The sequence below is a fragment of the Nyctereutes procyonoides genome, unplaced genomic scaffold, assembly GCF_905146905.1.
Source record: "Nyctereutes procyonoides isolate TBG_1078 unplaced genomic scaffold, NYPRO_anot_genome, whole genome shotgun sequence".
Lineage (NCBI taxonomy): Eukaryota > Metazoa > Chordata > Mammalia > Carnivora > Canidae > Nyctereutes > Nyctereutes procyonoides.
Genome location: NW_026575051.1, coordinates 3,304,724 through 3,530,897, shown reverse-complemented (window position 1 = coordinate 3,530,897; position 226,174 = coordinate 3,304,724). Strand labels below are relative to the sequence as shown.

At 53.2% G+C, this 226,174-nt stretch overlaps 3 protein-coding genes across 7 annotated transcripts; 2 read left to right on the top strand and 1 right to left on the bottom strand.

The window, feature by feature from the left end:
* Positions 1 to 8,467: 8,467 nt before the first annotated feature.
* SMIM29 (small integral membrane protein 29) lies at positions 8,468 to 11,065 on the top strand. Of its 2 annotated transcripts, none has more exons than XM_055330268.1 (5): positions 8,468 to 8,564; positions 9,626 to 9,809; positions 10,008 to 10,033; positions 10,351 to 10,456; positions 10,610 to 11,065. In XM_055330268.1, exons 2-5 carry the CDS (start codon positions 9,699 to 9,701, stop codon positions 10,673 to 10,675), a joined length of 309 nt encoding a protein of 102 aa, XP_055186243.1. In that variant the 5' UTR covers positions 8,468 to 8,564; positions 9,626 to 9,698; the 3' UTR covers positions 10,676 to 11,065. The 2 variants fall into 2 exon arrangements, with proteins under 2 accessions (XP_055186243.1, XP_055186242.1); XM_055330267.1 differs by lacking the exon at positions 8,468 to 8,564 and adding an exon at positions 8,574 to 8,840.
* A 171-nt stretch (positions 11,066 to 11,236) lies between these two features.
* HMGA1 (high mobility group AT-hook 1) lies at positions 11,237 to 20,712 on the bottom strand. Of its 2 annotated transcripts, none has more exons than XM_055330671.1 (6): positions 20,576 to 20,712; positions 20,218 to 20,331; positions 16,466 to 16,644; positions 14,644 to 14,727; positions 14,012 to 14,062; positions 11,237 to 12,617 (listed from the first exon to the last, which is right to left on the bottom strand). In XM_055330671.1, the coding sequence occupies exons 3-6, from the start codon at positions 16,598 to 16,600 to the stop codon at positions 12,564 to 12,566; spliced, it is 324 nt and encodes a 107-aa protein (XP_055186646.1). In that variant the 5' UTR covers positions 16,601 to 16,644; positions 20,218 to 20,331; positions 20,576 to 20,712; the 3' UTR covers positions 11,237 to 12,563. The 2 variants fall into 2 exon arrangements, with proteins under 2 accessions (XP_055186646.1, XP_055186647.1); XM_055330672.1 differs by having other exon boundaries at positions 16,499 to 16,644.
* A 9,904-nt stretch (positions 20,713 to 30,616) lies between these two features.
* Positions 30,617 to 202,521, top strand: GRM4 (glutamate metabotropic receptor 4). Of its 3 annotated transcripts, XM_055329525.1 has the most exons (12): positions 30,617 to 30,635; positions 56,681 to 56,755; positions 98,153 to 99,047; positions 142,305 to 142,521; positions 168,864 to 168,999; positions 171,811 to 171,965; positions 174,099 to 174,239; positions 184,777 to 184,977; positions 185,190 to 185,326; positions 187,989 to 188,924; positions 195,215 to 195,461; positions 201,572 to 202,521. In XM_055329525.1, the coding sequence occupies exons 3-12, from the start codon at positions 98,529 to 98,531 to the stop codon at positions 201,619 to 201,621; spliced, it is 2,739 nt and encodes a 912-aa protein (XP_055185500.1). In that variant the 5' UTR covers positions 30,617 to 30,635; positions 56,681 to 56,755; positions 98,153 to 98,528; the 3' UTR covers positions 201,622 to 202,521. The 3 variants fall into 3 exon arrangements, with proteins under 3 accessions (XP_055185500.1, XP_055185502.1, XP_055185501.1); XM_055329527.1 differs by lacking the exon at positions 98,153 to 99,047; XM_055329526.1 differs by lacking the exons at positions 30,617 to 30,635; positions 56,681 to 56,755 and adding an exon at positions 88,268 to 88,396 and having other exon boundaries at positions 98,161 to 99,047.
* Positions 202,522 to 226,174: the final 23,653 nt, after the last annotated feature.

The window sequence follows — 226,174 nt, the reverse complement described above, 5'->3', positions numbered from 1 at the left end:
ACTAGATGATAACTCAAAGCCACATACAGAAATAAAGATCACTGGTAAAGGTAACTACATGGTAAATATTTAAAGCTAATATTATTGTATTTTTGGTATGTAAATCCTCCTTTTTGTTTCTTACATAATTTATAAGACAGATGCATAAAACAATAATCATAAATCTTTTTTAAAAAGATATTTTTATTTATTTATTCATGATAGAGAGAGAGAGAGAGAGAGAGAGAGAGAGAGAGAGGCAGAGACACAGGCAGAGGGAGAAGCAGGCTCCATGCACCGGGAGCCCGACGTGGGACTCCATCCCGGGTCTCCAGGATCGAGCCCTGGGCCAAAGGCAGGCACTAAACCGCTGAGCCATCCAGGGATCCCCCAATAATCATAAATCTATGTTCACATGTACACAATACATAAAGATGAATTTGTAACATTAACAACATAAATGGGGTGTGGAATTGGATAGGAGGCATTAATGTATGCTATTAAAGCTAAGATGGCATCAATTCAACCTAAACGGTTATAAATTTATTTATTCCTAAGTGCACCTAGGTAATTTGTGTCTTTCCATGTGTTCTCTATTTCACCTAAGTTATTGAATTTATTGGCATGAAGTTGTCCCTAATATCTCTTTATTATTCCTTAATTATCTGTAAAAATCTGTTGTGATATCACCTCTCTCATTACTGATATTGGTGATTTGTATTTTTTTTTCCTGATCATTCTGGTTTGAGGTGTATCTATTTTGTTGATTTTTAAAAGAGATTTTATTTATTTACATGAGAGAGAGAGAGAAAACAAGGGGTGGGGAGGGCAGAAGGAGAAAGAGAGAGAGAGAAGCAGACTCCCTGCTGAGCAGGAAGTCCCATGCAGGGCTTGATCCCAGGACCTGGAGATCATGACCTGAGCTGAAGGCAGACACTTAACTCACTGAGCCTCCCCAGGGGCCCTATTTTGTTGATCTTAAGCAGCTTTTGGTTTTATTGATTTTTCTTTATTTTTCTGTTTTCTCTTTCAAAGATTTTTGCATCGGGGCACCTGAGTGGCTCAGTGGTTGAGCATCTGCCTTTGCCTCAGGGTGTGATCCTGGGGTCCTGGGATCGAGTCCCACACCGGGCTTCTCACCGGGAGCCTGCTTCTCCCTCTGCTTGTGTCTCTGCCTCTCTCTGTGTGTCTCTCATGAATCAATAATTTTTTTAAATCTTTAAAAATGTTTTAAACAAAAATCAAAGATTTCTGCATTGATCTTTGTTCTTTTCTTCCGCATCTTTTGGTTTCAGATGGAAGCTGACGTCATTAACATGAGATTTTTTTTTAAGGCATTTAGCGCCATAAATCTCTCTAATACAAGTGCCTCCACAGATTCTATGTTGTGTTTTCATTTTCATTCAGTTCCAAATATGTTCTAATTATTTTTTAAAATACTTTAAATTTTTTTAAATTTTTATATTTTTTAAATGATTTTATTTATTTATTCATGAGAGACACAGAGGCAGAGACAGGAGAAGCAGGCTCCATGAAAGGAGCCTGATATGGGACTCCATGCCGGGACTCTGGAATCATGCCCTGGGCAGAAGGCAGCCACTCAAACACAGAGTTACCCAGGCGTCCCATAAAATATTTTTAAAATATTATTTTTAAGTAATCTCTGCACCAAACACGGTGCTCAAACTTACAACCCTGAGATCAAGAGTCACACACCTACCGACTGAGGAGCCAGGCACCCCCTGAATGAATATTAATGATTTTCCAAACATTTTGAGGATTTTCCAAGGATCTTTCTGTTTTGTTTTGTTTTTTTCTTTCTTTTTTTTTAAAGAGAGAGAGAGAGTGAGAGTGATGAGGGCTGCAGAGGGGCAGAGAGAGAGTCTTAAACAGCCTCCATGTTCAGTGCAAACCCAACACAGGGTTCGGTCTCATGGCCCTGAGATCATGACCTGAGCCAAAAATCAAGAGTTGAACACTTAACTGACTGAGCCACCCAGGTGTCCCTGATTGCTAATATAATTCTACTGTGATCAGAGAACATACTTTGTATGACTTGAATCCCTTTTAATTTATTGAGATTTATTTTATGGCCCAGAATATAATGTCTTGGTAAATGTTCTGTGTATCAAGTTGGTTGATAGTGCTGTTCAAGTCTACTATATCCTGGCTTAGTGTTTGTCTACTTGTTTTATCAATTACTAAAAGAGTATTGTTGAAATCTCTGACTTGTGACCACTCTTTCTTGTAGTTCTATCTGTTTTGGTGACATATTGTTTGAAGGTCTCTTACTGGGCACCTGAACATTTAGAATTATTATGTCTTCAATTAATTAACCCCTTTGTCATTACAAATTGAACTTCTTTATCCTTGGCAATATTCTCTGCCCTGAAATCAACTTTGTGCTATATTATTATAGCCCTCCCAGCCTTCTTTTGACTAGCAAAAGCTATTTTTTCCATCTTTTTGTTTTTACCCTATTTGAGTCTTTATACTCAAAGTACATTTCTCATGGGCAGCACATAATTGGATCTTGCTTTTTTATCCACTCTGACAATCTCTGCCTTTTAATTAGGCTGTTTAGACAATTCACCTTTAATGTGATGAGTGATATACAGTTGACTCCTGAACAGCATTAGTTTGAACTGTGCAGATTTTTAAAAATAAATATAGTACTGTAAATGTATTTTCTCTTCCTTATGATTTTCTTAATATTTTCTTTACTCTATTTACTTTATTGTAAGAATATAATATAGGGACGCCTGGCTGGCTTAGTTGGTAAAGCAGGCAACTCTTGATTTGGGGGGTCATGAGTTTGAGCCCCACACTGGGCATAAAGAAACTTTCAAAAAAAGAATACAGTATATAATACATATACAAAAAATGTGTTAATCAACTGTTTATGTTATTGGTAAGGTTTCTGGTCAACAGCAGGCTATTAGTAGTTCAGTTCTGGGGGAGTCAAAAATTCTACATAGATATTTGGCTGCTCCTAATTGCCAGGCTGTTTAAGGATCAAGGGTAGTTAGGTTTCAGTTTATCATCCTACTTGTTTTCTAGTTGTCTCATCTGTTTTTTGCTCCCCGTTTCCTCTTTTTCTGTTTTCGTTTGGATTACTTCAGTATTTTTTATTCCATCTTCTCTCCTTTGCTGCCTTATTAGCTATAACTGTGTTGTTTTATTAGTTGCTTTAAGGTTTACAGTATACATCTTTAACTTACCACAGTTCGTCTTTAACTACTATTATAAAATCTCATATATATCTGAATTTTTTTTTCAAGATTTTATTTATTAACTTATTTGAGAGGAGTAGAGGAACAAGCAGGCTCCCCCCTGGCCACAGACCCCAACATGGGGCTTGATCCCACAACCCTGAGATCATGACCTAAGCGGAAATCAAGAGTCTGATGCTTAACCACCTGAGCCACCCAAGCACCCCAGAATCTTACAATATATTTCCATTTCCTGTCCAGCCTTTATGCTATTGATTGGACATTTTACTTTTACATGTTTTACTTTTACATATGTTAACTTGAATCCTTTTCTTTAAAAAAAAAAAAAGAATTTATTTATTTATTTATTCATAGAGGCAGAGAGAGAGAGAGAGAGAGACATAGAGACATAGGCAGAGGGAGAAGCAGGCTCCATGCAGGGAGCCCACTGTGGGACTCGATCCCGGGTCGGCAGGATCACATCCTGGGCTGCAGGCGCCGCCAAACCGCTGCGCCACCGGGGCTGCCCAACTTGAATCCTTTTCAATTTGAGACTTTTTTACGGCCCCAAATATGGTCTGTTTTGTTAAATGTTCTCGGGGCACAAACCCTACAGTACATTATCTTTTTTTTTTTTTTTAAGATTTTATTTATTTATCCATAGAGACACAGAGACACAGAGAGAGAGAGAGAGGCAGAGGCACAGGCAGAGGGAGAAGCAGGCTCCATGCGGGGAGCCCGACGTGGGACTCGATCCCTGGTCCCCAGGATCAAACCCCGGGCTGCAGGCGGCGCTAAACCTCTGCGCCACCGGGGCTGCCCACATTATCATTTTTTAAACACAATTATCTTTTTTAAAGACTTAAGTGGGGATCCCTGAGTGGCGCAGCGGTTTGGCGCCTGCCTTTGGCCCAGGGCGTGATCCTGGAGACCCGGGATCGAATCCCAAATCGGGCTCCTGGTGCATGGAGCCTGCTTCTCCCTCTGCCTGTGTCTCTGCCTCTCTCTCTCTCTCTGTGTGTGACTATCATAAATAAATAAAAATTAAAAATTAAAAAAAAAAGACTTAAGTGATAAGAGAAAAAGATGATATACTCAAGTAATTACCATTGCCAGAGCTCTCCATTCCTTTGGGAAGGTTCACATTCTTACATTTTCTTTTTGCCTGAAGAATTTCCTTTAACCTTTTTTGAAGTGCAGGTCTGCTAGTGATGAATTCTCTAAGTTTTTATATATCTGAAGATATCTTTATTTTACCTTTGTTTTTGAAAGATATTTTTATGAAGTTTTAATTTGAATTCCAGTATAGTTAACACACAGTGTTATATTAGTCTCATGTATACCACATAGTGATTCAACAGTTCTATACATTACTCAGTGCTCAACACAACAAATCACTTCTCAATCCCCATCACCTGTTTCACCCATCCCCCTGCCCACCTCCCCTCTGGTCACCATCAGTTTGTTCTCTAGAGTTAAGAGTCTATTTCTTGGTTTCTCTCTCTCTCTCTCTCTCTCTCTTTTTCCCTTTGCTCACAATTTTTCTGTTTCTTACATTCCACATGAGTGAAATATTATATTTGTCTTTCTCTGACTTACTTTGCTTAGCATTATACTAGTTCCATCCACATTGTTGAAAATGGCAAGATTTTATTCTTTTTTGTGGCTGAAAAATACTCCATTGTATATTTATACCATATCTTCTTTATCCATTCATCTATCCACAGACCCCTGGATAGATGGTCTATCTATAGGTTCTTCCATAATTTGGCTATTGTATATTTTTGAAAGATATTTTTGCCTAATGTTCTACATTGGGAGGTTTCCTTTTGATGTTTTAAAGATATTGCTTAACTGTCTTCTTACGTGAATTATTTTGGGTGGAACTCTAATGTCATACTTTGTTTCTCTGTATATTACATCTTTTAAGATTTTCTCTTTATTACTCATTTTAAGCAATTTGACTATAATATGCCTTTGTATAGTTTTCTTCATGTTTCTTGTGCTTGGGGTTTACTGTGTTTCCTGGATCTGTGGGTTTATAATCTTCATTTCTTTTGGAAAGCTTTCAGTCATTAGTTCTTCAAATATTTTTGTCACCTCACCCTCTCTTCTTCTGGGCCTCTCTACTTACTCATCTATTAGGCCACTTGAAATTGAATCCCACAATTCACTGATGCTCTTGTAATTTTATTATAGATTCTTTTTTCTCTTTTTCATTTTGGATGATTTCTATTCTAATGCCTTCATGTACACGTATCTTTTTTTCTGTAATCTAATCTGCCACTAATCTCATTTGGTGTATTTTTCATCTTGGACATTGAAGTTTTCCTTTAAGATTTTTTTTACATTTATTCATTCATGAGAGACACAGAGAGAGAGAGTGAGGCAGAGACACAGGCAGAGAGAGACAAGCAGGCTCCCCACAGGGAGCCCGATATGGGACTCGGTGCCGGGACTCCAGGATCACGCCCTGGGCCCAAGGCAGACGCTCAACCACTGAGACACTCAGTTGTCCCAGACATTGAAGTTTTCATGTTTAGAAAGTCAATTTGGAGGGACGCCTGGGTGGCTCAGTGCTTGGGCATCTGCCTTTGGCTCAGGGCGTGATCCTGGAGTCCTGGGATCAAGTCCTGCATCAGGCTCCCCTGCAGGGAGCCTGCTTCTCCCTCTGCCTGTGTCTCTGCCTCTCTAACACTCCGTGTCTCTCATGAATAAACAAAACCTGAAAAAAAGAAAGAAAGAAAGAAAAAGAAAGAAAGAAAGAAAAACTCAATTTGGGACTTTTAAATATCCTTCTTGTCTCTCCTTAACTTGTTAAGCATAAGGAATATAGTTATAACTGTTTTAGTGTTCTCCTTAGGTCTAACATCTTTCAGTTCTGGGTCAGTTTCAGTTGATTATAGATTGTGTTTTCCTGCCTCTTTGCATGTCTATTTATGAATCGATTTTTTTAGTGGATGCAACACATTAGGAATGTTACCTTACTGGGGGCTGGATAGCTGCATTCCTATACATCTTCTTGAGCTTTGTTCCGGAATGAATTTACATTACTTGTCAACAATTTGATCTTCTCAAGTGTTGCTTTTATGATTTGTTAGATAAGTGCAGAGCAGCAGGGGGATGCAAGGATGAGTAAGGCATTAGTGAAAGGGGATACATAAGCCCACGCACTAACCATAGAAACATGGGTGAGGGCACAGTTCAAACTTTATCAGGGTGGCATGGTACAACCTCAGCTCTGCCCTATCTCTCCCTTTCCTTCATGCAACAGCATGATGAGAACAAGGAGGGCTGGAGTATTCCCTGGCCAGGCTTGGGGGGTGCCCTCTTGGGGTTTGAAGCCTTATCACAGGAACAAACCAGGGTTCAAATACAGACATGGAGCAGCCACTGGCACAAAGCTGACCAGGAAGAGGGACCCACCTGTCCTTCCATTCTGCTTCACCCTTGCTGATCACAAGGGCCTTGGGAAGTCATCACACTGCTCAGGGCTTCAGCTTACTCATTTGTAAATTGGGGTTTACTGAGTGACGCTGAGACCCCAGTCCTTTCTACACACTGGCTTAGCCAGTTGACCTCTAAGCCCACCCCTAGAGGGCCCTCAAGATATGTGGTCAGAAACTGTGGGGATGAGGACAGAGGTCATGTGTGTTGGCAGCCAGGGGGTTCTAAAACCCGTCTTTTGATCCTAACCTCTTGCAAGGTGAGGCAGGCCCTGCCTGGGGATGTGGCCTCCTCCCTCTGCCCTCAGCTCTGATAGAAGCCTACGATGAGTGGTCTTCTTACTCTTCAGACTCAAAAGCCGGAGAACACCAAGGAATCCACCTGGAGCCTCCAGACCCAAGCATTTCTGTCATTCCTTTCCCCTTATCTCTGATTTCCTACCAGTCAGATGATGGTGTCTGAAGGCAAGAGGCCAGAGTTCCCAACTGCCCTCTGGTTCTAGACTGGGTCATCTCTGCATCAGACTTGCCCTGATCAACCTTCTTTGGAAAGGCCTGAGGAAACAGGCCAGACCAGACCAAATGGCTCAACCATGTCCGTGCCACTGGCTGTCTCTGGCAAGAATAAGGGGATCCAGGTAATCCCTTCATCTCCAGTAGCATCCAAGGACCCTGGAGGGCCTCAGCCTGGCTCAGCTCCCACAACTTTTATGTGGCTTTCATCCACTGCCAGCTGGAGTTTTCCTAACCGTGTGTGGATTGGGAAGAGAGGTGGGAAGGTCTAGTACAAAGCTACACACGTACTTGAGGTAACATACGAGTGTAAGAAACAAGAGAGATGGGAAGCCTGGGTGGCTCAGCGGTTAAGTGTCTGTCTTCGGCTGAGGTCGTGATCCTGGGGTCCCAGGCTCGAGTTCCGCATGGGGCTCCCTGTGTGGAGCCTGCTTCTCCCTCTGCTGTGTCTCTGCCCGTCTCTAATGAATAAATAAATAACATCTTAAAAAAAAAAAAAGAAAGAAAGAAACAAGAGAGATCCCTTGTATCCTTTGCCTAGCTTCCTTTGCACAACTATAGCAGGATATCACAACCAGGGTGCTGACATTGGTAAAAATCCATCAATCCATCTCCAGTGTGTGGCATTAATGATCGCGCCAGTCAAGCTTACGAATTTACCCACTTCTCAGGTTGCTGGTGACCCCGGGCGGGGGGGGGGGGGCTGCACCCGCTGTTGCACGTGCGCCGTCAAGACCGACGGGGGTTAGCGGGGGATCTAACAGGGCACGGTATGTGCCAGACTGCTCATCCAGGGCATCGTGTGACCCTCACAAGGGCCTGTGTTGCAGACGTTAGGACCCAGGCGCAGAAAAGGCTGGAGGCCAAGTGCGGGCCAGGTCCCACGGCGAACCCGGGCTGCCTGTTCCATGTGCCTCGGAGCACAGCGCAGAGGGCACCCTGGGCACCAGGAACACTCGCGGAGTCCTTGCGGGCCCCGGGCGGCGGAGAGCAGCCCGCGCCTGACCTAAGCTCCGGGAGCCGCTCGGCGGGACACCTGGGCTGCACCCAGAAGGATGAGGAAGCCGGACGCAGGGACCACGGCCGCCTCCGCGGCCGCGCTCGCCGGGCTCCGCCCCGGGGGACGCCGGGAAGCCGCCCCAGCCCCGCCCCCACCCGCGCGCTCTCCTCCCCCCGCTGCGCAGCGCTCCGCTGCCCCCTGCCGCCGGGGGGTGGGCCCTGCAGCCCGGGCCCTCGCCTCCGGATTGGCCGCTCCAGAAGCCTCCGGGCCGTCCGCCTCCCGCCACCGGATTGGCTGCGTCCCGGCGCTGAGGCCCCGCCCGTTTCCCCGGGTCCTTTGATCACGCGCCTGCCGGCTCTTCCGGGGCCTGGGAGCACGGCGAGGGCGTTCCTGTCCGGGCTGCAGCGGCGGGAGGTAAGGCACGATCGGGTGGGCCGGGCTGCGGAGCGCCGGCGCGGGGCCGCGTCCCGGGGGGCCGGGTTCCGGGAGGTCCGGGCCCTCAGCGCAACCCCCAAACCTCCCTCCCTCGGCCGCGCCGCCCAGCGCCGTGGGAACGACCCCCCACTCGCCGATGCTGGTCCGCATCCTCGGAGCGGCCCGACACCCGCCCCACCTCGGCATGTCCCCTCGACCATGGGACGGTGTGCATGCGACTGTGCAAGCTCGCTGCCCCCACGGACACCGGGACAGGTAGTTCATACCTTGCGGTCCAGTGGAGACCCAGGCGAAGCGGGGTCGGGGACCTTGGGGTCTGCGTGAGGAGCAATGGACCATCTCCTTGCATCTCTCGACGGGAACTGACCCTCTCACCTCCGCCTGGCAGCCCAGGCTAAGAGGGGAGGGACCTGGGCGGAGCCCCGGGTGGGGACCAGAGGGAGGTGACATCACCTCGCAGATACAGTCCAGCCCTGCCCACCCGTGTCCACCCTGGCACGAGACCAGTAGGGGAGAGGCTGTCCCGGCTGTATGTCTGCACCAGCCCGGCCTAGGGAGGGCCTATTGCCTAAGGTGTGGGGATTGGGCGAGACTGAGGCAGGCTCCTCCAGATGCTCCTGCCTCACCCCCGCGGCCCCCCAGTGCAGGACCCTCCTGTTTTTTGTCAGATCTCTCCTTTTGCTCCAGTGGATAGGTGCTGGCGGCCCAGTGTCCGGAGGGGTTGCTACAGAAGCCCGGATCGCGTATCTAAGCTTTTCTTGGTTCAGATGTGCAGATGTCTGGCCAGCACCTGACTGGGGCCTCACCCTGATTTGGGGGGATAGGGGCTGGGCAGGACTCTGGGCCTCCCCTTGGTGTCTTCTACATTCAGGGTATCCAGTGAGTCACTCGCTGTAAGGTTAAACCCAGCACACTGACTTGGAGGATACCTCGTCCCAGTGCCCAACCCAAGTTTTGATACATCACCAGCTCCTGGGGAGGGATCCAGAGCTTGGCGGTCACCCTGGGTGAAATTGATAACCTCCCTTCCTCCTCCCCAGGGAGCCCAGTGGAGGCGCCCTCCCGAGGCTCAACTGCCCATGCTGACTACCCAGCCCTCCGGCTGCCGAGGTCATGAGTAACACTACAGTGCCCAATGCCCCTCAGGCCAACAGTGACTCCATGGTGGGCTACGTGCTGGGGCCTTTCTTCCTCATCACCCTGGTCGGGGTGGTGGTGGCTGTGGTAAGGAGTCCCCTCATAGGCACATAAACACCCACACCTCTGCTGAGGCAGGAAGGGGGCGGGGCTGGTCCAGCCTGCACACATGGTCTCAGCTGTCCTGCTCTTACGCAAGTGGAGGGGTACAGGTGGGTGTCTCACTTGTGGGCTGTGCTCACTTGTGGGCTCAGCAGCCTCCGCAGCTGTGTGTCTCTGTTACAGGTAATGTATGTCCAGAAGAAAAAGCGGTGAGTGTCTCTGCCCCTAATGTTACCTCCCCTGCATTCTGCTTACACTTCTTCCTGTAGGATCAGGTTCTCTACATACAGTTAAGATGCCCCTCGGCTATCCTTACACAAGCCTGAAATTCCCCGCACCCCATTGTTAGGATTTCCTGCCCACCCTGGGCTTACCCACACGAGAGGCCCCTTATAAAATTGGGCTCCCATTCTTAGAATCCTAGTGTGCCCCTGAAGGCACCCACTGGAGGTCCCACTGCGTTGGGGAGTAGACACAGGGCTGTCAGGTGTTTGAAGGGGCTGAGCTCCCCTCCCCTGCTCCCCAGAGTGGACCGGCTTCGCCATCACCTGCTCCCCATGTACAGCTACGACCCTGCTGAGGAGCTACATGAGGCTGAGCAGGAGCTACTGTCTGATGTGGGGGACCCCAAGGTGAGCACTCTGGGGCTCCGGGAATTAGCAGAGGTCCAGCTGCTGCGTTCCCGTCCATACTCCCCTCCCCTACATGGGCCGGGCTAGTGGGGCATCCCCATGGTTGTGCTGAGGCCCAGGAACTCCACCCCATGGCCCCATCTCTCCCCACAGGTGGTCCATGGCTGGCAGAGTGGCTACCAGCACAAGCGGATGCCCTTACTGGATGTCAAGACCTAGCCAGACCCCTCTCCCTGCTCTCCAGAACCATGGGGTCTGGGGCGTGCCCTGGGCCTGCAGTCTGCTGCCTCCCTGTCTGCTAGCACTCACCCAGCTCCCCCTGCGGGGAACTGTGTCTCTCCTTCCATCCCCAGCGGCACCTCACTCCCCTACCCTCCACAGGGCCCTCAGCCCTGTGTGACAGGGTGCAAGCCTACCACCCGCTCCCCCTAATAGAAAAGGTTTTCCAGCTGGGGTGGAAGGGCGGTTAGACCCTGTCAGACCGTGTCCCGGGGCACCACCTTTCTCGAGCCCTCCCCCACCTGGCTTTGGACGGGTTTCCACAGTGACAGGGCCTAATGTATAGTATTCAGTATATATATTTTGTAAATAAAATGTTTTGTGGTTAGAGGTATTTTTTTTTTTTTTCAAGAAAGGCTTAAATTACCTTCCCTGGAGCTTCTTTTCCCCTCTCCTGAGCTGAACAGAGAGCCCTTGGGTAAGCCACCCCCTCAACTAGATCTTTGGCTTCCACACACCTTTCACACCTAACCCCAGGTGCCCACCAGAGGAAGACTCCAGTCCAGAAAAGGATATTTTTTTTATTCAAGTAACTGCAAATAGGAAACCAGATGGGGGGGCCCCAGGCTGGGACAAATAATGACTACCTCCTCCCCAGCAGAACAGGGGGAGAAGGTGGCCCCTACACCCTTGACGGTCTATAAAGGCCCCCCCCCTCACTCTGCTGCAGCATCCTAGGGGCAGAGCCCCACCTTCCCTGGGACTGGGGTAATCGGTAACCCAGCCTGCTCTGCCCTGGGGCCCTTCCCCTAAGAGTCTCGGAGGAGGGGATGTGGGCAGGACAGGAGGAGGCAATGAGGATGAACATTTGGCGCTGGTCACAGCAGCAATGACAGATGTCTAAGAATGGAAACATTGAACAAAAACAACACAACTGTCCAGAGGTAGTTTGTGAACAGAGGAAAAGATGGAACCAGAACCTTGGGGGGTGGGGAGGAGCAGAAGGGTGGGAGTGGGCAAGGCTAGCTCCTTGTTATCAGTGCCCCATGTAAGGAAAGGGGATACTGAGGCCGAGGGGGAAGCGCATGGGGTTGGGCAGGCACTCTAGCCCACCTCAGGTGGCTGCCACAGGGAACGTGGACCTCCTGAGCCTCACCTGGATAAAGGGGGGGAATGCATTTCCCTCACTGCAACAGATTCCAGGAAGGATGGTGGGCTGGAGCCCATTTAGAGAGTAGGGGGGCTCAAACTCCTCCTGCCTTCCTTCCTGTGCCCAAAGGGGGCTGTCTGACCCAGAGCAGGGACCAGGCAAAGTGGGAAGGAAGAGAAGTGGGTGTGAACCGCACCTAGTGAAACACAGGTCAGTCGGGGGGCGTCTTGGGGCCGAGTGCCCCTCCCTACCGGCCATACCTGCTGCTGCCAGTGCTGTGGAGTGGGGCAGATCAGAATGAGATGGGCGCGTGGGCCCCTTTTAAGGCCAGGGGAGCCCTCCCAGGCCCCTTAGTGGGTAGCCAGAGGAAGAATGGGGAAGCAGAAGGGACCCCTCACCCAAAGCCAAGAGCCTGGTCAGCAATGTCCCCACCACTGAGCAGGAGGATGCGGCAGGGGCAGGGCATACAGTGCAGTGGGAAGTCAATCTTATCTGAAGGGCAAGTGTGCGTGTGGGTGGAGGGGTCACTGGAAACCAAGACCAAAGGAGACGGCTCCCCACTCGGGCCTTGGGGCCCCGCAGCGGCTGGTGTGCTGTGTAGTGTGGTGGTGAAGGCGCAGGGGGGTGGGGGGGAGGCGTGGGTCTGGGGGAAGGGGCGGGGGCGGTGGGAGCGGAGCGGAGCTGTCCAGTCCCAGAAGGAAACTGCCCCTCGGTGAAGGAGCAGGCGGCACGGCGCGGTCACTGCTCCTCTTCGGAGGACTCCTGCGAGATGCCCTCTTCTTCCTCCTTCTCCTGTGAGGTGGACAGGGCAGTCAGTGGGAGGGCCAGGCCTGCCCCCCCCAACCTGGGGGAAGGGGGCAGGCACAGGCCAGGATCGCTCCCACCCCTCCCCGGGCTCCCTGGCTCTCCAGAAGGGGGATGAGTCAAGGCTGAGTGTGTGAGTGACTCAGCAACCTCCACGGCCCAGTTTCATTCATAAAAAAGGAAGAATTTAGAGGGAGGGAAAAAAAAAAAAACCCACACACATGGTGCTCTTGCACCAGGCCAGGCCCCCTTGGCCCCCGGGCCTGTGGTGGACATGGGGGGACCCACAGAGCCCCGTGTGGCACTGAGCTGCAGCCCGAGGAAGTGAGTGGCTCTCTGTAGGAAGGGAAGGGAGAGGTGGCCAGAAAGAGGAAGCGGGAAGGGGCGGCTGCGGGGTGTGCTGGGTGCAGTGCCGGGGAACCAGGTGGCCTTGGCCCGCAGAGGCAGCTGATGGGCCATGGACTGACCCCGGGCCAGGGCGGGGAGGAAGGGGAAGTGTGTGCCGCCGGGGCTCACTCACTGGGCGGGAATGTCGGGACACCACATGGGCCTGCGGCCCCCGTGCCAGGCACAAACTCCAAAACAACTTGTTTCCTGTTACTCACTCCTGGGGCTGGGCCAGCACCCCCTAACTCCCCTCCTCACCCTGGTGGTGGCTCAGCTCGAGGAATGAAGGCCTTGAGATCAGATTGGGGGGTGGGGTAGGTAGGAAAAGGCCAGAAAGAGCAGGCTGGGGTTGCCGTAACTTCAGTATAGGCCCTAGAAGCAGCCTCCTGGACTCCGCCTACCTTCTTTCATTAACAGGTGTTGGGGGGCGGGGCTTAGAAACGGATGGTGGGTCCCAGTTGAGGTGCTGAGTGGGATCACCTCTCTGCTCCCACAGAGCACTACCCACCTGCCCCAGGACTGAGCTCCTTTGCTGCTTCTTCCTTCGCTACCCAAGAGCATGGGGAGGACAGACCTCACCCTATGCTCATAGTCTCCTTTCCTCATTTCTGTAATGGGGCCCAGGGGTGGGAGACTAGATGGCCTCCAAGTTCCCCCTAGAAATGGAGTCTGTTCTAGGAGTAGAGGAAAGAGAAGTAGCCCCAACCCCCCCCCACCAGGGCAGGGCAGGGGTCAGAGTCTGGTTTGTCCTCAGGACCCTTCACTTCTCAGGGACACAGCCCTTTAAAAGCCGTGGGCTGGGTGCCAGGACCCTGGGCCACACGCACATCCTCTCCCTCTCCCGGCCTGGGTAAAAGAATGATGATGTCCCACTAGGATTCCTGGCTCAGGTTGGGCAGAGCCCTCTTCCCAGGCAGAGCACACAGGACTAATCTGTCACCCATTCTTAAACACCCTCCCAGGAAATAAGAAACCGCCACCATCCCTTCACCTACCAGTTTTTTGGGTCTGCCCCTCGGTTTCCTCCCTGGAGTTGTGGTAGTTTTCTAGATGGTCAGAGAAAAAGATCCACTAAGTTGAAAAACATCCCTACCACTGCTCACTGGATGCCCAGTGCACCACCAGGATGGGGAAGGGCCGAACCACCTACCTCTGCTCAGGGCAGCCTGGGACTCCCTCAGCCTGCGGGCCCACCCGAAGCCAGCTGGTGATGACTGGCTAGCCACACTGCACCCCCCCCCAATATACACACACGCCCCCCACTCCCTCCTCCACCCATGACTCAGAGGATATGAGTCGTGTCTCAGAAAAAATAAAATCAAAAACAAAACAACGTCTCTGAGAGACTGATGCCACTGTAAATCTGGCCTTCCCTGCTTGGCCCCATTTCTCTGGGGATCCAGGGGACCCCGGAATGGAAGGGAACGTGGTCAGCCTAGGGAGTGATGGAACTACCCCTTCACTCTTCCCCATTCGCCTTTCTCCAGACAAGGAGAGCTATGGGGCTTCTAACTGGATTTCCCCATCGTCCAGTGCAGGCCTGAGTGCCCACCAGTGAGGAGTCAGTCATTGCCCTGCTGTCCCGTTAGCCAAGACCCACTGCCACCCGTGCCTCCTTCATCCTTACCCGGGTCTTGGCAGCACCCTTGTTTTTGCTCCCCTTTGGTCGGCCCCGAGGTCTCTTAGGTGTTGGCACTTCACTGGGTTCCTTCTGCAAAGGCAGGTGGAATAATCGGACACAGATGACATCTGCCCCACCCCTTTCGAGACACAGCTCTCCCCTCCACCCCAAGTCAGCCAGCCATCACCCTGACCCAGAAATCCACAGGCACCACAGCAGGCAAGCCCTCCAGACCCAGGTTCTCGCTCTATTTTGCAAAGCCCCTCCCGTGCTTCCCTGTGACAACAAAATGACAAGAAACCAGAAAAGGGAAAGGAGTCATAGGGCAGAAAAACCCCATCCGGCAGCTCTGCCACCAATGGGCCCTAAGCTCTCAGGCAAGACCCAGAATGCTTGGGACTCAGTCTCCTCAACTGCAAATGGTGAGAAGACTTCCCTCACAGAGCATCAGAGCCTCATGGAAGGGTGCGGAAGTGTCCCCCACTGGGCTAATACCACGCCCCAGCCCCTGGGGGGATGCAGAAAAGGATAAACACCCCCCCCACCAGAGGGAGCCTCCAGCCACTACCTGCAAACCAAACTCCCTCCAGGCTTTGTCCCAGGGAGGGAAATCAGGCCCGGATGTCAGAGACCAAGAGATCCCTGCCGTAGTCGCCGGTGAAATTTACTAAGCCTGACTAAGCCCGATGGAATAAAAAGCTGCTGCATAATGCACAGAAGCTGGGCAGTAAAGGCAGGTCAGCTACGGTTTCGGGGTAGCTGCCCACAGGCTGTTTGGAACTATGGTCCAGTAACCCGAAACACCCCCCCACCACCACCACCACGCAGACACCCGGCTGCAGACCCCAGCTACCTGGCAAGAGGTGGAGGCCGAGGGAACGAGACAAAAAGACCAACTCCCTCCACACTGTGGGCCGTGCCAGGGGCAGCTGAAGCCCACCACTCTGACTTCTCAGGGTTCACGTCTCCCCGCAGTCAGTACCTCCCGTGCTCTCCATCCTACAGGTAGGAGAAGCCTGAGGCCCACGGAGCAAAGAGCAAGGGTTGACCTGGACCCCTGGCCTCTGGCCCTCGCCCCTGCAGCCCCTCCGAGAGAATCCAAGATCTCCACCAAGTGACAGGTGCTCCCCCAACAGCCTCACCGGCCATGCTCCCTAGGGTGCCCCAAGGGGCCAGGCTGGCCTTCTAACCCTGTGGAACCTCAGTGGCGGCCAGCACCAGGGTTCCCAGAGTCCCACTCCTATGACAACTTCCCCACATTTTCTGTTCTCGGGCTTCCGTTTCCTTTTACAGAGCCAGAGTAGTGCCTGGGCCCAGGGCCGCTTGAAGCCAGGCCTGTGGACAGGTGCAGCCCACAAGCTTTGTTACAGGTCTGGGATAAGGAAGTACGGAGTTGACAGTTAAGTATTTAGTAACTTTTATGGCTAATGGACAGACTAGTATGTGCAGCGAGCCTAAGGATTAGAAACACAGGACTTAGACGTATATGTAAACTCCTCTTTACTGTGTTTTTGTAAACGTGCTGGTCTATCCACAGCAGCCTGGACATAAAGGGTGGGTAGTTTACCAGGATGTGAGCATGAGGTCACTTCTGGCTTGGATTATCTGGCATGGGCTCAGCGGTCACTCAAATTTCTCAGCCCCCACTTCTCTCCTGGGGTCTCAGGAGCTGACCAGTGTTGGCATATGTGGGGTGCATGTTTGGAGTGAGCGCACACGGACATGCAGCATGGATTCTGCAGCCCTCTACTCCAGCTGTCACTTGCTCAGACACGTGGCACCTCCCTAACCCAAAGGGGGTAAACCAAGCAAAGGTTTGGACACCCACCTGACTCCCTACCAGCGCCGTCCCGGGACTCACCGGAGGCTGCTTGCGCGGCCGGCCCCGCCCTCGCTTCTCAGTGCCGTCCTTTTCCTGCTTGGAGGCCAAAGGCTGGCTGGACTTCGAGCTCGATTCGCTCATCTTCCCTTCTCTCTGGAGCAGGTGGAGGAGCGACGGCTGGGATGCTAGGGAGCAGGAGAAGTTGTTTTAAACACGACATCTTGCTTCAGCCACCTCCTACCTCCTTCACCACTTCCACCCTCCAAATGCACTCACTGTAGGACCCTGCCTACTCCTAGGGCTACCCAGGATTCCTGACCTCCTGAGGATGGGGTGAGGGGGAATCCCTGGGTGGCTCAGTGGTTTAGCGCCACCTTCAGCCCAGGGTGTGATCCTGGAGTCCTGGGATCAGGTCCTGCATCAGGCTCCCTGCATGGAGCCTGCTTCTCCCTCTGCCTATGGTCCCTGCCTCTCGCTGTGTCTCTCATGAATAAATAAATAAAATCTTAAAAAAAAAAAATAAAGCCTTAAAAAAAAAAAAAAAAAGGATGGGGAGTTGGGGGGGTGTCCACCCAGCCCCGGCAGGCTGCTACAGGGTGGGGCTGGGCCGTTGGCCCTAATCAGCTCCTTATCTCCTGCTCAGAAGGGTGCTTTGTTGTCCTGCCACCCCCACGGGGCCCAGGCCCAAGAGGCACAGCCAAGCTCAGATGTATTTCTGCAGGTGAGGCCACCTAGACGGAGGTGTAGGGGTGTAGGTTGGGGGGTCCTCACACTGCCCAGGGTTCCTCTGTCTAGCCAGCTGCCCTTTCTCTTAGAGAAAAGCAAGCCTGAATGGCTCACAGGCAACAGGGGAGGAAAGGGAAGCAGAATCAATCAGCCCCAGACAGCCAGGGCCATCAGTACCCCCCCACCTGGCCAACAGAGTTGCCTATCTGCCCCGGCCCAAGCCTCAGGACCAACTGCGACACTCCACATCAATCACCTGGCCAGGGGTGGTGCCCACCCCACCACTTAGGTCTCCTCTCCGCTCTCCCTGGGCTAGAGCCTTGGGGATTCAAGGCTGGGAACAATTTGGGAAGGGGGAAGATGGCCAAAATTGTAGTAGGGGAGGAAAACCCAAAGCCCTTTCCCCTTGTCCCCACCCCACCCACCTGGAGTCAAATAAAATCTTCCCCTTTGATGCCTGCTTTCAGGAGGGGCAGAATTTCTCCACTGAGATGGATCCTTCTAGCAGATGCTGGCTGCCCTCCCTCCCTCCCACCCCCCCCCCAGCCCTAGCAGAGCTGGTCCTCAAAGCTTCTTTTCTAGCATTTTCCCTCTTCTTAGAGGCCGTTTTGGGTTTAATCAGCCCCACTAATTTTGAGTTTACATAAAACCTCCCACTGCAAGGAGCACCTGCACCCCGGATTAGGGAGGCTCTTCCAGAGGCTTAAAACACAGTGAGGGTCCTCCCCTCCCCCATCCCATTTCCCCTTTTGTCTTTCCAGTTGCAGAGACAGGAGACCCGGGAGACCTAGGACTCTGTACCTCCCTGGTAACAGATCCCTGGTTGCCCTTGGGAAAGGGCGGGCCCACGCAGCTACACTTCCAAAAGACCTCCATCTGTAAAATGGGGTAATGGGAAGACCTCTACCCCAACTCCCTCTCCAAACTGATGCCAAAGATTAAACCAGATCATAGTTAAATGATCATAGTCAAGATCATAGTTAAATGCGTCAACATAAAGTCCTCACTCCAATCAAAATGAGAACTAGAATATTAGAAAATGACTTTTCTTTCCCCTATTTCAGATTTTCAGAACACATTTCCAATTTTAACTTAGCCAAGAGAAAGTTTTTTGCAAACTTGTGATTTTTGGAGGGCTTGAGGCCCCCATCCTCAAGCATCACGATTCTCCAGACGGTGAGACTTTGTCTGGTAATTATTCTATTTTATAATATTTCAGACTTGAAGACCCTTTTAAACAAGGTGGTTGGTGATTTATCCTGCTCCGTCATTAGTGGCTTGGCCTGCTCTGTAATTACAGGCAGTGATTAGAATCTTATATTACACCACAGGTTCCCCTTCAAGCTAAACATCAAAATTAATCAGTCTAAATGAGCGCTGACCTCACATGAGGTCTGCAGAAGGCCCCCTCACGGAGGGGGTTCCAGTTGGGCCAAGCCAGCGCCTAATCCCAGAAAGCCTGGGCCCAGCATGCCTGGGAATCCTGGTGGGTCTCCGGGAAAGTTCCTGCATCATCTGGAGATCCCCACCACCACCTCATACTCCTGGGGACCCCTTTAATCCACTCTCCAACTCCCTCCCCTTCCAGGCCTCCAGAAACTGAATGAAGGCCTGAAGCCCTCTCTCGTGAGACCAACAAATGCTTGTCTCTTCTTCCACCTGTTTCTGAATATCAGAAGCCTGGCTGGCGAAGCCATGTTTAGGGCCCAACCTGAATCCTTCTGTATGTAATGAGCCTTTTTGGGCCTCAAGCTTGCCCCTCCACACACCGTGCATGCAATGGGTCTTCCACAAATGCACACGAGTCTACGAGCACAACCCTAGGAAATCATCATGGGGCTCCCTTGCTTTCCGGAAAAAAAGTAGCCCAGAGAGGCCTGAGGAGTTGCCCAAGGTCACACAGCAAGTCGGTGAGCGAAAGAGAGGTTGTTACCGGCGACCCCTCTAGCCCGGGACTTTCTTTCCTTACCCTCCTGGAGACTGAGTAAAGTCTCTGTCGCCCCCTGCTCCAGACCCGGCCCCAGAGTGACTCTGCAAGTGTCTGGGCCGGGCCGTTGCAGGTCAGCCAACGAAACTAGGGGCCCGAGCGCGCGGGGGGAGGGGCACGGCTGCTCTCGCAGGCGCGGGAAACTGGTGCACCCCGACCGCATGCACCGCCACGCGGGTGCACCCGGCCCCACTTCCTGCCAGAGGGGGCACCCAAGCCCGCCTTGGGGCAGGAAACCTGGCGCGCGCGGGCGCGGGGTAGAGGAAGAAAGCCACCTCCCTCCGCGCCCTCCCCGCAAAATAAAGCTCCAGGAAAAAAAAAAAAATTGAAACGGGGAGTCAGAGGGACTAGTTCCAACAGAGCCCTGCAAAGCAGAGAAACCTGTTTGTGGGGGCGGAGGGCAGGCCCGGCCCCGGGGGCTGAAGAGGCGCGGGCCGGGCCAGAGGTGGGGTCGGGGTGAAGCCCCAAACCCAGGGCCGCGCGGTTCGGCCTCCTCTGCGTAGGGGGGGGCACCAGGAGGAAGGCCGAGCGCGAGCAGAGCTGAATTGCGGGGCTCCCGCCCATCCCCCTCACTTCTAGAACTTCCCCGGGCTGCGGGGGGCGCCCGGCCCCCCACTCGCCCGCCTCGCCGCAGCCCGCTCCTCTCCCCACCCCCCACAGCCCGGGCCCCGGCTCGGGCTCGGGCTCCAGCGGGAGCGGCGGCCGCGCGAGGTGCACCGGGCTCCGCCGGGTGCACAACTCGCGCTCGCCGCAGCCGCGCGCCCCCTCCCCCACCGCGCGCCTTTCCCGGGTCCCCGCCCCCCGCAGGGCACCCGCGGCGCGGGGGAAGGGGTGCGGGCGCCCTCCCCGCGCCGCGGGGCCCCGCCGCCCGCCCCCGCGCCGCGCGGCCCTCCCCCGCCGCCGGCTCGCGCAGCCCCGGCCTGGGAATAAAGCCGGAGGCGCGCGCTGCAGCCCCGGGCGGCTCGCAGGAGGGGCGGCGTGCGGGCGGGGGCGCGGGCGCCCCCCTCCTCCTCCGCCGCCGCCGCGGGCCCCGGGGACGACTCACCGCGAGCTCGGCCGCCGGCCTGCGGTGCGCGCTCCGGGCTGCCGGGAGCGACGGTGCTGGGCGCTGAGGACCGGCCTGGCTCCGCCGCCGCCGCCGCTGGTCGCAAATGCGGATCTGAAACCGGGAGAGAGAGCAGAGGCGCTCAGAGACCGCCGCCGCCGCGTGCTCGCCGCCCAGGCCCCCGCGGGGTATTTATCTGTCACATTCAGGCGGGGGGACAAAAATATCCGCCCTCCCCCGAAGGATGGCGAGGGGCAGGAAGCTAGGCACGGCCCGTGCGCGGCCTCAATAAATAAATAATTTAATTAAATGATAGATATATAAAAAAAAGAAGCCACCGGAGGGGCCGCGAACTCACGCCTTCTTGGAGCCGCGCCAGCGCCAGAAATAGCCCGGGCTCGGAGTCCCAATTAGAGGAGCGCAGCCCCGGCTCAGGGGAGCTTAAAAAGAGCGACCCAGGGGCAGGGGGGACGGGCCCGCCCGCGCCAGCCGTGTCACCGTGGGGGGCGGGGCCATGCAAATGAGCCCGGGGATTTAAAAGGGCGGCCGCCCGCCAGCCGCCGCCGCCGCGCGGGTGGGTGCTGACGACGGGGAGGGGTGCGCGGGAGGCCTGGGCTGGGAACCCGAGGCCACGATCCCCTCTACTGTCCCGGGCCGGGAGCCCGGGGAGGGTGCATAGAGTGGGAACGCCAAGGGGCTTTTCGCGGGGGGAGAGGGCAGGGCGTCCTCACAGCCTGGAACGGGGCGGGGGGGGGGCGGTCCTGGGAGGATCACCTCCAGGGACCTTCCGGGCGCGTGGGCCCGGCGCCCGCGGGGCGCGCTGGGTGTGGGCGGGCGTTAGTGCCCGCGGGATCCGCGCGGGCGGGCGGGGGCGGGGAGGAACGCGCCCGGGAGAATTCCGCGGCCTACCCGCCGCCCCAGCGCCCAGATTCGCGGCTCGCAGATTCCCCTGGGCGGACAGGTGTCAGCATGTGCATTTCAGTGCCAACCTGCGTGCGGCTGACTGGTGAAATACAAGTCTTGTGAAATCCAAACGTGAAACTTGCGAAACCCCGAGTTCTCGCTTATTAATGGCCGCGAGTGAGCCGTCCTCCAGGTGCAGCCTCCAAGCGAAGCCAACGATTGGCTCGCTTGCAGGTAAACCCGAGGGTGGGCTCGTCCCGCTAGGGGACTCGCACGGTGTCCTGGAGATACGCCTACCCACTGGGTGCCCTAGCCTTCTCCGCTGCGAAGGAAAACGAGAAAGCGTGAGCCCACGGTCGCCTGGAAGCACTTTGAGGGCAGGGACTGGGTCGACGCGAGCCGTCCCCGCCACGCCTGGCCCGCCCGGCGCCACGGAGACTTGTTGCACGAACGAGGAGGAAGCCAAAGTCGAAAGATGGCGGGGAGGGCGGTGGGAGAAGAAAGGGCGCTGTCGAGAGCGGCGCGCCCTGCAGGCCGGGCCCGGGCCTCCCCGGGCGCACCTCCCGCCTCTGGTCCCCGCGGCTGCCCTCCACACCTCCCGTGATGCAGGGAAATGCAATGCGGCCCAGTGACACACGGCTGTGACTCATGTTTTTCTTTGCTCCCCTCCTTCCTCCCCGGCCGGCCGAGGCCCCAGCCCAGCCCCCTCCTCAGGGGGCGAGCCGGCGATGGAGGGGGCCGCCAGGAAAACCCTGCGCCCGGAGTGGAGGCGGGGTGGGGAGCCGGAGGGGCCGGGCCTCCTACTTTCAGGAATGTTTCAGGAATGTTTCCGGTGGGGGTGGGGAGCAGCGCGGGATGGGCCCAGCCCCCACCCGGGGCGGCGGGCCGGCGGGCCGGCGCTCGGGGCCGGGGGCAGCACGTGCTCGGCCGGGTGGGGGCGGGAGCGCCCGGGCGGGAAGGCGCCCGGGCCGCGGGCGCGGGTTCAGCCAGGAGGGCGCGCGGGCCTGGGGCCGGCCAGGGCTCGGGGTGGGCCCGGAGGCCGCCCTGCGCGCGCCGGCTCCCCGCCCCGCGCCCAGGTGAAACGGAGTTCCTGCGAAGTGCCCGGGCCGCCCCTGGAGGGGAAAGGAAGTCACGGGAGGGAGAGGAGGAGGGTGGAGGGGAAGGCCTGGGAGAGGCTGGGGGAGGGGCGGCCTGCCCCTTTGTTTGGAGCCGGGGGTGGGGGCGGGGCGGGGTGGAAGGCGCGCGGCTCCCTCCATCTTTGTGCCCTGCGTGCGGAGCGCGCGCTTAGTAGGCCGCGACTGGGGTCTGCTGGACGCCTGGAGGTAGCTCGAGAAGCTCTGCGGCGTTGAGTGGAAGAACGAGCCTTCAGTTCTGGCCCCACTACCGTCAGGGCACGGTTCCCCGCCGGCGACGCGGGCCCCGGGCCGGGCCCGGGGGTGGCCCTCGCAGAAGCGCGCGCGCCCCTAGACGCCGGGGCGCCAGGCCGAGCTCCCGGGCCCACGGGACGCAGCTTACCTGGGGCAGCCCTGCCTTCCGCGCATGGCCGGTGTCCTGCGGCCTTCCCTGAGGGACCTGGGGAAGGGAGAGGGACTTCTGCCTCCGGGGACTGTGGGAAAACTTGGCCAACTTTTTGGCCCACTTCTAACTAGCCGACTTGATCTTTTTTTCCTACCCTTATTTTTCCCCTCGCCCTGATTTTCTCACCGACTTGGTTTTTTACCTTGTCCTGCGGGTATTCTTGTCAGCCACCTCAAACCCTCCCTGGAAGGAGGCGGGTATAAATACACTTGGGGGCAAATACGATAGCTTGCTCCTCTTTAGGATTCCCCTCGCCCCTGTAATCCACGGAACTACCCACTGACCTCCATGCCTTCTGGACTAAAGATGCCCTGAATTCCCTTCCTTTTCTGTCCTTCCTTTTTCAGTAAGTATTAAGCAGAAGGGTGAGTGGTCGTTAGAAAAAGATAAATAAGATATGGTTCTTGCTCCAGCAAGTTTCCTATTTAGAGGAATCAGAACCAAGAACACACCAGAGAAAGCTGAGGAGCAACCCAGGAGATGCCAAGAGGCCAAGTGCACTCATTGATTCAGTCAATATTTATTGAAAGCCTACTAGGTACTAAGAGCTGATCCAAACTCTTGGGGTACAAGCAGTGAACAAAGTAAAATTCCCTGTGCTCTTGAAGCTTATGTCTAGGGAGTCAGGCCTTTAAACAGAGACTCATGCTACAGAGGGAGAGAAGATGGGAGCTCAGAATAGTCAGGGAAGTAAGTTGGCTGGAGGAGCTGGGCTGGAGTAGGCCTTGAGCTGGTCTTGATGGCATTTGGATAACTAGGGAATTATGAGGAGCAGCAAGAAAGAGCTATTCTAAGCCTGGGGCATCAACCTGGTTGGTCAAGGCCTGAGGAGTCCCAGGGGAATCCGTCATGTCAGAACTGGTCTTCCCTATAGGAAACATTTTCTTACTGTCAGAGTTGGGTTATGCAGTTTCCACAAGGACAACCAGCCAACTTCAGGAACCCAACAGGAATGTCCACGGAGTGAGGAGTTCCGATCAACTCTGTATTTCAGGACAGCTGCAGGTTAAGTTCATTTTCACCTGAGCTGTTGCAATTCCTCCTGATGGATGCTAGTTCTTCCCCTGCCTTGCCAAGTGGTGTAGCGGGAGACTGACACTCCCAGTCGAAGTTTGGAAATGCAGAGGTTGTAGTGGGTTGGGGTGTCTCTTAGCTTTCCCTGGGGATTCATGTCTCAGTACATCTCTCCAGTCAGCATATGCGCTTCTCAATACCTCTTCTGAGTCATCTACCACTAGCTCTTGGAAGAGTAGAGGGGAAGACCACTGTCAATGGTTCCATGTAATGTTTGGGTTAGTTGAGTTTTTCTAGAAGCCCAGGGGATGAGGTTTGATTAACATTGTATGTCCAGCCCAACATAAAAGGTAGTGGGAGGAGGCAGGAAGAAGAGAAACCAGAATAGTTTAACCTATTGCCCAAACTGGGATACTTTTTAAAGTAAACATTTTACTGATGAAAACTGTATGTGCAGAAAATGCACAACCCTGTATCAGCTCAATGCATTTTTGTAGAAGGAGCACCCTGTGTCACCAGCACCCAGATCCAGAAACCATCTCCAGCCCCACCATGTCACCACCATTGCCACTTCTAATAGCCTCCTGTACTTTCCCCCTTTGCATGCATCGCATGGATGGAATCATAGGTGATACACCCCTGGGTTTGTTCAACATTATATCTGAGTTTCACCTATGTGGTAGCATGCGGCTAATATTCTTCTTGCTGCATAGTTATATGGTGTGAATATGCCACAGTTTATGTATCTGTTCTGTTGAAGGGCATTTGGATGGACTCTGGTTTGGGTTATTACAAATAGTACTACTGTGGGTGTTCCAGAATATGTCTTTGTGATTAGATGTGCAAATTTCTGCTAAGTAGTGCCTAGGAAAGGAATTCTTGGATTGTAGGATAGGTTTGTCCAGCTATTACAAGCAAGTAGGTCACTTAAGAGTAAAAGGGGGGACTTAGCGGTAGTTTTGACCAGACAGCATAAAACTGGGATTGATCCCCGGCTGTATCAACCAGGATTGACCCACGCATGTCACATATAGGGGGGCCCTGGTGTACAGTGTTTGACCACTCCTGGAGAGTCACCCAGCTACTAGTACATCTGGTCATCTGGCAGGATCAGGTCTCCAGGCCCTGCTGACCACAAGCTCTGCTGCCAGGAGGCCTGGCAGGCCTAGAATGGGAGGAGAGCCTCTTCTGCTTCCAACTTTCGAGGGAAAATCTCTTCAACGAATTGGAAGGCCCAGGAGACAGGCACCCCCGTGCCCTGAGCCAACTACCCATGCTGCATGGCTGCAGGGCACCATGGACTTTGTCAGCTTTCTTCAAGGCTGAAACCCAGGTAAGCCCCACTCCTCAGCAGCCTCAGAAAAAAAATGAGGAAAAGGAGTTTATAAGCATGGACTAAATGCAAATGTGTTCTCAGATCCTTCAACACTCCTACCAGATCAGTGATGCTGTTGCCGCCATTATATAGGTGCTAAAACTGAGGCTCAGGAAGATTAAACAGCTTGACATTCTGCTTCTATGCCCAGGCTGGGTGGCGTTGCTGCCTTCTCCCAGCCTGGCCAGATGGGTCTCTCTAGGCACCAAGAGAGGCATAAGGGATGTGGCCTTGAACCAGGTAGCTACATTCCCTGTCTTTAAGTGATGTACTTTGGGTGGGATGGGGGGCAGACAAGTACATGGCAAATATACTTTGAACAGTGTGGTACCTGCTGGAATGGGGGCCCGAGGAAGCACAAGGCAGGGGCCCAGTGTGTGGGTGGAGCATCACAGGAAGGCCTGGGAGTGGGCAGGTGAGGCAGCAGGGCATCTGATGTGGGGATGGGCTCCAGGCTGTGACACACATGGGAGCTGGACTCAGCACCATTCCCCACACAGTTTAGGATGTGAATTAGATCCCACCAAAGAAAGAGGAAAATTTGAAGGAAGCAGGGAGAGGGAAATACCACTGTGTGGGCTGTGGAGACTTGGGCTTTTCTGTAGCACATATAACATCCAGTTACCAGCTTTATGGGGATCAAGAGGCAGGTATGGGGGGAAGGGCAGAAGGGCCTCCTATTCCTGGATGGCAGCTCAGCTACTCAGATGGGAGGGCCTCTTGATTCCCACCCCCATCAGAGCAGAGGGAGGCAGTTCAGTTGTGTTTTCCCAGGAGGCCCACCCTAGAGCTGGCTCCTCCAGTTCTTCCAAAGGTTTTAAGAGCACCTAATTCCTGGTATTAAATCTCTTTCCACCTAAAACATAAGGCATGTCCCACCTCTGTTCAGAATCCTTCATAGATTCTCATCTCACAGGGTAAAAATGAAGTCTTCACCCAAACCCCATAGCTCAGCAATCTCCCCACCCCTAACCCCATCACCTACCTGCCATTCTACTTCAGCTGCACCAGCTTCCTCCATGGTCCCCACACCTGCCAGGTGAGAGCTCACCTCAGGGCCTTTGTTGCACTTGCCATTCCCTCTGCTTGACTTGCTATTCCTATAAATATTCTCAGGGCTCACCCTGTCACCACCTTCAGGTCTCTGTTCAATATTACTGTCCATGCTATGTAAAATTGCACATTTGCCCTGCAATTCTTCATCTACTTTACCACGCTTCTCCCCCCATAACACTTATCAGTTGCTAAGGTACTATATAACTAACTTTGTACTTAATTGTAATCAGTAAAAGTGGTACATTTGTTTCCTGTCCAACAGTGTCCATTGGAAGGCCAGAGGATTTGATGTGTGGTATTGACAGGGGGATTCCCAGGGTCTCACACAGTGTTCAAATCTAAAACAACTGTTGAATGAAGAATGTTTAGCAGAAGTGATTTCCGTTATCACAAAGGCCAACCCACAGGGCATTGGGTTGGGCAAAGCCCATCTGTCCCCAAACCTCAAGGCAGACAAAAGGGTGAGGAACCCAGCATATCATCATGGGAGTCACAAGATGGCCTAGCCCAAGATGCGGCTTCTACACTCTACAGAAACACCTGCTTTCTGTCTATGTTAAAATCACTGTACCATTGTCATCTGCAGACTCATTTCTAGCAGGCACTACTTCTAGATCTTACAGTTTGCCAGCAATCAGGGGAAATTTTTTCCCTTTGGTCTCAGGTTTAGTCATCAGGAGCTGGCCGCCACCTGGCAACCATCTTGGCCCTTTGGCCAGAGTGGACCAGCCGGGTTGCTTTGCTTATTGGTGGCTGGGCAGTGGTGGCAGCTCTCCAGAGCGTGCTTTGAGTGAGTGTAAGATTTAAGCTTTGCACAGAACAGGTGTCCCTTTGCTCTAAGGAACTACCTGACAATGTCCAGTGCAACAGGCTCTGCAGGTACAATGCCCAGAACAGGAACGGCTGAAAATACACACACTTGAAAGCTACATAGTCTGTGAAAGCCCCATCCTTGCGAGCAAGTGGAAGGGAGTGTTAGGGCCTGGGACCCTGTTCTCTGGGGGCTGAAGTGTAATTCTGGAGTCCGGCTTGAGGCACTAGGCTGGGTTTCTCCCCAGACCACACGCCCTCTGGGGTTGGATGTCCAGTCAGTTCAATAACCAGCTCTAGTTCTTGGGGACTCAAGTCCTGTAGCTTTATTTTTATTCTTTAAGATTTTATTTATTCACGAGACACTGAAAGAGGCAGAGACACAAGCAGAGGGAGGAGAAGCAGGCTCCAAGCAAGGAGCCCGATATGAGACTCTATCCCTGATCAGCCCCTGAGCCAGAGGTAGCTCAACCTGCGAGCCACCCAGGCCTCCCAAGTCCTGTAGCTTTAGCCACCTGCTCCCACCTCCCTCACACTCTTTTGGGAACATGCCCCAAGCGTTCAGAATCTCCTGTGGTCTTTAACTTGTTTCTCTTGCTCTCTTCCCTAAGTGCTGGGTCTGAGGAAGGGGAATAGTGACCCCTGAAGCCTTCAAGAGTGACTATCCTTCACAAGTGGGGAGGCTCCCTCCTACCCACTTGTCTGGGGTGGGGTGGGGCCCGGCTGGGTCCTTCTGCCTCTGCAGCGGACGGCTGCTCCACTTGGGGTGTCTCCTGGGTTCCCCAGTGCTCTGTCCGCTCCAGGCCACCCTGCACCTTTCTTGGGGCTGAGAGCGTGGCTCTGGGGTCTCCATGCCGGGGATGGGCTGGAGGGCGTGCTGCCTGCAGCCTGCCGGAGCCCAGTAGAGCCCAGTAGCACGTGGGATGCCTAGGCTGGGCTCAAGGCCTTGGGCCGGCCGGAGTCTGCTGATAGAAAGGAGAGCAGGGTGGAGGTCGAAGGGCGGGGGCCCCGGTTGAGGAGGAGGTGGGCTGGGGGTGAGGGGAGGAGCCAACACCAGGCCAGGGATTTGTCGGAATCCTCCAGGGCTTTGTTTTGTTCTTCTCCCCACCCGCGAGCCTCGCACCAGGGCCTAAGGGGGCCTTGGCGCTCAGCAGAAGTTTGGTGAATGGATGGATGAATGAGAGCCAAAAGGGCTGGGGGAGGGGCGGAGGAAGTGGGTAGCTGGGGGAGGGGAGAGAAGCGGGCTGGGGGAGGGGAGGTCGCCACTGGCGGGAGGGCGGAGGAGGAGGAGGGAGGCAGGCGGAGCAGGGCGAGCCTGCTGGTCTGGAATCTGGCTAGGAGATGGCGGCGGGGACGGGCCTGGCCGGCTCCCCTGCCCACCACTCTGGCTTAGACCTCGTTACCCCCTACTCACCCAGCCTCCCCGCCTCCCTCCCACCCCACGAGTCCTAGGGTCGTAGGTCCAACTAGGCCCAGCTCTTCACTGCCAATTGAGTGGCGCCCTTCTTTGTCTTCTTACTTTCTTACTTTCTAGGAACCTAGCCACTAGGGCGTCGGTGGTCCCCCAGGACCAGAGTAGCTGAATGGCCCTGGTGGGCAGTGTTAGTCTGATGGTAAGTAAACCTAGGTTTGGACTCCCCCCTCCCCTTTCCCCACTCTGAGGTCTGGGTGACAGGAAATACAGAGACTGGGATCTGGGCCACCTTGCAGAGTCTGGGATGGATCTCTAGGGGTAGAGGAGTGAGCCAGTGGGCAGAGAAAATCCAAGGGCTTGCCCCACTGGCAGCTGCCAGAGACCCCTGCCGGAAGCAGTGGAGCTCCACGTGGGCAGTGCCAGGCAGGAGCTGCTGACAGCCAGGTTTCTGGGTCACCATCCAGGGTGCCCTGCCAATTCTTGGGCTTTGGGGGTGGGGTGAGGGGTGGGGGCCAGCTGCATCCGAAGCCCAGACCCGGCTGCCTTCTTTGTCTGGGCCACTTCTGGGCCTGCTCCCATCCCCCACTTCCAGCCTTGCTGGGGCCTCCTCCTGAGCCATGGAGGCCCCCAGGAAGGGGCTAATTGTTGATCCTGGAACTTCCCTTGGGCTTGTAGTTCTGCTGGCCTATCTACCTTGAAGGTAGAGCGGATAAAGGTGATCAAGAACCCCTGCCATGGCAACCCCTAGGCTTGGGGTCCTCTCTCCTCAATCCCTGCTCCTGGGCTCTGCTCTCAGCAACTCTGCATCTCTTTTTCTGGCAGTTCTGCCCTTGGTGGGAGGAGGTTTGGGGAGCAGGATGTCTTTCGCGGGCAGAAATTCTTCTATGAGTTCTCAAAAAGGGATTTCACCTTCCCAGTATGATGAAGTTGGCACCTGGTACCCCCACCTACCTTGGCATTGGCCTGGGTCCAGCTTAAGCTGTGGCTTGGTCTCCAGAAATCTACAATACTTTTTCTCAGGAGCTCTTAAGTATCCATCCTACAGTGAGAGCAAGGTCTAAAGAGGGTATCTTGCTGTAGCAAGGGGTAGGAATAGATACAAGGTGGAGGAACGGGCCGGGTGGGCAGCTAGGCCGCCTTTTGGCGGCCATTAAGTGTTGGGGGTGGAGGGATGTGACTGAGATTGGGAGCCTGTGAGCTGACGGCTAATACAGACAGCTGGAGGGGTGGGGATCAGAATAACATTTAATGAGTGCTCATTACTCTCATCCACAGGGGAGGATTGGTCTCTCCATTTTGTAGATGAGGAAATTGGGGTTTAGCGAGGTCAGGTGACTGGGATTCAGTCTATCTCCAGGTCTCAAGTGCTCTGAATCCTGCCCTGCCCCAACTCTGCCCCGCCCCTTACCCTGCGCTACTTTTATTTTTTTATTTTTTATTTATTTTTTATTTTTTAAAGATTTATCTATTTATTTTTATTTATGATAGACACAGAGAGAGAAAGAGAAAGAAGCAGAGACACAGGAGGAGGGAGAAGCAGGCTCCATGTCTGGAGCCCGACGTGGGATTCGATCCCGGGACTCCAGGATCGTGCCCTGGGCCAAAGGCAGGCGCCAAACCGCCGAGCCACCCAGGGATCTCCCCTGCGCTACTTTTTTATTCCATAGCCCTTACCTCACATCTAGACTGTGCTACCCATTACTGTAGCCACCACACACAGGTAGCAACTGAGCACCTGAAATGTGGTGAGTCTGAATTGAGATGTGCTGGAAATGTGAAGTACTTTGGATTTCCCAGACTATCAACACACACACACACACACACACACACACACACACACACTCAAAGAAATACTAAGTTTTTATATATTGATTTTGTGTTGATATGATAATATTTGGGCATATTGGCTTAAATGAAGTATATTTTCAAAGTTTATTTCATTTACTTCTTTTTTTACCAAATGCCTCGCCTTCTATTTCCATGGACAGTGTTGATCTAGATTCTTTGCTTATTATTTATTGTCTGCCCCCAATATCTGCTCACGGAGGGTGGGAGTCAACATATTTTGTTCATGGCCTCTTTGGTCCTATCCTAAGTTTTTAAGGTCTGGCACTGGATTTTATTGTAGGTGTTCAATAAAAAATTTGTTTAATTTAATCCAGCCAACCTGATTCCTGGCCAGTCTGAGAGGGTTGGGCAGAGAGCCTGAGGGAGGATCCTTCATCCCCAGGGCCCATCTTCTCCTGCCACACAGCGGGGCCCCACGAGGTAAGCCGGCCGACCTGGAAGGGGTCCTTCCTGACACCCTGCCTGCACCGGGTACGGGGACGAGTGTGAGGTCTGGCTGCTGCTGAGCAGTGCTGGCCCGGCCTCTGGGAAGCTGGAGGGACTGCCCGCCGGAGGCGCAGGGAACAGACGGTGCGCGGCCCGGGGCCCTGGCGTGGGGGCGGGGGCGGGGGTGGGGTGGGAGACAGCGCCCGGCACCCACCCGCTGGGACCCCGGCCGCGCACCCGGGGGGGGGGGCGGGGACGCGCGTGTTGTTGTCTGCGGGTAGGGTGTTGGGGGTGTGCCCGGCTCGGCTCACACAAGGTCACTGTGTCAGAGGAACGGCCGAACACTTTCTCTTTCCCTGTGATTCGATTGCGGCTCCGAAAGCCCCTTCCGTAGGGACTTCCCTCCGCGCCTGACTCACGCTGCCTCATGCGTGTGACTCAGGCCGGGCGCCGCGCCAGCCCGCTGTCCCCGCCCCCGGGCCCTGCCGCCGAGCCGCAGGGGCGGGGCGTGCGGGCACCCGGTGCTCGCGGCGGGGCCGGGGGACGGAGCGGCCCCGGGGACAGCCAGGCGAGAGCGCAGAGGAGCTGGGGGGTGCGGAAGGCCCGCCGTGTGGGAGAGAAAGGCCGAGAGGAATGCCGAGACCGAACGCCGGGGCCCAGAAGCTGACACTGGGAGGAGAGAGAGAGAAAGCGGAGAAGGATACGAGACCCAGGAGGGGAGAGCCAAAGCCTTCACGCAGGCCAAGGCAGACGAGCGAGAGGAAGGGACAAGTGACCAGTGGGAGGCAGGGAGGAGAGGAGGGAGGCAGGGGGCCTGGGCGCTGCCGCCGCCCTGCATGCTGCTGGCGCCGCGGGCGGGGACCCGGGACCTAGGACCTAGGACCTAGGACGCGGGACGGTGCCTCTGAGCCTGCTGTCTTCTCCCACCCCACCTCACCTACTCTGTAACGGCGGGCAAGTTTCTTCCTGTCTCGGGCCTCAGTCTGGTCATCTGCAAGATGGGAGGTGTGGTGGACAGTAACACATCCCCCTGTGCTTGTTTTCCCCCTGCATCCCCGCCCTTACCTCCCCATCCATCCCTGCCCTGACTGGCTCTGTGCCCGGGCCCCCTTGCCAGCTGGCTCCCTGTCGGGCAGCACCCACTCAAAGGGCATCTGAGGGAAGGAGAAGTCGGCATACCCCTGCCCTGGCCCCAGCCCTGCTTTGGCCCCTGGTCTGGCTAGGCTGTGTCCTTCCATGAATCCCCTTGCATCTTCAAGCTCCCGGTTCGTCTGCCCCTTGCCCTTTCAGCCCTGGGAGTCACAATGACTTCCTGCCATTGCTGGTGCGGGTGCTACCCCCGACTCCCCCACCACACTGTTCCTCTTCCCTCCACCAGTGCCCTTCCATTAAAGCCTCTTGAAGCCCTTGGGTTGTGTTCCATGTCCTGCTAGGCTGCAGGGTGTGCCCTGAATGGGGCAGCACAGTGCTCGGCTCCCAGGGAATTAGCGGTTTTGCCATCCTGCTCCCTCCTTCCAAGAGTAGGGGTGGGCAGACATGAATAACAGTAATAATAGGAATAGCTAAGATGTACTAATACTTTCAAAGTGCCAGACACAGTTCTGATATGCTCTTTTTAACTCATGTAATCCTTATAACAACCCCCTAAGTGGTGCTGTTTTTCCTACCACTTTACCATTGCAGTAATGCAGGCACAGAGAGGCTGAATAACTTTCCCAAGGCCGCAGGGCAGAGCTGGGTTGGAACATGGTCAGTCTGGCTCCAGAACCAACACTCTAAAACCTCTCTTGTGTACCTTGGTGAGGGGCCAACAGGGGGAAAACACCTGCATTCTGGGCAGAAGGGATAGTATGGGCAGAGCCTTGGAGGGAAGGAGCTTTTGTAGTGGGTTTCAGAAATAACCAGCCATGCTGTAGTGCTGAGTACAGGGTAGGAAAAGGAAGCCACAGAATTTGACAATGGAGTAAATGGGAGCTAATATTGGGGTGCCTACCTATAGCTGGGCCATGGGCTTTTTTCCAAAAGTAATAGGGAGCCATAGAAGGTTTTTAGCAGGGGTGGGACAAGTTGGCATTTTAGAAGGGATTACTTTAAAATGCAAGGGAAATACTGTCTTTCTCCTATCAAATGGCAAAATGCTTTAAAATGATAATTCCCAGTGCTGGCAACGTTTCAGCACGCTGAGTGCTCTCACATGTAGCTGTTGGGAATGAGTTAGTTGGACCTTTTTGGAAAGCAGCTGAGCCATGTGTAGTACTTAAGGAGGGCCCAGCCCTTGACCTGCTAATCCCATTTCTAGGAATCCTTTCTCACAGAGAAGAGGTCAGAGATTTATGTCCCAGAATCAAATTCATTCCATCACTAATAATTATAGTAATAGTAATAAAAGAAAACAATGTGAATGTGCAACAGGAGGGAATTGCTAACATAAAGAGGGAAGAATCATGGAATGTTTTTTTTTTTAAAGATTTATTTATTTATTTATTTATTTATTTATTTATTTATGAGAGAGAGAGAGAGAGAGAGGCAGAGACACAAGAGGAAGGAGAAGCAGGCTCCATGCCGGGAGCCAGATGCAGGACTCGATCCCGGGACTCCAGGATCACGCCCTGGGCCAAAGGCAGGCGCCAAACCGCTGAGCCACTCAGGGATCCCCCATGGAATTTTTTATAGCAATATATTTTTTCAAAGAGAGTAAATGCCATCAGAAGTGCTCAGGATTTCTAGAACTCGAGGCACCTGGCCAGCTCAGTCACAAGAGCATGTGACTCTTTTTTTTTTTTTTAATATTTTATTTACTTATTTATGAGAAGACACAGAGAGAGGAGCAGAGACACAGGCAGAGGGAGAAGCAGGCTCCATGCAGGGAGCCTGACGTGGGACTCGAGCCCGGGTTTCCAGGATCACAGCCTGGGCTGCAGGTGGCACTAAACCACTGAGCCACCAGGGCTGCCCAAGCATATGACTCTTGATCTCAGGGTTGTGAATTTGAGCCCCACACTGGGTGTAGAGATTATTTAAAAATAAAATAAAATATTTTTTAAAATAAAATTTTATAAAATATTTTTTTTTTTTAAGATTTGTGAGACAGAAAGAACATGAGCACAGCAGGGTGAGGCAGTAGGCAGAGGGAGAGGGAGCAGCAGGCTCCTCACTGAGCAGAGAGCCGGATGCGGGGCCCCATCCCAGGACCCCAGGATCATGACCTGAGCCAAAGGCAGATGCTTAACCAGCTGCCTTCAGCTCAGGTGCTCCAGGCACCCCCAAAATAAAATATTTTTTAAAGAAAGTTTTCTAGAACTCTTACAAGTAGTAACTGAGTTCATTATGGCTGCAAGGCAAGATTAACACACAAAAATCAATCCTATTTCTTTATGCTTTCAGTCAACGCTTGAAAACAAATTAAAAAGGCAATACTATTATAATATTTCCAAAAAGAAAGAAGGAGAAAAAAGAAACACTTGGGTATAAATCTAACATACACAGGTTGTCTATGCTGAAAACTCCAAAAGGGTGATAAAAGAAACCAAGATCTAAATAAACAAAGGAGGGAATCCCTGGGTGGCTCAGCGGTTTGGCGCCTGCCTTCGGCCCAGGGCGCAATCCTGGAGTCCCAGAATCCAGTCCCACGTCGGGCTCCCTGCATGGAGCCTGCTTCTCCCTCTGCCTGTGTCTCTGCCTCTCTCTCTCCCTCTCTGTGCCTCTCATGAATTAAAAACAAACAAACAAAAAATCTTAAAAAAATTTAAAAACAGTAAGAAAGGGGATCCCTGGGTGGCGCAGCAGTTTGGCGCCTGTCTTTGGCCCAGGGCGCGATCCTGGAGACCCGGGATCGAATCCCACGTCGGGCTCCTGGTGCATGGAGCCTGCTTCTCCCTCTGCCTGTCTCTGCCTCTCTCTCTCTCTCTGTGACTATCATAAATAAATAAATAAATAAATAAATAAATAAATAAATAATCTAAAAAAAAACAGTAAGAAAAATGATGAATTTTAAATGAGCAAAAGAGCTAAACAGACACTTCAAGAGGATTTACAGATGGCAAATAAGCACATGCAGAGATGCTCCACATCATTAGCCACTGGCTAAGTGCAAATTAAAACTGCCATGACCCAGCAATCCCACTCCTGGATATTTACCTTAGAGAAATGAAAACTTACATTCACACAAACAGCTGTACAAGAATGTTGGTAGCAGCTTTGTTCAGAATCACCCAAAGCTGGAAGCAACCCAACCCAAACTGGGGGAGTGGGTAAATGAACTGTGGTTCATTTATGTAATACTATTCAGCAGTAAAAATGAACAAAACCTTTCCTTCTTTCCTTCCTTCCTTCCTTCCTTCCTTCCTTCCTTCCTTCCTTCCTTCCTTCCTTCCTTCCTTCCTCCCTTCCTTCTTCCATAACCAACATACAATATCATTCAGTATCAGGTGTACATCATAGTGATTCAGTATTTTTATATATTATGAAATGATCGCCCTGATAAGTCTAGTTACTATCAACATACAAAATTATTATCATTGGACTATATTCCCTATGTTGTACATTATATCCCCATGACTTATTTATTTTATAACTGGAAGTTTGTACCTCTTAAACTCCTCCACCTACTTTGTCCATCCTCCCACCCCTCCCCAGTCAGGTAAGCAACAATTTGTTTCTTGTAACTGTTTTTTGTTCATCTGTTTTGTTTTTTTAGATTCCATATATAAGTGAAATCACATAGGATTTGTTTTTCTCTAAGTATTATCACGCCATGTTGCCACAAATGGCAAGATCTCCTTTTTATGGCTGAGTAATCCATTGCGTGTATGTGTGTGTGTGTGTGTGTGTGTGTGTATACATACATACATACAACATCTTTATCCACTCATTTATTGATGGACACAGGTTGCTTCCATATCTTGGTGATTGTAAGTAAAGCTTAAGTGAATATAGGGTGCATACTTCAAGTTGATATTTTCATTTTCATTTTTTGAGGAACTTCTACACTGTTTTCCATAGTGACTGCACCAATTTACGTTCCCAAGAACAGCACACAACATCCTCACCAACACTTGTAACTTATTGTCTTTGTGATGACAGCCAATCTGACAGGTAGGGGTGAGATCTCAGTTTTTTGTGTTGTTTTTTTTTTAATTTTATTTATTCATGAGAGACAGAGAGAGAGAGAGAGAGAGAGAGACGTAGAGACACAGGAGGAGGGAGAAGCAGGCTCCATGCCGGGAGCCCGTTGTGGGACTCGATCCGGGACTCTAGGATCTAGTATCAAGCCCTGGGCTGAAGGCAGGCACTAAGCCATTGACGCACCCAGGGATCCCCTCAGTTTGGTTTTGATTTGCATTTCCCTGATGATGAGTGATGAGCATTTCTTCTGGTTCCTGTTGGTCATCTGTATGTCTTCTCTAGAAAAAAATGTCTAGCTAGGGCTCCTGAGTGGCTCAGTGATTGAGTGCCTGCCTTTGGCTCAGGTCATGATCCTGGGGTCCTGAGATCAAGTTCCACATCAGGCTCCCTGCGAGGAGCCTGCTTCTCCCTCTGCCTATATCTCTGCCTCTCTCTCTCTCTGTCTCTCATGAATAAATAAATAAAATCTTTAAAAAGAAAAAAGAAGGCAGCCCAAGGTGGCTCAGCGATTTAGCGCCGCCTTGAGTGCAGGGCGTGATCCTGGAGACCAGGGATTGAGTCCGGTGTCCGGCTCCCTGCATGGAGCCTGCTTCTCCCTCTGCCTGTGTCTCTGCCTCTCTCTCTCTGCATCTCTCATGAATAAATAAATAAAATCTTTAAAAAAAAAAAAAGAAAAAAGAAAGAAGAAAGGAAAGTGTCTAGCCATGCCTCCTGCCCATTTTAAATTGTTTTTTTAAATATTAAGTTGTATGAGTTCTTAATGTATTTTGAATATTAACCTCTTATTGAATGTATGATTTGCAAATATCTTCTCCCATTCAGTAGGTTGCCTTTTCAATTTTTTTGAAAGATTTTATTTATTTATTCATTCATGATAGGTATAGCCCTATGCGGGACTCGATCCTGGGACTCCAGGATCATGCCCTGGGCCAAAGGCAGGCGCCAAACCGCTGAGCCACCCAGGGATCCCTGCCTTTTCATTTTGTTGATGATTTCCTTTACTGTGAAAAAGCTTTTCATTTTAATGTGATCCCATTTGTTTATTTTAGCTTTAGTTGTCCTTACCTGAGGAGACTGGTAAAAAAAAAAAAAAAAAAAAATTGCTAAAATCAATGTCAGATTGCTTACTGCCTATGTTTTCATCTAGGATTTTTATGATTTGGGGTCTTACATTCAAGTCTTAGTCCATTTGAGTTTATTTTTATTTCATTTTGTTTTTTTAGAAAGAGCAAGTGAGAGCATGAGCACAGGAGGGGAACGGACAGAGAGAGAGAATGTTAAGCAGGCTCCACACCCAGTGCAGAGCCCAACACTGGGCTCAGTTTCATTCATGATCCTGAGATCATGACTGGAGCCCAAAGCAAAAGTTAGTCGCTTAAATGGCTGAGCCACCCAGGAGCCCCTAAGATTTTATTTTTTAGTAATCTACACCCAATGTGGGGCCCGAACTCACAAACCTAAGATCGAGAGTCACACATTCCACTGACTGAGCCAGCTGGGCACCGTTCCCCTCTTTTATTTTCCTTAATAAGTGTGGTTAGGGGTTTATTAATTTTGTCTGTCTTTTCCAAAAACCAGCTTTTAGTTTCATTGATCTCTCTTTTTGTAAAGTTTTTATTTATTTGAGAGAGAGTTGAGAGAATGGGGGAGGGGCAGAGGGAGAGGGAGAGAGAGAAACTCAAGCAGACTCTGTGCTGAGCTTGAAGCCCAATGCAAGGCTGGATCTCAAAACCCTGAGATCATGACCTGAGCCGAAACCATGAGTCAGGCACTTAACTGAACCACCCAGATACCCTTCACTGATCTTTTCTATTGTGTGTGTGCATGTCATTCTTTTGTTTTGTTTGTTTTTTCTTTTTGCTTTTGTCTCCATTTCATTTATTTCTGCTCTGGTCTTTATTATTAATTTGGGGCTTTGTTTGTTCTTTTTTTAGGTGTAAAGTTAGATTGTTTGAGAATTTTATTTTTTGAGGTAGTCCTGAATTGCTATGAACTTCCCTCTCAAAACTGCTTTTGCTGCATTTTGGAAAGTTGTTTCCATTTTTATTTGTCTCCAGGTATTTTTAAATTTCTTCTTCGATTTCTTAGTTGACCCATTGGTTGTTTAGTGGCATGTTTTTTTAGTCTTAGTGTATATGTGGTTTTTTCCCAGTTTTCTTGTAACTGGTTCTAGTTTCATAGCCTTGTGGTTGGAAAAGATACTTAATATAATTTTCATCTACTTGAATTTCCTGAGACTTGTTTGTGGCCTAATGTGTCCTGGAGAAGGTTCCATGTGCACTTGAGAAGAATATGTATTCTGTTGCTTTTGATGGAAGTTCTATATAAATCTATCAAGTCCATCTGGTCTAATGTGTCTTTTAAAGCCAATATTTCCTTATTGATTTTCTGTCTGATGATCTATTCATTGATGTAAGTGGAGTGTTAACGTCCTCTACTATTATTGTATTACTGTCTATTTCTCCCTTTATGTCTGTAAAGATTGGCTTCATATATTTAAGTGCCTCCTAAGGAACAAACTCTTTTTTTTTTTTAAGATTTTATTTATTTATTCATGAGAGACACAGAGAGAGAGAGAGAGGCAGAGACACAGACAGAGGAAGAATCAGGCTCCACACAGGGAGCCCGATGCGGGACTTGATCCCGGGGCCTCCAGGATCATGCCCCGGGCTGAAAGCAGGCACCAAACCACTGAGCCATCCAGGGATCCCCAAGGAACAAACTCTTGCTACACATAATGTGACTGCAAAAAGCCAGTCTCAAAGGATACATGCTCTATGGTTCAATGTCTGTGGCATTCTAGAAGATACAAAACCATGGTGCTGAGAATAGAGCAGTGGTTCCCAGGGCTTAGGGGTGGGGGGAGAAGGCATACCTACAAGGGGAGGGCAGGAGGGACTCATGTGAGGGGCACCTGGGTGGCTCAGTCAGTTAAGCATCTGACTCTTGGTTTTAGCTCAGGTCATGATCTCAGGGTTGTGAGATTGAGACCTGAATTGGGTTCCATGCTGGGCATGGAGCCTGCTTAAGATTCTCTTTCTCCCTCTCCCTCTGCCCCTTCTCCCTCTCCTGTCTCTCTCTCCCTCCCTCCCTCCCTCCCTCTTTTTCTTTTTTTCTCTCTCTCCCTCTCTTAATTTTTTTTTAAGAGGGAATTACTTGGAGATGATGGAACTGTTTTGAATACTGATTGTGGTGGTTACACATGCCTATACATATAACATTCATAGAACTGCACACCACTAAACCAAAAGAGGTTACTATGAGTGTATGATGGTTTAAAAAGCTATCTGTGGGGGTGCCTGTGTGGCTCAGCAGTTGGGCACCTGCCTTAGCTCTGGCTGTGATCCCAGGATCTGGAATCAGGTCCCACATTGGGCTCCCTGTATGGAGCCTGCTTCTCCCTCTGCCTGTGTCTCTGCCTCTCTCTCTCAATCTGTGTCTTTCATGAATAAATTAATAAATCTTTTTAAAAAAATAATAAAAAAAATAAAAAGCTATCTGTGACCAGTTGGGTAACTATGCAATAAAGCAACTGGAGTACAATGTTAGTGGGAGGATCTATGGGGTGGGTATGAGTGGTCACTGAACAATTCTTTTAGCTTTACTATCTGCTTGAAAATTCTCATAATAAATCTTGGAAAGGACCATATCCAGAATGATCCTAAGTTAGGGGATTGAAGGCATCATATCAACATATTAACAGTGGGGCTCTCTCTGAAGGGATAAAATTGGAGGTCATTAAAACTGTCGTTTTAGGGACATCTGGGTGGCTCAGTGGTTGAGTATCCATCTTTGGCTCAGGGCATGATCCTGGGGTTCAGGGATCGAGTTCCACATTGGGCTCCCTATGAGGAGCCTCCTTCTCCCTCTGCCTATGTCTCTGCCTCTTCCTCTGTCTCTCATGAATAAATAAATAAAATATTTAAAAAATAAAATAAAAAATAGTTGATTTAAAAATTTTCGTTTTATATATTTCTGTATTTTCTATAATGAGCACCTGTTATTTTATTTAGAGAGGGTATTGGCTATATTTGATTTCAAATGCCCCCTCCCCCATTTTTATGTACAATCTATGCTTCTTGCAAGGTTCAAATGGTATAGAGATAGGTAACCCCACATAGAAAGTCTCTCATACTCAGTCCCAACACTATTAACATTCTGTGTATACCTTAAAGGATAACTCTTAAATTCATGTTCATTTCTTTCAGATTATGTCACCTTTTAAAAAAGAAGCAGCTTAGGTTGCCTGGGTGGCTGAGTGGTTGAGCATCTGCCTTTGGCTCAGGGTGTGATCCCAGGTCTGGGGTTCCAGTCGAGTCCCACGTTGGGCTCCCTGCAGGGAGCCTGCTTCTCCCTCTATTTCCCTGCCACTTTCTCTGTGTCTCTCCTGAACAAATAAATAAAATCTAAAAAAAAAAAAGGCAGTTCAAATCTATTCCATTTTTGTTTCCCATGTCTATCCTCTAGCAATAATAGTTTTATATTTATAAGGAAAAAAAAAAACAGGCTCTATTCTATAGGTTTGAGGCACAGAGCCTGAGGTACAAAGGAGGTGTGATCATTTTTCCTGATTCCAAGAACTCAGCCAGGAAGTTTGCCTCCTTCAAACATGGGGCCAGGATTCTTTGTTATTTTTAAAGATATAACTATAAATATTTTCTTTCAATTTCCTTTGTAACTTAGGTCAAAACTAGAATGCTCTTTTGTTGTATGTTTATGTGTTTCACTGCCCCAATTATAAAATAATACCTGCTGAGAAAACTGAGGACAGAGTGGAGAGGGACCACAGTTCAGGAGTCTGCTTCTGGCACAGCCACCAACTCTCTTGACCCGTCTCCGGGCCTCAGCTTTCTATACTATATTATTTTTATAATGAAGGACAAAACCCAGAAGTAATAATAAAACCCTTTACGGGGCAGCGGCAGTGGAGGGTGCTGCAAAGACTGCTGGTTGTCCTATATGCCTGCTCTCACCTTCTTCCTAAGTACAAAATTTCTGTATTTTTAGCTGAGCACATGATGAACCTCAAAATAGACTGTTTCCTTTCCTCCCTTGATAGATATGGTCAGTGGAAAATAAAAATGTTTTTAAAGGGAAGGGATTTGTTTTTCCAGTTCCACCTTTCTAATGTCTAGAATGTGGACATGATGGCTGGAGCACTAGCAGCTATTTTAGACTGTGAGGAAACTTTGGGAATGAAATCCATGTGCTGCTGATCATCAGATAGAAGGCATCCTGGGTTTGGGACGCCTGGGTGGCATAGCAGTTGAGTGTCTGCCTTTGGCTCAGGGCGTGATCCTGGAGTCCCAGGATGGAGTCCCACATCGGGCTCCCTGCATGGAGCCTCCTTCTCCCTCTGCCTATGTCTCTGCCTCTCTGTGTGTCTCTTATGAATAAATCGATGACATCTTTTTTTTTAAATTTATTTACGATAGTCATACAGAGAGAGAGAGAGGCAGAGACACAGGCAGAGGGAGAAGCAGGCTCCATGCACCGGGAGCCCGATATGGGACTCGATCCCGGGTCTCCAGGATCGCGCCCTGGGCCAAAGGCAGGCGCCAAACCGCTGCGCCACCCAGGGATCCCTAAATAGATGAAATCTTAAAAAAAAAGAAAGAACCTGAGTTCTTGGCTCCATGGTATGCCATGCTAACTCTGGACTATCTGCCTTTGGACTTCTTGACTGTGAAAGGGAAATACAGTTTTGTTTAGTTGTAATCTGCTGGTGTTTTGAGATTTTTTTTTTTTAAATAATCTGAAAAAAAAAAGAAAAAAATAATCTGAATTTTTTATTTATTTTTTATTTTTTTATTTTTTATGATAGTCACACAGAGAGAGAGAGAGAGAGAGGCAGAGACATAGGCAGAGGGAGAAGCAGGCTCCATGCACCGGGAGCCTGACGTGGGATTCGATCCCGGGTCTCCAGGATCGCGCCCTGGGCCAAAGGCAGGCGCCAAACTGCTGCACCACCCAGGGATCCCTGGTGTTTCGAGATTTTTAAAAAATTAAAAATTCAGTGAAAATACAGTGTAATACTAGTTTCAGGTACATAAATAATGATTCAACACTTCCATACAACACCTGATGCTCATCACAAGTGTCCTCCTTAATGCTCTTCACATATTTCATCCACCTATTTCACCACCTTCCCTCTAGTAACCATCAGTTTCTCTGTAGTTTAGAGTTTGTTTCTTAATTTGTCCTCTATTTTTCTTCTTTCTCATTTTATTTCTTACATTCCACACATGAAATCATGAGGTATTTGTCTTTCTCTGACTTATCTCACTTAGCTCTCTAGCTATTATACTAGATATTATACTCTCTAGCTCCATCTATGCTGTTGCCAATGACAAGATTTCATTCTTTTTTATGGCTGAGTAATATTCCATTGTATATATGTCACATCTTTATCCATTCATCAATCAATGGAAACTTGAGCTGTTTCATTAAGTTGGCTATTGTAGATAATGCTGCTATAAATATAGAAGTTTATGTATTTCTTTGAATTTGTGTTTTGCATTCTTTGGGTAAATATCTAGTGGTGTGATTGTTGGATCACAAGGTAGTCCTATTTTTAACTTTTTGAGGAGCCTCCACACTGTTTTCCACAGTGCTGTGCCAGTTTGCATTCCCATCTACAGTGTAAGAGGGTTCTCCTTTTTCCATATCCTCACCAATACCTGTTGTTTCCTGTGTTGTTGAGTTTAGCCATTCTGACAGGTGTGAGGTGATAGCTCATTGTAGTTTTGATTTGTATTTCCCTGATGGTAAGTGATGAACATCTTTTCATGTCTGCTGGCCATCTGTATGTCTTCTTAGGAAAATGCCTGTCTTCTGCCCATTTTTTACTTGGATTTTTCATTTTTGGGGTATTGAGTTTTATAAGTTCTTTATACAGTATTTTGGGATTTTGTTATTTGCAGCCTTATACAAGACAGGAGAATCAGTGAAGAGACTGTTTCAATAATTGAAGGGAGAGTCAGTGAGGGCCTGAGCCATGGTGGAAAGTGGATTAAGAGATATTTGAAAGGGGCAGCCTGGATGGCTCAGCGATTTAGCGCCACCTTTGGCCCAGGGTGTGGTCCTAGAGCCCTGGGATCAAGTCCCGCATCGGGCTCCCTGCATGGAGCCTGCTTCTCTCTCTGCCTGTGTCTCTGCCTCTCTCTGTGTGTCTCTCATGAATAATAAATAAAATCTTTAAAAAAAGAGAGAGGTATTTGAGATATGCTACGTGCCCACACCTGAAGGACCTTAATGGTGGTTGCTGATTGCATTGAGTTTAGCAGAAAGGTCTGAGCTGGAGAAACCATATGCCCAGAGAGGTAAAGTTGCCCATGGTCCCACAGCCAGGAGGGGCGGGACCCCAACTGGAGTGTGCATTAGTTACCCCAACTGGAGTGTGCATAGTGAGTGGGAGTCAGGAGTCTGGAAGTGGCTTATCTGAGTAATGCTAGCTGGGGTCTGCGATGAGATTGTAGTTATGACGTTGGCCAGGACTGCAGTCATCTGAAGGTTTGATGGAGGCTGGAGGAGCTCTTTCCAGGATGATTCATTCACATGGCTGCTGCCCTATGCGGAGGGTGTGCCCTGTGTTGAAGGGTTTATGTCAGTAAAGACTGATGCCTCTTCCAGGAGTGGAGGGGAGAGACAGTGTAGCATAGTAGTGGCCTGTGACATATTCCAGCAAGGGTGGCTAGTTACGGGGAATGTTGTCTGTAAGGCATGTGGCCCAAACGTTAGCTCCTGCTGGGGATGGGGTCAGAGAGTCTGAGATTCAAGTCCCAGCTTTGCCACTTGGTGGTTGTGGTGCTTCTGTCTCTCAGCCAAATGGGATGCTCACATCCATCTTATAGGGTTGGCATGAGGATTTATTTATTTATTTTTATGAATTTTAATTTTATTTATTTATTCCTGAGAGACACACAGAGACAGTAAAGACACAGGCAGAAGGAGAAGCAGGCTCCTCGCAGGAAGCCTGATGTGGGACTCGATCCAAGGACCCTGGGATCAGGACCTGAGCCAAAGGCAGCCACTCAACCGCTGAGCCACCCACCCAGGCGTCCCGGCATGAGGATTTATTTATTTTTTTAAGATTTTATTTATTTATTCATAGAGATGCAGAGAGAGAGAGAGAGAGAGAGAGAGAGAGGCAGAGACACAGGCAGAGGGAGAAGCAGGCTCCACGCAGGGAGCCCGACGTGGGACTCCATCCTGGGTCTCCAGGATCACACCCCTGGCTGCAGGTGGCGCTAAACCGCTGCGCCACCGGGGGTGCCCACAGCCTGAGGATTTAAAGAGGAAATACGTGGCTCAGTTGGAGTGTCTAACTCTTAATCTAGGGGTCATGAGTTGGAGCCCCACGTTGGGCATAGAGATTACTTAAAAAGAAAATAAAGGAAATATATGTAGAACATCTAAGCTGATGCCTTGCACATCACAATTGCCCAAATAAAGCTTTATAGGCATACCTTGTTTTATTGTGCTTTGCTTTACTGCACTTCAAAGACATTGCATTTTGTACAAAGTAAAGCCTTGTTGCAGCAACCCTACATTAAGGAAGTCTGTTGGGATAATTTTTCCAACATTTGCTCACTTGGTCTGTCTTTCTTTCTTTCTTTCTTTCTTTCTTTCTTTCTTTCTTTCCTTCTTTCTTTCTTTCTTTTTTTAAAGATTTTATTTATTCATGAGAGACACAGAGAGAGGCAGAGACACAGGCAGAGGGAGAAGCAGGCTCCCTGTGGGGAGCCCGATGTGGGGCTCGATCTCAGGACCCTGGGATCACGACCTGAGCTGAAGGCCTCAACCACTGAGCCACCCAGGCATCCGTCTCTTGGTGTTTCTGTGTCACATTTTGGTAATTCTCATAATATTTCAAACTTTCTTTTTTTTTTCAAACTTTTAAATTAGGATTATATTTGTTATTCATTATTATATCTGTGATCAGTGATTTCAACTCACTTTCACTGAAAGCTCAGATGATGGTTAGCATATTTTAGCAATACAGTATTTTGTTTTTAAAGTAATCTCTACACCCAGTGTGAGGTTTGAACTCATGACCTCGAGATCAAGAATCACATGCTGTACTGACTGAACCAGCCTGGCGATAAAGTTTTTTTAAATTATTATAAATTTTTTTTAAATTAACTGCGATAAAGTTTTTTTTAAATTATCATATGTACATTGTTGTCTCAGATGAAATGCTACTGAACACTTAATAGACCTCAGTATAGTGTAAACATAACTTTTATATCACCAGGAAACCAAAAGATTCACTTGACTTGCTTTACTGCAGTGGTCTGGAACCGAACCCACAATATCTCTAGACGTGCCTGTATGAGGTTAATTTCCCGGCTCCAGCTCTCCAGGGGCTTCCCCCAGCTGTAGCGCCAAGGACATCCAAAGCTTCTTCCATGTAACCTTGCCCCTGAGTCTTACGGGCCTTGCTCAGGGGCCAGCCCCCCTCTTCCCGCACCCCCCCCCCCACAGGTCCGCCCCATGCCCGCCCCCCTCGCCTCCATTCTCTCTTCCTGGAACCTAATCTGGTGGGCTCTCCCAGAGGGGGCTGCCTTCCTCCGGGCCTCTCGAGCATGCCCCCCCCCACCCCCCGCCTGCTCCTGGGGCCTGGCATCGTGCTAGGCTTGGCCTAGGGGGGTGAGTGGGAAGATCCACACTGAAACAGGTTTGGGGGAAGGTGGTGGCTAACTGCTGAGTTGGAGGGCCTCCTGGGATAGCAGGAAGGTAACCCCCGCTGAGATGGCAAGCAGCGGGGTTGGGGGTGGTGGTGGGATGTGGCTCTGGAGCAGCTGCCTGGAGGAAGCCAGCCTGATCTGAGAGGTAAATGATAATCCCCTGCCGCCTCCAGATGTCAAGCCAGCAGTGAGTAGTCCTGTGTCTTTTATCTGCACACTTCAGGTGCTCAATAATTGCTTTTGAGCTTAATGGGGAGGAGGGTCGCTTGAGGATGTGAGGAGTGATAAAATCCCTGCTTTCCCCCCAAGCGTGCCCCACCAGTTTGCTCAAGGTGCTTGAAACCCCACCCCACTCCCCCAGCTAGATTCATGTTTGGCTTAAAAGCCTGTGTCCCCAGAAAGCTCCCTTTGAAATGTTCAGATCTGCACCCAGCATGTTCCGTGGGTGGTAACAGAGCAGCCCATTAGTCCCGGCGAACCCATCTGACAAACCGTCTGTCACCCACAGCCCCAAGCCACACTGAAATTGCCGAGTGTGTCACCCAGCTACGCTCCTCCTTGGGGTCCCCTCCACCGACCCCCAGTAGCCCCATGGCGGTCTGAACTCCCCTCTGAACTGCCCTGTCCCCACTGTTGGGCAGCAGGGCCCCACTGGGGCTTCTGGTGGTGACCACCGTGAGGCAGAAGAAGCTCCCCTTGGGACCTGGAGGGGAAATGGCCTCCTGCTCCTTCCCACTCCCACAGGTACTACCCCGGTGGAAGTGCAAGTGCGGGCGTCCCTCCCTGGAGCTTCAGGGGACGTAGGAGCAGTGTGCCGGGGTGGAGTGAGGTGGCACCAAACAACCCTAGACCCCAGAGCTGGAAGGGGCCCCAACAAGCCAGTTGGTTTGGTTTTCTGCTGGTAGGCCAGGGACTATTTAATCTCCAGTTTGGGAGGAGGAAAACCCCTCACTGAGCTGTCTCACCTCATCCCTCTGGTAAGTGGAGCACTGTCCCTCATGGAGAAGTACTTCCCACCTTGGCTTTTGTACTGGGCGGCCTCCCGACACTTCTAGGAGGGAGGCACGCTGCCCAGGAGCAGGATTCAGGATGCCTCCAGCTGACTCCTGACTGAGATGGCTTCAACAATGAGGACATTTCTGCTTCCTTGTAACAAGATGGCGAGAGGTGAGTGGCTCCGGTGCTGGTTGAGTGACTCTCCAGCCTCGGCCACTACTGAGGCTATTCTCAACCTTCAACTCTGCCATTGCCAGGGAGTCAGCCGTGTTTTTTATGGTCATAAGAGGGCTGCCTGATGTCAAGTGTCATGTCCAGACGTCAACAACATACCGTGAAAGAAGAGAGCCCTCCTGGAAGCTGCTGACAATTCATCTTCATATCTCAGGGCCGTAATTACACTACTGCTCATTCAAAACCCAGTATTTTTTTTTTAAGATTTTATTTATTTATTCATGAGACACACACACACACACACACACACACACACAGAGGCAGAGACACAGGCCCAGGGAGAAGCAGGCTCCATGCAGGGAGCCTGATGTGGGACTCCATCCTGGGCCTCCAGGATCAGGCTCTGGGCTGAAGGCAAAGCTAAACTGCTGAGCCACCTGGGCTGCCCTCAAAATCCAGTATTACTGCAATGCTGGGAAATCATTATTTCTCGGTAGGTCCCTCAAGTTTCTGCACATCTCTCAAAGAAGTTCATAAAGCAAACAGCCTTAGAAGATAGTGTTTTCCTCCAGGTCAAAGGGCAAATTCGTTAAGATTCTGTTTTAAAAGATTCAGGTTCCCTAAACTCAGGGTTCCCCTCCTGTAACACAACTCACTGTAGTCACATGACCACCCCTTACTGCAAAGGAGGCTAGGAAATGTAGTCTTTAGCCATCCGAAATTTCCATTTCTTTTTTTTTTTTAATTTTTATTTATTTATGATAGTCACAGAGAGAGAGAGAGAGAGAGAGAGAGAGGCAGAGACACAGGCAGAGGGAGAAGCAGGCTCCATGCACCGGGAGCCCGACGTGGGATTCGATCCCGGGTCTCCAGGATCGCGCCCTGGGCCAAAGACAGGCGCCAAACTGCTGCACCACCCAGGAATCCCCGAAATTTCCATTTCTATGGAAGAACAGAGAATGGATATTGGGGCCATCGGCAGTCTCTGCCATGGTCTCTCTAATAAAACTGTGGTTCTGTTAGGGAATCAGGAGGAATGGTGTTGGAGAGGCAACCAGAGCAGCTATACAGTAGGGTTGGTGCCTTGACCCCATTTTACAGATGAAGAATTGAGTTCTAGGAAGAGAGGTGTCGAGGCGGGTCTGCTGACCCCTGACCTGCTGTCTTCTCATCATTTTCCTGCCTCTGCATCAATATAGGTCAGGGAAGGCCATGGCAGGGAAGGCCTTCTCTTCCTCCTGTAAACACTGAATTCAGGTCACCTGGGTGGCACAGTGGTTGAGTGTCTGCCTTTGGCTCAGGTTGTGATCCTGGGGTTTGGGATCAAGCCCCACATCATCGGGCTCCCTGCATGGAGCCTGCTTCTCCCTCTGCCTATGTTTCTGCCTCTCTGTGTCTCTCATGAACAAATAAATAAAATCTTAAAAAAAAAAAAAAAAACGAACAAAACCAAAAAACGTTCAATAGCTCACTATTGCTTTTAGGAAAAAGACCAAGCTTCTCTTGATGGCGCGGCAGACATGTGCCCTTCCCCCATCATCCATTCTTTCCTTCTTTAGAAAGAGCACCCCCTGTTAGTGGCAGGGCACAAGGCCATTTAAATAAAGACTCCATTTCCCCAGCCTCCCTTGTAGCTAGGTTGGGCCAAATGGTTAAATCCTAACTGACTGGATGCAGGCAGGTGTTGGGTTCTTCTGTGTGTGGGGGAGTAGGTGGGTTTCCTTTGCCCCTTCCTCTTTCCTGATGACTAGAATGCATGCATGAGGGGCGCCTGGGTGGCTCAGCGGTTGAGCGCCTGCCTTTGGGATCTGGGGATCAAGGCTCACATCAGGCTCCTCCGGGGGAGCCTGCTTCTCCCTCTACCTGTGTCTCTGCCTCTCTCTGTGTCTCTCATGAATAAATAAATAAAATATTTTTAAAAATAGAAAAATAATTAGGAAAAACCTTAAACATAAGGATAAGTTTGGTAGAGACTTATGTAAAAATCCATTTCACCATAAATTCCAGAAATTACGCTTCTATCCACATGTAGTTCCTCAGAGTCGATTCTAGCAGCTTTCAGGTATCTTCCCAGTTGGTAATTTTTAAACAAATAAGAACTCCAAATGGTCACGCAGAGGTATGCTCCCAATGTTTATTTCAAATTGCCTGTTTAAATGAAGGACAGTACAACAGGGATTCAGATTCAAGACACAACATTCCTCTGAAGTGAGCGTGAACAATTCTGCATCCACATGACCACGGATAGCTGGTGGGAGTGGCTCAATGACTGGGAATTTTCACAATTAACTTCTAAGCAGAATACAATGGTTTTTAAAGGATAAGCAATACAAATGTACTAATTTGAAATTTACACGTATATTACTAAAAATTAACAGGAACGGAAACAATTGTTGAGGTCTTAAACCAACAGAATAATTTTTTGGGAGGGAGGATGCTGTTTAGAGTTGCTGGTATGTGGTGTTAATAAGCAGCAGACCAACTTTTAGTGGGTTCTTATTGTTTTAAAATTTGTTCCTGATGACACCCCCTCTTGTTGCCTGCATCTGGGCAGACGCCCCCACCCCCCACCCTCGGGGTGCCCTCGGCAGTACTGATCTTCCATTTCCCTTGTAGGCACTTACCTCAATTACAAGTGCATCCTTGTCTTGACTCCTTTGTCACCGGGTCCCCCCTAGCTTATCAGCTCTGCCTCCGTGCGGACACTTTCCTGCTCATGGCTGTGCCCCATGCCCCTGCACAGTACTTGGCACCCACTAGGGCTTCACTAAGCATCTGGGGAACGAATGTAGGTGAAGAACCTGGTGCCGAGTATAGAGTCAAAAAGGGTAGCTCCACTCTTTTCGGTGTCTTGTTTTTTTTATCTATTATTTTATTTTTTAAAAAATATTTTATTTATTTATTCATGAGAGACACACAGAGAGAAGCAGGCTCCCTGAGGGGAGCCCGATGTGGGACTCGATCCCAGGACTCCAGGAACACACCCTGAGCCGAAGACAGACACTCAACTGCTGAGCCACCCAGGCGCCCCTCATGTTTAGAGGCTGAAGGGTTACAAATGTTTGAATGCCACCACATTCAGCATCGGGAAAATGCTGCCTGAATTTTGAAGCCTGAGTTTTATTTTGCCCAGAGGGTCATTCCTGGAGGGTTGCAGTCACATCTCATTTAACTCTGGATTCCCTTGAACCCCAGCAGAGGGCCTGGCATAAAATAGGAGTCCATGAATATCCAATAAGCAGAGTTTGTTTATTTATTTATTCATTTATTTAAGTAATCTCCACAGCCAACGTGGAGCTCAAACTCACAGCTCCGAAATAAAAAGTCACACGCTCCTCCTGCTGAGCCAGCCAGGTGCCCTCCCATAAGCTGACTTTGCTGAACACTTGCCCTACACCAGGAATATTCTTTCATGGATATGGTTTCTTTTAAAAAAATAATTAATTAATTTTTAACTTTTTAATATTCATGGGTATGGTTTCTAAAAGTTACAACCTCCCAAGGTGGGTATGAGCCCTCTCATTTTACAGATGAGGACAGTGAGACCCAGAGAGGTTAGATGACTTGCCCAAGATCACACAGCCAGTAAATGCAGAGGGAGCTTTATTCCAGGTCTGCATGGGCTCCAAAGCCCGGGTTCTTTCCAGGCCTTGTGATTACGTTCCCTACAGGGCCTGTGGGCCTCCATGAAAGAGACTGGGTGGGGGTGGGAGCCTGGCCTTGGGACCCAGCTTCCTCAGGCTGTAGGAGCCTGGGCTTCGGGGTCTGACATGCGCTGTGTGCATGGGATGACTGACCCAGCACAGTGGTCAGCACCCTTGCCCGGCGAGGTGGCAGGTGCAGATGTGAGCTCCGCCAGCCAGAGCTGTGCAGCCTGGGAAGCGGATGGTCTCCTAGGGTGGGGGGGCAGGGTCAGCGCTAGCAGCAGCGCGGCAGAGCCTGGAAACACTAGGCTGGCCAGAGCCAGGCGCAGCAGAGCTGGGCGCAGGCGGTGCCCAGCCACAAGGTCTCCTACTCCCGTGCTCTCCCTTTACGATGCAGGAGGAGCAAGGCTCCCGCAAGGGCTCCCGCAGGGAAGGTGGGCTGCACACCTGACGCGGCACCTCCAGGGTGTCGCTGGTGCAGTCCAGCCTCCAGGTGGCCCTGGACCGAAGCGGTCCCTAAGCTCCTTGCACGACGACGTCCCGGCGGCCGCTCGGCTTCCCCCTTCCCCTCCCCAGCCCGCCGGGCTGCTCGGTGAACTAGGGCCCGGGGGCGGGCGGCGGGCGGAGGGGCCGGGCCCGCGGGAGAGAGGAGGAGCGAGGAGCCTGGATGCTGGGTTTGGGCGCCTCCCGCGGTTTCCTGGCGCCACCTCGTGGCCGTACTCGGCGTTGCCGCGCCTGCTCTCGGGCTGCGGGCGCGGGGCGCTCGGCTTGGGTTGGGCGGAGGTGAGCTCTAGGGCGGTGACCTTGCGACGACCCCCGCCGCCCCCGCCTCTCTTCCTGTCCTTCGAGGTAAAAGCGAGGCTCCGAGGGCCCCCGAGACCTGTGGCGGTCCAGCCCCAGGAGGAGAAAAACACCCCAGTACCCACATCATGGCTCTCTTGATCATAAATCGAATCCCGGGACGCCCGGGTAGCTCATGGGCTCCTGCCTGCGGCTCGGGTCCTGATCCCGGCTCGGGGATCCAGTCCTGAGCCCCCCCCCCCCCGCATCGGGCTCCCTGCGAGGAGCCTGCTTCTCCCTCTGCCTGGGTCTCTGCCTCTCTCTCATAGTCTGTGTCTCTCATGAATAAGTAACTAAATTTAGGGCAGCCCGGGTGGCTCAGCGGCCTTCCCCCCGGGCCTGATCCTGGGGACCCGGGACCGAGCCCCACGTCGGGCTCCCTGCATGGAGCCTGCTTCTCCCTCCGCCTGCGTCTCTCTCTGTGTCATCAAGAATAGATGAATAACATCTTTAAAATAAATAAATAATGACCGAGGGGAGATGTGGAGAGCTGGGGTCACAGCCCAGGACGGCTCCCGGTGTGGCCCGGAAATGGAGCCCAGCCGCCGGGGCCAGCCCTGCTCACCTGGGGGCTTCCAGCTTCAGGGCAGCTCGGCCGGGCAGTCGAGGGCAGCAAGGGCAGCGGTGCCGGACCCTGGGCCCCGCAGGACTCTCACCGGCAGTGGCCAGGGCAGTCCAGGGATGACCCTCGGGAGCACTTGTCCCCCTGCAGGCCTGCCCTAATGGCCCCCCGGGGTCCGGGGCTCAGTGGGCTAGCTCAGCCGGCTGGCTCGGCTCCTTGCAACCTCCGGCCTCAAACGTTGCAGTTTAGGTGCACTCACTTGTATTCCTTTGCTTCTCTGACTTCATGACTTCTGGGCACACTCTTCTCTCCACTCTATTTTCTTCCTCAATCAAAAGAAAATCTTAGGAAATTTTATAAGGCAGGACTTGCGTATAAATGAATGAAAAGGGTAGTCAAGGGATCCCTGGGTGGCGCAGTGGTTTGGCGCCTGCCTTTGGCCCAGGGCGCGATCCTGGAGACCCGGGATCGAATCCCACGTCGGGCTCCCGGTGCATGGAGCCTGCTTCTCCCTCTGCCTGTGTCTCTGCCTCTCTCTCTCTCTCTGTATGACTATTGTAAATAAATAAAAAAAAAAATATATAAAAAAAAAAAGGGTAGTCAATGAACACACTGGGTGGAAGCCGCAGAAGGGCTGTCTTTTGCTGTTGGGTGAAGGCTGCCAGGGGTCATCTGAACAGAGCCTCTGGTCCCAGGCTGCCTTCAGCTTTCCAGAGAGGGGACTGACTGGAGCCCCCTCTGGAGAAGTCTGTAAAGTTATGAGTAAGTCCTGAAAACTTGGTGCTCCCTGCAGCTCTATGGCGAGGCCTGTGCCTGGGGGTCCAGCAGGACTTTACAGGGGGGAGCAGGTTCCTCAGAATTTCTGCTTCTCAGTTATCAGCTGTCAAAGCATGAGGGTCCCCAGCAGACAGAGGTGGCCGGACCTGGGGGGCGCAAGAGGAACCTCATCAACAAATGATCGAGAGCGGATAGGAGCTTGGCCAGGCTGCCCTTTCCCGTACAACATCTTTCTCTTTCTCTTTCTTTCTTTCTTTCTTTCTTTCTTTCTTTCTTTCTTTCTTTCTTTTCTTTCTTTCCTTACTCACTTGACAGAGCACAAGCACGGAGAGCAGCAGGCAGAGGGAGAGAGAGAAGTAGGCTCCCCACTGAGCAGGGAGCCTGATGTGGGGCTGGATCCCAGGACCCTGGGATCATGACCTGAGCCGAAGGCAGATGCCCAACTGACTAAGCCACACATGTGCCCCCGTACATCCCATTTTTTATAATCAGCCCTCATTATTTTATCTAGGGGAGTATAGACTATATTTTATTTATTTTAACAGACAGGGCAGCCCAGGTGGCTCAGTGGTTTAGTGCTGCCTTCAGCCCAGGGCGTGATCCTGGGGACCCGGGATCGAGTCCTACATCAGGCTCCCTGAATGCACTCTGCTTCTCCCTCTGCCTGTGTCTCTGCCTCTCTCTCTCTCTGTGTCTCTCATGAATAAGTAAATAAAATCTATTTTAAAAGACAGCATGGTCTGGCTGCCCCCTCTGCCTGATTCTTGGCAGGGACCCTAGGCTCTCCCTTTTCTATCCCTTCCTGGTGTTCCCCTCTGCTGTGGTTGATGCCCCTCCCCTGTAACCCATGGTGTACCCCTTCCTATTGATGGAACACATCCTCTAACTTTCTGAGAAGGGCTTGTGGGAGAGAACCCTTTCAAGACATGGCAGGTCCCTGAATGTCCTTGGTTTGTCCTCACATTTGATTGCTACTCTCTGCCTGGCTTAGGTGTCTGGGTGGGAAATCACTTTTCTTCAGGATGTTGAAGGGCTGATCCATTGGTTTCTTGTTTCTTTTTTTCTAAATGTTCTGGAGCTGGAGGCACTCTTTTTAAAAAAAAAAATTATTTATTTGAGAGAGTGTGTGAAAGCGAGAGAGATCACAGAGGGAGAGGGAGAAGCAGACACCCCCCTGAGCAGGGAGCCCAATGTGGGGCTTGATCCCAGGACCCTGAGATCATGGGGCTCGATCCCAGGACCCTGAGATCACGACCTGACCTGAAGGCAGACACTTAACTATCTAAGCCACCCAGGCTCCCCTGGCATCTTGTTTCGAAGGTTGAGCAGTTGGGAGCCGTTCTCAGTCCTGACCTTTTTTAGGAAAGTGACCTATTTTTCCTCTTCGAAAGCTTGTAGAATATCCCTGTCTGAAATTTCACGATCATGGGCTCTGGTGAGGGTCTATTTTTGTCCATTGTATTGACACCTGACAGGCCATTTTAGTTTGGAAACTCATATCCTTCACTTCAGAGAAATGTTCTCTCCGCCCCCCCCCCACAAAGATTTTATTTTTAAGCAATCCTTACACCCAATATGGGGCTTGAACTCACGATCCTGAGACCAAGAGTCACATGCTCCACGGACTGGGCTAGCCAGGCACCCCTGGAAAAATGCTCTTGAGTGCTTGTCTTTTTAAAAGAAAAAATTTACAAAAATTTTACAAACAACTTTTTTTCCTTTTAATATTTTATTTATTTATTTGACAGAGAGAGAGCACAAGCAGGGTGAGAGGCAGAGGCAGAGAGAGAAGCAGGCTCCCCACTGAGCAAGGAGCCCAATGCGGGACTCTATCCCAGGACCCTGGGATCATGACCTGAGCTGAAAGCAGATGCTTAACTGACTGAGCCCCACAGGCGCCCTACAAACAGCTTATTGAAATATAACTCACATCCCATACAGTTCACCTATTTAAAGTATACAATTTGGGATGCCTGGGTGGCTCAGTGGTTGAGCGTCTGCCTTTGGCTCAGGTTGTGATCCTGGTCCCGGGATCGAGTCCCACATCGGGCTCCCCGCAGGGAGCTTGCTTCTCCCTCTGTCTGTGTCTCTGCCTCTCTCTCTCTCTGTGTCTCTCATAAATAAATAAATAAAATATTTTTAAAAAAGGATGCAAAAAAAAGTATACAATTCAATGGCTTTTAGTATAGTCAGAATTGTGTACTGACCACCACATTTTATTTTATTTTATTTTATTTTATTTTATTTTATTTTATTTTATTTTAAGATTTTATTTATTTACTCATGAGAAACAGAGAGGCAGAGACACAGGCAGAGGGAGAAGCAGGCTCCCTGCAGGGAGCCTGATGTGGGACTTGATCCCCAGTCTCCAGGATCACACCCCAGGCTGCAGGCGGCGCTAAACCGCTGAGCCACCCGGGCTGCCCCGACCAGCACATTTTAGAACATATTCATTAGTCCAAAACAGATGCATACACTGCACCCCTTCTTTAGCTGCCACTTCACCCCTCCACCCTCGGCAGCCACTCGTCTACTTTCTGTTTCTATAGATTTGCTTCTCCTGGACATTTCACATAAACGGGACCATACACTATAGAGTGTTTGTGTCTGGCTTCTTTCGCTGGGCATGGATTCAAGGTGGCATGCTGGTATTAATTTCTTTTGATGGCTGAATTATATTCCATTATAAGGATAGACGATGTTTGGGGCACCTGGGTGGCTCAGATGGTTGAGCGTCTGCCTTTGGCTCAGGTCATGATCCCGGGGTCCTGGGATCCAGCCCAACATGGAGCTTCCTGCTCAGTGGGAAGTCTGCTTCTCCCTCTCCGTCTGCCCCTCTCTTTGGTCAGGTTCTCTCTCTCGATGTCTCTTTATCTCAAATTAATAAATAAAATCTTTAAAAAAAAGGATAAACCATGTTTTATTTACTCATTCATCAGCTGATGGACATTTGAGTTGTTTCCACATTTTTGCTATTATGATTGAACAATTTCCATCCTTCTGCTTTTTGTTTTGTCTGCTCTCTGCTCCACACTTCCTGCAATTTGGGTGCTGGCTTTCCTGAACCATCCTCCCTCTGAGCAGGAGGAGATAAGAGTTGGAGAGGCAGAGAGAAGGGGCAGCCTGTCCTCCACCGTTTGACAAAGATGTGTGTTTGCCATGAGTGGACTCAGGAGTCTCACAGAAGCCTCTACGGGCAAGGGGAGTCTGGCAGCATGGGGGCCTGGGACTGGAAGAGGCCAGCCTGTGTCGGGCACCAGGGCACCAGGAAATGCGGAGACTCCCAGCAGCACCCCTGAAGAAAGATCGCCTGCCCCAGGACAGAGTCATGTCTTCTGGGACATGGCAGTCTTGGCATGCCATGACTGCACCCCTTGGGAGAAAGGGCTTGTCCCTTCACAACCCCCCAACCCCCCCCACCCCCGTCCTGTTCAGGTGGTTTGGGGGATGGTTGCTTGCTGATTGTTGAGCTGCCCCTCCAGGGAAGGAGATACTTGCTAGGTTCCCCTTTTCGTGGGGCATCCTTCCCAGGTCCTGGGAGCCCTTTTCTTGCCTGGCTTGGGGTGGGGGCTAGTGGTGGCGGGTGGGGGCCACCAAAAGGGAGAAGCCACAACACTCCCACTCTGCTTGGGAGCCCTGCCCGTGGTCCTGTCACTGAGGGTCCTGGGGAGCTGGTGGCAATGATGGCAGCAGGCCTGTTTGCCCCGGGAGCAGCTTTAGAACAAAGGAGCATGCAGCTCCCAGTTTTCCCAGTTTTGCAGCTTTAGCAGCTCCACGGCAACAGGAAAGTCCCTCTCGGAATCCTAGCCCTGTAGCTGGGCTCCTCACCTTCCAACATATAGGTGTAGGTAAGTGTCTGGGATCTTGCCTGAGATTCTGCATGTCTAACAAGTTCCCAGGTGAGACCCGTGCTGCTGGTCCTTGGACCACACTCTGAGAAGCCAAGATCTCCGAGGGGAGGTGTGGGGCATTCTTGGAAGAGTGGAATTACCTCAGTCCCTAGATTAGTAGTGGCTTACACAAGACAGAATTGCTTTCTCTCAAATGTCAGTGAGACAGAGGGGGGCTTTTTAGGGTTGGTAGACCAGCTGCACAAATGTCAGGGACCCGGGTTCCTTCCCTCCTATTGTTTTATCACCCCTGACATGAAGTCAAGGGACTTGCCCAGGGTCACTTAGCCAAGGTGTGAAAGAACTGTTGTTTGAACCCAGATCTTCTGGCTTTAAACCCTAGGGTCCCTGCTCAGCCTGTGTGATGAGGAGTGATGGTCAGCCAACCGGGATGTGCGTCTACTAGGAGATCATGGTGGTGAGTGGGGAGGTTCAATGCAGGGGCAGGTGATGGGGCCAGGTGGTGCCAGCAAGGCCTATGGTCAGGTGCGCGTGGTGAGTCCTGGGATGGTGTGTGGGGGGGGTGGTAGTCCGAGAAACTGGGATTTCTGGGCAGGGACAGAAATGGTGACCTCTCGCTGTCGTGCTCCTGTTCTGCCTAGCGTCACGATGGGATTGTAGTACCCTTTCTTTGTACTTTGCTTATTTATTTCTAAAGATTTTATTTATTTACTTGAGAGAAAGAGAGAGCAAGGAGGAGGGGCAGAGGGAGAGGGAGAAGCAGTCTCCCCACTGAGCAGGGAACCCGACAAGGAGCTCCATCCCAGGACCCTGGGATCATGACCTGAGTCGAAAGCAGATGGCCAACTGACTGAGCCACCCCAGTGCCTCTTATTCTGTTTTTATTTATTTTATTTTTAAAGATTCTATTTATTTATCCATGAGAGACACAGAGAGAGAGGTAGAGACACAGGCAGAGGGAGAAGCAGGCTCCCCGCAGGGTGGGACTCGATCCCGGGAGCCCAGGATCATGCCCTGAGCCAAAGGCAGACACTCAACCACTGAGCCACCCAGCCATCCCCTTTATTTTGTTTTTATTTTATTTTATTATTTTATTTTGTTTTTAATTACAAATTTTGAAATATTTGAAACATACAGAAAAATATAGAAAATGAATAACAAATGCCTATCACTCTCTAATGAGACTATTTGAAATGTTTTGGCTCTTTTCCCCAGGATATATATGTGTGTGTATATATATATATATATATATATATATTTTAAAGATTTTATTTATTTATTTATTCATGGAAGACACAGAGAGAGAGAGAGGCAGAGACACAGGCAGAGGGAGAGGCAGGCTCCATGCAGGGAGCCTGATGTGGGACTCGATCCCGGGTCTCCAGGATCATGCCCTGGGCGGAAGGCGGCGCCAAACCACTGAGCAACCCGGGCTGCCCTATTTTTTTTTTTTTTTTTGAAAAGAAAAAATGTCATGGAAAAAAACTAAAAGCCCACCCTTGACCTCCCTCTTTCTCCCCTCCTTGAAGTATTCTTTCATTCACAAACATGCTTGGCAACTTACCAAATAAGTATATATCCATAACAAAATTGTTTTGTGTTCTAAAATTCTGCATAAATGGTATCATAACATTACATATCATTTTGCAAATTACTTTAGCTCAACATTATAGTTCTGAGATCTATCAGTGCTGAAGTATGTAACTCGAATCCATTCATTGTACTCTCTCTGTGTCTTTTATCTTATGATGACCACAATTTATCTACCTTCCTGCTAAGAATAGTTGCTGGTAATAGTTCATGATTATAATCAACGTCACAGAGAACCTTCTTGAACATGTCTCCGTGGATATGCAAAGAAGAGTTTCTCTGCCATTGTCATCCGGAAGTAGAAATTTTGGGTCATAATGTTTATGCATCTTCAGCTTTACTAAGAATTATCAAACTGTTCTCCAAAGTGGTAGCACTGATTTGCGCTCCTACAGCTAACTATAATTTCTGTTTCTCTGCATGCTCCATGAGGTGTATTAGTCTTCGCCAATCTGTTGGGTATGGTATTTTATTCTAGTTTTAATTTGCATTTCCTTAATTACTAGTTAGACTCAACAACTTCTCATGTGGATTGGCCATTGGCAGTTCCTTTCTTTGAAAGGCCTGATGAGGGGATCCCTGGGTGGCTCAGCGGTTTGGTGCCTGCCTTTGGCCCAGGGCGCAATCCTGGAGTCCCGGGATCGAGTCCCACGTGGGGCTCCCTGCATGGAGCCTGCTTCTCCCTCTGCCTGTGTCTCTGCCTCTCTTGCTCTCTATGTCTATCATGAATGAATGAATGAAAGAATGAATGAATAAATAAATAAATAAATAAATAAATAAATAAATAAATAAAATCTTTAAAAAAAAATGAAAGGCCTGATTAGATCTTTTGCCTATTTTTCTTTTAGGCCATTTATGTTTTTCTTACTGATATGTAGGTGTTCTGGGTGTGTTTTGTTGGTTATGCTGATTGCAAACCCTGTTACAGTCTTCTTTTCATCTGATCCTGGACAGGGACTGAGGACTGGTGCTGGGATGGATTAGTGATGTCTGCTACAGGTGTAGGGGAGGAAGCTAGAAGGGTTTTGGGTTAAGGTTACAGTGTGGAGGCCCAGTTGTTAGAGAAGGGCCATCGAGGAAACTCCATTGCAGGCACAAAGCTCAGTAATGAGGCCAGAGCAGGTCTGTCTAGTCAAGTCAGGCCAGCAGGCGAGGCCCTGGTCACCAAGTCGAACCTCTAAATATTTCTGGGAGACCTCTGAGGAGCTCATGGCTAGAATTTCTCTAGCCCCTTAAAACTTCACTCATTGAGTTGAGTGTAGGATACATGTAGCTTTCAGCAAGGGATACCTGGGGAGGAGTCACAACAGACATACTGTTGTATTTGTGGAAGGGATATTGTTGAGGATGCTTTCACTACATCACATGGTGTTCTCCCAAAGAGGACCAGGGAAGAACTCTCTCTCCATGTGAGTAGAGGAATGGACAGCTTTCTTCTGAATAACTATGTGGTATTTATGTTTTGGATCCGATGATGTTATTGCTTCCCCCTTTGCCCTGGCCACCAGGAAACTCAGAGCCCAATCCAGAAACCCGTGGAATAACAGGGTACCAGATTAAGGCCACTTTATCCCAATTTTGCCTCTTATTTGATTTAACAAATCTTGTCTTGCATGTATTTTTTTTTGGTTACCTAGAATCCTTTTGGGATGAGATGGGGTAAAAATAAATAATATTCCCCTCACTCTGCCACTGCTCTACCTGTCTTGGGATAGAAGGAGGCCAAAGACTTGGAATGGGGCTGGAGCCAGGAACAGATGATGGGTGGGCCACTGTGTGGCCTCAGAGAGAGAGAGGGGACAGGCTATTAGACAGAGGTGGGAACTGTTTCCAAAACACCTAGGCCTGAAGCGTCACATTTCTTTATTTTTCAAAATAAACTTAAAATTGACTCCCTGCCGGGTTGGCAGGACAACAGGGGGAATTGATTGGTATTGATTCTCTATCCCCATTATATTGGCTCACATAAGAATCTGAGATTCCCCTGGTCCCAGGAAAACATGAGAGGGGCCTGGTCCTTGCCCTTGCCCTTGTCGTTGTCCTGCTGCTGTGGGACCTGGTTCTTGACCATGTCCGGCCCTACTTCTCTGAGAGCCGCTGCTTGCAGTGCCCTGGCCTGTCCTACTCTTGAGTTCCACAACACACACACCCTTTGTTCTGGACAAGGGATGTTTGTATATGGAACAGTCTTGGAAGATGGAGATAACAGCTATCTGCAGAGCAGAGGGTAGGTTTACTGTCCCATATAATAATATAATAATGTCTTCTTAAAGGTTGGGCAGATTTTCTTGTAGTTTCTTTAATAAGGCTTGAGTTCATTGAGCTCCTCAGCTGTGATGCAGACCCTCTGTGTACCGGCACATACCTGGCCTTCATGCCACCCCATGGGATTTGTGAGGCAAGAGGAACAACGCAAACATGAAACTCAGGATGCCCGCTGTGCTTTAAGCAATAAAGCCCTAAAAGAAGAAGTAGTAAAGTCCTTTGTCTCTGACCCACGAGTCCCCTGTCTTCTGCGAGTACCCATGAAACTGTGGCAGACTAACTTGTTAGCTTGCAAGTAAGGCAAAACCTCAGACTTAAAAAATTTTTTTAAATTTATTTGACGTGGAGAGACAGAGGGAGAGCACAAGCAGGGGGTGTGGCAGGGAAAGAGAGAGGGAGAAGCAGGCTCCCCACTGAGCAGAGAGCCCAAAGCAGGGCTTGATCCCAGGACCCTGAGATCATGACCCAAGCCAAAGGCAGATGTTTAACTGACTAAGGCACCCATGTGCCCCTCCTTTTAAAGAAGATTTTATTTATTTATTTATTTATTTATTTATTTATTTATTTGGGGGAGAGAAAGAGAGCTGAGTGTGAGGAGGAGCAGAGGCAGAGGGAGAGAGATAAGCAGAGTCTGCACTGAGCGTGGAGACTGACATGGGCCTCATTTCATGACCCTGAGATCATGACCTGAGCCAAAACCAAGAGTAGATTGCTCAACTGATTATGCCAACCACCCAGGTGTCCCCTTTCTAGCATCTTTTGACCACACTCCCCAAATGTGGAGACATCTGCTTGATCACGGAAGAAGGTAGAACCATGAGTCTTTCTCCCACCTAGAGCACAGGCTGTGACCAGGCTCCACCTCTCAGACACTTGTGAGGAGCTGTGAGTGGGGCAATAGGGTGGGGGGGCCAAACCACCACCAATAGTGGTTTCCTTCTCAGTGAAGACGGTGGTGAGCTGGGCTCGGGCTCTCTGGAACATGGTTGTAAGTGGCTGAGGTTCTCATGCTCCACCCCAGGGCCAGCGGAGTGACCTTGGGTACCTCACCTGAGCTGATCCAGACTCTACCTCCCCCACCCGGGGTCCACAGGTGTCCACATTTCCTTCATCCTTTCCTCCCACTGCTGGGCAGGGGGCTTCCTATTTGGTGTATTCCTCATTGTTTATTTGTGACTTCTCCCTTTTTCTCTCAGTCAGTGTCACCAGAGGTTTGCCAATTTAATTGGTCGTTTCACAGCACCAATTTTCGACCTCATTGATTTTCTCTCTTACATTGTTTGCTATTAATTTCTTTTCTTTTTTTTGTATATTTTTATTGGAGTTTGATTTGCCAACATATAGCATAACACGCAGTGCTCATCCCGTCAAGTGCCCCCCTCAGTGCCTGTTACCCAGTCACCCCATCCCCCTGCCCACCTCCCTTCCACTACCCCTTGTTCATTTTATCTATTAATTTCTGCTCTTATCTTTGTCATTTTCTGACTGCTGCTGTTTTTGAATTTATGTGGTTGTTCTTTCTCTAACTTGGACAGTTAACATGTTATTTTCAGACTTTCCTCTTTTTTAAGCTTTTAATGTGATATGTTTCCCTCTACTCATTGTTTCCATTGTAGCCACCAAGTTTTGGTGTATTTTCATTAATGTTTATTGTAAAATATTTTAAAATTACTTTTAATTCTTTGACACATACATGTTATTCTTGAGTATTTTTCTAAAAACTTTTTATCATGGAAAAAATATATATAAAAGAGAAGAGAATACGTAATGAGTCCCTAGGTACTTACAGCCAGGTCCAATTATGAACATATGGCCAGTGTATTTTCATCTATATGCCCATGTGCTCTCCTAACTCAAACCTAGTTTATTTTGAGAGTGTGTTTTAAATGTACAGAAACTTTGTATTTACCCTTTTTGTTGATGCCTGATGACATAATTACATTGTGGTCAGAGACTAGTCTCCATGATACTGAATTGTTATTATTTTTTGAGACTTGCTCTGATTAGCATGTGACTGTTTTGTGTGAGTAGTCTAACATTTTTTCGTCGTGCAGGCTTGTTTACATGTCCGTTAGATTGAGTTTGTTAATTCTGTCATTCAAATCTATATCTTTGCTGGATTTTTTTTCTTCCTGATTTGTTACTAATCGGAAAAGGTTTATTGAAATGTTCTGTTAAGATGGTGGATTCTTTACTTGTCTCATGGTTCTGTCCATTTTTGGCCTTTTATATTCAACTGTTATCTAATTAGGCATTAAATGGGTCACCTGGACGGCTCAATGGTTGAGCATCTGCCTTTGGCACAGGTTGTGATCCCAGGGTCCTGAGATCGAGTCCTGCATCAGGCTTCCTGCAGGGAGCCAGTTTCTCCCTCTGCCTTTGTCTCTGCCTCTCTCTGTGTCTCTCGTGAATAAACAAATAAAATCTTAAAAAAATAGGCATTTAACGTTATATTTTTTAACCAGTTTGACTTTTGTCATTATATAATGACTTTCTGTATCCCTGATAATGCTTTTTATCTTAAAACTGGTTTTGTCTGGGGGCAGCCCCGGTGGTGCAGCGGTTTAGCGCCGCCTGCAGCTCAGGGTGTGATCCTGGGGACCTGGGATCGAGTCCCGCATCAGGCTTCTTGCATGGAGCCTGCTTATCCCTCTGCCTGTGTCTCTGCCTCTCTCTTTCTCTCTCTCTCTTTGTGTTTCTCATGAATAAATAAATCTTAAAAAAAAACTGGTCTTGTCTGATATTAATAAAGGTATGCTAAGTTTTTGGTGGTGGGAGGATGTTAATATTTGCCTACTATATCTTTTCCATCTCTTTACTTTCAAACTTTCTTTGTCTTATGTCTTGGATATGTCTTTTGTAAACAATATGTAGCAGGATTTAAAAAATCCATATGTAGCTTAAGAGGATGTACCATTGAGCGATATATTAATATCCTTCTTGAATAATGCAAGAAAGACCTCAGAATCCTTGGATGCTGGTTATACTCTCCTGCCTGACTTATTTTTGTTCTGCATTTTAGGTCTATCCTTTTTGGTTTGCACCTTTAAATTCTACCTTATTTTATATAATAGGATTTGTTTGTTTTTTTCTCACATGGTCATCATTTGGTTCACTTACTGTTTCCTTATGCCTTTCAGTCTCATCTTCTGGAATTATATTCCTTTCTCCTGAAGTATGTCCTTTAGTGTATGTCTGATAGTGGTTTGAACTCCCAGTTGTGTTTTGTTTGGAATTTTTTAAGATCTTATTTATTAATGAGAGACACAGGGAGAGAGAGGGGGAGAGAGAGAGAGAGGCAGAGACACAGGCAGAGGGAGAAGCAGGCTCCATGCAGGGAGCCCGACGTAGCACTCGATCCTGGGTCTCCAGGATCACGCCCTGGGCTGAAAGCGGTGCTAAACTGCTGAGCTACCCGGGCTGCCCTGTTTGGAACTTTTGAACAATTATATAAAATATAACAGATGTACACAAAGGTGCATAAGACAAAAGTGGACAGAATAATTATAAACTGAACACTAGATTCCCAATATGTTCCTTTTTAAATCATGACTCAGTAACTGTTCTTTTATGTTAATCATACCCTTGTTTTTCTTTTTAGTTTCACATATTATATATATATATGTTTAAAGATTTTATTTTACATGAGAGTTTTATTTACTCATGAGAGACACAGAGACACAGGCAGAGGGAGAAGCAGGCTCCCTGCAGAGAGCCTGATGTGGGACTTGATCCCAGGACTCCGGGATCATGCCCTGAGCCAAAGGAAGATGCTCAACCACTGAGCCACCCAGGCATCCCAGTTTCACCTATATATAATCTGACATAACAGAGGTTAGTTTTGCTTATTTCGGACTTTATGCAGGTGAACCATATTGCACGTGTTCTTGTGTGTTTCCTTCTCTTAGCATAAACGCTTGTAAAGTTCATTTAGGTTGTTGCATATAAGTACGATTCACTCACTTTTATTGCTATATCATATTTTATCATATTGATATGTCATAACTTATTTATCTAGTCCCCTGATGATGGGTGTGTGGATTGCTAGTACAAGCAAGGCTGCTATGAGCACTTTTAGTACATCTCCTCTGTGTATGAGTGTATATGCGTGTGTGTGCGTGCATGTACACATGCCTGTATGTGTGCAAGCATTTCTCAAGTCCAGTGTAATTTACCCAAGAGTGGAATTACTGGCATGTAGGTTAGGCATTTTTTCAGTTTCACTAGATAATGTCCTAGATTACACTCATTTACACTCGGGCACCCACTTACATTCCCACCACATCCTTGACAACTCTTGAGCTTGTCAGATTATAAAGCTCTCCCTGTTTTTGTTTATATGTAAATGATTTTATTTAATCCTGGTTCTTCTTTTCGATTTTTATTTATTTACTTAAGTAATCTAAACACCCAACATGAGCTTGAACTCTTGACCCAGAGATCAAGAGGGTCACATGCTCTACTGACTGAGCCAGCTAGGTGCCCCTCATCCTGGTTCTTGAAAGGTGATTTTCCAAGGCACATAATTCTAATCTGACATTTATTTGCCCTTAATATTTTACTGATATTATTCCACTGTCCCTGGCATCTGTTGTGACTCTCAAGTCTAGGTGGATCTGTCTCTTTTTTTCTGGTTCTTTTAAGATCTCTTTGTCTTTGGTGTTCTATAGCTTTACAATGAGGCAGCTAGGCGTTGGTTTCTCTTTATTTGGTTGGTTGGACTGTATGCTTTCTTAGTGGCTTTATGTTATCTATCACTTCTGGAGCCTGCGAAGTCATTATGTCTTTAAGTATTTCATTTCCTCCTTTTCTCTATTCTCCTTTTCTGATATTGTAGTAAATATATGTTAGATTTTCTTACTCTATCCTCCACATCTCTTAAAATATTTTTTTAATTTTTTTGAAAAGATTTTATTTACTCATGAGAGAGAGAGAGAGGCAGAGACACAGACAAAGGGATAAGCAGGCCCCATGCAGGGAGCCTGATGCGGGACTGGATCCTGGGACTCCAGGATCACGCCCTAAACTGCTGAGCCACCCAGGGATCCCCTTTTTTTAATTTTTAAAAGATTTTATTTATTTATTCATGAGAGGCACAGAGAGAGGGAGAGACACAGACAGAGGGAGAAGCAGACTTCCTGCAGACTTGATCCTGGGACTCCAGGGATCATGCCCTGAGCTGAAGGCAGATGCTCAACCGCTGAGCCACCCAGGCGTCCCTTAAAATCTCTTTTTAAAAATATTTTATTTAGGGATGCCTGAGTGGCTCAGTGGTTGAGCATCTGCCTTCAGCCCAGGGCGTGATCCCAGAGTCCCGGGATCGAGTCCCACATCAGGCTTCCTGCATGGAGCCTGCTTCTCCCTCTGCCTGTGTCTCTGTCTCTTTCTGTGTGTGTCTCTCATGAATAAATAAATAAAATCTTCAAAAAAATATTTTATTTATTTTGAGAGAGAGAGGGAGAGAAAGTATGCCCACATAAGCAGGGGGAGGGGCAGAGGCAGGGAGAGAGAGAGAGAATCCCAAGCAGACTCCATGCTGAGTGTGGAGACCAACTTGGGGCTGGATCCCACCTAAGACCACCACTGAGCCAAAACCAAGAGTCAGAAGCCCAACCAACTGAGCCACCTAGGTGCCCCTTAATATCACTCTCTCTTTCTTTTCTTTTTTTGAAGTTCAGAACTTTTTGTTTTAAAGATTTATTTTTATGAATTAATTACTAATTATTTTATGGCGGAGAGCATGTGCATGCAGGGCGAGGGGCAGAGTGAGAGGGGGAGGGATGAGCAGACTGTGTTAATCATGGAGCCCAGAGTGAGGCTCCATCTCACAACTCTGAGACCGTGACCTGAGGCTGAAGTCAAGAGCCAGATGCTCAACTGACTGAGCCACCCAAGCACCCTAAAATCCCTTTTAAACTCTTAATTTTCTTCCCTCTCTGTGTTGTTTGCCAGATGATTTCTTTGGATGTGGTTTCAGCTCATTGATTCTTTCTTTGGCTGTCTCTAATATCTAAGTAAGGTTTTAAATTTTTGTTTATTATTTTTAAAGGTTTTATTTATTTATTTGACAGAGAGAGAGCACAAGGAAGAAGAGCGGCAGGCAGAGGGAGAGGGAGAAGAAGCAGGCTCCCCACTGAGCAGGGAGCCCAATGCGGGGCTCAATCCCAGCACACTGGGATCATGACCTGAGCCAAAGGCAGGTGCTTAAGTGACTAGGTCATCCAGGTATCCCTTCAGCAAAGTTTTTAATTTGAACCATTATTTCATTTTTTGAAGTTCTATCTTAAAATCCATCTGTTGATTCCTAATTTTTTTTTGTTGTTGAATGGCTTCTTCATGACTGCATCTTTTATTTATTTATGAAAATTTAAAAATATTTTACTTTGTTTTAAAATATTTTATTTATTTATTTGAAAGAGAGAGAGAGAGAGTACATGCCAGGGGAGAGTCAGAGGGACAAACAGACTCCCTGCTGAGTGCAGAGTGGGATGTGGGGCTCAATCCAGGACCCTGAGATCATGACCTAAGCCCCTCCGATGCTTAACCACCTGAGCCACTCAGGTGCCGCAATAGATTTTATTTTTCAGTGGTCTCTACACCCAGTGTGGGGCTCGAACCCACAACCCTGAGATCAAGAGTAGCATGCTCCAGGGCAGCCCCGGTGGTGCAGCGGTTTAGCGCTGCCTGCAGCCCAGGGCCTGATCCTGGAGACCTGGGATCGAGTCCCACATTGGGCTCCCTGCATGGAGCCTGCTTCTCCCTCTGCCTGTGTCTCTGCCTCTCTCTCTAGCTGTGTCTCTATGAATAAATAAATAAAATCTTAAAAAAAAAAAAAGAGTAGCACACTCTAGCAACTGAGCCAGCTGGGTGCCCTGCATCTTTTATTTCTTTTAAGTCTTTCATAAATGTATGTTCTATATTTTGTATCTGAAAATCCTTCCACCTTTGTTCTTAGGGATCTAAACCTGCAACTCATTGTTTCTGCTGACTCACAGACATGGTCACTTGCTTCCTTGTGTTCCTGTCATCTTTGTGAGTTTATTGTTGGTTTAAAATTGGTAGGAATCCTGTGGGTCTCAGTTGAGGATTGGGGGAGCAGTCCTACAGATAGCGTTTGTTTTTCTACTTCCGCTGGTACCAGAAAGCACCATGATATGGGGTTACTTCATCTTGCCTTGAATGAGGGACCCCAACACTCCCCTTCCCTGTTTTGGGCTTGGCTCAAGGGTCAGTTTCCCAGGAAAAGAAGGAAATCTATCTGGCTGCCTGCCTGCTGCCCCAGCCCCTGCCAGGTCCAATCCCTTGTCCAGAAGGCGGTATGCTCAGGGACATCCCTTATCTCTTGTCAGATTGGCTATATTTCAAATAAATATGTTTCTCAGAGTTTAGTTGTTCTCCTCAGCCCGGATGCTATAATTCCAGAAACAGAAGACTCTTTATATTCTCTAATAACTTCCTTTCTATGCAAACCATCCTGCATGGGTTCTGTTGCTTGCACTGAAGGCCAGATATTAAGAATGATTTCCCCCTGGTGGTATAAAGTGGTCATCTAATCCTTTTGTCTGCAAGAACAGCCCCTTCTCCTAGAGAACTTCTGGTTTCTCCCCCAGCCCAGTCACATGACTGGCAATTACAGAGCTCCATCCTTCAGACTGCAGGTTGGGTCATGAAACCCAAGATGTCCAATTAGAGCCCTGCCCTGGGGAATTCTGAATTTGAGTGGGAAGAGGCGCTTCTTCCACTTGGGAGCATCAGAAGGGTGGGAGCTCAGTGAGGCAGCAGTCTTACTTCCGACCCATGGGGAGAATGCCTGCAGAGCATGGAGCCAAGGTGCTGAGAGACCAAAGAAGATGCAAGAGAGGGTGGGGATTGCAGGAGTCCCGAGCTATCTGTGGTCTGATCACGTGCGCCTGCACATCCTCCCGTGCTGCTCAGCTTCTCTGCCTTTTACTGTCTAACCTCTTACACGGTGAGATGATAGATGGTTATTATTTTGTTTTCTGCCTCCTTGTATTTTATTTTATTTTTTTTAAAGATTTTATTTATTTATTCATGACAGACAGAGAGAGAGAGAGGCAGAGACACAGGCAGAGGGAGAAGCAGGCTCCATGCAGGGAGCCTGACGTGGGACCGGATCCCGGGTCTCTAGGATCACACCCCATGCTGAAGGGGGCGCTAAACCGCTGAGCCACCGGGGCTGCCCTGCCTCCTTGTATTTTAAAAATGTTTTGCCATCTAGATATTTAAAAAAATAAAACAAATGTATTATTTAAAAATCCTGCATTCACTTTTTTGGTGAAGCAAATAACCTCACCTTAATTGATTTTTAAAAATATTTTATTTATTTATTTGAGAGAAAGAGAGAAAGCATGAATGGGCACAGGGGCAGAGGGAGGGAGCAGACCCCCCACTGAGCAGGGAGCCCGATGTGGGGGGCCTCCATCCCAGGACCCTGAAATCATGACCTGAGCCTAAGGCAGATGCTTAACCACTGAGCCACCCAGGTTCATTGGTTTTTGTGAAATGAAATCTCCACATGTTGGATTTGGCAAAAGCAGGGACCCGGTGAGTGGGGTGAGGAGTCTTGCGTCCGCTCTGGTAACCGTGAGGGAAACATGTACCTTCCCCAAGAAAAGCAGCCTGGCCTTGTTGTGCAAAATGTCTGTGGTGGCTCTGATGGACGACGGGGCAGTGGCTCTGGAGTCCCCACACGGGTACCATCCTCTGCCTCTGCCTCACTGTCCTGTGATGTTTCAGGGGCTGCCTCAGCATCCAGCACTCACCTGGCAAGAAATGGTTTGAAGAAGTGACTCAAGCCAGGCCTCAGATTTAGAGTCAGGCATCCCATATCCTTCTTGGACTGGTCCTGATACCAGCAAGCTGTGTGGTCTCAGGCGAGTCTCAGTTTCCTCTTCTGTGAAATGGGCTCCGTGCAGGGTTGTAAGGATTAGACAGGCCCCAATTGTAAGGACAGGTATCAGTAGCCATCTGTGCACATTTGCAATGGCCCGGACACCCAGTCCTCAAACCTGACTTTTGCACTGTGAGGTGTCCCAGCTGCCAACACTCACTGAGCTCACTTGAGCACAAAGTCAAGATGCAATGTGTGGTCTTGGTGGTGGAGAAGGAAAGGTCAAATGGCAGGTGCTGGCCAGCTGTGAAAAACAATGCTGGAAGACCCTGTTCCTGCTGTTACTTAGGAACCAAAGCTGGGACAAAGAGGCATTTGGATTCACATTCTGGAGAAAGAAGACTCTGCCCAGGCAGCAGACTTGCCCCTCCAGGGGCTGCTGGAAAGCGGCTGAACTTGTTCTGCTTCAGCCTACAGTTCTGGTACCAGCAGGGATGCTGTAGTAACAGAGCCAGGGAACTGGGGAGCTACTGAACTTCCCTGGGCCTCAGATGCCCTGTCCGCGAAATGGTGCCCACCTTGTAGAGTTGCTGAGGACTAACAGGCAGTACATGTAAAAGAACAGTGACCAGGACCTAGGAAGCCGTATATATCTGCTATTTTTATTATTTATTATTATTACTATTATCCCAACCCTTACCTGCCCCCCAACTCCCACCTGGGTCTGTATGGGCAAGAGCCTAGGAAGTCCAAGAAATCACATGAATCAAGGGTATAGGGGGGAGGGCCAGCCATGAAGATGAATGCCAGAGATTCCTCTCAATGGGCGGGGTGCCCGTGGGGAGTGGAGACTGGCATCTCATTCTCTGGCTGGACATCTGCTTTCTCAGTGGCCCAGCTGATCCTCCTCATGCCCACCTGAGCAGTGGACAGGGACATCCGCAGGCAGGAATAGGATGAGGGAGTCTCCCCTGGACCCCGAGTAGACCCTGTGGGAGTGCTAGGGCCATTTTGTTTGTCGTACCCTAGGAGGGCTGGCCATGGGCAGAGGACCCTCAGCAGCAGCAGTGGTGGGATGGGCCCCAGGGGGCGGAGGCGTGCACAGGGCACTGAACAGACCCAGCCAGGCCTCTGCCACCCACATGCATCCTACGAGAGGCACTGCTCTGGACACCAGCCACAGGGAAGGGAGACATTGACACCCCAAGGAGGAGATAATGCCAGGGGGCAGGGAAACACAGAGCTCCTCCCCATCTTTTTTCTCTTTCCCCCATAGCCTCCCCCTACCCCACCATGAGGGCAGAGGGAGCGTCTGATTAGCTGAGAGGTGGAGTTTAAGTTGGCACTAGATGGGACTGGGCTTTTTTGTATCTGAAAATCACCAGGAAGCCACAGGACCTGCCACGATGGTGGGAAGGTATGGGAGGGGAGGCTGAAGCTTGGATCTGGGGGGAAACTGTGATAGAGCCCCACAGAGTTGAGCGCCTTGGGATCTAGTGGCCAGAGCTGCCTCGCCAAGAGCACCCATTCTGTGCCCCCAAGTGCCCAGCTCAGCTAGAGGCCCTAGGTGAGGAGTGGCCCCAGAGTGAGGCTGAGCCCCTGTCCTTGCTGGGCTCTGGGTGGCAACTGCTAATGTCATCAAGGGAGCTCTAGGCTGGCAATCCTTGCCCCACTGGAAGTCGTATCCTGGGGGGGGGGGCAGAGGGAGGCGCTCTCCCTTCTGCCCTCCCATTCTCTCTCTGGGGGTCATGCCCAGGAGAGGGGGAGCTCACAGCCAAGGTCCTTGGAGCCCAGAGGAGCAAACCCTTGGACTCAGTGTGGAAGAGGGAGGCTGGCCAGGGCAGAAACACAGGTGGCGGTTCCCGGGGGAGTTCTGAGCCCAGGCCTGGCCGGGGGCACATGATCGAGAGGCAGCAGGGTGGTTCCCCTTACCGCTTTCGTTAGGCCTTTTCACCTAAGCCCCCAGCGTGCGGAGTGAGTGAGGGTGGACCTTTCTCAGGAGCTGTGTACACCTGATGGAAAATGTCCCTGAAGACCATCTTCCTGAGCCCGTCTCCTCCCTTGTAAATGGGGCAAATGAAGTGTGCGGGATAGTGAAATAGCCCGCAGTGCCTGGGACACGGTAGATGCTCAGTAAGTTATTCTACTTCCTTCCTTCACACCTGCCAGGGTCCTAGCACCCTTATAAGGAAGGAATTGATAGGAGAAAGGACGGGGATTGAAATGGCCAAAAGGGGTGTGGGCGCGCCCTCTGCTGGTCACTAGTGATCAGAGGCCGAGCTCGAAGCTGCCAAGGTGAGAGAGGGGCAGGGAAACCCATCAGGACTCCAGGGCCCCGTGTGGGGCCCCCTGAGGACAGTGCTGTTCCATCCACTGTCCTGAGAACTCTCCTGGGGAGGAGGGAGCAGCTTCTGTCCCTGTAGGGACAGGTATCAGTAGCCACATGTGCACATTTGCAATGGCCTGGACACCCAGCCCCAAATCTGACCTTTGCACTGTGAGGTCTCCCGGCTGCACTCACTGCAGGTGTGGGTGGAGGAAGGGGAGGCGGGAGGTGAGAGAGGAGGCTCCACACGGGTCTGGAATGCCCATCAAACAGGCTTCTCCAAGGTCTGGAAGCCTCCTCCAAATGCCTGGGCAGCTCCCATTCACCCCCTTGCCTCCCGACCCCCCCACCCCACCCTGGGCCCCAAGCCTGGTGCTTCTCCTCTGGGTGCCCAAGATATCCTGCGTTTACCCTGCACCGTGGATAATGTCTGCTCAGAATCTCCCCTGTTATGAAGATCCCTTCTGTAACATAGACAGCAGCCACGTTCTTATAGGACTCAAACCCCTGGCCACAGGTGGCTGGTTCTGGAGGAGGCACCTGGTCTGGATTGGTCCTGTCATATCACCTTAACCCTGGCCAAAGCTAGCTGGATCCAGGAGAATAGAATAAATCCCTTCCCTGTGGATTTTTTGAAACTAGAATCCAGGGAGCAGTGGTCGAGCCCCTTTTCATGTGGGAAGCAGTAAGAAGTTAGACTCAGAAGCTCGTGGAGTCCATGTGGGTAGAACATCCATGGCCATGGCTTCCCTCATCTCCAGCTAATAGCTTCCTGATTTTCTTTCTTTTTTTTTTCTTTTTTAAGAATTTATTTATTTATTCATGAGAGACACATACACACCCACAGAGGCAGAGACACAGGCAGAGGGAGAAGCAGGATCCATGCAGGGAGCCCGACATGGGACTCAATCCCGGGTCTCCAGGATCAGGCCCTGGGCTGAAGGCAGGTGCTAAACTGCTGAGCCACCCGGGCTGCCCTAAATAAAATATTTTTAAAAAATAAAGATTTTATTTGTTTATTCATGAGAGACATATACAGAGAGAGGAAGAGGCAGAGGGAGAAGCAGGCTCTCTGTGGACTCAATCCCAGGACTCTGAGATCATGACCTGAGCCAAAAGCAAAGTTTAGCAGCTTAGCCACCCAGGCGCCCCCAAACCTCGTAAATTTAAGGTCAACACAGTAATATTACCTAAAACACAGTCTCTATTTAAAGTTTGTCCCAGTAATGTCCTTTATAACTCTTTTCTAAAAATCCAGGAACCAATCAAAGGTATGTAGTGCACTGAGTTGTCATGACTCTGCCGTGTCCTAGAATGCACCCCGTGTCTTTTGTCTTTCACGATGTTGCCGATTTTGAAAAATCCAGGGGTCTCTGCACAGTATCTTCCAATCCATATTTATCCAGTGGTCTCCTCATGAACAGATTCAGGTGAAAATATTCCTGGCAAGAATGCTACCTGGAGGGCACGGCACGCTCCCTGCACCACACTTGGGGCGCCCACATCAGTTTCTCTCTTCTTCCCTGGGAAGGCTGAGCTGCCTCTGGTTAGGGTGGGGCCCACCATTTTCTCCCAGTAAATGGGAGAAATTTATTAAGATTTACCCCAGAGACAGCCATTCCATGTCAACATTTCTAAGTATTTGATATGCCCCTTCAATGTGTAGATTTTGTTGTGTATTTCTAGAAAGTTCCTTCTTTTGGGGGGTGAGGGAGCTCTACTTTGGTTTGATATTAGTTCTTTTCAACCGTTTGGTTTTTCTTTTTTGGGCACTCCAGTGGTTTGCATGATGTATTCTTTTTGTATATCTTCTTTTTTTTAATTTTTTTAATTTTAATTTTTATTTTTTAATTTTTTTTTTAATGATAGTCGCACACAGAGAAAGAGAGAGAGAGAGGCAGAGACACAGGCAGAGGGAGAAGCAGGCTCCATGCATCGGGAGCCCAATGTGGGATTCGATCCCAGGTCTCCAGGATCGCGCCCTGGGCCAAAGGCAGGCGCCAAACCGCTGCCTCACCCAGGGATCCCTCTTTGTATATCTTCTTCAGCCATCTCTTTCTCTCTGATACTTGTTTTTTTAACTTTGTTATTGATTTTTTAAAGCTTCATCTACTTATTTAAGGGGTGGAGGGGCAGAGGGAGAGGGAGACAGAGAATCCTAAGCCGACTGTGCTGAGTACAGAGCCCAATGTGGGACTCGACCCATCACCCTGAGATCATGGCCTGAGCCAAGATCAGAAGTCAGACGCTCAACTGATGGAGCCACCCAGGTGCCCCTACATTGTTATTGATTTTACTTTTGTTTTCTTGGTTCTTTTAATTCCTTCTTTGATATGAATGCCTCTTATTATATTTTCAGTTCAATTTAATTTCTCTTAAGTATCTTGCCTTTTAATCATCACTTCTGAGAAGACTTCAACTTTCTTTTTTCACTTTCTTGATTTTTGTTAACTCTTATTTCTGCTTCTAATTTTTTGGCCCATTTCTGCTGGATGTTCCAAAATTTCTGATTTAAAGTGTTTTTTGGGGTGTCTGGGTAGCTCAGTTGGTTGAGCATCTGTCTTGGGCTTAGGTCATGATCCCAGGTTCTGGGATGGAGCCTTGCGTCCCGCTCCCTGCTCCTCTCCCCCTCTGCCTGCTGCTCCCCCTGCTGGTGCTCTCTCTCTCTCTCTCTCTCTCTCTCTCTCAAATAAATAAATAAATAAAATCTTTTAAAAAATGTCTTTCATCTCAGCAAATGGTTGTTTAAGAATATTTAGTCCAGGGTTACCTGGGTGGTTCAGTGGCTGAGCATAGGCCTTAAGCTGAGGTCGTGATCCCAGGGTCCTGGGACCGAGTCCCACATCGGGCTCCTGCAGGGAGCCTGTTTCTCCCTCTGCCTGTGTCTCTGCCTCTCTCATGAATAAATAAATAAAATTCTTTTTTTTTAAAAAAAAAAAAAAAGAATATTTAGTCCAGGTTGAGATGTTGTGTCAGAATTGTCCTCTGCCTGGTGTTATTTTTCTGGAGGAGACTTCTCATCAGATGAAATATTTTTCTTTTTAAAAAAAAAAAATTATGCAGGGGCACCTGGTTGGCTTCGTCGATGGAGTGTGCGACTCTTGATCTCAGGGTCATGAGTTTGAGCCCCATGTTGGTTGTAGAGATTACTAAAATAAGTAAATAAACTTTAAAAGTTATTGAAGTATAGTTGACACAAAATGTTCTACTAGTGTTAGGTGTATGACAGTGATGTGACAATTCTACACATTCCTCAATGCTCACCATGGTAAGTGTAGTCACCATCTGTCACCACACAACATTACTCCTGTAGCACTGGCTGTATTCCTTCTGCTGTACTTTTCATCTCCGTGACTTATCTATTTTATAAGTAGAAGTTTCAGCTGAAATGTTTTGATTCTCATTTTTTTTTTTTTTTACAGAGTGGATTTGTATAGACGTCTTCTTTTCTCTGTTCTTCCAGAGGTAGCTTCTGTTTATTTTGTTTGTTTTGTTTGTTGTTTTTTAAAAAGATTTTATTTATTTATTTATTTATTCATGAGAGACACACACAGAGAGAGAGGCAGAGACACAGGCAGAGGGAGAAGCAGGATCCCTGCAGGAGCCCGATGTGAGACCTGATCCCAGGACTGCAGGATCACACCCTGATCAAAGGCAAATGCTCAATGGCTGAGCCACCCAGGCGTCCCACTTCTGTTTATTTTGACCAGCAATACTAGGCATTGGCAGATCAGGTGAGAAGTTTGGGTGACTTACTTTGTTTCTTAGTTCAGGAGCACTGTCTTCTGTTGCAAGAGTGAAGTGACATTTTGGGCAAACCGATGACACCTTTTTGGGGGTGGGGAGACTGATGCCTTTAATTTACTGGATCTTCTCGTTTCTGTAAACTTAATCCCTTACTTCACCGCCAGTTTATGTGTTTCCCTCTGTTCACCAGGAAGCCTCCCAGAGCCACCACCCTCCCCAGTCGTCCCTGTCACCCAGAACTGGTGCCTTTTTAAGACAGCTACTCCAGCTGCACACATTAAAAAAAAAAAAACACCTTCCTTCCTTAAAAAAGATTTTATTTTTAAGTAATCTCTATACCCAACGTGGGGCTCAAACTCACAACCCTGAGATCAAGAGTCTCATGCTCCTCCGACTGAGCCAGCTGGGTGCCCCCAAAACACCTTGCTTTCAATTCTGGCAGCAGCCAGCGCTCTGATCTACTGGGCATCAGACCTCTTCGCAGTATTTTCCCATCAGGGCAGGGTTCACTCTCTCTCAGGATCATTTTATTTGCATCCCCATCCAGGCTCTTGCTGCCTTCTTTTTCTTTTGCACGGAGTCTCCACTTGACCTTCTCTACTTGGTGGGGTCCAGGGCTTGCTCTGCTGCTTTCTTTCTGTACTTAGCTATAGACTGAAGTTCGCAGCACTCTGATTCCTGGTAATGCTGAGGGTAGGGGGCCTGGGTGCCTTTATCACTCTCCTTGTTCTTCTGCATGGCTTTGGGGGGATATGTGCAGGGATCTGGATTTAGGCTGCTGTTGTTATCCTAAGGCGGCCTGAAACCCAGCCTGGGTACTTTTACAGAACTGGCAGTGACCACTGGCAAGTTACACATGAGTTATCAAGTCAGTCCCCATTATTTTATTTTTGTTTAAGTTGGCCAGAGTTGTCCTATTGCTGGCAACCAAAGAATCCTAGCTTTGACACCAAGTTTCCGGCCACCCTGGATGGAGCTGGGTTGCAGGGAGAGGCAGATGGGAGCTGGGGAGAGAGGTGGAGGAGCTCTGGAGCCCTGATTTTAAGTGATCCTGAGGCCCAGGGGGCATTTCTGGGAACCGGGCAGCTTCATAATTCTGTGTATTTTTTTAAACTTTTACTGAAGTAAAACACACTTTCACAGAGTGAACACACCCGTGCCATTAACATCCAGACGAAGGAGAGAACCTAGAAGTCCCCAGAAGTCCCCTCATGCCCCTTTCGATCACTACCCCCTCAAAGATTACCAGTACTCTGACTTCTCTCACCATAGGTTATTTATTCTGTTTTTATACTTAGCATGAATGGAATCACACAGTATGTATACTTGGGTCTGGCTTCTTTCTGCTCAATATTATGACAGTGGGTTTCACCCACGCTGTTGAGTAGACTTGGCATCTATTTTGAGGATTCATCCAGTGCCCCTGGAACCACTCCCTTTGTCTAACAAGCAGAGCTGTGGCTCAGAGCCCTGGAGCTCCATGGGCCCTCATGGGTGAAACACATGCACCTCTCCACCCTTGGGCCCTTTGCTGTTTCCACTTCCAAATTTGGAAAGAGCTCTTTTCCAAGAGTGCTCACCTGCCCTGATCTCCAGTCTGTCCCCTCAGAATGCAGTCCTCGGGGCCCCTGGGAGGACCTGGGTATTGGCACAGGCATGACACAGGGGGTTCCATACCAGCTCTCTGTTAAGCTCTGCGGGGATGGGGACCACTCCAAGTGCCTTTCAGGACCGTGGTGAAGATAACCGGCTACCCCCGACAGAGCTTGTCAATGCTATCGGTGATGCCTGACACTGAGGCCGTAGACATGTTTGGACTGTGCATCACCTGAGATGACCACACAGGGGCTGATTTAATTGGTCTGGGATGTGCCTGGACATTGAGAGTTTTATTTTTTTTTAAAGACTTTATTTATTTATTCATGAGAGACACAGAGAGAGGCAGAGACACACACACACACAGAGGCAGAGACACAGGCAGAGGGAGAAGCAGGCTCCACGCAGGGAGCCTGATGTGGGACTCGATCCCAGGATTCCAGGATCATGCCCTGGGCCGAAGGCATCGCTAAGCCGCTGAGCCACCGGGGCTGCCCACATTGAGAGTTTTAAAAGCTCCCAGGTGACTCCAGTGGTCAGTAAGGCTGCCAACCACGGGCCTGGCACATAGTGGGAGTGCAGCAAATGTTGACTTTGGGCAGAGAGAGAGGTGAGGCTGGTTTGGGAGGCTGGAGTATGCAACCTCCTGGGGCTGACGCCCCCCTCGCTCCCCTTTCATGCCTCCTCATCGCACTCCGCCCCGCCCTTTACACTGCCTTCTGCCCACCTAGGAATCCAGGACATCCCCTCACCTACCGCCTCCTGCCCCGGGTCGGCCCGGCTCCCCCTGGACTTGGCGGGGCGTCGGAAGAGGCCCCCTCCCTCCCTGCCGTCAGAGCAGGTGAGCTGGGCTGCGCACGAATCCGAGGGGGCGGCGGCCCAGCTGGGAAGCAGCCTTGAAATAGACCCCTCGCCGCCCCCGCTGCCTTGTCCGGGAATCTGTTCAGGTGAAAAACAGGCCTCTCCATCGGGGCGTCGCACCGGGCGTCGGAGGGAGGAGGCGCCCAGCGCGCCGCGCCGCGCAGCCGGGGCCTCGGTCCAGCCCAGGTCCCGCAGACCCGCCGGGGGCCGGGCCGGCGCTGCAGTGAGGGCGCTCGGCCACCGGGAGGCGCTGCTGTCCGCACTGGGGCGCCTTCGCGGCGACTGGGGCTCCGGGCCGGGCCTGGGAGAGGGGAGGGAAGGCCCGCGGCGCCGCTCTCCGAAGGGGAGGCTCTTCGCGCCCCTTCCCGATCTGGAGCGCCCTGAGATGTGGTCTCCCTGAAATTCTGGGGTGGAAGGGGGCTGAATGGGCCCTGCCCGAGGAGGCTGGGGCGCACCCCTTCCTGCAGGAGCCGGCAGAGGAGCGGGGCCACCAGCCCTGCGCTCCTGGTTTTCCTTCTGTCCGTTTCCCACTGGCTTCCTGAATTCTGAACTTTGGGACGGGGTTGGTGGTGGAGGTCAGGACCATCTGTCCATCTAACCGTTTGTCTGTGTGTCCATGCACCTGTCTATTCAGGACCCTGGTGCTCACAGGCTGTACACCCACCAGGCACAGGAAGTAGAGGGGCAAGAGATGATCCTTCCCCATGGGGGATGTAGACCACTGGACTGAAAGCTCGGGAATTCTCCACTGGGGTAGTGGTTAAGCTGGGGCTTGGAGGTGGGCGGCCCGGGGTGGGGGGTTGTTGGTGTCTCGGGTGGAGAAGAGAAGGTGATCCACCATGTAGGTGAGACGGAGAAGGAGGGCCCAGGGTCCCACTTGGGCTGGAGGCTGCAGGGGAGGGAGGAGCAGCGGGAGGCCTGGTGCCAGCAGCTCTACTATCTCTGGGGCCGGTCATCAGAGCAACCTTGCAAAGGGAGCTGTGTCAGCCCCTCTTTATTAGTGAGGAGACTGAGGCTGGAGAGGTCAAGTGACCTCCTGTGGCCCCACAGTGACACAGTGAGTGTCGTGGCTGGGGCTGAGAGCAGGTGTATTAGGCTCAGGCGGAAGAAGAGCCTGGCCTTTAACCACAGAGTTCCTTAATCGGAGCCGCCCCAAGGTCAGCCGGTGTCAGTTTACACCCTGATGCCCGCCTGCCAGAAACAGAGGGTGTCTTTCATGCCCCTGCTTCTACTTTTGCACCTCTGAAGCTCCCCCTACTCTTGGGAGAGGGTCTGCCGTCAGCCCCCACCTCTGCAGTGTGTGGGAAAAGCCTTTGCCCCTGGAGAGGTGAGTTAGGCTCTGCCAGCAGGTGGGGAACGCTTGGTGGGACCAAGCCAATGCGTCGGGGTGCCCACTCCTCCTGTGACCCCCAGGGACTGGGGCCAGGGACGCCTTGGGTCCAGAGGTCAGGCTGAATTCTGTGGTGAAGCTGACGTGAAGCACTGGCCTGGTGGCTCCCCTTTTCTGCGCCTCAGTTGCTCAGGTGTACAGGCCCAAAGGGGTGGTAAAGGCCCCTGAGGCGGTGAGGGCTAGGGGAGGCCCAGGTGAGGGGATGTTTGGGTGGGACTTCGTGCATGGGGTGGGAGGGTTGGGAGGGCTGGGAGCCCTGGGTCTCCCATTCCCGCGCCCAGCCCAGCTGAGAGGCCCCTCCTTCCCACCTAGCCATCTCCCACCTTGCTCCTGCGCAATCCTCGAGTCTTCAGTTGTGGGGGGTCTCACACCCCACTCCAGCTGGTTGGAGTTCTATTAATATTTCAGTTTGATGAATTAAAGATTCTTTCTACCCTCCTTCTGATGTCCCAGGAGGGAATTAAAAGCGCATCCAATCCAATCAAATGCCATTAAAATGCAGCCCACGAAGGGAGGAGCTGATGGGTGTGGGCTTTTCATTCCCAGCACTGCTTTGTCCTCTTGGAGGGGGGGAGTCCTGTGTGATGGGTTGGTCTTTGTGAGGCAGGTTCAAGAGGCAAGAGAAAATGGGTGAAGGAGGAGGGCAAAGGGTGTTTGCAGGAATGCGGCTGCCTTAGCAAGGAATCGGATCCTGCATGTGGCTCAGATTTCTAGGATAACTGAGGGTGTGGGGTGAGGAGAGGCCGTGGGGTTGTGACCCCAGCCCTGTGATCTGACTATGACTGCCCCCCCCCCCCATGGGACAGTGGACGCTTTCCGGGTCAGCTCCACCTCCCTGGCGCTGGCTCCAGGGCTGAGTTAGAGACCTCAGCAGTGAGGACAAGAATCTTGGAGACAGCACGAATGCAGAGAGATACATCCGAGGCTCTGATAGTGGGAGGTCTTGGGGGTCATTTCCAGCTTTCTGTCCTGTTAGCTGTCTGGGTCCCCCTTCAGAGGGAGCAAATGCTGGGGCTCCCTTCTAGCACTGTCTGGGGGGTTCCTAAGGAGGACCAAGGCTGGCGTGTGTTGGGGGGGCAGCAGGGATTGACAAAGGGGCTTGCTGGCAATTTCTAGCCCAGCTGTCAATCGGTCGGCCAGGCTGTGTGGCCTGTGCCTCTTCCCAAGGGCCTGGGGCCCATTTGGAGGACAACCTAAGGCTCTAATCGCAGTGCCTCACAGAGCCCCAGCAGCATCACAATCCACATTTGGCAGGAGGGACACTGAAGCTCCAAGTAGGGGAGTGGCATGGGACTGGATTAGAGCAGCGGTGCTGGGGTCTGTCTGCCCCTGGGCTGCCCATGGAGTGTGTGATTGAGACTGGAGAGATGTGTTGGGGGGCAGACCTGGAAAAAGGCCCTGTGGGTGGGGTGCAGCCGAGAGAACACATGCCTTTTCCAGCCTGGGCCTGTCCCCCTCCCACCATGGCCAGCTGGACTGTGTCCCCTCCTGTGCCTGTCACCTGGCTGCTCCCCCTGGCACCCAGAGCCCTGCCACTCAGCCCAAGGAGCAGGCTGGCCACAAGGCCTGGCAGGCGGGAGGGGTTTTTAAATGTTAATTGTATTTTGACATCCCGGCCTGTGACATCCATCCTAATGACATTTGGCTTGCAGCTGACAGCCCCCGGACATGTGGAGAGAGAGGGATGATAAGTAGTTTTAAATTGCAATGTGGCAAAGAGGCTGGAAAATCCTGAGTCTTAAGAAAAAAAGAGAGGGAGGGTTGCTGGAGAGAGGAGGAGGAGGTGAAAGTGGAAACTAGGGAGGAGAAGGAGGATGCTTAGGGACCGGGGTGGGGTGGGGTGGTGGTGGTGGTGGTGTCAGCCCTTCATCTGTTTAACAAGCGAACATGCACCTACTGCATGCTCTGCACTGGCTCAGCTGTGGAGGATGCAAAGTCCAGTTGGGCCATGCGCCCCACTGCCCTGTGTATGGGGCCAGAGTCTCTCAGCTCCTCTGTCAGAGTCTAAGTGACACTAGTCCCTGACCTCCCTTCCTGGCCACCCTTGAGCTTGAGACAGCACGGATGCTTCCCCTCCTTTACCTTTCTCCTCTCCTCCCTCTTTTGCCCTAAAGGTGGGGGAAAGTGAGGCTGAGGAAGGGAAGGGGAAGCATCATCTTTCAGGCCTCAGAGCTGAGGGGCAGAGGGAAGCAGCTAAAATTGACCTTAGACCATTTCTCTCCTTCCATCCGCCCCACCCACCACGCTTCCCCTGCCCACCCACCAGATGAACTTCCTCTCCTTCCCAGCTGGCTTCATCACCACACAGGCAGGGAGGGTCCCCCAGCATCTTACCTGTACCCCCGTTCTTGTGGGGTGCTCCTGCAGCCTCTGTTAACCTCTGTCCAGCAAGATGCTGCTGAATGTCCCCTGAATCCTTGCATATCTCGTCTGGCTTTTGCCTCTGGTCCCATGCACTTGGGTTTAGCAGAGCTGTATTCAGAATTTGCTCTTTTTTGCTCTCTATTCTGTTGGGTCCCCTCTCTCCCTTCACAAGGCAGGTGGCAGGTGGGAGGGCCTAGGTGTGACCATGCTGTGTAACCTGGAGAGTCCTTGGTCCCAATTGGATCATTCCAGGGGAGCAGACCCTTGTCAGAAACCTCAGTTAGATTTTTTTGGAATTTAGAAGAAAATATGGCACAAATATTATCTGTTGTACAATACCCCAGGAGGCCTTGGAGCAGTATTCCCCAAAGGAATATGCTGGCTCCTATGCCTGCGGTGAAGCAGAGTGATCTCCCACCAAGGGAACCAGACGTGGCAATGACTCGCTCTCACATCAGCTTTTGCAGCCAGAGGAGTTTGTGGAATACTTATGGACCAACTTGTGGCTTTCAGAGCATTCTGGACTTTGGAATTGTGAAAAGGGGATCATAGCTTTAGCCAGTTCACGACTCCTAAGAAAGTCCCAGAGCTCATTGAAGTGGAATGTCCTGGAGGTTGGACCCACACTGGCCTAAGGGAAGAGTAGATCCTCAGGTCCCTCTTCTGCTAACCCTCGGCAGTGTCAGGAGGGGGTCGCTCACACCTTGTCCTGGGTGGGGGAATTTCAGAGTCCCCATGCCCATGCCCCTGAGACTCAGTATCTCCGTGGGGCAAAGGAGAGGGGCTGGTGTGACCCCAGGAGGCAGAAGAGGACTGATTGGCCTCAGGATTCTTAACCCTAGGGTCCCGCCTCTGACACCTGCTCTCAGCCAAGTGCCAGCAGAGTAATTTAGGCCCGTCTCAGAGAGCCTGGAACCACTGCCTTCCCTAGCAGTTAGCTCTTCACCCTGGAAATGTCCTGCTGGGGGACAGTTATTGTTTAAAGGAACTCCTCCATCAGAGGCATTTTCATCTAATGACCTGGTTTAGGGGAAACCAAAATTGAAGCCCATCAGACGTGGAGGTTGAGACGGTGGTCAGGTCAACTGGACAAGGAACCATTTATTAGGTGTTCTAGGCCTGCCAGGCTCTCCTCTGGCCCTGGCCACTTTCAAGTCCACTCTGATTTATTTCAACAAATTCTAAACTTCACGATTTTCAAAGGCAATCAATCACCCTTTCCTATTTGGCATCCTTTGAAATGAGGAAGTCAGAGGAGTAACTTGGATGTGAGTTGCCAACACAGTGGGTGGGAAGGGGCAGGGAAGTTTTTCCCCCATAACAGGGAGGTCAGAATCAGAGCCCAAAGGAAGTCTCTGCTGCAGCATAAGGGAGTTAGGTCAGACTTCGGGAAGAATTTCCAGGTCACAACGACATGAAGCACAGGAGTATTATTATTTTCTCTAGGACTACCTGTCTCTTTTTCTCCTCCTCACCAAGCCCCTACTCCCAATGCTGAGATGGTGTCTCCTTTTCTCTGGGGAAGTCTGTGCCCATGGGATTGGTGGATTAGAACAACCAGCGTGCTCACTCCCCCAATACCGCCCCCCCCACCCCCCCTCATGTCAAGCAGGTCAGCCTTTTAAAAAGATTTCCGAGTGAGACGCAACCCTGAATCCCAGCATGCTTAGAGAAACACCAGCCCGGCCCCTCATCTCACTGGTAAGGAAACCAATGCTCAGAGAGGCTGGGCAACCTCCCCCAGGTCACACAGTCTTACACCGAGGACCTAGCCTCTTGCTTCCAGTCCTGGGCCCTCTCCCCCCACCTCAGCCCCTAACAGTCAGGGTACAGCTTGCTGAACGGGGCATCTGGGAATTCAGGCCTTTGTGTCCCACCTGGCCCTGGGCACCAGGACCCTTGTTCCCTGACCCCTTGAGGTCACTTCTGATCACTCTTCCCCTATAGAGGTGGCGCTGTATCTCCCTTGTTTCCACATCATGCCCAGGTCAGGGACACCAACTGAAGTTCCTTGAGGTGTATGCGTGTATCTGTGTGTGCGCGTGTGTGTTTATGTGTGTCTGAGGGTCTCCGCAGGTGTATGCCTATTTGAATATCTGTATATATGTGTGTGTACCTGTGTGTGTGTGTCTGAGGGTCTCTGAGGGTGTGTGCCTGTCTGTATATATGTGTGTTTCCATGTGGGTCTGGGTCTGAGGGTCTCCGTGGGTGTGTGGCTGTTTGTATATATATATATGTGTGTGTCTGTATATCTGAATGTGTCTCTATGTGTGTATGTCTGTCTCCATGACAAGTCAGGTCAGCCAAAGCCAGCAGGTAGGAGAAGGAGGGTGGCCCAGCTAGACCAAGCTGGGGCTCACCAGTGAGAGTGGGGGTCTGAGTGCTCTGGGGGGGTGGAGGGGACGGAGGCCCCGGAGTGGCCGGGGACGGCTGCCCAGAACGAGGCTTCAGGCTGGGCATCTTCAAACTGGACAAGTGCACACTCTCAGCTATCTGCCAGCCAACAGCGTTTCTTTTTTTAACCCCTGAAAAATAGAGCCTGCCCAGCCTTCTGCGACACAGCTGGTGGGGGGCGGGGGTGAGATAATTATGGTCAGAGTGAAGGCAACACCCAGGGCAGGGGATGGCAAAAAAGGCTGTGTTAGTTTGCCTTCTCCATAAACCATGGCCCATGTATTTTCAGCTTTATTGATTAATGAACTGATTTATCAATTAATTCAATACAAGGATATTGAGGACGATACCCCGTGTTAAAAATGTGGCTCCCACTTGCTGGCACCTGAACACAGGACTGGGCGCTCTGCACACATTATCTCATTCCTTTCTCACGACGGCCTGGCCAGTAGGACCCAGGTACCGCCAGCTCTTAGGGTAACTTTCCATGAATTAGATGAAGGACCCCCCCCCCTTTAGTCAGATGCAGTCTCAAGATAGGACGAGTCACTTGCCAAGCCCAAGGCAAGTTGATTGGAGCCTCCCAGCATTCCCTGAACGGTGGCTTCTTGCCCACCAGCAGCTTCTCTGAGGTCAGCATCGTGGTCCTTGTTCTACATACCGGTTAGGGAAACTGAGGGACCCTGAGCAGGGGGACCCAGGCAGGCTGTTCCCAGGGAGCAGGCCTCTTCAGGAGTGACTGGAGTGTCCTGCAAGCCCAGAGCTGTGCACATGAGGCTGCGTAGAGCCAATGGATGGCAGGAGCTTTCGTGGCCTTAGCTTACATCTCTGTAAAATGCTCCAGGCTGAGGTGTGCATGGCCATGGGGTGCGCTCCTCAAGGGCAGGATAGTGTTCAGTCATTCGTGGATTCCCAGGACTGGGAATGGAATAGGATCTCCTCCAGTGTTGATTGCATTTCAAAAGGTATGAATGAATTCATGCTCTAGGTCCTTCCATCAGAGACTTTGGTCTGACTGGATAAACGAGACATGTATTTGGGGCCATTAATGTGTCAGCAAAGAGAGTTCATGCTTTGCCAACATTTATTCTTTCACCAAACATTCATTGAGTTCACACTATGGGCCAGGCATAGTGCCAAGCACCGGATGAACCATGGTAAACCAGTTGCGGTCCCAGCCTGGCATAGTCTGGAATTCTGGACCAGTTGGGGGTGCCCGGGTGGGTCTCTGGGAAGGGGCAGGGGTGGTGGATATGAGGCATGGAGGGAGAAAGATCAGTTGAGTAGGGGGGAGGGTCATTTCTGCTGTCCCCAGACTCCCCAGACATTCCCTTGACCTATAAGGGTGCTATCTATGGAAATTAGGGGAGGGGCTGTAAGGGGGGGCTGAGGCCCCCCACCCCATGGGCAGAGGCACATTTAAGCCCACGGTGGCACCCTGCAGATCAGCCAGGAGCACTGAGGGACCGAGGGGGAGGGAGGCCATTGCCAGCCATTCTCCCCCCAGCTCCCTGGCACTGTGCTGAGCACCCTCCCCGGACAAGGACAGTCACACGTCACAGCTCTAATTGAAGCCACTTCTGCAGTCTGGGACGAGATGCTCTTGCAATCCTAAGAGGGCTGCATGGCTCCCTCCCTCTCTTCTTCCTCTGCCTGGCTGTAAGGCCCGCCCTCTCCTGGGATTTTTCACAGCACCCCCCAGGGAAGGAAGAGAGCTGGGGCTCCAGCTTCTCCCCAACAGGGATTCTTTCCCTGGCTTGTGTTAGCCTGGCGGCCAGGCCACCTGTTACACTTTGCAAACCAAGGTTGATGGGAGACCTGCTGCCTGTGGACCAGGGCTTGGAGGTTCCCCTGGCCTAGTGGGGTTCTGGGGAGGAGGGGGGCCTCAGAGGAAAGCCTCCCCCCAACAGGCTGAGACTAAGGACAGGTGGAATTGCCTCTCTGGGCCTCAGTTTCCCCCCCTCCGTGGTATGCTCCAACCAGGAGCGGTGGGGCGTGCAAATGAACATGCCACATGGGGGCACACGCCACGTGCATGCGGATGTGTGAGAAGAGGCCCTGCGGGTGGGAGTTCTCGTGACGCACAGGGGTGGGGAGGAGCGCAACCCCTTTGCATCGCTGTGCTTTGCTGTACTTCTCCGGGTGTGTGTCGGAGGCTGTGTTCGCTGACCCTCGACCGTTGGAGTCAGGAGGGTCCCCCCCACGCGTCCTCGGGTCGCCGGGCTGACCCGCGGGGGCGGGGCGGGGCAAGGAAGGGGGCTCCCAGGGGAGGGCGCCGCTGGGGCGTGGCGGGAGGGGGAAACCGCGGGGCGGGTGTGGCGAGGCGGAGGGGCGCTTGGCCCGCCCGGCCTTCCGGCGGTGGAGGTGCGGGGTCGGGGCGGGCGCCCAGGTGCTCTCTCTTTAAAAGGCCGGCGGAGGCGCCGCGCGCTCGGTCCGCACTCGCAGCGCAAACTTGCCGGGCCCGGCTCGCGCCTCCTCGAGGGCGGCGGCGGCGGCGGCGGCGGCGGCGGCGGGCGCGGGGGCTGAGCGGCTGCGGTCCCCTCGCCCCCTCGTGCTCCGGCGCCCCCGCCCCCGCCCCCTCCCGCAGCCTCCCGTCTGCGCGTCTTCCGCGCTCTCCCCGTCTCTCGCTCGCTCTCCAGCGCGCTCTCTCGCTCGCTCTCATTTTTTCTTGCTGCTGCCGCCGCGGCCGCCGCTGCCGCTGCCGCTGCCGCTGCCGCTGCCGCGGCGCCGCCGGGCGCCCCCATCTCGGCCGGCTGCGCTCGCAGGTCGGCTGCCGCTGCACTCCGCCGCCCGGAGCCCCGGCCGGACCCTGCTGCCCGGAGCCGCCTCGCCCGCTCCCTTCGGCTTGGACGCCGGGCTCCGCGGGGCCGGAGCAGGGCTGGCCGCCGCTCCCTTGCTCTTGCCGGAGCAGCAGCAGAACGCCGCGCGCTTGGAGGCGGCTCCGGCCGGGCGGCCGCCGGCTCATCCCCGCTGCGTCCGGGACTCCGGGCGGCTCGCGCCCGGCTCGGTCCGCAGCGTCAGCGCTGTCCGCCGCGGCCCGGGCTCTGGGCAGCGCGAGCAGCCAGCCGCCGCCGCCGCCGCCGCCGCCGCCGCCTCTCTGCGCCCCCGGGCAGGCGGGAGCGCAACCGACCCCTCGCCGCGGCTCAGACCTCGGCGGCGCGCGGTGAGTTGTGGCCCGCGGGGAACCGGCGGAGGGGACCGTGCCCTCCGGCCTCTGGGGCGTGGGCTGCGGCGGGGACTCGGGGTTCGGGGAGGCGGCCTCTGAGAGCGCCCGCGCTCGGGCTGCCCGGAGGAGGGCCGGCGGACCGGAGCCCTCGGGGCCGGAGGGCGCGGGACCCAGGCTGGAGGGGCCCCCTTCGGGGCTAGGGCAGGCTCTCCGAACGCCCGCGAGGGAGGGAACGGGGCAGCGGCTTGCTTATTTATTTATTATTTATTTATTTATTATTTATTTATTTTCCGGGCCTGGGGGAAAGTGTCTCTGTGTAGTGGGGCTTAGGTCAGGTTCTGCCGAATGGGGGTCGTGGCAGCTCTCAGGTGGGGGCGGGGGCATTAGCGCGCCCCCTCTGCGGAGGGGCGGGCAGGCGGGGGCGCGGGGCGTCATCTGCACCCGTTCCCCGCGGTCCCCCGGCGGCAGCGCGGGCAGCGCCAGCCTCGCGCGCCTCGGCTCCTTTCCCTCGCACCGCGTCCCGCTACCCTGGTCGCCCCAGCGGCACCTCCGCCGCTGGCCGAGCCCGGCACCCGCTGGCTCGCGGCCGCTGCGGGTTGGGACTGCGCCCCAGGGCCTGGGGGCTCCCCGCGGCCCCGGGACTTCAGGGTCAGGGGCTCCTCCGATACTCTGCACCGACCCTCTCCGGGACCCTGGTGAACCCGAGGCTCTGTGGGGCCGCCGGGCGGGGGGCCAGGCCGTGCGTGCGCGCGCGTGTCTGTGTGTGCGCGCGCGTGTGTGTGCTGGGGGGTCCCCTCCGGGGTCGGGCTTCCCCGGCGCCCGGGAACTGGCGGCGCCCCCTCCCCCGCGGGGGCGGGGCTGCGAGGTGGAGGCCCGGCCTGGGAGAGGCGCCCCCGCACCGGGGCGGTCTGAAGCTGTTTGTGCAGAATTGGGGCGGCAGTGGCGGCGGCGGGGAGTCCTGAGGCCCAGCGTACGAGCGCCCCCTGCCCCCGGGCCACGAGTGACACCCCCTCCTTAGAGTTAAGTCCGTTTTGGAGGAGGCTCCGCGCTTCCTTACCCTCTCTCGGCGCCGTGCCTGCCCCTGCGTGCGGGAGAGCCGCTTTGCGGACTGAGCTGGGCTTGCCTAGTGGTGCCCGAATCCACGTGTCAGTGGGAGCCGTGGTTAGTCTGTCTGACCCTCTGTCGTCTGTCGGAAAGCTCTCGGTGATGGGGGAGGGTGTGTGTGTGTGTGTGTGTGTTCCCGTCATCGTCCTCCATTCTGGGCCACTGTGGGGCCTCAGGGTAGGCGGCGGGGCCAGTGCTCTAGAGTCTCCACGCTGGACACCCCCTTCCCACAGCCTGCTACTCAGCCTCACGTCCCTGGGGCCAGCTCATGGTGGAAATAAAGAATGTTCTAAATTCCATCTCCCTACTCCCCCAGGGTGCGCGCTGGGTCTGCCCCACTTTCCCCTCTGAGATCCACTTGGGATGTGGGCCTGGGTTTCTGCGTCTGCTGGTTGAACTCTTCAGAAGCCAGTGCCTGGGTGGTGGGAGCACTTCAGTCAAGAGGTGAGGACCCTAGGGAGCCTTTCGGGGTGACCTTTCCTGAGGTGGCAGAGAGAGTTCCCACAGGTGTGTCTGGGGGCTCTTGGGTGTGGTCCCCTCTCCTGGGCAGGCTCTGGGAGCTAGTGGTGAGGGCCCCTGAAGAGGACCTGTCTGCAGTGCAGCGGGCGCTCAGAGCTCTGTCCCTTTCCCTGGGCCCCACAGAGGACCACTGGAGGGCCTCTTTGGCCCTTACTCAGAGTCCTGTCCCTGACATGGGGTTGGGGGCCTTTGGGGTTGGTACCCTTGAGACTCTGCTTAGCCTTGGATGAGCATGCCTGCCCACTTAGGTATTGGATGACCACTGTCTTCCCCTTCCTCCAACCTCTGTCTGTTAGCCATAAACTTTCCCTCACCTGTCAATGCCTTCAACCTCTCAGAGACAAAAATACCAAAAAGTTATTACCCGCCTCCCCCCCGCCAGGCAGCAGTCAGTGCAAGGGCTACCTTTCCCTGGGATGTTTGCATTTGCGAGAGGCCCAAAGAGGAGATGGCAATGCTCAACCCAAAAGGATGCTCTACTGGTGGTAAATGAGAGATGTATGGGATGGTGGTAGGGCAGGCTGCAGGGCACAGAGAAGGAGTCCTGAGCTGGCAGAGGGGGAAGGGGGGGCGGGAGCACGTCAGGAGTTGAGCTGTTTTCTTGGCCTTAGTGGCCTAGTGTAGGCCGCACCTGTCTTCCTCCCTCATCCCTCCTCCCCCAGCCTGCGTCTGGGCCTCTTCATTCTGTTAGAGGCGTGACGTCCCCAAGAGGAGCGCCTGGCACAGTGGCAGACAGGCAGCTCAAGGTAGGTGAGAGCATCAGTGAGCGAGCCAGCCAGTAAGTGAGCAGCTAGCATGCTACCTGCTACCAGGAAGGGGAGGGAGCAGAAAAGCTCTATGGGGGGGTCCCCTGGCCCAGCTTCCAGGATGCTGGGCCACACCTCAACCCACCCTGCTGCAGGGGGATAGCTGGCAGGAAAAGATGGGATCAGGACCCACGGGTTTCTGAGCTTTATAATTACAGCCAACAGACATCCTCTCCCCTAGACAAGTCTGGAGCTTGCAGCCCCTAATTACCACCCACCCCAAGACATCTGCCCACCCCGTTGTCCTCCTCTGCTTGGCCGGCTGAGAACCTAACTTTGCAGTGGGCAGGCCCCACTGGCAGCCTGGGCAGCTGGGCCCGCTAGCTGTTGGCTGGGAGGTTATCTCACTTCTGCAGAGTGGAAGCTGCCTTTGCTACCCGGAGAAGGCGTGGGGGAAGCCGGCATCTGGGCTCTGGTCCTGCTTGCTGGGGCTGGCAGAGGAGTGGCCAGCTAGCTGGGCTGACCCGAGGCAGGAGACCTAGGGGCTTGCCTTGGTGGGTAGCTGGCCTGGGGCCAAGGACACTGGCTTTCCATTGCTCCCACCTAGCCTGGTGCTGACTCCTGGAAAGAGCAAGGAGGGCTTGTTTTCGTGTCAACTCTGCCCCAGTTAGCAGGGGACTATCAAAAATTAATTTAGAGATTTCACTGCCTTTGACCCTTGCAGAGTGCAGACTGTCTTTTCCTGGCTCCTGGGAACTCTGCTTCTTTCCTGGCTGTGGACTGGCTCTGGCCTCCCTTGTCTTCTTGCCCTGCCTTTCTCCCAGTGTCACCCTGCTGCTTCTCAGTGCTACCCCAGCCACATAGCTCTGCATTCCAGACAAGCTTCCTCCTCCCTGCCAGTCCTGCAGTCAAGCTGGGGGGGGGGGGGCTTCTGCCTCTGCTCCCCCCTGTCCCCCCTCCCCCTTTCCCTGCCTGAACTCACTCCTAAGAAGGAGGAGTAGCAGCAGAACTTGCTTGGAAAAGACAAGCTTACACCACAGCCCTGCCCACCTTCCTAGCCCGCAGGCCTGAGCCAGCCTCTTCCAGCCTGTCCGTTGTTTCTCTTGGCTCCTTGGAAAAATGAGCACCACAAGGATAGTAAAAATCACCCCTTAAATTAAAGCTGATGACTCCCGTCGAAATGTTTTATTATCAACCTCACCTTTAGCAATGTCGTTGGCAGCAGTGAGGCATAAATATATGTGTACACATGTATATTAAATAAATCGGGGAATGCAGTGCATAATGACATTATCTGGACCCCATTCAATTAAAGGAGATATTATCTGTGGTAATTGGGAAATGCCAGCCCATGATGACAGCCCATGCCATTTCAGGCTGAGCCACGCTGACTAGCTAGCTGTAGTATCTGGTTAAGCCTCCCCATTCTGGAGAAAGCACTGGCTGCCCATTGGCTGTAATGCAGGGGGGTCCCAGGAGAGCCAGCTGGCTGCTAGTCCCAGGCTGGACCACCTGAATCAGGACCAGGAGGTTGGGTCCTGCCCTGTCCCCTATCCTCAGCCTTCCCACCTCTCTGCTCTTCAGGGTGACAGAAACTGGCCCCTGGACCTGTTTTCTGGTTGGGGCTGTGACTTCTAATGAAAATACCGTCATTGCTGTGGCTTACACCTTTATTGTTTCTAAAATCACTGGGTGATTTTTGATCTTTAGGAATAAAGATTGGGAACTTGATCTTAACTTTCTGGTGAGCCATTTACTTCACAGGTAGCACTGCCCCTTCCCTGTGCCTGGCTCCTGTGTGGCCTGGGGATGGGAGGGTCACCCCAACTGGTTGTGCTTATGGCTGTGTAAGATGGTAGAGTCTGGGCTTTGACTTGTGAAGCCCGTGGGCCCTCTCCTTCTGGGGCAGTGCAGGAGTAGGGGGAGCTCTGAGTTTAGGAGGTGTTTGGACAGGAAGAAGGAGGAGAGAGGAAGAAACAGTATTAGTCGGGAAGCTCACAGTAGCACCAGCTGCAAACAAAGATGCATGCCCACTTGGATTGTGCCAGAAGACTGGGAGGGGGGCGGGTTGGCAGTGGTGGTAGGTGGAGGCAGGACAAGTTGGGGTAGGAAGGAGAGGCCTGGAAGTCTACATGGAAGTGGGGGCTGGCAAATGGAGGAGATTTGCGCTCCCCCTCCGGGTGAGGGGGAAGGTCAGTGTCGGGCCCTTTCTGGGCTGATGAGATGGGCTTGCTTCGCCTTCAGCTGACCAGAGCTGCTGTGGCCTTAGCAGGTGGCATCTCTTTGAGTCTCAGGTTTCTCTTGCCATGAATCCTTGCCTGTCACTGCACTCAGAGCCCTCCAGTGGGCCCCCATTTCTCCATCAGCACAGGTCTTGTCTGATCTTGTACTCGATGCCCTCTCTGACCTCCTCTCCCCCCTCCCGTTCCCACTGCCCTCCGAGTACTCCAGCTTCCTTGCTAGTCCTTGAACAATCAATGCTAAACATGAGCTCAGGGACTTTTCCCTTGCTTCTCTCTACCTGGGACACTTTCGTGGCTCACACCTCTACTGTTTTTAGTTGCTTTCTCCTATGCCACCTCCTCAGAGAAGCCTGCCTTGATTATCTTTTTCTGAACAGACCCCAGGGTCTTGACCTCTCTCCTTACCTGCCTTAGTTTCTTCATAACCTCTGGACTCCCTGAAGTGCCACATATCTTTATGTAAGTATGTTTATTGCATCTCCTGGGCCACCCCCCAGGTTGGCCCCAAGAGGTGGGTGCTGCTGTCTGTGTCTGTTACTCCTAGCACATTTCCAGTGCCCAGAGCAGAGCCAGCACATATTCGATCGACACGGTGGTCAATAACTGAATGGTTATGGCAGAAAGGGTGTATTCTATGCCTGACCACACCAGGGACGTGTAAGGATTTGGTGCCAGGTCAGAGTTCTACTCTGCAGACTCAGAATGCTGCTTCAGACCTTGCCCTGGGCATCACCTTGGCTGCCTGCTGGCTCCGGGCAAAGACCTGCCTGTGTGTTGTTGCTTATTGAGAGTTTCTGAGCCTTGGGCTAGGCACAGGAGATGCAGAGATGAGTGTGGTCCACACAGGCCCTTAAAATCTTCCAGGCTCATCATTGCCAAATAACACACACAACACACACACACACACACACACACACACACACACACACACACACAGAAAGAGAGAGAGAGGGAGATGTGAATGTGCAAGAAGGAGGAAATAGAGCTAGGATCATCAGGGCAGGCTTCCTGGAGGAGGAAGGGTCTCAGTTGCTACCTGAAGGGTGAAAGTCACAGGGAGGAGGCTGGAGGGAATCCTAGATTGGAGGAACCACAATGGCCGATTTGAAATTTTCTCTAGTTTCTATGGGCATTGAGCTGAGGAATTACTTTCTCATCCCTCCTGTCCTCTATCATTTCTTCTTTCCTTCCACGTTTCTGCAGTGCCCACCACATGCCAAGCGAACCAGTCACTTTGGAATCAGGCTCTTTTGGTGAAACAGGGAGAGGATGGCCTATGAAGCAAGATCTGGGGATTTCTGTACCTGGGAGGGTTCCTGATACAGGCTGATGGGCTGGAGCTTCTTGGGGATGGGAAAAGAATGAGATCCACGGAGCCTGGACCCCCACTGTGCCCTCCTCCTTGCTCTTCAAACATGGCCTGCCACGGCCCTGGGGAGTGTCTGGGAGCAGGGCTGCTGTTTCTATTAATATTGACACTGATGACCTGGGAGAGAGGGTGGGAAGAGCCCAGAATTCTTCACTCACATCACATCATTCATTCCCTTCCACAAGCTCTGGTGGGGGATGCCAGGCAATGTGCCAGGCTGGGATGCAGAGATAGCAAGAGGAGTATGACACGGTCTCCTCAAGCTGTGGTCCCTGTGGGGAGAGGGTTGGGCTGTTGAGGTTGAGGGAGCTAATTAGCCATCCCCTTTCCCCATGGACCAGGGATCACAAGGGTAGGGATCAAACTATGGGCCTCGTTGCTGTGGGGTGCAGCGTCTTCTTGCTTGTTCCTTGGGTCTAGGCTATGTCCATTTGGGAGGAGACTGTCCAGCATAGCGCACCTCTGCTGGACCAGTGTGGGGCCCCCAGGGGGGCAGGAGGGAGGGGGCCTCAGAGGTGGCCTGCAGTCCAGCGTCTCAGGTCTGCGTGGGCACCTGTGGGCTTGGGGTGGTGTGGGAAGGAGGAGAAGGGCCCCGGTTCTCCCTCATGTTTCCTGCTGGGGAGCAGAGCCCCTCCTGTGGAACTGTGAGATGTGGGCAATGAGGTGTCTAAACAGCTCAGAGATTCAAAACAGACGCCACGCCCAGCTTTGCTGAGCACCTGGGCTGGGCCAGGCCACAGAGACAGAGGTGAATGGAGAGGACTGAAGTTGGGGAGGAAATGTGGAAAAGCTGAGGGGAGGGAGGAGGCCTGGCTTGAGGAAGGCAGAGGTTGAGAGGGGGTGCTGGGGCAGGGCAGGGGGAAGAGCCCAGAGCTTGAGTGGCCTTGCAGGGGCTGAAAGCCTCCTTGAGCAGCTCTGGGTGCCAAGTGCAGGGTCATTCCCTCTGACTCTGTCCCTTACTTTGGTGTTTGGGGAGAATTCTCTTTCCCTAGCTTTGGGAGAATAAAAAGCTGAGTGAGTTTAGTAAACATCGCAGTAGCTCTCTTTGGAGCCTCTTGTCGTTCCATTCAGTGGTTTGTGGTTCTTCCTGGCTCAAGCCCTGGTTGTGGAGGGAAGGATTTAGGTTAGATGTGAGGAAGCATGGGACTTGGAAGGGTCACTAAGGCAGGTTGGGGAGTTTCTCCCTGCAGGCCTGCAGATATCAGAGAGGCCCTCAGATTGTAGGGTGCCTGGGCTGGAGGGGGAGGAGGGCAGACTGCACCCTCCCCCCTTGGCTCTCCTTACATCCCCTCTCTGGAGGATGTTCTGAAAGATGCTGTTGTGTGTGGAGATGACCATGTGCTCTTTCCTTTGCTCCTTGTCCCTCCCTGCCTATCTGGAGCCAAAGATCTGACAGGGGGTGGAAGGGAAGGGAATAGACAGGTTGAGGAGAGAGGTGGGGAAGGAGGGGGAAGGGTAGAATAAGAGGCCCCCCACTCCCCACCCCTACCCCCCACCTCCAGCCCCCAAACGTCTGAAGTGTGAGCTTCCCTGGCTGTTTTAGAATTGAGGGGGTGGCCTGAGGACTCAACCTCCCCCCATCTGGCCCCTCTTCGCTAAGGTGGAGGCTGCCCGGTGGGGTATGGAAGGGTATGGAAGGATGGCCTTGGCTCCCCCTGCTGCCCCACCCCCAGCCTCTGCTCCTGGTGGCGCCTTTTACTCAGAGTATTTTTACTTTTCCCTTGTTCCTGTTACAGGATCAAAAGAAGGAGGGGAGGCTAAAAGAGGCGGTGGTTTGCCCAGCTCTTTGGAGATGTTCAGAAAAGGCAGACCCAGCAGACCAGGGATGGGGAAGACCAGGGATGGAGCGGGACTGCTGTGGGTGGGGGCAGGGCCGTTGGGGTGGAGGGAAGCCTGTGAGCGGTTAGGGGGCAGGGCCTGGGGCCTTGGGCTCTTGATTCTAATGCTGCAAGAATTTGCTTTTCTCCTCACTGAGGCCTCCTTCCACCATGTGGCCTCTGCTTCTCCCCATTGTGTGTGTGTGTGTGTGCCTGGTGTGTGGTGTGTTTGTGTCTGTGGTGTATGTGTGTGTGGTGTCTGTGGTGTGTAGTATGTATGTAGGGTGTGTGTGCATATGGCATGTGGTGTGTATTGGCATGTGCTGTGTTCATGTCTGGCACGTGCGTAATGTGTTTGTGTGTATGTGATATATGTATGTACAAGTGTGTATGTATGATATGTTTGTGTGGTATATATGTGTGTGGTGTGTGTGCATATGGTATATGTGGTATGTGCATGTTGTGTGATATGTTTGTGTCTACGTGATATATGTTATATGTGTGAGGTATGGGTGTATCTATGGTGTGTGTGTGGTGTATGCACGTGTGGTATGTGTATTCTGTGTGGTATGTTTGTATCTGTGTGGCATATGTGGTGTGTAGTATGTTTGTGTCTATGTGATATATGTGTGTGGTGTGTGTGTATGGCATGTGTGTATGGTGTGTGGGTGTGTGGGTGTGTGTGTGGTATATGCATGTGCGATGTGTGTATGTGGTATGTGTTGTATAGTGTGTGCTATGTTTGTATCTGTGTGCTGTATGTTTGGTGTGTGTATAGTGTGTGCGTATGGTGTGTATGTGGTATGTGGTCTGTGTCTGTGGTATATGTGGTGTGTAGCATGTTTGTCTATGTGTTATATGTGTGGTGTGTGTGGTGTGTGGTACGTTTATATCTGTGCTGTGTGTATGGGGTGTGTGTGTGGTGTGGTACGTTCGTGTCTGTGTGCTGTGTGTGTACAGTGTGTGTTGTGTCTGTATGGTGTGTGCACATTGCTCCGCCTGGGGTGCGTGGGCTCCCAGGAAAAGCCCGTGTTGGGCCTTCACGAGGAATCTGGAGCCTGAGCTGGGCCGACTGCGAGGAGCTCCGGCCTTCCGCCAGCATCGGCCCCACTGCGGCCTCCTCACAAGGCCCATCTGAGGCCAAGACTCCCTCCATTTTTAAGCCAGGCCGCCCAGGCCCGGCCCGCAGGACGTTAGGAGAGGGCCGGCCAGCAGAGCGCGGGCTCCGGGGGCCTGCAGGCCGTGGGCCTGGGGTGGAGCTCACCTTCCTCCTCTGAGCCCGGGCGCTTAGACAGGCAGCCCGCTCCGGGGTGTGAGCGCCACCAGAGAACATGTACGCCCAGCACTTAGTGTGGTGGCCGGCACACAGCAGTGTTGTCATCGCTCCAGGGGCACCATGGCGTTTGGACAAGACAGTGTTTCATTGTGTGGGCTGTCCCACCCATGGGACACCGGCCGGGAGGGGACTCCTTCCGTGGCTGTGACAGCTGAAAGTGCCCTGCAGGGGCAGTCTTCCCCCCAGACCGCATCCTCATCCATCCCCTTCCGTCCTGGAGATCTGGGAAGGAGATCTCTCTAGGGGATGGCAGGGGCGGGGACCGCCGGTGTTCCTGTCTGAATGCTGGCATCAGTGGCAACTACCCCACAGCCCCTCACTCCTCGTGGCCACCCAGAAAGCCATCTGCTGAACTCACTCACAGGGAGGGGGAAGTGGGGATGACAGTTCCATTGAGGTGTAGCCCCCCTCCGGTTTTTTAGCAGCTCTTACTCTTCAGCCTTCCCCCAGGTACTGACACCACCCCACCCCACCCCACCCCCACCCCCACCCCCGCCCCGCCCCAGCACTAGGTCACTGGCTCCTGGCTTCAGGAGTGGCTGTGGGATTAGGAAGCTTTCCTGCAGGCTACCTCAGACCTCTCAGTGTGACTGGTGCTGGCTTTGAGTCTAGCCCCATCTTGATTTGCTTTGTGGCTTTGGGAGGGTTATGGGATTCCTCGGGGCTTCTGGTTCCCCTGTGGCATGGGCTGAAGGAGAATTAATAGCTGTGTTCTTGGCCTCTGAGGAGCTAAAGGGTGGGGGAACATTTTGATGAGGGGTCAGGTGTGTGAGGTGAGGGTTCAGAAGGCCCTAGGCAGGGAAGCTCAGGAATTGAGGCTGTACTCTCTTCTTCCTCTCCTTTTCCCAGAACTGGAGCAGTTGGGGCCTCTGTGTGGGGGAAGTCCAAGCAGGGGACAGGTGGCTCTGAGAGGCTTGCTTGGCCTGGATGCAGGGACTGCATCTCTAGGAAAACCTCCTAATCCAAACACAAGCCCTTCTTCTAAATGGCTAGGGAAACTGAGGCACAGAATGTGTGAGTGGCTTGAAAAACCCATTGTAATGGGAGCCTGGGTGTCAGCCCCCCAATCAAGACTCAGCTTCCAGTGCTTCTCCCTGTGGCCTTCTAAGTTGAGGGGAGGGAGGTTGCTAGTTTTGCGCGAGTGAGAGGCTGGGGCAAGGGAAGGAACCCCAGGGGAAATTAGCCCAAATTAGCAGTGAGAATGAGGAAGAGCTGGTGTTCTCTCCTCTACCCTTGCAGATAAATATTTAATCACAACAATAATAAGGACAATGATCATAATAATGTGCAATAGTTCAGGCCATAACCTGAGCCCCCCCTCTTAGAGGGAGGAAGTGGGGGAGAGAGAAAGAGCAGTGGAAAAATTGAGAGATAAAGACCATGAGAAAGATGGTGGGGGAGGGAGGCCAAGCAAATGAAAAGGAGGCCTACCTCCTTGAGCTTGGAGTCCCTGGGGTTACCGTCTGCCTGGGGTCTGGCTGAGGTAGAAATGTGAAATTTGCATTGCCCGATTGGATTTGGGATGAGGATTCTGAACTGGGACAGCCCCAGCTTCTTCCTGGTCTTCAGAGTGAGCAGCTCCCAGTCTGGTTTCTTCTGTAGGGGGCCTTGCTGGCTTCCTTATTCCTCAGTCCCCAAGGAACCTAATTGGCTCCAGAGCTGGGAAGCTGGGGTCCGCGTGGTGTTGTGCTTCTCACTGCCTGTGTGACTTGGACAAAATGCTCTTCTGCTCTGGGCCTCAGTTCCCTCATCTCTAAAATAGGGTTGGATCCTGTGGACCTGATTTCTTGCTGTTCCTTCATGTGGGTGAGTGTTGAGGAAGACCCTTCTTCCTCTCAAGTCAGTTCCAGGCTGTTCCTGGGGAGTGTGCACTCTGATCCCCTGGTTTCTGATGGCAGTGGGTCTAGGCCTAAGAAATCTTCAAACATGACCTAATTTCTGCCTCAGGCTCTCCCACTTGAACCAAAGTCGAGCAGCAGCTGGGAGAAAACCAAGTTCAGATTTGTGGAGCCTGTGGCGATAACCTCCAGCATCTCCTTCTCTCAGGCTCCTCATGAGAGATCAGAATAGCTAATGTCTTCTTTGGGCTTCTGTTTGATTCTCTCTCTCTCTCTCTCTCTCCCCCTCCCCCTCCCTCTCCCTCTCCCTCTCCCTCTCCCTCCCTTCTAAGGTTGGTAGGAGGAGAGCATTGAAGCTGTTTTCTCCTTGATGCCAAGATACGTCAAGCTAGGAGCACTCTCTTTTCACATTCATCCGTCAAGAACAGGCCCGCAGAACGTGAGGACCAAGACTAGAGCTTTGCTGCTCCCTAGCCACTCCCTGCTGCCTGTGGGAATGGCCCATGTCAGCAACTGAGCACTGCCTGAGTGGCGAGGAGCACCAGCATGGGTGACCCCATTGGCTGCCCTCAGCCACCCTGCTTCTGAAGCGGCCCTGGAGAGACTTGTGGGGGCTGCCCTGCCCATGCTCACCCAGGCTGTGGGGCCAGGGGCCTGCCAAGGCTAGGAGTGGGGCCTGCCCTTCATGGGTCTCTAGGGATTTCCGAGATGCCTGGGAAGACAGGCTGGGGCTGGTGGTGGGCCCGGCTGCCTCTTTGCCTGCTCCTTAGCCTTTATGGCCCCTGGGTGCCTTCCTCCCTGGGGAAACCCAAGGGCCACCCCCACATGAATTCCATCCGCATAGATGGGGACATAACACTGGGCGGCCTGTTCCCAGTGCACGGTCGGGGTTCAGAGGGCAAGGCCTGCGGAGAACTTAAGAAGGAGAAGGGCATCCATCGGCTGGAGGCCATGCTCTTTGCCCTGGATCGCATCAACAATGACCCGGACCTGCTGCCCAACATCACGCTGGGCGCCCGCATTTTGGACACCTGCTCGAGGGACACCCATGCCCTCGAGCAGTCCCTGACCTTTGTGCAGGCGCTCATCGAGAAGGATGGCACAGAGGTCCGCTGTGGCAGTGGCGGCCCCCCCATCATCACCAAACCAGAACGTGTGGTCGGTGTCATCGGTGCTTCAGGGAGCTCTGTCTCCATCATGGTGGCCAACATCCTTCGCCTCTTCAAGGTTAGTGTCTGGCCGGTTGGCCCCAGACGTGGTCTTCCGCCAACAACCCAGGGTGCCAGGCCTGGCTAGTTTCTTTCTCCTCTTCCCTCCTGGACTCTGAGGACTGTACCATCCCCCACAACAGTATCTGAGAATTTGGGGGCAGTCCTGTGGTGAGAGCTGAGGATCCGAGGAGTGTAGGTGTCAGGGAGGGAGCGGCTCCGGGGTGCTGGCCATGGTGCTGAAGCAGCACGGCCGCCCAGAGTTCCCTGATCAACTCCGCTCCTCTGTGGGGAATTCTGAACCGAGAGGGGAGAATGAAGTGCTGGTGAAACAGAAGGAAGGAGATAGGTGGACAGATGTGTAAAAAGACAGACAGATGGATATGTAGAAATACATGTAGTCAGAGAGAGAAACAGAGTCAAAGAAATAGAATGGAAATATGAATGTTGGAGATTGCCAAAGAGATAAAGCAAGACTTTTGTTTTTGACATTGTTTTCAAATAAATTGTAATTCCCTAGAAAGATATGCTTTTCTTGTAGTAGTTGAGAAAGCCCAGTGTGGCCCTCACACTTCACCCCAAGATTATGGTTATAAAATGTGTCTTGATATTTTGGATGGGGCAGTGGGCTACAGCACCTGCAGAAGGTGGATGAGGACAGGGAAAGGGCCTGGAAGGAGCAGGCGGTCTCTGTAGCTGTTGCTCTGGGCCCAGAACCAAGCTTCCCTTGCTCATTTGCTCATTTCCTTCCTCCTGCCCTTCTTCCTTACACACCTTTCTCCCTTTCGTCTGGAATCCTTCCCTGCCCCCTCCTTGCTACCTCCCTTCCTCTCTTCCTGGGGCAAGAGCTGCTGATTTGCAATTCAATTGGAGCCAAGTGCTTCGCTAAGCTGCTAAAACAACTGAAAGCTACCGGGTAGAGAGAAAAACATTACAAGCATTTTACCAATAATTATGAGCCGCTCTTCTTTGGAGCCTGCCTTCTTTGCTGTGTGTTTGTGTGTGCTTGTGTGCGTGTGTGTGTGTGTGTGTGTGTTGTGTAAGGGGTGGGGGGAGAGGGGGAGGGAGAGAGGGAAAATATGTGGGAGGAGGAGGAAGGAAAGCAACAGAGGAAGCCACTGGGTCCCTCCTTCATCCTGGTGTCAGGTTCCCAGCCTCTGGAGGTGGCCCCTTCCCTCCTCAGTCTCCAAAGTTAGACCCAGTGGGCTGAGAGAGGCTGTCTGGGCCCATGCAGAGTGGGAAGTGGTGAGGCTGGGACTCTCTCACCTAGACCTTTTCGAGAGCCCATTTGTCCAGTCCCACAGTACATCAGTGCTTTGGGAGCATTTTTAGGGGCCTGGGTTGAAGTGGAGGTGAATGGTGTAGAAGTCCACTAAGTTGGGCATGGGGTGGGAGTGGGAAAGAAATGAAGCTAGAGTTGTCCTGTTACAGCGTGGGGTGGGGGTTAGAACTTTGTGGGGTCATGTGCCTTGTGCTCCTTACCTATGGGCCTTCTTCCTGGGGTGTTGGTTTTACTTATAATCCAAATGGAAACAGTATCTTAATTTTTAAGCAGTTGGATGAATTATGAAGAATGCCAGATTAAGATGAACAGAAAACTTGAAGGAAACTTTGCCCTTGCAGTAGACAATCCAAACAGCCCCCAGGGGGCTGTGCTGCCAGAGATCATTCCTTACAGATGGTTTGGGAATGGGTAACCTGGTCCACTTCTCCCACCTGCACTGAGGAGTGGAGACCCAGAGGGGAGGAGAAAGCAGGGCTCAGCTGCCCAGGCCAGGTCCTGGCAACGGCTTAGATTAGCTGAGTCATTACTTCAGCCTGCCTGCCCCAGGCCTGAGAGGGAAGGCCACCTGGGGCCATCAGCAGAAAGGACAAGCCCCAGACTCCTTGTCAATCTGTCTGGGTGGGGCCTAGGTCCTTGGCCTTGGAGAAGAGGCCCAGACTATATACTTGGGGTTGTTGCAGTTTCCTTATTGGAGCTTTTTATTAAACACTTTTGGGGGCACCTGAGTGGCTCAAGTGGTTGAGCGTCTGCCTTCAGATAGGGGTGTGATCCTGGAGTCCCAGGATGGAGTCCCACATCAGACTCCCCGCATGGAGCCTGCTTCTCCCTCTGCCCGTGTCTCTGCCTCTCTCTCTCTGTTTCTCATGAATAAATAGAATCTTAAAAAAAAAAAAACACTTTTGGGGACTGTGGGTGTTTTAGAAGACAGTCTGATGGGACCCTTTTTTTTTTCTTTAAAGATTTTATTTATTTATTCATGAGAGACACACACACACAGAGAAAGAGAGGCAGAGACATAGAGGGAGAAGCAGGCTCCATGCAGGGAGCCCGATGTGAGACTGGATCCCAAGACTCTGGGATCACATCCTGAGCCAAAGGTGATGGGACCCTTGTGTCCATGACCTCAGTGAGTGCCTCCCTGCCATCTCCCAGAGATGAGCCAGTGCCCACTTTATGGAGAGATGGAGAGGCTAAAGGAGTGGAGAGGTGTCACTTGACACAGGGTAAAGGGTACAAGAATGGTATCTGTGAGTTCTTGGAAACATGGATATTTTGGAGTGAGGCATCAATGACTCCACTGGGAGTGCACTGTGACTTCCATGCTAATCTCTCTCTAGTTGGCACAAGGTCTCTGGTAGGGTGAGGGTGCCTGGAGCCAGGCCTCACCAGCCTAGGGGCTCACAGGTACTCCTTTTTTTCTGCCCATCTGGTTACCTATGAACATGGCTGAGGCCTCAGTTTTATCTGTGCCTTCTCAGATTGCCAAGAGATGAATGGGTTGGGGCAGGGGGTCAGGAGCCTCCCTTCTGCACAGAAAGTGAGATGGGATTGGGAGGTGGGGGCCTGGGGAGGAGAGAAGGAATGGGGGCAGGGGGGACATGTTGGAAAGGAGATTCAGGGCAGGGGAGATGGGGAGAGAGCCAGAGGGAGGCAGTCATCTGTGGTCTGCATTCCTTGGGTTCCTTTTAACAGTGTTAATGTTCCAGCCTGGCGACAAGAGGGCTCCTCAATAATTAAACTGATAGAAACGAGAGGCTGGGTGAGAAACTTAAAAGCCTTTTACAGAGGCAAAAAGGTTGAACTTTGCTGGGGTCGGTCAGGAGCAGAGGCCACTGCCTGGAGAGCATGAGGGAGGGGCGCCCAGGCCAGGAGAGCTGCAGTGTCAGGTGTCTGTTTCAAAGGGCATCACTGGAGATCCCTGGGTGGCGCAGCGGTTTGGCGCCTACCTTTGGCCCGGGGTGCGATCCTGGAGACCCCGGATCGAATCCCACATCGGGCTCCCAGTGCATGGAGCCTGCTTCTCCCTCTGCCTGTGTCTCTGCCTCTCTCTCTCTCTCTCTCTCTCTCTCTCTCTCTGTGTGACTATCATAAAAAAAAAATATTAAAAAAAATTAAAAAAAACTAAAAAATCAAAGGGCATCGCTGCAGCCCCAGCCCTGCTCTGCCAAGGCCAATAAGTGGGGCCTGCTGGGAACTTCTACCAGAGGCTGTGATTATAGCTCCCCTTCTTCTAAGAGGTGAGTTTCTTGTGCACAGCTCAGAGAGGAGCTCTGGGCTTGGGGGCACTAGAGGTGATTTCCTACGTGGAGAAAGCTAATGGGGTGCCTTTGGGGTCAGAGTATGAGCAAAACTCAAAACTAGTAGAGCTGGAAGGGGCCAACTCCCCATCGTACAGATGTGGAATCTAAGTCCTGATTAAGTGAGCTAGGCAGGGCCAGAAGTTAGGTCCTCAGCTCCCAGGCCTGACTCCTTCCAGAATGCCTGTCCAAATAAACTGGGTTGGAAGTGGGACCCAGGCTTTCATGGGGACCAGAAGCCCTGACTCTCAGAAGTCGTGGGTCTGACTTGATAGCTTATATCCCTTACTTCCTGTTCCCATCCTCTTTCTTCATCCTCATTTTGGCTCTCTCTTTGGGAACAGGGAATATTGATGGGTGTAAAGAGTACCTTTTGGAAGAGCTCCTAAAGCCCAAGGATGTGGCTGGTGCAATGCTATGTTGGGACAGCCCAGGTTCTGGAACCAGTTAGGCCTGGGTTTGAATCTTTCCACCAGAGTCCCCTCACCTCTATTCACCGTGTAGGTCATTTATACCATAGTGTGAATGAGCCAAGAAGATCTTTTCCTGAGAGCAGCCACTGTTGGGGGGAGAAAGAATATATCAGGTGACTTGGAAGAAAGCAGTTTTTAAATTCCAGACTTGTAAAGGCTAGAAGGATCCAGAAATCGTTCCATTGAGTCTCTCATTCATTTGCAGCAGACAGAAAAGCTGAGGCTTGAAGAGGGTGGTGTGTGTGGGGTTATCCAGCCTGGTGTTGAAGAATTTGGATGCTGGAGCCAGAGAGTCTTTGTCACCATGGCTAATTATTTTGCCTGTTTGTGCCTCTGCTTCCTCATTTTTTTAAAACAATTTTATTTATTTATTTATTCATGAGAGACACACAGAGAGAGGCAGAGACATAGGCAGAGGGAGAAGCAGGCTCCCTGTGGGGAGCCCGAAGTGGGACTTGATCCTGGGACCCCAGGATCACACCCTGAACTGAAGGCAGATACTCAACCACTGAGCCACCCAGGTGCCCCTCTGATTCCTCATTTGTAAAATGGGGATGAGAACATAGGCCTATCCTATGAGAACATATCCTCATAGGCCAGGTGAGATAATTAAGAGTTAATGTCCAGAGAAGGCCTAGCACGGTGCCTGGCACACAGTCAGCCCGCAGGAAATGTCACTGCACAGCTTGTGGGGCCTGAAATCAGCATGAGAGACTCCATTGATGTGGAAGAGGCTGGAGCGGGTGGGCAGTGACAGACGGTGACCTTTGAGGCTTGATCCTGGAGAGGCCCCACCATCTGCTGGGCCTCTCGTCTTCCTGCAGACCAAGCAGCCAACCTAACTTTAAGATAACAAGCTACTTAGGTCTCACCGTCAGACAATGGAGCATGGGAGGAAGGAGTGGGGTACAATGGAGGGAGGGCAGAAGGGGGCTGGGAGAAGAGGGGACACTGGTGAGTTGGGGAGAGGGTGGAGATGGGCAGGTGCCCCAACTTCCTAAGAAAGGCAGGACCGGGGGCGCTGGTGAGCCACATTAGGCCTTCTGTGCAACCCCCCCACCAGCCCTCCTGGCTGTGTGATACTCTGGACCCACATGGGGTTGTAAGTGCTGTAAAGGTTTGTGGCTTACTTCTGGAGAAAGCTGCCTGCCTGGTGCTTGGCTTGTTCTGCTCCTCAGTGCCTGACCCAGGACTCTGGGGGAAACTTTATGGCTTAGATAACACAAGATATTCTGTTGAGGATGTGGCTTTGTGTCTTCAAAGTGTTTTTACTGCACAACGAGGAGGAACTTTCAAGAAAGTCTATCCACCCTCCCACAGCTTGCCCACTCCCTTGAAGACAGCTTCATCCTTCCAGCACCAGGCCAAAAAATCTGGTGACAGTTTTGACCATCCTTTTTCTACTGTCAGCAAACCCTACAGGCTTTCCTCTTAGAATGTGCCCTAGACATGACACCCCTCACCCTTCCCACCCCTGGGGCCTCTCCCCAGACCACTGCAGAAACTTTCTCTTCTCTCTCCTTCCAAATGGGCCTCTCCACAGCCAAACCTTTGCTCAGTGGCCATAGTGAGCTTTCTAAAAGCCAGATCTCACTCCTATTAAACCTATCATTGCTTTTAGATTAAAATGCAAATTTCCAAACTCCTGCCTGTCTGAGAGGCTCTGTGCTACCAGGCACTCCGGCCACATCTTTTGTCTCTCCTGGGTGCTCTCCTTACACTCATAAGTTTTCCTTATGGTCCTTCATGACACTGTTTTCCCCACCATAGGGCCTTTGCATTTGCTGTCCCCTCTATATGGAATGTTCTCCCTTCACTCTGTGGGGCTAGGTACTTCTCATTCAACCTGAAGCTTAAATGGACTCCCTTCAGAGAAGCCCCCCTACCCCTCAATTATTCGGTCTTGTTTCCTCATCTTCCCTTTATGGTACTCATCGTGCACGTGGTTTCATGTGCACATTTCTTTGTTTTCCTCTTGGCTGTTGCCTTTCCCCTGTAGACCAGGGGTTAGCAGACTATAGCCCAAGAGCCAAATCTGGCCTGCTACCTGTTTTTGTATGACCCATGAGCTAAGAATAGTCTTGGTCTTTTAAGTGGTTGAAGGAAAAAAATCAAAGAATAATATGTCACGACACAGGAAACGCATGTGGGATTCAAATTTTGGTGCCCATAAATAAAGTTTTGTGGGTATATTCCAGGCCCACATTTATGTATAATCTAGGGCTACTCTTTTTTTTTTTTTTTTTAAAGTAATCTCTACTTTTAAGTAATCTCAACATGGGGCTGGAACTCACAACCCTGAGATCGAGAGTCACATGTTCTACCAACTGAGGCAGCCTGGTGTAGGGCTACACTTGAGCTCCTACCTGGGAAGTGAGATGAGTCAGAGGACATCAGCTGACCCTGCCAGCCTCTCAACAGCACCTGCAGGACCCCCAGTTGGTGCCAGGCCCATAGGCTCTCAGGAATCTTGGCTTACTCATGGAGAGTGAGGCATCTGTTGTCCCCATGTCCCCCCAGACTCTGTGCTATCAGCAGGGTCACCATGGTCTACAGAGTCCTGTATCAGCTCTTGGTTGTGGGCATGATTGTAGCCAGGCCCATCTTACCATTGGGTTAAACCAGTGCCCACCAGTGCCCACCACTTTGGTCATCCCAGGACCACCTGGATGTATCTCCAACCCCAAAACATCTCTGGTTCCTCCCTGACTTACGGAATTCCTTTCACCCGAATCTCTGTTTCCTGTTAGTGCATATCTAACCCTGTACCATTTGAGGCTGTTGTTAGAGATTTGTTTTAACAAAGCTTCCTCAATAAATATTTGAGGGTAAGTGAGGGACCCTCCAGGAGAGGTGTCTGAGGTGGAAAATCCCACATTTACAACAAAACACACATCCTGTGCCAGGGTTTTTCTTAATCTTCACAGCAAGCCCTGGTGTGTAATTGTTATTCCTTTTGTACAAATAGAAAACTGAGGCACAGAGAAGCTGAGCAATTTGCCCAAGGTCACACAGCATGTGTGGTGGAGCTGGAATACAAATGCAGGCTGTTTGGCCCAGAAGCTACCCAACTCGCCACTCTGCTCTCCTATCTCTTGGCCATCAGATAGACTTGGGTTTGAGACCTGGCCTGATACTCTGTGTGGCCTTTCTGAGTCTATTTGCTCAGGGGCATGATGGTATTTGCCTGGCAGAGGTGATAATGTGTGCAAAGCCCTGAGGAGGTGCTCAGGGGACACTGGTGTCACCAGAATAGTTTTGCCAGAGGTTAGTGTTTGTGAAGTGCTAGGCCGCATGAGGGGTGGGGAATGTGTGGAGGAGGTGTGGGAAGGGGGTCTTGCTGAGGGTGACTATCAGGGGTAGCACATAGGCCTTGCTTGACTGTGCCCCTCTTTCCCACAATCATCGGCTGTCCGTCTGTGCTGAGAGTCCGGGAAGGGGGGCCTCAAGACATAAGGGTCAGGCTGAAACCTGCGCCGAGGGGGGTGGGGGGACACGTGGCCCCAGGAAGCAGCTGCAGGCCCAGGCTCAGAGCCCCCCCCGACTACTCCTTTGCTAGTTCTCTCCATGCCCTCTGAGCTCTGTCCAAACCAGCTGGATGTTGTCCATGGTGGAGGGGTAGCCCCCGCAATACAGTCAGATGCTGGGGATCCAGAGGTAGCGGGAGGACGGGTGGGTAGGGCTGCCGGGGTAGAGGTTGTGTGGCTTCAGTGGTTCTCAAGCCTGGCTGCTCATCACAACCACCAGGGGAATTTACTAGAGCCATTTGAGTCCTCAGCCTCCAGGGGGCTGATGAGACGTGGAGGCCTAACCTGTGTTTGGACACCTGCGAGGGGGCTGGGTTGGCCCACCAGACCAGGTGCTCTGAGTGGGCCCGGGATTCCCCTTCCACCTGGCTTCCCCAGGGGGCACCCCACCCACCCTGCAGCCCTGGCAAGCCTGCTGCTTCCCAGGTGCCCCCTGTGCCTGCAGAGTCGCTCGGAATGCAGGAGGTTTGGGAGTGGAAGCCGGGATTCAGCCCTGGCGACTGGACTGGCAAACAGGTCTGTTATTGTGAAAGTAGAAGGAGGGAGTGGGGCCTCTGGGGGGACTTCCCAGAAATGCCCTTGAGGGAAGCCTGGTGGGCTCCTGGAGTCCAGGTAGGAGCTGACGGCCCCCGGGTGGGCAAGGGGTGTGACTTTGCGGTTGAGGTGGGACGGAGCCTGGGAGGCTTAAGTTCACTACTGCCAGCATCTGGCTCTCTCTCCTTGGCTGGACCTCGGCTTGTCCACCTATAATGATCAATTAATTCTCCACTGACTCATTTACTCACTCATTCATTCACTCACTCACTCTTTCGTTCACTGACTGCATACTGAGCGTCTCCTGTGCCCAGCCCTGCCAGCAGCAGTCTCCATCTGGCTGCACGCTGAAATCACCTGGGGAATTTGAAAAAAATCCTAGTACCTGAGCCCCACCCCAGGAATTCAGATTAATTGGTCTGAGATGGGACTCAGGTTCCCCGGTGAAACCCACGTGCACCCTAGGTGGAGGACTACTGCTTTAAGGAACCTTATAAGGCAGGAGACAAAACGGAGGAAGCCCTTGCCTTGCTGGGCTTCCACGTTTGAGGGGGAAGGCAGGCAGTGGACAGGTAAAGCATATAAATACTTAATGGAGAACAAAGCAGGGAAGTAACTAGAGAGGTGAGGGAGTGGGGGGCCAATTTCAATGGGATGGTTGGGGGTGGCTTTACTGAAAAGGGGACATTTGTGCATAGGCTTGGTAGAGTAAGAGGGGTTGCCCTATGGATATCTGGAGGTAGAGTGTTTAGGTAGAGGGAATAGCAAGTACAAAGGCCCTGGGGCACGGCTTTTCCTGGTTATTGACCTGGGAACCCAAGAGGAAGTACTGAGACAGCCCTGGGGGCAGGGAGAGGGGGACTACAGGGATTCCAAAACCCACATCCTGCTCCTTATTGCTGCACAGGGTGTTGTGGAAGGGGGGCTGGCAGGAGTCTGATGACCTTGGGCAATCACTGGGCCTCTCAGGACCTCAATTTTGTCACCTGTACAATAGGCAAGTGGTCCCTGCACAATTCTCCTGGAGCCACACAGGTGATGGGGGAGGAGCCATAAGGGCGGAGCCTGAGGGAGGATCCTATCCTGCTGGCCTCCTCCTACCCATGCTCCGCCCCCCGCCCCCCCCCAGCCGCTGTCCCTTTCCCACCCCCACCCCCCCCCAATCTGAGGAAGGAGAGCTGGAGACAGGAGCCAGGCAGGGCCAGCCAGACAGGGAGCCCCAAGAGGCAGTAGCATGTAGTGGTTAAGGTATTGGCTCCAGGGCCTGGTTTCAAACCCCTGCTCTGCCATTTACTACCTGGGGGGCACCTCTCTGTGCCTCAGTTTCCGTGTCTGTGAAATGCCAGAAACCCACCTCATAGGGCGCTGTGAAGACTGCACAAATGCATGGAGAGTGCTAGGGTAGCATCTAGCGTGTAGACTGTGGATGGCGGCTGAATGCCTGGTTGTAGTGAAACCCAGAGCACTCCCTGGCCTTGCAGGTAGCCACATGGTAGGTAGCCCAGAGCTTGGCCCCAGGTCACTCCACCTCTCTGGACCTTGCTCATCTCATCTGTGAAATGGGCAGACTCAAATGTACCTTTCAGGCCAAGGATGTGGAATAATGTAGTGAGGAGCTGGCGGTGGGGTGGGTGTACAGCCGGGCTCCATAATGTTGGTCCTCATCTCCCACTGACAGAGCATCCAAGGGGGGTTCAGGAGAGGGGATGTGGTCTGAGCCATGCAAGCTGGGGAGCTGGGCAGGTCGGTGGCTTTTGGCAGAGGGATGACTGGTGAGTGTACCTGAGTGTCCCCAGTGGGATGGTCCTGGGGCTATCCTGAACCTCACTATGAGGTCTGGGGATGCTGGGGTGATCACTGGCTCCCCACTCAGGGGAGAGCTGTGGGTCCTCTTCCACTGAGGCTTCCCATAGCTCAGGAATCTGTGTTCTGGGTCTGGCTCTGCTGCCAACTCACTGTGTGACCTTGGGTGGAAGGAGGGCATTGGATCAGGTGGGCTGACCCCACTCCTCTCCCCCGTGGCCTCTCCTGCAGAAGGAGCATTGAGTTTTACCTCCTAGGGGTCAGGTCACCATGGGATTGCCATGGCCCCCGTGGCCTTTCTGGTCGTCTCTCCAGTGGAGTCCAGCCTGCCTCAACCCTGCATGTTCTCTGAACTTGGGCCCTGCTTTCCAAACCTACCTCAGGGATTTCCCTGGTCAAGTGCTCCTCCTCAAGTGCCCCTCCTTTTTTTTTTTTTTTTTTTAAGATTTTATTTATTCATAAGAGACACAGAGATTGGCAGAGACACAGGCAGAGGGAGAAGCAGGCTCCCTGAAGGGAGCCCGATGCGGGACTTGATCCCAGGACCCCGAGGTCACGCCCTGAGCCAAAGGCAGATGCTCAACCACTGAGGCATCTAGGTGCCCCTCGAGTGCCCCTCTTGATGTCTGATGGACAGAGTCAGACTCCTTCAAACCCTGACTCAAAATCCAAGACTTCCCTGAGCCTTCGTGGGCTGCAGCGATCCTGGTACATGAGGTCCTTTGCATGGCTCTTGTAGGGCTCCCTGAGGTCCAGGGGCTTATTGAGGGCAGAATCGGGCCTGGACACCCCCGCCTTTAGGCCCCTTCCCCTCCACCCCAGTGCCAGGCCCTGTCAGTGCCAGGGAGTCCATCAGCCTTGGGACCAGGTGTGGAACCTGGTGAGGGAGTGGGCCCTGTGGAGGGGTGGGGCCCACACTGTCAGACCTGTTAAGCTCATGGTACCTCCCCTGCCCAGCCTTGAATGAGCTGTGTGCTTCTTGGTTTCCTCCCAACTTATTAAACTAGCATTTTTATGACCCAGACATATTGGAAATGAAAATAAGGCACATTCTGCTTTATATTCCAGTTGACCTTTACGCTTGCCACTTGCTCAGGGGCCTGGCCTGGGTGAGGGGATGAGATGCGGCCCCCAGCCTTCTGCCTTGGGGCTGCCATGGAGAGCGGTACCCCGGAGCTGTGATGGGGGGAGGGAGGGAAGCAGGGCCTCCCTTAGTCTCCAGTCCCTGCCTCATTCTGTGGGACCCTGTGGCTTTCTCTGCTTCCCTCATGTTCTACCCACATCTCTCCCTTTCCTTCCACCTTCTCTGGCTCTGCCTGGGCCTCTCTCTGGATCATGTGGTGGCCTCATCCACAGTTAAGGCCAAGAGGTAGGAGTGGCCAGCAGCTCACCTGAGGCTGGACAGGTGTGCCCCCGCCTCCCAGCCACTCTGGCCACCTGCCCGCCTTGATGATGGACATCCGTATCTCAGTACTGAGCGTCTCCTGGTGGGCACCAAACCCTTTGAGGCCCCCTTTCCCGACTCAGATCGTCGTCGTCGTTGTGTCGTGGTTGTCGTCATCCCCCCCCTTGCCGGTGGGATGACCGTGGGCTGGCTCTGCAGGCATCCCAGGGTGGTGGGGACACTTGGTCAGTTGCAGGGATGTGAAGCTGTTTCAGACAGGGCAAATCCTGGCTCTGCCACTCCTGGCTGTGTGACCTCGGGCAGGGAAGGTCACAGAACGTCTTTGAGCCTGTTTCTGGATCTATAAAATGGGTAGGACAGTTGTGAGCATGAATGGGACAAGGTAAAGTGACTGGCCTGGTGCCTAGCGTGTGGTAGGCCCTCAAGAAGCAGTAACTGTTGTGAAGTTTGTTCATGCATGAGAGGGAGGCTGGATTCTTCCCCCTGTCCCCCTATTTTATCCCCTCTCAGGCCTGAGTCCTCCCCACCCAGGCTTTAGTTTTTCCTGGGGTCCACGGAGAGGGGCCCCAGGATGACACAGGAGGTGTGAAGTGCAGGTGCAGGAAGGTAGAAGCAGGCCTGGCAGCCTGTTCTCTAGCCATCCCCAGGGGCCTAGGAGGAATTTAAAATTGTTAAGGCTGAAATATGCTGGAGGGAGGGAGGGAGCCCACTGAGCAGCACCCCCATGCTGGGCAGGAGCAGCCAGGGGCCCTGATGATCCTCTGGTGTCTCTGGCTAGGGCTGCGGAGTAGAGAGACAGCACTTAGCTCATTCTTCATCCCCTGTGGTCTGTGGTTTCAGGGGAGGCCCAGCAGCATTAACCTCGGTCAGGGCAGTGGGTGTCTGTGTTCAGTGCAGCTGCCTCCCTCCCTTGGAATTGGGGCCTGAGAGCTGTCAGGGAATCCAGTCCCATGTCTCCCCCTCTCCCCATCCCCGCCCCTGCACCATAGCGGCAGATAGAAAGCAAAGCTAGATCCTTAGGAAGGAATGTGGGCAAAGGACACTCCTCCCCTCAGGGGAGACCTTGAGGGTTAGGACATTTGGGGGCCCTGCCCCCAGGTGTGTGAGGGACATGGCTTCCAGGATCAGGTCTGTTCTGAGGGGAGATGGGGGAAGTGGGGAGCACACAGGATTCACAAAGGAGCCTTTTATCAAAGGTGAGTGGCATCATCCACACGGGCCTGGCAGGAAAGGGGTTCTCTCTCTCACAAGGCATCATGAATTTTATTACCCCCAAATTCCAAGCATATGGAGAATTAGAGAGCCTAATAAACTGCTCTGTACCCACCACCTGGCTTGGTCAAATACTGATGTTTTGCCCTAATAATATCAACATTTGTTTTCATTTTAAGAACGAAAATGTTGCAGATGTCATCAGAGGCTCCGTGTGTGCGTCCTTGCACCCTCCTCCGCTTCCTCCTCAGAGGCAGCCACTGCCCTGTCCTGTAGGGATTGTTTGTAATTCTTTCAGTTACTGTGCCCTTAAAAATAGTTTTGTTTTGCATGTTTTAAGCTTGCTAAAATTGGGATCTGGGTATCACGTTGCTCTTCAACCTTTCCTGTTCCTTTCCTTGGCCACATACTCCCCCCGCTGGAACAGCACCCTGTTCATTTACTTGTTCGTTGACTGGACACCTAGCAAGGTTGCTGATGATCTTCCTAGTTTTTTTTACCAAGGGTGCTGCACGACAATGCTGGCCACTGTGTCTTTGTGTTCTTGGGAGAGTTTCTTGTGGGTCGCACCCAGGAGTGGAATTGCAGACTCGTGGGGAATAAGCCTCCTGAACTTTCCCAGAGGCTGGCAGGTTGCTCTCTACGTTTTATGCAGGAATGCTGGTTTCCAAACCTGCCTCCACATTGGAACCTTCTGGTGCTGGTTAGAACACACGTTTTCACCAGGTGCCTGGGCCTACGCAGCCTTGCTAAGAGGACTCTCAGGGTGTGAAGTCTTGTTTCATCAAGCTCCCGGGTACCTTGTGGACTTGCATTTGGAGGTGCTTCCTCTGGGTCTGCTGCTCACTTGCTGTGCAACTTTGGGAGTGTTGCTGGATCTCTCTGAGCCTGGATGTCCTCATCTATAAAATGGGGATGAGGATAACTGAGGACTCAGGCTCTAGTGTTGTCCAGCGGGAGGTTGTATCTCCTCGACTCCATCTGTGATGTCAGGCTTGATTCATTGTTTTACACAACAAACGTGACAGATCTCTGCTTTATGCAGACCATGCCCCATGCTTCTGAAACTTGGGGTTGGGGTGAAGATACCTGACTCCAGAGTCAAATGGTCAGTAATTTCATGACAGTAAGATGAGTTTTTTTTTAAAGAAACATTTTTTTAAAAGATTGTATTTATTTATTGTGAGAGACACACACACAGAGAGAGAGAGAGGCAGAGACACATGCAGAAGGAGAAGCAGGCTCCATGCAGGGAGCCCGACATGGGACTCAATCCCCGGTCTCCAGGATCACACCCTGGGCTGAAGGTGGTGCTAAACCGCTGGGCCATTGGGCTGCCCAAGATGAGTGTTTTTAAAAAATTTTATTTATTTATTCATGAGAGACACACAAAGAGAGAGGCAGAGACACAGGCAGAGAGAGAAGCAGGATCCCTGTAGGGAGCCCAGTGTGGGACTTGATCCCAGGACCCCAGGATCACACCCTGAGCCCAAGGCAGACACTCAACCACTGAGCCACCCAGGTGTGACTTTAATGAGTGCTTTAATTGGGGTAGATGAGGTGCCCTTATTCAGCCTGGTGGGAGGTGTCAGGGAGGGCTTCCTGTAGGAGGACAACTAGCTCAATAGCCAGGATACAATTAGGTAGGTGGAGGTCTGTGCTGGGCAGCAGGGGAGGGCATTGCAGGCGGAGGGACCCAGGAGTCCAAAGCCCTGGTGGTGAGAGAGAGAGCCTGGTGCTGTGTGGGGGTCAGCTGTCTTGCTTCGGGTACTGCTGAGGCTTGGGGTGACAGTGGTTGCTCCTGACTAAGGCCTCAGGTTGCAGCTGGAAGGGGGTTTATGGGAAGCCTGAAGTGTGAGGAAATGTTAAGTGCCATCTAAGTACTTTGATTATTTTAAATTGCTTAAGTGGTTTCTAAGATGGTCCTAAGTATCCCGGGGACACAGACATAAAATCAATTAGGAAAGTGCAACAAACCCAACTGAGGGAGAGTAGCCCCCTCCCCTGCTTGTCCTCCCCCACGCTCACCTGGGCCTGGCTTCGGCCCTGGCCTGTCAGCCTGGACCAGGACCCCGTCCTCTCCCCTCCAGCATGAGGCCGGGGAGCCCCCAACTTCTGTGCTGGCCCCCCTGGCCTTGAGTCCTGGCTTCTCTCTCAAGCAGTTTGGGAGGTAGGGGGAGAGGACAGGATGAGTGGAGGGGTAGGAGGGTAGGCAGAGAGAGGGATTGTAGGTGGAGGAGCCTGAGAGGATCTCCCATGGAGATGCTTCTCTCTCCTGAACGTGCCTTTTATCCAGGGGCCCCAGACCTCCTAGGCCTGTAGTAGTATTTTTTAAGTGTGAAATACTTTCCCATGGGTATTCAAAGGTACTGAGGGACATACCCCAGCCCCACCATGGAGGCAGCCACTGCTTCCTTTCAAAGAGGGCATGAGTCTGGACTTGGGGCTGCCGTATGGCACACGTTGGGGGCACCATTCACCTAGTGTATCAGGGCAAGGTGTGTACACCTGTGTTCTCCTCCACTGTCTTCACATGACTGCAGCAGGGGTGACCTTGGGGACTGATCAGCGAGTAAGGACCTTGTCCTTTGCATGGCCACCAGTACTCCCTGCTTCCGGTCTCCTGGTGATGGACACTAGGTGGTTCCCCACCCTGTGCGTTTGTGAACAGAGTCATGATGGCTGCCTTTGTCATTGACTGCTTTGCACATCTCTGTGGGGTGAATTCCTAGGGAGTGCCGGGTCAGAGGGCCAGTGTATTTGTAATCTCATGGCCTCCTGCCAGCCCTGGGTGGGGCCTGGACTCCCTGGGGCCTGGTCTCCACCTCTGCTGCCAGCTGGGTGGGGCTGGGAGGAGGCCCCGTGGCTGGTGCTGCTGACCTGGCCTCTGCAGCCTTGTGTAGCAGATCATGGGGAGCAGGGACCTCAGTCCTTAGCTAAGGAGAGGCTCAGAGGAGTGAGTCTGTGTAGGGTGGGGGTGGAGGCAGCCCTAGGCCTCTCTGCAGGTCCGGGAAGGTGCTGAGAACTAGCAGGGGAGGGTGACCATTGCTGGCCTGGCTCGGCTGGCCATCTGTCCACCCATTCCCTCCACCCCCCATCATTCAGGTGTGATTACCCCTAGTGAAACCCTCAGTGCCCATACTCTGCTGTCTTTGTTTTTTTTTTTTAATTTTATTTATTATTTTTTTTATTTTTTAAATTTATTTATGATAGGCACACAGTGAGAGAGAGAGAGGCAGAGACACAGGCAGAGGGAGAAGCAGGCTCCATGCACCGGGAGCCCGACGTGGGATTTGATCCCGGATCTCCAGGATCGTGCCCCGGGCCAAAGGCAGGCGCTAAACCGCTGCGCCACCCAGGGATCCCTACTCTGCTGTCTTTGGACGCTGTGGCTGCCTTGTGTATCCCTGTAACAGACGCGGCTTGGAGGGGTGCGGCTCGGAGTGTATGACTCCGAGGGTGTGACTCCGAGGGGTGGTGACTCCTTGGGTCCCGCAGCAGCTCAGGGCTGGAGTTTGGCTGGTCCTTTGCCTTCCTGGCTCCCCAAGGAGTGCTTCTGGCCCAGGCCCGCACATTATGCTCATCCTCCGTCTGCACCTTGGTTTAGACACTGCTGTCTGCTGGAGGGCCCCCCTTCTGTTCTAACCAGCCTTGGGCCCTTGACAAGATCACTTAGACTGTCTGCCTCTCCATTTCCCCATCTGCGCGATGCATCAAGACCCAGTTTTACTGAATACTTTCTGAGGGTAGTGAGGCAGGAGCTTTCTTACTTCTTCCTGGAGGGGCCTCAGGATTCTTCTTTTGGGGGGCTTGAAGCTGTTCTTGTTTTCCATGTGGATTTTCCATGTAATACTTCCCTCTGAAGAATCAAGGGCTCTGCTGCCTCCTTTCTCCCCCCTCCAAAGTATTCAGGGAGATGCTGTCACCCGCAGCCATTGTACATATTTATTATATTAATTCTACATAATTCACCGAACTCTCTTTGAATGAGACGTGGCTTCCCCTACTGAAAACCCTCTTTATTCTTCCCCGCTCTTCATATCCAGCTACAAACCTCCTCCCCTGGGACCCTTCCCACACCAGTCCTTACCTGGGTCTGTGCTGGCCCCTAAAGCTTTCATTCCCTCTAGCATCCCCACCAAGAGAGGGACCCTGAGGTCAGGGACTATGTCACCTATTTCTTCTGGGGAGTCCCCATAGAATCTAGAGAGATGAGCTGAAAAATATTTTTAACAGAAAGATGTCAATGTGAAAAAACAAAACAAAACAAAACAAACCACCCAACCTCTTTTCCAAAAGGAAATCCGGCACAGAGTTGGCTAGAATTTAGGCAGTAAGAATGCTTCGACACTGAACTTTTCCCTATTTCATAGAGATGAAGTGAGTGGGTTTTGTTCTAGTGTGCACAGTGGTCTTTGGCAGTGTTGAAGGAGGAAGTGGCTTTTTCCTTAGCTTTTGTTGGGTTTCCAGTTTAATTAAAAATATGTATGTTTTCTGTACAGCTTGGGATTTAGCATAGGGGTACGGTCCATGATTTGGGGAACTTTCAGGCACCTGCTGTAGGCAGCTTCCTTTTTTTTTTTTTTAAATTTTTATTTATTTATGATAGTCACAGAGAGAGAGAGGCAGAGACACAGGCAGAGGGAGAAGCAGGCTCCATGCACCGGAAGCCCGATGCGGGATTCGATCCCGGGTCTCCAGGATCGCGCCCTGGGCCAAAGGCAGGCGCCAAACCGCTGTGCCACCCAGGGATCCCGGCAGCTTCTGAGCATTTCTTGGAAACCATGGGAGGGGGGCACCTGCGTGGCTCAGTAGTTGAGTGTGCCTTCGGCTCAGGTCATGATCCCAAGGTCCTGGGATCAAGCCCTGCATTGGCCTCCCTGTTCTGCAGGGAGTCTGCTTCTCCCTCTGCCTCTGCTCGTGCTCTCTGTCTTAAATAAACAAAATAAATAAACAAATAAATCAAATCCTAAAAAAAAAGAAACTGTCGTAGGGCCTTAGGGCCTGGTGAAAAACAGAAAAGAATGGGGACACCGGGGTCCCTTATAACCAGTGACAGTTTACAACCTTTCACAGTCCCTTCTTGGTTATTCCACAGGCCGATGGTACTACAGAGTGCTCAGAACAGATGCCCTACTTTCCAGGAAGAAACTGAGGCCCGTAGAAGTTAATGTGTGGAGACCACCTGGCTAGTCAGAATCAGAGATGGGCTTTAAACCCCGGTCCTAGGGGCAGCCCGGGGGACTCAGCGGTTTAGTGCCGCCTTCAGCCCAGGTCGTGATCCTGAAGACATGGGATCAAGTCACATGTCAGGCTACCTGCGTGGAGCCTGCTTCTCCCTCTGCCTGTGTCTCTGCCTCTCTCTGTGTGTCTCTCATGAATAAATAAATAAAATCTTAAAAAAACAAAAACAAACCCCGGTCCTAGATCCCCAGACCTGTGCCCGTCCCCTCCACATAGCTGGATGTGACACGCAGGTCCTTTGAGGCCACCTGTCTTAGTGTGGGAGTCCGTGGGTGGTGCTGAAGGTGGTTTGCAGTCTGGCATCGTGTAGGTCTTCCTCTGCCCTGTGGAGCGTAGGACCGTCAGCCCCGGGGTCCTTATGTGTGAGTGTGGCCTGATGGCCCGACTCCTTCCTGTTGGTGCCTCTAAAAGCCAATGTGCTCATTGCAGATTTGGAAGAAAGCAGAAGAGCATAAAGAAGCGAATGAAAATTGCCCACTCATTCCTCCATCCAGAGTGACAAACTTGAAACATTTGTGTATTTCCTTCTAGCATCTCTTATATATAATTTACGAGGTTGAGACAATAACACCTCTGTGGTTCTGTAGCCAGCTTTTGCCCACCAGACTACAGTTGGGAGCATTTTCCACTATCCTTAAATAGTCTTTGAAACATGGTGTGTAATGGCTCCGTAATCCCCCATCAGGGGGCCCTTTTATGTGCTATGTCTCACTGGTGGCTGGGTGGGGTGTGAGGTTTCTTGGCTGCTCCCTCAGCTGTGCATTTCCAGTGCTCTCTCTCTCTCCAAGGGGTGATGTGATAGCGAAGGCTTGGGTGCTGGGTGGTAGGAAGCAGAAGGTGGGAGGGTCCTACCTAATTGGACCAGTTATCCTGGGAGAGACAGGTGCTCAGGTGAGCTCCCTGAGAGGGCAGATGGGAAGGTGGACATGGCAGGTGGAGCGTAGGAGGCAGAGCCAGGTGTCCTCAGTGATGCTGTGGGCGTGGGACACGGGGGCCTGGAGAAAACTGCTTGGCTGAACTACAGGCATGGGGGTGAGAGATTGTGGCTATCACTTTATTTCTGCTCAGGATGAAAGCCCCCCAAGAGCCCCAGAAATTAAACTCAGGGATTCCGATTCAGGGTGGTAGCTGAGGGAGGGGTGGGGGTGGAGGGGGCAGGCTGGCAGGGAGGGGAAATGACCTCACCTGTACCACTTGCTGTGCACAGGTGGGATGTGTGGCAGGGGGTGCCCAGAGAAGGAGGTGGAAGCCCCTGGGCTCCCAGGGTGGCTTTGCCTCAACAGCCCATCCGGCCGACCTTCACCCTGGTCCTTCCCTCTGGCCACTGTCACTCCTGCTCCAGGTCCCCTGTGCCACTCCTTATGTCTCCTAAAGTCCAATCTGCTGGCTTCTGCTTCTAGTATTCCCTCAGTCCCTGAAGAATGCTCTGTCCACCTCTTCTTTTTTCCACATTACAAAAAATTGAAGTATAACTTATATATAGTAAAGTACACAAATTTCAGGTGTACTACTTGATGCGCTTTCAAAAATGCATGTACCTGTATGAACATTAAGACGGAGAACATTTCCAGTACCCTAGAGTGTTCCCTTGAGCCTCTCCTAGTCCATATCCTTCCTTCCCCAAGGCTAATCGAGCCTGACTTCTAACAGTATAGATTACTTGCATCTGGCTTTGAGCTTCTTATAAACAGAATCACACAAACCGTAAGTCTTTTGTATCTGGCTGCTTTCACCCACATTGTCTGGGAGGTTCATCCATGTAGTTAGATGAAAGAATAATTGGTATTTTTCTTTTTCATGGCTCCATACTATTCCGTTGTGTGGTTGTTTGCATGATTCATAACTTGTTTACCCATTCTGCTTCTGCTGGACATCTGGGGTGAATCCAGTGATTGGCTATTATGATTAAAGGTACTCTGAGTATTTGTAGACATGTCTTTTAGTGGACATGAGCACTCATTTCATATACATACACGTACGTATATATGTATATGAACACACACACAAACATGCACACACACACAATTGCTGGCTCATCAGCTAAATGAATGATTAGCTTAAAAAGACAATGCCACAGGGTGGGTGTCTCAGTCTGTTAAGCCTCTGCCTTTAGTTCAGGTTATGATCCTGGGGTCCTGGGATCGAGCCCTGCAGCAGGCTCCCTGCTCAGCAGAGTCTGCTTTTCCCTCACCTTTTGCCTGCCGCTCCCCCTGTTGTGCTCTCTCACTCTCTGTCAAATAAATAAGATCTCAAAAAACAAAAAGGTACTGCCAAGCATTTCTCCGAAAGGATTATACCTTCTTGCCACTTTTTCACTTTTTTTTTTTTTTTTTTGCCGTGGAAATTTCTCCCGTGCTTCAAGGCCCATCTCAAATGCTACCTCTGTCATCATCTTGACGGATAACAGTGATGGTTCAGATGTCAAGATCTGCGAGTCACGGTTCTGCCTCTCTTCCTCACTGCTCTACCTCCTGGCCCAGAACATAGTAGGTGCTTAATAACACCCATGGTTGAATTTATGTGCCTGGCACTGAGTCAGAGCTTCATAACGGTTATCTAATGTAAGTGACCAGCTGGGAAATTCTACAGGTGAGGAAGCGGGCTTGTCCAGGGCGTAGCGGAGGCCTGCAGCACCGCCTGTCCCTGAAACCTGTGCTCATTCCACTGTTCTTGGCGGCATGTGTTTGCAATTTCTTGTTCTTTTTCAGCTCGCCCACTTTGATTTCACTCGGCCTCATATTCCAGTCCGGGGGTTGTTGAAGTGAATCTTGTGGGTGACCTAGTTAGCTTGTGACCCAGCCAGCTCCTGGCTTTGCCAGCCCTTTTTTCCTCCTGAGTCTGGGCTTCAGAATCAGGGGTTTTCAGGTTGGGGTACGGGTGGCAAGGCTGTAGAACCCACTCTTCTGAAATGAAAGCCCTCTCCTAGCAAGGCCAACATTTATACCTCATTTTACTTTTCCCAAGCCCCTCTCCAGTGATTGTGACACTCCCATGGGGTCACAGCCTGGGCATTGTCATTTGCATTTTCTGAGTGAGGAAAGCAGAGCCAAAAAAAAAAAAAAAAAAAAAGGAAAGCAGAACCCAGGGAGGTGGTGTGATGTGGCCAGAGTTCATCGTGGAGGCTGGAGAAGAGCTGGGGTGAGGCTTGAACTCCTGCCTCCCAGCCACAGGCCGTGAAGTGTTTCGGGGGGTGCTGGGAGCTGATAGAGAATTGGAGTAAGGTTCAAACCCAGCCAGGCTTGTCCCAGGGCCGCCTTGGGAAGCCAGAGAGTCTCCTTTAGGTCACTGATGTACTAAGTGGTCTTTTAGAGCCCTGACGGTTTTGCCAGGGGCCTCAGGGGCAGCCTCTGGGTTAAAGTTCACTGCAGACCCCTAGAGGAGGGGGCCTAGTCTGTGGTCCAGATACAGGACTTGGCTGAGGGCAGGCAAAGCAGGGCAGCAGGGTTGGCCTTGGGGAGCTTCTGGCTTCCCAGGCGGTCCCATCCTGCCAGTTTTGGTGGGAGCTGGGCATGTGGCCCGGCAGACGGTACGAGTGCCTTGATATTTTAATTGAAGCCTGGAGACACGGTTGCTCTCTCTACTGTGCTAACAATGTAAGGAATAAATAATTCAGCAGTGGCTGTGTTGTGCCTGCTGTCCTCACCCATGGGGGTGGCCATGCTTGTGCTCATATATGCAGGCTGCCGGGTGGGCCAGGAGCTGCTATTATGGGCTGGACTGGAGGCAGGGCATTGCCGGTTTTTTTTTTTTTTTTTGTATATTTTTTTATTGGAGTTCGATTTGCCAACATATACTGTAACACCCAGTGCTCATTCCGTGCATTGCCGTTTTAACAGGGCCCTGGCCACCTCTCAACCCTGGGGAATTGATTTCCTCCCAGGCGTCCCCCAAGGAGAGGTTAGTGGAATGTGGGGCCAGCTGTTCCCATGTGCTGCAATTAAGAGGTACTTAAAAGTCCGTTTGTCCTCAGGCCAGCCTGAAATGCCAGCAAACTGGAGGAAAGACCCCTCTAAATGGGCACTCTCCCTGGACTGTGTTTGAACTGGTTCAGTTTGATTCAGCAAATATTTATGGAGCTCCGAGTTTGTGCAAGCTACTGGAGCAGGTGGTAGGGATGGCAGAGATTGCCAGAGTGAATAAATCTGTGTCCTTCCTGGAATGGGAGGTGTGGCATATGTGTGATTTGTCATAGCTTAAGTTGGGGTATGGGACGGCTGTGGTGGAGGTGCAAGTTAGGGTCTATGGGGTTTCAGAGGAGGGAGAAGTCACTTCTGACAGGGCATGCATAGGGTGGCTGCCTAGAGGAGGTAGTCAGTATCCTGTAGGCAGAGAGGGAGCCATGAGAGTGCTCTAAGTGGAAAGGGCTGAAACTTCAGATATGTCTGGTTGGATCAGTAAGGCTTGTGGCATTGGGGGGAGAGGGTTGGGTGGTGGATAAGTGGAGGGGGGTGCTGGGGTGGGTTGGGGGCTTAGGCCAAGAGTGTGGACTTGATCCTGTAGAACAGTGCCCTGGTTGGATTTGGGGGTTAGAAATATTCCTTTGAGTGCAGAGTGGAAGGTTGGTTGTAGGCTGAAGCCTGAGTCTTGAGAGAGTGATTGGGATCCAGTGGAACAATTCAGACGAGAGGTGATGATGGCCCAAATAATGGCCTTGAGCATTCATTCCGTCATTCATTCACCAAATAGTCAGATGTTGGGCTAGGTTAGGAATACATCAGTGAAGAAACACACACATACACTCCTTGTCCACATGGAGCTGACCCTCTAGAGGGGGAGAAGATAGTAAATGAGGTGAGCAATAGTTCGAATGGTGACAGGCACTGTGGACGAACAGCGTACAGGTCAGGGGTTTTGAGACAGATGAGGAGGGAGAAGGCTATTTTACACAAGGTGGTCGGGGAGAGGGTGTTTGAATATAGATGCAGGCAAGTAAGGAAGGGAGCCAGTGGCTGGATGGTGTTTGGGTTAAGGGCACAGGCGGTGCAAAGGCTTGGAAGCAGAAATACTCATGGCTCATCTGAGGAACAATAAGCATGCTGTTCTGAGAGGCGGGGAAGGGGTGGCTCAGCTGGACCAGCAGGGACTCCTGGGTCCTGGGACAGAGTTGGACTGTTCCCTCCAGTTGTTCTGGGCAGCTTTTGGAGGGTTTTAAGCAGAGAATGATGGGATCTTTTGCATGGTTTCCAAGGTGCTCTCTGGCTGCCCCGTGTAGACTGGATTTGCAGCATTGTCAGGGGCGGCCAGTTTAGAGCAGTTTATTTGCAGTCACCCTCCATTCCTCCGTCCATCCCTCTCTCTTCCATTCTTGCTTCCCCTCTTCCCTCGCCTCCCCTCCTTCCAGGCCAGCAATCGACCTCCCAGTCGTCTTCCACCGAAAGTGCCTGAAGAGGCTTCCCAGGGACCTGGCAATTCTGAGGACCCCTGCCCTGCTGCCTGGCCCACACCCCTGGTCCCCAAGCCCCAGCCCACCAGGGCTAGGACCCCCAGCCACAGCGACATGCACCTTGCCCATGGTCCTCTCTGAGCCTCAGGGTTTCTCCCCTGTTAAGTGGGCATCAGTGACAAACCCTCACCTGGCTGATGTGAGGTTTCAAAGGGAGAATGTATTTGAAAGCAGTAAATGGAAGGCAATTATTATAATTTTTCAAAGCTAGAGGGAAGACCAAAGAGGGTGGTTGAGTAGGGACCCTGAGAGTAGTTATTTAGGAACCTGTGACTCCAAGACATGGCCTGACAGAAGCATAAGTGGATTCAAAGGCTGTGAGGAGAAATTTCGGGGACTCAGCTGCCCAAGAAACTGCCAGAGGAAATTGAGGGTACAGGGTGCAGTCTCGGCCCGAGGGCAGGTGCAGTGACCTGTGATGCTTGTGCCCTGAGCTGGGGAGACTGAGTCCTGTCCTCAAGGGAGGTCCCTCCTCAGCATCCTCTGTGCCCTGCACTCCCTTCAGCCCCTTCCTACCAAGAGGTTGGGGCCAGGATGGTGTTTCCAGCTGGAATCGTGGGCATCAGAGTATCCTCATTTGGGGGGATGCTCATGCTCCCCACCTTCCACATCCAGGCCCTTCTCTCCCCCCCAGGGAAGCTGGTGAGTCCCCCATCTAACCATAGGAACCTCCCTCTGTCCCATCTCTGAAGGGTGGTTGAGTTAACTGCCGTTCATATTTTTGGCAGAGAGCTGGCAGGGAGACCTAAACTGGGAGCGTGCTAATTGAGGGGCTCCTTCTGGGGAAACCCCTGTGATAGGCATCTGGGAATCATGGCTCTGCCGTGCTCCTCCCCCCGTGGCCCGGCTTATAGAGCTGTAAGCAGGAGACACCGCCTCCCTGGGGCGGGGGAGAGGACCAAAAGAAAAGGCCTGTTTAATTTAATTCCATGTTTTATTGCTCGTTGGATAAATAACCTTCATTAAGATGGAAGGTGGGGGGATGGACAGGGAGAAGTTTGATTAATTTCCAGCTGGTTTCTCGTTTGTTAATTTTCTCCCTGTTCAGCAGGATTATTAAAACAAATTACAGACACTGCCCTCTCCTCCCTAGGCTGGAGCAGGCCTTGGCTTACAGGGAGTGATTCTGGCCCCCCCGCCCCCCCTGCTTTTCCACTAGGGGTATTTAGGTGCAACCTGGGTTGAGGGAGGGGCCTCCTCACCGTAGGATCTCTACGCAAGGTCCCTCTGTTTCTTGTTGGGGTTTTCATGTCCTCACAGCCTCATGGGCGATCTGGACAACCAGAAAGAGGAGCACAGGGTGCTTGCCAGCACAGCCTACTCCTGGCAATGCCAATGACCTGGGCAGGTTGGGCCCTGGGGCAGGAGGTAGGCTTGCCAACCCCAGCCCCCACCCCTGGTATCTGTGGGAGCACGATGGGCAGGTGAGCATAGTAGGTGGGTACACAACTTCTGGACTGCCCCACGCTGGTGCCCAGTTCCTCAATCCTCCTCTGCTGCCAGGGCCCCCCCACTGCCTGGTCTGACCCTTTCCCGGCCCATCAGCTCTTGCCCATCAGCTCTCGCCCACCTTGGGCTCTGCAGCTGCCAGGCTGGATCTCCCACTGGCTCCCTCCAGCCCTGCAGAAAAACTGCCACCTGCTGGGTGTTAATGGGTGATAGCAGGTCAGCACTTTTCCTGCTCACATGTGGGCAGTTAAGAATTCCAGCTGCTTGATGGGCAATTGGGCAGGGCAGTGACTTTTCCGGGGTGGGGGATGAACATTCTTTTGTGCTCCCCAAATGTGCTGTGAATCATGATTCCAGCAGACTGTACCAGAGTGGGGTGTGTATGTGTGTGTGTCTATGTGCGCACTCAAATGAGTGAGTGAGCCTTTCTGGGATATTCCTGTGGCACACGTGTGTGTGCAGGTCCTTCGATTTTGGTGGACTGACTCTGAGTCTGCTGGGCCTGGCAGGGCTGAGTTATAGGGTGTATGTCCATCTGTACGTGTGTTTCCTCCTTCCTGGCCCCTGCCACCATCAGCAGGTACTATGGACCGTGCGATTGGATTGTCTGGAGCTGTCCGCCTGGCCACGGCAGCCCCAAGGGTGACCGTGGAGAAGCCTGTCTCCACTTGGCTCCTGTGGTCACAGGGTCCCCTTGGAGAGGGGCCATTTCCTGTGGGCTCCTGACTCTCCACACCCCCAGCCTGCCCTGGAGGGCCTTCCTGCTGTCTTCCTTATCTCCAGATGGAAGTTGGAGGAATGAGTCCAGTGAAGGACAGGGCCTGCAGCCAGGGCCAGGGGAGGGGTGCAGTCGTGATCTTCAGCGCCTGGGGGCCTTGGCCCCTGTGGCTCTCAGGCTGTTGGGGCTGCCAATCCTGTGAGGCACAGCCAAAAGACAGCTAGACACTTACTTGAAGAGAGACATGTTATATATAGTTGGGGTGAGAAGGGCCATGGGTAAGGGGACAGGGTGTGAGGTGGGGCTGCTTTAGAAGAGTGACAGCATCTTTGAGAGGGTGACTTTTTTTTTTTTAAGATTTTATTTATGAGAGATGCAGAGAGAGAGAGAGAGAGAGAGAGAGAGAGAGAGGGGCAGAGACACAGGCAGAGGGAGAAGCAGATTCCCTGTGGGGAGCCTAATGCAGAACTTGATCCCAGGACCCTGAGCCAAAGGCAGATGCTCAACCACTGAGCCACCCAGGCATCCCAGAGGGTGACATTTGATCAGAGACAAGGATAGAGTGAAAGAATATGCTCTGTGGCTGTGTATGGGGGAAAAGCCAGCTAGGCAGAGGGCATGGCAGGTGCAGAGGCTGTGAGGCTAGACAGTGCTTGATGCTCAGGGGCTGTTTGAGGAGTAAAGTGGGGCAGTTGGTAAGAGCTGAGGTCAGCAAGGCATCAGGGCTCACACAGGGCTTGGGCTTTCCTTCCAAGGGGGAGCCTGGGGGTTGGGGGGGATGTTGGGGCAGAGAGTGGTGGTCCTGCCCGGGTGTGCTCCACTGTGCCCCTGCGTGTCCATGTGGGTACACGTGCAGACCTAGACCACCAGACAAAGAACAGGCCAGAAGCCCAAGCAGGGCTGCAAGTAGGGGTGTAAATATAGTAGAGTCAAGGAGCCCTGGGAGGCCTTCCAGCTGGGGGCACAGGCTGGGTGTTTGCTGCTCCAGAGAACTACATAGAAGCACATGAAAGTGACAAAGAGGTAGATTTCAATTCAGAGTCCGGAAAAGCCTGGCAAGCCTGGGAGTTGGGATGGGCTCCCTCTAGGAGATGGTAAGCACAGGTCCCTGGCAGGGCCACTTTGATCCCAGTGATGGGGATTCTGGCCTGTGGGGCAGGAGTTGGGAGATGCTTGGGAACTTGAGGTGAGCTTCGTGCTCCTGAATTTACCCTGCTGCCTGGTGGCACTGAGGGAGGGCCTGGGGTTCCCAGCTATGACGGTGGCAGGACCTTTCCCCAGGCTCTACTACCCGAGGCTGCCCCCAGTGGGACCTGCTGAGGCCTGGGTTAATGGGCAGAGCTTCGTTCACCCCAGAGATCCCGAGGCAGGGGCCTGAGTGAGTGAGACAGGGTGGAAGGGGCCAAGATCCACTCAGGGCTTCCCTTTCAGAGAGCCGTGTCAGCTCGGATTACCAGTTTCTGGAAACTGAACACGTTGGGCTGGGACAGGGAGAGCCTGTGGGCATCTCTAGCCTGTCCCTTCATTATCTGGACAGGACCCAGACGTGCTGGTGGTTCCTGCCGTGGGCTCTGTCTCTGGCATTGGTGGGCCTGGGTTTCAATCAGTAGCTGAGTGACAGAGGGAGAACGACTTCTCTCCCAGACTCTAAGTTTTGCCTAAAAATGCAGATAATAATGTCTCCCTGGAAGGGTTTTGTTAGGAGTAAATTAAGTGAGGGAATGGTAGAAAGTACTATCTGGGGTCAGTCCCCTCGAGGTGACCTCAGGACGTACCAGTGATAGAGGAGAAGTGAGAACAAGGGGAGGAGCCAGGCAGGTGTGTTAAAGAGCAGGTTTGCTCAGTGGTGGCCAGGACCCATGCCCCTGGGGACTGTTGGGACATGGCACAGAGCAGTTCCATGGTACTGGGCAGGGACCGTGCTGGTCCCCACCATGTCCTAATATCTGGCACACTGTGGGCCAGTGGAATGTGCTTGCTGAATCGAATGCAACATCTGGAGGTTTTTGCAGAAGGTAGAGAGAAGTAGAAGGGTCTGGGGTGAGATCCACCCCAAATCCAAGCTGCCAGCCTTCTGGAGTCGCCGGCTGGAGGCTGGATCTCTGGGCTGAGATCCCAGGAGGCAGCCACAGCAGAGTCTGGAGGGTCCTAGAGGGGATTCTATCCGGTCCTTATCTCGGTGGGGAGGCAGGACAGCCTGGCTGCAAGAGCGCAAGTCCCTGCTTGGCCATCTACCAGATGCATGTCTTTGGGCAAGTAATTTAACTTCTCTGTACCTCAGTTCCCTCACCTGTGAAATGGGCTGAATGCTAGTATCTCTGTGACAGAATTCTAGGGAGGAGTAAAGAAATTAACCCTGAGAACAGAGTCTGGCATATAGTAAGCGCTTAATACGTGTAAGTTATTACTGTAGTTGTTACGATTCTTAGATGAGAAACCTGGAGCACAGATGGAGGAGCATCTAGCTCGAGGCCATGCAGTGAGTTGGTGGCTGATGAATTCAGGTTCTTTCCATCGTGGCAAGCTCACAGAGCTGTAGGTAGGGGGTGACGGCAGTGGAAATGAGAGGCAAAGGGTGGCCCTTTCCTGCTTTGTGGCTACGCCCTGGCCACCTCCTCACCCTGCCTGTGTCACTGGGGCAGCTGGAGAACCCCTGGGAAGCCTGCTTATCTTGGAGGAATGGGCTTGGCTCTGAGGAGAGGCAGGCACCCGGAGACCCCGTTTGCCAGTCTTTCAGCTCCAGGCCCTTCCTCTGGTTTTTGGTGAGCTTGGAGTTTAGAGAAGAGCTCACTAAGTGTCACAAGGAGGGAGATACTTGGGAGCTGGAGAGCTTGTGGGGAGGGCATACTTCTGTCTCCACGGATACCTCCGGCCCAGCTGCTCTCACCTCGCACCTGGACCAGTGTGGTGGCCTTCCCACTGCTGTTCTTGGTCCCCATCTTGTCCCCACATCTGTTTTCTCTACAGGTGCATCTCATGCTCTATTCTCCCATTTTATTTGTGGTCTTGCTTTTCCTTGAAACTGCCATGGGCTCTTGGCCACAGGGCCTTTGCACAGAATGCTCTTTCCTTCAGCTGGGTATTGCCTGTCCATCCTTTGGATGTCAGATTCCTACCTCTCCTCAGGAAGCCTCCTTGGCTCCCCTGACCAGATCCAGGCCCTGATTCCAGGCTCTTACAGGCACCTTGCCTCTTCCTCCCAGCACATCTTAGAGGTTGTGATTATATATGTGTTGGTGTGCATATCTGGTTATGGACCATTTCTCCCACTAGACTCAGCTCCATGAGAACAGATATTTGTCTGCTTTTGCCCACTTTGGCATCCCTGGTGCTTACCACAGTGCTGGACACTAGTGAGTGCTTGGTAAACATATTTTGAATGAGTGCATGATGTGGTGGGAAGCCCATACCACCTCTACCTTTGCCAGGGACCAGAAGCCTTCATTTTGTAGGCTGAGATGGGACTTCCACAACAAATGTCCCCCAAGAAGGACCCCTGGGGTGGGACACCACCTGGAGTATGCCACATTACTAGATGGTGCTGAAGATGATGGTTCAGAGTAAGGGGCTGCTGGTGCCTGAGGACAGCAGTGAGGGCAGCCAGGGATCAGAGAAGCCCTAGGAGGGTGGTAGCACCACCTGCAGGCTGGGTGCTCAGCAGCCTGTTCACCCTGGGCCCCACTGGAGGCAGTGCTGGGGAGGCAGATGGTCAAGAGGACACATGAATGGAATGTATAGTATCAACAGGCAGTGATGAGTGCATAGCCAGTGCCAAGGTCCTGAGGCAAGCTCCTGCCTGGTGTGTTGGGAAGAACAGCATGAAGCCCGAGTGGCTGGAGCAGAGCAAGTGAGGTAGAGAGGGGTGGGTGGTGAGGTCAGGAGGCTAAGGGGGCAGATTTCCTTGGGCCTGGTAAACTCTGGCTAAGATGGGAGACTTTTTTTTTTTAATTTTAAAGATTTTATTTATTTATTCATGAGAGACACAGAGAGAGAGGCAGAGACACAGGCAGAGGGAGAAGCAGGCTCCATGCAGGAGCCTTCATGCAGTGACCTCCAGGATCACATCCTGGGCCAAAGGTGGCACTAAACTGCTAAGCCACCCGGGCTGCCCAAGATGGGAGACTCTTTTTTTTTTTTTTTTTAAGATGGGAGACTCTTGAAGAGAGGAGGGACATGATATAACTTGAGTTTTGTTTTGTTTTTAAAGATTTTATGTATTTGTTTATTTGAGAGAGAGAGAGCAAGAGAGCACAAGCCAGCAGAGTGGCAGGCAGAGGGAGAGGGAGAAGGAGGTCCCTACTGAGCAGAGGAGCCTGATGCAGGGCTTGATCCCAGGACCCCGGGATCATAACCTGAGCCAAAGAAAGATGTTCAACTGACTGAGCCACCCAGGTGCCCCCTAACTTGAATTTTAAATGGGTGCTAGCCAAGGAATGGGTGATGAGATGGGTGGTAAGTATGGGACATGGGGGCTGCTGGGTTAGTCCAGGGAAGTCCCCCAGGGAAGGGGGCTGCTGGGTTAGTCCAGGCCAGAGATGCTGGAGCCATGGCTCAGGGCGGTAGTGGCAGCATGGTTGAGCTGTGGTTGGATTCTGGATTTATTTTCCTCATAGAGCCAAAAGTATTTCCTGATAAATCAGTTTTGGGTCATGAAAGAGGAATCAAGGATGTGTCTGATCCTGGCTAGGAAGGCCTTTGGAGGGATCTGGGGGTCCCAGTAGACAGCCAAGAGGAGCAAGCAGTGGGTGGGAGCCTGGAGTTTGGGGGTGGGTCATCAGGCTATAGGTGGCCTGGGAATGAGTGGAGAGAGAGGAAATGGAGGACTGAGTCCTGGAGTTGCTGGCCTTCAGGACCAGCCAAGGAGACTGAGGAGGTGCTGTCTTAGAGGAAGGAGGGCCCCAGGGGAGCAAGGAGCCAGGCAGCCAAGTGGAGGGACTGCTGGGTCAGATGTCGCTGTGGGGTCAAGTGCTTGAGGACTGGCCAGAGGGCTCAGATCAAGAGCCCCCAGACCACAGCCTGGCACCTGGGCCCGGGGATCACCTGGCCTTACCTGCTTGGTGGCACATCCCTTTCTCTCTGGTCTTGGCTCCACTCCCCCACCCAGGGCTCAGGCCCTTCCCCCAGCAGGAACCCCAGAGCTTCAGTGGGGCCTCCCCGGCCCCGCCAGCCTGGCTCTGGCCCAGGCTGTGATATAAATTACACGGAGTGATGGTGATGTGACTTTTATCGGTTCATGTATTCAATAATGTTAATACATCCCATTATATCATATTATATTAATACAGAGCCGTATATTACCCACGGCACAGCGCATTAACTTGGGAGAACACTGGGGCAGACGCCGTGGGTAATTTTCCCTTAGCCAGGCTGTGCCCCACGGCTGGTGCTCAGTGCGCAGGAGCGGGGTGGTGGGGCGCAGGGCTAATTCCTGGAGCCTCAGGCACGCTGCAGTGGCTGACGCTGTCCCGGCCTCGCCTCCACCTCCCAGGGCTGGTGGCTGTGGGCAGATGTCACTCTTATGTTGTGGAGGCCCCTCCCTCTGTCCCAACCTTATAAATCCAGTGGGTAGGGGTCGTTAACCGTCCCCTTGAACAGATGTGGAAACTGAGGCTCAGAGATGCAAAGCATTGTGCTCACAGGATGTGCTGGGGAGAGACCTGGAGCATGACCCTGGACTCCCCATCCCAGCTGCTGCCCCCCGCCCCCCCCCGCCCCCGAGTGGGGATGGTGTGGATAAAGGGCAGGACCTGGCAATGAACGTGGCGGGCCTGCCCGGTGTGGCCGCTTGTGAGCTCTCAGGGGCTGGAGTCAGACCTTGGGTTCAGGTCCTGATTTGCCATGTGCTCTAGTTTTATTTCTGTGTTTTCCTGGGCCTCTGTTTACTCTTCTGAACAGCGAAGGTAATAAATAGCATTCGCTTCATGGGGTTATTGTGTGAGGATTAAATGAGATAATCCCCGTGACCTGCTCTGCGTGGAGTAGGTGCTCATGAAGGCACAGCTACCAGGCCTGTTATGACCACCACCAACACTGAGCAGCCTCTTGCCTGCTGCCGCCACCCACCCATGCCCAGTCCCTGCTGAGCCCATTACGGGTGCCAGCTGCGGCCACCCTGGGCTTGTCTGAGGAGCCCCCTTGGACACATGGGTGTGGCCCAGTGCTGCCCAGCTCCCTGGCTTCTGGGCAGTGCTGTGGCACAGAGAAACCCCAGCTTTGCCATCAGATGGGTCTGGGTGATCCTGGGCATGCCCCTCAGCCCTCTGAGCCTCATATAAATGTGGCTACGGCTCCCTGTCTCGGGGCTGTGGTGAGAATCAACAAAAGGAGAGTCTGTATAGGCTGACTGTACCCAGCGTGCGTGTGTGCAAGAGGTATCATGATTCTAGCGTCTTAGTCTGCTGCTGTCTTTCTAAGACTTAACGTCCCTCCTTCCATAGGAGCCTCACAGTAAGGCTTACAGAGCCCAGGCTCTCACTGCTGGGGCTATTTGACAGATGAGAAGATAGAGGCTCACAGGGGTGGTGACTTGCCCACGGTTACCAAGCTTACCAAGCGAGGCAGTGGGCTGAGGGTGTGGCAGCCTGTTTCCTTGCCTCTGCGAACTTGGGATTTGAGCCCTTCTTGGAAAAAGGGGTGCAGGCCCTGTGGCCCCAGGGGCTCCACCAGGTCCCTGGCCTTCCTGTCTAGGTCTCTGGGCTCCTCTGCCCCCTAGTCTCCCCCCATAAGTATCACTCTTGACAAGGTTACGGAGTCAGCATGTAAAACCTGTAAAAGTGAGTGTAATTTATTGATCTACATTTTGCTTATGAAATAGGACAAGTGCTGATTTGAGGATCTTGTTTGCTCTTGCCCTCGCACTGCCTGCTTCCCCGCCTGTGCTTTTATCTACGCAGGCCCTCCACCCCTGCATCTGAATAGCTTCTTTGTCAGCTCCCCTCCCAGGCTCCCCACCGCCCTACCCCCATGTCCTCTTCTTTTTCAGCCTCCTTGCCTTATTGAGCCCCCTTTTTCCTGGGCTCCTAAGAAAACACATAATGTTTAAAGGGGTGAGACAAGGGACTGAATAAAGCACTTTCTGGGGAAATATTTGTTCAAAGGCCTGTTGCCTGCATCTGTCGGGTTCTCTCCTGGAAAGCATAATTCAGAACCATTCTGGAAATTAATCCAAGTGTCCGCTTGCTGTCCTGATAAGAGTCTGGGTGGGCTCCAGGGAGGGGGAGACAGCGGTGGGTGTGGGATGGCCCCACAATGATTGCCTTCTAGGGTGTTGCTGGGAAATCAGGGGGCCGAGGGGGGGGTGGGAATTGGGCATGGTAGGCCCCAGGAAGTGAGGGACGCCCCTGCTGAGCCCTGGGGAGGGAGAGTGGAGACCTCAGAGCAGCATCTGTGTGTGCAGAGTGGCCTGCTTGTCCAGGTCAAGCATCGGAGCACGGGAGAATTGGAACTCAGTCCCTGGCCGGCTCTGTGACCTGGGCAAGGCCCCAGGGCTGTGAGGTTGGGTCTCCTCACCTGTCTAAGGCGTCTGTGAGATCGTGAGCTTGTCCTTGGGCCACTTACGTGGCAGGAATGAAGGGGCCCCTTTGAGTATGGGGCACCTGCCCTGTGCCAAGTGCTGTGCCACGCACCCCGTGGGGAATCAAAGGAAGGTCCCCAGATCTGTGGAGCTCACGTGGCAGGAGGAGGTGGATGTTAAGTGAAAAGTAACTAAAGGTTGAGCGTGCTGGAAAGTGGTCGTTATTATGGGGGAAAATCCAAGCAAGGGCAGTGACAGCAGGGTGCAGGGTCTGGAAGCAGCATGGGTACTAAGTTGGGAGGTTGGGAAAGGCTTTCCCAGGAAGGTGACATGTGAGCAGTCTCTCCAAGGGAAGGATGTGAAGGAAGGAGCGAGCCACATTTGTGCCTGGGAGAAGAGCACTGAGGCAGAGGAACAGCCAGCACAGAGGCCCTGAGGCAGAGCGTGCCCAGTATGTTCAGGGTTCAGCAAGGAGATCTGTGTGACTGGGGCCCCGAGAACACAAGCTAGGTCAAGGTGGGATGAGGTCAGAGGTCATGTGCTGGAAATGCTTTGATAAAACGCCAAGTGCTGTTGATAATTTTGACTGACTGCCCTGAGATAAGCTGTAAAAGGCACTTTATTAGCACCTGGCAGTGCTCCAAAGGGAGGCTGTATGTGAATTTTGCATGAAGAGTGGAGGTCTGTTATCTCCTGTCTCCTGCTCACCTTAAACACCCCAGTCCTTCTTGCTGCAAGATGATACGAGTTCTCTCCAAGCTGTTTCCCCCATTATGATGCCATTTGGAAAGAGGCTGCTGGTGACTGTGGAGCCATGTCCCCCATTTGGGGTGGGACATAGGTCATGGGCGCTGACCTGCCCGGTGGGGCCCTGCTGACAGCGGAGTGGCCCACACATCCTGGCTGTGCCTGGGGCCTCAGGAAGAGGAGCAGGGGCCAGGGCACACTTTCTGGCAGCCTTGGGTGGGGTTGGTGATCCTAATTAAAAGCTTGGATTCGAAAGGCTTGATGATGGAATTTCTAATTAAATCAATTTCATCTCGTCTGGGAGACAGAGGTTTGCATATGATAAGCATGAAATTAATAATTGTGTTTAGAAATTAGCTGTTGCTCAAAGCAGAGCCATTTATACAACCCTCTGGGGCCCCAGCCTCACCTCTGCTTGATCCTTTATGCTGGAGACAGATGGGCCACTTCAGCCGAGAGTGTGACAGCCAGGAGGAGAGGTAGGGACTGGGCATGGAGGGCGAGCAGGGGTGGCTTCCTCTGCTGCTGCCCTGAGGACCGTGCCCCGCAGAGGGTGTGGGCAGCCCTCCGCGTCCCTGGAGGCTGTCAGCCACGCCCTCAGACTCTGTGTGCGCGTGTGTGCACGCACATGTATGTCTGGGCCAACTGGTACAAGGGGGAGGCTGGGGTTTCACATGACAGTGGACTGGGCTCTGGAACTTGTCCCTCTGGGTCCAAATCCTGCCTCAGCCACTTGCTAACTGTGTGACCTTAGACAAGTTTTTAATCCCTTTGTACCTCAGTTTTGGGAAAATGGGAACAATAAAAGGGTCTACTTCATATGCTTTGATCAAAGATGTGAAGGCATTTGTAACCACTGAGGACAGGTCCTGGCACATGGTAAACTCTCAGTAAATGCTAGTTTCTTTTCTTTTCTTTTTTTTTTAAGATTTTATTTATTTATTTGAGAGAGAGCATGAGCAAGGTGAGGGGCAGAGGGAGAGGGAGAAGCAGGCTCCCCGCTGAGCAGGGATCCCAATCTGAGGCTCGATCCCAGGACCCCGGGATCATGACCTGGGCTGAAGGCAGATGCTAAACTGACTGATCCCCCCAGGTGCTCCTAAATGCTAGTTTTCATGGTGATGATGATTGCGAGTGTGTGTGTGTGTGTGTGTGTGTGTGTGTGAATGTGAATGTAATTCAGTTCAGCCCAAGCCAGCATGTACCGAATGGGAACTTGACGTGCCCAGGCTCGTGAGGTGGTGATAAAGAAGACTCACGCTTGGCTGTCCCGAAGCCAGAGCACCTGCTCCTGCCACTGTCGTCAGCATCAGTGAGGCTGTGCTGAAAGAACAAACCACCCTTCAGGCTCTGTGGCTTAAAATGCATGAACTAGCTGCTTACTAGCTCTGTGTGGGTTGGCTGAGTGCTCCGCCCCGTCTCCCCAGGGACCCAGGCTGGTCTTGGTAGCAGAGGGAACGTGGACCCCGTAGGGTCTCACAACTGCAGTGAAATGCTCTGGCTCCGAGGAATGGCATTTTCTGCTTGCGCCTCATTAGCCAGAACGTGGCCCACGGCCCCAGCCAACCATAAGGGTCAGGGAGTCGAATTTTACCACGCGGCGGGAAGGCCGAGAGCTGGAGATGCCCCCAGCAGCTCTGAGGACAACGTTAACTGTGTGTGTGTTCGTTTGTTACTGGTTATCCCTCTCGCTAGAATGTCTGTTCCATGAAAGCAGGGATGTGTCTCTGGGTGCTCACCCCTGTGCCGAAGAGTGGGTGAGACACACAGTGAGTGCTGGGTAAACCTTTATTGGGTGGGTGAATGAATGAACGAATGAACAGTTTCTGAGGAGTGCGGGTAGGCCTGGAGAGTGTGGGAGGGGAAGGCTGGTGGCCCCGAGAGCGGCCGTGGCAGAGGAAACACAGGGGTCCCATGGGCAAATTTGATTGTCTTTTAAGATAGCATTCGTCTTCTGGGAGTCTGATGTCCACTGCTTAGTGGCAGTGAGGAGATGCTATGGGGCACAGTGTGAGAGGAAGGGGGTCCGTGTAAAGGTAGAGTAGGGCCAGGGCCACCCAGTCTCCAGGCCTGGGGGGTGGCAGGGCCAGGGAGGCCGAGTGCCCCGGGGAGCAGAGATGGACACCGAGCCTGGAGACTGTGGGCGCAGCCCCCAGTAGGGGCTGAGTGACTGGCAGCACTGAGGCACAGGCTGGCTCAGGGCCCGGTGGGGTGTATGGCCAGGCCCCCGAGTGGCTGGACACCTGGGGCTGGGAGTTGGTCACGGGTCTGTGTCTGCAGAGCAGGGTAATGAGGTCTGATTGATGAGGCCATCCTGAAGTGAGTGGTGGAGGCCAGCTTGACCCAAATTCCCAGAGGATCTGAGGGGAAGTGGCCAGCAGCCCCCAAGTGACCTACTGAGTACAGGGGAAGGCCTTTGGCTTATGGGACAGGCCTACCTGGGTCTATCCTAATCCTTCCAAAGACGACCCAGATGCCACCTCAGTCTCATGCCCAGGGTGCCCCGTCCTGCCCCTGCCCACTTCCCAGGCCTTGGAAGTCTGCTCTTCTGTTTGTTTTGAGGGGGGGCCCTAAGCTATAGGGTCACTCTTTTGCTCTTATACCCTGGGGTCCTTGTTAGAAGTAGGCCACCTCAGGGCTGAGGCCAGGGGGGCCATCCATACCCCCTCCATGTGCTGGTCCTCCTCCCCTGCCCCCGCTCCTCTTATGTCTTCCTGAACCCCTCACCCATACCTCTGGTCTCTCACTGTGATGGCCCTGCCTAGCTGCTTTGAACCCCCTTGACCTTGTGTTCCCCTCTGTGCACCCCCTCGGCCCGTCCAAGCCCTTGTCCCATACTGTCCACCTTTTCTCTCACACAGCTCCTCTGCGAGGCCCCCAGTGAATCCCTCGTTGCCCCAAACCTGGCGTGTCAGCCTGGAGGCAGCATGCCCCTCTGAGGACCACCTTTACCGGCCCCTACCAGGCTGGTCCTCAGCACCCGGCTAAGAGGAGGTGCTTGGTGCCCCACTAGAGCGTGTGAAGTGCCTACCGTGTGCCCAGCTCGGAGGGAGACACACTCCCTCCTGAGGCCCCGTAGAGGGAGGAGAGGTGGCTGGCAACACCTCTTGCTCCTCTGGGTGCTGTGCGTCTGCAGCGGATGCCCCTTGGGAGACTGTGTGTGGCTCAGGCGGGTGGGGGGTGCTGAGGTGGGGGATGGTGTCTCTCAGCCCTGACCCAGTGCAGGCCAGGCCTTCTTTTCTCTGACCGGTTCTCTGAACTACACGTCCCTGCCTGTGCCGCTTTCATGTACCTAAAAGCCTGGCTGCCTTTCATCTGGCGGGGAAATGGCTGATGCTGAGGGCCGGGCAGTTGAGGCCTTGAGCAGCCAGGATCAGAAGGGCAAGGAGCAGGCAGCCGGCCCGGGGTCTGCCCGGCCCAAAGCAGGGCCTCCCTGCTGCTCAGGTGAGAGGGGCTGCAGCTGGCCAGGTGGGGTCCCAAGGCCCACGAGGCCCTGGCTGGGGCTGGTGGCCACAGGTGGGGGCAGGGTCCAGCTTTCATCTGTGGCTGCCCGGCCTGGCCTCAGGGTGGAGTGGAAGGAGCAGAGTCAGCTGGAAGGGGCTGGGCAGGGCCCTAGGCCGGGGATTTGGGGATGGCGAGCAGGGAGGCAGAAGAGCTCCGTCTGTGCCTTGTTTCTGGCTGTGATACTCAGAGGATACTTTCATCTCTTTGAGCCTCTGTTTTCTCATCTGCAAAATGGGCACAGTGGTCCTAGCCTCACCTCCTCCTCTCATGCAAATAGCTAGCGTTTGCTGAGGGCCTGTGTGTTTTGAGCACTTTGCATGTACCAGGCTAGTGCAGTCCTCTCTGTTGTTACTGTGGCTTCTTTATAGGGGAGGAAATTGAGGCCCAGAGAGGTTGCTCGTTTGCCTAAGGTCACAAAGCTGGATGACAAGGCTGGGTCACTGCACAGGTCCAGGGAGGATGGCTCCAGGGTGTGCTGGAAGCTTATGTGCTGTGCAAAGCATTAGGGAAGAGGCAGGAAGGGGAGGTGCTTTTAAACACTAAAGCTCACAGGAAGAGGGTTGGTGTTACTGTGGGGTGGCTCTGAGGTGTCCGTGTGATGGTCATGGACACCCAGCTTCTTGGCTCGGGGTGCTGCAGGCTTCGTGGAGGTCAGGGTAGAATTTCATCCCTGAGTGCTCTAAACAGACTTGAATGAAGTATCAGCTTTCAGGGGACCATGTTCTGGGGGGCTCTGCGGTGCTGGGCAGGTGGCCAAACTCCTCTGGATGGTATGGGACACGGAGCAGCCACTCTCAGAATTTTCTTGATGCTGGCCAGGCCTGGGACAGCCTGAAAATAAATTCAGGCTCTAAACACACGTGTGTGTGCCTGGACACACATGCATGTAACATACTTATACAGGCTGTTCCCTCTGCCTGAAATGCCCTCCTTCAAATACCCACATGGCTCCCTCCTTCACCTCCTTAAGGTCTTGACTCAGATGTTGCCTGGTCAGAGAGACTTCCCCCAACCCCTCTAACGTCCCCTGCTCTGCTCTTCCTTTCTCTCCTGGATCCTTCATCCCATATGACAGCTTGGGATCACCCCTCCATGGCCTGCCTCCGTGTAGATTGGGAGCTGCACGAGGTCAGAGTGTCCACCCGTCTGTCGCCAGCACTCAGAACTATGCCTGGCAGGCTGTCCATACTCAGCGACTATTGGTAGGAGGAATAAATGAATGAATGTGCCCTGCACTCATGTGTTTAGGGCACACGCTCCAGCACGTGTATGCACACGCCCTGCCCCCCGCCCCCGTCTGATGCACTTGACATTCATTTTCATTGTTGCTCAAGCCCGGAAGCAGCTTTTGTCTTTCCCCACGTGGCATGGACCTCCTTGTCACTCCAGAAACCCGAGAGAGAGAAAGAGAGAGAGAGAGAGAGAGAGAGAGAGAGAGACTGCGCGAGCACAAACGTGAGCACGTGGGGGGGGTGGAGAGAAAGGGGGATTTCTTCACTTCCTCCATCTCTCCCCTCAGTCACTCATCCTTGGGTGGGAAGTTCTGCTGGGTGCCAGCTCCAGACACACTGTGTGTCACTCTGGGGTGGCCCACCTGCCCCTTTCGGGGGATGCAGTGGGTGTTGGGAATAGTCCACTTTTCTCTGAATCTCCACAAGTGGCCTTGCCCAGCATGTCGAGGGCACCTTAGAATGCCTGCTGAGTTGGCAAGTAGTCCAGGTGGCCTCACACCAGGGGGACAGGCCTGGTGCCCCTGGAGGACCTCCACTTGGTGCTGTGGGAGGTCTGAGCAGGCTCTCTGGAACGCAGGGAGGGCTGCCTGGAGGAGGTGATACGGGCTCTGTAGGCAGAGGAAGCCAGGCAGGACTGCGAGTGGGCCAGCTGTGGTTGGTTAGGCGCCGTTGGAATATGGGTTCCAGCTGACACTTGTGCTGGCACTGGCATGGCTGTGGCTGCCCCCTCCTCTGCCATGTTGCTGTTGTCAGAGGAGAAGACTTCTCTGAGGAGAATGTTAATCAGGCGCCCCTCCTGCTCCAGCGGGGCTGTGAAGACACAGCTGAGGAGACCTCAGAGCCCCATGAGGCCAGGCTGTCCCAGGTACCCCGTCTAGGGCATCCCGGGGGGGGGGGCGGCCCTGCCCCTCCCCACCCACTGCAGGCCTGGGTGGGTCCAGGAGGGAGGCCCTTGGAGGGCTGGCCAGTTCATCAGCATTCCAGGAGGAGGTGCCTCACCCCTAGGAGCACAGCTGTAGCTGGGAGAGAGCTGTACAGGGACCAGAGGCTGAGGGGGTGTAGCAGGAGGGACTGTAGCTCGCCTCAGAGCTAACCTTTCGAGTGCTTACTGCTGGCCAGCAGTTCATGGAAATTCCCTCATGTGACCCTTACAACCATACCAGGCAGGGAGTTTAATTATTCCCATTTTGCAGCTGAGAAAACTGAGGTCTGGAGGGGTGAAGTAACTTGCTGGAGGTTTCCCAGCTGGTGGGGGGCTGAGCTGGGGTTTGAACCTGAGCCGTTGAGCTCCCAAAGCTCTACTCAAAACCAGCTTGCTAGGAAGCTTGGGAGGGCCTGGAGCTGGGGAGGAGCCTGTGGGGGGGGGGGGAGAGGAGGCAGGGATGCTGGCTTGTTTCCCTGACTCTGCTCTGGAGGCTCGCTCCTGCCTCTCAACCAGCAGGGGCTGGGTCCCTGTTCCCGGGTCTCAGGAATTGTTGGCAGCAGAGCAGGGGCCCCTCCTGGGCTCCTGAAATCTGAGGCCGGGGCACCCCTGCAGGCTGACAGACTTCCCCTGCAGGAACCCCATGCTTGGGGCTCCCCACTTTGTGGGAATGGAGGCCTGCAGTGCGGGAGGGCCTGGGTCCTGATGTCCGGACATCCATCTGTCCATCTGCCGTCCCAGCCCATGCTGAGTCCTGCACTGCAGTGGTGGGAGGTGGCTTGGAGGGAGGAGTGAGGGATGAAGAGTGAGAAGGTCCCTGTGTGAGAGGCCCCGAGACCTCCCTGGGCTTCCCACCCCTCTGCTGGGCTTCCCACCGCTCTGCTGTACGCAGTCCCTTTTTTTTTTTTTTTTTTTAAAGGAACACTTGTTTTTTTTTTTTTAATTTTTATTTATTTATGATAGTCACAGAGAGAGAGAGAGGCAGAGACACAGGCAGAGGGAGAAGCAGGCTCCATGCACCGGGAGCCTGATGTGGGATTCGATCCCGGGTCTCCAGGATCGCGCCCCGGGCCAAAGGCAGGCGCCAAACCGCTGCGCCACCCAGGGATCCCACGCAGTCCCTTTTGACTTCAGCGCTGGGTTGGGAGAAAACATCAGAAGTAGGAGACCAGCTTTTTCTAATTAGGAAGAGTGGGTTCCTGGGTGTGTGATTAGCGCTCCTTGCTGAGGGCCAGGCGCAGAGGGAAGCTGACAAACATCCATCTTCTCTCAGGGACTTGCTGGGAAGGCAGGCTGGTAGGGCAGGCCCTGGCCTCAGGATCTCCACCACCTGCTCCGGCTCCAAATTCGGGGCTCTCCTGTTCAGAGGGATGACCCTGGAGTGCCGTCTGTTTTATTTTGTCTTATTCTTAGAAACTTGTTAAGTACAGGGGCACCTGGGTGGCTTAGTTGGTTAAGCATCTGGCTTCAGTTCAGGTCATGATCCCAGGGTCCTGGGGTCGAGCCCCGCCTCGGGCTCCCTGCTGGGTGGGAGCCTGCTTCTTCCTCTCCTTCTGCCCCTCCCCTTGCTTGTGCACGTTCTCGTGCTCTTTGTAAAGATAAATAAATAGAACCTTAAAAAAATTTGTTAAATATGGATACTTCAGACACATACAAAGCAAATGGCATGGTGAGCCCCCGTGTACGTGGGACTGAGTTGTCTGCTCTTGGCTATTATTCTTTCTTCCATGTGCTCCCACTGTGGTTCTTTTGAAGCAAACCTGCGACCTCATCGTATCACCGCATCCCTCAATGTTTCTGTACAGATCTCTAAAACAGTAGGTCCCCACTTGGGGGAGGGGTTCTGCACTGGTTCTGCACCCTGGGGGACCCTTGGCAATGTCTAGAGACATTTTTGGTTGTCACAATTTGGGGAGGGGTATGCCACTGGCATCTAGTGGGTAGGGGATGGGGATGCTGCTAAACATCCTTCAGTGCCCAGAACAGCCTCCCAACAAAGAATTACACCCCCAAAATGTTAACAATGCCAAGGCTGAGACACTGCTCTGAATAATAGCCCCTTAAACACCAACCAACCCCTACAACCCTAAAAGTAACGACACTCCTAAAATTAACCATCAACTCTCCAACCAGAGGCCACTTCTAGAGGGTGCTGTGTTCATGCTCAGTGCTCTCCAAGGCAGAGAGGACTGGCTAGTTTTTGGAGGCTGTCGACACAGGTAGGAGAGGGAAGATTTTAGCGTGATTTGTTTTCCAAGCAGGTGGTATGTTTGCATGATTCTACATGCAAAATATACAAAGGGTATCAGGGGAAAGGTCTCCCATCAACCCTGCCCCCCAGCCACCTGCTTCCCTGTTGTGTCAGAGAGTGAGAATCTGTGCCGCCCCCCGCACACGACAAGCAGGGTGCCGCTCCCACACAGAGCTGTGTCTGGGTGCTCGGTTCCTGCTGCGGGTCTTGGAGAGCTATCCAGAGCAGCGCATGGAAAGCATGGAAAGCTGCCGGGTTCTTTTTCACGGCCGATTAGTACTTCTTGTGGGGCCCTGGCTTCTTTTACCGGATTATTTCCAAAGGTTTGCTATTACAAACAGCGTCACAGCGGTTTCATGGCATCCTAGAAGGACCACAAGAACTATGTGAGACGGCCTGGGGTTACATTTAGTTGGCTCCCCAGTTCTGGAAAACCAGTCCTTCCTACCCCATCCTTACCTTTCTCCTGAGTGAGTTCAATGAGGGGCTCACTGGGACCCATCTGGGGGGCTTCATGGGGGGCCGAGCCGTGTCCTTGTCCCAATGGGTGTCCTTAGTGGAAGGTGGACCCTGCTGTCCCTGGGGGTAGGGACATCATAGGTATAGGCCAGGTGGGCAGCCACTTGTCCAGGGTGCACCCCAAATCCTCTCGCCCCCTGCAACATTTCCCACCCTCGACTGAGGGTGCCACAGACTGGCTGAGAGGTGTTTGTCCTTCGGGAATGGTTGGATATCAACCACAGGAAGAGGGTCAGCTTAAGGGCTCTGCAGCTCACCTTTGTGTCGAGAGGGCCTCGGTGAGGTCTGCGGGGGCAGAAAGGTGCTCTGTGGCTGGGAGAGCTGGGGCGGGAGGCAGGGGGCTGGAGTCTGCCACTGAGGCCTGTCTGGGGCCTGTGTTGCAGGCTGCAGAGGGAGGGACCTCCCGGGGTCCCCACACACTCTGTCTTCCTGCGAGTCCATCCACGGGGTGGGCAGGGCTGTGGGAGAGCAGGGACCTGGGTTCTGTCTCCTCTGAGCTAGGCAGCACGAAGGAGCTGTGGGGACAGGGTCCGCTGGGTGGTGACAGGAGGGGCTGCCTGGGGGAAGGTCATGGGCCAAATGACCTCTAGGGGTCTATCTTGACACCCTCAGCCCCACCCCATCCTTGGGCTGTGCTGTGGTGTCCATCTGGGGACACCTGCTCCTGGGATCTTCCAGTTCTTTGTGTAAATGGAGGCACCCAGAGGCTCTTGGTGTGTGTTTACACGTGTAATACTCTATGATTCTGGTGTGTGTGCGTGTCTGTGTGTGCACATATGCATATGTGCGTGTGTGGTGAGGACCTCACAGGACCCAGTGAGGCTGGTTGGAACACTTTTCTGGAAGAGGAGGGTTTGATGCTGGTGCACCAGTTACTTCTCACCCTGATGCCAGTCTGATTCCTGTCAGGGATGCGGAGGACATGGGGAGGCCTGGGGGGGACCAGGAGGAGGTGGGAGGCATTGGGACCCTGGTCTGGAGCCAGGGGACAGCCATCCAACCAGGTGCTCACACTCTCTGGGCCTCAGTTTCCTCCTCTGTCAAGTGGGCTAGGACCCATCCAGCCTGCATCAGGGGTCTCCCCGCAACCTCCTGTGGCTCTGGGGATGGGAAGGAGGTCGGTGTGGAGTGGTGGTGTGGTGTTGGCTGGCGTGGTGGGGGTGCCAGCCGCCCTATCAGCGGCCCGTCTCGCCCCCAGATCCCCCAGATCAGCTACGCCTCCACAGCCCCCGACCTGAGTGACAACAGCCGCTACGACTTCTTCTCCCGTGTGGTCCCGTCGGACACGTACCAGGCCCAGGCCATGGTGGACATCGTCCGTGCCCTCAAGTGGAACTACGTGTCCACGCTAGCCTCGGAAGGCAGCTATGGTGAGAGTGGTGTGGAGGCCTTTATCCAGAAGTCCCGGGAGGATGGTGAGTCGTGCTTGGGCCCGGAGGGGGGGGGGGCGGGTGTCAGGGCCTGGTGGCCAAGCACTGCCCAAGAGCTGCTCTCTGGGTCCTGCCATGGGCCCTGCCTGCCCTGGGCCATTCCCCTCAGGGACCTCAGCACCCTGAGCCCTGGGGAGCAGTCCGTGACCTCCCCAGCTGGCTGGGTAACCCCCCAGGGGTAGGAGGGGATGTGAATGACTTTTGCCAGCGTGGCCAGGCAGACAGAGGGAGTGTCAATTTTCCTGGCATGGGATCCAGTGGAACGGCTGCTGTTTTCAGGCAGATGGAGAAGGGGAAGGGGTGGGGATGGAGGTGGCTTTGTCTGGGGTGGGGGTGGGGGGTCTCAGGGACCCAGGAGACAGGGGCTCCACCAGCAGGTTCTTGGAAGGATTGTGCTGTGTGGTGGGAGTGAGAGGCAGGGCCAGCAGGGCTGTGTTGGTTCCTGGTGTCTTCAGGGAAGTTGGTGCCCGTGGGGGGAATGTGAGGACCTGGGAAAGTGATGTGCTCTCCTGGAGGCCTCCCCCTACCCTTACCACAAGCCAGCTTTCCCCCATTAAACTCCCCCCATTCCCTTACTTGTCCTCAGAAGCTCCAGGAGTAACGCTTTTAGATACCAGCAAGCGGTAAGAGACTGGTATAACAAGGGTTAATACCTAGGCAAGCCTGAAGCCCCCAGCACTGCAAGGCTCAGTTCTGACAGTGCTGAGGAGGGCAGGCTGCCTGGGGCCGTGGTGGTGGTGGTGGTGGTGGTGGTGGTGGTGGTGGTGGTGTGCATCCAGCCGCTGTGGTCAGGCCCCGGGTTGGGGGCTCCACCTGGGTCTGGGTGAGCCTTGCCAAGCGGGATGGTTCATTGCACACGGGTGGGGTGTGCGGGGGAGGCAGACAGGCTCTTCCCCTCCTGGCAGCTCCTCGCAGAGGGGCCCCTGGCCTCTCCCAAGGCTCTATCTCTAAATAGCTCATTGTGGCGCCCTCGACCTTGGAGGATGGCATCTGTATATTTATACCCGAATAACCTCAGGACTCTAATTGCTTTTCCTAAGGACCACAGAGTATCCAAAGGCTGGTGTTGGTAACACCCTGCGGACATAATCCTGCTATAAATCTCAGATAAGCCCCTTTAATTGTACAGCCAGAGCAGCTCGGGTGCCTGCAACCTGGTGGAGAGGACGGAAGTGGGGCGGCGCTGACCGATGGCCGCGGCTCCAGGCCACTCCCCGCTCCGGCAGCTGGCCAGGCAGAGGGCAGCATGGGCTGGAGGGGTCCCACTCCCACCTAACTCAGGCAGGCTGCAGCTCCCTGCCCCCCGCCCCCCGTAGTGTCAGACCCTGGTGCCACAGCCCCCTCCCTCTGGCTGCCTACAGGTCCTTTGCTGCTTTGCTCGGAGGTGGGTGCCTCTCTCTGGGCTAGCCCCATCCCTTGCTCTGCCCGTTGGCTGGAATCCTTTCCCAAACAAGCCCACCACCACCCTGTTTATGGTGTAACCTCTACAGGCTTTGGGAACAAAGGTGCTAGAGGGATGGACAGAAGGTCTAGAGCTTTAGTGTTCAGTTGTGTTCAGACCCAGCCATAGGGCCCCGGGAGCCACTCCCAGCACTTACATAGCTCTCCCTACATGCCTGGCCCCTGCTGAACACCTGTTTCACACCTGTGGTCCTGGGGAATCCTCCCTACCCTGTGAGGTGGATATCCCCATTTTACAGGGGAGGAAGTGAGGCAAGTGAGGCATAGAGAGAAAGAAAACCAGCATCAGGCCATCCACGTATGAGTTGGAGAAGGGATTTGAACCCAGGCTGTCTGGCTCCAGGATGAGATGTCAGAACTGCTTTTGTATTCATCGCTCCATCTTCTGCCCCCCTTTCCCACGGATGGGGGGATGACAGTCACACACACACACACACACACACACACACACACACAGCCTGGAGGGACACTTGCTGGTGTGTTAAGAGTGGGAGAAGCATGGGATTGGGATGAGCTCTAGGTATTTGTGTTTTGGCTGAAACTTAGACTACTGTTTGAATTTTCCACAAGCATCTCATTTGGTGGCTAGAAAATATAAAGCCCACTCAAGATTTTTAAAAAGGGGCGCCTGGGTGGCTGGAACAGTTGGGCGTCTGCCTTTGTCCCAGGGTCCTGGGATCGAGCCTGCATCTGGCTACCTGCCCAGCGGGGAGCTGCTTCTCCCTCTCCTCCTTGCTAATGCTCTCTGTCACTATCTCTGTCTCTCTCTCTCTAATAAATAAATAAAATCACACACAAAAAATATCTTGTTAAAAAAAGTTTAAAAACAAAGAATTCTAGAAAAATAAGAAAACTAGCTGTGCTGCCAGCACCTGCAGCTCAGGGGCACTCCTGGCCTGGTACAGGTGTCCCTCACCGCACCCCTGCCCTCTGTGTGCTCGCTCATCACCGAGGGCCTGGCCTCCCACCCGGCCTGAACTTCCATGTCCTTAAAAGCTCCTTTTGTCCCCCTGCAGCCTCAGGGCCCTGGCTAGGCTTCCCCTCGGGTATGGGCAGCTAGGTCTCCCCACCTCACCTGCTAAAATGAAACTTGATTTGGAGGAACGTCTTTAGGTGGTGAAAAGAAAAAGGAGAGAGAAAGCTGTGCTCCAGCTGGCCAAATTGAAATCAGAATTGAGCGGCCTATAGAAAGAGGCCACTGTACCTTGTAGCCTAATCCCTGTGAAAGATTAAAGATGTCTTTGGCCGTATATTGTATTGATTCACTCTCTGAAGTATAAATCATCTGTGAGTTGCTCAGAGGAGTGCCAGGGAGCAGAGTAGAGGGGAGGGTGCACTTGCTAGGCTGAGGACACACATCAGAGCTGAGGGGAGAGCTTGGCCAGCAAGTCCTGGGTGCCTGTTGTGTGGGCTTGGGGTCTTGCAGGGGAGCGCAGTTGTGTCCATTTTATAAAAGAAGAAACTAAGGCCAGAGAGAGTAGGTCATTTCCCCAACCACGTAACCAGGATATGGAGGACCAGGAACTGAAACCCAGCTCTGTCCTCTGTGTGGGGAGCTCTTGCATTGCACCCAGCACAGATTGGGCCATTGGCTTGGGGCTTAAAGGAAGCCCTGGTCCTGCATTTCCCAGCCCCCATCAGTGCTGTGTGCTCCTACTTTGATCATTCAGTCTTGTGGCTCAGCCCCCAGACCTTCCTGTGGCCCTTGACTGAGCCCTGCCCTGTGCCAGGCAACCTCCCTGCACCATCATGAATCCTGGTGACAACCCTGTGGGGGGCTGGTCTTTTTGTTCCCATTTTACAGATGGGGGAACTGAGGCTCAGAGGGGCTTGCCCAGGCTCACACAGCGAGGTGTTGGAGCAGGCCTTGGAGTGTGACTGTCACACCCAGGCCTTTTCTTTTCTTTTCTTTTCTTTTCTTTTCTTTTTTTTTAAGATTTTATTTATTTATTCATGAGACACACAGAGAGAGAGAGACAGAGAGAGAGCGAGAGAGAGGCAGAGACACAGGCAGAGGGAGAAGCAGGCTCCATGCAGGGAGCCCGATACGGGACTTAATCCCAGGACTCTAGGATCACGCCCTGGGCCGAAGGAAAGCGCTCAACCGCTAAGCCACACAGGGATCCCCCACCCAGGCCTTTCAACACTATGCTGCCTGTCTCCCCGCAGCCCGCGTAGCAGAGGCGGCAGCATGTGGCTAGTGGGCAGCTTCTGGCAGGCAGATCTGGGCTCTGGCTTGTCCACCTATTGGCTGTGAGAACCCGGGAAAGTCACTCAGCTGCTCAGTTTTGGGTTTCTCACCTGTGAAATGAGGATAAACCTGGTTGCTACCAGAGTGGAACATGCTTCTGGCCCACAGATGTGGGAGCCCAGGAACACATATCGGAGGGTTATTATTGGGGGGTCTGGTGGCTACCAGCCTCCCCATTGCCTGGCAACTCCTGGCGAGGCCCCGGGTGAGCTGGAACGCCTGAGGGGACCATGCTGGGCACTAACTGAAGCTGTAGTTCATGTTCAGGGACAAGGCTAGGGACAAAGCCATAGGAGCCCAGGCCCGCTGGTACTTATGGGACAGCTGGTCTGGCAGCCACAGGGCAGCCAGGTGAGCTCCAGAAGCCGCGAGGGCAGGACACACGTGGTGGTGGGGGTGCACATTTGTGATTTTCTGGACATGTGACTGGTGGGCCTGTGTGCGTGCTCACGTGCGGTGTCTGGTGCTCTTCCCCGTCATCTTTGGACGCCGGGACTCCCTCCTCCTTGCCAGGGGGAGCCTGTGCTGAGGGGAAGGCAGAGAGGCAGGAGTGAAACCGATGTTGGGATTAGGCATGCAGAGCAGGCTCCGCCTGGGCTCTGGAGATAATGCGACTGAGTCACCCAGACATGAGGGGTTGGTACCCATGAGACATGGCCCTGCCCTGGGTGCTTCCCTCCACCATCCTGGGCCCTCTCAGGGGTGGGGTCTGGGGTATAAATTCTTATACCCCCACAACCTTTCTTTGCCCATGGGGCCCTATGTGAGCCTTGGTTTATTTCCTGTAGGGCTCCATTTCACGAATGAGGAAAATGGAGGCTCAGAGAAGTTAAGGTCTGCTTAAGGTCAAACAGGAGTAGCATCCTAGGGCCTCCTATGTGGGTGATGGGAGAGTGGATGGTAGTAGTAGGTAATATTGATGGAGCCCTTCTGTGGACCAGATCTCCTTTTGTGTACTTCATACATGTTAACTCATTTAGCTCTCAAGACAACCCCATTACACGGATGGCAAAACTGAGGATCAGAGAAGTTGTAAGTTCCCTGAGGACACACAGCTGGAAGAATAGCAGGAGTGGAATTTGAATCTAGCTGATGGTCCCCCCACCTCTAGTGCATGTGGCAGGAAGGACACAGGTCAGCTCCTGACAAGGGCATCTCCATGGGATTACCTGGGGAGTTTGGTTCTGGTCTTTTCTGGGGAGCAATTCCACCTCTGGGTGGGGGGTGGGGCAGTACTGGGCATTGGATTGCTTAGGTGGGAGAGGCAAGTGGTGGTGGCATACGTATGTGGCAGCTGTGAGAGGAGGGAGTGGATGGTTGCTGCCAGCGTCGCTGGTGGGAGGTAGCCCTGTCCCCCTTTGAAAAGTGAGGAGGGAGATTTGAATATGAGAAAAGAGGTGTAACGGTTGGTCCCATATTGTAGATGGACGGATGTATATGGGTGGGTCCGAGAGGAACTGGGTAGGGTATGAGACGTGAGCGAGGGGCGAATGAGAAAAATGCGGAGGAGTATGGATGGGATTGGTTGGGGAAAGGATATATAAGTTTTGGGAGGATTGGGGGTAAGGGGAGGATGAAGGGGGATATTGGGAGGAGAATAAGATAAATGGGGGGGTGGGGATATGAGAGGGGGTAAGATGATGAGAGGGGAGGGTTGTGGGGTTTATAGGGAAGAATTGTTAGAATTGGGGTGGGGGTTGTGTGAATAAGTTTGGGGGAATAAGGGGGGGGGGGGAGTGATAGAGTTGGGTGAGGGTTTAATGTGTGGGAAGAATGTGAATGTGTGAAGAGGGTGGGGTAAGTTTGGAAGGATGAAGAAGGGAAAAGGAAGGGGTATAAGGGAATTGATATGATGATGAATATAATGAATGAAGAAAGGAGAATATGTATATGGGGTGGTATATAAGATGGTAATTGATATGGGGAAAAGATTGAATGTGAAAGGATTTGATGTGTAGGTAAGTTTGATATAATAAAATATTTATTGGTGGTTTAAATATGTAAAAATAATCAAGAGGCCTTTCTGACCACAGTATTATAGCCCCTCCCCTGGCCCATTGCTCTCCATTCCGTTCCTGGCTCTGTTTTTCTTATAGCACTTGACAAATCAATTTATATTTGTTTATGGTCTATGAGGGCAGAGATTTTTTTTTTTTGCCCATTTTGCTCTCCGCTGCATCCCCAGCAAGTCCCCAGCATATAGCAGCGGCCTAGTAAATATCTGGGGAACGAGTGACTGATCCATCACAGACTCCACCCCAGCTGCTTCCTTCTTTAGCTCTTCTCCTAGGGGGCCTGAGGTTGTTCTCCCAACCTGCAGAAGGACAGACTGAGGTCGACAGAGCAGAGGCACCTGGGCTTAGGTCCGGGGGCCCTGAGACCCCAGCTCCCTTCCCACTAAGCTCCCTGGCCAGTGACCCTCTTCTGACTCCCCGAGGACAGAATCCTTTCCCGGAGGCAGAAGCAGGGATATGAGAGCTTGGGGCTGCTCTGCAGGTGCATCAGGCTGCCATGAGGGGCCCTGCTTCCTCTCATTTCTTGCTACAGTGCCTGGCTTGGGGGTGTTTTTGTTTTTTTTTTTTTCTTCCTGGATGGCAGCAAGGGGAGGACACTGAGCTTTCCAGACCTGCTTGAGTTTCCCAGCTGGCCTGGGCTTCACACCCTCCAGGTATGCAGCTCCTGTGTGAGGCGAGGAGAGGTCCCAGGGGCCCTGCTGGCTCTGGGTAGGGTGAGGGGAGCAGTGTACCACCTGACCTCACGCCCTGCCCTGCATGCAGTAGGGGCTCAGTAGAGTTTACCATGCATCTGGTAAAGTAAGGGATATACTCCAGGGCTGCAGGGGATCCGGCCCAATGACATAGCTTAGACAAGTGAAGAGGAGGGGAAGGGCATGCCAGCTGGGGGAACAGCATGAGTAAGAGGCTGGAGGTAGGAGTGAGTCAGGCAGGTGGGACCCCCCTGAGGGGCTTGGCCTGGTCCTCATGGCCATGGGACAGGGAGTAGTGTGACATGGAGCTGAACAGAGTTTTTTTCAAGTCAATCCTATTTAAAAATTTTTTTGGCAGTTGGGGTCATGTGTGCTTACCCAAGGGATGGTATTAGCACACACCGTCTCCACCTTCTGTGTCTCATTTGCTCAGGGCCCTGGGGGTCCTCTCTGCCCTTAAGGCTCAGGCCAAGGCCCTGCCTCCCTGAGGGCTTCTGTCATCTGCTTTCCTGCCTGGGAGGCAGAGATGCTCACCAGGAGGGAGGATGATGGTCCCCAGGGGTCACCACCTGGGAAGCCTCAAGCACACCCACCCCAGTGCTTACTGAACTTTCCCTGGGCCTCTTCCATTTGACTCTAGGCCTCTTGAGGCTGGGAAAGGAAGGGCTCCTTGGTTCTGTGCTCCTTGCCCTCCCTTGCACACAGCAGGAGCTTAATAGATGTTTATGGAATGAACATGTGGGCCAGCAGATGACCAGCCCTGTGTCCTTGGGCCCATCACTGTCCTTCTGGGCCCTCCTTCCCTCATCTGTAATCAGTTCATCTCCAGTGTCTAACTCTGCCCCCTACAGGCTGTGTCCTCACAGTCCATGGCCCTGGGCTCCAGGCATTTTTCTCCATAAGCAAAGGGTCTCAGAGGAGTGCTGGAAAAGAAGACATCCCTGAAGACCCAGAGGAATGGGTATCAAATGGTAGCACTTCAGAGTTTGGTCTTTTGGTTCAGGGATGATTTGGGCCAATTGTACAGGGACAGAGCCTGGAGCATGTAATCAGATGAAATGTGGTTGACATTAGCAAAAGGGCTGGGGAGCTGGAAGCAGGGAGGGGTCCTGCTGCTGGCTTTAGCTTGGTATATATGAGCTTGTAGCATCTTCTCAGGGGGAGACCTCTGGACTCTCCCCCCAGCTGCTTCCGGGAGTCACAGTACAGGGACCCAGCAGCTGGGGCCCAGTATGCCCTGCCCACTAGCCATGTATTTTCCAAGGATGCGGAAAGGAAGTGGGCCCCACCTTGCAGCCAGTACCCACCATTCTAGCTTAGTAGTCAGTCCTCATTGAACTTGAGACCCATCATGACTTCCCCTGCCTTGGTCTGCTGCCTGTCACTCTACTATAGATGGAAATTAAGTGGACCTGGCATGGGTACCCCCTGCCAACCCATGAGGCCTACCACGAGCCAGCTGAGTCTCCTGGCCAGTGCTTGGAGATTGGCAAGGTGCTGGCATCAATGTGACTGCTCGGTGATTGCCAGGTCAATCTTCGTATTGCTGTGAAGATAACCCCGAGCTTGCCTGGCCTGCCTTGGAGACTTTGCCTGTCCACTCTGATTTCTCTGCCACTCTGGCCTTTGGCAAGGTACTGACACCTCTTGATTTTGTGAGTCCCCTAGTATGGGTAGCATTGGGTCACTTTTCCTTCTTTCTCCATTCCGTCTTTGATGTGTTCACCCTGGCCTATCATAGCAGGGATGTGCTCCATTCTGGGTTTGCCTCTAAGCTTGATGGGAGTTACAGGAGGAAGAAAATATTAGACACCAAGCCCTTGTTGCTCTGAATTTGCATCCCTGCCCTCTTGGACAAGAAGCAACATTTTTTTTTCACCAGCCTCCTTTGTGGAACACGTTTGAAGATTTCTTTGGGGTTTAAAAAAACTTCCCTTTGTGGATTGCAGCTCCTTTGTGGCTTTGACCTTCTGAACCCTGTCCTCTGGATGCTGTAGTAGAGTGGAGTGGTTAAGAGCCCAGATGCTGGCTCTGCCGCCAGCCTCTGCACCGCCTTGAGCAGTCCCTTATGGTCTTTGGGCTTCAGTTTCTACTTCATGAAAGGGGGATATGGATAGTACCCCCATTAGGTTGCTGTGAGCATTTAGTGAATGAATTGGTGTAAGGCATTTAGCACAGTCTGGTCCCTAAGTGAAACACCAGGCTACCAAAGGTGCATCCATTGTCACCATGACGAATCAGAGTAGGGGCACTGGGGCCCAGTCTGGTTCTGACTCTGTCTTTGGGTGGCTGTGTAACCAGTCACTTTCCCTCTTGGAGTGTCAGCTTGATGGCCACTGTGAAAGTGATAGGTTAGGGGACCTGCGAGTTCCCCCAGCATGCATCTCTGCATGCCTCACTCGCCTCTCTTAGCTTTTCTGTCCATCCTCATCGCATGAAAATCTGGATACCATAGGCTTGGCCTTCAGCTGCCAGTGTGTCTGGTTCTTGGGTCTGGACCTGAGCCCACAGAGGAGCACTGTGCATGGCAACCTGACCCCTTCTGACCTCTTCCCTTTTGTTAAAAAGCAAGCAGTGAAGACCAGTGACCTTTCCCTGCTCGGGTTTGGGACTTGACTTACATGAACCCTCTGCACCTGGTGGCTGACTATTGGATTTCATCCTGTTTTCCCATCTGAGGTGGGGTCCCCAGTCCTGTTTCCCATCTGAGGTGGGGTCCATCTCACTCTGAGCTCCTTGGAGATGCAGCTGAAGCAAGCTCCAGACTGCTTTTTCCCTGCAGCTCTAGAAAGACCCTGTGAGCTCACCGTTTTCTTTCTTCTCTACCCTGAGACTTCCTGCTTCAGGCGTCTATGGGGCTGCTGAGTGTCCTGGGGCAGGGGGGACTCTCAGCCTCATCCTCTACCTTGTGTGACCTTAAGCTAGTCCCTTTCCCTTTCTGAGCTTCCAGTTCTTTATCAGTAAGACCAGGAAGGTGCTGGGTGCCTTCTTCAATGGGGTCACACACATGGATACACAGAGGGATGCTCATAGCCATTTTTGCCTTGTTATTCTATGTCCACCAGCCCCTTCCCAGGGTCTTTGAGCCCCAACAGGCTCTGACTCCTGCATTGGCTCCTCTGCTGGCCTGGCCTGGGGAAAACCCCCGAATCTCCTTTTGTTTTAATATACATAGTTCTTGGGGATATCTCATTAACTGTCCTCGTGGAAGCTGCTAGGCTCTGGCCCCAGTGTGAGCCCCTACACAGCCACTCTGAGACTTGTCCCCTTTTTTTTTAGTAGAGGCAAGTATGGCTCAGGTTACCCACAGGCTTGCCTGGGCCCTCATTGCTTTGGCAGTGGCAGAGCTGGGGTTGACACTTAGGTCTGTGTGACTCTGGAGCTCGAGGGAAGGAAGGTAGAGCCTTCTTTGAGGCAGTAGAGCCTGCCTTTTACCTGGCCTTCTCCAGGGAAATGCTGGTGGGTCAGCCAGAGGGAGGGACCTACAGGGACTGTCCCCAAGAAAGGCCCGAGGTTCTGCTCAGAGCCAGAGTAGGAGGAGAGGGTAGAGGGGTTCCTCTGATGGAGTGTGTGTGTGTGTGTGGGGGGCGGTGGTAGGAGGTGGGTCAGGTGTCACCATCATGATGGCTGTGTATGAGCCTATGAGAGGCCCTGTCTAACAGTCCCCAAAGATAGGGAGGGACACATCCCTTGCTAGTCACTTCTTCAATGCTAGCTCCCCTCGTGTTTGTTCCTAGGGTTCTTAGGGATTCAGAAAGATGGAGTCTAGGCCTCTAAATTACACAGAGCCAGCTCCATGGGATGTAGCTGGTGAGGAGGAGTGGGGGATTTCTCTTCCTCTTCAGTCCCTTCATCTTTTGCCTTTGGGTGGTAATTCATTCATTTGCTGGATAAATATTTATTGAGCACCTACTGTGTGCCAGGCATTCAACCAGGACACTGGGCCTATGGCAGTGGACCAAACAGACAAAGATCCTTGGCCTTGTGAGCTCCCATTTGGGGAGAGGGCCAAAGGAGCTTATAACAAACAAGTAAATGCATCAATACAATTTTAGATAGGAGCTGATGACATTCTATGGAGAAGAATAAATCAGTGTAAGTGACAGAGAGGGCCAGATAGGGGAGATTATCTCATATAAGGTGGTCAGGGAATGCCTTTCTGCAGAGATGGACATTTGAGAAGAGCCCCAAATGCAGTGAGAGAGTGAGGCTTGTGATCTCTGGGAAGAGTGCCCCAGGCAGAGGAGCCAGCAAGTGCAAAGGGCCTGAGGTGGGAAGCTTCCTGGCATTTGGGGAATAGCCAAGAGGAAGCAGCAGAGTGAGTGAGGTAGAGGGAAGTAGAGAAGAGGGACAGGTCACATGGGGCCTTGTAGGCCACTGGGAGAACTTTAGATTTTGTTCTGAATGAGATGGGAACTATTGGAGGTTTGTGAGAAGAGGAGGGATGTTAACAGACTTGAGATTAATAGAATCTTTCTGGCTTTGTGTGGGGAACAGACTGGGTGGAGGGAGGCACTGAGGCAGGAATGCAAGTGAGGAGGCCATTGCCATCATCCAAGTGAGAAGTGATTTGGCTTAGACTGGGGTGAGGCTGATGATAAGGGACAGATTTAGGGTGTATTTTGAAGCTCCAGCCCGAAGGACTTGCTCCTAAATCGCATGTGGACGGGAGGTCACGCGTGCACACCTGGGTTCAGCACCACGGATAGTGGCAATTGCCCCAAGGCGGGCCATCTGGGGGAAGCCCTGGTTGGCTCTGGTCCCAACAAACTGCCAGTTCTCTGCCAGTCTGTGGCTGCTGAGCAAAGCCTCATCTATAGAGTAGAGGTTCTATCTCCTCAATTCTGTTATCAAATTCTTTTTAGGCAAGTATATTTCTTTTTGGGCACTGCTGCAAATTCTTTTTGGGATGAGGCAGGTCTAAACGTAATTACAGTTGATCCTTGAACGGCACAGGGGTTAGGGGTACTGGCCCCTGTGCTGTCGAAAATCTGTATATAAGTTTTGACTCTCTCAAAACTTAACTACTAATTGCCTTCTGTCGACCAGAAACTTTACTGATAACATAAACAGTTGGTTAACACATATTTTGTATGTGATATTATAATAAAGCAAGCTAGAAAAGAGAAAATATCACTCAGAAAATCACAAGAAAGAGAAAAGATGTTTACAGTACTCTACTGGACCAAGAAAAATCCACGTACAAGTGGACCTGCGCAGTTCAAACCCGTGTTGCTCAAGGGCCAACTGTCTATAGCTGGGAGAAGAGGTTTGGAAACATTTGTCTCCAAAAATTTCTGCACCTGGCTAAATGGTTGTTTTGAGGAGGGGAAGCTTCCGTGAGGAGAGGGCGATGGGAGGAGAATTAAAAAAAGGTGGGCCTGTCCCAGAGGAGCAGGGGCTGTTCTGGGTAGAAGAACTGCATGACTGGTGTGGCTCTTCATGACCTCTTCCTTCTGAGAGGGAGGAGGGGCAGCATTCTGGTGAGAGCAGCAGGCCTATGTGGGTTGGGGGAGTCTAGTCCATGGCAGAGAGTGCTGCCCCCCAGGAATGCCACAGACCTGCTGTAGGTGTCTTTGGACAGGCCACTGTTCCTCTTTGGCTATCAGTTTCACCATCTGTAAAATGGGGATAATTGCAGTCCCTACTTTGCTGGTTACTGTTAAGAATGAAAAAACAGGTGAATTAGCCATCAGAAAGGGCAAGAAAGGGCTGAAGGGCCTGAGGGGGGCTGACTCTGAGGCCTGAGACTCTAGTGGTGAGCATTTGGCCTCTTCCTGCCCTTCCCATTGTGACTGTCCTCCCTTTTCTCCCTGACTTGCATGGTGCCTTATATTCATGTCCCATTTTGCTGTAGACAGAATGATCATATGGGTATTCTATGCAAATTCGCATTTTCAATGAGCCGGAAGGAAAGCTAACGACCATTTTACAGACATCTTGGGACCCAAGGGAGGCCTTGGGATGGGAGGAGGAAGCAGGACAAGGTGACAAGCAAGAGGAGAGGGGAGGGAGGGATGAGAATGAAGATGGAGAGGGACACAGCTTGGGCTGCTGAGTTGAGAATGGGGGAAAGAAGCATGGGTCCCATTTACCATCTCCCAGAGCCTGCCTTGCCTGCCTCATTTTACAGAGAGGGAAATGGGCTCAGAGAGAGGAGGCAACTTGCCAGTCACCCCAGAAGGTGGGAGAAAGAGTTAGAAAGGTGGAGGGGGTGGGAAGAGAAGCTGCCAAAAGGGAACAGGGAGGCAGCCAGGATGAGGCTCTGGCTTGTGAGATTTAGTTTCTTTATCTGTAAAATGGTCACCTAAGCTGTGGGCTGATTGGGAGGAATTAATGAGAGAACATGTGAGCACTGTATGAACATGAGGGTCTGTGGAATAATGGGGTAGTGTGTGTGTGTGTGTGTGTGTGTGTGTGTGTGTGTGTGTGTGAGAGAGAGAGAGAGAGAGAGAGAGAGAGAGAGAAAGAGAAGAGACAGAAGATGGGGTGGGAGAGGACAGGAAGAGGAAAGTAGAAAGACAGGAGCGGAGCTGAGGCCAAGACCTTCTGGACGGTAGACTGACTCTTAATTAATTAGCTCGTTCATTCCTCAGCATCTGTTGTCTACTCCATAGATGGCTGTCAGCTCCACAAGGGCAGGATTCTTGGTTGTCCTATTAGTAACTGTAGCCAAGGTGTCGAGGACAGTGCCTGGTACTGGGAGGAGGGCTGCTTAGCAAGTGGTTGCTGAATCAGTGAATGCTCTGGGCCCCACAGCGGCCATCTCCCATAATTTTCATTCACTGTGCTAAGTGCAGTGATGGAGATGTTGGAATTGTTACAGGCTCCCAAGGGAGAAGGAGCCTGGGGATACCCACGAAGGCTTCCTGGAGGAGTAGAATGGACAGGTGCTGAACTTGAGGAAGGAGGAGTCTGGGCAGGGTGATTGGGCACTAAGGCAGAGATAAGAGTCTGAGCAAAGCAGGATCTAGGCCTGGAGCCCCTGTCCAGGTGCCTGTCTCTCTGCTCCTGGATGTGGCCTAACCATGTTGGGAGGGCCTGGGGAGGGTTTCTGGGGGTGAGGTGAGCACAGCAGACTGGCCCACCCACATCTGGGCCTCAGCCCCAGACCTTTTTCTACCAGCTTCTGCTGAGTCCTGGGCAGCCTAGCGCCTCAAGAATGCCTCTCGTGGCATGCTGGGTCAGGCTGGTGTCTGCTGCTGTCCTCACTGCTGTCCTTTCATTGTCCTCTGCCCATGCCAGTTAATGAAGCACGTGCACATTCGCTGTCTGGTCCTCCCTCTGCATGGCTCAGCAGCCCCATTTTCTGGCTGAGGAAGCTGAGGCCCGGTGGAGGTGAAGGGATTGCTTGGGTGGATCTATGCCAGGGCTGGACCATGCCCTCCCCGCCCGCCCTGTTTGCTGCATGTCCCTGTTTGCTGCTGCCCCTCCTGCTGGCTTGGCCGGAAGAGGAGGGGGCAAGGGCTGGCATGGGAGAGGGTCCAGGAGGACTTCATTACCCAGTGCCTGCTTGTGGCAGTTGGGGCGGTGCTGAGCCCGCCGCCGGCGGGGAGACATGCTTGGCCTGCCCGGGTAATTACATCTCAACATTTCATTTTGCTTGTCAGTTTCCACTTCCTGGGGATGTGGGCTCCTAAATATTTTATCCCGGCCTGCAGCTGCCTGTTCCTCCCTGGCCAAACCGCAGGCCAGGCAGCCGGCCCCTCACCCTGGCTTCTGTCTGCCCATCCGAGCATATGTTCCTGCTGTGGGGGTGGAGCGAGCCAGAGGTCATCTTCACACCCCTGCCCCACACAGGGGACACCCCTCCCCACCACCCCCGCAACCAGCCCATCACTGACTCCTCCTGTCAAGGAGTCTGGTGTGGAGAGGCCAGGTGGAGGATGCTGCTGGAAATGAGGCTCAGTTCAGCCAATGTTGATGAGTCCCTCCTGTGTGCCTGGCACTCTGCTGGAAACTGGGGAGTTAGGGAGGATAAAGACATGGTCTCGCCTGAAAGGGGCTTATGGGGTGATGGGAGAAACCCGACAATATTACAAGAGCAAACACTTACTGAGTGCGCGTGTGCTTGGCTGTGTTCAGAGCACCTTATGTGTATTAACCTATTCTTCACACTGTAGTACAGGGAAATAAGGCTCAGAGAGGTAAGTAACTTGTCCAAAGTCACCCAGCCTAGAGGTGGCCGAGCTGGGAGCCCTGGCACCCTGAGGCAGGAGAATTGGCAGATGGGCCACGGCACAAGCAGGAGGATGGCGTGTGCCAGTGGAGAGGGTGTGGGGAGAGCCCACGTGGGCATGGTGAGCTCCAGCTGGGCCAGAGAGCTGGCATGTTTCCAGGGGGAAGTGGAGGAGAAAATGAGCCCCTCCAGGGTATTGGGTGGGTAGAGGAGCAGGAAGGGTATCTCTGGCAGAGGGACCAGCAGAGGCTGAGGGCGGGAAAATCAGAGTTGATCTGGAGAAAGAGGTCCTGCTGTATGAGGGTATGGAGCTAGAGGCTGAGGAAGCAGGGGTGTCACTGGAGCTCTGGGGTCTTGCTCTGTGAAGGGCTCCTTAGCAGAGAATTCTGAGCTAGCACTCAGCAGACCTGGGTCCGGCTGACCCCTGACGTGCTGTGTGAACCTTAGGCAGACTCCTTCCTCTCTGAGCCAAATCTGAGAAATGGGTGGGATTCCTTCAACCAAAGGATGCCTGAGAGTCAGGGAAAGTGGAGGTTGGGGGGCTGAGTTGGGGCAGGGGTATCCTGTGGTGGGGGGGGGTGCTGGGGGTGCGGGCAGATAGGAACAGCCTTTTGTCACTACCTGCCTCCAAACCTCTTTGCTTTCTTTTCTGTTTTTTTTCCTGCCTTTCTTGCTTCAAAGGTGTTTTGCCTAAATGGGTTTGTGTTAAGATATTAGGTCGATCACTCAGCAAATTTCCCTCTGCTCAGAGCTGAGCACCATGAATAATGCAGCTCTGAACAAGGCTGCCACTGCCCAGCAGCCTCCTGGGGAGGAGATAGCAGCACTCAGCTCCAAGGCACTGAGCCCCACAGCTGCCCTGACAAGTCTCCCCTAACCTGCCCTCTCCCCCTCCCCTAAGTATTGCCCTGGAGGCCAGATATGTCCACGGGGGATCCCGTCCATCTTCACGACAACCTCGTGTTTCTGGGGGTGGGGGTAATGTCTTTCCATCACAGATGCAGAAATGGATGTTCGGAGAGCTTGGGCAAAGTAGCTTTTACCACAAAGCAACCCAGTGGTTGAAGTGGGACATGGGCCCTTTTGTGCCCATACTCAGCCTCCTACGTCACACCAGGCCAGGGCTCTGGATCTGTGTCCCCTGCACTCCCAGAGCCAGCCTGGTTCTCCACAGGGGCAGGGCTGGGCTGGAGCGGAGGCAGAGGGACAGGATTTCAGCAGGAAGACAGGGTTTGCCTTGACGGAGAAGCCACCGAAGCTGCTTGGTAAATAGTTGTTGGAAGACAGGGGTGTCATACCCCGCCATCAGGTCACTAACCCACCCCCCTGGCACTCCCCAGCCAGGCCCGCCTCGGAGGCAGCAGTGCAGGGGAGGTATGAATGGTGCCCAGGTGTGGTCCTGCTGGTATGGAAGCTTCAAGGAGGAGTGGACACACGAGTGTGCTGGTGTACCCAGCTCTGTGGCTGAGTGACTGAGGGAGGCCGGGTGCGGCGAGTGGTCATGTGAGGCCTTGCAGTCACCACATGAGCTTGTGTGGCTGTTGGTTGTGTGAGTGGGACTGTGCGTTGGTGCCTGAGTGTGGCCATGTGCCTGTCCTCTGCACAGGCCGTCATCAGGTTCGTGCCGGTGATGGGGTGGGGCTGGGTTTGGCCTCGTGTGGGTCCATGGCCCTAAGGTGGTGTGAGGTTGGGGTATGTGACTTGTAAAGGGGTGTGTTGCCTGTGTGCACGTGTGTGTGTATGTGTGTATTGGGGTGCGGCTGGGAGTGATGCTAGGTGCTGAGATTATTCAGGAAGGGAAACGTGTATGTTTTGCCAGCATTTGTTTCCGGGACCAGGTCCTGGTTTATCATGGTGTCCCTGGTCCCCCAGAGCACACCTCAGCAGCCCTGGGTCCTGATTTGGCCTGGGGAATGAGTTCTCTGTCTTCCCAGCTCCCGCCCTCCTGTGTGAGCAGCTCCTACCCCCACTGTCTTCACCTGTCCCCAAAGGCATTGGCCCCAGGAGGCAGACCCAGGTCTTTACAGGCACCACTGCCTTTGACCCTCACTGCAACTCCACCAGGTGCAGTTTCTTTAAGTCCTTTCCCATTTTAAAAAAGAGTTTACTTATTTATTCATGAGAGACACAGAGACAGGCGCAGAGATAGAGGCAGAGAGAGAAGCAGGCTCCATGCAGGGAGCCCGATGTGGGACAAGATCCCAGGACTCCAGGATCATGCCCTGGGCCAAAGGCAGATGCTCAACCAATGAGCCACCCAGGTGTCCCAGTCCTTTCCCATTTTGTAGTTGGAAGGTCTTTTGCTCAGAGAGGCTAGGTGACTTGTTCAAAGCCACACAGCCAGTAAGCTGTGCAGCTAGCATGCTCTTTCTTGAGTTGGAGGGGCGGGGGGTGGGTAGCCGAATGCAGGTGCAGTATTCATGCTTGGCACAGACCTTTGGGGGCATGTGTTAGGGAGGCACCTGGACAGGAAGCTGGGGGACTGTCTTCTCTTCATTGTCCCTTGGTACCTGAGTCTTCTTGGCTCCAGCCAAATCTCTCACAGTTGGCCCACTTCTTCCCTAGGGGTAGAGTCACCCTGGTCATGCAGGGAGGGTGAATATTCTACTTCATGCTTTTCTACTGGACCTGCTATCTTCAGACTCTGAGGACCTGCCAGTTTGTATGGTTCTCTTACACTTTTCTTCACTTCTTGTTTTTTTTTTTTTAAGTAAATTCTATCCCCAACGTGGGACTTGAACTCACAACTTCAAGATCAAGAACTGCATGTTCCACTGACTGAGCCAGCCAGGTGCCCCCTCACTTGTTCTTGTTTTTCCTAAGTGCTCACAGCAAGGAATTTGCATCTAGTTGGAGAAGTAAAATCTCCAAGCAAGGCAAGACTGAGGAAGATGTCCAGGTGTGTGTGATGCCCAGCCCATGCATGTGCGCAGAGCTCACAAGTGCATCCTGCAAGGGCAGATGCTGTGAATGGATTATCTCTGGAGCCCAGAGTCTGGCATGGACGAGGTGCGAGGCACAAAGTGGGTGCCCAGTGCCTGGCATACAAATGTCTGGGCACTCAGCATGACTGGGTGGCAACTCAAAGGGGAGGTCACAGGTGCAGGGGTCAGGGAGCTCCCAGAGGAGGCAGAAGGATTTGAGCAGGTGTGGGTCCCCACTCTGGATTCCTGCAGAGACTCTGCCCCTACTCCCTGCTAGCTGCCCCTGCCCCTCTGTCCCTCCCGTCCCCCTCAGTTAGCTATGCAGTGGCTCATTCATGCAGCAAGCATGAATCAGTGCCTATCTCTCGAGCAGGTACAGCACGAGGCCTGGGCCCCTTGAGGCTCTGAGCAGAGCTACAGACACGAAGGATATATCCAAGGTGCAGGGAGGGAAGGCTGCAGAGGGTCCCTGCAGCACCAGGTGGGGGCCTGGCAGAGGGAGCAACCTCTGCGAAGGCCTGTGGAGGCAGCAGATGTGGTTGGATAGCAGATCCTTGTAGGGGCCCGGGTAAGGCTGGATGTTAGAGACCTGAGGAGGAGGGGTGGACCTCGAATCCCTGTCCCTGTCTCCATCTCTGTCTCACATTCACGTGCATGCACGCACAGAGTCACTGGGGGTTGTAGGCAGGGAGCTATGTCAGGTGGAGAGTAGTGGGGAGTAGGTCTGGGAGCAGGAGCAGAAAGGGACAGTGGCCGTGAACCAGTCCTGAATGGCCACCCTCCCCCCAACCAGAGGCCTTAAGCCCCCTGGGGAGTCCCAGACCCAGCAGGAGCCAGGGTTGGTTAGAGTCCAGGCCTACCTCTCACTTGCTCCCACAGCCCTCCTCACCTTGGAACAGCCAGGCATCAGGGGCAGTCTCTCAGGGCCTGGCATCTTCCTGACCTCAAAACACCCTCCAGCCACAGCTCTGCTGCCTGAAAACAAAAGTTGCACTGGATTAGTCACTGACCCCCTGAGTGGGTCCCTCTCCTGAAAGCGGATTTGGGAAGAGGACCTGGCTTTTGGAGTGGGAGGCAGGGCTGAGTGTGCGTGCTTGTGCATATGTGTGTGTGCCCATGCGTGTGCGTTATGTGTTTGTGTGTGGTGCCATATGGTCCACGGTAACTCCTAGCCTGCCTCATGCCTTCCTCCCACCTCCCCCTCTGCTGGGAACCTATAGGAACCTGGGACCCCCCTTGGGTTGTGTAACTCCCCCCACCTTTCTATGTTGCAATTTGCTGCCTTCACATTTTGCTGTAATGTAGATTTTTCCACTTGATTTCCCAGGATTTGTCTTTTTATTGTTTTTCTCCCTTTTTAAATTTAAAAGGACCAAAAAAAGAAAAAAGCAAGAAAAGAAAAAGAGGAGAGGAGCCTGTGTCTGTGCTGGTCTACAGCTGCTCACCTGTGCTGTGAGGGAACAGGCCTTCCTGGGCCACCTGCATGCTTCCACCGTAGGGAAATTTCTCCTCCCTAGTCTAGAGCCTAGCACCCAGGGTGCTATTCAGGCCAGTTGAACAGCCTGGGTAGAAGAGTGTGACCCTAGGGCCCTGGGAGCTGGGGAAAGACGGGGTGGACGTGGAGTCCCCTGGGGAGCCATGGATGCGGCGCCCTGTCCTGGCCTCTCTGCCCAACGGGGCCCATCCTGCTGCCTGTGTGCTGGCCACTTAGCTCCTTACTCAGGGCCTGGCAAGGGTAGGTCTCCTGGTGAGTGAGAGAATGAGAATAGGACGGAGAGACAGATGCCCAAGCCTGGAGGGTGAGACCTCTGGGGAGGAAGGAGAGAGCCCGGGTCGCCTGACTGCCCCCAACATGGGGGGGTGGACTTGGGTGAAAGCAGGCTGCTCTGGTGGAAGGCCACCTCAAGTGGGGTGCTGCAAAGGCAGGGGACCTGGAGGTTCCCTGGGGGCAGGTGGCAGGATGGTGGGGAGGGCTTCTTTAGACTGGTGGAATGGGAAGAGCCATCTGGTGGGGGGCAGGGAGGTGTGGGGAGGATGAGGAAGCTGGACACAGGTGCAGTGTGTGTAAACCTGAGTCCCCTGGGGCACGAAGGAGAGCCCTCCAGGTAGGAAGGCTGGCTGACTGGCTCCCCCGGGGTGTCCCTTCTTGCCTGGCGGTTTCTGTGTCCCTGTGCTCAAACTCCCTGGATCACCCGTGCTGATGGAGGGAGCCAGATGCTGACAATCCCAGGCACTGGGGGACAGAGAAACCAGGTCATTTTAGCAGCGAGCTCTCACTTGAGGGTGGGATTTACAAGTCTAAAGTGTTTTCAGTTCCTGGCTCTAGGGCAAGGCAGCAGCTCCAAGGGAAAAGTCAGAGCAGACTCAAATTTGCCTCTGCCTCTTAAGCTACACAGCCGGGCCTGACCCTCCTTGTCCTCTGGGACCCAACGGGGTGGAATGAGGGGATGCAGCCCCCACCCCTGCCCCCCATCACCCTGCTGGTTTCCTCCTCTGCCCCGCCTCCAAGAGGTTTTCTGCCACCGTGAGCAGGTTGTGTGAGGGCAGGGGCCCCGTCCTCACGGCTGCGCCCTAGCATCTAAAACTTGCCAGGCACCAGACAAGCTCGGTAAACATTTGTTGAATCCATGAAGGGAAAGTAGCAGTGGGCAGGGTGTGTTGGTGGATGCGTGGAGAAGTGCAGAGAAGCATGCGGTGGGCCTGGCACCCAGGGGCCATCCCCTGCCACTGTCTACTCCTGCCAGCCCAGAGGGTGTCCCCTTGTACTTCTCCTCCGGCTGATTGCTCTCTTTCCTGGTCTTGCTTTTCCCAACTAGACCATGAGCTCCAAGGTAGGGATCTCGCTTGTTATCATTTCTCAGCATCTGATTGTGCTGGGAACTGAGCAGGGCGCTCTTGGATGAAAGCATGCATGAATGAAGGAACACACGAACGCACGGACCCGGCCTTGCCCTTGGGGAGTGCAGTTGGAGGCAGACACTGACACAGATACATTGGCTGGACCTGGAGAACACCGGGAAAGGTCATCAGACCGCAAATAGAAGGGGCTCAGAGACCACAAAATACAACAGGAAGCCAGTATCAAGTTTTGCTAGTGGAGTCTCTATGTCACATTCAAGTCAGGGCAGGTGTCTAGAGCCTGGGGGAGGCACAGGGGAGGGCTAATAGCCTGTCCTCAGGGGCAGATAGGATTTCAGGAGCCAGAAGGCTGGTGGGAGAAGGGCGGTCTCTGGCAGGCTCCCCACTCCCCGCCCTCCAGTGCCCTGTGGATGCCACTGGGCTGGGAGCGGCTGAGGGGCTCCATTCCACAGATGGAAAGGAAAGGCTGGGGTGTGTCCCGTTGTGTTCTCCATCGGGCAGCACAAACCACATGAGGACGAGCATACCATCATTGCGCCTTGTGTCTGAAAGTTTTGTCCGATTTGGATTCTGTGGTCCACATTTACTAAGCATTTACATTTTGCCATATTTGCTTCTGATTATTGCTTAAAGAAATAAAACATGGAACATGGATTGTCTAGAAGCCAATCCTCCCTGCCCCCACCCCCCATGGAGCTCTTCTCAGTCTTGTTCTTTTGCTTTCCTCTCTTGAGGTAACCACAACTCTGAAGGTGGTAGAAGGAAGTCATTCAGCATACTTTTATTGAGCACCTACTATGTGCTGGGCACTGTTCTAGGCTCCGGGGAGGTTGCGATGAGTGCAACGGACAGAAGCTCCTGCCTTCCTGCAGCTTTTGTTCATATGGATGTGTGTCTCCCTATACACTAAGTCTTATTATATGTGATCTTTAAGCTCCTCATAGACGGGACACATCATGTAGCAATTTGCCTTTTTGATCAACTTCCTGTTCTCAGGATTCGGTTGTGCTGGTACTGTTGTGAGAGCTATTTTCTTTCCACTGTACAAACACCACAGTTTATCCGTTCTGTTGTAAAGTATTTAGGTCATTTCCGATAGTCTGCTTTTGCAAACGGTGCTGCAGTGCATGGCTGCGTGGGGCTCCTGTGGGAGGAATGTAGAAAGGGGCGTGCCAGCTTATAGGCGATCAGCACACCCCACTTTACTGAATGTCTCTATGTAGTCTCCAAAGTGTTCAGTGGCCACTCTCCCAGCTTTCTGGGAGCAGAGGCAGGGCCTTGAGGGGACCAAGGATGGGTCAGTTTTGACCAGTGGGAGGGGAAGGTGTGGAGAGAGGGCAGGCTCTGGGCTGCCACAGCTGGGGGTACGTGGGGGCACTCACTGCACAGCTGAGGGAGGGCGGGGGTGGGAGGGGTCCCAGAGAGGTAAGGGGATGTCCCAACAGTCACTGGGTTTAGTTGGGGCGGCTCTGCTTATTCTGTGACAAAGCCGGCGGGAAGCCACAGAGGGCTGGCCTGGATTTTAAACCCCCTGGTGCAGTGGCGAGAGCCTCATCTGGAGGTGGGCTCTCCCCCAACTGCCGTGTGCCCCTGGGGAAAGCACTCCTCCTCTCTGGCCTCGTCCTCCTTGCTCCCTGTCCAGCCTGGGCCAGGAGGTCTGTGAGGTCCCTGCGCTCCCAAGTGCTCAGATGTGCTTGGCAAGCGGTCATGGCTTCGTGCCCGTGGCCCTGTGAGTGGATGCACTGACTTGGTGGGCAGCAGAGCTTGTAGCTGGCAGCTGGGTGCTCACCCAGGGCCTGGGAGGCTGGGGTGTAGAGTGAGGGGCTGGCCAAGGGGGTGCTTAGGAGGGACTCCAGACTCCTCCATGCTCCCTGCTTTCTTATGATCCTATGCCTGGAGTCTGGGAGACGTAGAAGGTTTCAACCTCTGAGCAGAGATAGGGAGTGGGCTTGTTTCTTGCTACTTAGGTTTAATTCAATTCTGTTTACTGTCCGTATGGACTCATGGGTTTGTATTTTATCCAATGAGGGAGGCCATGGGGGAAAGGAGTAGGGTGAGGAGAACTCCCTCCCTGGTAGAGAGGGTTGAAGAGGGGGTCCCAGGGGTGTGTTAGCCATGGTCCCCACGGCGATGGTGATGGAGCTACAGCTACAGGATAGCAGGCAAGAGGGCTGGCGGGTTTGGCATGTGATTGGGGTCTTTCCAGGGGTGGGGAGGGGCTGCGGGAAGCAGAGCTCAACAGAGACCCAGTGGCCCAGGCCTTTTCTTTCTCTGCCTGAGAGAGGGTCTGGACACAGACCCGGATTGCATTCCTACTTCCGGGCTGTGTGACCTCCGTCAGGCTGCCTAACACCTCTGAGCCTCAGCCCTCATCTGTAAGATGGGACTACTAGCACCTGCCCTGGGGGGTGTGAGGCCTCACTGCGTGCCAGGCTTGGAGTGGATGCTTCAGCAAATGCTGGTCCCTCTGGGGCTACTCCGGTCCTCTCTGGCTGCAGCAAGGGGCCAGGAGGGCAGCTGAGATAGATGCCGTGCCACTCACTGCTGGGAGCTTGTGTCACACCGGCACAGCCCCCGGTGAGCCAGTTGCTTAATCCCCATCCTGGGGTCCCTGGAGCAGCCGTGCTGACATTTGGGCAGCAATGCAAAGGGACCCTGTGGGTACTTGGCTTTTCGCCCCGGGGCAGTGACGCCAGTGGGCTCTTACTCCAGAACGGGCAGTGTGCCCAGACATGCCCATGCGTACGGGCTGCAGGTGTTCCCTTGACCTTGTACACCAGCCCCTTCCCCACATGGCCTGAGCCATGACACAATGGGGGAGCCAGATGGCCTGTGTTTAAACCCTCCCCCTCCCCCTGACTATCTATGTGACCTTGGGAAGCCCCTTTAACTTCTCTGTGCCTCAGTTTCTTCATCTAGAAATTAGAGATGTGCCGATGACACCCCACATGAATGAATCCATATGTAAAATTTGCAGAGTAATAGTCAATGCACACTAGATGCTTCATAAATGTTCACTGGTATTTTTGAGCTTTGTAGAACACCCCCCCCCCTCCGCCGCCTCCAACTGCCTCCCTCTCTTGTGGTTGTAAGAGTATCCTGCTTGGACCATCCTCCCATCTCAGGTAGCCTGTGGCTCACTCTCATTCTAGCTGATGGAGTGGTGGACATTTAATTCTTCCACCAGAGAAATGAAACATGCAAGATAGGCCCTGGGCTGTCAGGTGGGACCATCCCGTGAATCCTCCTGGGGGGGGCGTGGCCCAGAAATACCCCTTTTCTGAGAGTTTCTCCCCATTTGAAGACAATTAACTCCTATTTCCTTATGCCCCTGGCCCCCCTCCTCCCTCCTGGAGCCAGGTGGCTCACCCTTACCCCCTGTCCAGCCGCCTCCCCTTGTCCATCTGTCTCTCCAGATGGGAGGGAAATGTCACAATTGGCCCACTTTCTAACTGGAAAGGAACCATATGGAGGCTTTAGTTGGGAGCTGAGTGCCTGCCCAGCTGCCATTAGCACGTGGCCAGTGCTGTGGGCAGCAGACTGGCTCCCTTTGGCGCTCTCTGTGGGACCTGGGTCTGGAGGGACCAGTCCTGCCCAAGGACCCTCCCTCCTTCCCCATGAGCTCCTGGTGACCATGGTCTTCTCTGGTGCTTGGGATTTCTTTGGTGCCTTAGGAGAGACCTGAGGAGCTTGGCCTGCCTGAAAGAGGCAGAAAGTAAGGGAGGTGGGTTCTAGTCAGGGGCGAGGGCAGAGCACCATGGCTGCTTTCCCTGCTGTGGAGAACCAGGGTGGGGTCTACTTCCTGGGGACAGGGATGTGAGAGTGTGCATGTGTCGTGTGGCCCCAGGCCTGGCAGGTGCCTGGCACAGAGCAACCCTCCTTCTAGTGAGTGTACCTTGTTCCTCTCCAGAATGCCTCATATCTGGCTGCTTATGCCTCCTCCTTCAGACTCAGCTCAGGGTCATCACCTTTGGGCAGCCTTCCCTGATTGCCACCTCTGTTCCAAGGGTAGAGGCTCCTTTTTTTTTTTTTTTTTTAAAGATTTTTGTTTATTTACGAGAGAGAGAGAGAGAGAGAGAGAGAGAGCGAGCTCACAAGCAGGGGGAGCAGGAGAGGGAGAAGCAGACTCCTCACTGAGCAGGAAGCCTGATGCAGGACTCCATCCCAGGACTCTGGGATCATGACTTGAGCTGAAGGCAGATGCTTAACCCACTGAGCCACCCAGGCGCCCCTAGAGGCTCCTTCTGGAGTGGAGCTGGGTATTGTTGGCACTTCTGGTGGGGCTGGTGGGTGGGCCCCACACAGGCACATGGAGTCTGTGCAGAAGTGTCAAGTGGCTCCAGCGTGGGTAGCAGCCAGGTGCCCAGCCAGTAGATGGTTTGAGGCATTGCTGGGTCCCCAGGGGATCCTGTTTGGGGTGGAGCTGGGCTGTGACCCTTGAGTAGGACCCAGAGGGGCTGACAGTCTTAGATAAAAGATCTGCTTCCTTAAGAATAATCCCCCATGCTCTTCCATCAGTTGAGCTCTGACTCTGCCACCAGGGACCCTGGTGTTCCCAGCCCCTGGAGGCTCCCTGCTCTGTATCTCAGTAGGGGCAGGGGACTGTGTGACTTTGGGCAAGCTTCTCCTCCTGTCTAGCGTCCTCATCTGTCAAATGCTGTTAATAACAGCAACAGTGATCCATAGGTGCTTTTGTACCAGGAGGTCAGGTGGGATTTCAATGCACGAATGACATCTGTCCCCTGCCAACACTGGAGACGTGTCTAAGGCTAGGAACTGGCTGGGTGAAGTCTGAAGTGCTCCCAGGGTTTCTGTGAGCCTTGCAGCCTGGATGTGAATCTGGCCTTGGATGTATTGACTCTGCCTCCTGGATGCTTCTGCAGACGTGGGGGTTGGGCTTCTTGTAGGCAGACAGCTAAAGAGATAGTCAGGCTCCGGCCCCTGGCCCCTCCTCCAGGATCCAGCCAGGCAGGCAGTGGGCCAACGGAGGAGAGACAGGAGGGCTCCCAAACCCCCTGACCCATTCAGAGCTCCTCTGGTCACTCCACCTGAAGCACACACATTAGAATGGCTTTCCTGTGAGTTCTTGAACTGGGAATGAGGGGAGAGGCATCAAGGCACCCTGTGGGGGTCAGGGCATAGAGGGGGAGCTGGGGAGCCTACCTGCTGAAGAGCCTGGAAAGGGTAGGAAGACCTGGAGGGATAGGCCTCAGATGCACAGGTATAAGTCAGCAGCCATGCACAGCGGTCTCATCAAGGGACCTTTTGATGAGCACATGACCTGGGGACAAGAGCCCTGGGAGGTGCACATGACATGGATGTGGATGCGTGGTGATCTGATAGCCCAGGGTGGGCAACTTGCTCTCTTCTCAGATTTAGTCCTCCAAAAAAACCTTATGAGATGGTTTCAGTGAAAATAACCACCATTACTAAGTACTCCCTATGTGCCAGGTATTATTGTATTTATGTGCACTAACTCACTTAGCTTGGTAACAACCCTGTGAAGTAAGTAGTAGTGTCATCACTTTATAGATGATGTATTTGAGGCACAGAGACGTTTAGTCACCACCCTGAGGTCACACTGCAGTAAGCAGCAGAGCTGAGATTGAAACCCAGGCAGTCTAGCTCCTAAACATGATGCTGTATTGCCTCTCGCTACCAGCCTGCTTTACAGGCTGGGGAACTGAGGCACAGAGAACTGAAGTGACACGCCCAGGGCCATCCAGCTGGTGAGTGGTGGAACCAAAATTTGTACTGTGGCAGTTCTGACTGCACAGCCTGTGCCTGTGCACAGATCAGGACCTGTGAGCTAGAAGTCTGGCTGGGGGGGCCATGGGCAGCCCTGGCCTCTGTCTCCTGGAGGGAGTATGTATTGGAGGGTGTAGGGTGAAGCGGGGAGAGACTGTGCTGCCCCCTGCCCCAGGCTGACTGGCGCCCTTCCCACAGGGGGCGTGTGCATCGCGCAGTCAGTGAAGATACCGCGGGAACCCAAGCCTGGGGAGTTTGACAAGATCATCCGTCGCCTCCTGGAGACCTCAAACGCCAGGGCGGTCATCATCTTTGCCAATGAGGATGACATCAGGTGAGAGCAGGCGGCAGCGGGGTGAGGGTTGGGAGCCAGTCACGGGGAGAGCCCTGGGTCCCGCTGGAGACCTTCCTAGACAAGCCTGACTGCACTGAAGGATCTGGAGGGGTGGGGTGGGAGACAGCTGGGGCACAGGCTACTGCTAATGGGCACTCTTATCCCCCCTCCCTATTTCCCCCCCGCATCCATTCTATCAGCTGGGGATGGTAAGCAGGTACTTTAACAAAGGAGCTAAGGCCCTGGACTTTCAGCCAAAGAACTAGGTCTAATCCTACTCTCCCTCCTCCTAGCTGTGTGACCTGAGGCAAGTTTCTCAACCTCTCTGTGCCTCTTTTCTGCTTTAAAAATAGGAGGGAGGTGCTAAGGATGCATGCCTGGTAGTGTTATTTGAGAACTGAATGCAGGAATGTGCTTAAAGGGCTTAAAGTCAGGCTCCAAGCAAGTGCCTGGGGTGTGTGGAGTCCCCACCACCCCCAGGTCTGTTAACCCCTGCCTCCTCTCTTTGGCAAAGCTTGGAGTAGTGGGAAGAGGCCTGGGCTGTGGGTTTAGTCCTGGCTCTGGTGCACACTCTCTGTGGGCGGTGTCGTCCCCTCCCTGGCCTCAGTCTCTGCATCTGCTGAGGAAACAGGTGGACTTTAGGGTGCCAGGACCATGTAATGCAGTGCTGGGCCAGCCCATCTCTTATGGTCCCGAGTCTGGTGCACATCAAAGCACCCATCTTAACCTACTTCCCTTCTTCCTGCCTTGCCTTTTCCCTGCTACTACCTCTCAGACTGATGTCAGGGCCAAGATGTGCCAGGCCTCTGTGATTGTCCTGGCCAAGGGGAGAGATGCAAGCTCTGAGCTCAGGAAGCCCCAGGCTCAGGGGAGACACAGCCCTGCTAGAGTCTGATGGGGGAGGCAGGCCCCCACATTTGCGGGGGAGGATGAGTCAGTAGATGTGATCCTTCCCAGGCCTCCCCCCTCAGTTGGCTGGCCTGACGTGTTATAGCCTGCTGTGCCCTCAGCCTCCCCTGCCCTCCTGCTCCGCCAGGGCTGCCTGTCTGCCTTTGCCCCCCTGTGCTTCCCTCCCTGTTACTAACCAGTGTCCATCTGGGTCCTATTCTTTCCAGCCCTTTCCCCACTTGGTGAAGACCCCATCCTGGACAGATTTCCCCCAGGAGACATTGCCAGGTCCCTGCAGGGATGGAGGGGGAAGTTCTGGAAGATCATTAAGGCCACAAACGCCAAAGAGACCAGCTTTAAGGGCAGCGTCTCAGGCAGCCCAAGGCTGGGAGGGAGGAGTCAGAGGCTGTGGAGCCTGGGGCTGCTCCTGACCCCCTCAAGGCCTACAGGCCCCCTAAATTCTGCCATCGGGACATTCCTATTATCCACACGTCACCAGCTCCTGGAGGAGGAGGTTCCCTTCAGAAGTCCTTCTCCTTCAGTTACTGGTCCCTGCACTCCTATCTTTACCCCCACCCCAAAGCCCAGGACTCAGAACCCATACCCCACCCAGAGGTGCACCCTGCTCCGGGCCTCCTGCTTAGCTCAGATGGACCCATGTGCTGGGAAGGGAAGATGAGGGTGCTGGGCCATGCCTCCCAGAGCCGAGGTACCTAGGGGAGGGGCTGACTCCAGAGGGAATGCCGCAGGGAGGGGGGGGGCAGAGGCATTTCGGGAAATCCACATGCATTTTCAGAAGCAAACAGAAGTAAAAATAAACCTAGGTGACTTTGCAGGGAGGAAGGCCTGGGAGCTCTGGTCATCTCTGGCTGGCCTGATGCTAGTGGGTACTAATAGGCTGTGGGCATGGCTTCTGGGAACAGCTCCCCCTCACCCCCACATTAATGTGCCCTGGGGAGGGTGGCTGCAACAGGTTTGGGGTTTGGGGACTTGGAGAGTCGAGAGCTGCTGGAGGAGGGAAGGCGTGGGCTCTGGGGCCTGCTAGCGAGTTTAGTTTCTCGAGTTTAGTTTCTCCCGCAGCCCCAGCGGCTGCCTCCTGCACAGGCTCCCAGGATCCGCAGCCCCTCCCAAGCCCTGGGGGCCCTGTCCCAGTTCCTAGTATCACAGCCTTTCCCTCACTGTGAGCTTCCCCAGAGCTGGGTTGGGGGAGTTCTCGCAGGTTTTCTCCTCCAGAGTGCCTCCTGTGGGTACAGCCCTGTGCTGGGCTCTAGGGTCCCCGATTTGATTTGATTACAACCACTGTCACAGTAGGACTGTGGACGGGGTGAGGTGAGCACCTGGTTGTCTCTCACCCTTTCATCTACCCAGGAGGGTCTGGGAAGCAGCCCTTTGGAGGCCCAGGCTTTTGGCACAGAAGGGGGTGGGCTGGAGAGGGCTCTGCTGGCAGGGGAGCAGCAGGTGCAGAGGGGTAACCATGTAGAGGAGTGTGTGTATGTTTGCACACGTGCGTGTGTATGTACACATGTGCAGGCATATAGATGTGAAAATGAACCAAGAGATGTGGCTGTGGGATTAGGACCAGAGTGGCATGAGCCTGAGAGGACACAGACAGGGCAGATGTGGTGCCGGGGGCGCAAGTCAGATATGGGGCATGCACGGACCTAGGGAAATGGGTTTGTCTTTGTAGGACAGATGTGGCCCTAGGGGCAGAAGTGGGTCTGGGGGAGCACCCTGGGCCAGAGGAGGGTGTGGGCCAGATGCAGGTGGAAGCATGGGCCTGGTGGAACAGACATGGGCTATGAGGGGGATGTGTGTGTGCCTGGGGTGGGGAGGGTCAGCCAACGGCCCCTGAGCAGGTGTGGCTGGGGTGGGGTCGTGGCATGGGCAGACACGGCTGGGCTGGGCTGGTGTGTGTTCCCACAGGCGTGTGCTAGAGGCGGCACGGAAGGCCAACCAGACAGGCCACTTCTTCTGGATGGGCTCGGACAGCTGGGGCTCTAAGAGCACACCGGTGCTGCACCTGGAGGAGGTGGCTGAGGGTGCAGTCACTATCCTCCCCAAGAGGATGTCTGTGCGAGGTAGGACTGGGCAGGGCACGCCCACCACTCTTGACTGCTGCCACCATCCTCCCCAGCTGTCCCTTCTTACGGTCCCCCTGCTCCATTCCTCATTTTCCCACATCCTGTCCTTCCTCTTCCTTGGTCCACACCCCCTTGGTGCTGATGGTCTAGGCTGGGTGGCCTTTCTGGCTACACTCAACCCAGCAGGATTCAAATCCAGATTCAGAAGCTTTCTTCCTCCTTCTCAGATATTTTTGGGTGTGGAGATGCGTGGCACATACAGGAAGGTTATTTATGAGGGACTTCCCTTCATCCCCACGTACCTCCATCCCTTCTCCCATCTGAGACAGAGAGCCAAGGCCCTCTCCCTGCCTGGGGCCAGTCCTCTGTCAAAAGGGCCTGGGAGCAGGAGACAAGAGGAAGATGCTGTGCTGGGGTGGGGGTGGAGGCAGGTTCTCCCTGCAGGGCCTGCCAGATCCAGGCCCTGGGTGCTGTCGGGCTTGGGCCTGTCCTGTCCGGCATCCCTTCCTCTCGGGGCAGAACCCACAATCACCCTGGGTAGGAACAACCTGCTCTGACTGGAACCTCTCTGTGAGTGAGGCGTGACGTTCCCATTAGTGGCCCAGTCTGGCAGGGACCTCACTGTTCTCACCACAGGGGAGGCAGGCTCCCAGGGCCTTCTCCCCTGCTCTTGCTTCGGTAAATAGAAGCCAGCATTGATATTGCTGGGAAGGCCTGCAGACATCCGTCTCTACTGAGCTTTCCAAGAGATGGAGGCCTGAGCACGGGAGGCATTTGCTCAAGGTCACAGGGCAGCGTGTTCTTTACCCTGAGCTAGAGGGGACACAGGCCACAGAAGTTTCCACATTATCCCTCTCAGCCTCGAGCCATGGTAAACACAAAACAGTAGTGACTATGGCTGTTGAGAGACATCTCATTTACTCTTTCCAGCGACCCCACAGGACACTTTTATACACGTTTAGTAAGTGAATATATTAAGGCTCAGAGAGATGAAGTGACATATGATGGTTATTAAGTGGCATAGCTGGGATTGGAACCCAGAACTTGTCTGGCAAGTCCCTTCTCCCTATGATACTAGAGAAGACTTTGAGCATTGGTTCTCATAGGGGAGAGGAGCGATTTGACCCCCCAAGGGACATCTGGCAGTCTGGAGACATTTTTGGTTGTCACAACTCGGGAGTGATGCTACTGGCATCTAGTGGGTAGAGGCCAGGGGTGCTGCTCGACATCCCACAATGCACAGGACAGCCCCCCACAACAAGGAATGATAGGGCCCAGACTGTCAATGGTGCCACGGCTTGGGAAACCCTGCTCTAACCCTAATCCCTTATCAATGTCAGCATTCTCCTACAGCTCCGACAGCCACTGAGTCTCCACGTGAACGCTGCCCCAGGCAGGACACTCACTGCATGGCATGGACCCTACTGAACTCTCAGGCGTTTGGGCCCACCCCAAGCAGCTCAGTCAACTCTGCATGTTGCTGGGAACAGTCATCAATGCAGAAGGAGCACTGTGGGGAGAGAGTAGGCACTCTTCACTGGCCAGCCTGCCCACCCTGGGGTGGGGTTTTCTGCACTTAGAGCAGAGGTGGGAGTCCCCTTTGGGACATCTGGAGGAGGAAGCTGCCTCTGTCAGAAATGGGGAAGTTCTGGACGCAGAGGCAGAAGATCCTGGCCCTGGTTTTGCTATGTGACCTGGGTCACCCCTTTCCCTCTCTTGTCTGGCCTCCTCTTCAGTACCAGAGAGCTCAGGTGCCCCCAGCTTTGGTCAGCCCCCAACAGCCTCTCTGCTCTAATCTCAGGACCCCCAGGTGGCTCCTTCTCAAAGAGCCCGGATATTAGCATTTTGGTGGTTAAAAGGCCAAGCGTGAAGCATCCTCCCCGCGCACCTCTCTTCCATAAAGATTACACATGCTACCCCTGGGACTTAATACAGCTCTTTTCATTTTGAATGAAATGAAATGCTCCACATTTTGTTTTTGCCAGCTGGGCCCTGGATCAGAGGCTTGCTCTTCCCTTCCTCCCTCCCTCTGCCTGGGCATCTCTAACCCTTGGGGGATGCGGGAGCTGGAAGGGCTGGGGGCAGGTAGGGAAGGGGGCGCGAGGCCCTGATGCCCTGGTTCCCCGCCAGGCTTCGACCGCTACTTCTCCAGCCGCACGCTGGACAACAACCGGCGCAACATCTGGTTTGCCGAGTTCTGGGAAGACAATTTCCACTGCAAGCTGAGCCGCCACGCGCTCAAGAAGGGCAGCCACGTCAAGAAGTGCACCAGTGAGCACGCACGGGCCGGGTCAGGAGGGGTAGGGGGCGGGCCGGGGCCTGGGGGCGGGCCGGCTGCGGGGTGGGGCGGGGCCTGAGGGGCGGGGCTAGGAGGGGCCTGGGGGCGGGCCGACTGCTGGGGCGGGGCGTGGCCTGAAGGGTGGGGCTAGGAGGGGCCTGGGGGCGGGCCAACTGCGGGGTGGGGCGGGGCCTGGGGACGGGCCGACTGCGGGGTGGGGCGGGGCCTGAGGGGCGAGGCTAGGAGGGGCCTGGGGGCGGGCCGACTGTGGGGGCGGGGCGTGGCCTGAGGGGTGGGGCTAGGAGGGGCCTGGGGGCGGGCCGACTGCGGGGCGGGGCGGGGCCTGAGGGGCGGGGCTAGGAGGGGCCTGGGGGCGGGCCGGCTGCGGGGTGGGGCGGGGCCTGAGGGGCGGGGCTAGGAGGGGCCTGGGGGCGGGCCGACTGCGGGGTGGGGCGGGGCCTGAGGGGCGGGGCTAGGAGGGGCCTGGGGGCGGGCCGACTGCGGGGTGGGGCGGGGCCTGAGGGGCAGGGCCTGTGGGGCGGGGCTAGGAGAGGCCTGCGGGCGGGCTGACTGCGGGGGCGGGGCGTGGCCTGAGAGGCGGGGATAGGAGGGGCCTGGGGGCGGGCCGACTGCGGGGTGGGGCGGAGCCTGAGGGGCGGGGCTTGGAGGGGCCTGGGGGCGGGCCGACTGCGGGGTGGGGCGGGGCCTGAGGGGCGGGGCTAGGAGAGGGCTGGGGCGGGCCGACTGCGGGGAGGGGCGGGGCCTGAGGGGCGGGGCCTGAGGGGCCTGGGGGCGGGCCGACTGCGGGGGCGGGGCGTGGCCTGAGAGGCGGGGCTAGGAGGGGCCTGGGGGCGGGCCGACTGCGGGGTGGGGCGGGGCTAGGAGGGTCCCTTTGGCTCCGAGGCCTGCGTTGGGAGGGCTTAGAACAGTAGAAGCCGCCTGCTCTCAGCCATCAGGGATGCTGCTGGGGGGTGGGGTGTGGCAGGAGGAGGCTCCTGGGTCCCGGCAAGAGGTTCCTTTGGCCTGTGGCCACTTTGGGGGATGAGCCCACGAAATTGACCCCAGCTGCCCCGTGTGGGAGTCCAGACATTCACCCATCAGAGCATTTTGCAGAAACCATCTCTAATCCCTTGCGGTTCCCTTGGTCATTCAACAAACACCAATTTGACTCCTAGGGTGTACTCGTCCCTGTTCTAAGCACTGTGGATATGGCGCTGAATGAGTCAAAAATCTCTTGAATGTTTATCCTAATAGGAAAACGTTTAAACGAGATAAATAGTGAACTGTACAATATATCAGAAAGGAAATGTACACTAGAAACAACTAGAACAAAGAGATGGCTTTCCTATAAAGGTAACATTTGAGTAGAGTCCTGAAAAGGGTGAAGAATGGGCCACCTGAGAATGGGACAGTGGGTCCATTCTACAGATTGGAAAACAATTTGTAGGTGCAAGAAAGTAAAAGGATCTGAGTTCCCATGGATGGAAGGTGGTTGAGCAGCATTTGGACCCAGGTCTAGGCCCTAAGTCCCCTAGGGTAGTCATCATGGTATGTCCACATTTGGATACATTCAGATGTGGGTCCCTGTATATTCTTGATCTGGGTAGCCTGCAGCAGGACCTTCCCTTAGTGACATTGAGGGAGCTCTGGGTGCCTTCAACATGAGTGGTCACGAGAGGGGATGGTGATCTCCCTCTCATATCCTCCTGGATGGATTGATGTGGCTTGGGCAGAGGGCCAGGTGAGCAAGGGGCCATTGGCCTGGCTTGCGGGATCTTAGGTTCCTGAGTCACAGAACTCATCCAGAGCCATGGCCCAGGGCCAGGGGAGGAGGAAGCTTGAGGAGGTTGGCAGGCAGGTGGGGAGGGTGCTGCCCTCTGGTGGCCTGGGTCCTCTGGGAGTCAGGAATATTGGCTAGTTAGGATCATGGGTATTCCCCAGGGGCCCAGTAGGCAAGCTCATGTGTGGGTGTACATGGTGGTGTGTGCGTCTGTGTATGTACATGAGTCAGTATGTCTATGGGAGAAGGGGTGTGTGTGTTTGTCTGATGTGGTGGCTTATGTTCCTAGGCAAGCTAATAACCATAAATATCACTCAGTGTTGTGTATCTTCTGTGTTCCAGACACTTTATACACATTACCTCATTTTACTTTTTTCACTTTTATAACAGCTCTAAGGGCTTTTTTGATCCCCATATTATAGAGGAGGGTCTGGAGAGCCAGAGAGGCCAAGCAACTTGCCAAAGGCTGTACGGCAAATGCCTTTGTCAGGCAGTAATTGAAGATTTAAGAAATGCAAAAATGACAGCACAGGAGACTGGGCTTTCATGGGTAGGGTGACTATGCATCTTACATAATTTTGGAAAACATCTCTTTTATTATTTTTAAAGATTTATTTGTTTTAGAGTATGAGCTAGAGTGGCAGAGGGAGAGAGAGAGAGAATCTCAAGCAGATTCTAAGCTGAACACAGAGCCTGATTGATGGTGAGCCAGCCCAGAGAGTGTCTTGGGTTGGAAATGAGAAAGCATGGATGGAGGTACTTCGTGAACTGTAAAATGGTGGCTCTCAGGCCTGGCTGTGCATTAGAATCACCAGGTGGCTGTTAAAACTATGCCAGCACTCCACCCCCAGACCCGTTCAGTCAGAATCTCAGGGGTGGGGTCTGGGCTGTGGACTTCATGAAAGCTCCTTGGGTGATTTTGTGTGTGTTCAGGGCTGAAGACCATAGTGGGAGCTGTCGTCCCCAAGCCTTGTTCACAGTGAGTCACCTGGAGATTGTTTAAAGCTACTGATGCCTGACCCCCAGACGTTCTAAGTGTATTGGTACTGAGTACAACCTGGGCATTGGGATTTTTTTTAAAGTGGCCTAGGTGGTTCTCCTGTGCAGCAAAGTGTGGGAGCCCCTGGCTCAGAGGGAGAGGCAGTGATGGCACGCACCCCGGGCAGGGGGAAGGTGTGAACGAAGGAGCAGAGGCTGGAATGAACACAGGGTGGGGAGGAGGGGCGGAGGCCGGCACCTCACAGCTGACCCCGATCCTTCCTGCTGCATCTTGCTCTTCTGGCAGCAGAGGCTGCTAAGAGTCCCCGTGTGGCCCCACGTCAGGCACGGTGAGTGGGTCCACCTCAGGATATAGGGTCCAACTCAGGGTACCGGGAGGAGCAGGGCTGCCGCTGGGAATGTGTGTGGGACCTGAGACCCACCCCGGGTGAGGGGGAGGCGGCTCAAGCATCCCGTGGCCCCGGCCAGGTTTGAGCTCCCTTGGGAGAGTGTCTTAGGCAGGAGGGCCAGGGTGACACCCACAGGGGAGGGGGGCTGGCTCTGCACTGGGCGCCTGGTGGGGGGCAGGAGAAGGATGCAGCCCCGGGCCTGGATCTGACTCCGTGTCCTCGCTGCTGTGTGACCTTGGACAAGTCATTTAACCTCTCTGCATCTCAGAGAAGATGAGAGTCACTGCCCATCTCAGTGGGCTGCCGTGAGGATTGGAGGTGAAGGGTAGGAAGAGGCTGGCTGAAAGATGATGTGCATGATCGGTGCTGGTAAAATGGTTGTTGATGTGGATAGGGAGTGGGAGTGATGGGATTGCCAGATACTGGTGTTGCGTGTCAGCTGTAGGATCCAGGATGAGGGAGGGCAGTTGGTAGAGGCTGTTGCAGGTGCAGCACCCATTTTGCAGAAGAGGGTGCAGAGGCCATTTGAGAACTTCACAGCACCAGAATTGGCAGAACTGGCTTTATCCCCAGGCAGCCTGGCTCTAGGGCTGGTGCCCTGCCCAATCTCCGATTTCCTGCCCTCCCCCTCTCCCAGGCACCCCCTCTTGCCTCCAGCCAGCCCAGGTGTGCTTTGTGTTCTCCACCTACCCCTGCTCTATTTCCCAGCCTGGCTTCCTACTCACTTCTTCCAGGAGGCCTGCCCATCTGTACTGGTGGCCTTGTACTGGCCCACTCTGGTCCCCTTGAGGCCAGCAGATTGCACAGTTGGCCTCTGCTTGTTGCTCCCACAGGCTGCTCCTGGAGGGCGCTAATTCCTCAGCGCCTCCAGCCTGCCTGCCGGATGGCTGGGCAGAGAGCTGCTGTGACCACAGAAAGTCTCCAGAGAGCAGCAGATGCTGGCAGCTGGAGATTGGGCGGGTGTGTCTCAAAGTGGTAAGAGGGAGAGGGTACACACATTCTGCTGTGAGGGTCCTGCAGAGCTGGGTGTGAATCCCCCTGTTGCTGCCTCCTAGCTGTGTGACCTCGGCAGGGCCTTATATCTCTTGAGGCCTCAGTCTCCTCATCTGTAAAATGGGAATCCTATTACCCACGCCCATCCCCACAGAGCCCCATCCCTGCAGAGCCACCTTGCTCACTTTTTCCCGGAGAAGGGATGGAGATGATCTATGGGAAGCACCTGCAGATTGCCCAGGGACTCCCCCCACACCTGAGCCAGGGAGGAGTCACTGAGGGGGAGGCTTGCAGCTGTCAAGGCCCAGGGAGGGGCAGCACCTGCCTCCCTCTCTGTCTCCTGGCCCCCTCCCTGGGAGCATGCAGAGAGGGTTTGGGAATTAAAGCTGTAAACAAGGCAGATGTGGCATCCATCTTTTTGACAGCACTGCCAGCCAGGTGATGGCTGAGCGGAGGAAGGCCCGGTTTATGAGGAAATAGGAGAAATTTACTGCCTTCTGTTCACGGGGGCTGGGAGCTCTGAGAGGGAGGGTGGGAGCATGGCAGCTGAGGATGTGTGGGGGATTCCTGTCGCCCAGCCTGTGCCAGCATCCACACCACCACCACCACCAATGATAATAACAGCTAAGAGTTATATGGCATTTATCGCTTGCCAAGACTTGGGTGTTTCAGGGAGGTATTGGGGAGGATGGATCAACCACAGGTGAGTCGGGAAAGAAGGGGAATGGCCAGGAAGGACAGTGTGGCAGCTTTGTCCTCGAATCTAGATCTCGGTGGGCGGGCCCCTGTCTGCATGGGGTGGGTACCCTGTGCTCATGTCATCCTGAGGGTAGGAGGGCCTGTATGCACCACGCAGGATGGAGCAGGGAGGCCCAGGATGTGGGATCTTATCCCGTGGAGGAATGCCTGGGAGGAGAGGAAACAAGTTTATAAAGTGCTTCTGTATAGAAGGTATGATGCTGTGTGTTGTACCTGTACCTCCCTAATCCTCCGAGGGGCCCTGCAGGCCAGTATTATTACCCCGCATTTACAACTGAGGAATGTACATTTTGCTTGACCTAGGTCATATCACTAGCTGGTCCGAGGCAGGCTGGGAGACAGGCCCAGCTATTTGCTAGGCTGCTGTTCCGGGGGGGACCCTGGGACCCTCTTATCCTACTCCCCGGAAGTTGCCCAAGGGATGAAAGCTGGTGTGTACGTTTGTATATTGTATGTAAATGCAAGCTTCTGTGTGCAGATGTGTGTGTTGTGTACGTGCACCTATGCTGGATTGCACATGTGGGCCTCTACCTGAGAATATAGACACGCTGCCACTCCCTGGTCCCTGCAGTGCTCACCAGCCCCGTCTTTGCCAGTGGAGTTAGTGCCCTTGGAAGCAGGCCTTGGCCTAAGATTGGTGGGAGCAGGAGTGGTTGTCTCCTCAGATGGGCAGCCCTGAGGCGTCCTCCACATGGTCTCCTGGCGGGCCCCAGAGGGATGGAGCCGCACACCTGGCATCAGTGGCCGCCCTTCCCCATCCCAGGTTCCTACCCCTACTGGTGCTTCCAGGTATCACTTCCCAAAGAAAACACTTGTGGGCATCTCAGCCCAACAGTGGGTGACTCCGGATGACCCTGTGTTTGGATGAGTGCCATGCTAGTTGTGTAGCGATGTGTGTGTTACCTGTGTTTATACATATACTTGTGATTATCTTGTTTGAACAGGGGTGTGTGGTTAGACATGTGTATCAATGCCTGCAGGTTTGCGGGCAGCCACCCTGGATGGGTGGATGTGAATATACGTGCGTGCGTACGTAATGGATTTCGTATTCCTTTATGTGAGGGAGCCGCTTCAAGAACTGTGTGCGTGCGTGTGCGTGCGTAGGGAGCGTAGAACTCAGGAGGGTTGTGGTTGGGCGGGGTGAGTTGTGGCGGGGTGATGGGAGAGAGACAAGGAGGCACTCTGATTATTTCAACCTTGAAAACTCATTTCAATTACAATTTACAACCTGCATACAAAGGCTGCAGTCACCGTAGTAACCATAGCTGCAGGGTTTTGAAGAAAATCCTCTCCCAATAGTGTCCTGTCCCCCCCCCCCCCCCCAGGCTGTCACCTGTGGCAGAGCCAAACGCATCCCTGGCTCACTGTACCCCGGGACACAATTAGGACATCTTCAAACTGTTGCTGCTGTCATTGCCACCATGTGTCTGGGATTTATCTCCTACAGTGGCTCTCAGGGGTGTGTGTCATGCTTCCTTCCAGAGCCACCTGGACCTTCTGAAGCTCTTGCCCACCCATGAGGGGATTTTTCTGATCCCCACTTTTCTCCATGGCCACCACCGGCTTTAGCCCCACAGACAGGGATCCTTAACTCCTGGTTGAGCCTGGACCCCAGAAAAGGGGAAGGAGGCAGGTTAGAGGCTGGGTGGAAGAAGTAGGAGAGGGACGGTACAGGTGGTGGAAAACTCTTATGGAACTAGAGAGATCCGGGTTCAAATCCCAGCTCAGCCACTTCCCAGCCAGGCCAATCCCCGGGAACGTATGAGCACGTGCCAGGTGCCAGGATTCCTGTAAGATTCTGGTACATCACTCGGCCACTCGCACACCTCAGTTACCTCCTCTGTGAGAGGGGCCAGTTTAGCCTGCCTACCTCCCAGAGCCTCCCAGAGCCTCCCAGAACAGAAAATGCCAGGCATGTGAAGGTTCTCGGTGAGCAGCAGCTACGCCGAAAGGTTATTTGCTGAGGAATCAGGAGGAACGTGGAGAGCCGTGCTGGTTACTGGCACAGCTTCAGACATTCAGGATGGAGCATCTTGTCCTTTTTAACTTGTATTTATGATTCCTGCTCCCCGCCCCCCACCATGTGAGCCACTTAGGCCCTCTCATTATTGCCTTCCCAAGGGGTGCAGGGGAAGGGCCTTGGGGTTTGAGGGGTGCCTGTGTGTAGAGGACATGCTTGAGGCCTGGGGTACCCTTGAAAATAAAGGTCCTTTGCAAGTCGCCTTGCTGCACATTTTCTCATCTGTCATTGGGGCTGGACGTGAGACAAAAGTCAAGGATGTGCGGGTGTGTCGAGAAGTCTCTAGGAGTCTGTGGCTGGCACTGTGACAGCTCTGGGGTAGAGATTCTGGAGGGGCTGCGCTGAGGGGGCACTGACAGCTCCACAGGAGCCCAGAGCCCCTTTAGTGGGAGCTTCCCCAGCCAGAGCTGGCTTCTCCCAGTGAGGGTGGTCCTCAATCTAGTGTTGGTGCAGGTGGCTCGTGACCCCAGCGAGGGCACTTGTCCTGGACCAAAGTGGCCCAGGAATGGATGCTTCAGCTGGTCCCCCTGAGGAGGGACCCTTGGAGGAGGAGAGAGGAGAGGTGAGGGCAGTTTAGCTGGGGAAGTGCAGCCAGATCCCCTTAGCCCCATGTGTCCTTGGCTTCGGGAGAGAGCTGCCAGCTTGCTTTAGTGGCCACAGCCTTCCCTCCGTCCTGGTTAATAATTTAGTCTCTCACCCAGATGAAATGAAGGTGTGATGGGAATGTGGGTTGTTGAGTGGGATTTTATGTCTTCCATTCTTCAGGCTCAGTGGAGCAGGTCCCCTTAGGGTCCAGGGCTGGAGCTTTCCAGGCAACCCTGCTCTAGGACCCTCCCCCGCCAACTGCCCTCCCTTTGGGGACAGGATCATCCCTGTGCTTCTCTTCTGGTTCTCAGAACCTTGTCATCAGAAGCTCAGACACAAGGGCAGGCTGGAAAGCTGGAGTATTTGCCTTTCATGTTCATTCCTGTTTGCTCCTTGGCCTAGAAATAATGCTGCCTGTTAGCAAGGCTCTGCTGGCTAGGAGCTCTGAGGCAGGGCAGGACTCACGCCTCTCTGTGCCCTCAGGTGCAAAGATTTAACCAACCTCTGTAGCACTTGGGAAGCACCACGCCTCTCTTCAGGTCTGGTACATACTAACCTATTAATCCTGACCCTCTGGGATCAGTACCATCACTGTCCTCATTTTGCAGTTGAGAGGACTGAAGTCCGAGAGATGGAGTGACAGGTCCAAGGTCACACACAGCTAGAGTGGGTGGTAGAGCTGGGGTTCCAGCCCAGACAGTCTGGACTCAAGTCCAGGCTCCTGCACACAGAGGACAGTGACAGCAGGTAGCGAGGGCCTTTGGTGACCAGGAGAGAGCTGGTGAGGCAGCTCCGAAGCCTGGCCTGCTTCCAGCCCCAAGGCCACCCTGGAGGAGCTGGGGCCCTGTCTGGACTGAACAGTGCCCCCCCGCCTCGAGCTAAGTGGGTATCTGCCCCCCAGCTGTGCAATCTGAGTACTGGTGACTCTTGTTGATCTCTGACCCCCGAGGTTGGGGTGACTGGGGTCAGGTTCTACCCTTGGTCAGTCTTGGTGGCCGAGGCAGGGATACGAAATGTGCCCCCAGCTCTGCAGGAGCCCTGGGCAGGCAGTTTTCTCATCTGTAAAATAGCAGAATTGGAACAGATGACCTGCCTTGGCACTGTGATCCCATGATTTCTGCTGTCCATTCAGCAAGTGTTGAATCTCAACCCTGAGCAAAGCTGAGAATGGGGTGGGGTCCTGGCCACCTGACCTGGCCAGTTGAGGGGTGACTGATGCATAGCCCAGCCATCCCCACATCAGGGTGGGGTGGCATCTATCCTTCCGGGGTGAGAGGATTAGATGGTAGAGAGAGCCTGGGGATAACAGTGTGTTTCCCTTTACCCGGTGTTTGCTTCCGAGGTATCCAAGGGAGAGGGAGGGACAGAGTGACCTTTGGAGTTCCCAGGGGAGCAGGGCCTGGGGCTGACCCAGCCCGGCCTGGCCCCCACACAGTAGACATGAGAGGCTCAGACTGTGGCCCATGGGGCTAGGGTGGGGTGCAGCCACTTATCCTGCTGCCCGCTGGGGAATCACCTCTGCAAGGTGTGGCACTGGCCCTCTGGCACAGAGGCGGTGGTTGTTGTGGCCGGGCTTCTCTGTCCTGGTCTCCAGGGAGGAGGTTCCAGGTTGTGATGTGGACAGGGTCTGTGGCGTCGGGAGCGAAGCCAGGCTTCTCTGGCATTCTGGCCATCCTCTGCCTCCCTTCACTTTGCAGCCACCTCCTGTCCCCTCCTCCCTCAACCTCCCTGCTTTCCTGTCCGCCGCCCAATCCCGCTCTTAGAATCCCTCAGGCATAGAGTGGTGCCCAGGCTGGGAGCCAGCGTGCCTGGGTTCAGAATCGGCATTTCGTGGTTCTGGAATGTCACTGGGCTTTTCTGTGCCTCAGTTTCCTCTCTGGTGTGGGGATAACTGCTCACCTCCTAGCACCCTGGTGAGACTTCAATGAGTTAATATGCCTAAAGAGCTTAGGATGATGCTGAGCATAGGGCAGGTACTCGCTAGAAGTTAGCAACCCTTATTCTTCCTTATGATTGCTACCCTGGCCCAGGCTCAGGTAGCGCCTCCTCCTCCAGAAAGCCTTCCTGGCCTGCTCTGGCTCAGGGACCTCAGGAACCCCCCACTCTGACCACTTCGCACAATAACATGGATTAGTCACCTCAGTGCCAAGTGTTTTCTGTACCTCTTCTCATGTAAGCCTCTGTGGAGCAGGATTATGATCCCCTTTTTATTGAGAGGACACTGAAGCTTTAGGCAGCCAAGGAGCTTGGGCCCAGGGAGTAAGGGTAGGAGACCAGAGCCCCAAGACCATGCTGCCCTGGGGAGCTACTGCCATTTGCAGCGAGGTGAGGGTAGAGGTGGGAGTTGTTCCCCACTTGGCAAAACTCACTCAGCCTGGCTAATGGAGATGGAGTGGGTGGGGATGCTGGTGACTTCTGGTGTCCAGGGTGACTGGAAGCCATTGAGGGCACCAGGTGTCCTGGGTCCTGAACCCTGAGGGATCTGCAGCCAGGCTCTCACCCTCTCTGGGCCTTAATTTCCCCATCTGTCCCATGGCTGGAGCAGCTGCCCATCAGTGGGCTGCCATAGGGTACCACTGCAAGACATAGCTTTTGCCCTGGCGATTTCCCAGCCTGTGCGGGGGCCAGCTGCTCCCAGATTAGTCTAGGCCAGGCTGGGGGATAGCAGGGAGGCCACAGCCACAGTGAAACCCCCTGGCCGATTGCCTTCTGAAGGCGACTGTAACATGGGAACCTGCCCTGGCTGTTCTGGGGCCTCAGAGGATAGGGTCTGGCAGTACCGTGGCGAGGGTAGTGGACCCTCCCCTTCACCTTTTGGAATTGTGCCCCCGTGTGCCTCCATAAGACCCATCTCCTGTGTGGCAGAGCAAGCCCTGGGCTAGGAGCCAGGAGGCCCAGGTGTGCAGACACGGGCTGTGTCACCTCTCTCGTCTCTGGTCCCTGCCACATGGTCTGTGAGGACAGTGAGCCTCATGGTTGCCCCTGCCTTGCGCGTTTCATTGCAGACCGAGAACGCATTGGGCAGGACTCAGCATATGAGCAGGAGGGGAAGGTGCAGTTTGTGATCGATGCTGTGTATGCCATGGGCCATGCGCTGCACGCCATGCACCGTGACCTGTGTCCTGGCCGCGTGGGTCTCTGCCCCCGCATGGACCCCGTGGATGGCACCCAACTGCTCAAGTACATCCGCAGCGTCAACTTCTCAGGTGAGCGTCCCGGGCCTTGCAGCCAGGGGAAGGGGGCCTGGGGCTCCATAGGGTAGGAGTGTGTGGGGGGCGGTCTCCTCAGATGTTTCCAGGGCATGTTCCATGCAGGAGCCTCCCCCGAGGGGTCTCTGCACTGGCCTCTTGGTACTCCCTGCTTCTCCGTAAAAGCTCAGCCAATATACTGAGTGTGTGACCCTCACCGGACTCTCCAGGCATCGCAGGGAACCCTGTGACCTTCAACGAGAATGGAGACGCCCCTGGGCGCTATGACATCTACCAGTACCAGTTGCGCAATGGCTCTGCTGAGTATAAGGTCATCGGCTCCTGGACTGACCACCTGCACCTCAGAGTAAGTGCCCAGCAGGAGGGCAGGGAGGGGCCCCTGGAGGGATGGAGAGAGTCACTCGTGCCACCCAGCCCCTGGGAGGCAGCCCCTGATCAGTCTGGGTCAGCCCTGAGCTCAGGTGCGCTGCTGCCAGGTTGGGGCTTCCTTCCGTGCGGTGCTCTGGCTTCTGAGGGCCCTGCGCACCACTCCTGCCTGAAATGGAGGAAGAGGGCCATGGCGGCTCAGCAGGGGTCGGGAAGCTAGGTGAGTAGGGGTGGGGAGGGGCTGCCATGGGGCGAAGGAGGACAGTGGCCTAAGGCAAAGGGCACAGTATTGTTCGAGAGCGTTTCTTAAAGCTGTCAAAGTGCACCCAGAAGGTCATGATTTTTCTGGGTTTTGGGGCAGCTGGGTGGGTGTGGGGGGTCTTCTCCTGGGTCCTCTTAGCGATGTCTTCCCAGCCCGTGATCGTCCCAGGGACAAGGTGGTTCTCCCTCTCTGACCTTCAGTGTACCCAGCGGTGAACAGAGCCAGGTGTTTGGAGAGCGAGGACCTGTGGTTCATTCCCCGAGGAAATGCCAGTGGACTTGGCCCCTGCCTTGGTGGCAGGGTGAGCCAAGCTTGGGGTGGGCACAGTGTGACAGTCAGAGGGATGGACCAGAAGACTCAGGAGGCCCAGGCCCATGTCTGGCCACAGCTACCCTAGAGCCAGATCCTGGGAGAGTTGCATCATGTCCCTGCTCTCCCCTCTTGTAAGAATCTGTTCCAGCAGCGAACCTCTTGAACTCCTCAAAGCCCTTTCTGCCCATGATCCCATTTAGCTCCGATGATCTTCTAAGTCAAAGGAACTATCTCTGCAAGCCCAGCCTGAGGGATGTTCTGAAGGCCAAGTAGCAGGGCAGGGGCCGAACCTGTTCTTGTCGTGATGCTCCCTGGGCTGCTGAACGGAGACTCACTTTGCCAAGTGAGGCGATACCCCAGGTGGAGGCGTGTCTCTTTTGGGTGCAGTGGGAGGAGCGGTGGGGGCCTGTGATTCAGTTGACTAGCAGCATCGGCAGTTAATGCTTACTGAGTACCTGCTGTGTACAGTGACCCTTGTAAGCATGTGAACTTACTGTGTGGACGGCAGCCCTGCGAGGCAGGTACTATTCTGGTCTCATTCTACAGATGTGGTAAGTGAAAGCAGGGCCTCGGTGTGGGGTGCACAGCGGACTCCTCCCTGATGATACGAGGCCCCTCTGCCAGCATGGATTGGGGCAGTGAGGGTGGGGAGGGTTAGGGAGAAGTGGGCTTCAGCCCTCATACCCTCCCCACTTTCTCCTGAGGGCTTAGGACTCCTCAGGGTCCACTGAGTAGGCCAGGCTGGGATAGGGGGCGCTGAGGAGGAGACTTCGCCCCGCCTGCTGCTATCTTCCTCCAGGGTCTGAGAGCAAGGTGGCCTCTCGTGGCTGGTGCTTGGGACTCACTACCTCTATCATAGATTCCGCAGAGATTCCCTGGGCCCTCTGTGTGCCAGCACTGTGCTGGGCGCCAGACACGCGGCAGGGAACACGCACAGAGCCATTCTGGGGAAATATTCAGAGTTTCTGCTTTGACTTGCCAGTGGAAGCCACAATAGCAGTGGTACAATAAGCAGCAAAGGGCAAAGTGGCCTCACATCTGCTGCCCTTTGGTCAGGTGAGAACACAAAAGCTTGGAAGGGTTGAGATGTTTGTTTGCTGCAGGGCTTGCAGCCAGCTAGCAACACATCTGTGATCGCAGGGTCTGCCTGCATTCGCGGCTCTTCTCCCGGGAGCCAGAGTTTTCCAGAACAGCTACCATCGCGCTGTGTCCCTTGTGGTCTCATAGCTCCCGTGCATGGGGGTTGTCCAGCCTCACTGTTCCTACGGGATGGTGGCCCTGGTTGTTGCTGTGCTCTTTGGCTTCTAGGGGACCACATGGCCTTGTCGTGCCCAGAGCCACAGGATAAACTACTTCCCTGAACTTTTCTTACTTTCCAGGCTTCTCTAACATTGAATTCAGTAGGGTGTGCCCACATGCCTGTGGCTCCTTTGCTGACAGCGATTGTGTCTTTGGAGACATGTAACGGTGACTAGCACTAATTTAGAGCACAATATAAAGAAACCCTAACCCCTGGGCACAGATTATGTATCCTCAGCATAAACTTCTGTTCATTGCTCCCTGCTGAGCTCAGATTCCTGGGCTGCCCAGAGGAGACCCCGTGGTCTGAGTTGTGGGGCAGCGCATCTCCAGCATGCACCAAAGTCACCTGCAGGGCCTACTTATAACTCAGATCCTGAAACAGAAGGTCTGGGGTCGGCCAAAATGTGGCATTTCCCTCAAGCCCCCGGGTGATGCTGATGCTGATGCTGATCTGGGGTCAGAGCTCCTGAGTCCCCTCTGCTTCCCCATGTGACTCTGGGTTGTCACTGCTGCTCTCTGGGCTTGGTGTCTCCATATGGTCCTTGAGGGTTTCGGGTTTGGTCCAGATGCCGTGTCTGAGTCATGTGGGTGGGCTTATTTAAATCCAGCTGTTGGATGCAGCAGCTCATGGTTGGGCAGGACAGCTGGATTTTAACCACCTAACCGGGTGATGGAGGCGTGGGGCCCCAGGGTGCCAGCCAGGAGGGTAGCCCAAGGCACTGGACGGCATATCCTAAGGCTAGCTCCCCTGTGCTGTCATTGCCAGATAGAGCGGATGCACTGGCCAGGGAGTGGGCAGCAGCTGCCCCGCTCCATCTGCAGCCTGCCCTGCCAGCCAGGTGAGCGGAAGAAGACAGTGAAGGGCATGCCCTGCTGCTGGCACTGTGAGCCCTGCACGGGGTACCAGTATCAGGTGGATCGCTACACCTGTAAGACCTGTCCGTATGACATGCGGCCCACGGAGAACCGCACGGGCTGCCGGCCCATCCCCATCATCAAGCTTGAGTGGGACTCGCCCTGGGCTGTGCTGCCCCTCTTCCTGGCGGTGGTGGGCATCGCTGCCACACTTTTCGTGGTGGTCACCTTCGTGCGCTACAATGACACACCCATCGTCAAGGCCTCGGGCCGTGAGCTGAGCTACGTGCTGCTGGCCGGCATCTTCCTGTGCTACGCCACCACCTTCCTCATGATCGCTGAGCCTGACCTGGGGACCTGCTCTCTGCGCCGGATCTTCCTGGGGCTGGGCATGAGCATCAGCTATGCGGCCCTGCTCACCAAGACCAACCGCATCTACCGAATCTTCGAGCAGGGCAAGCGGTCAGTCAGTGCTCCGCGATTCATCAGCCCTGCCTCACAGCTGGCCATCACCTTCAGCCTCATCTCCCTGCAGCTGCTCGGCATCTGTGTGTGGTTTGTGGTGGACCCCTCCCACTCGGTGGTAGACTTCCAGGACCAGCGGACGCTCGACCCCCGCTTTGCCAGGGGCGTGCTCAAGTGCGACATCTCAGACCTGTCGCTTATCTGCCTGCTGGGCTACAGCATGCTGCTCATGGTCACGTGCACCGTGTACGCCATTAAGACGCGCGGTGTGCCCGAGACCTTCAACGAGGCCAAGCCCATTGGCTTCACCATGTACACCACATGCATCGTCTGGCTCGCCTTCATCCCCATCTTCTTTGGCACCTCGCAGTCGGCAGACAAGGTGAGTGATGGGGCCAGGGTGGAGGTGGGTGAGTGAGGGCCCTGAGCTGGGGGCAGCCTCCGGGGCTCCCTGGCCTCGCACCTGCTCTAGAGATGCCTTCTCCCACGCCTCACTGCCTCCTCTGCCTCCAGTCTGTTCTCCAATCTCTGAGTCGCCCCTCCTCTTTTCCGGCTTACTAACCTCCCCACCATCTCATCTCTTTCCTTCCTCCTCCCTTCCCCCTCTCCTTCTGTCCTCCTCTCTCTTTCCCTCCCTGCCTCTGCCTCCCATCGTCTTCCCCTCTCCTCTGTCAGCCTTCCCTCTCTTCTAGACTCTCCCTCACCTCTCTCCCTACCCAGCCCCATCTGCCTTGCCGTCCACCCCTCTCTTCCTCATCTTCTGTCTGCCCCTCTCTCTGTCCTCACAGGATCCCCATGGGTCCCTGGTGGGGGATGGATCCGACACTGTCTCCTTCTCTCCTCGTCCCCAAGCTTCTGAAGCCCGGGAGCCTGGGGTGTCAGCTGAGGCTCCTTCCTTCCACCGGCCCGGAGCTGCAGAGGGGCTGCCTCCTGCTGGTTCTGTCAGGCCATCCCATGGGCCTGGATGCACCCTGGGGCCCTGTGCACTCTGACCATATCCCAGCCCCAGCACTGCCTGGCTTCTGGGGGGGGGGGGTTGTCTTGCCTATTTTTTTCTTTTTTTAAAGATTTTAAAATTCATTTATTCATGAGAGACACATAGAGGCAGAGACACAGGCAGAGGGAGAAGCAGGCTCCATGCAGGGGAGCCTGATGTGGGACTCAATCCCAGGACCTGGGATCACCCGCTGAGCCGAAGGCAGACACTCAGCCCCTGAGTGGTGCCCCGGGTGCCCCTGTGTGGTTTTATCTTGAAGGACTGGGAGTCACTGAAGCCAGAGGCTAGAAACAGGGGAGAATTGTGGGGACAAAGGACCCCAGCGCCTGGTCTGAGTTCCACATGATCCTGAGCAAGGCAGCTGGCCTCTCTGCCTCAGTTTCCTCATTAGTGTATTGGGGCCATGATTCTTCTCTAGCAATCCTTAAGGTGTTGTAACAGTCACATGGCATGATGGGCATGAAAACAGTTTGCCCAATGCAGGGAGGCCCGGGGCTGAGGAACCCAGAGGGTGACAGAGACAGGGTCAGAAGGATGACAGGGCAGATGCTGGAAGACACAGAGGCTGTGGGAAGGATCCTGGCTCCTACTGTCAGTGAGAAGGGAGCCACCACAGGGTTCTGAACAGTGAGGAATGTGACATAGCGCAGGTCTAGAAGGATCCCTCTGGCTGCTGGGTGGGGCCCTGAGGAAGGCGAGCTGGGAGCTGGACGGCCAATGTGGTGGTGCCTGTAGGGACCCCACCAAGGGGCTGCTGGCGGCAGGGGTGATGAGAAGTGGGGGCTCCTGGATGTGTCTGCAGGTGGGCTGGCTGGATTTTGGATGGATTGCATGTGGGGTAAGAAGTACAGAGGATCAAGGATGATTCCATGGTTTTTGGTGTGAGGATCGGAAGGAAGGAATGTCTGCGTCCTAAGGCGGGGAAGACACTAGAGGAGCCTGTTTGGGGGCCGAGGGCAAGCAGCCCGGGCTGGATATGTTGCTGGGGGGGTCTTCAGCCCATGGACAGCATCTGAAGCAGAGCCCGCCCAGGTGTGAACTAACGGGGATGCATGGCTTTCAGTGAGGCTGATGCCAAAGCCACGATGGGTGGGGTGCTTGTCATGTGCCTGATGCGCTACCTACTGGCCAGCAGGCTCTGCTGTAGCAGGGTTAGGGTAGGGATCACTGTCCCCATTTAGGGGAGGACACAGGCACAGAGAGGCCAAGTGACTTGTTTGAGATCACTCCGCCAGTAGGGGCATGGCTGAACTTGACCCTGCTGGCCTACCTCAGGAGCCCCCCACCCCAAGCCTAGTGCACACTGTCCCTGCAGCCCTGGGACACCTTCCTGCCCTGGGGCTTCCTTTGGAGGTGCTACCTCTTCTCCCGCAGCAACTCGAGGCAGGAGCTGTGCTCTCTGTTCTGAAACTCTTGGCCTGGCGCAGGGAGGCCTGTGGGCTGAGGGCTTCGGAGAAGCGGACGTTGGGGTTGGCAGTGAGTGCCCTGAGCCAAAGCAGCCACCAGGCCCAGCTTACACTATGAGCCAGGGCTCCTGCACCCAGGGCCTGTGGGGGGCCCGCCCTGGTGAAGACAGATGCAGGCAGAAGCCCCTTGGCCCGCAGTGTGGGGGTGGGGGGGCCCATAGAGCCTACCAGAGAAGACATCCCTACTCCAGCTTGAGAAACGAGCCTCAGTAATGACAGGACGCCCCTTCCCTTGGTTCCTCAGGGAGGAAAGGTACCTGGCTGGAAGGCCCACAGCTTGGTAGCAGCCCCTTATACTGCTTCTGGTAGTTTCCTCGGGCTACCCGCCAGCATCCCGCTGCCCTGGGCCCCGCCCCCCTAGGGTGTCACACCCACCTCCAGCTGCTGGGCCCTCCCTCCCTCCCAGCCCCCACATCTCTCCTGGCACCCAGGCCTGCCTCTGACTTCTCCCTTTTTAGGAGGCTCCGCTCAGTATTGATTCTGAAAGGGAGCCTCTGAAATGATCTCCTCTGAAGCTCAGAAAGGGGCAGAGGCTTTCTTGCCTGGGGTCGCACAGCAGGCCAGCCTCACAGCAACGTGTGGCCATAAGGCCCTGCTCTGCCCCCCATTGGGGTGGGGGGACATGGACCTGCCTCCCGGGCTTCTGAGTGAAGAGGCAAAGGCAGCCCTGGGGGTGTATCTGTGCATGTTCTGTAGCACTATAAAATGCTGTGGGCATTGGAAGCTGTAGGCCTGGCTGGTGTGTGTGTGTGTGTGTGTGTGTGTGTAGATAGAGTGGGTGCGGTTGCTGTAGGGGAGTTGTGGTAGGCTTACAGAGAGGTGTGTGTGCCTTTTTGTGCATGTTCAGGGCTGGCTGGGTGGTATGTGGATCTGTGTGCAGGTGGGCGCATGTGTGCACATTGAGTGGGGATGGGCAGGTGTGTATGCTGAGAGGTTCATGGCTGCTGGTGTGAGTGTGCAGATGAGTTGTGTGTGCCCAGCGGTGTCTGCAGATGTGTGTATGCGCTTGTATATGCATATTCAGTAATGTGTGGAGATGTGGGTGAATGTATCTGTGTGTATGCACGTGAGTGTGTGTGAAGGAGAATGTATTGTGTGTGTGTGTGCACGCGCATGCCCAAGTATGATTCTGAGTTAGGTATGAGTGTATAGCTGTGAGTTCAGGTGTGTGTGTGAATGCAGAGATGCATGCGTAGATGGGTGTGTTTTTGGGCATGTGGGTATGCCCAGGTGTGTGCGCACATGCACTTGCAGGGGCTCAGCTGCACCCGTTTCCCCAAGCGTGCAGATGGTGGCGCAGAGTGAAGCCCGCTCTGGTGAGCAGGAGGATGGATTTCCCTGCCTTAGTCCGGATTTTCAGGGGTTATCGCTGCTGCCGCGAGGCATTACTCTGAGCCGTCTGGAGCGTCCTTTCTCTACCGCGTGGGGTTACGGCTCAGCTGGACTTGAGCGGGACCTGGCCACAGGCTGACCAGCTTGTGGGGAAGTTCATTCATCCAGTTTGTGGAGATTCTGGGGATCTTAGTAGCCACTCGGGTCCACCTGGGCAGAAGCATGGAGCAGTCAGGACTCCTCTGTGCCCCCAACAGGGCCCCTCGGACTCTGCCCTTTGCCCCACCTACGGTGACCTCTATCCACACCCATCAGACCTAGCTCTGACAACCTCTTTCACTTTGAGGAGCACTCACTGATGAGGCTAAGACAGGATTTCTTGCAGAGGACAGAGTGTAGCAGGCAGGCCTGGCCTGATCAGAGATGGGAGCAGGAGTTCAGACACCTCTGTCTGGAAGATGGGTGGTTGGGAAACAAGATGAAATCACATCCTGGAGGTCGCCTCTCACCCCACCTGCCTTGCAGAGCTACACGTGTGCCTGGGCCCCATTCCTAGGGGGGAGGAGGTACCTGCCGGGTTCTAGTGGCTCTAGAGGACCACTGCTTCTTTGATAGAATTGGCACGCTACTACCTCCTGGTGACAACATGCACCTTCACACAGGGGCTCTAATGCCTGAGCCCGTGGTGTGGTGGAACTTCCAGTGCTCAGAGCAAGGAGAGACCCCCACATCCATGTATATACATGGATGGCTAGAAGAGCCCCCGAGGCTCATGCTGGAAGGGCAGGGCCCCAGAAGATGGGGGCAGCTTTGCTTGGGTTTGATCTGTTGACACCCCATCTTTTATTTTATTTGCAGAAAGGGTCCTAGGCTGAAAAAGCAAAAAAAAAAAACAAAAAAACAAAAAAACAAAAAACAAAAACCCACCAAAGATTGTCCTCTTTTCCATGCTCAGGGCTGGCTCCATAGTTCTCAGGGCGCTGTGCAAAAAGCGAGTAAAGGCCCCTTGTTCAAAAATGATTGATTCAGGATTCAAGACGGTGGCAGCAGGGCATGAAACCAAGTGTGTGTACCCATGGTGCTGACTCTGCCTGTGCTAGTGGAGGGGCCTAGCGTCCCACAGTGGGTCAGGGCAGAGTAGAATCTGGCGCCCAGCACAGGGCTGTGTCCACTGCAGGGCTCACTCTGTCCAGAGAGGGGGCCTCTATCCCTGGTTCTATCAACTCCATATGGGCCCAACTGCACGCCCCACCCCCCAATCAACAAGGTGGGGGCAGAGAGCCTAAACTGGATATCTGACTTGGAAATGCAACTCCTGTACCCAAGAACCCCCATGTGTAACAGGAGAGATTGCCCTTGCCCTTAGGGAACCCCCAATCTACTGAGGGAGACATATACCCTCACCCAGGGAGCTCCCCATTCAATGGTGAAGATCCAGAAAACAAGCCTCATCTTGATTAGCCCAGACCTTCATTATTTTCCCCAGTGGTGTGGAACCTGTCCCCCTGCCTACTCCTCCAGCCTGGGGACCAGGCTGTCATTTCCCTGGCCCATGACATTTTCTGAACGGTGACAAATGAAATAGCCTCTCCACAGTCCCAGCCTCCTTCCCCACGGTGCTGTGCAAGTTCACAGAGCTTCACAGTCTGGGTTTGGGTGACCTTGTGGGTTGGGAGAGGTAGCAGCTATCATCCCATTGTATTGATGAGAAAACTAAGGGCCAGAGAGGGCTTGAGACTTGCTCAGGATCACACCCCTCCCTCCTTTCAGACCCTAGAGCTTCTCGAGCCTCTCTCCCAAAGGGTAGCCAGAATGATAGCCTTCAGATCCAGGTCATGAAGCATTTCTGGAGAAGGGCAGGAGACGGGTGGAATATGAGAATGGGGGTCATAGAGGGTTGGATAGAGCTGCAGGTCGGGGAGAGCGTCCTACAGGAGGTGGCACCTCAGCCAGGCCCCATGGGAGGGGGCCCAGGCCTAGAAATAGCAGATTTAGGAAGCTGAGCATTTCCTGCCCTCTCCATGCCTGGACCTGGGGGCCACAGCCTGGCCACCTCTGACCTCCCACAGGCTGGTGGGGAGGAGTGCTAGAGGGACAGCAGAGGCTTGGAGAACTAGGAAGGAGGGAGGAGGCGGGGAGGGGCGGGGGGGGGCAGTGGGAATTGTCAGGCCCTGCCTGGAAGGCCCCACTATTGAAGAATGGATTATCCGACACCCAGATTAATGGACTTTCATTTTGCTAAACATCTGTCACCGTTAGTGCTGGCTCGCGAGCGTGAAATGAGCTTTGACTGTGCTGCCATCGCCATATCTGGCTGGGCGCTGTGGCTCCTGTGCCAGTGGCCGGCTCTGCACAGGGTGGCCGTGGGAGGCGCAGTCACTGAATGGGGACCTGGTGGAGGGGCTGTGGCACGGCCACTGGGAGTTACTCCAGGGCACCAGCAGACGCTCATCTCACTCCTGGCCCTGTGATCCCCCGAGGGCCCTTCCAGGGGCGCTACCCCCAGTATCTGCATGTAGCAGCGAGCAGCATTCCCAGGCACCTACTATGTGCCGGCCCTTGTACATACGGTCGCCATTTACCAAGTCCTGTCATGAGGTAAGTACTATAACATCACACCCAGGTGACAGGTGAGGAAACGAAGGCACAGGGTGGGACTCATCCAGGATCACACAGCTGGAAGTGGTGGGGCCAGGCTTTGAATCCAGAGATTCTGGTCTGAAGTCCCAGCTCCACCACGACTCCCTTCAGACTCCCTTCTGCCCAAGTCCGTGGGACCCAGCGTGGGGCTCCTGGGTGCATCCCCCTGTGCCTGTCTCTGGGGGCGGTGAGGCCTGGACGGAGCCCTCTCTGACACCAACCCCCGCCCGCCTCCAGCTGTACATCCAGACCACGACGCTGACGGTCTCGGTGAGTCTGAGCGCCTCGGTGTCCCTGGGGATGCTCTACATGCCCAAGGTCTACATCATCCTCTTCCACCCGGAGCAGAATGTGCCCAAGCGCAAGCGCAGCCTCAAAGCTGTTGTCACCGCCGCCACCATGTCCAACAAGTTCACGCAGAAGGGCAGCTTCCGGCCCAATGGTGAGGCCAAGTCTGAGCTCTGCGAGAACCTCGAGACGCCAGGTGAGCGCCCGCCCGGCCCTGCCCCCTTCCCCTCAGGGCTCACCCAGGCCCGCCTCCTTCTGGGAGAAGGCCAGCCTCCCCCTCCAACCTGAACCTGGCCATGCCCCTCCTGAGCCTAGTCCTCTGGGGGTCTCGGGAGAGCCCTAAGGCCACAGGTGAGTGGGAGTTACTGGAGAACCTTGAGGCACCAAGTTAGTGCCCCTCTGCTCCGCCCATCGTGGTAACCCGGAGAGAACCTCAGGGTCCCACCCCACATAGTAGCCCTCCCTGCACCCCTCCAGGGACCTCTGCCCGCCAAGGGCAAGGCCATGAAGGGAACCTGGTTCATGAAGGGTAAAAGGGGACTCTGGCATTTCTCTGCCCTGGTACCCACATCTGGGCCTGTGCCTTTTCAGTCCCTCTGGGAAAAGGGGTTGTCTGGAGGGTCTCTGCTTCCTGGACATGGAGGCCCGGTGCCAGCCTGGCCACCCCTGACCAGGGCCCTGAGAGATGGGGACTCAGGAGGCCAGTCCCCAGGATGGGTCTGGGAAGGAGTAGCTTGGATGGAGGGCTTTCAGGCACCTCAGTTCTCAGGTGGCAGGGTGTTTGAAGGGATTGTCCAAGGAGACCTCCATAGTAGAGAGTCATGCTTTGAGGGGGTCCTCGGCATCTGAGGGGCAGGCCTAAGGTCCAGGCCTGGGCAGGGATGTGCATGGGAGGGAGCAAGACTACCATCTTTGCCAGCGTCTCTGGTCCCCCTGAAGCCTCCCCTGTGTGAGGAGAAGAGATAGAAAGAGAGAGGGGCAGGGCGTGTGAAGGACAGATCAGACCTCGGGGGCACCAGTAATAATGGCGACTGTCTCTTGAACCCTGACTGTGTCCCACACTACCATGTACCAGTGTTCATCTTCACAGCGACCTTGGAAGGCAGGTTATTTTTTATCCTCTGTGTAACACAGATGAGGAAAGGGAGGCTCAGCAAAATTAGGGACTCACCTGGGTTGTACAGCCAGCAGGTGGTGGGGCTGGACTTGACTGCCACAGTGGTATCCCTACGGCCTCCAAAGAGTTGGAGTCCTCTGCCCTGGGGTGAGCCATGGGATCTCCTGCCTGTGGGGTGGACCTCCATGGGCCTCACTTCCAGCTGCTCTGGTGGGGAGAGAGATGGAGGGGTGGCTGTGGTCATCCCCGCCCCACTGAGACCATGGCTCCCTCCCTGGACATCCTCCAAGTGTCCAAATAGTTTGAGTGGCAGCTTCTCCTGCCTCCTCGGCTCTCTGAAAGTCCTGGGGAGCTCTTATTGGTGGGGAGGGAGGAGAAGACCCCCTCGCCCCAGACTTTCCATCAGCGGGACCTGGGAGTTAGCACTCAGCTTCTTCTGTCTTGTCCTGGGGAGAAGGCCAGAAATGGACATTGTTGATGGCAGCAGGAGGACATGGGCTAGACTACAGGAGGGTCTGGAACACAGGCTCCAGAGAGGAGGCCCACTGTCACCTGCCAGGAGGTCAGGAGAACAGGAGACCTGGCCTCCCTGGTGTGTGTTGGCTGAGGCAGCACCTCTCATGGGCTCCCTGCCTTGTGGCTCCAGGGAAGCATCTTCTCTTCCTTTCTTAGCACGGCCCCCACGTGTTGAGAGACTGCCATCTGTGGAAAGAAGGAAAGTCCCTTCCTACATCCACACACAATTTTTCACTCCCAAAGCCTCTCCTTGTTGAGTGATCTTCACAGCTGTCCTGTGAGGTCAGGGTAGGGCTAGAGGTTTGATCCCTGGCAGAGGCCCAGAGAGGATGAGTGACTCTCCTGAGGTCACACAGCAAGGCGGTGGCTGGCTGGCTGGCCCCACACTGTCTTTCCTTTGACCCTGACTTCACATGGCCTCCCTATCTCTGGGGTCCCATGCTCTGTGTGGAGTAGGACACATGGCTTTGACATGCCCCCTTCTTTGACATCCTGATGACAAGGTGTTTTTCCCTGCCCCGTCTTCTACCAGAGGACCTCTGATTCTCTTCAGTCCTGCTCCTCCTCCCGGACCACCAGCTTCTTGGGAACCTACAGCCCTGGGACTCCCTTCAGGTGCCCCCTGGGCCTTCCACTCTGAGATGGGAAGGGACATGGTCCTCCCAGGACTCCCCTCTTCAGGCCTTTTGTGTCTAGATCTGCAGAGACCCCAAATGCAGCCCCTAAGCAGACCCTTCTGTCCTAAGCAGGGATCCCTCACTGCTCCCCACCCCACACTCCTGACTGCCGTTTTCCTCTTTCCCACGGAGCTTTATCCTTCCTGGAATCATCCATCATGCCTTACTCTGCTGGTGCGGGAGTGGGTCTGTCAAATGAGCTCTGCTCCAGGGCCCATCAGAGTGGGGCATTAGCCCTCTGGGGGATATGGGGGGGAGTCTCACTGGACATAATGCCTAACCCCAAAGGGTGACACTTATGGTGCTGTCACTGGCCAGGGGAAACCAGAGGGCAGGTCCTTCCCTGGCAGCTCTGATGGCACCTCACGGACACATGGGTACAGGGTAGGATTACGCCCCTTCCCACTCCACCCGCCCCTAACCAGACAAGGAGGGCAGTGGAGGCACAGGGAAGGGAGATGCAGTCTTCCGGGCCCCACTTCCTGCAAGGGAAGAATGAGAGCTGTTTGCTCCTTCCACCCTGCAGTGGGAACCAGAGGCCAGGTTCGTTCATCCCCCGTCCCTTAGCTTGGCGACAACAGGGGCTGTGGAGGTGCTGGGTGGGAGCCAGGTGATTAATTCTGGGGATGCCAGACTGGGGGGGGGTGTAAGCAGGAAGAGTGGGGAGATGTCACTCCTGTGGAGCAGGGACATTTTTCACTCTGTCACTGGCAGGCCATGTATCTTTAAACAAACAACAGAATAAATAATTCAGGGGCCCGATTGTGGGCTGATGGGGCACAAAGACACAGGGCAACAAATGGGGGCTGTCGGCTTGTGCTTGCTGCCGCCCGGCTAATTGTTATCTGAGGCGGCAGGGACTGCAGACCAGCAGGGGCCTGTCACCGGCAAGGGGTGGGTTGGGGCTCTTGGCTCGTACACCCCTGTCCCTCCCTCCAGGCTGGGGAAGCCCCTGAAGTGTGGCTCTCCCCACCCTGTCCTCATTGCTGTGACTTCAGCCCTGCCCCTCTGCCCACCACTTCACAAGCTTTGACGAGTAACTCCGTCCACCCTGTGGCTGAGAGCCAGCCAGGTTTATGACCCCATTTTACAGATGATGGAATCGAGGCTGTGAGAGGTTCAATTCATTGGAAGGGCCACCTGGCAGGTGCTGAGATCCCCCATACTGGGGAAGGCAGGCCTGGACCCGAAGTCTCCTGACTCCCGGCCAGAGTGCTTCCTTTGGAGCCTCACAGTTAGCTCCCGGGGGGCCTGGGCAGACTCACTGCTCCCATTTTCCAGATGGTGAGACCGAAGCTCCGCTGAAGGACTCTGGGTCCCCTGGCTTGTAGCTGAGGGCCGAATGCGCTTCCAGGTTCTGGAACCCAAGGACTGGATTTTCTGTTGGAGACAGCTCTGGTCTTAGAGGGACAGCAGGGCCCACGTGTCCCACACCTCCTCACCACTTTGTCTCCTCCTCCTGCCTGCCTCGATGCCCCTGCCCTCGGGTGCCTGTTGCCCTGCAGCTGGTGGAGGTTTTGCTGCTTCTGCTGCAGCGTTCCTTCACCTCTGAGCCACAGCTGCTGACGGCTTTACAGGTTTGGAAACTCCATTTTATCAGTTCACGCAGGGCGTGATGGAGCCCTGGGGAACTGATTCTCACCGGCCTGGCCTGCAGCTCGTGATTCACAGAGCCGGCTCTTTTTCTGACCGTGCTGGAGAGAGCAGGGTGGAGATGTGGGGCTGTGGGGAGCCCCTTGGGGAAAGAAGTCTGGGCAAAAAAGGGTGCTCTCATGTCATGTGTGGGGAAACTGAGGCCTGGCAGGGCAGGAGCTGCCAGAGGTCACAGAGGGAGGGAGCTAGAGGCTTCTGTCCCCAGAGTGCTGATCTGTGCACTCTCCCGCCTCCCTTTCAGCACCTCTACCCTCGTGGCCTGGCTCCTGTGCCCAAGTGTGCCAGCCCAGTCTCCTTCTGGGCTCCCCTCTCAAAAACAGCCCCGTCCATGGTCCTTCTTCCCTCCCGGTCAGCTGGCACCCTGGAGGCACATGGGTCATTTTAGAAACGAAGGGGGCACGTCTTGGCACACTGTGAGGTGCTGGGCTCTTACCCTCTTCTGAAGTCGCGGTGCCCGTCTCCTCCCATTGTACCTATCCGGGTGGCACCGCAGACTCGCAACTTCCTGGCTGCTGCCCAGCCAAGTGATTGTTCATGTTCTGCTTGAATATTTCAAGTAGGGAACTGAGCCACCACACAGGGCCACCCTCTCCACGCAGGAGGAAGTTCTTCCTTTAGTGTACCTGGACTCCATGCCACCCCTATGCTGCCCCATTGGCCCTATGTTGTACCCCTCTGCTCACCCCACCCCGACAAGTTTGCTTCTGGCCACACTTGATGGGCCCTCTGGGAGTTGGGCCCAGCACCCTGCCTATGTTGGTGGGCTTCCAGCTACACTGGTGCAGTGGGTGAGCAGGATCAGGAACCGGGTTTCTTCATCTTGCTCCGTCAGCTCCCAGGGGGTTGTGCTGAGGCTGGTCACTCTGTGTCTGTTCTGCTCACAGAAGGCAGAAGAGAGGAAGTATAGGAGAAACAGGTTGTTTTTATCAAATGACATGCTGGTTGCACACAGCCCTTTCACTCACATGCCATTAGCAGGAATGTCATCAAGTGGGGAGTGTGGGAAATGCAGCCTTAACTGCTGTCCTGCGTCCAGCAAAAATGGGGTAAAGGGGACCGGAGCCTGCCATACTGTTCCCCTTGGTGTCCCTGGCCAAGCCTGGTGGATGCACTCCTTTTCTGAGCAGACAGGCCCTTGATGGAGTGTCAGGGCAGTTTTGTGCCAGGACTGTCTCCCACCCAGCCTCCTCTGCACACCGGCACTCAGCTCCCAGCTTCCACCCCAGGCAGCAATCCTGACCCGCATCACTCTCCACTGAGCTGTCCTGGGCCATGCAGGGAAACTCTGGGTGTGGACAGGACAAAACCAAGGACCTGGCCAGGGTCCTCACCCCTCTGGCCTCTCGGTGCCTCATTTGTCACAGGAGGGTGGCACTTGCCTGGCCTTGTCAGTAAGCTGCTGTGAGGCCTGAGCCCCAGCCATATGGAGGTAGAGGAGACTCGTGCTTCCCAGAAGAGTTGACATTGTCACCCAGCTGTGGGGGTGGGAGGAGGAGGGCCCCAGGGGGCCGAGGCCAGGAAACAAGGGGTACCCAGACAAGCAGCCCTGGTCCCAGTGGTGGCTGAGTGAGGGCCAGAGCTGATGGCTGCAGAGAGGGGAGACTCAAGGCTGGGGGGAGACAGGGGCACTCAGAAATGGGAAGGGTGGCCACACTGAGGCCTGATGGAACCTGGAGGCCTTCCGCCTTCCTTGAGTGAGGGGTGGAGGCTGAGTTAGTCAGAGGGCCCGGCTGGTCAACTAGTTGGTGTCTAGCCTCGCAAGGCCCGCCACTCTGGTTCCATCATTCATTCCCTCTGCCCCAGCTGGCCGCTCCCTTCCCCTAGGCTGCCAGGCCACGTATCATGTCTGTTCTTCGCATGTGCTCTTCCAGAATGTGTGCTGTTGACCTGAAAAACTTCTGTTGATAATACCTTAAGGCTATATATATCAAATAAAAATGATTCTCCTCAAGTGTGGTGGAGTTGGGAGGTGGCAGGGGCTTCACTGGGGGTTGGGTTTTGGGGGACCCTACCATTGCAGTGGGGTTGAGAGGGAGTCCTCAAAGGGGGGATGTTCCAACTAAAGCCCCAGCAAAGGTGTGGAGGTGGGAAGGATGTTCAGAGACTGGGTGAGTCCAGGGATGGGGGAACTTGGTGCTGGGGGTGGGGACCCAGGGTGGGAGGAGGGCAGCAGGGGGAAGCAATGGGATGGGTGGGGGGCCACCATGCAGTTTGAGGGGCTGTGAACTGCTTGCTTTTGGGATCTGGACTTGATGCCATGGGCAGGGCAGTGCCCGTGTGGAAGGGGGTGTTTGAAGAAGCCAGCCCCTGATACCTGGGTACTCCCGGTCTCTCTCCTTCCAGCACTGGCCACCAAACAGACCTACGTCACCTACACCAACCATGCAATCTAGCTAGGCCGCCAGAGCCGAACAAGAGGAGGAGGACCCGAGACCCTTGTGGCTGACACGTCGGGCCAGGGCCACTCCCAGGGGCCCAGCTGATGTCTTGCCTGCCCGTGAGCGCCCACGGACGTGGCTTGGTGCTGAGGACAGCAGAGCCCCCAGCGGTCACTGCTGGGCAGCCTGGGCAAGCTGGTCAGGTGACAGGAGGCGGACAAGGGGCCAGGGCAGCTTCAGGCCACCCCAAGAGCCTGCATCTTGGACCACGGCCCCTCCCAGCCCCAGATCACAGGGGCTCCGACTGAGTGGGCCCCAATGCTGGTTTTCTCACCCTCCCTTTGTCTCTGCCTGTTCCACTGGTGACCGTCCCAGTCTGTCTCCATCCCTGTCTTTATCACTGCCTTTCCTCTCTGTGTCTCCACCTGTCTGTGTGCTCTGCTTTTCCCTCTCTTCTTTCCTTTCTGCCTCTGCCCCATCTCCCTTGTGCATCCTCCGTCTCCAGGCCTCTCCAGTTTTTTCTCTTGTGCTCTACCCGGGTCTCTCGTGCATTTTTCTTTCCTGTCCTCGCCCCCTCCTCGCCTTCATTACATCCAGCCTTTGCTCTCTCCCCTGCCACTGTCTTCCAATTCACCAACTCTTACTTGTGGCGAAAGAGAAAAAAAAGGAAAAAAATTTCAAAACACAAAAAAGCCAAAACAAAAACAACTCTCGAGTGTGTTGCGAAGTGCCGCGTCCTCCCGGTGGCCTTTGTGTATGTCCCTGTGGCCCGCAGCCTGCCCGCCTGCCCTCGCCTGTCTGCCGTGAGTCCTGCCCGCCTGCCCGCCTGCCCCTCCTGCTGATGACATGGAGTTCAGTGCCTGGGTGTCTGGTGATGGTTATTGATGACAATGTGTAGCGCATGATTGTTTTTATACCAAGAACATTTCTAATAAAAATAAACACATGGTTTTGCACCCTGGCTCCACATCCACTGGGGGTGCTGCAGGGAGGACCCCTGTCTCAACCTTCAGCAGGAGAGCCTGGAATTGGAGGCAAGGAGAAAGTGGGTGATGGAGACCTAGGGCTTTGGGGTGGTAGAGGCTGCCTCCGGGGCTGGCAGGGAGTGGGAGCATGAAGAGGCCCCGGGCAGGGTCTCCCCGGGGACCAGGGCTTTGCAAGAGATTCCAGAAATCTGCCCCTGGTGGTTCCCTAAGTAAGGGGGGGTGTTCTATTCCTGTCCCCTGCCCTGCAGCCCTTGAGGAATGTACCATTTCTGCCCTGCCTCTCCCCTGACTCTCACTCCTTACAACTGGGACTTGGACCCCCAGCCTCTAACCTGAGCCTCTCCTCTTGAGAAATTGGCTTCCAGGGCTCCCAGCACCCACAGCCCTCCCCTGCTGCCTGTCTTGTCCCCAGGTTACAGGTGCTGAGACAATGTGTGTCTGTCCTGGAGCCTGGAGTGTGGCGTGTGTCCATGTGAGCCAGGGGTGTGACACAGGTGTGGGTGTCTATTTTGGCTGCATGTCTGCTCCTGGCACCTCCATAGGTGTGCTTGTCTGTGTAGCGTGAATGTCTGTCTGTTTAGGCCCAATGGAGGGGGGCTTGTCCACACTACACCCACATCGTGAGGATGGCTGTCACTGGCCGGCAGCAAGTGTGCCAGTGTGCATTTACAGCAGCTGGCATCCTTGGCAGGTTGGGAGGTGGGGAAGGGGAAGCAGTGGAGGGGCTGGGCCCTGCGAGGGGTAAATTACAGAGCCGGTGACACAATGAGGCCACAGGCAGCAGCTGAAGCCCAGGCTTCCTGGCCCGCCCCTTCCTGGCGCCCCCACCCCCAGCCCCGCACCCCTGCCCACCTCCTAGGCCAGCTGACTGAAGTGCGGGGGGGGGGGGGGTGTGTGACACCCCCCCCCCATGGGAGCCAGGCTGTGACTGGGGGAGTGTGTAGAGGTGAGGCTGGTGCACTGGATTGTGCCTCTGGTAGTGCCCCTGGCTGAGCCCATCATACTCCTGGGAGAGGATGGGTGTCACACGCACCTCTGCTCAGGAAATCTGTTCCCCTGGAGGGTCTGTGAGACTGTGCGTGTGTGTAGAGCAGCTGCCTTCTGCTCAGTCAGTATTTGTAAGGGAAGGAGGGGGGAAGAGCCTGTTTCTCACTGTTGGTCTTGCTTTCGCAGGACGGTTCCTAAGACTACACCCCAGAATAGATTGTAGCCGGTGCTCCAGCCCAGTCAGGCAAAACTAGGTTGTCAGACCAGGGGTGTTTGCCAGGAGCTCCCAGGGCAGCGCGTGTGTGCCCTGGGGGGTGGCTCGGATGGAGAAGGGGAGTGTGGCATCCTCAGCCTGGGCACCTTGTCCCCCCTCTGGTCTGTTTCCCCTCAAGGTGATTGCCCTGCTGAGGCCCAAAGCTAGGCGCAGTGTTTGCTGCTCAGCCCAGGACTTTCCTAGGGGCCCTCCCCACATCCGTGGAGCCCCTATTCTAGGCTCCGGCGGGGAGAATCACCCTCTTTCCAGGGAGGGTGCTGCTTCCTCTGCTCCCCTCAGCACCTAGAGCTGGGAGAGGCATTCCTGAGCCTTGGCCTCATCCAGCCTGCCTGGGACTCTAAGAAAGGGGTAGGAAGAAAGGGAAGGAAGCACACAGGCCCTGCCCTCAAGGGGGTGCCAGTCAGATGGAGCAGACACAGCCCCACCTTCAAGGACTGCCCTGTCTAAGGGGAGAAACACAGCCTCTCCCTCACGGAGCTTCCAGTCTGATGGGAGAGACAACGGCCCCCAATATATTCCCACCACCCAGAAATGCTGACTATCACAAAGTAACATAATTATGGGAATAGGGTGGGTTAAGCGGGGAGCCGAGGGTGGGGTGTGAATCCTAAGTGGCTATGTCAGGGGTCTAGAGAGAGGTGTGCAGGCTCCATGGGTCTGAGGTAGGGAGAGGGGAGGGACCAGTCTCCCCAGGACTTCTGGGAGTCAGACCTTCTATAGCAGTGTGGGAGGGTGGGTGCCACCCATCACCCAGAAGGCCTGGCCAGTGAAGCCAGGGCTGGGATCCCACAGGGAGGCCTGGGTGGGACCTATTCTGATGCATGGGTGGGGAAGACCCATGGCTGCTCCTCTTTACTCCCTATGCCCTGCTATTAATCCCCCGGGCTCATGCGGGACACCTAGGAGAGGTGGACAGATGAGTAGGGCCTTCAGAATTTTATACTTCAGTAAGATAGCTGGGGGTGGGGAGGTGGGGTTGCAGGGCTCCAGGCTCCTTGGAGAGAGGGCTGGTGCCCCCAGTGACCTTTGTTCTGTATGAGGGATGATCTGGTCTCCTCAGGCTCCCCGGGAGAGACCCAGAGGTAGTTGTGGTGGCTACCCAGGGCTGCAGTCTCCTTTGGGGGTGGGCTGGGGACAACACCTTTTACAAGCTCACTAGGTGTGGGCCATGCAGCAGGCCAGGTAAATCAGTGGCTTTCAAGCTGTTCTAACACCAGAATTCTTTCTTTAAATCAGAATCAGCATCTCTGGGAACTTGTTAGAAAAGCAAATTATGGGCCCTGCCCCAGACCTGCTGAATTGGAAGCTTTGGGGGCGCTGTCTGCCCTCTTATAGGCCTTCCAGGTCCCTGCGATGCAAGCCCAAGGTTGAGGACCACTACTTCAAACTGAGTTTAAGAAGGCCAATGTGTATGGTGGAAGTGTGTTTGGGGGGTGGGAGGAGGTGGCATTCAGGCCTAGGGTCATCAAGGGACTAGGGTTTGGGGATGGGTAGCAGAGTTCCTGGGATGCCAGACCCTCAGTGCTAAAATCAGGAAAGTCCTGGAAAAACTAGACAAATTGGCCACCCTGTCAGACCTCATGTTTAGCCATCTATTCAACAGGTATTAAGTACCTACTGCAGGCCAGGCCCCAGGTACGCAGTACTGAATGGGACAGATGTGGTACCAGACTTTGGGGTTTCTGCAGCCAAGAGGGAACAAGGCCCACTAAAGAGTTTTTGGGGCCCAAAGCCAAGACTGGGCTGCTACCAGCCCCGGGCAGAAGGCCACCAAGCTACCAAGTCAGTGGGGGCACACAGGACACACCTTCATGGAACTCCTAGTTCCCTGGGGTATTAGCTTGAGGGGTGATATACCAGCTTGGGTCTCTTCCAGCTCATGGGGGGGGGAGGTTTCCAATGTCTCAAAACCTGCTTTTCTATCCTGCTTTCTCAAGCCCCAGAGGCAGAGACAAAGGGGACCAGAAAGTGGCCTGTTAGCACCATGCCAGGTGCCCCCACACCATCTCGGCCTCCAGGTCCGAGGGGCAGTCGTCAGGAGCCCACAGGAAGATGCTCAACTTCCAGGAGGCTCTGTGGCTCCTCTCTAGGCAGAGGACAGGCCGTGGGCCCTTTCTCTTGGATGCTCTGAGGCCTGAGGCTTCCTCCTCCAAGCCTGGATTTCCATCTCCCCACTCAACATCCTGGGGAGATTGGGGCACTCTCCCTGGCATCGAGAACTTCTCTCTGCCCCTAGTACCTGCCCTGCACTGCCCTGGGTGCCCAGCCAGGCTTGGCCCTGGCACTCTGAGCTTCCCAGGCCTTGGACCTCGCTGCAGACAGCCTGGCACTGAATGGCACATGGTGCCCAAATCTCACTTCAGTTGGCAAAAGTGGCAATTAGCATTTAATGAGGCTTCTTGCTTTATTTTTAGGTAACCTCCAAGGCCCTGCCTGTGTAATTCAGCCCACCATTGCTTGGCAGATAATTAAAGCATGTCACCATAATTTGCCTTTTTTTTTTTTTTATAAAGCCCGTAATTATGTTTTTATTGCGGGGGGGGGGGGGGGCGAGGGAGAGGGAAGAAAAGGGAAAGAAAACAAAGAGGTGAAACTGGGGCAGGAAATGGGGCTTGGTGCTCGCAGCCAGGCTCCTTTACCCCATTGGCAGAACCAGGCGCCCCTGTTCTGGATGCAGCTACCCCTGGGTTTCCTCAGCTTCAAGGTCCACCCTGGTACTCCCTGCCCAAGACTGCCACCTTTTTTTTTTTTTTAATATTTAATTTATTTATTCATGAGAGACAGACATAGGCAGAGGGAGAAGCAGGCTCCATGCAGGGAGCCCGATGTGGGACTTGATCCCGGGACTCCAGGATCACGCCCTGAGCCAAAGGCAGACGCTCAACCACTGAGCCACCCAGGCATCCCACCAAGACTGCCTCCTTGTTGGCTTGCCTGGATTGCACTTCTGGGGTCCTCCTCTTCCCAGTTTGGTTGGGAGGGCCTTCCTGTTCTCCCCCTCCTTTCCTTATAATAGCAGCCCCAGTTTGCTTCAGAGCATTCCAGTGGGCAGGAAGGGGATCAGGCTAAAACCAGAGTGGCCAGGAGTTGATGTTTCCTGAGCTGCACATAGGCACCTGGGAGTGCTTTGTACTACTCTCCTGTTACATGTTTGAAAATTTCTGCAGAAAGTGAGATAAAACTCCCTCCCAGGAAAGGGTCTGCTAACAGAGCCTGGTATCTGGAATCTGCTCTCAGGGGCACTTGTGACTTGCTGTTCTTTCTCACTATGAGGTGAAGGGCTGTTTTTCCACACCAGGAACTCCGCTAAAGTCAGTATTTTGATGCTGGCGAGTGGTGGCAGGCAAGCAATCTTTTGGGGGCCTCTGAAATCTGACTGTGAATCCACAGGCCATGCTAGGAACAGGAAAGGCAGTTGCCCACATCGGGGAGCCCACTCACCCCAAACATCTTCCCAACTGCCCCCTATGCCACTGAAAATTCTATTGGTAAAGCCTCAGACTCATGGGCCAAGGTGTGTTTGCCCAAAACACATCAGTTGGTCGGCAATCATATTGGGGTCAAGTGTTAGGACACCGGCTGCCCTGAGGCATAGAATAAGGGACAGGTAAGCTGTGAAAGAACATGCAGGTTACCTTAACTCAAGCAGCAAGTGATCCCTTCACCACTTTCTGAACCCACATCAACCCAACATTGTATTATGTTCACGTACTTTGTTCATCATCTTCAACCTCCCACAGGAGTGTCAGCCCACCAGGGCAGGGAGTTTTGGTCAGCGTGATCACAGTTGAACCCCAGGGCCTAGCGCAGTACCTGACACATAACAGGCATATAATATTTGTGGAATGAAGGAGTTAGGGGGTGGAGAGAGGGGCTGGAGACCCAGAGGGACCTAGTTAGCTGCACCCCCACCTCCACAATCCCCAGTGCTTGGCTCTATCTCTGAGTCTCTGCCCAAAGTCCAGTGATCATTTCTTCATTGTAGCTGCCCAAGGTCTTCTCCAGAGGCCTGAGGTGAGCCTGAATATATCATACTGTTGACTGGGTGGGGAGGGGACCCCCACCACCCGCTCAGGGTGACAGGCATGGCATCCTAGAGTTGGAATGGGGAGACCTGGAATCTGCATAAGGCTCTGCTGCTAACTCACAGTGCAATCTCGGGCAACTTGCTTTCCCACTCTGGGCCTCAGTTTCCTTATCCGTAAAATGAGGGCTTGAGCTCTGAGCCCTGGGAGCCTGGGTAGGGAGCCCGCATTCCAGCAGTACAGTAAGGGGAGGTGACTGCAAAAAAGAGTCTTGGGGGCATGTTGCTATGGCGACTGTGCACACACCAAGAGGTGGGGGAGGAGCTTGTGTATGCAAGTCAGGGCCTTTGGCATTCCCAGTCTGGGTTGTCTCTGACCAGAGGAGGCTGTTCAGATGGTGGGGCCGGGGAAGAGGATGGAGAGTGGTGCGGGTTCTCAGGGAGCAGGACACGTCGGGGGAGCCTGCCAGCCCTGCACTCTGCCACAGTGTGGTGTCCGGGCCTACAGATCCAACAGCAGCAGTGGAGGAAACCGAGGCCCAGGGGTCAAGAAGTTCGTCAGGATCTGGGAGACCCGGGAAAGACCCTCCTCACCAGCGTCCTGGTCAACCCGGGAAATCAGGGAGGCACGGCTGGGGGCGGGGGGGGGGGGCGGCAGACCTCTCCCTGGTAAACACTGTCCCTTGGGAGACCCTTGGGCGGGGGCCCTTGGGAGAGCAGGGAGCGGAGCTGGGAGGGAAGACCCTGGCTCTGGTCTCCGCCGGGTCACCGTGACTCAGCCACTCGGCCGCCCGACCCCGTGCAACGCAGTTGACAGTATCCACGCAAGACGCTCTCGGGCCTCCACGTGGACACACAGCGGGTCCGGAGGGGCCTGGCGCCTGCGCTGGAGCCTTGGCTGCCTTACCCTCCAGGACCCCGCTCGCCCTCCCCGGTGGTTAGGGCTTCCTTCCCCTCAGTCCTCAAACGCCGGGGCTCCCTCTGGGGCTCCGGGCCACCTCCACGCATTCTGCCCCTCTCCTCAAACGTCCGGGGTCTCTCGCCTCTGACCGCACAGCCTCAGCGCTTGCCCAGCACTCCACATTCGCCCCCCGTATTTCCCAGCGTCCCTTGCAGGCGGGCTGAGACCACGTGACAGCTCTGGCCAATGAGCTAGCCGCGAGGCGCGACCACGCCCGTCACTTCCGGGCCTCGCGCTGGGGGCCGTGGCGGTCCTCGTGGGCTCCGACGGCGGCTCTGAGGCGGAGGGCGCCGGGGTCTCTGACTCACTGGTCGGAGCTTATGCTCTGCCAGCCCCTTGTGAACTTCGCATGAATAAAAAATAAGCTTTTTTGTTAAGATGCTGGGATTTCAGGGTTCGTCTCTAAGTTCTGGCTTTTCCTGTTCTGACTAATGCATCATCAGGCAACTGCCAAATTTCTCTCCCTCCCAGCCGCCACACCTCCTTCTGTGCGCCCTGCCAGTTACTCAGAATCATCCCGGGTGGGTGCAAGCCGCAGCCCTCCTGAAGGTGTCCCTGCCCCACGGTCCGGTCCGCTTGGTGATCCGCAGCCTCCGGGCCAGTAGCCCCGCCCCTTGCCTGCACCGGCCTCGCACCCCCGCTGGTGCTGAGTCTCCGCCATCCCTGCCGCCCCGGACTCTCCCCCCGGGGTTCCAGCCTTTCTTTCTGTTCCTTAGGCACGTTGCTCCCTGCCTTCTGGCGTCTGTGCTTCCCGGGAGAAATCTGCCGTCATCCTGATCTTTGTCCTTTTGTATATACTGTCTCCTTCCTCTGGCTGCTTTTACGGTTTCTACTTTAAATTTTTTTTTTTGTAATTTTTTTTTATTTATGATAGTCACAGAGAGAGAGAGAGAGAGAGAGAGAGAGAGGCAGAGACACAGGCAGAGGGAGAAGCAGGCTCCATGCACCGGGAGCCCCACGTGGGATTCGATCCCGGGTCTCCAGGATCACGCCCTGGGCCAAAGGCAGGCGCCAAACCGCTGCACCACCCATGGATCCCCAGGTTTCTTCTTTATCACTGGTTTTAAGCAATTTGATTATGATGTGCCTCGGTGTGGCATCTCGTCATGTTTCTTGTGTTTGGGTTTCGTGGAGCTTCTGGGATCTATGGGTTTGCGGCTTTCATATTTGGGAAGATTTTGGCCTTTATTTCTTCAATACTGCTTGTGTCCTCCCATCTATCGTCTCTCCTTCAGGGACTTCTATACACATACAGTAGGCCTCAAAGTTGTCCAATAATGCAGTGGTGCTCTATTCTCTCATTTTGGGTCTTTTTTCTCTTTGTGTTTCATTTTCTATATTTTTATTACCATGTCTTCAAGTTCACTAACCTTTTTTTCTTGGGGTGTCCAGCTGCCGTTAATTGTTTTCAGTGCACTTTTCATCTCAGTACGTAGTTTTCATCTCCAGAGGTTTGAGTGGGTTTTTTTCATATCTTCCATGTCTTCCAGTTAAGTGTTCGTTTTCCTCTGGCTTCTTGAGCATGTGGAATACAGGTACAATACTGAATATCCTTGTCTACCAATGTCATGGCATTTCTGGGTTGTTTTCAATTGATTGGTTGATCTTCTCATTATGGGCTGCATATTCATCTTTCTTTGTGTAACGGATAATTTTTTTTTTAAGATTTATTTATTTGAGAGAGAGAGAGAGAAAGAATGAGCATGGGGAGGGGCAGAGGGAGGGGAAGAGAGAATCCTTAAGCAGATTTCCTACCAAATGCAGAGCTCAATCCCAGGACTCTGAGATGATGACCTGAGCCAAAATCAAGAGTCGGCTGCTTAATCGACTGAGTCACCCAGGCCACTCCATATTGGATGTCAGATATTGCAAATTTTATCTCATAGGGTGCGGGTTATTTTTGTATACATATAAATATGCTTGAGCTTTGTACAGAGTGTGGTTAAGTTACTTGGAAATGATTCAGTCCTTTCAGGTCTTGCTTTCCAGCTTTGTTAGGGAGGGCCAGGACAGCATTTAGTCAGGGCTCGTTTTGTCCCACTATGAAGCAAAACCTCTAAGCTTCCTGCTCTGGCTGGTGGGGCATTTATAATCCTAGTGATCGTTCCCTCTAAACAGCTGCAGTGCTTCCTGCTGGAACATGATTGCTATTCAGCTGAACTCTTGAGGGAGGACTCTTTGGGATTCTCTCTGCGTAGCTGTCTCCTCCCTGGCCTCTGACCTGTGAACTCTACCCACCTTGGCCTCTCTGTCTGCCCAAACACAGGAGACTCCAGGGTCTGCCTGGGTCCCCTCTCCTCATGCCAGCGCCTGGAAGCTATCTCTGGGCATATGGGGGACAGTTGCAGAGCTCACAGCTCAGTTGTTCTCATGTCTCAAGGACCACTGTCATTTGTTGTTTAATATCCAATATTTGAGAACCAGGGTTCCATGTAGTTCATGCATTATGTTGCTATTTCAGACAGTAAAGTAAATCTGGTCCCTGCTACTTCATTTTGGTTGGAAGTGGAAGTGTCTTCCTATCTTTCTAAGATGCAGATATGCTCATGCTATTCCATATTCATTTTTATCAGAGGTTCCTCAGTGATGTTGGCCTAATAATAACAAGAAGGGCTAACTCAGTGCCAGGCACTACTCTAAGTACAACGCCCATTGTTTCATCTTTGCAAAGACTGTATAAAGGGAGTACTGGTTTTGGTGTCACTCTACAGGTGGAGGCACTGAGGCTAAGAGAGGTTAAAATAACTTGCTCAGGTGCACACAGTCAGGAGATGGTGGAGCTGGGATTTGAACCTAGATGGTGCAGCTCCGGGGCTTGCTCTTAGCCTCCAATCTGCACTGGCTTCTGCCCACCATCCATTTCTCCCTTCAGCTGTTTCCTGAGCGCTGCCATGCAGCCCAGGTTCGCTGCTAGTTACCAGAGATGGGGAGCAACTAGCTTGAAGAAATAATTATGAACTAAGGGGGAAAGTAGGTCCATGCATCCAAAGCTCAGGATCTTTGAGTCTATTTCCTAAAGGAGTAGCACCTGAGCCAGTCCCAGGAGGATGAGAGGTCTGTAAGCTGGAAGCAGGAAAGATTATTTCAGGGATGAGCAAAGAGACAGAGGTGATAAATAACATGATATTTGGGAGGAGGAGCCAAGTAGGGGCAACAGGAAGATGGAGATGAGCAGTCCAGAGGAGAGAAGTGAATCTGGAGAGGTGGGCAAGGGTGAGGGGAGGAGGGCCTTGGAGGATCTGCCAAGTGGCCTGTAGGGAGTGATTTGGCCAGAACTACAAAGTGGGATGGACATTATATGGATGATGGTTTGGAAGGGCCTGGCCTGGAGACTGGGAGACCTGTGAGGCAGCCACTGCTTTGCACCTCTGGAGAGGTGAGGACCTGGAGAAAAGTGAGGAGCTGGAGAGGAGAGACTTGGTTGGTTGCAGAGGGTAGCTTAGGGGAAAAAGTGGGGCTGAGGTTGGCTTGGATAACTGGGTGGTGGAGTTGCTAGAAGGGAAGAGTGGTAACTTGTGTTTCTTGGTTATATCTCTATGAGGAGTGGGTATGCACCCCACTTAATGCTTTCCCCTTCCCTCTGGCTGGGATATAGATGTGATGGCAGGAGTTGGAGCAGCTGCCTTGAACTCAGATATTGGAGCCAAGTTTAAGCCTAGGAGCACCCAGCTCTGGACTGTTTGTGTGGAAGAACTCAGCTTCTGTCTTCAAGCCATTACATTTTGCAGTCTCTCTAACAGCAGCTTGGCATGTCCTTGAACTAAGGCACCTATATTCCACTGATTCTCCATCATGCTGGTTTAACTTTTTTACCCTTGTCTTCACCTTTGCCTATGTTGGTCCCTGTACCAGGGATACCATTCCTTCTACCACCTCCACCTGTGCTCGCTTGGACAAGGGCACCATCAAGTCAAGATTCTACCTTAGTATTTCTTCCTCTGGGACAAGTCCTACTGAGCCTCCATTCCATTCCTCTTTCTTGAGTTTTCCTGACCACTTCTGTAACCAAGACCACAAGCTTCTCAGGGGCTGGCCATTCCTTATTTCTTTTTGTGTGGCCAATGCCCGCTTTTAGTGGGGACTCCATCAATATGTGGTGGTTGAGTGATTCTGAGAAGTGAGTGTGGGAAGCACATCACAGGGCTGTCAGGAGAATTCAGTGAGCTCACTGTATTAGTCAGGTGGGCTAGGTTATGCTGTGTAACAAATGGCCCCAAATTCTCAGGGGCTTAAAACCACAAAGATTTTGTACCTTGCTTGCAGGAAGGGGGGAGAGGACCGTGCTCCTGTCATAGTTACTCAGGGACCACAGATGATGGAGGCTCCCTTATCATCTCCACACCAGGGTTTCTCGGCAGGAGAAGAGCACATGCAGAACTTGCATAACAGCTCTTAAATGCTTCCACCTGAAAGTGACACATTCCTTTCTGCTCATATTGCATTGGCCAGAGCAGGTTCTATAACCCCATGTAACTCCAAGGAGATGAGGATTTGTAATCCTGTGTGCCCAGAAGGAGAAGAGGACTAGATGAGTTGGTTAGCAGTGATGACGTCTGCCACAGTCAGTTATGTAAGAGGTCTGGTATGATATTGAGAATGTAGTGCAATGATTGGCTTGTTTTTGCTCCTTAGCCATTTATCATTCAGTGTGTATTTCACTGTACACAATGGTGAAAGACAGGTAATGTTCCTTGTCTCATGGAGTTTATGATCAAGAAGAGGAAGAGGAGCAGACATTGTTCAAATCATCACACTCATATAGAAATAATTACAGTTTGTAATAAGTACTCTGAAAGCAAAGAACAGGGTCCTATGAAAGAGAATAATGGTGCATGTGTGTGTGTGCGTGTGCGTGTGTGTGTCTGTCTATATTAGCATGGAGAGTCAGGGAAGTCCTCTCTGAGGAAGCTGCCTTTGCGAGGAGACTCCAAGAAAAAGGAAGTCAGGGAACGAGTGCAGGGGAAGAAATTTTTAGGCAAAAGGAGCAACGTGTGCAAAGGCACTGGGGTGGGAAGGGGTCTGGCAAGGAGGCTGAGTCTGGTGCAGAGTGATTTGGGGGCAGTGATGAAGGAAGTGAGGACAGAGAGGCCCAGGGCCTGGTAGATTGCAGCCAGAAGGCCTCTGGAAAGCTTGAAGCAGGATGGGCCTGATGTGTACATTTAATGACTTCTGAAATGTTTCAGTGCTCTCAGGCCACCACATCCTCCTTTGCTTCTCCAATGTCCACCCCCATCCCCCAGTCCTGCGGCTTTGACTCCCAGATGTGCATCTTTATCCCTGTTCCTGCACCTGAGCTTGACCCATGTAGCCCCCTGTGGCACTCCTCAGCTCTGCCAGTGTAGAGAAGGGAAGAGTTTCCCTCTGCCCTCTTAGGATCTCTGGCTGGTCCTGAAAATAAAAACAAAGACATATTAACAGGAGAAAAGCATACACGTTTATTTACTCTAAGTCTTACATGATACAGGAGGCTTCATAAAAAAATGAAGACCCAGAGAGACAGTTAGACCGGAGTATTTTTATGCTAGGTTTGATGAAGAGTGGGCAGTCCTATAGAAATGTGATGGGTTAGAAAGTGCGAGGGAAGTATAGCAAACCGTGGGAACATAACAAGATTCTTCTTGTCATTGCTTTGTCTTCAGGGATAAGGAAGCTCCTTTCCTCCAGGTGGGAAAGTGCCTCTCACATGAGAGTTTTATGATCTCTTTCAGGGAAGAAAGCGGTTTTCTCAAAGGGATTCAGTTTAAAATATTCAATATGCCATATTTTGGGGTAGTATGTCCTGAACCCCATTACCAAGTACCTCCACCTCGGCATGTGCAGATCCAGACTTTTGAGCATCTGTCAACCTGCACCTTCCTCCTCTGCCCTCTCAATAGAAGACCCCACCATCCTCGTGGTCAGAAGAAGCCTTGGCTTCAACCTTGACCCCTAATCCCTACCCTTTATCCGGTGTGTCAGCAAATCCTGTTGGCTAGCTCAGGATGTCTCAGTATCCAGCTTTAAGTACTGCTCTTTCACCATGGAACCTTCTTCTCCCTAATGCTGGTGAGCTCCCCTCAACTAAGTTGTCTTCACAGAGAAGTGTTTCCAGATTGCCCCTCAACAGCACACCCATCACTCCTCGCCACCCCACTTCATTTTCCCTCACGGACATCATCACTCTCTGGCATCACACAATACACTGATTGTGTCTCTCCCCTTGGGGGCAGGGAGGCAGACAAAAGCACTGAGTGGGCAGGGACTCTACACTGTTTTCTATGAAACTTTGAATGCCAGAAAGAGTGCCCCCCACACGGAAGATGTTCTGTTCATTTGACCTTGGAATTCCAAGGACTGCTAGGGCAACAGAGACCTTGTTTTGTTTCATCCAGGAAGAGGCCATTGTGTGCAGTTTGGGTTTTCGGAGGTGGTGAACTAATGGCTTTGGAACTGGCTTCATTTACTTTCTCCTCATCCCAGGCTGGGCCCTGTGGTTACAAACAAGCCAGAGCCCACCTCTATTTGTTCTTGAAGGAAACTATAAAGTCACCACAAATTGGAGTGCAGATGTGGCAGTTTATCAGGTTAAGTGTGCTAAGTTGTGTAAATTGGGAGCATTTCTAGCCTGGTTGTGCCCTTAAAGCATTAGAGAACCATTTTCCCTAAATGTGTGTTTGGGGAACTCAGCTAAACTGTGGCTTTCCCAACAGTATCATGTAGAAATTGAATAATCCAGACTAGGGGAAATCTATGCTCAGTTACTATGACTACCTTGCCTGGGCCAGAAACTAGGCCCCTTTCATTCATTCATTCATTCACTCACTCACTCATTCATTCATTCATCCATTTGACAGGTCCATACTGAGTGCCTTCTGTGGGCCTGGCACCAGGCACCAGAGTGAACAAGACCAATACAGACTCCAAGGACAAGATGAATATTCCTGCTATGGGAACTGCTTGGGCCTTGGCCTGGGAGGAGGAAAGGGCACTCTCTGTGGGTCAGGGGGGGTGAAGAGACCTGGAAGTCTGGGGGATCAGGCCTCAGCATTATGGAATCAGGCAGGGGCCGTGAGGGTAGGATTGAGGGGCTTGAGCCCCAAGAGTCACTGGGGCTGGTGGGCATGTCACACCCTCTCAGGATTCTCTCGGTGGTCTCCCAAGCCTTCAGTAACATTCTTGGGGCTTCCAGGTGCACACAGGTACAGGGAGAGGGGGAGAAATAGAGAAGGTGGTTACCAGACAATGAGAGGTGAGCCAGAGCAGCAAATGTTAGAGAGGTGGATAGATGGAATGAGGCAGGAGTGACAAGTAGTTTACAGAACACCCAGAAGTGCTCCCTAAAATGACAACTATTCTTTCAAATGAATGAATGAAAGGAAAACCTTTAGAATGTCAAACATAAAGAGGATGCTGGAAGCCTGGGTGTTAGGGAGCTCCAAAGCTGCAAGGAGACTTCAGGTTATTTGCACATACATCAGAGTTGCACATACATGACCTATATCAGAGTTTCTCAGTAGTAGCACCGTTGATATTTTGGGCTGGATTGTTTTTTGTTGGGGTGAGGCCTGTCCTGTGCATTGTAGAATGTTTGGCAGCAATCTTGGCCTCTACCCAGGAGATACCAATAGCAACTCCCTCCTCCAGCTGTGACAACCAGATATGTCTCCTGTGGAACAAAGTTTTCCAGGTCCAGAAATAAAGGTCTAGAGGACGAAAGAAACAGTCTGTGGGCACTCATGGTGGGAAGTTGTAATTGAGACCTCTGCCAAAAGCCAGGGCTTCTAAAGGCTGCACTTTGGGTGGAAGGATAGAGAGGGAAAATATCCACCCAGTGGCAAAGAGAAATGATAATTGTCTATTTCAGCACATGCTTCAGGAATTAAAAAAAGCTTTTCCATTTGTAACTACATGCCTACCCACACAAAGGTTTAGGGTAAGCATTTGCATTACCCATGTGTTCCAGGAAACTCCAAATGATGAATTTAAGCCGAAGTATGCTGGTAGTACCTGGGGCATTTGGCAGAAGCAAAAGCAAATTCTCCTGAAAAGGACATACCCTTGACTCCTGCTGTACAGGATTCCCATGGATAGTACTCAACCAAACTTGACCTTACAACACAGAATTACAAAGCACATGAGGAAATAATCATATGTGAGTCAGTGGAAAACAACAAATGATAGAATTAGCCTTCAAGGCTTAAGATATTGGGGTGATTGGGGTGATTAGGGTGAATATTAAAAAAATATTTTAAAAAATATTTTAAAAAATTGTTAAAAATGTTTAGAGAAATAAAGATGCCTCCAGGAAAATCAGGCAAACATGAAAATGAACAAAGACTCAGAAATGAAAGTGATAATGTTGAAAGTTAAAATTCAATGGACAGGTTAAACAACAGATTAGATACTGTTGAAGATATAGTTAGTGAACTGGAAAATAGATATAAAGAAATTGTTAGCTATTATGGGGCACACAGAGAACAATATGAACAAGTGGGAAAAAGACATGGGATATAGAATGGGAAATTTAACAAATGTCATCTAGGCATTCTTGCAGCGACAATTGGGAGAACTGGGGAGGTGATATTTAACAATATATTGATTAGGAATTTTCCAAAAATGAAAAAAAAAAAAAAGACAAAAGCTGGGAATGAAGCATGAATTCAAGCAGATCGATAAGGAGAAACCCAGACCTAGAAACATCATGTGAAAGTGCAGAACTAGGCCAGCCCTGGTGGCTCAGCGGTTTAGCGCCACCTTTGGTCCGGGGCATGATCCTGGAGACCCGAGATCGAGTCCCACCTCGGGATCCCTGCATGGAGCCTGCTTCTCCCTCTGCCTGTGTCTCTGCCTCTCTCTCTCTCTGTCTCTCATGAAAAAATAAATAAAAATCTTAAAAAAAAAAGTGCAGAACTCCAAAGGGAAGAGAAGACCTTAAAAGTAGCCAGATAGGAACAGTCAGATCACAAAGGGTCCAGGATAGAATTATGGGACATGAACACTTGGCCTTGGGATGCCCAAAGACTACCAAGGGAAGGGTACCTTGGGAGGAATGCCCAACTGCCGCCAGCATGACTGGGTAGGGCCTTATGGTTCAAATATTAAAAGAAATAGGGGCAGCCCGGGTGGCTCAGCGGTTAAGCTTCTGCCTTCAGTCCAGGGCCTGATCCTGGAGTCCTGGGATGGAGTCCCACGTCAGGCTCCCTGCATGGAGCCTGCTTCTCCCTCTGCCCCCGCCCCCTCTCTCTGTGTCTCTCATGAATAAATAAATAAAATCTTAAAAAAAAAAAAAAAAGAAATATAATCCTAGTATCCCCTTAGCCAGGGCCTGGCGGTTGCACAGCCTAGTATGTGGGTGTTTGGGGCACACTAAGTAATACCTGGGCAGAGCCTGGCCCACAGGCTGCAGGAGGTTGCTTGTACCTTGAGAGGAGAGAGGGCCACCTTGGGAACACTGCCTGGGCACAGCCCAGGGGTGGCAGTGAATACAAGGAGTGTGAGTTAAGGGGATCTGGAGTGGCTCTGGGAATTCACTGCCTTGCCTCCAGGCCTATTTGGGACCCATGCCCTCAAGGGACTCTGGAGGATCCTGGGGTCATCTCTCCAATCCACATAGGTGTGGTGAAGGAAACATGATTGTGGCAGGACTGGGGAGAGGTGGGCCTAGGGTGTGTGCAGGAAAGGAGAGAGGACAGTAGAGAGGCTCAGAAGGTTGAGGGGAAGCCCAGGGACCGCCTCTATTTCTGGATAAATGCAGTGCCACCCACCCCTTCACACACACACACATACTTCTCTCTTCTTGCTATGAATTTCTCACCAAACAAGCTTCATTAATCGTCTAATAACCAGATTAATTAAGGACGCTAAAAGTAAACAGCAAGAAGGTAATTTGCTTCTGATTACTGTGTAATTGTAGGAGGATGAACTCATTTGCATATGCAAAGAAGTCTCCCTACACAGCAAATGACAATGGAGAGAAGTAATTGTGTATCTGACCGGCACCTCCATCTCTCCCCACAACATCCTGCTTCCTCCAGCCCCCTCCTAAACCTCTCTAGAAAGCGGATTGAGATGCCAGCCCTGCTGCCAGCCAGCAGCGCCGCCAATCAGGACCCCTGCTCTCCATGCCCGTTGCCCCACACCAGCTCCTGCAGCTCCTTTGGCACGCAGAAAGGCCAGGCTCACAAAACAGCGATGGGGAAGTCTAATTTTGGCTCTACCTGAGTGATCTTGGCAACAACATTCTTCCCCAACCCAGATTTCCTTACTTCAAAATGAGTTTGCACACCCGCCCTCTGCAGTCCTTAAGACGACTATGCTAAGAGCAAGTGAGGGAGCGTTTTATAAGTTGTAGAGTGCTGGGCCAAAGGTTGCTGGGCATTATTTTTTTACCTGACCCCAGGATGTGTGGAGTGTGTGTCTTCAAAGGCCTCTTAGAATCCTGCCTCATCCAGGAAGCCTTCCTGGATCGTGCTCTTCCCTGGAACTGGCTTTCCTCCAGGGCCACAATTTGGCAGTTTCTGTAGAACCGCTGGGTAGTCACAGCTCCCACTAAATCCTGTAGACTGGAGAGGAGGAAAAGCCCCAGTGTATCATATCCCCCCCCCCCTCCATCGAGGCTGAGCTCAGCCTTGCGGGTACCCATGCTGGGGTGTTCCTTGTCACTGAGGGCCTCAGACGCCAAATTGTTTTCTGCTGGCGGCCTCCGTCTCTCCTGAACTCAATTTGCGTTTTCAAAGCAGCTAATAGACGCATTAAAAAATCCATTTTCACTCGGGATTGAATCTGACTGGAGCAAGATCAATGCGCAGAGGCCTCCCTCCTCCCTCCTTCTCCCCTCACCCCGCCCCCGCATCGCCATGGAGACCGCAGAAGCCGCCGCACCCAGCTCGGCTCCAGCTGCACCTCTGCTCCCCCACAGGCTTCCAGCGCCCCAGCCCCACCCCCGCTGTCTGGCCTTCGCCCGCACCCGCCTGGGCTAGCTCACCTGCACCCACCACGCAGCCTCTTCCATGGGGGGGATGTGTGTCTGAGAGAGGCGGCTGGTTCACCGATTGAACCGCACCCCAAAACTTGCTTTCAACCCACCACCACCTGTTCAGCCAGCTGTGATCACTGCCTAGCCCGAGAAAGCCGACAGCCTTGCCTCTGAGAGACCGCATCCATTGTGTGTGGGGTTCACATTTCTGCTTGCCCCTCTGGCTTCGAGACTTTGGGCAGATCTCTTCCCCTCTGGTCCTCATTCATTTCCTCCTTCCTTCCTGCAAGATTGGGGTGAGGCTGAGGATGAGAAGGAATCGTGCTTGTGACCGCAGATAAATATATTTTCAACCCTGAGCTGCTCTGGTGAGACACCTTAGGCATATTTACATGCAGATGGGAGACCCCCCACAGCAGCATTGGGGAGCCCCCTAGACTGGGATCTGTGTAATGGCAGGAGCTCTGTGTGCTGCACACTGTGGCTGGATGCCTGCCCGGCAGTGGCAGTGGTGTGCACTTTAATATGCATGGGCTGCTCAGTGTTGAGAGAGGGACTCCCACATCCTACCGTGGTGGATATTGGAGAACAGGCTAGCCTGGCTGCTTGGGTCTGACTCCTGTCTTCCCCACTTACTGCTTTGTGGTCTTGGGAATGCTAGTTAGCATCTCTGTGCCAGTGTTAGCTCATCTGGGAAACAGAATAATCGTATTGATCTCATAGCGCTGCTGTAGGGATTCACTGATCTAGATATAGGAAGTCTTAGAAGAGGGGTGGCACACTGAGTCTTCAAGAAGTGTCAGCTTTTGTTCTTCAAACCTTAGGCCATGTTTTATGTGAGAGGAAGGCCCTGACCCCAGCCCTGTCTCTCCTCTGAGAACAGCCCCAGCCCCGCACCGCCCAGCCTCCTGCAAGAAAGTCTCTCATGATTTCCTTCTGTGTTTAGTCTTTGGGGATTAGAACACCTGTGTGGGCACGGAGGTCACCTCTTGTTACCAGTCCATGGCCACTCGCTGGCCTCTGGCCTCCCCAGCCCTCAGCTCCTGTGTTCCCTCATTTCCACCTGCAAGCCCTCTTGCTGCCTCTGACGTCTCTTGCCTCTGCTCTGATCTCCAGAGGGACCCTTAGTGGACGAGTGGGACTGGAAAGCAGGATAATGGGGCTGGCCTGGGTTTTGGACAAAACACATATGGAACTGGAGGGATCTGGGGTGCTCAGATCAACACTCAGTACTGACAGTGGCTCCTCATTAGCAAGCACCATTGATTTTGTGTGGCTCAGCCTGACGTTGCAACAGCCCAGTTTCCCTTTTGGAAAAAAAAATGCCTTTGAAGGCTTTGGGAGGGTTTTCAGGTCTCAGGATCTCCCCAGGCTGGCCAGAGCACCCTCAGGCTTTCCACTCAGCAAGCGAGCCCTCCAGGCCTTGCCTCAACAGGAAGATCAGCCCCAACACACACACAAGCAGGCACATACACACCCAGCCCCTCTTATCAAAAACTAGGTGAGTCCCCCCTCTGTCCCCAGTTGCCCCCTCTCTAGCCCTTTTCTTCCCTCTGGTGCCTATCATGGGACGAGGCTATGTGGAGGGACAAAGATGTTGAGATGGGCAGAAGGGCCTCAAGCTCTCAGCGGTTTCCAGTAGAGGACTGGGGAGTTGCTGGCCTGAGTGAAATAGATACTTAATTGATGAAGTTGAGGTCCTGGCTTTGAGTCCTGGCTTTACTCTTGAGTAAGCTAGTTGCCTTCTCTGGGTCTCAGTCTTTCTACCAGTAAAGTGGAGAGATTTATTTATTTATTTATTTATTTTAGAGAGAAAGAGAGAGGTGAGAGGGAGCAAGTGGGGGGAGGGGCAGAAGGAGAGAATCTCAAGAAGACTCCCCACTGCGTGCAGAGTCTGACCCATGAGATTATGACCTGAGCTGAAACCAAGAGTTCATTGCTTAACCAACTGAGCCACCCAGGGGCCCCCTAATGGTTGTCTTTTGATGAACAGATGTTTCAAATTTCAATGAACCCCATTCTTTCTTTTTTGATTAGTTGTTTTTTGTGTTATGTGTAAGAAATGTTTGCCTATCCCAAGGTCATGCAAATATTCTCATATTATTACCTAGAAGCTTTATTATTTTGCCATTCACATTTAGATCTCTGATCCACTTCAGATTAATTATTGTTTATAGTATGAGGTAGGAGTCAAGCTTTTATCCCCCTATATGATCCAAATAAGCCAACTGGTCCAGCACCACTTATTGAAAACAATCCTTTCTCCACTGAATTGTCATTGAGGAGGAAAAATTTTCCTTCTATCCTTGTAAGTTCTTTGGCTGGTCTAGTAATTAAATTGATGTAAGACAGATTAACAAGAGAAAAACAAATTGGGAGGTCTGGGTGGCTTAGTCAATTAACCACCTGTCTTCAGCTCAGGTCATGATCCTGGGGTCCTGGGTTTGAGCCCCACATCTGGCTCCCTGCTCAGTGGGGAATCTGCTTCTCCTTCTCCTTCTGCCCCTCCCACCCCCACTCATGCTTTCACTCTCTCTCTCTCTCAAATAAATAAATAAATACAGAAATAAAATCTTTAAAGAATGTGTACATTGTGGGAGGCCTATAAAAATATGAGACCCAAGGGCAAGTTGGGCAGTTGAGGCTAAGATTCTGTCCTGTGCTTAGGAATGGTTTAGGAACCCGGGGCTTTGAAGGGGAGAAGGTTAATTCACAGGGCAATAAGGAAAGCAGATATTTGGTGATTAGATGTTTACCCTGACATAGAGGTAGGTCCTTCAGATAAAAGTTATCTCTGGTAATAGCTCTGTGACTCACGCTCCCTATCAAATCCTTTCCAGTAGTTAAGGGAGAAGTAAAAGTTTTTCTTGAGTCTGCTGTGTCTTAATTGCCTTCAATTCAATATAATCTACATGCCAGGGATGCCTGGGTGGCTCAGTTGGTTAGGCGTCTGCCTTTGGCTCAGGTCATAATCCCAGAGTCCCATATCAGGCTCCCTGCTCAGTGGGGAGTCTGTTTCTCCCTCTGCCTTTCCCCTTGCTCATGCTCTCTTTCTTGTTCATTCTCTCTCAAATAAATAAATAAAATCATATATATATATTTTATATATATATATATATATATATATATATATATATATATATATATATATATATAAAATCTTCATGCCAAAGTGGCATACTTTGGGGTCATGTCTCAGTGCCCTTGTTATAAATCAGTGGATCTATTTTGGGATTCTCTCTAATATATTAGTCTATTTGTCTACCGTTAAACGAATATCACAGTGTCTTAATAGCCATAGCTTTATAGAAAACTTTAAAACCGGGTTGTGTAAGCTGTTCATCTTTGCTCTTCTTCATGATTCTCTTGGTTATCTTAGGTCTTTCGCATTTTCATATACATTTTACAATAGGCTTGTCGATTTCCATAGAAACCTCCTGGGCCTTTGACTCGGCTTGTGCTGAATCTACAGATCATTTTGGGAAGAATTGACAGTACCCATATGGAGACTTCCAGTCTAGGAACATGGTGTATCTCTCCATTTATGAATATCTTCCTTAATTTCTTCTAGCATCCTGACTTCTCTTAAATTCCACTGCATCCTGGCACTTGGTGGGAATTAACTTCCATCCCTGTGACTGCTGTTGCTCAAAGGAAGTTCAGTGCCTGGCTGCAGTGCCTCCGAGGGACACCCAGGGATGAGGCCCTGAGAGAAGGAAAGGGTTATGTGGAGAGATCTAAGGAGAGAAATGGGCAGCCGATGGGACCCTGGCTACTGTCCTGATCATTAACACCACTCTTTTTTTTTCTAAAAAGATTTTATTTATTTATTCATGAGAGACACAGAGAAAGGGGGTTGGGGGGCAGAGACACAGGCAGAGGAAGAAGCAGGCTCCATGCAGGGAGCCCGATGTGGGACTCGATCCCGGGACCCCAGGATCACGCCCTGGGCTGAAGGCAGACGCTAAACTGCTGAGCCACCCAGGGATCCCCTCTGAACACCACTTTTTTTTTTTTTTAATTTTTACTTATTTATGATAGTCACACAGAGAGAGAGAGGCAGAGACACAGGCAGAGGGAGAAGCAGGCTCCATGCACCGGGAGCCTGACGTGGGACTCGATCCCGGGTCTCCAGGATCGCGCCCTGGGCCAAAGGCAGGCGCCAAACCGCTGCGCCACCCAGGGATCCCTGAACACCACTCTTGAGGAAAACCTGCTCTGTGGGCAATATTGCAGAGCAGCCATTTACAGTGTCTTTCTATCTGTGAGATGGCAATGGGAGTGTGCCTGAGTGTGGAGCAGCAGTTGTGAAGAGTGAAAAATATACATTGCAGGGCACTCAGTAGATGCTGAGTAAATAATATTGGTGCTTGTTTTGGCCTCAAGGGAAGACTGATGCCACCAGTGTGGGCATAGAACTAGAAAGGACCAGGCTCAGGCCCACCTCCCTCCAGTCATGTTTTTTTTTCCTATTAAGCACAAACTGAAAGTGCCTTTGTAATCAAAGAGCTGGAAAAAGAAAGATGACATCTGTCCAGAAAGTTTGAACAGATAATGCAGGCCAGGCCCTGGTGGCTTGTTGACATACTCCTTTTGTTATCACTAGACTTTCCATTCTCTTGATACGCTTATATTTCATTCTATCACCCAGCTTCCAAGCCCGGGCACCTACAGTCCCCCTCACATTTGGCCTCCTTGGCTGTTGAGGGTCAGATGCCTATAGGTTGAGCTTCTGGACTACAGGCCCTGGGCTCTAACAACTCAGTTCTGCCCGCTGGCTGAGGCTCAGGTGGCAGGTCACTGCCAGCAGGTGCCCTCAAACCGGGGAGTGCTGGCTCTCCCCAGGCTGCCACCACTCCAGCAGACCCACCTGTGCAGACCTGAGGGTTTGGCTTTAATGCTGAAAAGAACTAATTAAACCATTGGCAAGTCTTGCTTTGGTTCCTAATCACTGACTTTGTGCTGACAGAAGCAGTTTCTCCCCAGATTATTCTTAAAGGGGGCAAACTCTTTTCTTACTGAACATTTTAAATACAATTACATGGAAGAGACTGATTTTAAAATACACTTTACTAAGCACTTTCCTTTTTATTTAAAAAACATTTTCATAGCACTTGTCATGGGCTACATATTATCTCATTTAGCTCTGCACTAACCCTGTTGTTACCATCCCCAGTTTATACGGGAGAGGTACCTATGGGGTAATTAACCCACCCAAGGTGGACAGCTAGTGAGGGACAGAGGTGGGACTCAAGCCCAGGCAGCCTGGCCCTATGACCTCATGGCTCAGCCCTGATGGCCTGCTTGGAATACAGCTTCACTGGTCTCAAAGTAGCATCATGTAGAAGCACCTGGGGCATTCCAGGTAACCTTGTAACCTTCCACTGGGCCTATAGCCACAAGCTCCAAGCTCTCTGCAGGGCCCTCATTTGCTGGGTTGCTCTCAGGGGTTGGGGGTGGGACATATACCAACAAGGTTTCCTCCTTCCTCCCACACCTGTACACTAAAGAGGCTGCCTAAGTAAGGGTGGGCAAGGACAGGACTTGCCCCTGCCTGGTTCCCGGCTCATCGCATCCAGGTTGGGGAGAGTCATGATAGGTAGTCAGACGTTATGGCATTTGCAAATAAGGCATGCTCTGGATTCCTGGCATGAAGCAGCTTATGTGGCTACCTGTTACGTAGGGAGGGCAGCCAGGGCTGGCAGGGGGCATCCAGAGCTGGGGTTTGGGGGGATTCAAAGGAAGGAGGTCCCAGGGCAGCCTGCCTGACTTGCTTCTCTTGAACCTGGTCCAATATTGTCCTTCCTAGCTGCTGGAGACTGAGTGTGAGAGCGAGTGAGCTAGGTCTTGGTCCCAGCTTCAGCTTCCAGGATGCATACCAAGTGCTAAGCAGACCTCAGGACCTTTGTACCTGCTATCATGGTTGCCTGGACCCATCTTTCCCCAGATAACCATGCAGTACACTCTTACACTTCCTTCTAGCCTCTGCTCACATGTTGTCTCCTCAGAAAGGCACCCCTGACTACTCCATCTAAAATAGCACACACTCCCCAGGCCTCCATCTTCTGGTGTTGCTTTTTCTTCCTTCATGAGTGCTATAAAAACATGATATGTGTCTGTTTTTTTTTTTTTAATTGTCCATGTCTTCCCTATTAGACTGTAAGTTCCATGAGGGCAGGGACTTTCAACTCTTGTTTGTTACTTAGCATTCTCAGTGCCTAGAACATGCCTGACACAGTATATGCTCAGTAAATACTCAATGAATGATTGATTGGGGAGTGCTGTGAGGCTGAAGATGCTGCCCTGTGTCTCTGTGACCAACTCTCTTTGTATAAAGGGGAGACAGAGGCTGCTCTCCTATCTGATCCCAAAATTGTCAGGA

Bases quoted from the DNA above. Each gene is read 5' to 3' on its own strand.
- SMIM29 (XM_055330268.1), top strand. From the start codon at position 9,699: ATGAGTAACACTACAGTGCCCAATGCCCCTCAGGCCAACAGTGACTCC. The intron at 10,034-10,350 runs GTGAGTGTCTCT...CCTGCTCCCCAG, and splicing joins TATGTCCAGAAGAAAAAGCG to AGTGGACCGGCTTCGCCATC. The intron at 10,457-10,609 runs GTGAGCACTCTG...CTCTCCCCACAG, and splicing joins CTGATGTGGGGGACCCCAAG to GTGGTCCATGGCTGGCAGAG.
- HMGA1 (XM_055330671.1), bottom strand. From the start codon at position 16,600: ATGAGCGAATCGAGCTCGAAGTCCAGCCAGCCTTTGGCCTCCAAGCAG. The intron at 14,728-16,465 runs GTGGGTGTCCAA...CTGCCTTTGCAG, and splicing joins CGGCGCTGGTAGGGAGTCAG to AAGGAACCCAGTGAAGTGCC. The intron at 14,063-14,643 runs GTAAGGATGAAG...CTGACCATCTAG, and splicing joins AGGGTGCTGCCAAGACCCGG to AAAACTACCACAACTCCAGG.
- GRM4 (XM_055329525.1), top strand. From the start codon at position 98,529: ATGCCTGGGAAGACAGGCTGGGGCTGGTGGTGGGCCCGGCTGCCTCTT. The intron at 142,522-168,863 runs GTGAGTCGTGCT...CCCTTCCCACAG, and splicing joins CCAGAAGTCCCGGGAGGATG to GGGGCGTGTGCATCGCGCAG. The intron at 195,462-201,571 runs GTGAGCGCCCGC...CTCTCCTTCCAG, and splicing joins CGAGAACCTCGAGACGCCAG to CACTGGCCACCAAACAGACC.